Raw genomic sequence first — 226,032 nt, forward strand, 5'->3', positions numbered from 1 at the left:
AAGTCTTGAGGAGGTATCCTCCGATTTTGTAGATTTGTGGTTAGTTTAAATGAAATTGCACGGTGGTCACTACATGTCAGATCCTCAATCACAGCCCAGTTTGATGTTTTATTAGTGATGTTTGCAGTTGTGAGAGTTAGGTAGATGATAGACTCTCCATTTATTGTGAAGAAGGTACTGAGTTGGTTGGATTTATTTAGGATGTGCAGGTTATGTGCCAGTATCAAGTTCTCCAGTTGTCATCCCCTGTGGTCAATGGAAGTGCTAAACCATAATGGAGAACTGGAATTGGAGTCTGTAACTATAATGATTGATGATGGGCATTGTTTTTCAATAACAGAATCTTGATAGTTCAGATAGATTTGGATATCTTCAGAAGGAGGGCAGTAGAGTGATACCAAACAGAAAGTATGAGAAAGTGACGAGATGTCTAAACAGGGAAGAAATAGCTGTTATATCAAGTGTTGAATTAAATGCCACTATTGCAGATTTTGGATATTCTACGTCAGCATTTATGATCCGGATCAGCATTTATGATCCGGACATTAATTTTGAGTTGTACCCATCGAGGCTTGTGGAAAAATATGGTTCTCGTAAGCAGAGTAAATCATAGGAATTCTCAGTGATGTCAACTCGGACTTCATCTGTGACATTCCTGGAACGATGAACATTGAGTTGCAGTATGGTAATAACCTGATTGTTAGGGAAAGTTGCAGAGGTCTGGTCAATATTATTCATTAATGGTTCTTGTTTTAGCCTGTTCGAGTGCTTTAATATATCATTTACAGTGTCCTTTACAGAGTGATCGTAATCCTTATGACGCCTCTTGCAGTTGATGCATTTTGGTGTATCCTGTATTTGACGACAGTCTGCGTATACATGTCCTCCCATGGCGCAATGACCACACGACCTTACTTTTTGATTAAAGTTGTGGGATGAATGATCAAAAGCCAGACATCTAAAGCATTTGTTCACTATAGTGATACCAAAGATAAAGTGACACCAAGATAAAGTCTGTACTGTTCAAAAAGACATTTTAGAAATTTTGCAGGGAAGCAAATGACCCAATTTGTTGAGTTGGCTTTAGATCCTGTATTAAATCTGAGATTGATGGATTCTTTGACTTCATCAAATATGAAGCCAAAATTCTGTAGGTTATTATGGTATATGTCAGATATGATATTATTTTTGATAATTCTTTGGGAACATACACAAGTATTGTGGGATCATTCATCTTCGGCTTGGCTGTAGAGAGACCTTGTTTGATAATTGTCTCAGAAGATGCACTCTTGTCTAGATCATCAGAGCTAGTGGTTTCCGGAACAACGCCTTTATTCTTAATTGTGAGTAAAGATCTTATTTTAACATTTCACTACTCTGTCAGTGTTTTTGCAACTGTCTTTTTGATTTCATTACTTGATTCTATTTTGCAATTATTTGTGGAACGCATGATCGATACATTTTGTTTTGGAGCTGTCTGGGAAGTTTGGTGCTGTTCATTTGAACTAGGTCGTCTTAGAATATAGTTGTCCTCTTTAAGTTGTGGTGATGCAACAGAGTTAGAGTAACTTTTGCACTTCACAGTGTTCAATCCCTGTTGCAATGTGGTGGCATATTCCTTCTTAGAGAGTCCGATAGGACTTGAAAATGGCATTCTTGGTAGAGAATTTGTTTTATGAGTTCTTCTGCTCTTACTTTTAATTTCTCATTTTCTATGATGAGAGTTGTTGTTATGGCTTTCATTTCAGTCCGTTTATCCATAATAAAGTTTATGGAAGACATTGTTATGTTATTTGACTCATGGGTGATATAGGCCACCATGTCACGTTTAATCTGTGATGTGGCTTCATTTATAGATGGTAGGAAGCCAGTTTTATCCTCTTTATTAAGGTAATTGTTATTTTTCACTATTGTATCTTCTGCTTTGCTACTGCAGGTGTGCACCTAGCTGAAGTCATCAACAGCACATAGATGCTGTTCTGGCAGTTTGGAGCATTCTTGTGTATAATTTGCTAGTGGGGAATGTTTTGCCTCTCTTTCTTGATTAATAATTTCCCTCAGCTCTTCTAGTTCTGGGAATTCCTGATGGTCTAACCTGTCAACCTGCGCCATCGGTCTTCCCTTATCTGATGTTGCACTGTCTGTGGGCCTATTGCCAGGGGCATTGAACTTCGGGTGTTCCATTTCGTTTTTGTTGTAGGTGTGGTTTTCAGAAGAGAGTTGGATAACGGTTGGACCCATGGCTTACATTTAAGGCTGGCATGTTTGGTTATTGTTTTATGTTCTTTGAAAGTCCTCAAAAGGGATGAAAACTGATGCAGTTTCAGGGAGGTCTTTTTTATTATCAATTTTGATGGTATGGTCCTAGAATGGTATAGATGGTCTTAATGGAAAAAGGAGATCAATCTGATCCTGGTAGGTCTTAATTCTTATCCAGAAAAGTAGTTTGATGAAGGTGAGGGGTAAACTAAAACTCCTCTTGGAGGCGGTTTCTGCAACATAGATACTGACACATTTTGTCTCTAATTTTTGTAAATAAATTTGATTCTAAGAAAAATGGGTTTCTGTCAGAGGTAAAAAATGATGCTGATTCTTTTGAGACCTGTCCTAAGTCTGTGGGTGGTGTAGTTACAGAGAATCACCTGTTGTAGATATCACTCACCCACATGAGAGTGTGTGTGGGTTTGGTGTACAAATCTTTTTGACAGAAAATTAAATGAAAAGTCTCTTGGGTGCATATAAGTCACTGGGTGGGTATACTTATATGCTACTGTTCCTGTTGGGATGGTTATTTCTTTCCCAGCAGATCCTGCTGAAAATTTAAAGTTCAATTAATATGTGGAAAGCCCCTTTTCTAGGATAGTGATTAGGGAGGTGTTATCCATGGTAGGATTTTGAGAGTAAGGCAGATTGCTACAAATAAGGATGCTTTTATCTTAAGAGAAGTCCTGACAAGTGTTTTGAGGTGTTTATTGTTGGAATCCGTTAAGTAGTTGGTTGTTTAGTAGTATCCGTTAAGTAGTATGAGAGTTTGAAGTTGACTACTGACCTCCATAGACTTAGCGGGGGAGGACAGAATGTTTTCGGAATACTGATGATTCCGAATCAGAGAAGCGATTTCTGCTCGATGCTGGTTTCACTGGTGTTCAATGATGATTTATCTTAATGGGGTTTCAAAGTTATTAGTCTTCGAAGTTACGACATCGTAACACTATCTAATATGGCGGAGAACAAAGGCAGGTACATCGTTAGGGTTATGTCTCAAGAAATACTGTCAAAATAATTTCTGAAAATGGTATCAAGAGAAACTCCACAGTCTTTTTAGTCAAGGAGAGTCCACAGCCCAGTAAAGAAATCCGGAAATTCAAATCGGCACATGATCGAGAGTGACGATACAGCCTCTCTAATGTCAATCCTATGGCTGACCATTAGTCACTACCATAGGAACAACGTTAGATTAGATCTAGGAATTTCCAGCCTTCCCCATGAGATAGACACTTGAAATTTTACTTACATGTACTTCGAATAATTCTATATCAAATACACTTCTTGGCGATATCTGGAAACTCGAATTGATCATTAATTCGGAGCACTGAAAAATACAGCCACCATTTACTTGGGTTTTCCTTTTTTTGGCCAGTTAGTGTAAGTTAGTTAAACTTATATAATAAATGCTTACTTCAAGGTACCTTTCCTGGGATCTGGAAAGTTGGTTTGATCAAGCTGTTAGTTAAGCCGGGTAAAAAACCAAATGACCCAAGAGGGTATAGACCAATTTCGTTATTGGCCAATCTTGGCAAAGTTTTTGAAAGATTGTTATTTTTAAGATTGAACCAAGTCATGGATAAAAATGGTTTGACCCTGCCTTATCAGTATGGTGTAAAATAGCTTTATTTTACCTCTTGGACTTATCTTAATAAGTAAGCTTTGTAACGCTAATACTTTGCCACGGCCTGTATAAGTAAAAGCTTCCTCCCTCCCCAACGGAGAAGGTTGCGTCGCTGCCCCCTGTGGTGTGCAGGTGACGCCGCGCGAGTGAAACAGTATCGCCCCCGTCATCTGCCGCCAGCTAGTGGAGAGTGGTCATCTTTCCCCAGGCAGTGGGCTGACGCATGTTTTCAAAAGAGAGAATGTGAGATTTGACACTCTGAAGTGAGAAAAGTCGCCCCTGTAAGAGTCATACTACTGATGCCGACTGAATCACGTATCAGCGGAATGTTTGGTAGTGGGGAGGCTAAAAAGGGGAGAGGTGAATGTCACATAAACTTCTCCAAAGCAGCCCTGCACGAATATGCCAGCCCCTTAATAAATATCGTCCCTGGGTGAGTCAGGTCCTAAAAGTGTCAAGCAAAAACCCTTTTTGCCTGACCGTCCAGATGAACACCTGCATCTCAGAGGGAAAGGCAGAAAGGGGACAAACTTATATATAGAGATTGAGAACAAAGTCTAGGAGTCGTCGTCGAGGGAGTGGTCCAGTTCGTTGATCAGAAAGTTGTCCAGTTGCCGTGGTCCAGTGGTCGCAGTCGAGTTGATTCGAGAGCAGTAAGAAGAAAGAGGCAGAGAGCGGTATTAGAAGTGTTCTTCCCGAGAAGAAGTGAGATAAGATGATGCCAGAGGTAGTGAAGTCCTCGCTCCGACGTGGCTCGGAACTTTGCGGTAAGTTCACCCCATTTTAATCAATAGAATTGTATATGATAGTATGTCATATTATACCCACCTTTCTTCTCATTGAAGTAAGCTTCAAGATGTGTTTGATGTGATTGTAACAGTAAAGTAATATTATCCAATGATACCATATTGTGTTCTGTTGTTTACCCAGCAATTACCTTTGCTACTCATTTAACACTAAGATAGGAGAATATCTATGTCATCATCTAGAGGAAAGGAATCGTTGTTTGCCTAACTACAAGAAGATACACAGATTTAATGTACCAACCAAATATCCCTAAAACTAACTAAACAATTACCTGGATACTAGATACGGTTATATTATGTTTATTGTATGTTTATATGTAATGTTGTTATGTAATGTTGTTATTTAATAAACCGTGTTTGTTTGCTAATTTTGCCTCATGACATTCTCTGGTTACACATGGACCACGGAATCCAAGTTAAGAAAGAACCTTTATTTGCGGCCACTCTAGAGGCTCTGTTAATTCAATAGAGAATCAGGGTGGAGAACAGAGCGCCCTCCGATGTTGCCAATTTTATTCCGCGAATAAGATTGACGAACACGTGAGGTTTATGTCCTAATACAAACTGGTAGACGAGCACATTAAAACCCGACTCTCTGGACGTTCATTTTAGTGTTGAGCATGCTTGAAGGTTGTATGGATGTTGGTGAAAGTTACAGTAGCATGCCCGCGCTATAACGGAGAGAAAAGGCGGCGTTACAATGGTTTCAAGAGAGGGCATTCTACGGAGGATGCCATTAATGATCTCATGAATTTCACCAACCAGGCAGAGGATAAATATGTGTTAGCCATCTTTATAGATTTTACTGGAGCTTTTGACATGGTGTGGCATGAGAGTATTCTGTCTGCATTAAGGAGTATGCAATGTCCAGACTTATTGTATAGGACGATACAGAATTATTTGTATTGTAGGAAAATTATACTGAAGGCTAAGCATCTACAGTTTAATAGGAATCTTTGGAGAGGGTGTCCTCGGGGGTCTGTATTGGGTCCACTTTTTTGGAACTTAGTACTTAATTTATGGCTAGAACAATCAATTGAAAATCTGCATAAGATTGCTTATGCAGATGATTTGGTTTTATGTATTACTGGTAAATCCAGGGCTGTGCTAGAAATAAGAGTGGCCCAGGTATTAGAAAGTCTAGTGTCGTGGGCTGATCTGCACAAACTATTGATATCTACAACTAAAACTGTTATGATGCTTCTTAAGGGGAAACTAAATTATGCGCGACCGCCAAAAGCTTTAATTAAGGGGAGGCAGATTCCCCTAGTATCTGAGGTGAAATATCTAGGTATAAGAATTGATGATAGATTATCGTTTTTCCCACATTTAAATTACTTACACGAAAAAATTAAAAAATTTAGTGCAGCAATAATTCGATTAACACGGTCAGATTGGGGGTTGAAAAGGAAAGTTTTAAATTTATACTACAAGGCAGTCTTCTTACCCATAGTTGCGTACGGAGCATCAGTATGGTACTTCAGAGTTACTAACGTTAAATTTAAACAGAAATTGTTATCGATTCAGCGCTCAATGCTTTACGTTATTTCTAATTTGTGCAGAACAGTTTCAACGAATGCTATGCAGGTTTTGGCCGGGCATTTGCCTCTAGACTTGTACATTGTGTATCGGGCCCTTTGTTATTACTTAAAAAAAGGCATAGTGGTTTCTTTCATGAATATTACATCTGATGTCACTATAGAGATAGCTAAAGCTAAGAATAATGTTCTAACACAGTTGATTGGTATGTGGCAACAGAGATGGGATCTTAGTGTAACTGGGGAGGTGACTAGATTGTTTATTCCAACAGTTAAATTTACTTATGAAAGTAACAACAAATGGTTTTTTCCTTCTTTGGTAACATCGTTTATTTTAACTGGCCATGGCTCATTAAATTTTAAACTACATTACTTCGGTCTAGTCAGCTCTCCTTTATGCACTTGCGGTCAACCTGAGACTTGGAGTCATTTATTATATGATTGTAGTTTGTATGTTCAACTTAGAGAAAGGCTAAAAGTGAAGATTGGTAATTTAGTTAGAGGCTGTGAAAGTGATCTTATTGCTAATCAGGATAAATTTCAAGCACTGCAAGAGTTCTGTGTAACTGTTTTTCAACGGAGAAGACATTGGAATAATCTGATTACTAATTAAGATTTGGTTATATACATTTTGATTATTTGTGTTGTTTTCTTTTTTTTTAGTTTGTTTATATTATGTGTGTGTATATATGTATTTTATTTATTTATTTATTTATTTATTTTTTTTTTTTTTTGCTGGCTCTCAGGTGTGCGCTGCCTGGGAGTGGGATTTCTGGCACCCACCGGTATAGCACTACTTCCGGTGGGTGCGGGATTTTTGTGCATGAGGCACTTAAAATAGAAGACCAGGTCCAGCACCAAGTAAATATGGGCGGCCATTAGGGTCTCTTCGCCACCGGGGAGCGGCTGTGCAGGTGACAGCTTCTCCCTGATGGCGAAGAGACCTTCCATACAGGTCTATTTTGCAGAGGTTCTGCACAAAGTCAACTTTATCAGGTGGAGATAGACGGAAGTCTAGGTGCCACCTTAGACATAATAATAATATTAATAATAATAATAAGTTAGTGTACTCAATTCATTGCATATAGTTTCATTCACAGAGTAGTAAGATACAGAGTGGACACTTGCTCAGTTACTCCCAGCGCCATCATTGTATGAACAGGGAACTGACGTAGCCATCAAATTCCAGAGAGCCATTACTGTATTTGGATTTGATTAGTGTTAATGGATCAGTGTTAATGGAGCTGCGCTCCATTAACACTGATCCATTAACCTTCTTCTCACCCATTATTGGGCGGAGAAGTACCGTGTGAATATGTTTTGAGTGAGATGAGTGTGAGTCAAACCACAGTGAGTGACTGGCACAGTTTTTGTAGAGAGATGTGTGTGGAGCTGAGCTAGAAAGAAAAGATTATGATAGGCGGCGAGGGTGTGGTGGTTGAATTTGACGAGAGCAAGTTTGGAAAGAGGAATTATAAAAGAGGGAAAAGAGTGGATCGGCACAGGATGTTTGGCGGGATTGAACGAGGCACATGAAGGTGTTTTTTCAGAGTTGTTGAAAATAGGACTAAAGAAGTCCTCTTTCGCATCATTAAGACTTCCATTTTTCCCGGAACAACTATTGTTTCTGACTGCTGGGAAGTCTTATGATTGTCTGGAGGATGAAGGTTTTAAGCACATAGCAGAAAACCACTCGCTTCATTTTACCAACTCCGAAACTGGAGCAAACACCAACAGAATTGAGGGAACCTGGAGTGCCATTAAACGGCAACTACCATCTAGAACAGTGGATGGTCAGTTCGACTCGTACCTCGGAGAATATATGTGGCGGCGTATGCACTGTATCAGCGAAAACTGAACGATGGCTTTCCTACAGGGGGGTTCGGGAGATATACAAGCCTACAGGCCAGGACTGATGAGGTGAGTTCAATTTGTATTTCTGTGTCATTTCACAGTGCTACGGGAGAGACTCCTAGTTTTCTGTTGTACGGACGCGACATTGCGTTGCCACAGCATGCCTGGAAATCAGATAATCAGCCAACGTATTCATCCTTGGAGAATTATAGCGAAGCATTGTGTGCACGACTAAAGAGAACTTATGAGATTGTCAAAGAAAATTTATAGGGAACTGATGAAGAACAGGAAGCGTATAGACGCAGGAAAGCAGTTGATAAGAAGATACATGTTAGTAGTATGGTTTATTTATATGTGCCTAGAGTGAGAGAGGCTTTACACGAAAATAGCTCGACAAAATGTGGGACCATATCATGTCATTAGCCATACATCACCAGTAAATTATGAAATACAGCATCTATATAAGACCAAAGACCGACAATTAGTTCATGTGGATAGGTTAACCAAGGTTACTGAGAGAAAACCATTTTTAGAAATGAGACTTGAAATTGAGTAGCAAACCACTCCTCGGCAAACAAAAGGAAGCCCTCGAATAGTTCCGACAGAAACAGAAGAGGAAAGCAATGAAGAAATATGGTGGGATGCACTTCCTATTAACAGGAAAACATCATATATACAACCTAAACCTACGACGAGATCATGCATTGACCCAAGGGAAATTAAAAGGTCACCATCATCTAAAGAAATACCACAGACATCACAGAGTGATTCTAGCAGATTCCTACACTCTAGAACATCTATAAGTAGACCAACACACAGCTATAACTTAAGAAGTAGAGATCATCAGAATGAATCAACCACAGAGGTAGATGTTAAATATACTCCGGAAAGGCGGAAGCCCACGATTATCTTTTTGAGTCAAGAGAAGGAGACTCCAACAGATGGTGAAGCCTCACTATCTACAGAGGAAGCAGTTAGGGAATTTCAAATGTCTGCAACCGATGCGATAATGTTGAGACTGATGATGATGATGTCAGAGAAGGTAAGCCACAGTCAACCACAGCTATATCGGATGTCGAAGATGAATGTGTAGTAGGACAATCACCGCAAAATGCTTTAACATGATTTAAAAAACTCTGGAAAAATGGACTAAGTAGAATTAATAAAAAAAAAAAATATATATATATATATATATCATGAGAAATCAAGCTATTTTGTATAATTTGAGGAGTATTGACTAGTGAATATATCCAAATATTATTATTATTATTATTAGCCATATGGTGCAAGGAAGCCTTATGCTGGAGGCTTATGCTGCACCAGCCAAAAAAAATTTGAGTACCCTGAGAGAGAGAGAGAGAGAGAGAGAGAGAGAGAGAGAGAGAGAGAGAGAGAGAGAGAGAGAGAGAGAGAGAGAGAGAGAGAGAGAGAGAAGTAGGAAGGAATCACCAAAAAAGAGAAGAATGATATATATAACCTGATGATATAGTTTGTTCAAGAACAGTGCAAGTGAGAACCTATAGAATGCTGAATTTGATTGATCTGAAATGTTTACTTTGTACAACTGAAGTAACTAATCTTTACAAATCGACAGGAAAAACTTCTGGATTTGGATTCTAGATAAGGAATTAGTCTAGAGCTTATGTCTCTACTTCATTGAGTATATACGAAGCATTGAAAACAATACAAATAAATGCGAATTTGAATTGAATATGGGATATTTATGATCACACAAATGAGCACTATGATGAGAAAACATGACATCATTTGAAAATATTGATATCATGTCTTTTATTCAGTTTGATATGTGAATAGGTCATTTTCTTCATTACGGAAATAAAAATTTGGATATTTTTATTGATTTGAAAAAAAAAAAAATTTTTGGAAGATCTGTATAGTAATTGAGTATATCAGATGGAGTTTGTATTGGACATCATTCATAGAGGTATGTATTCCATCGAATAGAGAAACAGTTCTGAGTTTATTTTTATATTACTTGATTATAAAGAGTATACACGAACTCAGACCTAATCATTTTGAACTTGCCATTATATTATGAACCAATTAAATCTGAGAATTCAGAGAATTAGAAAACTCTAAATTGCAACGAAATATGGAGCACTATCTAAGGAAATGCCTTCATGTGCTATACTTACAGGAATTCAGGGAATCCGAGTTCTTCAGAAGAATATCATTATGGCAACAAATAAAGCTGAATCGATTGAAGAATTGAGCGGATTTTTGCCAATCTGAAGGTAAAAAAATACCGAGCTGCCAGATGCCATATTTGTTCCAACACTTCTGTCATTACGGGTTTGGATAATCAGGAATGGGTAAGAGGAGTCTTAAGTAATCCATTGCGCTTACGAGGTCTTACACATTTTTATACCCGCCAGGCTAAAAATCTGAGCCCTACTCGAGAGGAATGGAAGGAAAAAGAGATGTTTGTGTTCATCAAAGGATCCGTAAATAAAATAAGTCCTGAGTCCAAGGTATCTATTACTGAGTCATCGACTACAGAATTGAATATTTGGAGTTCCGATTTGGATATTAATATTAAGTTTGTAGTTCAAGAACCAGAGGTTCATCGACTACAGAATTGAATATTTGGAGTTCCGATTTGGATATTAATATTAAGTTTGTAGTTCAAGAACCAGAGGTTCAACGAACCACTGAAGAGAGAATGCTTGAAGAAATATATGATAGTCTGAGGAGACACCCATTGTTCATAAAAGCTGATGTAATCACATGTGCCAGGGTACGAAATGTTAAATTGGTTTATTAAAGTCGCGTATCACAACGAGAGAAGGTTCCAGTGAATGTATCATTAAACAACCCGCTTGCCGAAGCCCATAATGATCTTATGCAAACTTCTTCTAGAATGGATGACAGAGTAAAAATCCTCTTGGTAAATTTGAAGCGTTTGAGAAAAGAGTTCCAAATAGAAGAAGCTGGAGAGGAAAGGAATGTCCTCCTTTGGACTCTCTTTAATGGTTATCTAATTCTTACAGAGGGTAGCCTTCCTGTACTTCCGGTATTACAGGCGATACCTGGAGTAACCAAAAGGTGTTGGGGAGAAAGGAAATCTACCCTCTTCCAACAAATAGTAAGAAAAATCCTTACTATTTGGTCAGAATGGAGGCAAAACCAAAATAATATTGGTGAGCTTTGGATACGGATGTTAATGTATTATGGTGCTGCATTTGATTACCAAAAGGTGATCATTTCCATAAAACGCGGTTAAATCTATTATAGAGAATATAGACCAGAGTGGAATTCTCCATTGGTTATTGAAGACCCACTCGAATCAAGTCGAAATTTGGGAAAACAGGTTAGTCGATCAAACTTTTTTCGATTTAGGCAGACCCTTAAGTCAGCACTTTTTTTAGCAGCTACTACTGAAATAGCAATCAAAAAGATAACATCTAATGGAGATAATAACTCTCAAAAGAAAAAAAAATAATAATAAGATTGAGATTTTTAATTTGTAAAAAACTTGATTGTTCTCGTTTATTTTAACGTTATAAAATCTCTAAAACAATGGAACGTTATTAGATAATTCGTTTAATAATCAGTTTTCATCTATATAAACAGGATGCTGAATTAATATAAAAACGTAAAAAAATTAAACAGTTTCTATAGACTCGAAGTAGTCACACCTATTGCCCATAAGTTATGAGCAGGTGTTCTGTCAAGGAGTAGAGAGAGAAATAGTTTTTTAACGCATGATTATACTAGAAATGAGTAGGAAGGAGAAACGCCTTGAGAACTTTGAAGCTCTGGATGTGTCACCTTTAGTCTAGACAGGGTGGTCTAAAGCTTTTTCTGACGAATTGGAAAATACCGATTTTATTTTGATTGCCACAAGAAAAGGCATAAATATGAGTGCGCTCTTTTGTGTGGTTAGGAGAAATGAGAGGAAGTTGTTGAGCATTCTCCTCAGTAAAAGTTTTGTTCTATTCTCAGTGCGACTCAACTGAACAAGTCGCCGGGCGCCATAAGGAGACCCAGTCCGAATCCTCCCTTTTCTAATGTCCAGTATGCTATCGGGAAGGAGTATTAACTAACGTTAATGTAGTAAAACATGAATCTTTAAATATGCGTTTAGTTTGCCCTTAAAGTTTTCTAAGTTATCACTGAACCTTGAATACAAGAAGAGAGTATAACGACTTCAGATCGACATTTCGTCTGTAGGGTAAGTTTCTCTTCCCGAGTATTTAGTTATGGTTCATCACTGCTCCCTAGCTTATTTACCGATCCCCATTTCTTTCGGCCTGCCTATATTTAAAAATATATTAAACATCTTAATAATCTTAATAAACGAAATTTAAAACATGAAACTCTATATTTAAAGTATGTTATAAAGCTCAACAAAAAAAACTTAAATGATGAAACTCTATATTTAAAAGTATATTATAAAGCTTAACAAACAAAACTTAAAAGATGAAACTCTATATCTAAAAGTACATCAAAAATCTTAACGAATGAAACTTAAAGACAAAGCTCTATTTACTGGTTCATTGACTCTATTCTTGAGTTCTCCAAACATTTTTGGCTACATTACCGTTATTTTAAAAGCGATTTAATATTTGAATTAATAAGAGAAATGATATGGAATTAAATATCTTATCTTCTTTTGATTGAAAGGGTAATTAGCAACCCTCATTGATCAAAGTGTAATAAAGTCAAACAAATGAAAGTAAATAAAACTAATTCTACACTAGTTGTCTAGAGGTCCACACTGATAAAATCATTTACTGTAATGTTGTTTTTTTAATGATAGTTTTGTATCAGTTACGAAGTATTGCCTTATCACATATGTTATCACATTATTAACAGAATGGACTGCTTCTACAGGGATGGGATACACTTAAATAGAAAGGGTGAAAGAATATTTCGTGATGCTATCGAGGCAGGGTTAGGTGGAAAACTACTAGCTTGGGGGATACAAGGACTAATAGATTAACAGTAGCCACTGGCAGAGGTGAAAGTGTTCTTGCACTGCATCCATTGGATGAGCAGAAGCCTGAAAAAAAAAAAAAAGAAGTTGCAGGATATTTCAGAGACTACTGGAAGTTATTGCGGTACAAGTAAACACATGGATTGTGTTAGGGTAGCTAAGAAAAAGCACAGGTGCATGTATACTTGCATGTACACAAATGCTAGGAGTTTGGTAAATAAATTTAATGAATTTGAGGTATTGCTCAAAGCATTAAAGCCGCATATTGTTGGGATATCAGAGACGTGGTGTCACACAGATATAAGGAATACAGAACGGCAGTTTGCGGAGTACAACGTCTACAGAAAGGATAGACAGGATAGGAAGAGAGGAGGCGTTATGCTATTAGTTAAGAAACACATTAAGTCCGAGGAAGTGAAGTCAGTCGACATCGCTGGACAGTGCAGTGTCGAGTCAGTTTAATGTGACATAAGCATTGGGAGATCAAAATTGAAAGTAGGAGTGTGCTATAGACCTAATGACTCTGATGAGTATAATAAGAAACTGTACAGGGAAATAGAGTGGGCCAGTAAATCAGAGAGTCATATAATGGGGGATTTTAATTTCCCAGATAGTGACTGGAATTTGTGGGTCGGTCACTCACACACTAGCAAGGCTTTTATGGATTTATTGGATGATTGTTTTCTACATCAGCATGTTCGGGAGGCAACAAGAGGGAGTAATACTCTTGATTTAATTATCAGTAGTGATTCTTCATGCATTAAAAATCTGCAGATAAAGGAACCACTAGGTGGCAGTGATCACAGTGTGCTGAAATGAGATTTACTCAAAGCGGTAACTACCATCAGGGGTAAAGGGAAGGGTTATTGCTTTTGTAAAGGCGACTACGATGGTCTGAGACAGTATTTAAATTCTACACAGTGGGACCAACTAATGATCTTACCAACAGCAAATTCAAAATGGAATTATTCAAAGAACTTATCTTGGAAGCTACTAGCCTTTACATACAACTAAGAAATATTGTTCAAGATTTAGGCCTAAATGGATGTCAGATGAACTAATGAGACATATGGCAGAGAAGAAAAATGCATGGGATACATATAAATTAACATGTGAAACAGAAGCCTATGATAGATATAAATTGATCTGAACCAAATTTGCATTAGCATTAGTAGAGGCATATGTTGCAAGAAAGCAAGCTTATACAGCATCAGCCAAAAAAAACTTCCACTTCACCCCTCCGTTCGTTCGAATACCTGTCCAGCTGAGCCTTAAATTTATTTCGGCTAACAAATTCCACAACAAGGGACGAAGTCTCTTCCAACCAACCAACTACCTGCTGGCTAAAGGCAAATTTCCCACATCTATCCTACATCCGTCTTTGCTCAATTTGAATTTATGCCTTCTCAGGTGATTATTCTGAGCAAGAGACAGAGTCCTATCAGCATTGAGCATGCCGAAATCATTCAAGGCTTTATACACCTCTATCAGATCACCTCGCCAGTGCCTAGTCTCCAGACTCTCTAATTTGCAAAACTTAAGCCTTTCTTCATAAGAGCAACCCTTTGTTCCATTCACTACTCTTATTGCCCGCTCTGTACTCGTTCCAGCAGCTCTACATCCTTCTTGAAATGAAGCCTCCAGACCTGTATACAATACTCAAGGTGTGGCCTGACCATTGCCTTATACAAGGAATAATCACCTCCTTCTCCCTGCTAGCTAAATTCCTGTATATCATTGACAAAACCCCATGACTTGAATGGCTGCCTGTCTGCATTGCCCAAAAAACTTCATATCTGACTGGACAATTACTCCCAGGTCTTTTTCATTTTCTACCACATTAAGCCTAGTACCACACAGTTGGTACGATCCCCTGGGTTACTTCTACTGATATGCATTACTTTGCATTTGTCAATGTTAAAATTCAGTTGCCACTTCTCAGCCTATCGTCTCAAATTTCTAGATCCTGTTGCAAGAGCACACTGTCATTAACAACCCTGCCAACCTTTGTATCATCTGCAAACTATGACACTAAGCCTGATATACCTTCATCAATATCATCGATAAATATACAAAACAACAGTGAACCAACACCAAACCCTGTGGGGTTCCAATAATAACGTTAGTCCACGAAGAGCAGCACCCATTGATTACCACCCTTCGTCTTTACCCACTCAACTATCCTTTATCCACTTTAGCAACTTACCCTTAATACCATTCTGCTTCAATTTGTACAATAGTCTTCCATGCGCAACAGTGTCAAAAGGCTTTCCTGAAATCCAAGTATATGATATCAAAATTATTTTTTGCATCCAGTTCCTCTGTAATCACATCATAATACCCAATCAAATTTGTGAGACAAGACTTTTCCTTTAGAAACCCATGCTGTGTCTGAATTATTGCTGCAGTCTTGTCTAGATGATCCTTGAATGCTTCTTTAACCAGTGATTCCAGTATTTGCCGGAACAGAAGTTAAACTAACTGTTCTGTAATTACTCGTGTCACCCTTCGATCCCCCTTAGTCAAATCGGGATATACTGTATTTGCATACCTCCAGTCCATGGGGACCTTCCTGAGTCCAAGGAAACTCTCATAATTATGACTAAGCGTTTGCTTACTCCTTTGCTCCTTCCTTTAATATAACTGGATAGATTCAATCCACCACAGGTGCCTTTCTTATGTTTAACTTCAACAATTTTTCTTCCACTTTGTTCTCAGTTATTACAAAATCATTAAGCACCCTGCAGCAATTTGATACCCTTCTGGCATTTTCAAACCTTAATAACTGTGAATGTATTGTGAATGTAGATGCAAAATACTCATTCAGTTTGTTTGCTACCTGAGCAGGATCATCGACAGCCGAACCATCGATATCAGGTGGACCAATCTGATTCATCCCCTTCCCTTTAGAGTTTATATAAGTAAAGAAATCTTTGATGTTTTTCTTAACATCCTTTTCCAAAGTTTTCTCGTAATCTGCCTTCACCTGCCTAACCTCCTTTGTGACTTGATTACAGACTAGCGTATATCTACCATAGGCTTCTGTGTCGCCTGATAATTTAGTATACATGTCATGCATTTTTCTGTGACAGTCAGAAGACACCTCTTCAGAAATGGACTTGTAGCCCGTTGTCCTACGAAGAAGCCCCTCCTCACAAAAAAAAAAAAGAAAAAAGCCCGATTAATTTTGTGTAAAGAGCATATGAAATGGATCCCTAAGCAGTGGAAGTCAATTATTTTCTCAGATATGAAGGAATTCTACCTACATGGCTCTGATGGGAGACAAACGATTGGACATTGATGGTGAAGAATACTATTCACACTGTATGGTGTCTACAGTGAAATTCCATTCTAGCCAAATGATATAGGGGCGCATTTCATATCGCGGTGCAGGTCACCTTCAGTTTATAAAAGGTTCCGTAAATGCCAATGGATGCCTGGCTATATTGGAAGGAAAATTGCTGTCACCCATTAGAGACCATTTCAACCTCTCAAGTAACTGCACCTTTCAGGACGACTCTGCTAATTGTCATCGGGCACAAAGTGTAAGTAGGCACTTCTGTAGTTAATTTAGCTTCATTTCTGCATTAGAGCTTCGACAGTAATGTGTTTTCATTTGTTGCAAGTGAAAAAATGGTTGGAAGAAAGATTCATTACAGCTCTTAGCTGGCCAGGAAACAGCCCGCCCGGACCTGAATTGTATAGAGAACTGTTGCCATGCATCGTGTGGAATCTGCAGTTGCCTGATAGAAACCAAAGACCCTTCGTGGAAGCCATAATTCATGTTTGGAACCACGAACTGTCAGTTGATTTTCTTCAGAAATTGTTCTTGTCGATGCCTTGATTGTGTGCTGCTGTCATCAGGGCCAGTGGCGGTTCAACTAAATATTAGTTTGCACTTGGTGAACTTTTCATTTTGTTTTCCATTTAAAATGATAAACTGATAACATTTCAGCCTTAATTGTCCTATGTTCCAAAATTGTTGTATGAAGTTCTCTGAGCAGTGCAGACGAGCTGCAAGAGTAGCTCATGGTGTCTTGTCAATGATATACAGGAATATTTCTAGCAGGGATAAGGAGGTGATTATTCCCTTGTATAAGGCAATGGTTAGGCCACATCTTGAGTACTGTATACAGGTCTGGAGGCCTCATTTCAAGAAAGATGTAGAGCTGCTGGAACGGGTACAGAGAAGGGCAACAAGATTAGTAAATGGAACAAAGGGTTGCTCTTACGAAGAAAGGCTTAAGTTTTGCAAATTACAGAGTCTGGAGACTAGGCACCGGCGAGGTGATCTGATAGAGGTGTATAAGGCTTTGAATGGTTTGAGCATGCTCAATGCCAATGGGATTCTTCATCTTTCTTAGAATAATCACCTCAGAGGGCATAAATTCAAATTGAGGAAGGACGGATGTCAGGTAGATGTGCGGAAATTTGCCTTTGGCCAGCGGGTGGTTGGTTGGTGGAACCGACTTCCATCACTTGTTGTTGAAGTTGATAGCCTAAACAAATTTAAAGCTCAACTGGACAGGTATTTCGAACGAACGGAGGGGTGAAATGGGAGAGGGTTTTTTTTTTTTTTTTTTTGGCTGATGCTGAATAAGCTTGCTTTCTTGCATCATATGCCTCTACTAATGCTAATGCTAATGCTAATGCTAAACGTTGCAAATACTCATTTTGGAATATTTTGAGAGCACCTGTCAAATATTACTTAGCTTTGCCTTAACTATTAATAAATATCTTTTGTTTATATTTCTATTTTTGATGCCAGTCATTAATTAACATACAATCGCGAAAAAGGATTAATAATGTGAAATTCCTAGATGATGCAATTTCTTTGAACACCAGTGTATGTTCAAGAGTAGACATTAGAATTGAACGTACTGACATCGTACAGAACATTGAACTTTTAGCTAAGAAGCATAAGGCTCAGGGATTCAATTGAATAAAAAGAGAAAGTATAAAGTATTTTCTTGTTTAAAATTTCAAGGGGGATGCGACTAGGAAAAAAATCTCTAAAAAAGCGCTTTAGGGACGATTAGGAAAAATTGTCTAAAAAAGCCGTTTAGGGAGCGATAATTAAAAAAAGGTTGAGAAGCACTGATTTCTAGTGAATGCAAGGAACAGCAGCCAAAATTTTAGTGTGATAAATTTTTCGAAGGCGAACCTGAAAACACGAATCCGCGAATACAGAAATACGAATAATTTACAACCAACACAAGTACCCGACTGCACTTGTGTTGGTCAAGAAAAGGCGAAATCACAAAAAAGTTCTTACCCAGTATTGACAGGGTGTATCGAAAGCCCCCAACTTGGTTCCATTCCGGACTATTCACAACTTACCTACTGAGCGGCCACGGATTATTCAACGCAAAATAAACCAACTTGGGGATCATCGAGGACCCATGCTGCACATGCGGGGAGACAGAGAACTGGCACCACATTATGTTGACTGTACCCATTATGAGGACCTTCGCTGCCGATTAATGACTACAATCACTTACTTCCCACGGAATCTGGAATCACATCTCCTCGACTCACCAGAAGGGTGAGTCGAGGAGATGTGATTTACTAAGTATGCACAGGAACTTTTTGCCTGACGAAGGACATTAATTGCCATCTACAGAGACCACTAGCATGGACCTTACTGATGAATGCCATGGAATTGACTATATGACTAAACTGAACGGAAATTGACAAACTACCTAGACAAATTGACCTGCCATAAATTACCAACAAAATAAATACTTCTAATGAAAGGCAACTGAAAAATGACATCACCCAACCTAATTTACGCATGAGGAGTTATTCAGGAAGGAGAATGATGTAGGTAAAGTAAACATTGGCAGTGAGCTGGATGATTTTGTAATAACTGAGAGGAAAGTGGAGGAGAGATTGTTGAGGATAAACATAAAAAAGGCACCTGGTGTGGATGGGATCTATCCAGTTATATTAAAGGAGGCAGCAAAGGAAGTATGCAAACCCCTAGCCATAATTATGAGAGCTTCTTTGGACTCAGGGGAGGTACACATAGACTGGAGATGTGCAAATGTAACCCCAATTCACAAAGGAGGATCAAAGGCTGACACAAGTAATTATAGACCTGTTAGTTTAACTTCTGTTCCAGGTAAATTAATGGAGGCACTGGTTAAAGAAGCACTGCAGGATCATCTAGACAAGAATTCAGTTATAGCTCAGACACAGCATGGTTTTGTTAAGGGCAGGTCTTGCCTGACCAATTTGATTGGATACTATGATGTAGTCACAAAAGAACTGGATGCAGGGAATAACTTTGATATTATATATTTGGATCTTAGAAAGGCTTTTGATACTGTTGCACATGGAAGACTGCTGCACAAATTGGAGCAGTGTGGCATTGGAGGCAAATTGCTGCTATGGATAAGGGGATGGTTGAGTGGCAGAAGACAGAGAGTGGTAATCAATGGACACTGCTCAACGTGGACTAATGTTATTAGTGGAGTTCCTCAAGGTTCAGTGTTGGGTCCGTTGTTGTTTTCGGTGTTTATGAATGATATTGATGATGGGATATCAAGTTTAATGTCCAAGTTTGCAGATGATACAAAGGTTGGCAGGGTTGTTAAGGACACTACTGACGCTATGCTGCTGCAACAGGATCTGGAAAGGTTGAACAGATGGGCTGAGAGGTGGCAAATGAAGTTTAACATTGAAAAATGTAAAGTACTACATATGGGAAACAGTAACCCCAGAGCAACGTATCAACTCTGCGGTACTACACTGACAGTGGTGGAGAATGAAAAGGACCTGGGGGTAATTGTGCAGGCAGATATGAAGTTCTCTGAGCAGTGCAGACGAGCTGCAAGAGTAGCTCATGGTGTCTTGTCAATGATATACAGGAATTTTTCTAGCAGGGATAAGGAGGTGACTATTCCCTTGTATAAGGCAATGGTTAGGCCACATCTTGAGTACTGTATACAGGTCTGGAGGGCTCATTTCAAGAAGGATGTAGAACTGCTGGAACGGGTACAGAGAAGGGCAACAAGATTAGTGAATGGAACAAAGGGTTGCTCTTACGAAGAAAGGCTTAAGTTTTGCAAATTACAGAGTCTGGAGACTAGGCACCGGCGAGGTGATCTGATAGAGGTGTATAAGGCTTTGAATGGTTTGAGCATGCTCAATGCCAATGGGATTCTTCATCTTGCTCAGAATAATCACCTCAGAGGGCATAAATTCAAATTGAGGAAGGACGGATGTCGGATAGATGTGCGGAAATTTGCCTTTGGCCAGCGGGTGGTTGGTTGGTGGAACCGACTTCCATCACTTGTTGTTGAAGTTGATAGCCTGAACAAATTTAAAGCTCAACTGGACAGGTATTTCGAACGAACAGAGGGGTGAAATGGGAGTGGGGTCTTTTTTTTTTTTTTTTTTGGCTGATGCTGAATAATCTTGCTTTCTTGCATCATATGCCTCTACTAATGCTAATGCTAATGCTAATGCTAACAACCCGGGACTTGAAACTGTTAGCTCACGGACACTGACATGGATCTTTTAAATGCATCTTTGGAAACTGACCAGAAATTGGCAAACCATTTGGGCGAACTGACAAAATAATGATGCTTTCAATGAGACACACAGGGATCAACACCTAACTGTAACTTAGTCCTATTAAAGGCAACTAGACTGGACCTAACCTCTCCAGACAATGGCCATTAATAAGCAAGGAAGGTGCAAGAAACACCCAGCGTAGGCAAAATAACATCAAATCTTAAGAAACACCCAGAGGAAGCAAAATTACACCAAATGCCAGCCTCCTGAAAGTACTTCTTGTCTGGGTTAATGCATCCATTAACTGACAGTGACTGCTGACATTGGCGACCTGAACAGGGTGCTCTTTCCCAGTTCACTTTTAATCCCCATCCCTTGGGCAGGGGTGAGGGATGGTTTCCGTCCCCCTCCCCTCCCTGCTCCCTGCTGCTACTACTGGAACTGACTTCTTTCTTGAATGAAATCAAACTGGACAGTTCAACTTGTGACTTCATTTGAAAATAAGAAAATGTACTGAGAATATATGAACTGTGGTGAAAGAGACTAAGACTAGAAAATCATGTATATATGTTAATATAATTGTTACAATTGTTTTGCTAGAACATCATGTATATAACTACTAGTTTTTTTTTTTTTTTTTTTTGCTGGCTCTCCGGTAAGGGCAACCTGGGAGTGGGATTCTAGGCCCCCGCCAGTATTGCACTTCCTCTGGCGGGTGCGAGATTTTCGGTGGTAATAACACTGGTACAGGAGGACTGTTGACCCAGGCCCAGTGCTAGGGATGGGCACCAGGCAGCAGCTGCCCATACGTTGGCTGCACCCTGGTGGCATAATAGCCTGCCACAAACAAAACAACACACACATACACGCTGACACTTTTCAGGCCCATTGTGCAGAGTTTCTGCACCATAACAGAGTACAAAGGTGGAGATGGCTAAGGCCTAGGAGCCACCCCGATATAAGAACACACATGCAAACACACACAGTACCTTGATTACCATTATATAGAATGGATATATATATATACGATATTGTCTATAAAACTGTATATAATCTTGTATATTAATTGTTTATATCATGAGAATGTACATAAAATTGTGTGTGTAAATAAATGGAAAAATGGAAATCCCCTCCCTGCTCCCCTCTTTTCTCCTGTTGGAGCTTCTCCCCACTGACCAGGTTGTGGTTGTCTTCCCTATCATCCTCAAATTTCTACCATCCCCCCTCCTTCAGATTCTTCTCTTACTCTAACTTGTCTTGTCTCGCATTTTTTTATCATTATTTATTTTTTATTTTTTTTAGGCCCTTGCCTCTGAAATCTTTGGAAATTAGGTGGCAGGGCCTGCCAGAATACTTAAGCGATCCCTCTAGCGCCTTACCTGCCTCCTCGGGGTTAAATATGGGCAACAGAGGGTCCCACTAAGGGCCCAACGGCTAAATGGTCAGAGGAACAACATAATCTGACACTACACAACGCTAACACATGCATTACACTTTTTAAATCTCTTGCTTTCACGGAGTTCTGTGCTACACAAACAGAGTTATGAAAAAATTTTTTTCATTTTTAGTTTTTTTTTGCCCTTAAGAGGTATTCAGTACCTCAAGACGCCCTTTACTTTTGCCAAAGCCCTATATACGTAAGACAGCGTCATTTCGACGGAGCTTAAACTTTTACTTTCAACTACACAACGCTAACACATGCATTACACTTTTTAAATCTCTTGCTTTCACGGAGTTCTGTGCTACACAAACAGAGTTATGAAAAAATTTTTTTCATTTTTAGTTTTTTTTTGCCCTTAAGAGGTATTCAGTACCTCAAGACGCCCTTTACTTTTGCCAAAGCCCTATATACGTAAGACAGCGTCATTTCGACGGAGCTTAAACTTTTACTTTCGTTTTCAATCATCCCAGTGGTGCGGTCGCCGTAATACTACACTACAATGACGTCACCTGTTCCCCTGTGAGCGGACAAGAGCGTCGATCACGCAAGGTCCTAAGAACGGAGTAGATTGTTATATGAGTAGAAATTAGCAGGACAAGACACAGCACGTCTTGCGTAACGAGACATTTATAAAATTTTAGCTGTCACTTCGACACTCCGTGCATGGTACAATATCCATTTATTTCTTCTCCCCCCCCACATAGTCGACTCGTGAGATCAGAACAATTCTTAGGAAGCCCAGTTCAGGGGAAGCAGAGATATATATATTTTGGAAGGGGTAAGAAGAGACACACATTAACTTTGGGTGAGACATGACAGGAAGATGAGAGCAGTGAGAGTCTTGGCGATTTTTGTCATTGTGTGAAGAAAAAGTAAAATAATAATTACTAGGAAAAGATGAGGAAAGAACCATATTGACGTCTGACATTACAGAAATATATTGCTAACAGCAAGATAATGCTTGTATTCAGTTAATTTACCTAACAATCTGTGACAAATGTTTTCACTTTTCAGCCCTTTCGCTTACTTTCAAGAAGTAATTTCGCCTAATAGTGCCTGATATTTTTTTTCACGGTCTGTACAACGAACGTAGCGTCCCTTGACAGAGCTAAGCTTTTACTTTCGAATTCAAACACCCCAGGGGTGCGCTCGCCGTAATACTACACCACAGTGACGTCACCCGTTCTCCTGAGCGGACAAGAGCGTTGATCGAACGCAAAGGTCCGAAGAACGGTGAATTGTTATATGAGTAGAAATTACCAGAACAAGACACAGCAGGTCTTGCATAACAAGACCTTTATAAAGATATTAATTGTCACTACGACTCCGTGCATGGTACAGTATCCATTTAATTCTTCCCCCCCACATAGTTGACTCGTGAGAATAAGACAATTCTTAGGGAGCGCAGTTGAGGGGAAGCGGAGGATATATTTGAAAGGGGACACGCACAGACACACAGTTATCTTTGAGCAAGACATGACTGAGGAAAGGGTAGTGATAGTTTTGGCCGATTTTTGTCATTGTGTAAAGAAGAGGTAAATTAATAATACGAGGGAAAAGATGAGAAAAGAATCGTATTGATGTCTGATACAGATTTCTTCCCCCCCCCCCCCGAGGCGTTGCAGAATATTTTCGGGTAAGCCAATCCTTATTGTTTAATAACAAACTGTATTAAATCATCCAAAAGCCGAACCTATTACCTGCATACGTTTTAATGCATTTTTTAAAACACCTTTCCTCACATATATATATATAAATATACCCCGACAATTGTATTATTTTTTTTGTATGCAGTTCTAATAGAGAATGCGACTTATTAATTTAATTGTCAAATATTAATTACACTATTAAGTTAATATAATTCCCTGTTCTAGTATTTGAACAAAGTTATGTTATGAAAAAACACAAGGAATTTTGTACTTGATAGAGAATCAGTGTAAAAGTCACATGAAGAACATTACAAAATTATAATATTGCTAAAACAAGATACTGCTTATATCCAGTTAGTTTGCTTAACAATTAAATACCAATTAATCTAACTTATTTACCAATTATATTGTACTTATTTGTATACATATATGTTGAATAAACATTTTTGTTTGTTATAATTATGTCGTGATCATTCTTCTTAAATACATGCAAATCACTAACAATCATTTTTTAAGAATCATTAATTGCGGCATTTCGGGTAGCCCTTAGCTAAGAGGTGTCCCGGGATGAAAAACACAACGCGTCTAGATGTTGCCATTCGCTCTTTACTTCTCAGAGTAAATGTAGAACACTAGATATATTTGTCCTAACTTAAACTGCTAGAGAGATCATTCAAAACCCAGGGTTTTCTGGAATTCACATGATATTGTGTTTCTTGCTGTAGCGAGTGATTCACGAGTATATTGATAGGCAAGAGCATAATATGACGGAAAAGCCTGTGGAACAAATCACATACCATTTAATTCAAACTATGTGCTAGTTCTATTGTGCTCATTTGTATACTTATATATTTAATAAACCTTGTTTTGTTTGTACTATTTTGATTCCTGACCATTCCTTCTAGTTACATGCAATTCACTGAACAAACTCGTAGAAGAACCATTAATTGCGGTCACTCCGGGGTCCCCTTATCTAAGAGGTTCCTCTGGGTCAAAATCACAGCGCGTCTAGATGTTGCAATTTGCTCTTTACTTCTCAGAGTAAATTTAGAACACTAGATTTTTGTCCTAATTTAACTGCTAGAAGATCATTTGAAACCCAGGGTTTTCTGGATTCACATGGTATTGTGCAGTCCTGCTGGAAGCCGAGTGATTAACGAGTACGTTGATAGGCAAGCGCATAATACGACGGAAAACGCTGCGGAACAGAGTACACAACGCGGAGATGGGGGGGAATACGTGGGGCTGTTAGACATCGAACACTTTACACTTGTACTTGTGTCTGTGCCCTTGCGATAACAACAAAGACTGGATTCACTTCATGTATAATTGCGCTCTTTATGATTTACCCAGACGTCTCCTAACTACCAGAACTCGAAATATACCCCATGGGCAGGAACATCTCTACATAATTGACGAAACCAACTACAAAGCCTTCACTACTTTTGCCCAGACTGTATTTGAAATGCGTCAAATCCAGCTACAGCAAATTGTTCAGCACACCCCCATCTTATAATGGACCCAAAACTCAATTCACAGAACATCTCCTAATGGAATCAAAGAAAACACCAACAGGATATTGATCTTTATCTTGACATAACAGGAATCTCTCGACATTCACAAAGGAAATTCTCTTAGAAACCCACCAACCCAAAAGGACTTTTCTACAACAGACACAAGAACTCCAAGCAATCCTTGAGCTTCATGAGTCCCTGTGCCTCCTCTCATCCCATAACTTGAGAAGGTGATCAAAATCCACTTCTCATTGCCTACAAGTTACCCTTGGCCAAAGAAGATTTAATTGCTGATGCTGGGCCCTTGACCAGTGTGGGATCCACTCACTTGCTGGTACCTCTTCTCTTCGAGGTGTAGGATAATATCTGCATTCAATTTGCATTCAAAGAACTTATCTTGGAAGCTACTAGGCTTTACATACCAACTAAGAAATATTGTTCAAGGTTTAGGCCAAAATGGATGTCAGATGAACTAATGAGGCATATGGCAGAGAAGAAAAATGCATGGGATACTTACAAATTAACACATGACACAGAAGCCTATGATAGATACAAGTTGATATGCAACCAAGTTACAAAGGAGGTTAGGCAGGCGAAGGCAGATTACGAGAAATCCTTGGCAAGGGATGCAAAGAAAAACAGCAAAGAGTTCTTTACTTATGTAAACTCTAGAAGGAAGGGGATGGATCAGATTGGTCCACTTGATATTGATGGGTCAACTGTTGATGATCCTGCTCAGGTAGCTAACAAACTAAATGAATATTTTGCATCGACATTCACACATGAGGAGTTATTCAGCAAGGGGAATGCCAGAGGTGTATTCAACTCTAGCAGTAAGCTACAGAATCTTGAAATAACTGGGAGTAAAGTGGAGGAGAAACTGTTGAAGATAAACACAAGAAAGGCACCCGGGGTGGATGGGATCTATCCAGTTATATTAAAGGAGGCAGCAAAGGAAGTAAGCAAACCCTTAGCCATAATTATGAGAGCTTCCTTGGACTCAGGGGAGGTACCCATAGACTGGAAATGTGCAAATGTGACCCCAATTCACAAAGGAGGATCAAAGGCTGACACAAGTAATTATAGACCTGTGAGCTTAACTTCTGTTCCAGGAAAATTAATGGAGGCACTGGTTAAAGAAGCACTGCAGGATCATTTAGACAAGACTTCAGTTATAGCTCAGACACAGCATGGTTTTGTTAAGGGGAAGTCTTGCCTGACCAACTTGATTGGATACTATGATGCAGTCACAAAAGAACTGGATGCAGGGAATCACTTTGATATTATATACTTGGATCTTAGAAAGGCTTTTGATACTGTTGCACATGGAAGACTGCTACACAAATTGGAGCAGTGTGACATTGGAGGCAAATTGCTGCTATGGATAAAGGGGTGGTTGAGGGGGAGAAGACAGAGAGTGGTAATCAATGGACACTGCTCATCGTGGACTAATGTTATTAGTGGAGTCCCTCAGGGCTCAGTGTTGGGTCCATTATTGTTTTCTGTATTTATAAATGATATTGATGATGGTATATCAAGCTTAATGTCCAAGTTTGCAGATGATACAAAGGTTGGCAGGGTTGTCAAGGACACTACTGACACTATGCTGCTGCAACAGGATCTGGAAAGGTTGAGCAGATGGGCTGAGAGGTGGCAAATGAAGTTTAACATTGACAAATGTAAAGTACTACACATGGGAAAAAGCAACCCCAGAGCAACGTATCAACTCTGTGGTACTACACTGACAGTGGTAGAGAATGAAAGGGACTTGGGGGTGATTGTGCAGGCAGATATGAAGTTCTCTGAGCAGTGCAGACGGGCTGCAAGAGTAGCTCATGGAGTATTGTCAATGATATACAGGAATTTTTCCAGCAGGGATAAGGAGGTGATTATTCCATTGTATAAGGCAATGCTCAGGCCACACCTAGAGTACTGTATACAGGTCTGGAGGCCTCATTTCAAGAAGGATGTAGAGCTGCTGGAACGAGTACAGAGAAGGGCAACAAGATTAGTGAATGGAACAAAGGGGTGCTCTTACGAAGAAAGGCTTAAGTTTTGCAAATTACAGTGTCTGGAGACTAGGCACCAGCGAGGTGATCTGATAGAGGTGTATAAAGCCTTGAATGGTTTAAGCATGCTCAATGCTGATGGGATTCTTCCTCTAGCTCAGAAAAATCACCTGAGAGGGCATAAATTCAAATTGAGGAAAGACAGATGTAGGATAGACGTGCGGAAATTTGCCTTTAGCCAGCGGGTGGTTGGTTGGTGGAACAGACTGCCATCCCTTGTGGTGGAGGTTGATAGCCTAAATAAGTTTAAGGCTCAGCTGGACAGGTATTTTGAACGAACAAAGGGGTGAAGTGGAAGTGGGTTTTTTTTTTTTTTTTTTGGCTGATGCTGCATAAGCTTGCTTTCTTGCATCAAATGCCTCTACTAATGCTAATGCTAATGCTAATCTGATTTTCCTACTTGAGTAGGAACTCACATAAACACTCCTCCGGGAGTGGGACTGGCATTTAACTTGTCAAATGCAGGGTATTGCCATTAGGTAACCTGAAGTTGTGGTGGGTCATTTGACCTCACAATCTTTTCTCCTTTTTATGAGGTAGGGTGGGCTCCTCCCCCTTTGGGGGAGTCCACCCTACCTCGCTCTCTTTCTTCTGCTTACCTTCTTTCTTCTCCTTGGTCTCTCATCCCTTCTCTTTAAAAAAAAAAAATTTGTTTTGGACCTGCCTGGGAAGCTCAGGCTAATCCCAGTGTTGGCCAGCCAGAGTTCTTTCCCTACTTACCTGCTCCGGCTCCCAGTGCCAGTGACGGTAACTAGTGGTGTGTGGTACTCCACAGGCTCTAGGCTAAGCGGCCAGATGAAGAACGTAACTCACACTAAGAAAACAAGAACATGCACTAACACATGCTACCTAGCCTTGACAGTACTCTCTTCCTTCACAAGAGATCCAAATGTGGAATTGTGCGAAAGCACCTGTGCCACTTTTCAAAAAAACATTATGTCACTATGTACTTGTGTTGGTTGTAAATTATTAATGTTCTGTTTTTAATATTTCCAATTGTCTCTAGTATTTTCTTTTTCATTCCGTGACTGAGTTAGTCTGTCTCAGTCGTAGATAGGAAGGTTCCCCCCCAGAAAGTGGGATTTTTCGTCCAGCAAATCACGACCATTTCCTCCAGCAAAATCGACCACAGAACACATGCAATTAACAGACATAAGACTCACAGCACGGCAGATGAATTTAATTATTCGGGTGGCCTAAAAATAAGTTTTTTTTCTTTTTTGTCTCCAGTAATTATTCAATGTTTGAGTGAAAGTCAATGCAACAAGCTTATGTTTAAGAGTATAAATAATTTATATAATATTTGTGTAAATACACCATAAAAACTCTTAAACGAAAAAACTACGTTTGTAGTGTGAAAGGGCATCATTTTCTCTGTATCTCGTTGTGAAGGATGAGCACAATATGAGATACAGATAAAATGATGCCCTTTCACACTACAAACGTAGTTTTTTCGTTTAAGAGCTTTCTATGGTGTATTTACATCAATATTATATAGATTATTTATACTCTTAAACATACGATGCCTTGTTGCATTGACTTTCACTCAATCATTATTATGTACACTTTTTGGTATCTTTCATATTGTGTGATTATCTTCACAACTGGATTATCATGTCTGCAATACCAGGATACCTGCCCGCCCCCTGATGAAGGGCCAACAAGCCTTGAAAGGGTGCCGTCTGGGTGGTGGTGGTGCTCACTGAGAATAAGTAACAATAGTCTTCTCTTTTAGTGAAGCGTTACTTATTCGAAGTAATGCAATACATGGCAACTCGTTGTGAAGGATGAGCACAATATGAGATACAGATAGAATGATGCCTTTTCACACTACAAACGTAGTTTTTTCGTTTAAGAGTTTTCTATGGTGTATTTACACCAATATTGTATAGTAATTATTCAAGCACCGAATACATGTACGTACTGCTAAAGATACGTGCTTGTTTATTTTTTGCTCCCCCCCCCATTGTTTATCTTGAATTCAATCGCTTTTGGTGACCACCTAGCGGTTGAAAGTTTTGTATTAAGGCCATACCACCTGTGTATGTGCGGGATTTAATCGTTGTGTTAGTTAGGTTAAATATTTGTTTTGCAAAATGAACGAACATTCTTTAAGGTGCAGTATGAATTTCATTTCTTGTTGTTTTTCTTCTTTTTTTGTTTGCTTTGTTGTCAAGGTTTTATGTTTGCATTGATCTGCAATAATGCAATACATGGCAACTCGTTGTGAAGGATGAGCACAATATGAGATACAGATAGAATGATGCCTTTTCACACTACAAACGTAGTTTTTTCGTTTAAGAGTTTTCTAATAGTGATAGTCCTTCATGATAGTCCTTTTTTCTTATAAGAAATATTAGTAAAATGATCAGATGAAAGTAAGTTTTTAATAATTTTTCCTCATTTCGGTTCTTATTGAAGGACTTTTAAATAATATAGTGGAGTTGAAATCCTTGTTAAAAAAGAAAGATACTATTGCTGTTAATGGCTTGCAGTTTCATCTTGATTGCTGAGTGATGGAATATTATACAGCATGGGTAGTGGACTGGCACCGTAACGTGGGACATCGTTACTCATCAAAGTTTATTTATTTTTTTTTTTTAAGTCTGGTTAGAACTGGTCGGTTATTATGCTATTCACCACTTTTTCCACATGGACATTCAATTGCAGCTTAAGTATCAATACCAATCACTGGTGTGTTATAGGCCTGTTATATGGATCGGAGTACTTTGCTCCTAGAACTTGTTTGTTGATAATACAACTTTTGACCTAACGATGGTAAATGAACGTATGAGATACGTAACTGCTGCTCTGGTTTATCAGCTCCAATGAAACAGAGTGAAGCTGGGAAAGCCACTTGACCTTTGGGGTTTTAGTCTAATTTTTTTTTTTTTTTTTTACTTTGTTTTTTAAGAGACATGGACAAATCTAGGACCGCACTCCGGGCTCTGCCTGAAATCGCAGAGCCCTGCGCACTATACAGAAGTATACAAAAAGCAAGGGAGAAGGGGTGGAAGTGCGAAAATTCCATAAGAAACGAATCAAAAAAAAAAAAAAAAAAATCTACGTTTGCTTAATTGGTGATGGGCAGTTTCAAATTTTGGTTTAAAGTTTCCAGCAATATATCTGAAGTTAAATTGCTGTATCAACCCGCAAGCAGTCGAAAGAGAGAGAGAGAGAGAGTTTTGCCCCCCCCCCAAACCAATAACAAAATTAATCATTATAAACTATAAAAATAAATACATAATTCCGATTCGGCTGTAACCTTAAGGGTTTTTTAGGAACGGATTAAAAGCCAAAATGTATTTACAATTAGCTATTTAAAAAAATTGAAATGTCAACTCTCTTCCCACTGCATAACTTTTTAGTGACTCATTGATGATGTTTTATGCATGTAGAGTCAGTTTCCACGGTAGTAGTAGTAGTGGCATGTGATGCAAGAAAGAAAGTGTATGAGCTTATGCAGCATCAGCCAAAAAAAAAAAAAAAAAATCACACCATTCCCTCCAAATGCCTGTCCAGTTCCTCCTTAAATTTATTTAACGTATCAACTTGCACAACGACAGATGGAAGTTTGTTCCAGCAATTAACCACCCGCTGGCTAAAGGCAAATTTCCGCACATCTATTCTACATCTGTCTTTTCTTAATTTGAATTTATGCCCCCTTAGGTTCGTAATCTGAACAAGTGGAAGGATCCCATCAGAATTCAGCATGCTCAACCCATTTAAGGCCTTATACACCTCAATCAGATCACCACGCAGGTGCCTAGTCTCTAGCCACTGCAATTTGCACAACTTAAGCCTCTCTTAAGAGGATCCCTTCATTCCCCTCACCAATCTTGTTGCCCTTCTCTGTACATGCTCAAGCAAATCTACATCCTTCATAAAATGAAGCCTCCAGACCTGTATTTAGTACTCAAGGCATGACCTGACCATTGCTTTATACAGAGGGACAATCACCTCCTTTTCTCTGCTAGCAAAATTCCTATATATCATTGACAAAACTCCATGACCTGTCCTGGCAGCCTGTTTGCATTGCTCAGAAAACTTCATATCTGAATGCACAATTACTCCCAGGTCTTTTTTTCATTTTCTACCACCTTAAGTGTAGTACCACACAGTTGGTATGTTTCTCTGGGGTTACTTCTACCCACATGCAGTACTTTGCATTTGTCAAGGTTAAACCTCAGTTGCCACTTCTTAGCCCATCTGCCCAAATTATCTAGATCCTGTTGCAGTAGCACACTGCCATTACTGTCATTAACAACCCTGCCAACCTTTGTATCATCTGCAAACTTCGACACTAAGCCTGATATACCTTCATCAATATCATTGATAAATATACAAAACAACAGACAGAGGACCCAAAACTGAACCCTGTGGGACTCCACTAATAACATTAGTCCACGAAGAGCAGCACCCATTAATTACAACCCTCTGTCTTCTCCCACTCAACCGGTTACCGATTAAAGCATATGTGTTTCTCTTTCACTAGTAAATGCCACTTGTTTTATACTTTTATTTTAAAATAATTCACTTTATGCTTAAAAAAAATTATAAAATACCTCTGTATTTGATTTTAATTTAGAATGTTCATTTTAAAGGGAATGCCATGTCAACTAATAAGGTCACTTAGGTTAGGAAATAAAAGTTATCATTAGCCATTTATTTTAAGATTATTATTATTAGCTGTATGGTGCAAGAATAAAAAAAAAAAATACAGAATAAAAAATTCTGTAGTTACCCTGAGAGAGAGAGAGAGGGGGGGGGGAAATTACTGAGAAAGAGAGGAATGATGATATCCAGCTCAGGACCCTGGGTGTGCCAAGCCCATACTTACCAGATGTGAGCCCCTGGGATGATTATAATTTTTCACAGTGCATATAGTTTTGCTAACTGGTAAAAAAATCTGGATGAAAAGTATTAATCCTTGCTGCATTACAATTTTTAAAAACTGGACTTCAGTGATAAACAAGTGGCCATTTAGGTTATACTTTAAATAATTTGTAATAACTAGAATAAAAAAAAATGTCAGTTCACCACTGAGTTATTTTTTAAAAATAGTTATATGAGAAAGCATTCACATGGTTAAAAATAATTAAGTGTTTTATGATTTAAAATATTTTAGTTTTATAATATATATATTAAATAGGAAAAAAAAAGAAATTGCTGTAAACAGCTTCATTATAAGCAACTAAATTAGAACATATGAAAGAATTAGGCATGTTATGTTTTATTTAACTTTTTTAAAAGCTTAATTATATATATAAACTGTTGCAGTTTATGTATATAGTTCATTATTCTTATATTATTTCTGTGTTCTGGGAGAAAAAAAAAAAAAGGCTGTGTTATAGGCTTTAAATTTTGGTGTGTTGGAAAATTAGCCTAACAATCACTTAAGATAAAAAAATAAATAAATAAAATAACTTTGCTGGCAATGGTTATTTTAATTTTATTGTAGGAATAGATTGTTGAGGGGTAGAAAGATGTGAATTGTTCATATGTGGCTGTGTTATTAAACACTCAATTAATGCAGATGTAAAAGTTTTTTTTAAATAATAAAAAACTTAACATAAAAAATACCTATTTTAAGTTTTTTATAATTTTAACTTTTGGGACTGTGAATATGAAAATTTAAATTTAAGATGAATATAGGATTATTAACCAGGAAAAAAAAAAAAAAAAAACAGTGATATATGTTTTGATTGCAATATAAATTTGTAAATGTTGAGGAGCAAATATCATTTAAGTATGATAACTTACATTTTGAAATGTTAAATGCAAGGTACTGCATATAGCAGTAATTCCAGGGTAACATACTAACTATGTGGTACTACATTCAGTGTAGTTGATAATGAAAACAACCTGGAGTGGCACCTCCGTAGCCAGGTGGGAAGGAGCAGCAGCAGTGCATAGCACACGCTTCTTGATTAGAATGGGGTTCGAGCCTGTCACCACCAAATACGTTGCATGCGGAAAGGTCAGGGAATGACCACCGCATATCCTGGAGCAATATGGCCTTAGTTGCTAATGCTCCTAAAAACCAAATAACAAACAAACAACCTGGAGTAATTGTACAGTCAGATATGAAGTTCTCTGAGCATTGCAGACAGACTGCCAAGACCAGCTCACTGGGTTTTGTCAGTAATATACAGGAACTTTGCTTACAGGAAAAAAAAGGGTTATTATCCCATTGTAGAAGGCATTGGTTAGGTATATATAGATCTTGAGTATTGTATATAGGTCTAGAGGCCACACTTTAGGAAGTTTATAGATCCACTAGAATGGGTACAAGATGGGTGAGGGGATAGAGGGGGTGTTCTTAGCAAGAAATGCTTCAGTTCTGCAAATTGTAGTGTCTGGAGACTAGGCATTAAGGCTTTGAATGGCTTGAGCGAACTCAATGCTGATGGAATTCTTTCTCTTGCTTAGATTGTGCACATGGGGTGTCATAACTATAAGTTTGAAGGATGGTTGCAGAAGTTTGCCTTCAGGCCAGTGGGTGGTGTTACTTACTGGAACAATCTTTCATCTATTGTTGCAGAACTAGATAGACTTAATATGATAGCATAGCTTAATTTATTATGGTACTCACCTTTTTTCATAATCTTCAATTGATGGTTGAATAGGGTGGATGATAATTTTAATTTAATTAGGAGTAAGTAAGTTGGGGTTTAAAAACAGAAGTTAAAATATGCACAAGGAAGTAGAAGTGCACGTCTTTGTCCTTGGTTGTCAATATTAAAGTTGAAAATAAATGGTTAATACTGGAAGCCAATAGCCATAACAAGTGGCTTTTGTTATCTACGTTTTCAGTTGGTAATGATGGGTTGAGAGTGAACACGTGTATTTAAGAAAGCTAAGTTCCCATGATGCTCCTGGTTACGTATGGAAATCTCAAGTGCATGAGATTCCAAGCCGTTGTCTTAGAATAACAAGATTAGTGAATGGAACAAAGGGGTGCTCTTACGAAGAAAGGCTTAAGTTTTGCAAATTACAGTGTCTGGAGACTAGGCACCAGCGAGGTGATCTGATAGAGGTGTATAAAGCCTTGAATGGTTTGAGCATGCTCAATGCTGATGGGATTCTTCCTCTCGCTCAGAATAATCACCTGAGAGGGCATAAATTCAAATTGAGGAAAGACAGATGTAGGATAGACGTGCGGAAATTTGCCTTTAGCCAGCGGGTGGTTGGTTGGTGGAACAGACTTCCATCCCTTGTTGTGGAGGTTGATAGACTAAATAAGTTTAAGGCTCAGCTGGACAGGCATTTTGAATGAACAGAGGGGTAAAGTGGAAGTGGGTTTTTTTTTTTTTTTTTTTTTTGGCTGATGCTGCATAAGCTTGCTTTCTTGCATCAAATGCCTCTGCTAATGCTAATAAATAGATAGAATAAATTCAAGGAAGAATTAGATGAACAATTGGAGATGGATAGGTGAAATGGGATTATTTATTTATTATTTTATTTATTATTTTTATTCCACTAGTAATACTAATACATAAAAAAAATTTTTTTTTTTTTTTTAATTTGCTATTGGGACTAGTGTGGTAATATCACCAAGTTTGAACCTGGCATGATGTAATTCTGATTTTATGTATAAATCCACCTAATATTTAAAATAAATAAGAAAAGACAAAGCAAAACACCTTCAGCAGTGCTAGTGTATGAACTCCCACCTCACCTAACAGGAAATTTTTCTGTATTTGTTACATGATTTAATGTTTTCATTTTCATAAACCCTACATGTAATTAGGTTATTCAGTGATATAAATGTATCATGTAACAAACAAAAAGGAGATTGAACAACTTAATTTGAGTAAATGCAAATGCATTGAATGAGTTAAATAAGTTTTTTTTTTTTTTTGTGCTATATAGTATTTCATGGTTGTTAAGGAGTTAATAAAACATTTGTGACATATCTAAAATAAATTTCTTCTATAGAATCAAACATTTTTATAATATTTTTTTTTTGATTTCACGGGTGCTAGATTTCGAAATGAAAAATTAAGTCTGTGTATCTGTTATGTGTATGGGGATATTTGACTTTAACAGGTTTATTCACTCACCTTCCACATGAATGATTACTGTAAAAATTGGAGCAGTGTACCATTAGGGGAAAGGTCTTGCTGTGGATAAGGAATGGTTGAGTGGCAAGGGGGGGGACAGAGAATGGTTACTTACCCTCTGCTGTTAACACTGTGTCTGACAGATACCACTTTAAATTTTTCAGAATTTTTTTTTTTTTTTTTTTTTAAATGTAGAAATGAAATAATCTTCCTGTGTACCTTTTCCCACCAGTACTCTCTAAGTGTCAAGTTTCAATATACAATGAATTTTGGGAAATTAAAAAAAAATTTTGGCATTTAACAGACTCTAGTGAGCAAATGTGTCTATCTTGTACTCAATACCCTTTTTCATGTGGCATGTGTGAGAAACCAGTGAAAGCTATCTACTCTTGCTGTAGAGCTTTGGTTTTGCCTGCTAAAAGTGAACTGGAAAAAAGTACAACATTCACGTTGTATCTGTTAGGGTCCATGCAAGTATCTGTGTTTCATTTCAGATGTTATATTGAATTTATAAAAATGCAGTAAAAACATTATTATTGGTTTTCTCTTGTTTACTATTAATTAAGATTATAGTAAATTGAATTTACCATATCATGATTAATAGGACAATGTTTTATTCATCAAAAAAATAACTTATTTTTTTAATTAAAACAAAATAAAGTAGTTACAGATGTAAGCATATTTCTTCCATTTAGGATATGAGTTAGAGGGTTAATGGCTAGGGCATGGCCTCCAACAAGATGTGGATAAATTTGGAACATGAGCTGAAGTGGTAACAGTTGAGGTTTAACATTGATTGATGCAAGGTACTGCATTTGAGTAGCAGTACTATATGAGTAATCCCAAAATAACTAAAGGTAGTTGAGAATGAAAAAGAACACTAAGGGTAGGTGTACAGTCTGATATGAAGTTCTCTGAGCAGTTCAGAGGTAGATAAGGTAGCTTGTGTCTTCTCTTGCCAATAATTTGCAGAAACTTTTTCAACAGCTATGAAGAGTTCATTATGCTGTTGTGTGTGAGGTTAACCTGTATGGAGTATTCAACTTGAATACTTTATACAAGTGAGAAATATGTGGATTTGTTGGAACAGATGTAGAGAAGAGTAACAAGATTGGTCAGGGGACCCAAAGGGGTACTCTTTCCAAGAAATGCTCTATTTCTATATATTGCAGCATCTGGAAATATGGCATCTCTGAGGAGATCTGATTGAAGTGTTTAAAACTTTGAATGAATGGGATGAAGAAATTAAATTCTCCGGCATCCTTCCTTCTTGGGTGGCACACACATGCAAGAGAAGATAAATTTAAATTGGAAAAGGATGGTTGTAGAATAGACATATATAAAAATTTACTTCCAGCCAGACAGTAATTTGATTGTTGGAACAAACTTTCATCTATTGTCATGAACATGGGTAGGTGGCCTGATATAGCATAATAGTCAAGCACGAGGTAGCATTAATGTACATGCATTTGAGCAAACTGTGGTTCAAGCTTGCATGATTTCTGCAAGTGGTTAATGAATGTGTTATCAAAATAATTAATTGCAAAGCCCTATAACTTAGTGGTTGTGCTGGAATATAAACAAGAACTGGTTTTTTTTTTGTTTTTTTTGAGGCTGTCATGGCTGAGGGGTCAAGTGTGAGGGTACAGGCTCTTATGTTTTGAGTGACTGTGGTTCAGGTTGAAGTTGTGTTGTAATTAAATGTAAGAAAGATTAAATTTAATATAATTACACCCCAGGTGGAAGGGATTTATCCAGTTATATTAAATATAATTACACCCCAGGTGGAAGGGATCTATCCAGTTATATTAAAGGAGGCAGAAAAGCAAGTAAGCAGGCCCTTAGTCATGATTATGAGGAAATCCTTGGACTCAGGGGAGGTCTCCATGGACTGGATGTGCAAATGTAACCCCAATTCACAAAGTGGGGGGGGTCAAAAGCGACACGATTAATTACAGACATGTTAGTTTAATTTCTGTTCCAGTAAAAATGGAGTCACTGGTTAAAGAAGCACTACAGGATCATTAGCATTAGTAGAGGCATTTGATGCAAGAAAGCAAGCTTATGCAGCATCAGCCAAAAAAAAACCCACTTCCACTTCACCCCTCTGTTCGTTCAAAATGCCTGTCCAGCTGAGCCTTAAACTTATTTAGTCTATCAACCTCCACCACAAGGGATGGAAGTCTGTTCCACCAACCAACCACCCACTGGCTAAAGGCAAATTTCCGCACGTCTATCCTACATCTGTCTTTCCTCAATTTGAATTTATGCCCTCTCAGGTGATTTTTCTGAGCTAGAGGAAGAATCCCATCAGCATTGAGCATGCTTAAACCATTCAAGGCTTTATACACCTCTATCAGATCACCTCGCTGGTGCCTAGTCTCCAGACATTGTAATTTGCAAAACTTAAGCCTTTCTTCGTAAGAGCACCCCTTTGTTCCATTCACTAATCTTGTTGCCCTTCTCTGTACTCGTTCCAGCAGCTCTACATCCTTCTTGAAATGAGGCCTCCAGACCTGTATACGGTACTCTAGGTGTGGCCTGACCATTGCCTTATACAATGGAATAATCACCTCCTTATCCCTGCTGGAAAAATTCCTGTATATCATTGACAATACTCCATGAGCTACTCTTGCAGCCCGTCTGCACTGCTTAGAGAACTTCATATCTGCCTGCACAACCACCCCCAAGTCCCTTTCATTCTCTACCACTGTCAGTGTAGTACCACAGAGTTGATACGTTGCTCTGGGGTTGCTGTTTCCCATGTGTAGTACTTTACATTTGTCAACTTCATTTGCCACCTCGAAGCCCATCTGCTCAACCTTTCCAGATCCTGTTGCAGCAGCATAGTGTCAGTAGTGTCCTTGACAACCCTGCCAACCTTTGTATCATCTGCAAACTTGGACATTAAGCTTGATATACCATCATCAATATCATTTATAAATACAGAAAACAATAATGGACCCAACACTGAGCCCTGAGGGACTCCACTAATAACATTAGTCCACGATGAGCAGTGTCCATTGATTACCACTCTCTGTCTTCTCCCCCTCAACCACCCCTTTATCCATAGCAGCAATTTGCCTCCAATGTCACACTGCTCCAATTTGTGTAGCAGTCTTCCATGTGCAACAGTATCAAAAGCCTTTCTAAGATCCAAGTATATAATATCAAAGTTATTCCCTGCATCCAGTTCTTTTGTGACTGCATCATAGTATCCAATCAAGTTGGTCAGGCAAGACTTCCCCTTAACAAAACCATGCTGTGTCTGAGCTATAACTGAAGTCTTGTCTAAATGATCCTGCAGTGCTTCTTTAACCAGTGCCTCCATTAATTTTCCTGGAACAGAAGTTAAGCTCACAGGTCTATAATTACTTGTGTCAGCCTTTAATCCTCCTTTGTGAATTGGGGTCACATTTGCACATTTCCAGTCTATGGGTACCTCCCCTGAGTCCAAGGAAGCTCTCATAATTATGGCTAAGGGTTTGCTTACTTCCTTTGCTGCCTCCTTTAGTATAACTGGATAGATCCCATCCACCCCGGGTGCCTTTCTTGTGTTTATCTTCAACAATTTCTCCTCCATTTTACTCCCAGTTATTGCAAGATTCTGTAGCTTACTGCTAGAGTTGAATACACCTCTGGCATTCCCCTTGCTGAATAACTCCTCATGTGTGAATGTCGATGCAAAATATTCATTTAGTTTGTTAGCTACCTGAGCAGGATCATCAACAGTTGACCCATCAATATCAAGTGGACCAATCTGATTCATCCCCTTCCTTCTAGAGTTTACATAAGTAAAGAACTCTTTGCTGTTTTTCTTTGCTTCCCTTGCCAAGGATTTCTCGTAATCTGCCTTCGCCCGCCTAAACTCCTTTGTAACTTGGTTGCATATCAACTTGTATCTATCATAGGCTTCTGTGTCGTGTGTTAATTTGTAAGTATCCCATGCATTTTTCTTGTCTGCCATATGCCTCATTAGTTCATCTGACATCCATTTTGGCCTAAACCTTGAACAATATTTCTTAGTTGGTATGTAAAGCCTAGTAGCTTCCAAGATAAGTTCTTTGAATGCTTCCCATTTTGAATTTGCTGTTGGTAACATCATCAGTTGGTCCCACTGTATAGAATTTAAATACTGTCTCAGTCCATCGTAGTCGCCTTTATGGAAGCAATAACCCTTCCCTTTACCCCTAATGGTAGTTACCTCCTTGAGTAAATCCCACTTCAGCACACTGTGATCACTGCCACCTAGTGGTTCATTTATCTGCAGATTCTTAATGCATGAAGAATCACTGCTGATAATCAAATCAAGAGTATTACTCCCTCTGGTTGCCTCCCGAACATGCTGATGTAGAAAACAATCATCCAATAAATCCACAAAAGCCCTGCTAGTGTGTGAGTAACCAGCCCCCAAATTCCAGTCAATATCTGGGAAATTAAAATCTCCCATTATAAGACTCTCTGATTTACTGGCCCACTCTATTTCCCTGTACAGTTCCTTATTATACTCATCAGAGTCATTAGGCCTATAGCACACTCCTACTCTCAATTTTGATCTCCCAATGCTTATGTCACACCAAACTGACTCAACACTGCACTGTCCGGCGATGTCGACTGGCTTCACTTCCTTGGTTTTTATGTGTTTCTTAACTAATAGCATAACCCCTCCTCCCCTTCCTATTCTGTCTATCCTTTCTGTAAACGTTGTACTCCCCAAATTGCAGTTCTGCATCCCTTATATCTGTGTGACACCACGTCTCTGATATCCCAACAATATCTGCCTTTGATGTTTTGAGCAATACCTCAAATTCAACAAATTTATTTACTAAACTCCTAGCATTGGTGTACACGCAAGTATACCTGCACCTGTTTCTATTCTTAGCTACCCTAACACAATCCATGTGTTTACTTGTACCGCAATGGCTCCCAGCAGTCTCTGAAATACCATGCATCATGTGTTTCAGGCTTCTGCTCATTCTAATAGAAGCAGTGCAAGAATCTCTTTCACCTCTGCCAGTGGCTACTGTCAATTTATTGGTCTTTGTCTCCCCCCAAGCTAGCAGTTTTCCGACCCACCTAACACTGCCTCGATAGCATCAGCAAATATTCTTGCATCCTTTCTATTTAAGTGTATGCCATCCCTGTAGAAGCAGTCTCTCCTGTTAACAAGTACAGTCCGGGCTGAAAAAAATTCTACCCCTTGAGCCTTGCACAATCCCTCCTGGGCCGAATTGATCGACAAGGCTCTCATCATATACTCCCTCCTATTGTGTCTGGGCAGAATTGCAGACACTTTCAAATTCAACCCTAATTCTCGGCTTTTGTTCAACAGTGACCTGTACTTGTTAAGTAATTCTGCCGGTCTCCTACTCTTAATATTATTAGTGCCAACGTGTACAACTATATCACCTTTTGTGCCCTTAAAAGATGATATTCGCTCTACAACGTCATCAACCTTTGCCCCTGGCAGACATACCCTGGTCCTGTTCCAGGGTTTCAACCTGCCACCACTTTCCCCATAATTCCGCTGCTTCAACCCTTTCTGAAGCCCTTTCCCTCAAGTTGTCTTCATTTATTTTTAAGGTAAGAATCTAAATTTAAATGATAAAATTATTAATTTTACATTTTTCAACTTAAGTGTTTTATTACGATTATTTATTGTGTTTGGTAATGTTTTGGTTACAAATGTGTATCCAATCTTGGTGGTCGGCACCTAACCCTATTTTTCCCATAGGGCCCGTTGTTTATATTGCACGAATGTTTCTAGGAACACAACTATTGTGTTATACGAGGATTGACTGGACACGAATGATCACTGCTGATAACCAGATCAAGAGTATTACCCTCTCTGGTTGCCTCTCGAACATGCTGCTGCAGAAAATAATCATCCAATAAATCCACAGAAGTCTTACTAGTGTGCAAGTGACTAACCCACAAGTTCCAGTCAATATCTGGGAAGTTAAAATCCCCCATTATAAGACATTCTGATTTACTAGCCCACTCTGTTTTTCTGTACAATTGTTCATTGTACTCATTCGAGTCATTAGGCCTATAACACACTCCTACTCTTATTTTTGCTTTTGCAGTGCTTATGTCACACCGAACTGACTCAACAGTGTACTGTCCATCTATATCAACTGGATGCACATCTTTTGATTTTGTTTTTCTTAATTAACAGCAACCCCCTCCTCTTCTTATCCTGTCTATCCTTTCTGTACACATTGTACTTCCTAAATTCCAATTCTGCATTTCTAATATCTGTGTGACACCATGTCTCTGATATCCCAACAATATCTGCCTTTGATGCCTTGACCAACACTTCAAATTCATCAAATTTATTTACTATACTTCTAGCATTGGTATACATGCACTTATTCTTAGTTACCCTAACACATCCCATATTCCCACCTGTTTCATGATTGAGGATTATTTCGGGAGGGGAATGCCAGAGGTGAGTTAAACTCTGGCAGTGAGCTGGATGATTTTGTAATAACTGAGAGGAAAGTGGAAGAGAAATCGTTGAAGATAAACATAAACAAGGCACCTGGGGTGGACGGGATCTATCCAGTTATATTAACGGAGGCAGCAAAGTGCCTCCTATAATTATGAGAGCTTCTTTGGACTCAGGGATATGCAAATGTGACTCCAGTTCAAAAAGGAGAATCGAAGGGAAACAAGTAATTATAGACCTGTTAGTTTAACTATTGTTCCAGGAATATAATGGACACTGGTTAAAGAAGCACTGTAGGATCATCTAGACAAGACTTCCGTTATAGCTCAGAAACAGCATGGTTTTGTTAAGGGAAAGTCTTGCCTGACCAGTTTAATTGGATACTATGATGTGGTCACAAAGGAACTGGAAGGGAATAACTTTGATATCATATATTTGGATCTTAGAAAGGCTTTTGATACTCTTGCACATGGAAGACTGCTGAACAAATTGGAGCAGTGTGGCATTGGCGGCAAATTGCTGCTATGGATAAAGGGATGGTTGAGTGGGAGAAGACAGAGTGGTAATCAAGGGACACTGCTCATCGTGGACTAATGTTATTAGTGGAGTCCCTCAGGGTTTAGTATTGGGTCCATTGTTTTTTTTCTGTATTTATAAATGATATTGATGATGGTATATCAAGCTTAATGTCCAAGTTTGCAGATGATACAAAGGTTGGCAGAGTTGTTAAGGATAGTACTGATGCTATGCTGCTGCAACAGGATCTGGAAAGGTTGGGTAGATGGGCTGAGAGGTGGCAAATGAAGTTTAACATTGACAAATGTAAAGTACTACATATGGGAAGCAGCAACCCAAAGTGACGTATCAACTCTGTGTTATTACACTGACAGTGGTAGAGAACGAAAAGGACCTGGGGATAATTGTGCAGACAGATATGAAGTTTTCTGAGCAGTACAGACAGTCTGCAAGAGTAGCTCATAGTGTCTTGTCAATGATATACAGGAATTTTTCTAGCAGGGATAAGGATGTGATTATTACCTTGTATAAGGCAATGGTCAGGCCACACCTTGTACTGTATACAGGTCTGGAGGCCTCATTTTAAGAAGGATGTAGGGCTGTTTGAACGAGTACAGAGAAGGGCAACAAGATTAGTGAATGGAATAAAGGGTTGCTCTTATGAAGAAAGGCTTAAATTTTGCAAATTACAATGTCTGGAGACTAGGCACCTGCGTGGTGATCTAATTGAGGTGTATAAAGCCTGGAATGGTTTGAGAATGCTCAATGCTGATGGAATTCCTCTTGCTCAGAATAATCATTTGAGAGGGCATAAATTCAAATAGAGGAAAGACAGATGTAGGATAGATGTGCGGAAGTTTGCCTTTAGCCAGGGGGTGGTTAGTTGGTGGAACAGACTTCCATCCTTTGTTGTAGAAGTTGATAGCCTAAATAAATTTAAGGCTGAGCTGGGCTGGACAGGTACTTCAAAAGAACAGAGGGGTGAAATGGGAGGTTTTTTTTTTTTTTTGGCTGATGCTGCATAAGCTTGCTTTCTTACATCATATGCCTATGCTAATGATGACTACCATCAGTTCCTGAAACCCCCAGCACCCCTCACTCCAGGCCACTGCTTATTCTAATAGAAGTAGTGCAAGAATCACTTCACCTCTCCCTGCAGCTGCTTTTAACCTTTTAGTCTGTGAATCTCCCCCCAAGCTAGCAGTTTTCCAACCTGACTAACACTGCCTCAATAACGTCAGCAAATATTCTTGCACCCTTTCTATTTAAGTATATCCCATCCCTGTAGAAGCAGTCTCTCCTGTTAACAAGCATAGACCATGCTGAAAAAAATTCTACCCCATGAGCCTTGCACATTCCCTCCAGGGCCGAATTGATTGACAAGGCTCTCATGTACTCCCTCGTATCGTGTCTGGGCAGAATTGCAGACACTTTCAAATTTAACCCTAACTCAAGACTTTTTTGCAACATTGACCTGTACTTGTTAAATAAATCTGCAGATCTCCTACTCTTAATATCATTGGTGCCAATGTGTACAACAATATCACCCTTTGTGCCCTTAAAAGATGATATATGCTTCACAACTTCATCAGCTTTTGCCCCTAGCAGATATACCCTGGTCCTATTCCATCTATCCTTTTTACACAATATAGTACCCATCTCCCTGACAGTAGTCACCAACAATAACTAGTTCCTTTGGGACCAGTGCATTCTGCCTTGGAGATTTACTACTGTGTTGCCTGATGCACAGGAGTGAGCTCTGGTGTTGAGTTGGGCAGCTGAGAGCTTGACAGGCCCCTCATTAATTTCTTTGAGTGCATCTACCTTACTCTTCAAGCTCTCATTAGAATGCTGAGTTGACGCCTAATTTCTAGACACTCTCTACACCTGGCACACACAAAGATATCCTCCTTGGCTAGATCATGTTCTGTTCCAGGAAGTTCGGCAAACATTATGCAAGTTGCACATTTTTTTTTTTTAGGCTGTGATGCGTTGGAGAATCGCCCCCCCCCCCTCAGTTTTCCCCCGAGTCATAGCACTCCTCCCACTTTGTGCCTGTTGCTTTGCTGCTCTAGTCTGGGCCATGATATTTTAAATTAATAAGATCAATAAATTTAATTAATTGTCAATACTACATTATCTAATAGAATCCTAAATGCAGTGATGCGTATTATGCTATGTAATTTTACGTTAGAGCTACCTAGTTACCACAGTTAAAAATTTGAATTCCCTACCACTCTCCAAAAATAAACAATGGCTGCAAGATTCGAACGAAACAATGGTTTTACGTATTTTAAGTAGTAATGTACAAAAACTCTTATCGAAATTAAAAATAAAGCTAACCAGTGTAACTAGAACTATAAGGCTACTTATAAAGTACAATATAAAATAACATTTCGGTAAATAAAACGGCAATTAGTCTTTGACATTACCTGTCAAATTGCATTCCTTAGTAGAGGCTTGATTTGCATTAGTTTCTTGAAAGACATTTTACATTTCCAGTTTAAAAGTGTGTTAGTAATCAATGTGATGGGACTGTCAGACAAATAATTCTCCAGATTCAATTATATGCCTAAATGCAGAAATTGTTAGGATAGATAGAAACATTGTGTTAAATTAGTAGTGGCAAATGATGCTTATAAAACATCAGCCAAAAAAAAAAAAAAAAAAATTCCATTTCACCTATCCATCCCATCCAGTAGTTTTAGTTCTTGAATTTATTCAAGCTATCCACTTCCATAGTAATTAGGGCTTACGATACCAAGGTTCTGGGATCCCAGTCATTTTTTTCCGATATTTAAATCCTGGTATTGATACAAAAATACCGGTTTCTCAGTACTAATTTAAAAAATAATTATCCATGATTTATTCACATAAAGGTTATAAAATCGACAACAATAAATCATTAATATTGCTGAATTTGCAAATGAGGTATTGTTATACACAGTAAAAATGCAACGGAAAACAAAGTCTTGAAACTGTAAGACCATAAAATCTTACAAACATATTTCTCTTAGTAAGTATAGTGAGTGTGAAAGTAAAGCACTTAAGGAAAACATCATTATGGAAATATTTCCATTAGTGGCAGTAGGCCTGGTAGTGCAATTAAGGAATATGCTGAACAGTGGCATGGCAGGTGCGGAACGGTTAAAATTAAAAGCTCTGAACAATAGTTGAATTCCTCTATTACATGCTACTTGAGGATGCAACACTTAGTGCATTTTGGGAAAGGGTGTCAGTATGGAGCAGTTCAAAGGTATTGTGAACAGGTGTAGTGGTAAAAGATGAAGGCGTTTTGTTGTACTGTCTATGACTATGTACATAGACAGTACATAGTGAAATGTAATATTTATTAGAAATTTCAAACAAATCTTTCAAACCAGTGCCTTTTCTAGCTTAAAAAAACTTATCCCGCCAGGGCTATCACCAGTTTGGCTAAAGTGTTGATAAAGGAGTTTTGCCTTTTCACGAATGATGAGTGAACTTAACGGAATTTTATTTTGAGTTCGGTCTTCTATCCACAGATTTAAAGCTTTTCCATTTTTTTCTAATTTAACATCACGAGTTACAGAGCAAATTTTTGAAGCAATTAGTGAGTTTTCACGGACACTACGGCGGATTTTTTTCTTCTGATTTCTTGATTGATCGTACCGTTGACTCATTGATTTTATAATGTTTTGTCACTGACGAGACACTTTCACCATTAGAAATTTTGTCTAATAACTCAATTTTATTCGCTAATGTCATTACCTTCTTTGATCTTTTCACATTTCCTTTGTTATTTGTAGCCATATTTTTGTACGGGTTAGAAAGAACTTGTCCACAATAAAGTCACTTTCTTCCATTAACACACTTTAAAAAGTCTGTTTTACACTGCAAAATGGTAGATTTATCACTTTTGTAAACATATCAATTTATAAATTGATAAATTTATTCAATTTATAAGCATATAAATTAAAAGCAAATGAAAAAATCTTCCATGACAAGCGCATAACACATACTGAACAAGGATTAGCGAGAAACATCCACGCTCGCGATTTTGTCACCCCTCTCCCCCCCCCACCCACTGAGCGCTGTCGTGACTGGGAAAGAATTTTAGCCATGCCCATGTTTTTTTTTATGGCAGAAAATGTTCATGGCACTTTAAAATTCACATTTTTTTAGGTTTCATTTTATATTAAATCAGCGACCGCGACACCGCGAACACAGATACCGCGAATAGCGGGGGATTTACTGTATTCCAATAATGGCAGCGCCCATCAATAAGCATTCTGTCTTCTCTCACTCAATGACCGCTTTATCTACAACACTAACTTGACCCTAATGCCACACTGCTCCTATTTGTACAACGGTATCAAAACAGTTTTTGAAATATGTCTGAAAGTATGTGATGTGAAAATTGTTTTTTTTTTTTTTTTTTTTTTTTCATCCTGTTACTCTGTTAGTGCATCATAGTATCCAATCGGATTGGTTGTACAAAACTGCCTCAACAAATCCATGCTATTATTCTGTATAATCAACGTTTCCCAAACTGGTGTCCAAGGACCAATTTCCCAGTTCCGTGGGGGGGAAAATTTGCTTCTTGGCTTAGGCAATCCCCTTTTAGATATTTCAGCTAATGTTGGGAATGAATATTTGGAGAGGTAAGTTCTTGAATGTTTGCTTTTGCCTATTTATTATTTCCATATATACTTAAAAAAATAGTATATATGGAAACAAACCCTCTGGAACTGGTCAAATTATTCATTCTATGTATATCAAATTGATGATAAATAAAGCTGTTATTATATATTTATGTAAAAATAAAGTTCAGTTGTTTTAAACATAAAACTTTGAATTTTCATTTCAGAAAATCATTTTATATTAAATCAGCGACCGCATTTACTGTATTCTAATAATGGCAGTGCCTATCGATAAGCATTCTGTCTTCTCTCATTCAATGACCGCTTTATCTACAGCACTAACTTGACCCTAATGCCACACTGCTGTGGCATTAAGGTCAAGTTAGTGCTGTAGTTTTTTTTTTTTTTTTTTTGAAAAGGTCCGTACATCTCAGTGGTTTAGGAACCACTGGTCTAAATAATCTTGTTTATTTCTTTAATAATAGACTTCATTGTTTTCTCTGGAACAAAAGACAAAGAAGTCTAATTTCTAAAGCTTAAAGTCTAATTATTTACTGCACCTTTTTACACCCCCCCCCTGAACTGGAGATACAGTTGCACATTTTCTGTACAAATTCAAATTATTATGTTAGGGCCACCCATAATTTCTTACATCTACCCATATATTTATTTGTCTGTAAATTACGTGTGTTCTCTGGTCGATTTGCCTGTTTGCTGGACGAAAAAAAACCCCCAATTTCCAGGGGAAAATGCCTTGCTATCTACGCCTGAGACTGACTAACTCATCCACATAGTGAAAAAAGCCCATTTAAAGTTACTTGCTTCATCGACTTGATTTGAATCTGGGCCTTTCCACCCAGTGTGGGGAAGGACAGTGACGTTACCACTATGCTACCCGTTCAGACCTGTACAGAGGGACTGCTTCCTGAATCCAAAGATATGCTCCTAATTATGGCTAAAGGTTTGGTTACCTCTTTCACAGCCTCTCTTAATATAGCTGGATAGACCTCATCAACTCTAGGTGTCTTATTTTCATTAAACTTCAACAATTTTCTCTTACACTTTTCTCTCAGCTATTACAAGATCATTTACCTCTGTAATTTGATATACTTCTGACATCCTCATTCCTAAAAAAAATTCATGCGTGAGAACATAGTTGGAAAATATCTATTCAGTTTGTTAGCAACCTGAGCAGAATCAACAGGTTGCTAACAAACTGAATAGACATTTTGTCCATCACCCAGATATTTCTCTATCACTTTCCAAAGTGATAGAGAAATGCATTAACTTCAGACTCTGTAATCTTCTGATCAGTGACTGCCAGTATGGATTCCATCATTGTTGAACCACTGTTGATATGTTGTCTTATGTTACTTTGGAGAAATTTAATGGAAAAATTTGTAACTCAAGCAGTTACCCTTGATATTTCTTAGATTTTGGCAATGTTTGGCATGGTCTTTCAAACAAGCTCCCATCTCATGGCTTTGCCAACTTTTGCAGTTGATTATTCAGTTTTCTTTCTTAATTCTTGCTGTAGGTGATGGTAGATGGCTCTATACTCAAACATCTCCACTAATGCTGTTGTTAGTATCAGCCATATAGTGCAAGGAAGAAACAGGCTTTTGCTGCACTGCCAAAAAAAAAAAAAAAAAAAATTGGAAGAAAATAATTGTATAATTATACACAATTATATAATTTTTTTAAAAAAAGTTGTATAATTGTATTCCACAAGGTTTAAATTCTTTTTTTTTAACCTTTTTTCTCCTGTATATTGACCTTTCACTGACTGGAACTCCTCTTCATATCTTCGATGATAGCACACCACATTCTGCTTTCCTGCACAAACAGCCTCAGCTTCTTGAGTACCCCCTTTCCTTCTTGGGTGTGTGGGCCACAGTTTCTGTACTACTACTGATCTAAAATGTAGTTTTTATAATAAATGTTCTAAGGACATTCAGAGATCACAATTGGCTTGTATTTAGCTTGGTTTACATTTATTTTACAAGTGCGTAGTGTTGTATGTTGTAAATAAAATGTGTACATTTATACTGCAGGTACACAGCTTCCTCCATGGGTCTGTAGGCCACAGTCTGTGTACTACTGATCTAAACTGTAGTTTTCTAATAAATGTTCTAAGGACATTCAAAGATCACAACTGGCTTGTATTCAGCTTAGTTTACATTTATTTTACAAGTGCATAGTATTGTAAATAAAAATGTGTACATTTATACTGCAGATACAGTGGATTTTTACAAAAAGTTACAAATAGGTTATATTTTTATTTTTCAGCTGCAGAGTGGTGTATTTTGTGTTGCAAATAAAACCACTCTGCATTACTTTCTCTAGGTATACATATGTGTTTTTTAAATGTTGATTAACGTTGATTTTTATTTTCAGGGAAAATTTGCTTCTTGGCTTAGGCAATCCCCTTTTAGATATTTCAGCTAATGTTGGGAATGAATATTTGGAGAGGTAAGTTCTTGAATGTTTGCTTTTGCCTATTTATTATTTCCATATATACTTAAAAAATAGTTTCTAGCATTTCTGCTGAGTAGTTATTGTAGGTGCTTTTATATTACACATTTAACCAAAGACTACACAAATGTGCAAATATACATGTGCTTATATTTTACTTTTTGCTTCAGTGGTATGCATCAGATGAAATTATTCTGTCTTTCCTTTAGCATATCTTTCTAGATGGTGGTAGATTCAACAAAACATAAGTTTGGTGAGAGTCAAAGAAGTGTTGCTAATATTTTATTACCTATGGCGCACTATGCATCAGGAGCATTTTATTTCCAACACGCATAAAGTCAGAATTCAAATAACTGTCATTATACTTTCATTTTGGTCTTTTATTAGTTGGTTCCTATTTTTTTGCTTCGAATTTCTGTGGAACAAAAGGCTGTGATTGTTCATTCTCCCTTTGAAGTGTGACAACATTGTTCATTTTCATCGCCCACAGTTGCAGTACTAGAAGTACTTTGCTTCTCGCTTTAAAGTTTCTTTTTTCAACCACCAATCCTTGATCCCATATTTTAATATTAATATTTCAAAATACTAATAATTATCAAAAAAAAAAATTTATACAAGGAAGAGTTCAGTTACAACGATTCACTTCCTCCTTGTCTTCAACCCATGTATTCCAGGCTAAATCGCATATGAATGGCATACTAGATCACCATATTGCTACTTTTTCGTAGGTGTCATTACAAAAATAAAATAAAGTGTTCCGTGGTTTATTTAATTATTAGTCTATACCAGTATATTAATAACTGTAAAATTGTTAAATTTTATGATGATACAAAAGTGGTGTAGGCTACGAATATGCAAAACTTATTTTATTTTTTTAATTATTAATTACAATTTTTCATGGAATGCTTGTTCACATCTCGCAGACCACTAGTGTTCCGTGGAATACAGTTTGAGAAACTCTGTTCTAGAGGAAGGCATACAGCTTCCCTTTCAGACACAATTTAATAAGATAAAGATAGCTTTTAATACCCCTGCTACTCTAATTCCTAGGCCTATCACAACAGGCAATTATCAACACTAAATGCCAGACTGTTTTTTTTTTTTTTTTCTTTTTTTCTTTTAAGGAATCCCACATGCTTTAAAGTGGTTCAGATGTCCAATGTTGTACTGTATAGAGCCATTTTCCATTTCTGGCACTGAGAGCAAGCTACTTTAGATTTGATTTTTTTTTTTTTTTTTCCGATTACTAAAGGTCACCACAATGGGACATAACTTCGAATCACTTTGATTATTGTCATCTATAGTAACAGAAAATGGCCCATTTTTTAAATGATCCATCACTAACTCTATATCTGTGAAATTTTGCTAACAATGCTTGTTGTTTTGTTCTTACACAACTATTTTTTGCTATTAGGAAATGTTGTGAACAAATCACTTCATGATCAGAACAACTTAGAGGAAGATTATTTTTTCACAAAAACTGCCAATAAACATTTAGCACATGATATTATCACCATGAAATGCAACATCTATTTCTGTGTTTCTGTCGTGCAAACACGCATGAGGTCAATGAGAGCCGCATTCTGGTTTTTCATATATTATAAAGAGCTATACCCTAATTACATAGTATTAAATACACAAATTCAAATTTAATTTAATTTAATTTAATTAATATGATTACATATTCTACACGAGTCTTAAGTGCTATGTAAAGTATACATATATAAGAAAATATAATTAAGAGAAAGAAAATACAAAATAATTATTTCAAAATTTTAATAATAAAAATAAAATATAATAAAAAGTATAACATTTAATGAAGACCTTTTGGTCAAATTTTTTTTATGTAAACCCCAAACACGAGAGGTATTAGAACCTATAGTACTTAGTACTGTGCTTTGGTTGAAGGTTGAGAAAATGAAAGAAGATATTTGTTCACATTGGACTTGAACTTCTGTAGACTGTAATTTTCAGGAAATATGTATGAAGGAAGGTTGTTCCAGAAAATGGCAGTTGAATGAATAAATGAGGAAGATGAAAAGTTGTTTGAAGTTGACAGTAAATGGATGTTGGCTGGTGGCAGCATGTGTTCGGACTGTTTTGAAAGAGAGAGAGAGCGGGAATTATAGAAGCCAATTCAGAAGAACAGTGCCCATGGAAGTATCTGTAGAAGAGGCATGCAGCAGAAACATTACATCTATGAGACAGCGAGTGGAGAGACTCTGTTAGAGATGAATTATTAATTAACCGAACTGCCCTCTTCTGATTGGAATCAAGAAGCCTGAGAGAGGTTTTGGGGACACCACCCCAGTTGTGGGAACAATATTCCATGGCCAGGGCGGATTTGCGATTTATACAGAGTGAGCAGCTGTTTGGAAGAAAAGTAATGCCGAGAGCGAAAGAGAAAATCAAGTTTTTTAGATGCAGAGGAAGCAATATTTGTAATGTGCTTGCGCCAAGAGAGATTAGAAGTCAGGGTAATCTCCAAAAGAGATATATCATTTTGCCTAGAAATCGGAGTGTCACTAAAGATAAGCATAGGAGTAGAAGAATCCTTTTTGCGAGATATAAGACAAGACTGAGTTTTAGAAGGGTTGAAATCAACTAAGTTGTCTTTGCCCCACTGGAGAATTACCTGAAGATCTGCATTTAAGGAATTGGTAGCAGATTTTCGAGAAGTTGAAGCTGATTGAGCAGGACAAGGTTTCTCAAAATGGAAAGTGGAATGCAGTGTGCTATCGTTGGCAAAACTATGGATAGGATTTCCAGTCAATGGAAGAAGGTCATTGATATACAAGAGGAAAAGAGTGGGGGCAAAGAACTGAACCTTGGGGGACACCAGCATTAGTGGAGAAGTTAGAAGACAGAGAGCCATCTACCATCACCCTCAGTGAGCGAGCAGAGAGAAAACTGGATAACCAATTACTAAAAACAGTTGGCAAACCATAAGATGGAAGCTTGTTTAGAAGACCTTTATGCCAAACACTATCAAAAGCCTTTGAGATTTCAAGAGCAACTACTTGTGTTTCACCGAACCTTTCCATTGAATTAGTCCATAAATACGTAACATAAGTCAGAATATCACCAGTGGATCGACACTGACAGAATCCATACTGGCGATTGTTGATCAGATGGAAGGTTTCTAGGTAGTTTAAGAGTTAGCAGTTAATTGATTTCTCCATTACTTTAGAAAGAGTAGAAGTAATTGGATGGAAGTGATCTGTTACCCTTTTTAAGAACTGGCTGGATATGAGCAAATTTCCAAGCAGAAGGAAAAACACCTTTTGGAATAAGAAAGTGAAAAAAGGCGGCAAAGAATAGGAATAAGTTCAGGAGCACAGGTTTTGAGAACAAGTGGAGAAACACCATTGGGACCTGGAGCTTTCTTAGCATTGGGATTCGTCAAAATCCTTCTGACATCCTTTTGATGGAAGACCACAGGGGGCATTGAATGGAGTGTGTTGGGAATGGTGGGAGGTGTTTTACCAAGATCATTAATACATGAGTTGGAAGAAAAATGGGATGCTAGCAGGTCAGCTTTATCCTTGGCTGAAGTGACAACAGAACCATCTGGTTTGGACAGAGGTGGGAGCAGAGATGGGCAAAAGTTGCGGCCAATAGCTTTGGCAAGAGACCAGAATGCTCGGCTACCATTAGGGCAAGAAGCAAGTTTTCTACTCTTAGTCTGTTCAAACTCTAGTTTGGACTGATTAATAACTGCTTTACAATTGTTGTGAGCTTTGGTGTAGGCAGAAAATGAAACTGGAGAATTAAAAACAAGCCAATTACGATATGCAACATTCTTCTCTTGAACAGCCTTAGCACATTTATTGGAAAACCAAGGTTTAGATAAAGGACGAGATTTTAAAGTGGAGCGTGGGATAAAGGATTCCATTCTTGCAAGAATAGTTTCACTGACACGATCTGAGCAAATGTTGACATCAGAAGTTTTGAAACAGTAATCCGACCAATGAAAAGAAGAAAAGTCTCGCAGGTCATCCCATTTTGCATTCTTGTAATGCCAAACAACATGAGGTTGGGAATAGCCATGAGATAAACGCTCCATTGGAGAAGAGACAATCACCAAGTTGTGACCTGAAGTGCCTAAAGGACCTCTCACTTCGACCGTGTACTTAGAAAGGTTGTTTGTGAGAAAAAGATCAAGCGTATTGGCTGTATGATTAGGATTGTCCGGTATTTTTGTAGGTAAATGTTTGTTTGTTTGTTTGTTCGTTATTTGGAGCATTAGCAACTAAGGCCATATTGCTCCGGGGATATGCAGTGGTCATTCCCTGACCTTTCTGCATCCTCTGTATTTGGTGGTCACAGGCTAGAACCCCGGTCTAATCAAGAAGCAGTGTGCTACGCACTGCTGCTCCTGCCCACCTGGCTACGGAGGCACCGTAGGTAAATGAACAATCTGTGCAAGGTCATTAGTAATTGCAAAAGCCTCAGCATCTCGACCAGCTGGGTCTGTGTGACTAGAAAACGTAAGCCAGCTGGAGTTGTGAACATTAAAATCACCAAGGAAAATTACCTCACTGTTAGGAAAGTTGGACTGGAGAAAGTCAACTTGCAAAGAGAGAAAGTCAAAGAGCTCCAAGTGATTAGTAGATTTGGAAGAATGGTAGAGACAACAGATGAATTTGACACAATGAGGTAGAGAGGTTGTAAGCCAGAGAAGATCAAAGAGAGGAGATTCCAAATTGCCAAGTCTCTGACAGGGAATATCAGAACGGACATATGCACAAGTACCACCTTTGAGGCTAAAGGAGTCATACAGTGAATAATTTGGGCATCTGAGATGAGCAGTAGTTGAATCAACCGATAACTGAGATTCTGTCAGAAAGAGTACATGGGGTTTGGCAGACTGCAAGAGTGGAAATGGACATTGTTAAGATTAGAATTGAGACCACGGTATATTTGTGAAATGAATTAGGAAGTGCTTTGGAGGTTTAGATCTTTTTGCAGATAAGCTTGCTCTATTAGCTTGACAATTCATGGTGTATTCAATAGTAAGAAAAAGTGGGTGAGACATGCTGTATGAAGAAATGAAATTTTTGGATATGGCATACACATGGTAAGAAATATACCCAGATCCTTGACCTAACGTGGCCTCGACAATGCTCCACGAATACACACTACTCCGACTCCCTCCAGTCACTGTCTGGCAGAGTAGAGGTAGCAAGATTATACACTAGCTGATCCAGAAGCCTCCTAGAGAGTTACCAATAGGTTCGGTCCGGTGTACTAACTGGAGGCCGGCCTGCGAACACTGTTTTAGAGCTGTACCCTCGAAATGTAAGGAATATTGGATCTCACCACGATGTTCATCATAACATCAAAAGTCATCGCTCATACTGCATGATGGAAGAAATAGGGAAGGGTTGACCAGAACCTAGCTCTAGAGACTAAACATGGGTTCCACCACTTCAAGCCTCCAATAAGCAAAGTGGTGGTATTTCACCGGTTGATGAGTCATCTAGCACCTAGTACTACTGCCTGATGACATAGAGGGGCGGTGTTCCTCCATGTGGTGTGGGCACCACACCTTGAACCCTGCTTACATTGGTTCAAACTTGGGTGGTCACCCACCATGTACTTGTGCATGGAGGTTATACCCAGGATTACTAACAGTCCCACCATCGTGAAGGTGCAAGCAGAGGATTTGGCTGTCACAGACCGTCTGGACTTTGCCGAAATTGGGTCCATTTGACTTGGGTGTCACCTGACTATCAGTTCCATCAGCATTTTAGACTCCCAGGTAGCAAGTGCAGCTTCTCTGGCATATCTGAGAGAATGTTTGTGACAACCTCAAGGACCGATCTTTGAAATTTGGGGTAAAATTTTTTAAAGCCATTCGTAGCAATTCAGTGAGATGATGATTGGTTAAATGTGAATGATACATTTGACTTCATGAACTTCATTGTGGAGTACAAAGATTCACAGTAATATGTTGTACCAAAAATTGAAATTAGATTGCAAGCAGCTTTCTTTAAATATGGATATTTTGATTCTGGCAGGAATTTCCAAAATTCAATTATAGAAGTAGATTTGTGCTGCATTTTCAATGCTGATCCTCTTTCATCTCTAATATCTCCAATTTCCCACCCACTTTTTCAACAATTATTATTTCAGAAATTGGAAATCCATCTTCAATAATAACACAAATAAATGATTCATAAAATATGCAAATGGAGATTTCAAACTCTTCAAACCTATGTTTGAAATCTGCTTGCAATTCTTCCAATTTTTCTTTGTATTCGTCTAACTTTTCTTCTTTGATATTAATTATATTTGCTTTTACTCGTGGAAAATGATTAAATATTTTGTTCTTAAGATTGTACATAAAAAGCCGAAGTTTAGCTTCAAACCTAAATACAGTTTGTGACAAATCAATAATAATTTTTTTCCTTTTCTTCTAAAGCCAAATTAAGTGTTTGCAAATGTTCTATAATGTCTGTAAGGAACATAGTCAGAAAGCAGTTTCATTTTCTAATTCTGGTTATTTTTTTCCTTTTTCTTTTGTAAATGTTATGATAGGATTTAAGAGTTCCACAAAATGGCTCAAAACATTGTAAGTTGTCAACCATCTTACAACACACCATAGGGATAAATCACTGGGCAATTTATCTGTTTCGTCATTCACTCGCAACTCTTCTTAAATTGAAGATGTGTTTTGGCATTTGTTCTAATTAAATTCACAATCTGCAAAACAATCTTCCACACATTTTCGTATTTGAAGTACTTCGCAATGAGATGCTCACGGTGAATTATGCAGTGAAGAGGTAAGAAAGGTGGAATTTTAGGATCATTGTTTAAAAGACCATTGAGACCATGGTTTTTTCCCTGTCATTGCAGGCGCTCCGTCAGTTGCAACACTTACAAGTTTATCACGAGGCAATTCAAACCTGTTCATTACTTCATCAAGTGCATTTCTAACATCGATACTGTGATTGTCTAACATTTCTTCCTTCACATTTATTAATTTACTCATAAATTACTGGAATAAGTTGCCTTCATGGGTGGTAGAGGCTGACAGTTTGGGGAAATTCTAAGGTCATCTGGATTTCCTTAATTTCCTTTTTTTTTATTAATTATTATTATTTTTTTTTTTTTTTTTATTTTATCATTGCTTTGTTCGGATTTTTTTTTTTTTTTGGCTGGTGCAGCATAAGCCATAGGTTTTCTTGCACCATGCGGCCATTACTAATACTAATTTACGTCTGCAGATACATAGAGGACAAAAACGGCTAATTGTGGAACATCCTGAATGTCTGTAGACTCATTGAGAGCTAAACTAAATGCTGTACAATTTTTCAAATCGCACATCAAACTATTTTCAACATTTTTACTAATTGCACCAATACAGCCTCTGTAGCCAGGTGGGAAGGAGCAGCAGTGCATAGCACACGCTTCTTGATTAGACCGGGGTTCGAGCCCATCACCACCAAATATGGAGAATGCGGAAAGGTCATGGAATGACCACCGCATATCCCGGAGCAATATGTCCTTAGTTGCTAATGCTCCTAAAAACCAAATAACAAACAAGCACCAATACGACGCTCAGTTGTACGGCATGACACAGGAACCTGTGCGATCAATTTATGCAGTTTTGTATTATCTGGATCCAAAACTTTAACCACTTCTTCCAAGTTTCTTTTAATAAATTCTCCTTCTCCATATGGATGTTTGGCACGAGCAATATTCCAAGCTATCAAAAAACTAGCTTCGTTTGCTCTGTCATCTTTGTGACTAAAAAAAGGCAAGAGTCCTTGTTGCTTATGAAGACCAGATTGCAAGGACTTAAGTTTCTCTGTTCACAATTTTGAATTGAGTGGATATTGAGTTGAAAAGTGGGGATGACTTACTTCATAATGTCAATGTAAATTGCTTACTTTATAGTTTGCAATTGTAACTTTACAAATAAGACACAACGACTTTCCATTATTGTCAATAAAAGCAAAATTTTCTACCCATTCTTCTTGAAAGATTCTATTTTCTTGTTCGTATTTTCGTTTTTTGATATTTTCTGGTCGTGTTATCAAAAAATTTAAATAAATTTAATTCCAAAGTCTGAAATTGAACCTCTTATGGAAGGTTTGGTCACATTTTCTACCCACTCCTGGTGTAGTGTTGCACAAGTTCGCTGTTGGCGCCAGCAGTGTAAATGCGTGCGGATTTATTTATAATCAAAATAAAAATAGCAAAATATCTAGACATAAAAAAAAAATAAACACAACATAAAATCCGTGTAACAAAATATTAGTTACTTAGTTAATTTAACAAGATTCAGTGAAAAAAGTTCTGAAATAATAATAAAAAAAAAAAAACACGGATATAAATTTTCAATGGGAGCCGCACTTAACTCAACGAAGAGCCGCATTTGCCCACCAGTGGTCTATGCATTGCAAGCTATCTTTATGCTTATTTGCTTTCAGATGTCTAATTTCCCACCACCTGAAATTCAAAAATACAAAGTGAACATGTTACCCTTTTCAGATTTTACAGTACATGAAAAGTCTTGCATATATACTTGCACATATATATATCTGTCAATTTTTATTTCATTTTATTAATTATTATTTTCAGTTTATTTGGTCACGTAATGTTGTTAGTCCACGTTTCCATTTTAATGAGATTTCACATAATTCGGAAATGGGGGCGCCACTAAATTTCTGTTAATTGGCTTAATTTTCTAAATTATTTTAGGAACGTTGCTTCAACACTACCGCTTCTTCTTTATCCCCTCCCCCTATATTTTTCTGTTATATATATATATATATATATATATATATATATATATATATATATATATATATATATGTGTGATCTAAAATCATAGATAGTTATCTATGATTTTAAAATTTATAAATAATTCTTCACCTAACACATATATATATATATATATACACACACAGAGGGTGTTTCAAAAATGGTCAATAATTTAAAGGTGAAAAATACAAACTAAAATAAGCAAAAAAGTCCCAGTGAACATCGGGCTGCAAATGAACTGTTTTCGAGATAATGCACATTTTCTGTTAAGATCCGCCAATGACTATGGAAGCACTAGTTTAGCAAAAAGCTGTGAATCCTTTGCTAAGGGTGGTTTTATTAAACATAAGATAATACATTTTTAATTTTGGTTTCAACCACCACAAGATTTTACAGATGTTACATGTTACAGGATGTTTTTGCTTCTAACACCCTTTCCTCAACATCAAGTGTACCTGCTCGTACTCCATATGCGAAGTACCCATGTTTTCTAAGGCGTTGATGTAATCTGATGAATGTGTGCCTGTTGGGCTGCCTTCAGCGGGAAAATGCTTCTTGGTACAAACGTGCAGCCTCGAACGTGCACTGCTGTTGGCTTTACCATATGTGAAGTGCATATCCCCATAATCTTCGTTGATGTAACCTCTTTCCACTGTTGACTGTCTTTTGACAAGTACTAGTAGGCCTGCTATGTCTCAGAGCATTGAAAGAGAGGAAATGGAGAGAATGAGCATAACATAACCCAAACAAAAAAGTCAGTGGTGGATCCCAACTCTGTACAGTTCACCTTGTCAGTGGTGGATCCCAACTAGAAATGTGCAATATCTCAAACGATTCACTTAATGACCCATGTTTACTATGCTTTTTTTGCATATTGTAGTTTGTACAGTTCACCTTTAAATTATTGACCATCACTTTTGAAACTGTGTGTGTGTAACAATAAAAAATAAATTAGAATAAGAATTAAAAAATAAATAAAAATAATGCCTGCAGCATGGGAAGACAGAAGAGCAAAAATAGTCAAAATTAAACATAACAATCAAACCAACAGGGAGGGAAGAGAGGGGTAACAAGAGTAAGAATATTGAATAAATAGAAACTCTCTAAGATAATTTAGAACATCTAAATGTAAAGATAATAAAATAATCCATTAAATTTCGAATGCCAATTAAATAGAAATTTAATGGGACCCTCCTTTGATGGGCACCAGGTCCAAATTTATAAATATCACCAACAGAGATGTAAACCACTATAATAAAATAAAACAAAAAGACTGACCATTATGCCCCATCTCAACAGAGGACCACAAGGCCAATAATGGTCAGGGAATTGCTGCATTTCAATCGCTAGACAAATCGGCGCCTCCGTAGCTAGGTGGGCAGGAGCAGCAGTGCATAACACACACTTCTTGATTAGACCAGGGTTTGAGCCCGTGCCCACCAAATACGGAGGATGTGGAAAGGTCAGGGAATGACCACCGCATTGCTCAGAGCAGTGATATACAGTGATATCCCCGGAGCAATATGGCCTTAGTTGCTAATGCTCCCAAATAACAAACAGCTAGACAAATCATCAGCTAGACAAATTTAAAGCTCAACTGGACAGGTATTTCGAACGAACAGATGGGTGAAATGGGAGTGGGTTTTTTTTTTTTTTTTTTTTTTTGGCTGATGCTGAATAAGCTTGCTTTCTTGCATCATATGCCTCTACTAATGCTAATAAAATAAAACAAAAAGGCGAGGTGATCTGATAGAGGTGTATAAGGCTTTGAATGGTTTGAGCATGCTCAATGCCAATGGGATTCTTCATCTTGCTCAGAATAATCACCTCAGAGGGCATAAATTCAAATTGAGAAAGGACGGATGTCGGATAGATGTGCGGAAATTTGCCTTTGGCCAGCGGGTGGTTGGCTGGTGGAACCGACTTCCATCACTTGTTGTAGAAGTTGATAGCCTAAACAAATTTAAAGCTCAACTGGACAGGTATTTCGAACGAACAGATGGGTGAAATGGGAGTGGGGTTTTTTTTTTTTTTTTTTTGGCTGATGCTGAATAAGCTTACTTTCTTGCATCTTATGCCTATGCTAATAAAATAAAACAAAAATAGACTGACCATTATGCCCCATCTCAACAGAGGACCACAAGGCAATGGTTAGGCCACATCTTGAGTACTGTATACAGGTCTGGAGGCCTCATTTCAAGAAGGATGTAGAACTGCTGGAACGGGTACAGAGAAGGGCAACAAGATTAGTGAATGGAACAAAGGGTTGCTCTTACGAAGAAAGGCTTAAGTTTTGCAAATTACAGAGTCTGGAGACTAGGCACCGGCGAGGTGATCTGATAGAGGTGTATAAGGCTTTGAATGGTTTGAGCATGCTCAATGCCAATGGGATTCTTCATCTTGCTCAGAATAATCACCTCAGAGGGCATAAATTCAAATTGAAGGAGGACGGATGTCGGATAGATGTGCGGAAATTTGCCTTTGGCCAGCGGGTGGTTGGCTGGTGGAACTGACTTCCATCACTTGTTGTAGAAGTTGATAGCCTAAACAAATTTAAAGCTCAACTGGACAGGTATTTCGAACAAACAGATGGGTGAAATGGGAGTGGGGTTTTTTTTTTTTTTTGGCTGATGCTGAATAAGCTTGCTTTCTTGCATCATATGCCTCTACTAATGCTAATGCTAATAAAATAAAACAAAAATAGACTGACCATTATGCCCCATCTCAACAGAGGACCACAAGGCCAATAATGGTCAGGGAATTGCTGCATTTCAATCGCTAGACAAATCGGCGCCTCCGTAGCCAGGTGGGCAGGAGCAGCAGTGCATAACACACACTTCTTGATTAGACCAGGGTTTGAGCCCGTGCCCACCAAATACGGAGGATGTGGAAAGGTCAGGGAATGACCACCGCATTGCTCAGAGCAGTGATATACAGTGATATCCCCGGAGCAATATGGCCTTAGTTGCTAATGCTCCCAAATAACAAACAGCTAGACAAATCATCAGCTAGACAAATTTAAAGCTCAGCTAGACAAATTTAAAGCTCAACTGGACAGGTATTTCGAACGAACAGATGGGTGAAATGGGAGTGGGTTTTTTTTTTTTTTTGGCTGATGCTGAATAAGCTTGCTTTCTTGCATCATATGCCTCTACTAATGCTAATAAAATAAAACAAAAAGGCGAGGTGATCTGATAGAGGTGTATAAGGCTTTGAATGGTTTGAGCATGCTCAATGCCAATGGGATTCTTCATCTTGCTCAGAATAATCACCTCAGAGGGCATAAATTCAAATTGAGAAAGGACGGATGTCGGATAGATGTGCGGAAATTTGCCTTTGGCCAGCGGGTGGTTGGCTGGTGGAACCGACTTCCATCACTTGTTGTAGAAGTTGATAGCCTAAACAAATTTAAAGCTCAACTGGACAGGTATTTCGAACGAACAGATGGGTGAAATGGGAGTGGGGTTTTTTTTTTTTTTTTTTTGGCTGATGCTGAATAAGCTTACTTTCTTGCATCTTATGCCTATGCTAATAAAATAAAACAAAAATAGACTGACCATTATGCCCCATCTCAACAGAGGACCACAAGGCAATGGTTAGGCCACATCTTGAGTACTGTATACAGGTCTGGAGGCCTCATTTCAAGAAGGATGTAGAACTGCTGGAACGGGTACAGAGAAGGGCAACAAGATTAGTGAATGGAACAAAGGGTTGCTCTTACGAAGAAAGGCTTAAGTTTTGCAAATTACAGAGTCTGGAGACTAGGCACCGGCGAGGTGATCTGATAGAGGTGTATAAGGCTTTGAATGGTTTGAGCATGCTCAATGCCAATGGGATTCTTCATCTTGCTCAGAATAATCACCTCAGAGGGCATAAATTCAAATTGAAGGAGGACGGATGTCGGATAGATGTGCGGAAATTTGCCTTTGGCCAGCGGGTGGTTGGCTGGTGGAACTGACTTCCATCACTTGTTGTAGAAGTTGATAGCCTAAACAAATTTAAAGCTCAACTGGACAGGTATTTCGAACAAACAGATGGGTGAAATGGGAGTGGGGTTTTTTTTTTTTTTTTGGCTGATGCTGAATAAGCTTGCTTTCTTGCATCATATGCCTCTACTAATGCTAATGCTAATAAAATAAAACAAAAATAGACTGACCATTATGCCCCATCTCAACAGAGGACCACAAGGCCAATAATGGTCAGGGAATTGCTGCATTTCAATCGCTAGACAAATCGGCGCCTCCGTAGCCAGGTGGGCAGGAGCAGCAGTGCATAACACACACTTCTTGATTAGACCAGGGTTTGAGCCCGTGCCCACCAAATACGGAGGATGTGGAAAGGTCAGGGAATGACCACCGCATTGCTCAGAGCAGTGATATACAGTGATATCCCCGGAGCAATATGGCCTTAGTTGCTAATGCTCCCAAATAACAAACAGCTAGACAAATCATCACAAAGGCGAGTTGATCGAAAGGTCAGTCCACCACAGATCGAACCCCCCAATGCAGAGGACTTGAATAGCGGTGGTCCCGATGCAGCGAAAATTAAAAATAGAACTGATACGAGCACTCCAATGCAAAGCCACACCACTGGCAAAACGTAATTTTAACCAGATTATATAGACGAATAATGAAGTATGGATGGTAGCACAGGTGCAGCATTAGCAAATCTGCCCACTACTGTCATGTGATATAATTATGCACATATTTGAATAATGTTTGAAATAGTTAGAAACTGAATCTTTCATAATAAAAAGGTAAAGTAAACATCAGAGGCAGCAAAAAGCATATTCCTCTACATGATGCTTGAAATATAAAAATAAATTAGAATAAGAATTTAAAAAAATAATGCCAGCAGCATGGGAAGACAGAAGAGAGAAAATAGTCAAAAATAAACATAACGATCAAACCAACAGGGAGGGAAGAGAGGGGTAACAAGAGTAAAAATATTGCAGCAGAAACTCTCTAAGATAATTTAGAACATCTAAATGTAAAGATAATAAAATAATCCATTAAATTTCGAATGCCAATTAAATAGAAATTTAATGGCGCCGCATCTGACGGGCACCAGATCCAAATTTATGTGAAATATCACCAACAGAGATGTAAACCACTACGATAAAATAAACCAAAAATAGACTGACCATTATGTCCCATCTCAGCAGAGGACCACAAGGCCAATAATGGTCAGGGAATCACTGAATTTCGATCGCTAGACAAATTGCCGCAAGGGCGAGTCGATCAAAAGATCAGTCAATCACCTTTGTGGCGATTTGTCCAGCGATCGAAATGCAGCAATTCCCTGACCATTATTGGCCTTGTGGCCCTCTGTTGAGATGGGGTGTAATGGGGTATATTTTTGGTTTATTTTATTGTAGTGGTTTACATCTGTTGGTGATATTTCACATAAATTTGGATCTGATGCCTGTCAGAGGGGGGGGCGCCATTAAATTTCTATTTAATTGGCATTCGAAATTTAATAGATTATTATTTTATTATCTTTACATTTAGATGTTCTAAATTATCTTAGTTTTTACTCTTGTTACCCCTCTCTTCCCTCCCTGTTGGTTTGATCGTAATGTTTATTTTTGACTATTTTTGCTCTTCTGTCTTCCCATGCTGCTGGCATTATTATTTTTTTTATTTATTTATTTTTTTAATTCTTATTCTAATTTATTGTTAAGTTTTATTGTTATATTTCAAGCATCATGTAAAGGAATATGCTTTTTGCTGCCTCTGGTGTTTGCTTTACCTTTTTATTTTATTTTTATTATGAAAGATTCAGTTTCTATTTCAGATGTTATTCAAATATGTGTATAATTATGTATGTAGACACACACACACATATATATATATATAAACACAAAGAAATTTTACATTGTATTTCTTTGACTTCTTACTTTACTGTAAGACATTATTAATTAGCTTTTCACTATAGAAGTACTATAAAATTATTACATATTACATAGAACTACACTATAGCATGTTTCTGTTTTGTAATGTAGACTGCCTAGCAGTGCACATTTGATGGCCAGTTCATTATAGAATAATATGGAATAATTTTTTTAATGGCCCTTTGAAGGAAAAGGTTGCACATCATTGCTGTATATCATTGACAAAACCTTGTGAACTATTTTGGTAGCCTGTCTGCATTGCTCAGAGAACTTCATAGCTGACTACACAATTACTCCCAGATTTTCATTTTCTACTACCCTGAATATAATATCACACATTGGTATGTTATTCTGAACGTACCAACTGTATTTACTGGAATTACTCTATCCATATGCAGTACTTGCCTTTGTCAATGTTAAACTTCAATTAATGTAATAAACATGGATAATTTAGGGAACAATCTTACTGTCTGCAAGAATGAACTGCAGAAAACTACATTCACCTTCTATAAAGAAATCTGTAAATAAACAGAACACTTAATGGCTTCTTCAATTAAGACAAAATATTAATACAACGGCATTAATTTCTCATGGGTTTATTTTTTTTTTTTATGAAAACCCCAAACACGAAAGGTATCAAAACCTATAGTACTTAGTACCGTGCATGGATTGAAGGAGAAGTACGGGGGGGGGGGGGGGGGACTTTGCTCTAGCGACTAAACATGGGTTTCACCGTTTCAAGCCTCCAATAAGCAAAGTGGTGGTATTTCACCGGTTGATGAAAGTCATCTACCACCTATTTGGAGCTATCACAAGTTCTTGCCTCGGTATTGCAGTAGTCATAAGTGATTCTTTTCCTAAAAGAAGTACAGTAGAACTTTACAAATTTGGCAGCATTGGGAATTAATCCTTGCTAGTTTTTGAAAATTCTAGATTTCCAAAACATTTCCTACAGCTCTGCTGGTAGGAAATTGCACAAATCATCAACTACTTTAGAAAAGTGTGCCATGTTTTGATGGATTAATAAAGTAAAATTGCAACATCTTTATCAGTAGTATGCTGTGGATACGTGCAGGGATAATTTGGCATTACATTAGTTGAACTTAAATGTTATTTTCCTTATAGCCGAGGCTTATTAGACTGTTGCCCAAAGTAATTGGCACTAGAAGCTGTGTTGCTATATAATATGTGTTGTGTGAATTCTTATTAAAAAATCTGGCCAGAACAAAACTGAATTCCTCTGTCAAATTTATACTACTCTGCTGATGTGGCATGCTAGTGTTTAAGAGCCATTAAGGCTGATAGTTATCAAACATGTCAAAGTTGAAAAACATAGCAGTGATATACAATTAAATTTCCATTATCAAAATGGAAATTTAATTGTATATCACTGATTGTGTGCAAGATAAGAGATGAAATGGAATGTAAGAGTAAAATGAAGGAAAGGAAGAAACAGAATTCTAGGAGGAGTGGGTATATAGTGATAAGAAATCCATTGTAGTGTGTTTGCTAATGATGGGAATAATCGGAATAATCGATTATGGCAGTTTCCATTATCAAAATTTCAGATCATTTAATTATGAAATCGAAGAAAAGAAAAAAAAAAAAACAGTGGAGTGATTTAAACTGGTATATAATAATTTGATTATGCCTATTGCCAGTGTGTACTAGACAGAGGCATAGCTTAAGTTTATGGTATATATATGCTGAGCTGGTATAAAGAGATAATTAGTTGCCAGGGCCACTGCAGATGCAATTGAATATTAGTCATATTGGTGCCATATATGAATATGCCAGTTAGTTAATATCCAGGTTCTTGTTGGTCCTATTTTTTTTCCATAAAAAGGAAAGGGCCATACATTTTCTAATGTGAAATGGCATAAAACATGTTTATCTTTGTGGAGTCCATTTATATTCAATATGACTTGACTACACCCCAGCCCTTCATTGCCCTACACCCTTATGTCACGGTCTACTTTTCTGCTTTGGTGAAAAGTGCCTTTGTTACTGAACACAAGCCATGCTTCACTCCTTTTGCACTTTAAATTTAAAGTCTCAGAAAAGCTCCTGTTGCTTGCATTTGTGGTTCAGTTTAATTGCCAGACTGTTGTTTCAAGTGAAAAATCAGTTTGCATCTGTAAGTGGACTTTGCTGAAAGATTCCTCTTATATATTTCATTGTTTTATCAGTGGTGCATGGATGACTTCTACTCTTTCCCGTGCAGATACTCTCCTTGCTTTTGGGATCACTTTCCTCAATTTCTGTTGGCGAAAGCAGTCTGAAAGCAAAGGCTGTGTCATATGATGCAAAATGATTTTTCTGTGGAGGAAACATTTAAACAGCTTTCTCTACCAGATGGATATTATGGAAATTACATTTCTGGCAGAGATTTCAAAAATTTTTCTGGATTTAATTGTTATTTGGTTATGTATGAATTGACTGTGACATGAATGGTTAGTATTTCATTATATCTAAAAGTGTTTAATTCCTTTTGAATTGCCTCTGTATTGTTGTTAGTGAAAATAAATAAATTTAACCTAGTTTTTGTATTAGAAGTGTGAAGTTAGGTGGAAATTGGCCATTGAAACAGTTGAAGCATTTCTTCTCACTTGTTCTGCTATTACAGGCATAGGCCTTTCTGGTGAAGGTCAGGAAGACCTGTGCCATTTAAATACTTCTAAGACATGCGAGCTGATATCCAGTCATACTGTATAGAAGCAAATACCATGTTTTTATCTTTATCATTGTTTTTTTTTTTTTTTTTTTTAACTTACACAGATTTTTTTAAATTTTATTTGCAGATACTGCTTGAAACCTAATGATGCTATTCTTGCAGAAGAGAAACATATGACAGTGTATGTTTAAATTTATTAATTTTTAATAATGATATAATACTTGATCTTTATTAATCATATCTATTTGGGCTACTATGCATAAACTTTTTAGATACAACTTGAAAAGTTATGAATTTATATTATTTGGCAATGTTTCTTCTCCATCCTACACAGTTTCTTTTTCACCTAAAATGAACTATATGATCAGTTGTTAAAGAAAGTGTTGCAACTTTAAATCATTTACTTTTGAAAAATATATCAGAAAAGCAAAGGTCAATTCAGAAGTTGTGTGTGTGTGTGTGTATTCGTAAGTACACAAACTCTTACCACTATTAACTTGGCTCATATTCATATATATATAAAATGTTATTAGTATAAAATACAGTAAGTAGATGTTTATGCATAGAAATAAACTAATGAAAATACGGTGTTACCTGGGAGCGATATACGTTGTGAACGAAGGGGGGAAGAAAGGAACTGGAAAAAATATTGTAACGATTGAAAAGTAAACCAAATGAATTTTTTGAAGAAATGACCAAGGCGGAGATAGCATTGCAGTCTTTCATAATTTTTGTGTCTTCATCAGAGGTCATCCACCAAAATCATGAAAGCATTGCTGTCTTTTTCATGATTTTGGTGGATGACCTCTGATGAAGACACAAAAATTATGAAAGACTCTGCAATGCTATCTCCACCTTGGTTGTTTCTTCAAAAAATTCATTTGGTTTACTTTTCAATTGTGACAATTATTTTTTTCCGGTTCCTTTCTTCTCCCCTTCATTCACAACGTATATCGCTCCCAGGGTACACCGTATTTTCATTAGTTTATTTCTATGCATAAACATCTACTTACTGTATTTTATACTAATAATATTTTATATATACATTATGGCTGTAGGGTACTTTTGCGATAGCAGTGACCCTGATCCATAATTCATGTTATTGTAATTCAGTCTTATCTAATCTAATTCTTAATTTTCTTCCCCCCTATAGCATATAACTTCTCTATTGCATTATTCTTGATGATTTTATATATATATAAAAAATAGGGCGTGAGTCAAGTAATGAGTGATAGTGTTTCTTACATAGGAATATGTTCTGTATTTTATTGTGCTGGCAGTATTCGTGCAAGAATTTGATTAAGTAATGCTAGCAGAGCTGAAAATTGTTTGTTTGTGTTTTTAAAAGGAGCACTTTTTATAACAAAAGCATTACTATCTGATTTCATGTGAAGTGGATGAATCTTGAAAGTAAAGTAAAACAGATGTTAAACTGACCCTCTTTGTAGATGGGTCAAGAAAAACTTTTTTTTTTTTTTTTCCCTTAAAAGGTTTAAAGAAGTTAGATAATATATAAGCTAAACATTCAACCTGAGACCATTGAAAATGTTTGAAGGGTGATAAATATGGTTCATTAAGAAAATAATTAACTTTGCTCTTAATTGCAGAAGAAGTAAATTTAGTTAGTGGCAAGGACAAAAGCAGCAAAAAAATTAATTTTTTTCATCATTTAGAGCAGAATTTGAGGACTGTCTTTTTTGGGAAAATTGTAACTTGTACTGTATGAGAGTGCTTATCCAGAATCAAAATTTAAATGTAATGGATAGGATTCCTCAATTCTTGGAAAGTTGAGAAAAGCATATGTTGAAATCAGAATTGAAGAACTATTACTTTGTTTCTTTGATAACAGCATTATTGTTCATTTAAATCTATTCCTGGTGATCAGATAAACTTTTTCAGCATTTATGATACCAAAGAGAATCTGAGCTCTGCAGTCAATTTCAAAAGGTGAAGTTCATAAATATTTTTAAAGTTGGCATCATCATTGATTTTATTGTTTGGCATCACAAAGGAGATACAGGCAGGTCTTTACTGTGATAAATGCATTCTGTGTGGAATTTGAGAACAAATTTACAGAAATGATGTAAATCAGATCCCACTTTATGTTGCTGTCTGTTCAATAAGTGTCTTAAACTGCTACAATATAATGACAATAAATGTACTTATAGAGGTGGTTTTTTTTTTTTTTTTTATATGCCAGGCAGTCCCTCCCGAATTCGGGCATCCCTGCTGTATATTTGCAATACCATACATACAGTATTACAGATACAATTTATAATATTGTAGAGAATGAGGTACATCCTTTCAAAAGTAGGCAACAATATCCAAAGTCCATCCACATAAGAACCCTCCAAGTAGAAATGTGTAATCCCACTCATGCACACAGTATATAAGGAATTGCGTGATCTTACTGAAATCATCCGATGTACTTAGACAGTCTGCCATAGCACAAGAAACTGCATTACTACTGAGCCATCTGAAATGTTTGTTCTGAAAAAAGCAATGCATAATCCACCTGAAGTCATGCAGCACAAGGAACTGCATTTATTAAAATCATAATGCATACAACAAGCAAGTGTAGGACAAAATTACCAGTGAAACTGTACTAATAATCATAAGTGATTGCCCTGCTAAATGATCAGTGCAGCACAATGAGCTGCAATAGATGTTCCTTATATTAGACTAATAAAAGTGAATTACGTGTACATGTTGATTAGTAGAGCGATAGGCCCTGCATGAAGATTGATGCAGTAACAATAGCTGTAATTGATGGTTCTTTACATTACATGGAGAAGATTCTTTCTGAAATGATTTGAGTGTCATTGCCCACACAGGGTAAGCTCCTGTCTGTAATTGGAATGGTACCACACATCCTGAACCTATCCCATTGAAAGCTGTTCTAATGATCAGCCGACTTGGTTCTTCGGTCAGCCACAGGACCTCATTAAACGATGCAACAATTTTCTTGTTCCTCTAGTTGTAACAAGATTAATTGTCTTTGAAATTCCTGGACGGCAAACTCTTGGAAATATTTTGAACCCCTCCCTCTCTTCGTACCAGAAGTTGTTCCATCCAGGATTCAACACTTGTAGTTTTGGCAACCCTGCTATTAATTCTCCCTTAGATTGGAGTACTCATAATAATCATATATATTACTATTATGAGTACACATACAGCATCAGCCAAAAAAAAAAATAAATAAATAAAAAATATGCCTAAATGCCACACTTTCCATTTCACCCATCCATTCACTCCAAAAATTTGTCCAGTTCTTCCTTTAAGTTATTTAAGCTATCATCTTCCATCAGGTGGAAGTTTATTCCAACAATCAACCACCCACTGGCTAAAGGCAAATTTCTGAACATCTATTCCACAACTGTCTTTTCTCAATTTGAATTTATGTCCCTCTGAAGTGTGTAATCTGAGTAAGAGGAAAAATCCCATCAGTATTGAGCTTGCTCAAACTGTTCAAGGCCTTATCACCTCAATCAGATCACTCTCAAGTGCCTAGTCTCCAGATGCTGCAATTTGCAGAACTTAAGCACTTTCTTGATAAGTGCAACCCTTTGTTTACCTCACCAATCTTGTTGCCCTTCTCTGTATTTATTCTAGCAACTCCTAATCCTTCCCAAAATTGAGGCCTTCAGACCATTACGCAAGGTGTGGCCTGACCATTGCCTTATACCGGGAGTGGCCAACTTAATTTGTGATGCAATCTACTTTTTTCCTTCAAAATGTGCTGTGATCTACCATCTCAAAAGTTTCGTTGCACAAGGTGCACAAATCTAGGATGACTGTATATTTAAAATTCGTTGTGATCGACCGAAATTAAAACAGTCATCAACTGGTTGGCCAACCCTGCCTTATACAAAGGGATAATCACCCCTATTCCATCCTATCAAAATTCCTATATATCATTGACAAACCCCATGAGCTGTCCTGGCAGCTTGTCTGCACTTCATATCTGACTGCACAATTACTTCCAAGTCTTTCATTTTCCACTTCCCTGAGCGTAGTTACTGCTACCCAGATGCAGTACTTTGCATTTCTCAATGTTAAACTTCGGTTGGCACTTCTCAGCCCATCTGCCTAACTTTTCTAGATTCTGTTGCAGTAGCATACTGTCATTAATAATCCTGCCCACTTTTGTATCATATGCAAACTTTGACATTAAGCTTGATGTACCTTCATCCATATCATTGATAAATATAGAATACAACAATGGGCTCAACACCGAACCCTGGGTACTCCACTAATAACATTAATGCACAAAGAACAGTGTCCATTGATTACCACTCTGTCTTCTCTCATTCAACCATCCATTTATTCATTGCAGCAATTTGCCCTAAATGCCACACTGCTCCAATTTGTACAGCGGTCTTTTATGTGTAGCAGTATCAAAAGCTTTCCTGAAATCAAAGTACAGTAAACTCTCGATTTTCCGGGATAGGTGGTGGGAAAAAAATTCCCAGATAATTGATTTCCTGGTTAATCCAAAAATACATTAAGTCCCCGTCATACATAAGAGATAAGTTTCAGGACTTATTATGTAAGTAGAGTTTTAACTCGGGAATGACTAATAAAATATTGCTACTATATCCCTGATATGCCAAAATTACAACAACCACATAATATCCTCAGAAGAATGAAGAAAAATAGTTATATATTTTTAATTAGTTCATTTAAAAAGTTTATTTGGGGACAGCAGTGAAGTAGCCAGAGTGGCACATAAGAAAAGAAAACATAAAAGGTAGAAAAAAACGCATGTTATTGTACTGTAAAAACTGATACGTATTTCATAGCCTTCATATAGTTGACTTCATTGGTGCCGATTGCTTCACCTCTTCTCATATTCTGTCTTTTTCCTTTATTGTGTTCACTGTTGCCACTGAAAAATCTGAATTTTGCACAATGTTTGGCCATTTTCGTACATCCTTATTATTTTAATTTTCTGATCCAACTTGATCGCTTTCCTTTTCTTGATAGATTTACTTGTACCGTTGTCACTTATTCTCTTAGTTGGTACAATGAGAACATTAAAAATTAAATTTTCTGGAAAGAACTTCAGGGTTAAGGCAAAAACTCACTATCACCCCACTCAAATTCACATTTTACTAAAGCACATTTCTGGAGGTCGCTGCCATAAAACAACAAAAACAATTATTTGCAATTTCCGAGTTATTGGGCTTTTCTGTTAGTGCAATTCATTATAAATGGGTAGTAAACTCTATCTTATTGCATATGCGATAATACCGATAACTGGAATTCTGTGGGTTTTTACGTTACTATAGTGAAATGTGTGTCTCCTTCACTGAAATCTTCAGACATAAAAAAAATATATAAGTAACGTAATATAAGTCCGAACCTATGTAAGTCAGCGACTTACTGTATTGAAAACTGTTCAACAACCTACATAAAAAGTATGGCGATATATAAGAAACGAAAAAACTTACCATGCACTGCTCGTGTATTTCCCTTTATTTTTTACAATGACGTGTATGGTTTGGTCACCAGCATTATAATGATTCTTTGGAGATCTAACGTATGCACTGTTTTCAAACTTCTAAATAATTTCAAATTTTTTCTTTCAATTGAAAGCATAACTTTTGCATTTGCCCATCATTTTTGTGATTTCTAAACAAAAAAAAAAAAAAAAATTCCAACTTCCCTGACATAAAAAACAAAACAAAATTTGCCCTTTTGCGGCATGACGGAACACAACAATCAACGATGCACTAAAACAAGCTAAACATTTTCTTTTTTTTTTTTTTGAGCGGCAGGTGTGAAGACAGCAAGGGTTGCAAGATAATAGGTACACTAATCCCCCAATGACGACTTAACGGCACTTCTCTATTTACAACTTGTAAAACATCTGTTTATACCTTTATATTTATTACTTGAATTTTATAAGATTTCGGGGTTTTTTTTTTTTTTTAATTTGGAGTCTTGATGTGTCCCAGTAAATCAAGAGTCTGCCGTATATGATATCAATATTATTTTTATGCATCCTTTGCGACCACATAGTAGTACCCAGTCAGATTGGTCACACAAGATTTCCCCTTACCAAACCCATTGTGTCTGAACTATAACTGCAGACTTGTCTAGATCTTGAATTACGTCTGTAACCAGTGACTACATTATTTTCCCTGGAACAGAAGTTAAAGTAACAGGTCTAACTATTTGTGTCACCCTTTGATTCCACTTTGTGAATTGGGAATACATTCGTACTTCTCCAGTTCATGCTTCCCCCCCCCCACGTGAATCTATTGTTAAGGGTTTGCTGCTTCCCTTAATACAATTGGATAGATCCCATCCACCTGAGGATCCCAAAGTATTCTATCATTTTCACATACTGGAGATGAGCTGCACTAGGGTTTCTCTCTTGTATGCAGCTTGCTTTCTCAGGAATTCCTGGGGGGGGAGGTTATTTCCCAGGATTTCTGGAAAATGGTGGTATATTGAGAGAATGGTAAATTTTTTTGTTGTTGTTTGGTAATAAGAAATCATTTTAGAATCGGAAAATTAATTTCTTGTGCCTAGATGACCATTTATACATTACAATACTTGAATTGTATTCACAATTCATGGTGGCTCTTTATTATTTATTAAAGAATTTTTATCATATTAATCATAGAACAACAAATAAAAAGCTAAAATATTATATTCCTTTAATTATAATTAAGTGAATTTGCAAATTAAAAAATAATTTTTTATTTTAAATCATTTTTAAACTTGTTTTTAAAATATTTATCTTAAAATATTTGAAGTGTCAGTCAACATTTTAAAATGTTTCTTAAAAAACAAACAATCAATACTTCTATCACAGGTTCTCAACTTGGTTATAAATAAACCTGCTGCAGAGAAGGCTCTTTCTGATTCAACAGAAGTTGGTGGAATGGTTTTAGATGCATTAAATAAAATCATGATTTTTGAAGTTCTGTTCCATGTTGCCTTGAATGATAATAGTTCTTGTTTCAAATGCTTGTTTAAACTCTGAGCCTGACATGAAAATGTTGAAAGATGTATAGTTTTTGTCTTTGATTATATTTCATGGATTGTGCAAAATCCTGACTTTCCTGTTTTTCTGAATGTGAAAAGCTAGATTGTGATTTGCTTTCGTTGAAAAGCCTTGACAATCATCTTTATAGATTCAAATGATTTCCTATTTGGCAAAGTGTGCAGCCAGGAGTAGTTGCACAATTTTCATATTTTTCCCCAGCATTTAAATATAGAATCAGCCCAACCAAAGTAGTATTTCTTCTTTTACTAATCCTCTGTTATTAGGGTTTTTCATTTTCTTGGCAAATCCTGATTTTTGTTGACTTAGCTCATCAAATTTTGATATCATATATTTGGATTTCAGGAAAGCTTTTGACATTGTTGTGCATAGAAGACTATTGTACAAATTGGAGCAGAATGGTATTAAGGGTAAGTTGCTACAATGGATAAAAGGATGGTTAAAAGTGGGAGAAGAGAGAGAGGGTGGTAATCAATGGGTGCTGCTCTTCGTGGACTAATGTTATTAGTGGAGTCCCACAGGGTTCGGTGTTGGGTCCACTGTTGTTTTCTATATTTATCAGTGATATTGATGAAGGTATATCAGGCTTAATATCGAAGTTTGCAGATGATACAAAGTTGGCAGGGTTGTTAATGACAGCAATGGCAGTGTGCTACTGCAACAGGATCTAGATAATTTGGGCAGATGGGCTAAGAAGTGGCAACTGAAGTTTAACCTTGACAAATACAAAGTACTGCATATGGGTAGAAGTAACCACAGAGAAATGTACCAACTGTGTGGTTACTACACTTAAGGTGGTAGAAAATGAAAAAGACCTAGGAGTAATTGTGCAGTCAGATATGAAGTTTTCTGAGCAATGCAGACAGGCTGCCAGGACAGGTCATGGAGTTTTGTCAATGATATATAGGAATTTTGCTAGCAGGGAATAGGAGGTGATTGTCTCTCTCTGTAAGGCAATGGTCAGGCCACGCCTTGAGTACTGCATACAGGTCTGGAGGCCTCATTTTAGGAAGGATGTAGATTTGCTTGAGCGTGTACAGAGAAGGGCAACAAGATTAGTGAGGGGAAATGAAGGGATCCTCTTACCAAGAGAGAGAGGCTTAAGTTCTGCAAATTGCAGTGGCTGGAGATTAGGCACCTGTGCGGTGATCTGATTGAGGTGTATAAGGCCTTGAATGGGTTGAGCACGCTGAATTCTGATGGGATCCTTCCACTTGTTCAGATTACGAACCTAAGGGGCATAAATTCAAATTAAGAAAGGATAGATGTGCGGAAATTTGCCTTTAGCCAGTGGGTGGTTAATTGCTGGAACAAACTTCCATCTGTCGTTGTGGAAGTTGATAGGTTGAATAAATTTAAGGAGGAACTGGACAGGCATTTGGAGGGAATGGTGTGTTTTTTTTTTTTTTTTTTGGATGATGCTGCATAAGCTCATAGACTTGCTTTCTTGCATCACATGCCACTACTACTTCAAACAGCAAATACAATAGAGACTGGTGGTAATTTGGATTTTTGAACTTATCAGAAATACTGTTCTTGAGAGTAAAAAAAAAAAAAAAAATTAAGTTTAGAAATAAAAAGAAAAATTGCACTTAAGTATTTTTATTCATAAGTAACAAAAAAAAAAAATTGGAACTTTCACAGTTCCAATTTTTTGGAGCCACAATGACACATATATAGGCCTTTAATAAAAATAATAAATACAGTACTTATTTTTTGCAGCACCATTTTCAAACTTTGTTTCGTTATTGCCAGATCTCTCACTACTTTTCAACAAGAGTAGTTGACTTGGACAGCATTTAGTTTGTTGACAGTTTCTTCATCATTTGTCAATTCAGCATTCAGTTTTTGTCGATTTTTAGGTGCCATTTAATTAGTAAGGTAATAAAAGTATAAATTGGGGCTTTCATCTTCATTTTTATAGCCTGCAGATAATATTTCTCCAATTTTTGCTTATTAGAATTGCTGTTTAATAGAATCAAAATTCAATTCTCAAATGTGGTCACAATAACCAATGCTTACTGTAATTATTTTATGGTGCCAGCATAAAAAAAAATATATGCTGGCTCGTTCGGATTTTTGACTTTCTGCTGTACACTCTCTGCAGTTAGCAACGTTGTATCGTTACACACTTTTTCTGTGCCATTTTTTACTGGTTTCAAGATTGACATAATATCAAGAAGGGCATCAAATTCTTCGTTAGTTAGAGGTTGCTTTTCTTTAATATCAATCAAGGATTTGACAGCAGCTGATCTTATTTCTAAAAATTGCTCAGACATTGCTAATACACTTGGTCATTGACTTACGACCTATGTGACTTACTACTGGCTGCACTTACGACCACAAAAAAAAAAATGAATAAATTAATAATAAATCAGGAAGTCGCTACAGAGGACACCCATAACCCACATGAGGAGGCACATCGATGACAGGAGGCCTGAGGACACCACCAGGCACATACGCTCAATCGCTCTCTCTCACATACACTCATTTGCTTTCAAGCATATGTTGCATGTGGTATATTAATTAAAATTCTACTGAAATAGCCATAAAATGTTTAGTAAAAGGAAAATGCCTTCATCTACATATACGCCAGCTAAGAAGTCAAGGAAAACTATTGATTTAGAGTGTAAAATGAAAGTTATCTAGCAGTATGAAGGTGGAAAGAAAGTCAATATGCTAGCACGCGACTTGAAGTTATCACATTCCACGGTATCAATGATACTTAAGGACAAAGAAAGAATTCGGGAAGCTGTGGAAGGTTCTGCACCTATTAAGTCTACAATTTTAACCAAACAACGACAGGGACCCATCCGTGAAATGGAGAAATTGTTGTTTATGTAGATGGAAGATTTAATACAAAAAAATACGCTCGTGAGCTTCACACAGTGCAAGCGAAGGCTAGAAGTTTGTTTCAGAGTTTAAAATTGCGCACTGGAGACGATTACGCATAAGATTTTCAGGCTAGTACTGGATGGTTTAAGCATTTTAAAAAAAGATTTGCTTTGCATAATGTACATGTCACAGGAGAAGCAAGAAGTGCAGATGAAGATGGAGCCAAAAAATTCGTTGATAGTTTCAACTCTTTAATCAAAGAAGGTTATCTACCAGAACAAATATTCAACATAGATGAAACCGGCTTGCAATGGAAACGCATGCCTAATCGTACGTACATACACCAAGAAGCAAAAAGGATACCAGGATTCAAAGCTTTTAAGGATCGGTTAACTTTGTTGCTTGGTGGGAATGCTGCAGGTTTTAAGCTGAAGCCTTTTCTCATTTATCATTCAGAAAACCCTCTTGCATTTAAGCTCATCAACAAGCACACACTGCCCATTTACTACCGTTCAAATCCTAAAGCTTGGATGACTCAAGCACTGTTAGAAGACTGGTTCATGAAGTGCTTCATTCCCCAGGCTCGTGAATATTGTGCGGAGAGAGGTATCCCTTTCAAGATTTTATTGGTTATGGACAATGCCCCCCCCCTCATCTGGACGACCTTCATCATGATGTTAGAGTGGTTTTTATGCCACCTAACTCAACTGCTTTTATTCAACCCATGGATCAGGGTGCTATTTCACAATTTTTTTTTTTTTTTTTTTCTCAGAACGACATTCACACAAGCCATCAAAGCGATTAGATTCTGATGCTGATTTATCTTTGCAAGACTTTTGGAAGCAGTACAACATTCTTCAGTGTATCAAGAATATTTCGGCCGCATGGGAATGTGTAACAAAGAATTGTATGTTGGGAATTTGGAAAAAGTGTCTAAAATGTTATGTGAATACTACATTGAAAGATCTGAAAAAGGAGAGGAACTGGAAGTGATTACAGAAAAAATAGTTAAACTTGCCAAAAATCTTAAATTAGAATGTGAAAAGAAGACGTAGAGGAGTTGCTAGATTGTGAGACAAAAGAACTTTCTGATGAAGAGTTGATTGAATTGGAAGCACAGAGAGTGGCACAAGAAAAAGCGAGAGAGGAAGAAGAGAAAGAAGAAGAGGAGCCAGAAAAGAAATTCACTGCCAAGAGTTTATCAGATTCTTTTTCGCAACTGAATAAAGCTCTCGCCAGTTTTGAAGCAATGGACCCTAATGTTGAACGATTTACAAAGGTTGAACGTATCATTCAAGATGCTGTGCATTGCTATTGTGAGATATATGAAGAAAAAAAGAAACAAACTGTTCAAACAAAGCTCAGCATGTTTCTCATCAAGAAAACATCTCCTACCTCAACCGAAGAACATGACCCTGACGATCCACAAACCAGCACAAGCAAAGATTAAAAATTGATTTTGTAAATTTCATTTGTATTAATTTTTACATTAATTTTAGATTTGTATTTTTAATGTTTACAGTACATTATGTACAGTATTATTTTTCACATTATGCACAAAATAATTATAGATTGTAGTTTTTTATTTTTATAAACAGTACGAATAATAAACCAATTAATGTAGAGAAAGTTTGAATTTAACCTCATAGAGAGAGATGGCCTAGGCATAGAAACAAAGGTATGTACAGTATCGCTAAGTAAAAGATAAAAACATTACTGTATTTAAAATGAAAAATAAAAGATGATAAAAATTTAAAAGATTATAAAAATAAATTATAAAGATGATAAAAAGATTAAAAAGGTTAATAAATATATGGCTGACATATGACCAGATCGATTTACGACCTGTCAGTCAGAACAGAAGTCAGTCGTAAGTCAACAACCAACTGTAGATTGTTCCAATGTGTTTTGGAATCAAAAATTAAGATCTTTTCGTGATCATGCTCTGCTTTCATGTAATTTTGATCAGTTTGATTCTTGAGTGGTAATTTTCTAAGTAATCATTTTGTTAATATCTGTGACTATTTTAATGCCTTCTTAGTCTATGTATTTTGTTGTCTTTGTTGATGGCAATTTGATTAATTTTCTCAGTTGCAGTTAAATCCTCAATTTCAGTCGCTGTGCTCAACTTCTCACCTAACTCATCTTCATCTGACCCTTTTTCAGTGCTAATATTTATCAGAATAACCTGTTTTCTTATAAAGAATGTCACTTACAACAAGATTTATGTCATGAGCATAACTTAAATGTTTGCAACTCAAGTTTTCCAAATTTAATCATCATACTGGCACCATCTGTAACACAAGCAACAATGTGCTTCTGAATACCAACTCAGATTCTTTTAGTTTAGCTTCTACTACTGCTCTTACAGCACCTTCTGCAGAAAATGATCCAATAATTTGTACCATTCTTAAACTCCAAAATTTGCCTTCATCCACATTTAACATTTACATTTAAGTATTTTCTATTTTTCAAAGACAAATATTTGTCAAGAGATGTGCTAAATGTTGATCCTGCTTTTTTCTTTGCAGAAATTTCCTTTTTTACTTTGGATGTAATGCTATCATATTGTTTATACGAGGTCTGTCCGGAAAGTATCCAGCCATTTTGAATATCTTGAGAGCCAGTTGCATGGCCTTGATGTAACTTGGCAGCTCGTCAGAGGAGACCTTACTGCACATGCTTGAACAGTCACTCTCCCGTAGGACTAATCAGTCAGCAGTGAGATACCATTGAGTAAGATTGTGTGACTGTCGCATTCACAATGACCAAGTGAATAGATCAGCAAATCTGCATCAAGTTTTGCTTCAAACTTTGATATTCATCCGCAGAAACTATTTGAATGATTAAGAAGACTTTTGGGGATGTTAATGAGTGAAGCCCAGATAAAAATGTGGTATCAACGCTTCAAAGATGGGTGGGAATCCTTTGAAAGCGATCCATGTTCTGGAAGGCCTTCAACAAGCAGAACACCCAAAAATGTTGAATATGTGCGGGCTGCAATCAACGAAAATCGGTGATTGACAGTGAGAGAATTAAAAGATGTGGGGATTCCATGGACTATTGTTTCAGAAATTTTGACAGAGGATCTTGGCACGAAACATGTGGCCGCAAAATTTGTTCCGTGGCTCCTGTCACAAGGAATTTCGTGCTGAAGTTGCACAGGACTTGCTTGAAACTTCTAACAATGACCCAGATTTCCTCAAAAAGGTTATAACCGAAGATGAGTCATGGGTCTATGACTTTTGGCTTTTCCCAAAGCTAAAATTGCCTTTGAAAGTAAGGAGATTTCAGACCACAGATGAGATTAAGGAGAAGGCGACGAGGAAGCTGATGGCGATCCCAAAAAAAGGACTTGGCAAATTGTTTTGAAAAGTGGAAGCAGCGCTGGGATAAGCATGTGAGGTCCCAAGGGGAGTACTTTGAAGGGACTAAGGTGCTATTGTCGTAGTTAAGTTACTTCTTTTTATATATCACTTGGCTGGATACTTTCTGGACAGACCTCGTATATGATATTTATTACACCACTAGGGTTTGAAGGAAGTATATGCCCTTTGTCGTGTATTGCCTATCTTATAAAATCTCTTCTAATTGCATTTATAGAGAATCCATCAATAGCAACAAGTGTGTTAATAATTCCTTCTAGGGTATCTTTTTCCTTCTTAGCAAAATAAATTAATAATGTTTGCTTTCACTTACCTGTAGAAGTGCTTTTTTTTCACTCTCCTCTAGTGCTTTGTGCTTACAAATTCCACTACCTGTTGACTCAATTTATCTATTGAGTGCCTCTTTTGTAAATGCCGAATTAACCCAGTTGTGGTCCAGCCTCAGCACAGTAATTTGGAACCATACTTTTTTACATTTTGCACTTTCTTCATTGGAGTTCTTAATAAAATATTGCCAAGCAAATGATTTTGGATCAGCCATTGGGGGGAGGGTTAAAAAATAAATAATAAGGCAGTGAATATACCTCCTCAATATGGATGATAGGTGGCATATGAGAACTTAATATGTGGGAAGCATTGCTAGAATATCAAAGCTTAAATATTGTACCATGAGAGTAAACAATTATTATTTTTTATTCAAAAACATCTTACTCAGAAAATAAGTATAATTTCATGTAATGTAATGTAATGTAATGATTCACGAGTAACATTAACATGCCTCCTTATTTTGGATATAGCAAAAATTAAAATTCTGGGACTTCCTGGGATATTTATCTAATTCCTGCAATTTTCAAATCAATATGGTTAAAAAGGCATATGCGCTCCGGATTCATATTGATAAAATACAATTACGGCTTTCTTAGAGCGAATTGTAACAGGTTTAATAATATATATATATATATATATATATATATATATATATATATATATATATATATATATATAAACATACAAAGCTTTCGGTTGGTTAGACAACCTTCTTCAGTTGAAACAAAACATAAAATGACAGTTAGAATGGAGGCGTGTACTGCCAATCTGGTACGTGAAGCACGTGGCTAATTGTTTGAGGTTGAAGTCTGTGGCTGTGATGTATGTGGACATGGCCAGCGCTCGTCAATGGACAGGACTATTGCTTCGGTGATAGGGTGAACTTGACAACCACTGTTACTATTCATCATTGAGGTATTGGAGCATTTGATATTTAACGATTCCAACCAGGCGCGGCGCAGATAATGGCAGGACTTATCCACAATCACGACATTGCAGTGTGGGTCAATGTCGTGATGAGTTGCCCAGACATGCTCAGCAATAGCTGAGTGCTCCATATCCGCCAAACGGATCGCACTCTTGTGTTCGGAAAGGCGTTTATCGAGCCGCCTTCCGGTTCCCCGAAGTAGCAGCTAGTGCAGTCACGGCAAGAGATGCGGTAGACTAACCCGCTCTGCAGTAGGGTGGGGACAGGTGTTTTTACGTTGGAAAATGTGGCAGATGTGGAGCACTCGGCTATTAAGCTATAAGTGGCACTCAGCTATAAGTGCCAGGACGCAGAATTTTCCATCACAAATAAAATCCTACTATTCTTCTGCACTACTTGTTACATGCTGTGATATTTGTGCCAAACCACCAATACAATTGCAGTACGAGTAGCAAGTTGGAACTTACAAAATCACTAGCGAAATTTAAAAATAAGCTAATGAACATGACTAAGACTGCTTCAAATAGGCCTCTGGGGTTGGGAATATTCATATTCATAATAATTGCACAATCCTACACTAACCATTATTAAATAAAATAAATAAATAGTGTTGTGTTATATTAAAATAATAATGATGCAAATAAATAGAATTATGTTATTACACCAGATAAAACTGATAAAAAGGTAACTGTTTGTATAATAAAATATGAAATTTTAAACTGCAATGAATAAATTATAATAAACAATGTAAATAAAACACAGGATAATAAAACTGATAAAAGCGCTAAAACACAGTAGCTTTCAGAGGCATCCGCCTCCTTTTTCAGCAGTGAGGTTTATCGTACAGCACATCCGTAAATATCAGCAGGCTCACAGTTATCAGCACTTGTTTCTACAGCGTGGGCAGTATTCTCCCCATGTGCACTGGAACTGGAAATGGCTCAGGAGTGTGCCAGGTGGAACCACTCATCCTGTCCAAGAACCACTGCCTCGAAGAGGGGATGAATGCAGATCCCCCTGTCTCTACCCATTAATGGATTCTTACGAATAACCCTATATGTCGCTCTCTCATTCAAAAGTTCCAAGGCTTTGACCAATATTCTTTGTCAAGGATCACCGTTGACCTACCTTTATCTGCGGGCAAGACCACAATACTATCATCTTGTCTAAGCTCCTTAAGCGCTTTCCTCTGACTAATGCTGAGGTTGGAGGAAGCTGCCCGAGCCTGACTCAAAATGGCTGAGGAGGTTCTTGTATGGATTTCATTGGCCACCACAACCACAGGTAACTTACTTACAGCTCTTTTGATGCCCATAGCCACTTCCGCAATTGGGTTTGGAACAGCAGGTAAACAAGACTCTACAAGGTTGGTTGAAGGCCGAAAAGATTTCCAAAGATGTTTATTGGACATTGCATGCAACAGGATGCCAATTGCCTAGGTTCTACGGCCTTCCAAAGATTTATAAGGTGGGGGTTCAGTTTAGGCCGATTGTGTCATTTATAGGCAGTCCTACACATGCTTTGTCCAGATTTCCTAGCCAGACTAATTTCTCCTATTGTTGGACGTTCTGATTTTAGCATCAGGGATAGTGGAAACTTCGTGCAATTCATAAGGGATCAGGCTATAGAAGAGGGAGAGGCCATGGTAACATTCTATGTGATATTCTTGTTCACGTGCATTCCTATTGACCACAGGGTGCATTGTGCACATATGGCATTGGAGAAGGATGACATCCTAAGCAATAGGACTCCGTTAAACATGGAGGACATTTGTAATGGGATGGAGCTATGTCTCGAGTACCACCATGGTGTTTCAAACCACAGTATACAAGCAGGTTCGCGGCCCAGCAATGGGTTCCCCAATATACACATTACAATGTGGCACAAACCAACCATCATAAGAACAGTGTTATCAGGGCATTGTTGGGTAGGGATGGGTCCCATTGCATCACCTCAGAGGATAGAAAAAAAGAAATTAAACGTGTCACAGCGGATCTCGGAAAATGCGGCTACCCCGGAGGATCGTAGATAAATATATGTGAGAAGCGGAGCACGGATGAAGAGAACCATTTACACCAGTTGCCTCTGCATACATTTCCTACTATCCAGGCCTAACTGAGTGTATTGCACGATTGCCAGACATGTTGTGTGCGACTGCCAGGGCAGAGGTTGCACACAGTTGTCACGGGTCGAGGACCCCATATCAAGGGAACGTACAAGTGGAGTTGTGTATATGAGATAACATTCCCCACAATCCGGGCACCTTATGTTGGTGAAATGAAACTTTGGTTTAAAGATCATCTGGGGAAGCATATGTACGCGATAAAGACCGCAAATTATGGGAAGTCTGCTGTGGCAGAACATTTTTGGGAGGAGCACCATCAAATCTCCCCAGACAAAGCTGTTATCGTCGACTGGGCACAGATTTTGGGCCCACAAGTGGCTCGAGAGCTTGCGGATTTGCTCCACTGAGAGAGACCGCATTCATCCCCTCTACGAGGCGGTGTTTCTTGGACGGATGAGAGATTCCGCCTGGCACACTCCCGAGCCATTTCCGGTTCCAGTTGTTTGTTTGTTATTTGGTTTTTAGGAGCATTAGCAACTAAGGCCATATTGCTCCGGGATATGCGGTGGTCATTCCTGACCTTTCCACATCCTCCGTATTTGGTGGTGACGGGCTCGAACCCCGGTCTAATCAAGAAGTGTGTGCTACGCACTGCTGCTCCTTCCCACCTGGCTACGGAGGCGCCTCCGGTTCCAGTGCACATGGGGAGAATACTGCCTGTGTTCCTGTAGAAACATGTGCTGAGAACTGTGAGCCTGCTGATATTTAAGGATGTGCTGTACGATAAACCTCACTGTTGAAAAAGGAGGCGGATGCCTCTGATAGCTACTGTGTTTTATCAGTTTTATTATCCTGTGTTTTATCCCCTTACTAGAAGCTTTGCTCCCTTTCATCTCTGGGGAGACAAATGAAATTCATTAAGTAAAACAGGCCTTTTGGCCTTTAATGATATAATCAGGTGTTGTTTATGTTATTTCATATCAGATCAGCAGAATAAATACAGTTCATATTTTAATATCATTTTCAATTTGGTTCCCAATCATTATGCAATGTCTCTAAGCTTGTATGATTGTCTTATATATTATATTGTATATTGCTTAATCTTTTGACATCCTGTTCTGACTTGTTGCTAATATTCAGTTATATATTTTGTGTACATAAAATCTATCTGTTGTTGTGGAAGTTGATAGCTTAAATAAATTCAAGGCAGATATAGACAAACATTTGGAATGAATGGATAAGTGAAGTGGGAAGGGGTATTGTTTTTTTTTTTTTTTTTTTTTCTGATGCTGTTAAAAGCTTCCTTTCTTGCATTGTGTGCCTATGCTAATTTATAAGATTACCAAAACTTTTGAAAAGTTGCTTGTTCTTCAGTTTTATATAGTATTAATTTAATGTCTCTTATGATTAATAATGGATAATTCTTGAATAATCTTTTGGTGATTATCCCTAGATTTCTCAAATACTCATTTTGGTGAATGTTCTGTACTTGCATCACAGATCATGGTGAATGTGTTCTCACAGTGATATCCATCCTTCATTCTTTCCTTCCACAGTTGTATATCTGGTAATGTTCAGGAGTTCTCATCTAGTTATAATGTGCCATTGTTGCTCTATATCTCGCAAAAAAAAAAAATTTATTTTTAAATGTATTTGACCCAAATTCTACTTCTTGAAAAAGTCATTAGCATTAGTAGAGACATATTATGCAAGATAGCAAGCTTATGCAGCATCAGCCAAAAAAAAAAACAAAAAAACTTCCACTTCACTCCTCCGTTCGTTCGAAATACCTGTCCAGCTGAGCCTTAAATTTATTTAGGTTAACTTCCACAACAAGGGATGGAAGTCTGTTCCACCAACCAACTACCCGCTGGCTAAAGGCAAATTTCTGCACATCTATCCTACATCTGTCTTTCCTCAATTTGAATTTATGCCCTCCCAGGTGATTATTCTGAGCAAGAGGAAGAATCTCATCAGCATTGAGCATGCTCAAACCATTCAAGGCTTTATACACCTCTATCAGATCACCTCGCCGGTGCCTTGTCTCCAGACACTGTAATTTGCAAAACTTAAGCCTTTCTTTGTAAGAGCAACCCTTTATTCCATTCACTAATCTTGTTGCCCTTCTCTGTACTTGTTCCAGCAGCTCTACATCCTTCTTCAAATAAGGCCTCCAGACCTGTATACAGTACTCAAGGTGTGGCTGAACCATTGCCTTATACAAGGGAATAATCACTTCCTTATCCCTGCTGGAAAAATTCCTGTATATCATTGACAATACTCCATGAGCTACTCTTGCAGCCCGTCTGCACTGCTCAGAGAACTTCATATCTGCCTGCACAATTACCCCCAGGTCCTTTTCATTCTCTACCACTCTCAGTGTAGTACCACAGAATTGATACGTTGCTCTGGGGTTGCTGTTTCCCATATGTAGTACTTTACATTTGTCAATGTTAAACTTCATTTGCCACCTCCCAGCCCATCTACTCAACCTTTCCAGATCCTGTTGCAGCAGCATAGTGTCAGTAGTGTCCTTTACAACTGTGCCAACCTTTGTAAAAAAAAAAAAAAAAAAAAAAAGTAAAGTGCAGCCATTATCAACCCCCTGCAGGATGGAAGCCTCCTCAACAATTCATGTTGAGGGAAATGGACCATAATCTGCCACGCTGGTCCAGTGCGGATTAGCAGATCGACCATATTCAGCAGTCAGGGGCTTGAACCCCGATCTACTCAAAGAGCGTGTGCTACTGCACTCCCGCTCCTGACCACTCGGCTACGGAGGCCTTTGTATCATCTGCAAACTTGGACATTAAGCTTGATATACCATCATCAATATTATTTATAAATACAGAAAACAATAATGGACCCAAAACTGAACCCTGAGGGACTCCGCTAATAACATTAGTCCACGATGAGCAGTGTCCAATGATTACCACACTCCGTGTTCTCCCCCCCTCAACCACCCCTTTATCCATAGCAGCAATTTGCCTCCAGTGCCACACTGCTACAATTTGTGCAGCAATCTTCCATATGCAACAGTATCAAAAGCCTTTCTAAGATATAAGAGTATATAATATCCAGGTTATTCCCTGAATCCAGCTCTTTTGTGACTGCATCATAGTATCCAATCAATTTGGTCAGGCAAGACTTCCCTTTAACAAAACCATGCTGTGTCCGAGCTATAACTGAAGTCTTGTCTAGATGACCCTGCTGTGCTTCTTTAACCAGTGCCTCCATTAATTTTCCTGGAACAGAAGTTAAACTCGCAGGTCTATAATTACTTGTGTCGGCCTTTGATCCACCTTTGTCAATTGGGGTCACATTTGCACACCTCCAGTCTATGGGTATCTCCCCTGAGTCCAAGGAAGCTCTCATAATAATGACTACGGGTTTGCTTGCTTACTTTGCTGCCTCCTTTAATATAACTGGATAGATCCCATCCACCACAGGTGCCTTTCTTGTGTTTATCTTCAACAATTTCTCCTCCACTTTACTCTCAGTTATTACAAGATTATCTAGCTTACTGCCAGAGTTGAATACACCTCTGGCATTCTCCTCACTGAATAACTCCTCATGTGTGAATGTCGATGCAAAATATTCATTTAGTTTGTTAGCTACCTGAGCAGGATCAACAGTTGAACCATCGATATCAAGTGGACCAATCTGATTCATCCCCTTCCTTCTAGAGTTAAAGAACTCTTTGCTGTTTTTCTTTGCATCCTTTGCCAAAGATTTCTCGTAATCTGCCTTCGCCTGCCTAACCTTCTTTGTAACTTGGTTACAGACCAGCTTATATCTATCATAGGCTTCTGTGTCACGTGTTAATTTATATGTATCCCATGCATTTTTCTTCTCTGCCATGTGTCTCATTAGTTCCTCTGACATCCATTTAGGCCTAAATCTTGAACAATATTTCTTAGTTGGTATGTAAAGCCTAGTAGCTTCCAAGATAAGTTCTTTGATTGCTTCCCATTTTGAATTTGCTGTTGGTAACATCATCAGTTGGTCCCACTGTATAGAATTTAAATACTGTCTCAGACCATTGTAGTTGCCTTTACAAAAACACAAAACCCTTCCCTTTACCCTTGATGGTAGTTACCTCTTTGAGTAAATCCCACTTGAGCACACTGTGATCACTGCCACATAGTGGTTCCTTTATCTGCAGATTCTTAATGCATGAAAAATCACTACTGATAATTAAATCAAGAATATTACTCCCTCTAGTTGCCTCCCGAATATGCTGATGTAGAAAACAATTGTCCAATAAATCCACAAAAGCCGTGCTAGTGTGTGAGTGACCAACCCACAAATTCCAGTCAATATCTGGGAAATTAAAATCCCCCATTATAAGACTTTCTGATTTACTGGCCCACTCTATTTCCCTGTACAGTTTCTTATTATACTCATCAGAGTCATAAGGCCTATAGCACACTCCTACTCAATTTTGATCTCCCAGTGCTTATGTCACGCCAAACTGACTCGACACTGCACTCTCCAGTGAGGTCGACCGGCTTCACTTCCTTGTATTGTATGTGTTTCTTAACTAATAGCATAACCCCTCCTCCCTTTCTATCCTGTCTATCCTTTCTGTAGTCGTTGTACTCCCCAAATTCCAGTTCTGCATTCCTTATATCTGTGTGACACCACGTCTCTGATATCCCAACAATATCCGCCTTTGATGCCTTGAGCAATACCTCAAATTGATCAAATTTATTTACCAAACTCCTAGCATTGGTGTACATGCAAGTATACATGCACCTGTTCCTATTCTTGGCTACCCTAACGCAACCCATGTGGTTACTTGTACCGCAGTGACTCCCAGCAGTCTCTGAAATATCCTGCATCTTGTTTTCCAGGCTTCTGCTCATTCCGATAGTAGCAGTGCAAGAATCACTTTCACCGCTGCCAGTGGCTACTGTTAATCTATTAGTCCTTGTATCTATTATTATTTCCATCTTGTTGTGGAGGGGGAGCTTGCGTGTCCCGATGACCCGGAGAGCTAAGTCGGCGGTAGTTTAGCTTCTGGTAGGGCCTCCCAAGCCGGACAGGTCAAAGAGTACAGGCCAGACTAAGAAAGATACCCCGGCCCTCCAGGTTGGGGGTTGCTGCAACGGGCTAGCTCCTCGCTCAGTGTAAAAAATACACAAATGCTAAATGACCTACAAGTGAAAATGGACCACTTTCAGAAACAACTCGGTAAACAGAAAAGGACTATGATTTTTGGAGGCTGTGGAATATTCAAGGCCTTTCAAAAAAAGAAACTTTTTTTTTTTTTTCGGATGAACTGCAAAAATTCAAGTTAGACATCGTCGTGTTATCAGAGACAAAGAAAAAGGGATGTGGAGAGGAAATAATGGGAGAATACTACCATTTTTGGTGTGGAGTTGATAAGAGTGAAAGAGCAAGAGCAGGAATTTCTATTGCTGTTAAAAAGAAATTGAGACAACATCAAAAACTGGCAATTTATTAACGGAAGAATGATCTCATTGGAACTGAAAATGTATGGGAGAGAAATATATATTTTGGGAATATATGCCCCGACTAATGACACCGCAGATACCTTGAAGGATGAATTTTGGGAGGACTTGAGAGAACTAATAGAAAAAATTCCTAAGAACAAAGATATTTCTAATGGGAGATTTCAATGCAAGAATAAGAACTGAACAAAATAGCAAAGTTATTGGAAGATTTGGAGAGAAAGAGAGGAATGACAACGGAGATAGACTATGCAATCTTTGTGAACAGCTCGACTTGAGAATAAACAACACATTTTTCCAACACAAGGATATCCATAAATATACTTAAATATACTTTGTCATAGGAGACAAGACAAATTAGATCAGTTATAGATTACATTATTTCAAAACATTCACAGACATATGTTTTGAAAGATGTCAGAGTTTATAGAAGAGCTGAATGTGGATCTGACCATTTTCTTGTTAAAACAACACTGAGGTGGAACTGGATTAATAAAATATGTGTGGACAACCAGCAGTGCAGGGAAGGAGAAATGCTACAAGTGGATCAATTTAACATTGACCTACTCCAGGAAGACAGCGTTAGAAACAACTTCACCCAAAGACTGGATGCTGCAATTAACATAAAGATAAAAGGTAATACTGAAGAAATCTACGAATATTTAAAAAATACTGTTAAAAAAATAGCTCATGAAATCCTAGGCAAAAAGAAGAGCTGAGGACCAAAAAAACCTGGATTACAGAGAAAGTAAGAGCTGCTGTAGAGGAAAAGAAATTTGCATATCAGAAATGGCTGGGTGATAGGAATGATGCATATAGGAACATTTATGTTGAAAAAAAGAAAATAGCCAATCGGTTGGTAGTAGAAGCGAAAAATGAAGAATGGTAAAGGAAATGCGCAACTATTAATAGCAAATTGGGTTTCAAGCAATCAGCGGAATCATGGAAGGTCCTTAAAGACTTGAGAAAACAGAATGAACACAGTGCTGGTTTGCAATTAATACCTTTGAAAGACTGGACGGAGTACTATGAAGGACTTTTAAAAGAAGACCGGGAGAGTTCAAGACGATGGAGGATTTTGGTGTGGAAGACTCGGGCTTAAAAGTTTCTGTTAGGGAAGTGGAACTGAACTGCTAAAGGAAGGAAGGAATGGCAAATCACCTGGACCTGGAGGAGTTTACATGGAACTTCTGAAATATGGAGGAAGAGGAGTGGCTGTTCTGATACAAAAACTGTTAAATAGTATACTGAGAGGAGAAGAAATACCGAAAGAAATGATAACAGGACATATTACATCAATTTATAAGAAGGGCGATCGGAAAAGCTGTTCAAATTACAGAGGAATATGCGTCCTGAACCCGCTGTTAAAGATCCTTGGAAAATGGATCAGGAACCATTTAGAAGCCTGAATTGAGATATCAGAAGAACAAAGTGGTTTTTCAGCTGGGAGGTCATGTATAGATCATATCTTGACAGTACGAGAGATCCTTGAAAAATGCCAATCAAAAGGGAAAAAAATCTTTGATTTTCATTGACCTTGAAAAGGCATATGACAGTGTTCCAAGAAAACTTATGGGAAGCACTGAAAGAGGCAAATATTGATGGACAACTGATTAACATTATTAAGGCAATTTACAGGAATAATAGATGCAGAATTAAAGTGGGATCAGCTTTGTCACCTGAATTCCACACTTCAAAAGGCTTATTACAAGGTTGTTGCATGTCACCAACACTTCAAAATTTATATCGACATCTGCCTAAGATCCTGGTCAAAAAAATGTAATAAAATGGGATTGCCGATTAATAAGAACACCTATATTCACAATTTACTTTTTTGCAGACGATCAGGTGGTGTTAGCACAAGACTTAGAAGATGCAAAGTATGCATGTCGTCAATTGTTTGAGGAATATAAACAATAGGGTCTAAAAATCAATTTTAGCAAGACTGAAATGTTGTCTTCAGGGCCAGGACACGTTCTAAATATTGCACGTTTTAAAATCAAACAAGTCGATAAATTCAAATATTTGGGATCAATCTTACAAAGTGATGGATCATCCCAAGCAGAGATCAATAAGAGAATTACAGACGGCAGAAAGGCTATTGGCATGTTAAACTCTGTTCTGTGGAGCAAAAATATCCTACATAAAACAAAGAAACTTATATTTCAAACGATTGTACAAAGTCTTCTATTGTATGGAGCGGAAACCTGGACATTGAATAGGCGAGCAGAAAACAAATTGCTCTCCACAGAAATGGATTTTTGGAGACGCTCAGCAGGAACTTCTAGAAGAGACAGAAAACGGAATGAAGACATAAGGGAAAAAATGGAAGTGAAAAAGACTATTATTGACACCATCAGAGAAAAGCGTCTAACATGGTATGGACATGTAAAACGAATGTAAGAAAACAGATATCCAAAGGCTATCCTGGAATGGATACCTCCTGGAAGAAGGAGAAGAGGAAGACCTAGGAGGACATGGATGGATGGAGTATGGGAGTGCATGACAGCCCGAGGCTTAACCGACCAAGACACCTTGAACTGCACTTTATGGCGGGAAAAAATTCCTGACAAGAAATAACTTGTAGGCCGAGGAAACCCATTGTAAATGGAAACACTCCTCTTGATGAAGATCTATTATTATCTATTAGTCTTTGTATCTATTATTATCTATTAGTCCTTATATATTCTCATTCACTCCTCTGGAAGTGGGAGAACTCATGATGTATTTTTTTCAAATTGTTAGTTCCTTTTGTTTTTCCCTTCATTTTATTAATAACAGCTAAGTTTTCTTTGTGCTTTTTCCTTTTTGTAGGAAATATATCACTTACATTCATGCAGTAGTCCATAAAATCAAAGCTCATATAACAGTAACACTAGGAAGTATTTTGGAAGGGAATGCGAGAATAGATTTAATTTAGTGATGGAGTCTTCTGTTACTGTATCTCTGTGTCTAGTATTGCGGAGGTCATTACCATTAAAGTTTATCGTGTCTTTCCTATTAACTTTGAGTATTAGTACAAAGTCTCTTGAATGGATTATTAGCCCACTGTAGTTAGTCCATTTATGAAGTTAGCTTCTAATCTGTGGTTAGATAAGAGCATAGGGGCTCTCATCTGGTGAGTATGGGCTTGGTATGCCCAAGTTCCTGAGCTGGATATCATCATTCTTCTCTTTCTTGGTGATTCCCCCCCCCCCCATCTCTCTCTCTCTCTCTCTCTTTCTCTCTCACACACACACACACACACAGGGTAACTCAATTTTTTTTTTTTTTGGCTGGTGCAGCAAAAGCCTCAGGCTTCCTTGCACCAAATGGCTAATAGTAATAATAATAATAATCTCTTGCTTCGTGGGATAAATATTCTAAAACCTTACAAAATAGGGTTTTCTTAAATTCTTTTAATAACACAGTTGGAAGCACTTGAAGAAAAATCTAATTCTCTACAAGCTGAAATTAGGTTAAGATAACAGTATTTCTTTCTTTGTGTTTTTTTTTTTTTAATAACTAGCTATACAGAATTGGCTGAATTTCCAGATGTTGAATACACTGCTGGTGGAGCATGTCAAAATGCAATGAGAGCTGTACAGGTAGGCCGCTTAACAAGAAAATAGTTTATATATCTGCTTCAAATTATTATTTCAGTGTTTCTACACATAAATTTGATATTTGTAAAATAATAAGAGGAGTATACCTCAATATAGTACGTAGAACACTTCCGTATGATACCCTCCAGAAATTAAAACGGAAAAAATCGACAACTTACCCGGTACATTGGAGTAAAATTTAAATAATTAAAAAAACAGTTTAACACAACTAAAAGAATCTAACGAAAATATTCGAAAACGATTTTCCTTCCTGAAGCCGACAATGCTTTTTGACTGTATGTCGTGATCGCAGGAATGAAAATTACCGAATCGGGTTAAACCCGAAACTTAAATAGTGATTTTGTCTTCGTGTATGCGCGTAAAGGTCCACGCATCAGAGATCAAATATGGCCGCCGAACATTAACAGAATTCTCGTGTAATTTAATTTCTACGGTTTCTGCAATTAATAGTCATGTATTGAACATTAAGTATTTTGGCCTCATTAAATAAAAAAGTATGTTTTTCGTTAATGGCATGAAAGGCTAATTCTGATGCTGCTGAACGAGAAGCACAAACTGAGGCTTCATGTTGATTTACACGAATAATATTCGTGTAAATCAACGTGAATTTATGAATGAATCAACATGAATAATATTTGTGTAAATCAACATGAAGCCTCAATTCGTGCTTCTCGTTCAGCAGCATCAGAATTAGCCTTTCATGCCATTAATGAAAAACATACTTTTTTATTTAATGAGGCCAAAATACTTAATGTTCAACGTAATTATACGCGACCATTAATTGCAGAAACTGTAGAAATTAAATTACACGAGAATTCTGTTAATGTTCAGCAGCCATATTTGATCTCCGATGCGTGGACCTGCATGCGCAAAGACAAATAATCACTATTTAAGTTTCGGGTTTCACCCGATTCGGTAATTTTCATTCCTGTGATCACGACATATGGTCGAAAAGCGTTGTCAGCTTCAGGAAGGAAAATCGTTTTTGAATATTTTCGTTAGATTCTTTTAATTGCGTCAATTTGGTTTTAAATTGATTTGATTTGTGTTAAATTGTTTATTTATATTTTACTCTACTGTACCGGTAAGTTGTAGATTTTTTTTTCCGTTTTAATTTCTGGAAGTGTTCTATGTACTGTATTGAGGTATACTCCTCTTATTATTTTACAAATATTATTATCAACGTAGAACGTATTTGAGTATTACAGCTCTGATTCATACTATATAAATTTGTTATGTAAATTGCTAAATAAAATTGGGTTAATGTTGATCAGGATGTCTTTAACTTGTGTCAATCATGGCTTATCACTAGCAGATTGCCACCCATATTCTGTAAGTCTGACTTGTACTTGAGTTTCCTTTTTTTTTTTTTTTTAATTGTAGTTACCGAAAAGGACATGTAGTATCACTACAGGCAGATAAGAAATAAAATGGAAGTTTTCATTCACGAAAATTGTTTAAAAAAAAATCAAGCTGCAATATTATTAATACATAAATGTTTAAAGATTTTTAAAAATACACTTGTAACATGATGCCAATTCGGTTCAGTTTCTGGTTTAGTGTGCAATAAAAGCATGTCATGCAATCAGTTTACTTCCCAGAGTCCTCCAGTGCTAAATGTTTGTATTTAGTATATTAAACAGAAAAAATTGTTGTTTAATTAATGATAAAAGGAAAAACCAGTACTCAGTCATTCAGTATTGTAAAATGATGTAGCAAAAGGCCATTGTTATAAATTAATAAAAAAGTGATAACACTCAGTGACAGTGATTATAATAGTTATAGCATACACTTGTACATACTTTATGCTTGATTTAAATACATTATTTATATTCATGTATATAAAAAAAAAAAAAAACTGTATTGGACTCTTGATCAGAAACAATTTCTTCCCTATTTTTTTGAAAAATTATGATTAATCTTTGTTCAGTGTGCTGACATCTTTGGTATTAGTAGTTTCAAATGATTCAGGGAAGCAAGCTTATATAGATCAGCGAAAACAATAAATGAAATAAAAAAATACTTCCCATTTCACCTGTCCATCCACTCTAAGTAGTTTGTCTACTTTGTCCTTAAATTTCTTCAAACTGCCTACTTTCACATCAGATGGAAGTTTTGTTCCAATGATCAATTACCCTCTAGCTTAAAGCAAATTTCTGCACATCTCTCCTGCAACCATTCTTTCTCAATTTCAATATATTTCCCCTTATGTGTGTTGTTTGAGCAAGGAAGCCATTAATATTTAGCTTACTCAATATATTCAAAGCATTAAACACCTGAAACAGATCTTGAAGGTGCCTTGTTTACCGACTCTCCAATTTGCAGAACTGAAGTCTTTCTTGCTAAGTCTTTCTTGCTTTTGTTCTCTTCACTAATCTTGTTGTTTTTCTCTGTACCCATTCTAATAGAATAACATCTTTCCTGATATAAGTTCTCCAGATCCTGTATACATCATTCAAGATGTATACATGTCTGAATACATCTTGAGTAAAAGACCTGTACACAGTACTCACTGCCTTAATACAGTGGAATAATTACCTCTTTATCCCTGCTGGCATAACTCCTGTATCTTCTTCTGTGTGCCATCTCTTTGCAGATGTTAGCTGTCATCTTCACAATGGACGAATGTAGAAGTCCTAAACAAACCCTTGTTACTCTGATCATACCACTCTCTGAGGTTTGCCAACCAAGGTTTCTTTCTTTTCTCTCAACTTCTTTTTTCCATTGATCTTGCCCTGGATTTCACTAATCAACAAGTGAAATGTTACGAAAATGAAAATACCCAATCTTGACTAATTTTATGCTGCTGAACACAAAAATCTCATTAAAATTTGTTGACTGGTCCTTGTTTTCGGATTAATTGTGGTCTCGTATTAGCAAGTTACTGTACGTTATCAACTGTGGCTCTTGGTGAAACACATGGCAACACCACATTTTCAGTACCACCACGCTCTTATCAGGTGATTGGCATCACATGATAAGTTGTCTCCTGAATTGCGTCTTCAACTCTGTTGAAGTAATCCTCGAATACAGCTAAGGACGGGTTGATTCGTTCTCAGTTAATGGTTGTTCTTTGTGAGATTCCTAATTTCTGCACACTTGTGTTGTGTTGTGTATGATTGATATGCCCTTAATTTTGTGAATAGTCCAGATGACTTCTGTTACGTATGTGGAGAAGTCACACTAGCTTCAAGAAAGTGTCCCTAAACTCGAACCATAAAAAAGGCCTCTTTCTTGTACTTTGGGTGTAATTAGGCAACCAGGACAAGAACTGGGCTCCCCACATATGCTACACTACCTGTTCATCAAAACTCAACTCCTGGGTGAAGCAGACTTCTACATCAAGGATCCACCATTTTGTCCAAACCTTTATCCTTCTAAACCACGTAAAGTGAGCTTAATGAAGTCATCAGGGATCTCGAACTGCCGAAGAATAAGGCAAAGCTTTTCGCCTCGAGGTTACAACAGTGGAACTTTCTAGATCATTCTGCGAAAGGGACGTTTTATGCTTTTCGCAGTGCTGCTCATGATACGGAGGGAGCCGACAAATCAAGTCACAGACTGTTACTTCTGTATGGTGCCTTCTATTAGAAAAGGGATAACAATGAAGAAAGTGTACAGTGACGTACCCAAATATACCATCTGCAATTCATCCCATGCCTCACGGTGAAGTACTACCTATTCCCGAACCATCCAACCGTTTTTCTGTATATTCTGATGAAGATACTGATGAACATAGATTTGATATACACAACGAAGTGCAGCAGACGTCTACATCAAGGATCCACCATTTTGTCCAAACCTTTATCCTTCTAAACCACGTAAGGAAAGTGAGCTTAATGACTTCATCAGGGATCTCGAACTGCCGAAGAATAAGGCAAAGCTTTTCACCTCGAGGCTACAACAGTGGAACGTTCTAGATCATTCTGTGAAAGTGACAACATTTCCTATTCAAAATAAAGACTATGATAAATTCTATCAAACAGAAGGTGAACTCTGTAAGGGTGTTGATGGCAGTAATGAACATGAGGCACATTCCTGAAGAACGGTGACTATTTATAGACACTTTTAAGGCTAGCCTTAAGGCTGTGTTATTACATAATGGAAATATGCTGCCTTCAATACCTCTTGTGTATGCTATATACAAAAATGGAGAACACCCTGTTAGGTGTACACTATCAGAAGTAAGAGTGGCAGATATTTTAAATATTTTAAATATCGATATTTTAAATATCGATTTCATCGATATTTAAAGGTAATTGCCATTTTATTAGGACTACAAAAGAGTTACACTAAGTATTGTATAAGTTGCTTTCTCTGTGATTGGGATAGTCGTGCTGAGGATATGACTACAGGAAGAGGAGTTGGCCTCAATCATTAACACCTGGAATGAAGAACGTAACACTTAAACCTCTGGTAGATCCAAAAAGTTTTGCTTTCCGCCAGTCCAAATCAAACTGGGGCTAGTGAAAAATTTTGTGAAGGCTTTGGAAGTGAACTATCCTGCATTCACATACATGTAAGAGAATTTCCCAAGACTTAGTACATAGAAGATTACAGCAGGCATTTTCGTTGGTCCACAAATAAGGCAACTTTTCAGACTAACAGTTCAAATGTGCCCTTAGTGATAGCAAGAAATCGATGTGAAAAGCCTTTCGAAATGTTTCGACTGGTTTTCTAGGAAATGTTAAAGCCAGCAACTTCAGGCAGCTTGTGGAAAATCTCATTACTTACGAAAAACACAGAAAGCGCTACCACCACCACCATAGAATCTGAATTAATAGGTCAAACAACCATGGTTGCAAACTGTTGCTGTGCATTGCTGAGCCTCTGATGCTAATGCCTTGGACCAAACTTACACAAGACTTGACCAACAAACCATCCGGAGTACAGAACCCAACTTGACCCCTCACATTTCGAGTACTCGATTGGTCTCCCCGCTTGGTTGGGACAACACAAGCAGTGCAATCAAAGATGGGGTTTTCACGTACCTTGACAAATTCCGTATCATTGACTCCTGGACCAACTTCTCCCCACTGGACGTGACACATCTCGTCAACAAGAGACCTAAAATTGGTCCCTGGACTTGACCAACCTATCTTGGACTCCCGGTTTTGACCTCCCCACTATTATTGACTACTGGACCAGCCTTCAGTCTGGATGCAACACAGATTCGCCGAATAGAGTCCCAATGACGACACCTGGACTAGACCTATCCACCCTAGCAGCACTCACGCCGCTGGAGCCTCAACTCTGATTTCCACCAAGTTGTTGTCAGTTTCTGACTGGCTGTGCTGGTTTTCTTTCCCCACCCCACCTTCCTGCTGGTGAGGCATTGGGCATGCCACACTGTTTGCCATCTTACCTGCCAGCCCCTTCCTTCCTTCTATTTCCTACCCTCCAGTCTTCTGCCCCCCCCTTACTTTTTTCTAACACAATACTTCATTTTAGCCCCCCCGCCACTGCACTCTTCCCTCGGGTGCGGCATTGGGCTGCCACACCATCTGCAGGGGCCATCCCCTCCTTACTTTCTCCTACACAACTTGTTTTTTTTCTCATACCCCACAGGTCTAAATCTAAATACAGGCAAACCCTGTATAACACAGTACTTCTGCAACACAGTTTTGCTCTAACACGATTGATAAATTGCGGCAATCCTCGCACAATGTGGTACTTACATAACATGGTTAGAGAATTTCAGTAAACCTCTCATAACAGGGTATATTTGAGCTTTTATGCTGGGGAAACCCTGCTATTATGTTGGATGTAATTTTTCAACATTTCCGCTCTTTTTGAATCTCTGCTGTTGGCTTGCTAGTCATGAAAAAAAAAATTGAGAAATCCCTGTACTTTATTTTGTGGGGAAATCACCATGTTACATTCTGTGCTTATTGAACTTGTGGAAAAATCTAGATTTCAAAGTTTTTTATTACTATTGGATAGCACACCAGGCCATCCAAAAGATTAAGTCATCCAAATGTTGAAGTTATGTTCCTACCACCACAGTTGTTACTAGGTTAATACAACTTTTTTCATTCAGCCATTGGATCAAGGCATTATATCCACCTTTAAAACTCATTACATCAGAAAATCGTTACAATGGATTTTGGAAAAAATTGATTCTGAATATTGAAGTAATGGAGGCATGGAAACATTTCTCAGTTGTGGACTGTATCAGAAGCATAGCTTTATCGCTGAAAGGAGTAAAACCGTCATCATTAAGCGTGTGGAAAAATGTATGGCCATAGTCAGTTCATTCAGGAAATATGGTCAAACGGCAGAAAACGGAATCGATGCGATAGTAAAACTTCCTACGTCGGTAGGAGGGAGACATGGGTAGCACAGTTGATAGAATCTCCCTCCTCCTCACACTGGGTGGAAAAGACTAGAGTTTGAATCTCGTCAATGATGTGAGGAATTTTTAATGGGTCTTTTCTACAATGAGTTAGTCCGGAGTGGGTAGCATTTTTTTCCTCCCAGAATCTCATGTTTTTTGTCCAGAAAAACAGAAAATCGACCTCAGGACACACGCAATTTATAGACAATATACTCAGAGTAACATGGCCTTAGTCACCTATGCTCCTAAAAAAATAAAAAAAGATACCATTGCTTGAAGACTTTCAAGAATTACTGGTAGAAAAAGAGGCTGGCAAAGTGGATTTGGTGGAAATGGCATCAAAGGCAAAACCAAATCAATTCAAAGGATGATAGCACAGATGAAAATTCTAAACTTCTAAATTTTACACTAAAAAACATACAGGAAGGCATAAAGTTAGCTGAGAAATTAGAATCTTATTTTTTGAATGCAGATTCTTGAATGAAAGGAGCCCAAAGTTCAAAAGGGAACTTCAAAAATTCTTAGTTCCATACGATGAAATTCACATATCAAGAAAAAGCAAACTCACATAACTGATTTTTTTTTTTTTTTTTTTAAAGAGAGTAGAAGATACACCAAAACTAGAATGGTGTATTTTTGTTAGCTTTTGAAACGTAACCTCCCTTTTTGTACTTTTTTTTTTTTTTTTTTTTATCTTAGTCCCGTGTTATAAGAGGGTTTACCTGTACATCAAAATTATTGCCCAACCTATTAGGCCCTAGAACAAGTTTTTAGCAAACAACCCTATGCTCTGTTAAAATTACAACCATTGCTCAAGAAACAGCAATCATCTCATTCTCAAATCTGGTCTTAGCCACTGAAATTCCAGGAAAGTAGGTGGCAGAACCTGCCAGAGTACTCTTGCATCAGTGGTACACTCAGTCAGCCTCCCCATGGCACGGTGTGGTAACGTCGGGTCCCACTAGGGGCTTGGTGGCTAATAGACCGGATGAACAAAGGGCACCACACAATATACTGCACATGACCTCCACACACCTTCAAATCTCTGGCCTGATACATTGTACACTCGCAGAGATGGGAGAAATCCCAGGAGCCATTTTGGTGAAAAGGGATGTTCCGAAAGCTGATACTAGTGAAAAGATCCCATGTTTGATACAAGTATATTTGCTGCCTTATAAATAAAAAAAAAAATACAGTGTATAAATATAAAAAAACTACTATTTCCGTGTTTAGCACCCCAAAATCAATAAACTAAACTTAACTTTCATGCCCATAACAAGTTATGACAATTTATTGTTCAGTATTATCAGTTGCAACATCTTATATTTGTCATTCCTCATCATATGCCCTAAATATTTTAGTTTCCTCTCCTTAATGGTGTTAGTTATTTCTGTCTTTTTCTTCATTCATTTCATAATCTCATCAGTCCATGGCACTCTTAACATTTGTCTGTAACACCACATCTCAAAAGCATTTAACTTATTCTGGGTCTTCTTTGTCAGTATCCAGGCCTTAGCTCCATAAAGGAGGACAGAAAAGACAAAACATCTGAATATTCTTGTTATTAAAGGAAGCGCAAGATCACTGTGGTATAGAAGATTCTTCATTTTAAGGAAGGCTGCAGTGCTGTCCAATTCATGAGTGTGTACTTCAGTAGTCTCAGTCCTCACTCAGCATACACCCAAGATAGTGATAACTTTTAACTCTTTCAATTTCTTTGATTGATTGGAATTTTTGTTTTCATTTCTTTCTTACTGATCATAGGTTCTGTTTTCTTGATGTTTAACTTCAGACTAAAATTTTCACTTATTCTTTTAATTCTCTTAATTGATGCTTGTAAATCCTTCTCAGAGCTGACTAGCAATATAGTATCATTTGCATATCTGATTATATTTATTGTATTGTATTGTTTACTATATTTATTGTATTAATCTTTATCCCTTCTGTACATCCCTCTAAAGCTTGTTTAAAAATTTCTTCAATATACACGTTGAACAACATCGGTGATAGAATACAACCTTGTTGAACTCCTCTTTTAATTTCTGTCTCCTCTGACTCTCCTTCTGTGCATACCTTTGCTGATTTGTCCCCAGTCCTAATTCACCATTATTCTGATGTCTTTGCTATCAATTCCAATTTTCTCTAAGATTTGGAACAAATTTGTCATGTCTTATCCAATCAAAGCCTTTCTCATAATTCAAGAAGCAGATGAATACCACCTGTTTCATATCCCAACATCTTTCTATTAGAGTCCGAACTGCAAACATTGCTTCCCTGGTACTCATTGCTTGTTGGAAGCCAAATTGAAAATCACCGTTTCATCGAATATTTTATAAATTCGGTTGTGTATAATTCTTAGAAGTATCTTCAGTGCGTCTCTCATCAAACTAATTGTTATAAGTTGAGAACAACTATTTGCCATTTGCACATTTCGGTATGGTATGAATGATAATGTCAACCGTTCTCTGGGAATTTCTCCTGTGTCATAGGCCTTTTTGAGCAGACCAACCAACACCTCCACCTTTGTTACCTTTAATAGTTTTGTCGGAATCTTGTCAGGTCCACTCCCTTTCTGGGTTTATCATATTTAACAGCTATGATCACTTCTTCCTCCATGATACTTGGTCCTTCCACATTTTCTGATCTGTTAAACTTTTCATTTCTGTTGTTGTCATCAAACAGTTATCTTATAAATTCTTGCCAGCACTCAAATTTTTCTTCAATCGAAACTGCAATCTTTCTGCTCTGCTTTTTTAGTATTCCCCTACCAGTTTTATAGTGCAGTCCTAACACCTCTATCAAGACTTTATGCTTGTTGAATTGGTCATGTAAGTATTCCAGTTTCTCAATTTCTTCACATTTGAACCTCTTCCAGTGTTCTTTTGCTTCTTTTATTTCTTCCTAAGTTTGTTCTAATTTTTTTTTTTTTTTTATTCTGTTGGGTTATTTTTGTTATGCCTTCTCTTTTCCATCAGTTCTAGTATATTATTTATTATCCACTTCTGTTTGCTTTTAGAGGTTCACCTTTCAGATGATTATCTGCCACTTTAAGCACAGCATTTTTAATTGATCTCCATCTTTCATTTGTATCTTCTGGAAGGTTCTAATGCAGTTCCTTTGCTAAGGAGTCTTCAGTCTTCTTTTTAATATCCTTGTTCTCCTATTTTTGAAGGTCAATCTGTTGCTTACCCTCCTCCTGTTTTATACATTCCAGTTTCACTTTCAGTTCACCAATTAATGGGTTAGAGGTCAGAACCTATGTCAGTGCTTGGATATGTTCTTAAATGCTTCAGCCATTTTTGAAACTATGGTTGATCAAAACAATCAATTTGATTCTTCACAATATTGTTTTCTCCATCACATGGAGAATTCCATGTATAAAGTCTTTGCGGTGGCAGCTCAAAGAAGTTGCCACCGCGAAGACTTTATACATGGAACTGGTTGTCATTACAACCAGTTCAAATCTTTGTGCAAACTGTACCAGTCTGTGTCTGCAGTTGTTTCTCTTGCAAAGTCTAAATTTGCCCACAATCCCTCTACATTCACCAACTTTGGCATTAAAATCACCCATAATCACTGTGATGTCTCCGTTCTTGGATAGTTGTAGATCATCAATTCGATTTGTTTTCATAAAATGTCTTGATCTTCTCTTCATCTTTGTCAGCTGTTGGTGCATAGGTCTGATTTATGTTTAAGTTGTAAGGTTTGTTGTTATTTGAATCATCATCATGTTGTCTGAGTAAGGTAATACATTTTTTACTGCCTTACAAACTTTAGTATTAACCAAAAACCCAACTACTCTATGATTTCAGTCATCAGTGCCTGCATAATAAAACATACCATTGTCTGTAGCACATTTACTGTTGCCTGCCATCTGACCTCACTAACACCAAGAATATCAATTTTTAAGTCTGTTCATTTCTTAAACTAAATTATCAAGTTTCCCTGATTCATATAAACTTCTCATGTTTCAGGTCCCAAATGTAAGTGACAAACACTGAGATTCTTAGCACCCTTTTCCCATTTAAGTGATGCCAGGGACTGAGGGCCATAAGTGTTTTTTTGTCCATCATTGCTAGATGATATTTTGACTGGGGGAAATAGTTCATAGCTTCCTGTTCCTTTTCATACTGCAGTAATACAGTCAATAGTCAGGATGACCATACTTGTATTCATTCAGTGGTGCTAACTGGATCTTACCTGATCTTTGCCATCATTGGTTACTGATGATGCTGCTGCTGCCCATCATCAGGAAAGACTTTGTCTGGTTTGGGAGGCCCTGCTAGTAATTACATTACCGTCGATATAGCTCTTTGTCTCATTGAAGCATGCAAGCCCCTTTGGCACGTCAAGGCAAGTCTCTCATGAGAGGGAAATTCCTGTATATCATTGACAAAATCCTCTGAGCTGTCCTACCAGCCTGAGAACTTTGTGAAACTGTCCAATTACTCCTAGGTCTTTCAATCCCACTGTCTTGAGTGTGAATCACTTATTGGTATATTATTCTGGGATTATTGCTACCCAAATGCAGTAACCTGCATTTGTCAATATTAAACTTCAGTTGCTGCTTCTTGATTCATCTGCCTACTTTTTCTAGATGATTACTGTTAATAACCACCCTGATAACGTTTTCTGTAATCTGAAAACTTAAACATTAAGTCTCATATGTCTTCATCACTATCATTAATAAATATAGAAAACAACAATGGGCCCAGCACTGAATCTTCATGATTCAGTGCTGGGCTGAAGATACTCCTCTTGACATAATCACATTATGTCAAGAGGAGTATTGCCTATTGATAACCACTATCTTCTCCCACTAAACCATCCTTTATCCATAACAGTGACTTTGCTCCTAATGCCATGTTGCTCCAATTGTACCTTTTTTTGTCTTTTATGCACAACAGTATAAAAAGCTTCTTTGAAATCTAAGTTACGATGTAAAAATTTATTTTTTGCTTCCAGTTTCTTTGTTAAGGATTTTATAGTAATCACTCCAATTGGTCAGACAAGATTGTCCTTTAACAGATCCATGCTGTGATTGTTGTATAACTGAATTCTTGGCTAGATGGTCCTATATGTTACTTTTTTAACCTGTGACTCCATTATTTTCCCCCAAATAGAAGTCGGGCTTATAGATCTGTGATTACTCACTTCACCCTTTTTGATTCCTCTCAGTGAATTGGGGACACATTTTACAGACCTTCAGTCCATAGTCACTTCCTGAATCCAAGGGTATTCTCATAATTATGGCTAAAGATTTGCCTCTTTACCTCTTTTGCTGCTTCTTTTAATATAATTGGCTAGATCTGATCCTTCACAGGTACAGTCAGTTCTGCTATAATGTGCATTTTCGCAACGTAAACTTGCTCCAGCGCAATTGATATATTAGGGAGCAATGCGACTATAATGAGATTTTCGCATTGGCTCACACGCAATTTCATCTGAGAGTAACACCAGATGAACATAAAACCCAGCACCAAACTAAATGTAGCGACCTGCGCAGCAATACATACACAAGTTTATGAAGCTTAGAAAATGTCAAACATCAAATGTGGGAGAACTCTGTTTTCCATTTACTGTAATTGTATTGGTCGGAGACACCGTTATCAAACTTATCGTTCACTGTATTCACAAGATTTTCTGTTAAAACAGAAATTTCGTGAGGTGGGAAAGTGCGAGCAGAGGAGCACATTTCTGGAGTCCATAAAACAATAAAAAAATTTGCAGTTCCCGGTTTATTGGGCTTTTCTGTTAGTGCAGTCTAATTATAAACGGGTAGCAAACTTGATCTTATTGTATTTGCAATAATACCGATAGCTGGAATTCTGTGAATTTTTACGTAATCGTAAGATGTTTGCCCTTTCTCTTCAATCATATAAAAAAACATAAATAAATTTTCAGAATCTTCTCTTTTGTGCGTGCTGTGTTCGTTGTTATTGATTGCTCATCTTTTTTACTGTTTTAAATTTTACAATCAAAAAAAAAAAAAAAAAGAAAATGTCAGTGAACAGAAATATCAATAAAACAAACTTCATATTTTGTCAAGGTAAAGTGCTATACAGTCAGTCCTAATATAGTACAATAGTTGTGTTCCTAGAAACCCTCATGCAATGCAAAATCGTGCAATATAAACAACAGGCCCTATGGGAAAAATAGATTTAGGTGCTGACCACCCAAGATTGAATTCATATTTGTAACCAAAACATTACCAAACACAATGAATAATCGTAATAAAATTCGTAAGTATTTTATTACGACTATTACGTAATAAAATATTGCAAATACTTTTGCTTCTATTGTAAGCAAACTTGTTCTTTGTTTGATTTTTCTATCCAAACAGATGACAGCCATTCCATCTCTTCCAATTCTTTGTGTCTTAATCTAATGGATTTTAATTACACTTTGAGTTGTTCCTGCTATGAAAGTTGTTTTTATTTTCTCTGCATTCTTTGTAATTCTCGGCATTGCCTCATTTAGGTCTGTAGCATGTGCAATATCACATGGTCTTTCATTTCGCTCAAAGCATTTCACAATTTCATATTTTTTCTCTATCGACAGAGGCAGACTGGCCATAAGCCTTACTGGGGAAACCCAGGTGGGCCAGAGGCCGGTGTGATTTTGGCCATAAACGCTAGTATGAGGCCACTAAAAATTTTCCTGGGTAAGAATTTTTGATCCAGTCCGCCTCTGTTTATCGATATTGCTTTTCTTTTTCTCTTTGAATTTGTAGTGTCTTCACCAGGACGCTTCCTTTTCGCACCTTTTAAGTATTTTACTCATATTTAGGGAATAAAGCACAATTACAAAATGAGGAGGCACGCTTGATACACATAAACAAAGCTGTGTGCATGTAGCAACTGAATAAACAACACCGTAAAGGCATAGATACACTATTAACACCTCACATTTTACTAAAGCAAATTTCTGGGCGTTAGTACCATAAAACAATTTCCAGTTGCTTTCCTGCTAGTGGAATCTGTTATAAACTGGTAGTAAACTCGATCTAATTGCATTTGCGATAATACCGATAGCTGGAATTTTACGTTATTATGGTGAAATGCATTTCCCCTTCACTGATATAAAAAACATAAATACATTTTCAGAATCTTCTCTTAATTCCTATCGTGTTGCATTCGGGTGGGGTGATTTTGCATTCGACTGCCATTTCTTGTAAACACAAAGGCGAATCGTGCATAAGCGAATTTGAGTCGTGTTATATAAGATATCGTTCCCCTATTTATAAATCGTGTATGATCGAATTCGTATAGTGTAAACATGTGTTATACGAGGACTGACTGTAATATTTATCTATTTATTAGAAATTTAAGATGTTTAAACCTTTGTTAGCAATATTATTGGCTTTTTTTTTTTTTTTTTACTGTTTTTCTTACCAGGCTGAACTTTTACTGTTTTCCCCATAAGCCCTGTTTTTAATGTGCGAAATACCATAACGCGGAGATGTTTAGGAACACACGTACCATGTTATAGCAGAACTAATTGTACTCTATTTTTAGCTTTAACTGTTTTTTTCCACTATTCACTTATTATGTCACAAAATCATGTAGCCCCCTGATGTAACTTCTGGTATTCCCATCCCCAAAAACTTCTTTGCTGGTGAATATAGATACAAAATATTTATTTAGCTCATCAGAAACCTGAACAAGATCCTCAGCAGTTAGTCATTCATATTCTGGGCCAGTGTGGTTCATCCCTTTTCTTCTAGTGGTAACATAAGCCAAGAAATGTTTGCAGCTTTTCTTGACATTCTTAGCAAAAGACTTCTCGTAATCTGTCTACCCCTCTCCTGTTACTTCATTGCATCCCAGTCTGTACGTTCTGTAGATTTTTGTGGCCTTTGCTAATTTATAATCATCCATTTATGTTTCCATTAAAAAGGCAAAAGCTACTACTACTCAGCAACTTGAAGAAAACGTTTAACTTATCAAGATAGAAATGGAGTTGACATTGGATTTTCTAAATTTTGCAAACTTTGTCACAGTTGGTGAACCAGGAACACATTCTGTATGTGTATGCACAATCCATCAAAATGTCAAGTTAATGCTAGCAGCAAGTCCTGTTGAATGTGATTACAAGGTTCTCGTTGGTAAAACAGTCTGATTTGGAGTCAAAAGATTGTATGCTTCATCAGTGTGAAATACATCAGGGAATAGATGAATTAAAAAGTTTCTAGAGAATACTTTTGAAAACAATTAACCAGAAGATATTATTGATTTAAGCAATGGATACACACTAACGGAGATACACTGGACACAAAGCAATTAACAACAGGAGATTTTCTTAAAGAGTTGAGTACAAAGATATTTAACTTTTCCTGTCATCACTACATTACTAAACATCAAAGCTACCATTTGAAGCCTAATGACATGAGAATTGGTCATATTGATGGATTTTGCAGAAAATTATTCATTTGTTGTGCAAGATGCTAGGGTTCCACTGGGAGAATAGCCAGGCTACATTGCATCCATTTGTCATTAATTACAAGGATGTTGGTTGAACTTCAGAATATATATATATAAAAATATATATATATATATATATATTTTTTTTTTTTTTTTTTTTTACGAAAACCCCAAACACAAGAGGTATTAGAACCTATAATATTAGTACTGTGCTTGGGTTGAAGGTTGAGAAGACGAAAGAGGATATTTGTTGACATTAGACTTGAACTTCTGTAGACTGTAATTTTCAGAAAATACATATGAAGGAAGGTTGTTCCAGAAAACAGCAGTTGAATGAATAAACGAGGAAGATGAAAAGTTGGTTCTGTGAGTGTAAAGTTGGACAGTAAATGGATGTTGGCTCACGTGTTCAGACTGTTTTGAAAGAGAGAGCGGGAATTATAGAAGCCAATTCAGAAGAACAGTGCCCATGGAAGTATCTATAGAAAAGACATGCAAAAGAAACAGTAAGTCTATGAGACAGAGTGAAGAGACTCTGTTAGAGAGGAGTCATTAATTAACCAAACTGCCCTCTTCTGAATGGAATCTAGGAACCTGGGAGAGGTTTTGGGGGCACTGCCCCAGATGTGGGGGTGCCTCTGTAGCCAGTTAGGCAGGAGCAGCAGTGTGTAGCACACGCTTCTTGATTAAACTGGGGTTCGAGCCCATAACCACCAAATATGGAGGATGCAGAAAGGTCAGGGAATGACCACCGCATATCCCCAGAGCAATATGGCCTTAGTTGCTAATGTTCCTAAAAACCAAAAATAAAATAGTAGCCCCAGATGTGGGAACAATATTCTATGGTAGGGCAGATTTGCAATTTGTACAGAATGAACAGCTGTTTGGAAGAAAAGTAACACAGAGAGCGAAAGAGAAAACCAAGTTTTTTAGATGTAGTGGAAGCAATATATATAATGTGCTTGTGCCAAGAGAGATTAGAAGTCAGGGTAATCCCCAAAAGAGATATGTCATTTTGCCTAGAAATCAGAGTGTCACCAAAGATAAGCATAGGAGTGGAAAAATCATTTTTGCGGTATATAAGACAAGACTGAGTTTTAGAAGGATTGAAATCAACTAAGTTGTCTTTGCCCCACTGAAGAATTACTTGGAGATCGGTATTTAAGGAATTTGAAGCAGATATTTGAGAAGTTGAAGCTGATTGAGCAGGGCAAGGTTTATCAAAGTGGAAAGTGGAATGCAATGTGCTCTCGTCGGAAAAACTATGGATAGGATTTCCATTCAGTGGAAGAAGGTCATTAATATACAAGAGGAAAAGAGTGGGGGAAAGAACTGAACCTTGGGGGACACCAGCATTAGTGGAGAAGTTAAGACAGAGAGCCATCTACCATCACCCTCAGTGAGTAATCGGAGAGAAAACTGGATAACCAATTACAAAAAAACACTTGGCAAACCATAAGATGGAAGCTTGTTTAGAAGACCTTTATGCCAAACGCGATCAAAAGCCTTTGAGATGTCAAGAGCAACTACTTGTGTTTCACCGAACCTTTCCATTGAATTAGTCCATTTATGGACTAATTCAACATAAGCCAGAATAATACCAGTGGATCGACACTGACAGAATCCATACTGGCAATCGTTGATCAGACGAAATGTTTCTAGGTAGTTTTCTCCATTACTTTAGAAAGAGTAGAAGTAACTGCAATGGGATGATAATTGGATGGGAGTGATTTGTCACCCTTTTTAGGAACTGGCTGGATATGAGCAAATTTCCAAGCAGAAGGAAAAACACCTTTGGAATAAGAAAGTGAAAAAAGGCTGCAAAGAATAGGAGTAAGTTCAGGAGCACAGGTTTTGAGAACAAGTGAAGAAATACCATCAGGACCTGATGGTATTTCTTTGTTAGAGAGGAGTCATTATCGAATCTAGAGCTTTCTTAGCATCGAGATTCGTCAAAATCCTTCTGACGGAAGACCACAGGAGGCATTGAATGGAGTTTGTTGGGAATGGTGGGAGATGTTTTACCAAGATCATTAATACATGAGTTGGAAGAAAAATTGGATGCTAGCAGTCAGCTTTATCCTTGGCTGAAGTGACAACAGAACCATCTGGTTTTGACAGAGGTGGGAGCATAGATGGACAAAAGTTGCAGCCAATAGTTTTGGCAAGAGACCAGAATGCTCTACTACCATTAGAGCAAGAAGCAAGTTTTCTACTCTTTGCCTGTTCAAACTCTAGTTTGGACTGATTAATAATTGCTTTACAATTGTTGGAGCTTTGGTGTAGGCATAAAATGAAACTGAAGAATTGGAAACAAGCCAATTACAATATGCAGCGTTCTTCTCTTGAAGAGCCTTAGCACATTTATTGTAAAACCAAGGTTTAGATAAAGGACGAGATTTTAAAATGGAGTGTGGAATAAAGGATTCCATACCTACAAGAATAATTTCACTGACATGATCTAAGCAAATGTTGACATCAGAAGTTTTGAAACAGTAATTCAACCAAGGAAAAGAAAAATTGCAGGTCATCCTATTTTGCATTCTTGTAATGCCAAACAATAAGAGGTTGGGAATAGCCATGAGATAAAGGCTCCATTGGAGAAGAGAAGCTCACAAGTTGTGATCTGAGGCACCTAAAGGACCACTTACTTTGACCGTGTACTTGGAAGGCTTGTGAGTAAAAGATCAAGTGTATTGGCTGTTTGATTAGGATTGTCTGGTATTCTTGTAGGTAAATGAACAATCTGTGCAAGGTCGTTAGTAATTGCAAAAGTCTCAGCGTCTCGACCAGCTTTGTCAGTGTGACTAGAAAACAGAAACCATCTGGAGTTGTGAACATTAAAATCACCAAGGAAAATTACCTCACTGTTAGGAAAGTTGGACTGGAGAAAGTCAAGTTGCAAAGAGAGGAAGTCAAAGAGCTCCAAGTGATTAGTGGAAATGGGAGAATGGTAGAGACAACAGATGAATTTGACACAACGAGATAGAGAGACTTTAAGCCAGAGAAGATCGAAAAGAGGAGATTTCAAATTACCAAGTCTCTGACAGGGAATATTGGAACAGACATGCACAAGAACCACCTTTTGAGACGAAAGGAATCGAGTAATATGGGAACTGAGATGAGCAGTAGTTGAATCAACCGATAACTGAGATTCAGTCAGAAAAAGTACATGGGGTTTGGCAGACTGCAAGTGGAAATGGTCATTGTTGAGATTAGAATTGAGACCACGTATATTTGTGAAATGAACTAGGAAGTGTTTGGGAGGTTTAGATCTTTTCGCAGATAAGCTTATTCTATTAGTTTGACAATTCATGGTGTATTCAATAGTAAGAAAAAGTGGGGGGGGGGACATGCTGTATTAAGTAATGAAATTTTTGGATATGACGTACACATGGTAAGAATATACCCAGATCCTTGACATAATGTGGCCTCAAAAATGCCCCCCCCCCAGCATACACACTACTCGGACTCCCTCCAGTCACTATCTGACAGAGTAGAGGTAGCAAGATTATACACTAGCTGATCCGGAAGCCTCCTAAAGAGTTACCAAATAGGTTCGGTGTGGCATACTAACTAGTGCTGGCCTGCGAACACAGTTTTAGAACTGTACCCTCGAAATGTAAGGAAGATTGGATCTCGCCATGATGTTCATCATAACCTCAAAAGTCATCAGTCATACTGCATGATGGAAGAGTTGGGGAAGGGTTGACCAGAACTTAGCTCCAGTGCAGGGGTCGCCAAACGTCTTTGACAGTCGACCCCTTTAAGAGTTTCTTGACTTTTTATCGACCCCCCTCTATTTTATTATTATGTAATTATAATAGGACAAGCAAAAAAGACTTGAATTTTTAGATTGTTTATTTTATAGTTAGTGTTTATTGTATGTATAATATTGTATATATATTGTATACTAGTATATATATTATTGTATAATAGTATATATACAAGTATATATATTGTATATTATATTGGCTTAACGTCAAAGGGATACATTTTTGTTTTTGACGTCCTTTTTAACATTACATATTTGATAGGAGGGATAAATAATATATAAAATTTAATTTAGATAACAATAATACAATCTTCCTTATATATATGAAAATAAGACTTTTATTAACTTAGTATGCAATTTAGTAACATCGTCAATGTGAAGAGTGTACTTTGTGACTCTTGACAAGATTAGCAATGTTGGGTTCAAAATTAATAAGTTTCAGCCTTAAATCGCCACAGAATTCCATATCTAGCTTATTTCTTTGTTTTGTTAAAATGGAATTAACATGGCTGAAGCCAGCTTCAACCATGTACGAGCTTGGAAATGCAAGCAAAAAGGGGAGTACCACTTCAGAAAGTTTTGGATATTTTTCTACAACATTTATATTCGTCCAAAAGTAACTTAAAATCCTATTTTTAAAAAGCGTCTTAGCTTCAAGATAAACTGACAATTTGATAAGTTCATCTTGTAAGTTACATTCAATATTTTCAATATCTGCAGAAAATGGCGTGATAATCCAATCTGGAATGTGCATGTTTTCAAAATCTGCAAAGCAACGTCCTTTATGCATAATATGTTATGAAAAACTGGCTAATGAAAGCATGAAACCTAATAAATGAAAAAGACACATAAGAAACATCCAGAGATAATGGAAAATACTGAATCCTTTTCAAAAAGGACTCCAATGCCATACAAGGTCTGAAATCTTTCTTCAAGAAACATACTGCAGTTCCTTGTAAAGCTTTAAGAGCATCGTTAGAAGTTTCATATTTAATAGGAAAAAATTTGAAATCACATACTATTGCCGAATCTCTTGTTCTCCCTGTTGCTATAAAAATGATTTCAATTATGCATAGAGAAAAGTACAGCAATGATTTAAATACCATTCCTCTATCCAGAGACATCAGTCTTACACTATATTACAGTTATTGCAGACAACAAAATCCAGTTAATTAAATCGATTGAGATTAAATCGAATTGAAATTAAATCGATTGAGATTTTGCAATGCAGTTAGATGAATTCACAGATATTTAAAACCTTGCTCAACCTATTGTGTATGTCAGATGAGGGAGATACTTTTGAGGATTTTCTATTTTGCAAAGCTATGGAAGGAAGAACGACTAATGAGATTTTTCATGTTATAAATATTTTCTTTAAAACATTGTCTAAAGTGGAACAATTGCTTTTGAGATTTGTACTGATGGTGCAGCTGCATTAACTGGATAAAATAAAGATTTAAAAGGAAAAGTAAAGGAAATTGCTCCAAATGTAGTTTTGAATCATCACATTATACAGTACATGGGGAAGCATTAGTAGCAACGGAAATGCAAACTGATTTGCACGAATTTTTGAAAGATGCGATAAGTGTGATCAAGTTTATCAAAAAAAAGTAGAAGCTTAAATAGACTTTTCAGAATGCTTTGTAATGAAATGGGATGAAATGCTTCTTTTATATATGAAATGAGGTGGTTGTCCAGTGGTAAAGTGTTGCTTCAACTTTTTGACCTCAAACGTGAAGTTTTGCTGTTTTTATTGGATAAAAATCAGAACCTTGTTCAATTGTTTACATATCAAAAATGGCTTGGAAAACTTAGTTCTTTTGTTGATATATTTGAAAAACTTGATTTAAATTTTAGTCTTCAAGGACAGGGTTTGTTTGTTTGTTTGGTTTTTAGGAGCATTAGCAACTAAGGCCATATTGCTCCAGGATATGCGGTGGTCATTCCCTGACCTTTCCGCATCCTCCGTATTTGGTGGTGACAGGCTCGAACCCCGGTCTAATCAAGAAGCAGTGTGCTATGCACTGCTGCTCCTTCCCACCTGGCTACTGAGGCGCCTTCAAGGACAGGGAACAAATGTATTAATAATCAGTGACAAAATAGAAAATTTCAAAGGAAAGCTTAAACTTTGGAAATCTGAATTTGAGCATTATAATACTGAAATGTTCCCATGCTTTTCTGATTCTGTTATAATATTGACATTTTACAATTTAGGGATATCATTGCCACCCACCTAACAATGCTAATTAAGAATTTTTCCAAATGATTTAATGTATCTTTTGAAATTCCTTCTTGTCCCGAAATTACCATTGAACAAAAGGAAGATCTTATCGACCTGTTGTCTGACAAAGCAATAAGTGCTTGTTTCACAACTACAACGTGGAAAATTTTGGCTTTCTCTTTGAGACACGTATTCAGAATTATCAAAATTGGCAATACAAACATTGCTACCTATCAGGTCTATATATTTATGTGAGGTTGGCATCTCAAAATTAACAGCTATATAAACAAAAACTGTATAACAAATATTATTGGTTATCCAGGCTTGTCCTTCTCATTTGTTTTGTTTTGTAATTGTTCATTTTGTTTTGTAATCTTAATTGAAGAATGAGAATTTGATGTTTTTGCTGTATTCAATTAAAATATTAAACAATTTTTTTATTCCTCTCTCTCAGTACTCTAATAAAAATTTCTACTACATAATTCATAAAATTCCATTTTTCTTCTCTAAAAATCTGGTCATCCTACCTCTGGGTTTATATTGAGGGGTCGCATCAATTGTATATTTAATAAAGGGGGTAGTGAGCAAAATAAGTTTGCACACCACTGTCACAGACCACTGCTGAGAACTTTGCAAAAAAGGTGACAAATAGCACACTAAATGTAGCTCTAATTATCAGTGGATCATTAGAGAGTTGTCTTCTGAGCCAAAGCATTTCTGATAATTTTTTTTTGTTTTGCTGCTCTTGCTTGAGGCATGATTTTAGTATAAATTTAATTTTAAAATGTCACAAATTAAGAGATAAAAGTATAATAAGGCTACATCATTCCCAGCTTGTGCATGCTATTATATTTATAAATAATACTATTGACTTTCTAAATGCTTAGCTAAAAACAAAATTAAGGCAGAATCAGAGAGAGAGAGGGAGGGAGGGGGAATGCAAGAGGGGAGAGGGAGGGAGAGCGAGCCTAGAAATATTGATATCAACATAGAACGTATTGAGTATTATAACTCTGTTATATGCTATCAAATTTGTATTTTAAACTCTTTTTGACTCTTTTATTCCCTCCCTTTTTTTCTCCAGGCATAACCTATTGATACACTGTGATTCAGGAAGGAAAATCATTTTTTCAAAATTTTTGGTTAACTTTTATAAAAAAAAATTAATTTTTGAATTGTTTTCAATTGATTTTTTTACTGTAATCATTTTGCATTAATCTTTTATTTGTTTTAATTTCTGGAGAGTATAAAAGCGTTCTATCAAATAGATAGCAAATGTCTCCTGAAATCAGCTTTCCACTGTTCAAAATATTACTCAGATTGGAGCTGTTTGTAGGCTCAACAATTTAAGCAGTACTTGTAGCTATGTAAGATGAGATGCCACAATTAAACTGTTTGTATATTTTGTTGTATTTGTGTATTAAGTTACTTTAATACTGTCTTTCCTATACTTAGTGTTGCTGTTTAATATTTTTTGTTAAAATATAGCATTATTTTTACCCCACTAATGTTTATTTGTAATTTAAAATGTAGCCTGTTTATCTGCTAGTGTCAAACTGAGCTTTAAAAAAGTGTGCAATGGAATTAGCATACAATAAAAATACATGCTTAATTATCAGTTTCTTTTAACAAATTCATGTTTAAAAGATGTTAATTTTATTTTCAGTTATAATAGCTTATAACAAGAGCATTCAAGTCGTCCCCTAACATTCAAGTTATATTAAGTTTATGATATTAAATTATGTTATGTAACTAATGTGACTAAAATTTTATATTATAATTGTTCTTATTTTAATAATTTTTTTTTTTTCCCCAGTGGGTAATTGATACTCCTAAGGTTGCTGCATTTATGGGCTGTATTGGAATAGACAGATTTGGTCAGGTTCTGGAAGAAAAGGCAAGGCAAGCTGGAGTCAATGCATATTACCAGTATACTGAAGTTTCTCCAACAGGCACTTGTGCAGTTTTGTTAACCAAGAAAGGAATGAATCGGTAAAAGTTTCACCTAATTGAACTGAAGTAGTACGGAGATTTGCTATCATATTTTTATTTAAAATATTGCAGAGTGAGCTTTTGTTCAAAATGTGATTATGTAAGTTGCATTTTGCTGACATGATGTTTATATAAAAAAAAATTACTTTCTTTCACTCTTTGAAGTAGAATCTGTAGTGTCACATTCTACTTCAAAGTTGGAATATGTTAACAAAAAGCATGTACACATGAACATTCATGACAGCAAATCCAGATTAGTTGTAGGTTTTCTGTTAATCAGGTGTCTCTGGTTTTTGTTAATTTTCATTTTTTTCCAGTGTTTAGTAAATTAGTTATCTATCAAATAAATATATGCATATATGTTCTTTTTTTTTTTTTTTTTTTTTTTTTTTTAACATGGTGCCATCTCTTATTAGTGTTTTCATCTAATAGTAGATAGTCTTAATACATGGCAGCACAAAAATAGCTTTGAAGATCAGAAATCACAAATGTTGGGCATTGTGTGATTTGGGTTTAAAAAAAAAAAAAGCTGGAATTCAGATAAAGAAATTGATGACATTAAATTATATATATATATATATATGTGTGTGTGTGTGTGTGTGTGTGTGTGTGTGAAGGATATTAATACATTAAAGAAATTTTTTTTTCTTTCAAAAATTAAAAAAAAAAAATTGATTTAATTTTTGCAAAGTTTCACTCTTATTGTTGTTGCGCTTATATTTCTCCCTGATTGGGGGATTCCACTTTGTGACGGGGTACTGTTACCAATTACACAGGGTGGTTGTAATGTCTGGTGTTACTGTCGGTCGAGGAAATCTCTGACTATCCTACAGGTGTTCAGGATTGCGACTTTCTGGAGTTCCTTGTAGGTGTTCTCTGGGAGACCTATTGCTGCTAGGCTTCTATGTAGAGTCTTTGGTACCATACCGGTTGTTGACACGATAATTGGGATGGTTGATACTACTTGCATATGCCACATCTCCTTGATCTCATGTTTCAGGTTCGTGTACTTCCTAATTTTTTTCCTCATGGGTTTTCTGGATATTGCTAGTGTTCGGCACCGCAATGTCAATCAGGTAGGTAGCCTTTTCCGTCTTGTCCACAAGGGTTATGTCCGGTCTGTTGTGCGGGATGGTCTTATCCGTTATTATGGCACGGTCCCAATACACCTTGTGGGTTCGGGTCTCTAGTACTGCTTGTGGTTTGTACTTGTAGTATGGTACACTTTCTTTGGTCAACTGATATTTCCTCGCTAGCTTCTGATGTATTATCCTGGCTACCTGGTCGTGTCTATGAGTATACTCAGTCTGGGTGATCTCCTTGCACACCGTGGTGATGTGTTGGATCATTTCTGAGGGCAGGCGGCATCGTCAACATGTGTCATCTGACATTCCGGGCTCCTTTGAGATGTATTTTCTATAGTTTCGGGTGTTGATTACCTGGTCTTGTATGGCCAGCATGAATTTTTCAGTCTTGGGGAAGAGCGTCCCGCTTGTCAGCCATGCATTGGAACCAATGTCATCAATGTGACCTTGATGGAGGTCACTGTAGTGTCTGCCATGGAGTGTCTTCTTTGCCCATCTTTCTATCTTCGTTTCTTGTACTGTCTGGGCGGGAGGGGTTTCCTCGCTTAGGTTGGGGTATACCACTTATCTGTCTTCCTTATGACCTGGTGGAGTGGTGCTTGTTAACCTGAAGGATTGTTCTCGAATTAATCCTTCAGGTTAACTATCACTGTTTTCTGTTGTTCTGTCTGGTCTATCAGGCTCCTTCCTCCCTCTTTCCAAGGTATTGTTAGTCTCTCTCCACTGCTAACTTCGGGTGGTGTTGGCGACTATTGTTAATCATTGTTCTTGTCTTTCGCATGATATCTTCTAGCTCAGTATTAGTCCAATCTATGACCCCTAATGTGTATGTTAGTACTGGAGCTGCATAGGTGTTTAGGGCTTTAACTGTGTTCTCTCCGTTCAGTTTTGCTTTCAGCAGGGTTCTGAGTCTCTGATGATATTTTTCGGTCAGGCACTTCTTGATTTCCTTGTGTTCTAAATGCTCAGCCTGCATCATCCCTAGGTATTTGTAGGTTTCTCCTTCTGTCATAGCTTCAATCTCTTTACCAGTCAGCAGCTGGTAGTTTTGGCCAACTAATTTTCCCTGGTGCAGTGTGTGGGTCTTGCATTTTTCTAGACCAAATTCCATCCTGATGTCCTTACTGAATTCTTCGGTGATCCGGAGTAGTTGCTGGAGTTGCTTCTCAGTTGCCACATAGAGCTTGATGTCATCCATGTATATCAAGTGGGTGAGGGTGTACAGGTATTTTCTTCCTTCTTTGAGGATATATCCATACTTGCTGCCATTGAGCATGGTGGATAGCAGGTTGAGTGCTGGACAGAACCATAGTGGGCTCAGAGCATCTCCCTGAAAGATTCCTCTTCTAATTGGGATTGGCCTGGTTGTGATGTTCTCGACCTTAATGGTGGTAGTCCATTTTGCCATTGTTGGTCCTAGGAAGTTTGTCACTATCAGATTGACCATGTAGATCTTCAGGGTCTCTATTAGCCAGCTATGAGGTACGGCGTCGAAGGCCTGGCATTAATCGATGTAGATCATGTATAGGTTGCAGTGCTTCTTGAAGGCTTGCTCCATAACTGCGGCATCTGTGGTTAATTGCTCCTTGCATCCTTTGCTCCTCTGCTTGCATTCTTTCTGCTGTTCGGCCATAATGTTCTGACTCTCTAAGTGGTCTGATATCGTCTTAGTTATGCAGCTGGTCAGGATCTTGTACATTGTTGAGAGGCATGTGATTGGCCTGTATTTTGCGGAGTTTCTTGTATCTTCATCTTTAGGCTTCAGATAAGTGACTCCTTCAGTGAGAAACTTCGGGATTGTCTCCAGGTGCCTTATCATTTGAGTGAACTGCTCTGCTAGGTGTTTGTGTGTGCAGGTGAGCTTCTTGTACCAGTTGTTGTGGATGTTATCAATTCCCGGGGTTTGCCAGTTCTGGGTGTTCCTGATCAACTGTTTTACTTCTCGATTCTCTCATCTCTTGTATGTCCTTTGTTTTCTTCCATTCTACTTCTATCTAGGCTGCTCAGCTGTTATGTCTTACTTCACTGCTCCAGATATTTACCCAGAATTCTTTGATCGTCTTCTTCTCGGGTGGTCCATTTCCTGCTTTCTCATTTTCACCCAGTTTCCTGTAGAAGGCTCTTTGGTCCTAATCGAAAATATGGTTGTTTATTTTCCTCTGGGAGCTCTTTGTATCGGTGTAGTGTCTTGCTGAGTGCGAGGAAGTTCTGCTTCAGTGTGTCCAGGTATTCTGTGTTGTCAAGGTAATGTGACATTATTTGCTGATTGAGGTGGTCTGTTACTCTCCACAGGATTTTATTTGGCCTCTGCCTAGGTATCACGTAGGTTCTTGTGGGGTCCATTCCTTTGAATTCTGTTAAGGCCTTCTTCCACTCATCTTCTATTCTGGATAGTATGACTTTCTCTTTCCACTTCAGCTACTCTGGGTTGTATTTCTTCTTGCTGTTCCTCCTCTGGTTCCATGGTATGCTGTTCCTCATCTGGTTCCATATTGGTTATATTCTTTGTGCTTTGTAGCAGATCGTTGACATCCTGCTTGATTTTTTTCCCAAGATGTCAGGAGCTATTAGGTTCTTCATGACGATGGTCCTTCTTTGGTCTTCTAATCGCTGTTCGGTGATCTGAATATCCAGGTATCATTCCAACCACTTGGTATGTAGTCGTGATCTGTACATTGTCATATCGGTCTCTAGCCTAGTTATTTCATTTTATTATTATTATTATTATTAGTGGCATATGATGCAAGAAAAAGCTTAAATAGCATTAGCCAAAAAACTTTCCACATCATCTGTCCACCCCATCCCAATAATTTGTTTAGTTCTTTGGATTTATTCAAACCACCCACTTCCACAAAAATGGATGGAAGTTTCTCCAACAATCAGCCACCTGCTGGCTGAAGGCAAACCGCTGCACATCTACATGCAACCTCATTTCTCAATTTCAGTTTATTCCCCTTTCTGTGTAGTCTGACAAGAGGAAGAATGCCATCAGTATTGAGCTCACTCAATCCATTTAAAGCCTCAAACACCTCAATCAGTCACCTCACACAGGGTACCTAGTCTTTAGGTGCTGCAATATGCAGGACTGAGGCATTGGTAAGATCACCCTTTTGTTCCCGTCACCAATTATGTTGGCTGTCTCTGCACCAGTTCCAGCAGATTTATATCATTCCTAAAATGAGGATCCAGACATGTATTCAATGTTGCCTAACCATTGCCTTATACCATGGATTTTCAGTGGGGCAATATCAACCCCATGGGGGCAGAAATTGGTTATTGGGAGGCAAAAAAACCATGGATGTTACAATAGTTTGTAGTCCTCCAAAGTTCAACCCTACCCGATGACATCTTATTCCTTAATATTTAATTTCTCTCATTGGGTTTTCTTTTCCCCTGAGACAACTAATTTTTAACATATAGGTATATTATATTAGGAGTGAGTGTGAAATTTTGATAAAAGGAAGATAGTGGGCATGATTTAATTCAACCACCTTTGCATAGGCATTAAAAGTCTAAGTACTTTCAGTGTAATGTCTCCACAATCCTTGGCATTTGCTGCTTTCTGACAGCTGTGAGCTTGGTGGTAGCGTGGTGGGCATGGTTTATTTATTTATTCTTTTGTTTCATTGGTCCATATATGAGGCATGGATGGTATGAGGAAATGTTTTATCTGTTGTTTCTACTTTCTAAGTGACAATTAGTATTGATTTATTGTTTCCTTGTGGAAGTTTATTTTTGATCCATAGTGCTTTTGTGAGTGACATTGGCTATGAGAGTTAAATAAAAATAGTTTATATTTTGTTATTTAATTCTTTGTAGTTATTCATCCCACAAGTGCTAAAAAGAAAGTGTTGACAGTATGTGGATGAATATCTAGCTTATGATTTTATTGATAGCCCATTTGACTCAACACAGCCTGTGTGTCTTTTGTGTAATAGTTCTTTTTCAATTGGGGCTATGAAACCATCAAGACTTTTTTAAGATCACTTAAAAAGGAAACATCCTGATAAAGTTGGTAAACATCAATTTTAAAAATTTAAAACAGAATTTTGAGCAACTTAACATTGTTGCTTCGTTATTTAAGTAGAATGCGCAAACAAATGATAATGGAATGATTGTCTTATAAAATTGCCGAAATCATTGCAAAAACTGGTAGTGCTCATACAGTTGTTGACTGTTATACGACTCGCATTAGACTGATTTCAACAGCGATGCATCAAAATCCTTCCAGTCTTTTTAAAAGTGTTGCCATTGAGCAATAATTCAAATCGAAGACAAATCAATGAGATGTCAGTTAACATTGAAGAGCAACTAATTGACACTAAAAATGAGAAAATTTTCTATTCAGATTGATGAATCCACAGTTACAGACAGTGAAGCCCTTCTAATGGCATACGTTCATTATTTTGATGATGATTGTAAATTGAGAAATGTTTGTAAAATCTATAGAAACTGGCTACAATTAGTACGTCGAAATATTTGGTATTCTGTGCCACTGATAGTAGACAAAGGTTTTATAGCCCACCTAAAGGAAGTATGTCCTAAAGTTCTTGCAATACACAGCATTGTGCACAGACATCATCTGGCTGCAAAAAATATTAGTCCTGTTCTTTATCAGTCTCTCAGTATAGTTATTAAGCTACCACTTCTGTATGTTCTTCCCATTCTCTTTTCCAGCCCAGACGAAGAAGCTTTATGGTTTTTAAGACATAACTTCAAAACACGGTCCTGTTTTGGCATAGACTTGTTTTGTCTGGTCCTTTTTTCCTATCAGCAGAACCAGTATTCTTGAATTTGGAAAGAAATCTACTCGACTGATTTCAAGGCACTCTATAAGCAATATGACAGGAAGAACATCCTTCCTCACATAAAGCAACAATAGCACTCTTTCTTCGTTGCATCAACTTCACGTAACTCGCCATCCTGACGCAAGCAAAGAATGGCTGTAACTCTTGCAGAGCATGCTTATATAGCTGAAAGTAACAGCTGATGTAATATTACATCACCTACGCATGTCAATCTTATCTGATGCAATCTGTAAGAAATATTGCCATGTACTTACATTATTCAGATGACAATTACAATTTTAAAGGGTGATGCACTTTCTTTGAACACCAGTGTATATTGTAAAAATATATGAATATAATTCTATATATTTATTATTTTTTTAGTAAGTAAAAATTTACCTTATTAGATTAATTTTGTAGAAAGATTATATAAAAAAAAAAAAAAATTAACGACAAATGCCTGTCTCAATTTAAAGATCATGTTTTCTGTTACCGAAACAAACAGTTTTAAAATACAATCAGCAAATAAAACTACTTAATTTTACTTTATTATATTGCATTTAATTGGTAATTTTTCAAGTCTAATTTTGTTATTTTTATAGGGCGTTTGAGCAATAATTATAGCTAAAGCATTGAAATGCCAACGATAAAAAAAACTTGAAAAAGGAATACTTTCAGAATATGAAAATTTAGAGTAATGTATTTTGACAGATGCATAACATTTGTCATAAAAATCATTTGCATAACTAAAACTGTAATTATACAGGTATTTGTTATTAGCTATACACCTAATTCTGTTTTTGCACGAACTTTTTTTACACGAATTTGATTTAACACGATTTCTATGAATTTTTTTTTGCCTAAATTGTAAGAATTTTTTTTTATTTGTGGCATATTAGTATCATTTCTATATTACACGCACCAATAGATTGGATAACAGCTAGTGTGTGCGTTTTGAAACGCGTGCTTTTGCTTACCAATGTGTACGTCTAGGTATCTATGAATCATCAACGTTTTTATTGAATTTGGTGCACATTTACGGTATTCGTGCATTGTACCTTCGGAAGACATGTAGTAGTAAGCTCTATTTCAAAGTGAAAGAATCTTTAGTGAAATTTGTGCACATATAAATTTATTAATTTTGCCAATAGTCAATAAATTGTAAGTTTACAAATTTTTCATACCTTTTTTTATTAATTATAACTGAGATATTTTTCGGTAGCCCTTATATAATGTCGAATAATTCGCCTATTACCAAAATGAAAAGGAAAACGATTTCTTTGGAACTTAAAATTCAAATTTTAGATCGTCTTGCAACTGGACAAGTGGCTACGTCTCTAGGAAAGCATTTTGGTGTACATGAAGATACCGTAAGAACTATTAAGAAAAATGAAGCTGCAATTAGGAAGTCGGTATGTTCTGGAACAAAAGTAAGTGTTAATTCATCATCATATACAAGAGATATTGTCAAGGAAAAAATGGAAAAGGCTCTGGTAATATGGATAGAAGATCAGTCACAAAAAAGAGTACCAGTAGATGGAAATGCCATCAAGCAAACAGCACTAAGAATTTACAGACAGATTAAAGAAAAGTAGCCAAGCATTTCATCTCAGTTAAACAGAAAGTATGAATTTTCTGCGAGTACAGGTTGGATGACAGGGTTTCTTAAAAGGAATGCTCTTCATAATATAAAAATTAAAGGTGAAACTGCATCTGCAGATGAATCGGCTGCTAAAGTATTCCCGCAGGAACTTGCAAAAATTATTGAAGATGGAGGATACACTCCTGATCAAGTGTGGAATGCAGATGAAACTGGTTTCTTCTGGAAACAAATGCAACAGAACGTATGTAGCCAAATCGCAGAAAACTGCTGGTGGTTTTAAGATAGCTAAGGATCGCGTGACCTTATTATTTTCCTCCAACGCTTCAGGAGATTGTATGTTGAAACCACTGCTGGTAAATCGAGCCCTAAACCCACATTCAATGAAAGGTGTGGATATCAATAAACTGCCTGTTCACTGGATGGCAAACAAGAAGGCCTGGGTGACCACTACTATTTTTACAGAATGGTTCAACAAATGTTTCGTCCCAGAAGTCAGACGTTATATGAATTTGAAAGGTCTCGAATTTAAAGTTCTTCTGATTCTTGACAATGCACCCGGCCATCCTGTCTTGGAACACCCAAACGTACAAATTTTATTTCTGCCACCTAATACTACATCTTTGATACAACCGCTAGACCAAGGTATAATTGCGACAATTAAAACATACTACGTAAAACGAACATTCCAACACGTTTTGGACAAACTGAATGATGAAACACTAACAATCATTGATGTGTGGAAGAAATTCTCAATTATGGATTGTATCAATCAAGTTGGATTAGCGTTAACTGAATTAAAACCAGCAACTTTAAATGCGTGTTGGAAAGCGGTTTGGCGACAATGTGCAAAAAGCAAAGATCCCATCATCCCTAATACGACCGAATTTCCCAACATTATTACAATGGCACACAGAATTGGTGGAGAAGGATTCGATGATCTATCGTTTGAAGATATTGATGAATTGTTAACCGACAAAGCCCTAAGCGAAGATGAAATATTAGAGGTTGTCCTTGGGACTCCTTATCCCACAGAACGTAGTGATAATGAAGAAAATGATCCTGTTCTAAATGCAGATTTAATAAAAGAAGGTCTGGAATTGGCCAGAAAATTAGGTAATCATTTTGTCAAAAATGACCCTAATGAGGAACGCGCTGGGAAGTTTCAACGTGAACTGAAGTTGTTGACAGCCTCTTACAGAGAATTATATAACGGCCTAACCAAAACACGAACACAACGATTAATAACTGAATTCGTTCGTAAAACCGGTGAAACATCAGCACCAGAGGAGACGCGTGCTGATTTTGCTCAAGAGATCACAGAAAGAATTTCATTAATAGAGGAAGAAGACGATGTCCACAACATTTCTAGTGATGGCAGTGATATTCCAGTCGTACGCAAACATATGCGCCGTTTATTATCAGAAAGTGAAAATGAATAAAATCTTGTTATGTGTAAAACAGATTTTTTTTTTGTTCATGAAGAATTTTTTTTCATTTCATATGCATACAAATTTATTTTAATACATTTTAATTACATATTATTACATGTGTATTTTGTTTAAATAAAATAATAAGCTTAAAACGAATATTTTTATGTGTTTTTTTTTTAATTATTTTTACTGATTTTTTTTTAGATCCGGAACCAATCTTCTTTTCTTCCATAAATACAATGTCTTTTTTTACACGAATTTTTTTTACACGTATTTTTCAGGAACGTATCTATCGTGTAAAAACAGAATTAGGTGTACTTTCACAAATTTCTTCAACAAGTACATTAGGCATGGCCCTGGCAGATTATTTTGAAAGGGGTAACAGGAAAAAATATCCCATTTTCTTCTTATTATTATAATACTTAAGATAATTTAAGTATTATTATTAAGGTTATTATAATACAGGAACTCCCTGGCTTACGTAAGGGTTGTGTTCCTTGGAATGCAATGTAAGTCAGAATTTCCCCCATGCTTGTGCAGCACTCACATCTGTGCTTGCTGAATTGGTCGAATCAAAAAAGAAAGGTTCAACAGAATTATTTATTGTATTTATTCAATTTTTATCTTGTGTGCAGGTAAAATTACAAAAGCTTGCAATTTAAAAAAATTGTAAAATTACAAAAAAAAAAAAAAGAGGAGACAGGCATAACTATGATTTTTAGTGTTTTCCACCAACCATGGAATAAAACGAAAGACGAAAAAACCCAAATTTTTAAAAAATTTTAATATTTACAATAAATTATTTACAAACCAAATATTACTGATAGTAATTTTAAAATAAAAAAACTGTGATATACAGAATAATAATAAAATGCCGAATTTAAAATGCAATAAAATATACTGGTTAAAAGCGCTAAAATACTAACTGAAGCTTTCAAAGGCTTCTGCCTTCTTTCTCAACAGTGTAATTTCTGTTTTGCGGTGCATCATTAAATACCAGCAGGTTCACGGTGCATCTCACGTGAACGTGTACTGTTCCCGTCAGAACCGGAAGTGGCTCGGGAGCGTTTCAGGCAAAAACGTTCATCCCCTCCAAGGATTACCGCCTCAAAGAGGGGATGAACAACTCCATGTCCAGGAGTAACAGTGATAATAGTACCAATAGTAACTTTATTGTTAATATCAGTAGTAAACAGTTGACTGATGATCAAATAGAAGTGTTAAATCTAGGACCTCAGTTTGCTACGATTCCGCCCAAAGTGCCCATAGCAGAAATAGCTATGGGCATTGAGAGAGCGGCTAGTAAGTTACCTGTGTGCATGGCCAATGAAATCCGTGTGAAAACAGCAGCTATTTTAAGTCAAGCCAAGAAAGTTCCCTCGAATCTTAATATAAAGCAAAGATTAGCACTAGAAAGTCTTAAGCAGGACGATAATGTTGTGGTCCTACCAGCTGATAAAGGTAGAGCAACGGTGGTTTTGGATAAAGAAGCATATGTAAGCAAAGCATTAGATTTGTTAAATGATCGCACAACCTATATGATTATTCATAAGAATCGCCTGTCGAATCTGGAATGACAAGTTAACAAGATGGTGCAATGTTGGATGAAATCCAATAAGATTTCAAAGGAACGGTATTGGACATTATATGCCACAGGAAGCCAGATACCGAGATTTTACGGTTTGCCAAAAATACATAAAGTGGGTGTGCCACTTAGACCGATAGTCTCGTTTATTGGCAGCCCCACGTATGCATTATCTGGTTTCCTAGCCAAACTACTGTCACCATTAGTTGGACTCTCTGAACATAGTATCAGAGACAGTAAAGAATTTGTACAATTCATAAGAGGACAATGTATAGAAGAAAACGAGGTTATGATATCCTTTGATGTAACATCGTTGTTTACCTGCATCCCAATTGACCATGGGATACATTGTGCGTACATGGCTTTAGAAAGAGACACCACCTTGAATAATAGGACGCAACTAAACTTAGAGGACATATGTAAAGGAATAGAGTTATGTCTTTCGAGTACTACCATGGTGTTTAATAACACCATGTACAAGCAGGTTAACGGTGCAGCTATGGGCTCTCCCATCAGTGCCATCATAGCTAATTTAGCGATGGAGGAGCTAGAGTCCAGACTATTTAACACTACAGTTCTCCCTATGCGTCCGTGGAAAAGGTATGTTGATGATACGTTTTCAGTTATTCGGGAAGGGAGTGAGGATGATACGTTGAATTTTCTTAATAGCTTCTCCCCGTTCATACAATTCACCTCTGAGGTAGAGGAAGGAGGGGTTTTGCCGTTCCTGGATGTGCTGATTTGTAGAGAAGGCCAGCATTTGAAAACAAAAGTATTTAGAAAATCTATGTGCAGGGGCCAATATTCACACTACAACTCAGCGCAGACTAATTATCACAGGAACAGTGTAGTAAGAGCATTAGTGGATAGGGCAAAATCCCATTGTAGTACCTCAGAGGATAGAAACTTGGAGTATGAACGTGTTACGGCGGATCTTTTGAAGTGTGGCTACCTCCGGAGGATCATAGAGAAATACATTAGTGGAGGGCAGAGTAGAAGTGAGTCCTTCACGCCAATAGCCACCGCATACATTCCCTACTATCCGGGTTTATCCGAGCGTTTAGCTCGCGTATTAAGGAATTACCAGACACGTTGTGTGCAGCTCCCAGGCAGGAAGCTGCACACAATCTTGTCACAGGTAAAGGACCCTGTCTTAAATGAAAATATAAGTGGGGTCGTATACAGTATTAAATGCCCGGAATGTGGGGAATGTTATGTGGGAGAAACAAAACGGCGTCTCAAAGATCGTCTGGGGGAGCACACAAATGCGATAAGAAATGCAGATTATGGCAAATCCGCCGTAGCTGAACATTTCTGGGAGAAGCAACATCAAATCTCCCCAGATGAAGTGGTCATCACTGATCGGGCGCATAGATTTTGGGACCGCAAGTGGCTCGAGAGCTTGCGAATTAGTGCTACTGAGAAAAATATAAATAGAGATAGGGGCACACGTATTCATCCCCTCTTTGAGGCGGTAATCCTTGGAGGGGATGAACGTTTTTGCCTGAAACGCTCCCGAGCCACTTCCGGTTCTGACAGGAACAGTACACGTTCAAGTGAGATGCACCGTGAACCTGCTGGTATTTAATGATGCACTGCAAAACAGAAATTACACTGTTGAGAAAGAAGGCAGAAGCCTTTGAAAGCTTCAGTTAGTATTTTAGCGCTTTTAACCAGTATATTTTATTGCATTTTAAATTCGGCATTTTATTATTATTCTGTATATCACAGTTTTTTTATTTTAAAATTACTATCAGTAATATTTGGTTTGTAAATAATTTATTGTAAATATTAAAAATTTTTAAAAATTTGGGTTTTTTCGTCTTTCGTTTTATTCCATGGTTGGTGGAAAACACTAAAAATCATAGTATGAGTATACCCAACCCCAGAGGCCTATTTGAAGACAGGCATAACGTCAGTAAGTTTTACTTCTCGAGCATCATTGCCAGAATCAACGTCTTCAGATGATAAGTACGCCGCTGCAGAGGTTGAGGGCTGTGGAGATTTAGAAGGGGGTCTTCCGCTCAACCTTACAAAAGAACGTATTTATTGATGACTAGATGGTGCCTTTTTTTTTTTTCTTTTCATCGTAGATTTCTTTGTAGCAAGCATATCATAGAAGTTAAATCTCTAGTGGTGCACTCAATTGTAAAACATGTAAATATTGATGCAGAAAGAATTGCTTGCTATATTTTCCTGGACTAAAAGACACAAAGGATATTAAGATGCACTCAGGTTTTAGAAAGCAAATTTTAGGGGAAAAAATATATTTTACTGACTATCAAAAGCAAAAACTGAAGTATTTGCTAAACAAAATGTCACTGTAGATTGAATTTTCTTGTTTTAGAATCCCCAAAACCTGCTACTGTCACTGATTATTACTAATGTTATTATATAAATTTTCTCTTTCTTTAAAGAGTGAGTCACCTTTAGTGCTATCAAGGGCATTGCTGATTCCATATATATTGAATTACTCTAGGTTTGTAGAAGAAAGTAGGGTTTTATTAATTTTTATTCTTGGGAATAAACAATGAGTTCTAGTAATACATTCATAAGTCCACCCCCATGTAATTTATTGTGGGTTAATTTGTACTTGGTACAGTGTACATTGATATTTTATGTTTTTTCCATGCACCTTTCTTTTCTCTTATTGATTTCATCAGTTTTGTGGTCATCCACCTTTTGGTTTTGAAATTTGCCATGGACTTGTTATTGTGTATGGTGAATATGTTATGAGGTGGGAGGGAAGGAAGGAAAGTGCAGGGTATTCAAGTGTGTGTGTGTGTGTGTGTGTGTGTGTGTGTGTTAATCTTCAAAATTAGTCATGTACAAGAATCTTGTATTAATTGACCATAATGCTTATCATTTCAGTCCTTTGGACATCATTACTTGTACCAATGAACAATAATGTTTCTCCCCCACTCCAGATGTCAGGAATGAAATATGAAAATATTGTTGATAGGAATACTCTTTGTATTGTGTCATTGGAAATGTAAAGATGGTGCTTGGAGTAGTTTGAGAGAAGTTTTTGTATAAGGCATGCCCAGAAAATGAAGTGTACTTTGCTTTCTGGGCATGCTTTATACATTTTTATTACAAATTTAGGTTATGTATATAACCTAAATTTGTAATAAATCACATCACTTTATTTCTAGTACTTATTATATTTTCTAGTTTCATTGGTTCAGCAGTTCTCATTTATATCAACATGGTATGTTTTTAAATTTACCAGTATTCATATGCTAACATATGCAAGTTTACATTAGTTCAGTATGGAATATTTCTCTTTCCTTTTCTTCAACAAAGATGTTCATTTGTGCCTACCAGTTATAATTCAGTATTTTTGAATAATATATTTATATTCTACATGATACTTTGTTGCAGATCTTTATGTGCAAACTTGGGTGCAGCAAATAGTTTCCTTGAAAAGCACTTAGATAAATCTGATAACAAGGCTGTAATTGATGCTGCACATTTCTACTATATTACGGTAAGCTATCTTAAATTAATTGTCAAATTAACATTGTTAACCTACATTAAATGTATCAGAAATATGTGTGATTTATGTATAAAGTGTAGTGTTAGTATGCTGGGCAGCCTTGAACAGAAGTTCAGCTCTGCTGTGTTACTCTGTGATGTTGCAGAACACTGGAAAGTCCAGTTGTGTGAGTAGTGGATGTTTGTGTGGGAGCTGTTGTTCTACTTTGGGTATACCTTGCCTAAAGCAGTGGTCACCTAGAAGGCTGCTTTCCAGGTGTGTGTGTGTGTGTGTGTGTTTTAAGTATTAATTGAACCATGTATACCCATGGAATCAAATGACAAATGAAATTTAATAAGAATGTGGAATATAGGTATTCAGAGTAAAAGTACTGTATACCTATAGAGCCATAAGGCCAAGTATTTACTTAACCTGATTTGGATTCCATTGTTATACCCTATAATTAAACACATAATTTATAATATAAAAAAAAATAATAAAATGATGATGCATTTCAGTTTCATTGATAATTAATGATACGAAGATACAGTGAATGGTACGTTTTCGAGTACTAGCACTACTCAATACATCCTATCAATAATTGGCTAAGGCTATCTGTTTGCTATTTGCCAGTTTGTCTAGGTTCAACTTTCTAAAATTATAGATTCAAATACTCTAAACTTATAGATGCAATTTATGTTAAATGTAGAGCAGAAAAAGCTAGCCCGACAGATAGCAGTGAATCAAAAATAATGAAAGTGAGTGCCAACTAAATTTTCTTATAGGTTTATTTTCTAGTGAAAAATAATTATGTAGTGAAAAGGAAAGGCTTTTGCCAATTTAAGGCAAAGAGGAGGAGGAATAAGGATAGCAATAGTACCTCAATTTCCCTCAAACTGCTCTAATAGATTTTGAGGTATAAAAATTTAGGGTTAGCAAGTAAAAAGAAAAAGCATATTATAGAGATACTTTGGATTTACCAGGAGCATAACTGCCTGTCCCTTTAGTTGGGATCCTGGTATTACAGTAGGTAGATGTGCTTGAAGTAATATTGAAGAAATTATGGTATACCACATCTACTATATTATAGAAATCCAATAAAGAATAGAGAAATACCTGATGTAATAAAATAAAATAGTAAGTATAAAATTCTACCAAATAGCAGGTCAAATTTAGTTTTTAGGAATAATAAGAATAAACCAGCCTTATTGAAATAGTAGATCAAATAGAAAATCAAATTTAGTTTACTGTAATAATAAAAATAAATAATAAATAGAAAATGAACCATACTTTCATTCTGTAAGAAATATAGTTAAAGGAATTTATAAATCAGTTTGCTGCCTGATATATGACAAAGAAAGATAACAGCACCCTCTCAATTTTGGTAACTATGTGATCAATTAAATAATTAATTAATTAAAAAAACTGATAGTTTTAGAAAAATGGTGAAAATTGTGGAAAAATGAAATAATTAACTTACAAAGTTAGAAAAGGGCTGAAAAAAAAATCTGGTTAGTCTGGCAGTTTTTATATATATAACAGTTGAGAAGAAAATAAGCAAAAAATGGAAAATAACAAAAGTTATTATGTCTAATGCTCCAAAATGCACAGAGCAGCAGTAGAGGGAGCAATAGGATAAAATTAATTTGTGGTTTGTAGAATAAATAAGGTGTCTATGGAAATGAAAAGTACACAAGGTGCCAAGAACTAAGAGAAGTTTAAGGGATAGTAGAAAGTGGAAGTGAAGTAGTGGTTAAACAGGTAAAATAATTTGAAAAACCTAGTGCAAGAATGAACTGGGACTGAGGGAAAAAAAATATATAAGTAAACAAATAAATAACACTATGTATATTCAGATATGGGAGGGCAAATTTAGCAAGAGGTCAAATCAGATGGCAAATATGCATAATCTGAATATAGTAGATGAAAAGATGATACATATCCAGAAAATTCATCAGGGGACTACTCCTGACCATGTATCAAGCACTGGGTTTCCAAATTTTTCTGTAGTATTAGAAAAGGGGGGGGGGTGCAAATATACAGCCTTTTATCGTAATACTAGTAGACAAGGTAGTCCCTACGCATTGTAAAAAATGAAAATTAAAATAAATAAAAATATAAATTTGTATATATTTACAAAAGTGTAATGTGGAGGGGGAAAAAAAAAAATTTATATATATATATATATATATATTTTTTTTTATGTAAATCCCAAACACGAGAGGTATTAGAACCTATAGTACTTAGTACCGTGCTTGGGTTGGAGGTTGAAGATATTTGTTGACATTGGACTTGAACTTCTGTAGACTGTAATTTTCAGGAAATATGTATGAAGGAATGTTGTTCCAGAAAAAGGCAGTTGAATGAATAAATGAGGAAGATGAAAAGTTGGTTCTGTGAGTTTGAAGTTAGACAGTAAATGGATGTTGCCTGGTAGCGGAACGTGTTCAGACTGTTTTGAAAGAGAGAGCGGAAGTTATAGAAGCCAATTCAGAAGAACAGTGCCCATGGATTTATCTGTAGACGAGGCATGCAGCAGAAACAGTACGTCTATGAGACAGCAAGTGGAGAGACTCTGTTAGAGATGAATCATTAATTAACCTAACTGTCCTCTTCTGAATGGAATCAAGAAGCCTGAGAGAGGTTTTGGAGGCACTACCCCCCAGATGTGGGAACAATATTCTATGGCAGGGCAGATTTGCGATTTATACAGAGTGAGCAGCTGTTTGGAAGAAAAGTAATGCCGAGAGCAGAAGAGAAACCCAAGTTTTTTAGATGCAGAGGAAGCAATATTTGTAATGTGCTTGTGCCAAGAGAGATTAGAAGTCAGGGTAATCCCCAAAAGAGATATATCATTTTGCCTAGAAATCGGAGTGTCACAAAAGATAAGCATAGGAGCAGAAGAATCCTTTTTGCGAGATATAAGACAAGACTGAGTTTTAGAATGTTTGAAATCAACTAAGTTGTCTTTGCCCCACTGGACAATTACCTGAAGATCGGCATTTAAGGAATTGGTAGCAGATTTTTGAGAAGTTGAAGCTGATTGAGCAGGACAAGGTTTCTCAAATCGGAAAGTGGAATGCAATGTGCTCTCGTCGGAAAAACTATGGATAAGATTTCCATTCAGTGGAAGAAGGTCATTAATATACAAGAGGAAAAGAGTGGGGGAAAGAACTGAACCTTGGGGGACACCAGCATTAGTGGAGAAGTTAAGACAGAGAGCCATCTACCATCACCCTCAGTGAGTAATCGGAGAGAAAACTGGATAACCAATTACAAAAAAACACTTGGCAAACCATAAGATGGAAGCTTGTTTAGAAGACCTTTATGCCAAACACGATCAAAAGCCTTTGAGATGTCAAGAGCAACTACTTGTGTTTCACCGAATCTTTCCATTGAATTAGTCATAAATGGGTAACATAAGCCAGAATAATACCAGTGGATCGACACTGACAGAATCCATACTGGCAATCGTTGATCAGACGAAATGTTTCTAGGTAGTTTAAGAGTTGGCGGTTAATTGATTTCTCCATTACTTTAGAAAGAGTAGAAGTAATTGGATGGGAGGGATTTGTCACCCTTTTTAGGAACTGGCTGGATATGAGCAAATTTCCAAGCAGAAGGAAAAACACCTTTGTAATAAGAAAGTGAAAAAAGGCGGCAAAGAATAGGAGTAAGTTCAGGAGCACAGGTTTTGAGAACAAGTGAAGAAATGTTGTTTTGGATTTTAGGAGCATTAGCAACTAAGGCCATATTGCTCCGGGATATGTGGTGATCATTCTCTGACCTTTCCACATCCTCCGTATTTGGTGGTGACGGGCTCGAACTCCGGTCTAATCAAGAAGCGTGTGCTACGCACTGCTGCTCCTTCCCACCTGGCTACGGAGGCGCCCTAGTGAAGAAATACCATCAGGACCTGGAGCTTTTTTAGCATCAAGATTCATCAATCTTCCTGACATCACAGATAAGTTTGCTCTGTTAGTTTGACAATTCATGGTGTATTCAATGGTAAGAAAAAGTGGGTGGGACATGCTGTATGAAGTAATGAAATTTTTGGATATGGCGTACACGTGGTAAGAATATACCCAGATCCTTGACATAACGTGGCCTCGACAATGCTCCCCGCATACACACACTACTCGGAATCCCTCCAGTCACTATCTGGCAGAGTACAGGTAGCAGCTAGATTATACACTAGCTGATCCAGAAGCCTCCTAGATAGTTACCAATAGGTTTGGTCCGGTGTACTAACTAGCGGCCGGCCTGTGAACACCGTTTTAGAGCTGTATCCTCGAAATGTAAGGAATATTGGATCTTGCGACGATGTTCATCATAACCTCAAAAGTCATCAATCATACTGCATGATGGAAGAGATAGGTAGGGGTTGACTGGAACTTACTCTAGAGACTAAACATGGGTTCCACCACTTCAAGCCTCCAATAAGCAAAGTGGTGGTATTGCAATGGTTGATGAGAGTCATCTACCACCTAGTACTGCCTGGTAACATAGAGGGGCAGCGTCTCAACTCCTCGACCCCTGCTTATGTTGGTGGGTGGTCACTCAACTCGTACTGGTGCATGGAGGTTATACCCAGGATTACTAACAGTCCCAGCATCGTGAAGGTGCAAGCAGGGGATTTGGCTGTCTACAAGTTACAGCCAATAGTAAGAAAAAGTGACCATCCTGACTTTGCCGAAATTGGGTCCACTTGACTTGAGCGTCACTCGAATATCAGTTCCATCAGCATTTTAGACTCCCCTGTAGTAAGTACAGCTTGTCTGGCATATCTGAGAGAATGTCTGTGACAACCTCAAGGACCAAATATATATAGATGTATGTGAAGTGTATAAAAAGTATAAGACAAGTAAATGGTAAATTCTAAGGGAGGGGAAGAGGAGCAAAGATCTTCAAAATAATGTGAAAATAGCGATAGGAATTAGAATAGATGGAGCATTCGTATCACCCTCGTATTGTAATATGGTGATGCGAAGTTTATTGTGTTATGCCTATAACCGGCATAACACTAACCTGCAATCTAATATGAAGAAGCTGTCATCATAATAAATGGCGATTCTAATAAGGAAAAATTGACAAATATTATCCAGAAGCTATAAAGATATAAAGCACAAATTTACACTTTATTGCCAATTAAATGATACGTAAAAATTGGAAGAATATTCAGATTTTTTTTTTACGTTCCGAACAAAATAAAAATAAATTTATCCACAGGTTAGCAAAATAAAAATAAATTTATACTTACATACCTTGCTTAATTAATATACATATTAATGTAATGTGGATAATTAATGAATTAATTAAATACATTATATTAATAAATTACATATTAATGTAATGTATTTAATTAATATACATATTAATTAAACATACCACTTTGCAGTATGGTTATAATTTAAAATAGTCACTTATGTTAGATTGCTTTAGCCATCCTTAGGAGACGGCTAAAGGAATCTAATTTAAATTATCACTACTAAATCTATTTATAGATTTTTCAATATTGTATAACAGTCTATATTCATGATCACTTGCACTAGTTTCTCCCAACACTCTCCTGACTTCTATAGCTTAGAGTTTGCCAGTTTTGTAACTGTAATTTGTTCAGATTCATCTTCATTTTCCTCCTCCTCTTCCTTGGCAAAGTTATCAGTAACAGACTGGGCAATTTCTTTATCTGTTAAAGCTGTAACTTGTAGATTTACCATCTATGTCCACCCAGTCATTAAATTCCTGTTCACCCATGTCTTCAGGCTTTTCTGTGTGTGATCAGTATTGTTACTTAGTTCCCATCATGAATAATTAATCCACATTTTTTTGAAACAGTTGCTAATGCAGGTTTCAGAAACTTCATTCCTGTTTGTTTGTTTATTATTGGTTTTTAGGAGCATTAGCAACTAAGGCCATATTGCTCCAGGGATATGTGGTGGTCATTTCCTGATCTTTCCGCATCCTCCATATTTGGTGGGCACAGGCTCGAACCTCAGTCTAATCAAGAAGCATGTGCTACACACTGCTGCTCCTGCCCACCTGGCTATGGAGGCGCCACTTCATTCCAGGCACTCATTGTCTTATGAAGTGCATCTAGAACAGTTATCTGCTTTGCGATAGCAGATGTTCCCGAACCTTCATCTATAGACTGGATGATTCTTTGCCTCATATCCAATCTATAAAAGGTCTTAAAGGTTTTTATTATTCCCTGGGCGAGAGGTTGAATCAGTGATGTGGTATTTGAAGGTCGAAAAACTAATTCAATGTTTTTGAAAGTCAACTTTGGATGAGCTGGGCAGCTGTCCAAAAAAATGCAATTTTTTTGTTTTTCTTATCCAATTTCAAATCCCATTTGCGAAGATAATCTTCAAATAAAGAAGCTGTCATCCAAGTATTGGTATTATTGGCATATTCAACAGGCAGCTGTTTCACTCCTTTAAAACATCTAGGCGATTTACTCTTGCCGTTAACTAATGGCTTCTTATTGATTGTTCCCACCATGTTGCATGTTAAAAGAACTGTAATCCTGTCCTTGATCTTTCCTGCAGATAGAGAAATTTTTAAAAATCATTCAGTGGTTTGGGGGTAGCCCTGTAGTACAACCCTGTTTCATCTGTATTAAATATGTCTATAGGATTATAAGTGCTTAACACAATTTGCCAAGAGGTTCTCAACCACGTGTCAACTGCAGAACCATCAGAATCCTGTTTTTCTCCGTGAAGTTTTTTGTAAACAATATCATGCCCCTCTACCTTCCATTTTGTCAACTATCCATCCATCACCTTAAACTCTTCGTGTAGTTTTTCAGCAAAATCATTAGCTTTTTGAAGAAGAATACTACGATTGATTGGTGCATTAAATGAGCTGGCCTGTTTGAACCAAACTAACAGATCTTCATCTACTGTTTGGCATTTCCCTTCACGCTTCCTTTTTCTGATTTCACTAATCACATTACTGTTTAATATGATTTTAACAATTTTGATAAAGATGACTGAGGCACTCCTAATTTTATTGCTGCTTCCCTTTGAGACATATTGCCTAAGTTTAATTCTTTGTACGTTTCTATAATTCGAAACTTATCTTTTATGCTCAAATTCACTCTTTCTGTTCATTGACTTTTTTTTTTTGGTAGTAAAATTTAAAACACAGTAAAAAAGATAAGCATCAATCAATAACAAAGCACACCACACACACAAATTGGAACTAACACGACCCACGCAAGTGAGACTAAGTTTAGATATAGAAATGAAGAGCAGATTTCAGAAAAGGGAAAACACATTCACCATAATAACGTGAAAAAACAGAATTCCAGCTATCGGTATTATTTGGTTTTTAGCAGCATAGTTTACTACCCGTTTATTGTACTAACAGAAAAGCCCAATAAACCGAAAACTGCAAATTGTTTTTGTTTTATAGTTGTGGCCTCCAGAAATGTGCTTTAGAAAAATATCACGGAGGCGTTCAAAATTAATTTTTATAACCGAAAATGTGATTCTAGTAAACGATGAAAGTGTAGTGCATTTTATTGATTTGGATTAGTTCTTTGAAATTTAATTCTATTGAGTGGCTGATTCTAATAACCAGTGATCACTATAACCGGTGCTTACTGTGTGTGTGTGTGTGTGTGTGTGTGTGTGTGTGTGTGTGTGTGTGTGTGTGTGTGTGTGTGTGTGTATTAGTCAGTTTTATTTAATGGTATCTATCTGTAGGGAATTAGGTGTACCAAACTAACAAATTAATAAAAGTAAACTAGCTTTAGCCTGGAAGGCCTATATAAAATTATATTAATGGAAATAAAATGATGATGAACAATAAAAATGATAATAAATAATGAAAATAACAATAAAAATAATAATAAACAATGAAATCGTAAATATGATGATAATAACAATGAAAATTGTAAATAAGATTCTCTCACTTGGTTATCGGTCTGCTACTTCTTTGGGGGCTTTGAGCAGACTGATAGCCAGACTAAAAGAATGTCTCATACCTACCCGTTTCTGTTGTCCCTTCCAGTTTTGCCTGATTTTAATTTTTAGGTCATTGTATTGAAATTAATAGAAATTAAATTGGAAGTGCTAATAAATGAGAAAAGATATGTGTTTAATTTAAATTTTGTAAAATTTGTGTTAAATTTAAATTTTGTAAAAAGTGTCAGAATCAGAAAACTGGGATAGGCGACACAAAGTCCAACAGGTATGTATCAGATTAAATGAGAATGGGTTCTTACTTCTTGTTCTGTGGTGCAGACTGAAAAGGGATCAATTCCCGCCTTCTGGTTATTTTGTGTTGATTAAATTATACTGCGCAGCCGTGCTTTTCATTGACTGTGGAGTGATGGTGAAATTGCTGTAGGCAATATGCCTTATGTCAATGCAAATGTTCTGATAGCCTTGAAAGGGTTTATATTTGAGTTAGTGGGGGGGGGGGGTTACCTCTGATGGCAGAAGGAACCTGTATAAACAAAATGATGTGTTTGTACAAGTACAATAAGTGTTAGTATGATTAAATACAAGAAGTATGTTAATGAAAATATGTGTAATGTAAATATGGGAAATGCTATCCCCTGGGCAATGGCCGGTATAGTTTTTCTAAGGCATAATGACCTGTATGTCCAGAGAGGATAGCTATATACATATTTACAGCCTCCTTCAATGTGAATTTTCCCCCTGTGTCTCTGTTTTATACTGTATTTGTATTTAAATGAAGGGATATAAACTTTGTGTTTAAAATACCTTAGGCACGATTATTCTGTTGTTGGGAGTTTGATATAAGTGATAAATTACCATTTATTAGATTCTGTTTTGGGGGGGAGGGAATTTGGTCAGCTGGGTTACAGTGCGGTCAGACGATGAGCCTCTTCTGAGCACAATAAACCCAGGAATCAAAATTCGGAAGTCACCATCTTAGTTTGATGGACATTGGTTTTTAGACAACCATGTAAAGATGGGCTACGGGCCATTTATTGGTGTTATAGTTCTAAACTGGTTCAGTGTATTTTCAATAAGTGTATTGGGATTGGTGTTGGGGTGGTGTAGGTTAAGGTTCGCAAGTATGGCCACTTTAATATGGTGTGTGCTGAAATTGGCAGGTATATTATTCTTGATGAAAATATCTATCGGTTTTTTTTATTGCTTCTGTCATGTTATCTAGATTATTGCAGATGTGTATTAACCTGTTTATCTGATTTCTAATAATGTTGCCATGGATATGCTTAGCCAAATTGCTCTCCCAGTTGATAAGCTTTAGAGCTGGGAAGCTAAAATGGTCTCTCTTATCATAATGTTGAGTGTAAGCATTGTCATTGGTGATGGTGATTTCGCTGTCGAGATAGCAAGCTTGTAGGTTGCTATCCGGGTTGTGCATTCTATGGTTGAATCTGCAGGATAAATTTCCTGGGCTATAATGTCAAAATTGATAACCAGGACATCAGCAATATATCTATAGAATATAATTTCTTCTTTGATATTGTTTTCGAAATAGTAGTAGTAGTAGTGGCATGCAGGTAAAGGTTGGCTATGGAGCAAGAACTGCTAGCCCCCATGGCCACTCCCCTACTCTGCATGTAAATGCTGTCTCCTATAAGTACGTAATTGTTTTTGACATTAAGATTAATAAGGTCGTGCCAATAATGTTTATTATATCCCATTATATTTTGATAAGTTTCATAGTAGTGTAAAAGAACTTTTTTTTTTTTTTTTAAATTGTCGTGTGATATACGGGTGAAAAGGTTTTTAAAGTCGTAAGTGTATAGACTTCTGATTCTATTGTTTTTGTCTAAATATTTTTGTTATTGGAGATAAATTTAGTATTAGTGAGTTGGTTGGCTATAATATTTAATTTGTCCTCCATTAAATTACTGGATGGTTTTATGTAGCTGTTTTTGCCGGAAGTGATGAACCTTTTTCCAATCGGGACTTTATGGAATTTGGGGATCCAATATACGAATGGGTATCTTGTATTATCTATTTTTAATTTGATTTTTTTTGTGAATGGCAATAAGTTTTTTGGTAATGCAGCTAGGTGTGGAGTTCATGAGCTTATATGTATCGCTGAGGTTCATCTCCTCTTTAAGCATGTCAATGTAGAACTTTTTGCATATAACGCTGAAGTTGTTATTGGCCTTAACTGTATTTGTAATGACAAATTTATTTTGTAGTTCTTTCGTTTTATAATTAATTCTTTTAAGGTTGTATTGTTTAACACAATTTTGGTGTGGTATGATTTCTTTGAATCTAGCCAGAATAAGTTTGGTTGAAGTATTTATCCAACTTTGAAAGGCTTCTATTGGTGTTGAATTTGTAGGTGGTTTTAAAGGCAAACTGTAGAAGATCCATGTAAATAGATTTGCATATGTTTTTTAGGTTGGCTTGGGTGTTGGATCTGAATTTAGTTCCCTTTTTCATAATCTCTCTCTCTTAGGGTATGATCCTCTATAATGTTAAGGTCGCCTATAATGATATGATTGTAATGGGGTTCTATGTATTTTTTATATTTGTTTTTCCTGGCAGTAATAGGGTTGATCTGTGGTGTTCATGTTAGCAATGGTATTTTTATAGTTACATATGGCCATCCCTATTGGCTTGTTGTATTTGTTTCTGATTTCTATGTTGATGTTTTTTATAGGAAGGTATGTCTTGGTTTACGTAGCCGAGTGGTCATGAGCGGGAGTGCAGTAGCACATGCTCTTTCAGTAGACAGGGGGTCAAGCCCCTGACTGCTAAATACGGTCGATCTGCCAACCCGCACTGGACCAGCGTGGCAGATTATGGTCCATTTCCTTTAGCATGAATTGTTGAGGAGGCTTCCATCTTGCAGTGGGTTGATAATGGCTGCAGTTTACTTTGTCTTGGTTTTATTTATGATATCTCTGATGTCGACGTAGTCAAATGAACAATTAAGGAATTTTATAATGCAGTATTCTTTTTTTGTTCTATCTGGTTAATCAATTCCGATTCTGAATTTAAATATATCTTCTAAAGTATGGATGAGATGTGTGTTCTGGATATTGAGTTTTTGATAAATCTTGCTTAATGCTTTAAGTTTACTGATTTTAAGAGCAAATATGGTATTGTGTATGGTTTTCACGTTGATGGGATCACTATCCCATTCTGTAAGAAGTTTATCAAAGTCGTTAAGATTTTGTGGCCCACCCCTGTTGTAGTCCCTGTGTTCTTGCTTAATTTTACCATTTTTTATCCCATTAATGTGCAAGTTTTTAGTTAGTTGAAAGATGGTATATGTACATTGTCTGGGGCTAGTGTAAGTGAAATTTCTGCCATTGAATCTATTGTTTAGTCCATATGGGTAGAGGGATTTATACTTTACATAATTTCTCTATATGTATAATTTTTTACATAATTTCTCTTTTGGCAGTGTTTTCCATTATTGCTAGCTTGGCTATAGATATATTAGTTAAATTGCGTTTTTGGAAGCGTCTGAGTTCTATTACGTTGGTATATTTGTCTGTAGTGTTGGAGCTGCTGTCTTTGGTGGGATTTTCGCCATATTTCTTTATTTGTGAATGGTGAAGATTTAATCTTATGTGTAACTCTGTACTGGTTTGCCCTATATATTGAATTCCACATATTTTACATGTAATTAGGTATATAACATTTTTTTTGTATGGCAAAAAAAATGGTGTATTATCGGAGGTTTGCTGGTGCTGGTATGCATGTATGGACATGTTTTGCATAGTTTACTGTTACATTTTTTAAATTTTAGTTGATTCTGCTGGCATAGACTATCTATATAGTTATCAGTGTGTGGGAAGAAGTTAAAAACTTTAGGTCCATTGGATTTCGATTTATTCACTTGTGGTGTGGCGGCATTGCATGCTATATGACTGTTTTCAGGAAATGTCAGGTCCTGTGTGGTCATGTCTATACCTGGGGTACAATTTATGCTGCGATACCCATGCAGCATGTTGTCCCTATGTGTAGTATTATTCATTGTGTTATAAGAAATTATAAAGTTATGATGATATACGAAAATATAAGCCCCGGTTCCATGTTAATACACTTTACTTCCTTTAGTGATGGAGTTTTTTAAGTTTCTTGTATAATTTTGATTAAATTTATAATAATTATTAATTCTAATTATTAGCATCATTATCACTGTAGCCCAGGAGCTGACAAGCAAGGCTGGGTACTAGTAGAGTCAATTATATTGTATTCTTACTGAAGATTATAAAAATTATATTTGGTAAAGTTTACTGTGTGTGTGTAAAGAAAGAAAAAAACAAGAGGAAAAAATGACTGTGAGTGTAAGTGGCTGCATAAGCAAAATCCAACAATATAAATATATATAAGGAATATGTATCTAAATTTTGAAAAATATTAAGTATAGGATAAATACCGCCAAATTTATAAGTCAATAAATAAATTTAGACCGGCACCACTTAACTGCACAGAGGCCAAAAATGTGTGAAATAGCACTACAGTGACATAATAAACCAACCACAAAAGAAAACTAGATATATAGGACAAACGAAAATAGATGACCATTGCATCCAGTTTCATCAGAGGACACCCTGATACAACAGCAGTGAGCAGTACTGCAATTGCAATATAATGCAAATTACTTCAACATACAGGAGAAATATTGAATGAAATGCCAGCCCACTGAAGCAATAAAATCCAATCACAGAGGCCCTAATGCAGTAACAGTAAGAAGAACTTACTGATAGAGGACCGTATGAGCAGGGAAAAGCAACTAGCACTCACTACACCCATTAGAAATAAATCTGTAAAAATATGTTTGGAGGAAAAAAACGAAAAAAAAAAAAAAAGAAAGGTGACTGCTAAAGTAAGTGGCTGCATAAGCAAAATGCAACATGTCACAATTTCTAGAAACAATATATTAAAAAAGGGGTGGGGGAAATGAGCATAGAAACAAATAATGAAGACAGAAATAGAAATGAAAGGAAAGTGGAAGGAATACGTATCTGAAATTTTGAAAAATATTACTTATAGGGCAAATACAGCCAAAGTTATAAGCCAATAAATAATAAATTTAGACCAGCACCACTTGAATGCACTGAGGCCAGAAAGGTGTGAAATATCACTAAAATGATACTCAGAGGGCCTTCGGATATCCAGGGGCCCTCTGACGAGGCACTGAGAGGTGAAAATAAAACAAACAAGGGCAAAATTTTCACTTTTATAAATGATTCCCGAACTAGATGCCATAAATTCAAATTATGGTGGGAGAGTTTAGACTGGATTGCAGGAAGTTTTCTTTTAGCCAGTGATTAATTATTGGAATAAGTTGCCTCGATGGGTCGTTGAGGCTAACAGCTCAGAAGTTCAAAGCTCAGCTGGATAGACACCTACCTAAGTGAAGAGGGATTCCACTCGATGATTTATTAATTTTTGTTTATTTTTTTTATTTGGTTTTTTTTTGTTGGCCAGTGTAACAAAAGCTCAGGGCTTCCTTGCACGAGACTAGGACTAATACTAAGGTTCTTCATCCACCTTTGCATATAAAACTTCGATTAATTTTCTAAGGCTATAGATAAAGAGAGTTTAGTGATCAAATGCAAGGCTAAATTAGCACAACTTTAAGTTGACTATGCTTCTTACCCATGTGGCTGCTATGATAATTTTGTTCTCTCTATATTTTAAACTCCTCTGACCCTGTACCTCACCAACCTATCTTGAGGTACAGGTTATAGGGTCAGAGGAGTTTACAAGATAGATGAAAATGTATTAGAAGGCTTATATAAAGATCCTAATCAACTTACTGGGAAGGAAAAAAATAGTTGCCCCCATGTGTCTTCAATAATTATGGATTGGATGGTACATTGATTTATCTACAAACTAGAAGCATATCTGTGGGCATGCCTTTAGTTTGTAGATAAGTTGATGCCTTATATGAATCTGAAAAATTGCTTTTAGTTTTTGTTTTTTGCACAATTTATGTGTTTTGGATTTTGATTTCATAAGTGTACTAATCTGTACTCCAAGGAGCTCATTGTGAAAGACACCAATTCTTGTGAGCAAAAAGCTAATTATCTAACTAACAAAATCAGCTTACCTAGACATCAAAATGTTAATCTTCCATCCATAGAAAGTGATATTTATAACAAATGAAATGCATTTAATTTCCAGGTAGCTAGCCTCACCCTCCCAGTATTTTGAAATCTATGCAAACCAATGTCATTCTTTCTCAGCATTTAAGTGTCTCAAATATCTAACCTAAAAACACTGCAAAAAAAAATCCTTAGCAAAAGCGAATTTAAATCTACATTTATGAAGCAACATTAGCAACTATTTATTAGAATAGTAGAACAGAATTCTTTGTCACTTTTCTTGGCACTACAGGGAAAGATATGAACGACATTAATCCACTGGATGTGAATAACCATTGGAGCTGTTTGGATTGCTGGCAAAATGCTTAAATAACTTGCATCTACATTTATGCACGAAGAAGTTCTTGAGGCTGGAAATACCAGAAGTATAATGAGTTACAAATGATTTTGTGATAATTCAGAAAAAAGTGGAGAAAATATTGAAGCTTAAAGTAAATAAAGCATCTTGGGCTAATGAAACCTATCCAATTATATTAAAAGAAACAGCAAAAGAGGTAAGCAAACCTTTGGCCATGTGAGGGTAACCTTGGAGTCCGGGAAAGTCCAGATTGCAGATGTCTGCAGTCAGTGATTAAAGAAGTAGACAGAAATACAGTTTCATAGAAATCATTCATTTGTTAAGGTGGGATCTTGTCTGGCCAGTCTGATGTAGTAACTATGATATGCTACTGTGGTGTAGTAACTTTGTTGAGGTTGTCACAGACATTCTCTCAGATATGCCAGACAAGCTGTACTTGCTACCTGGGAGTCTAAAATGCTGATGGAACTGATATTCGGGTGACACTCAAGTCAAGTGGACCCAATTTCGGCGAAGTCCAAACAGTCTGTGACAGCCAAATCCTCTGCTTGCACCTTCACGATGGTGGGACTGTTAGTAATCCTGGGTATAACCTCCATGCACAAGTACATGGTGGGTGACCACCCAGGTGTGAACCAACATAAGTAGGGGTCGAGGTGTGGCGCACACACCACATGGAGGAATGCCGCCCCTCTATGTTACCAGGCAGTACTAGGTGGTAGATGACTCATCAACCAGTGAAATACCACCACTTTGCTTATTGGAGGCTTGAAGTGGTGGAACCCATGTTTAGTCTCTAGAGCTAAGTTCCGGTCAACCCTTCCCTATCTCTTCCATCATGCAGTATGATTGATGACTTTTGAGGTTATGATGAACGTCGTGGCGAGATCCAATATTCCTTACATTTCGAGGTTACAGCTCTAAAATGGTGTTCGCAGGCCGGCCACTAGTTAGTACACCGGACTAAACCCATTGGTAACTCTCTAGGAAGCTTCCTGATCAGCTAGTGTATAATCTTGCTACCTCTACTCTGCCAGATAGTGACTGGAGGGAGTCAGAGTAGTGTGTATGCGGGGAGCATTGTCGAGGCCACGTTATGTCAAGGATCTGGGTATATTCTTACCACATGTACACCATATCCAAAAATTTCATTACTTCATACAGCATGTCCCGCCTACTTTTTCTTACTATTGAATACACCATGAATTGTCAAACTAATAGAGCAAGCTTATCTGCCAAAAGATCTAAACCTCCCAAGGACTTTCTAATTCATTTCACAAATATACGTGGTCTCAGTTCTAATCTCAACGATGTCCATTTCCACTTGCAGTCTGCCAAACCCCATGTACTTTTTCTGACAGAATCACAGTTATCGGTTGATTCATCTACTGCTCATCTCAGATGCCCAAATTATTCGCTGTATGATTCCTTTCACCTCAAAGTTGGTACTTGTGCATATGTCCGTTCTGATATTCCCTGTCAGAGACTTGGCAATTTAGAATCTCCTCTCTTTGATCTTCTCTGGCTTAATCTCTCTACCTCATTGTGTCAAATTCATCTGCTGTCTCTACCGTTCTCCCAACTCCACTAATCACTTGGAGCTCTTTGACTTCCTCTCTTTGCAACTTGACTTTCTCCAGTCCAACTTTCCCAACAGTGAAGTAATTTTCCTTGGTGATTTTAATGTTCACAACTCCAGCTGGCTTCCGTTTTCTAGTCACACCGACCCAGCAGGTCGAGATGCTGAGGCTTTTGCAATTACTAATGACCTAGCACAGATTGTTCATTTACCTACAAGAATACCGGACAATCCTAATCATACAACCAATAAGCTTGATCTTTTTCTCACAAACAACCCTTCTAAGTACACAGTCGAAGTGAGAGGTCTTTTAGGCACTTCAGATCACAACTTGGTGATTGTCTCTTCTCCAATGGAACCTTTATCTCATGGCTATTCCCAACCACGTGTTGTTTGGCATTACAAGAATGCAAAATGGGATGACCTGTGAGACTTCTTTTCTTCTTTTCCTTGGTCGGATTACTGTTTCAAAACTTCTGATGTCAACGTTTGCTCAGATCGTGTCAGTGAAATTATTCTTGCAGGAATGGAATCCCTTATCCCACACTCCACTTTAAAATCTCGTCCTTTATCTAAACCTTGGTTTTCCAATAAATGTGCTAAGAAGGCTGTCCAAGAGAAGAATGTTGCATATCGTAATTGGCTTGTTTCTAATTCTTCAGTTTCATTTTCTGCCTACACCAAAGCTCGCAACAATTGTAAAGCAGTTATTAATCAATCCGAACTAGAGTTTGAACAGGCTAAGAGTAGGAAACTTGCTTCTTGCCCTAATGGTAGCCGAGCATTCTGGTCTCTTGCCAAAGCTATTGGCCGCAACTTTTGCCCATCTCTGCTCCCACCTCTGTCCAAACCAGATGGTTCTGTTGTCACTTCAGCCAAGGATAAAGCTGACCTGCTAGCATCCCATTTTTCTTCCAGCTCATGTATTAATGATCTTGGTAAAACACCTCCCACCATTCCCAACACGCTCCATTCAATGCCTCCTGTGGTCTTCCGTCAAAAGGATATCAGAAGGATTTTGATGAATCTTGATGCTAAGAAACTCCAGGTCCTGATGGTATTTCTCCACTTCTTCTCAAAACCTGTGCTCCTGAACTTACTCCTATTCTTTGCCGCCTTTTTTCACTTTCTTATTCCAGAGGTGTTTTTCCTTCTGCTTGGAAATTTGCTCATATCCAGCCAGTTCCTAAAAAGGGTGACAAATCCCTCCCATCCAATTATCGTCCCATTGCAGTTACTTCTACTCTTTCTAAAGTAATGGAGAAATCAATTAACCGCCAACTCTTAAACTACCTAGAAACATTTCGTCTGATCAACGATTGCCAGTATGGATTCCGTCAGTGTCGATCCACTGGAGATATTCTGGCTTATGTTACCCATTTATGGACTAATTCAATGGAAAGGTTCGGTGAAACACAAGTAGTTGCTCTTGACATCTCAAAGGCTTTTGATCGTGTTTGGCATAAAGGTCTTCTAAACAAGTTTCCATCTTATGGTTTGCCAACTGTTTTTAGTAATTGGTTATCCAGTTTTCTCTCTGATCGCTCACTGAGGGTGATGGTAGATGGCTCTCTGTCTTCTAACTTCTCCACTAATGCTGGTGTCCCCCAAGGTTCAGTTCTTTCCCCCACTCTTTTCCTCTTGTATATCAGTGACCTTCTTCCATTGACTGGAAATCCTATCCATAGTTTTGCCCATGATAGCACATTGCATTCAACTTTCCATTTTGAGAAACCTTGTCCTGCTCAATCAGCTTCAACTTCTCACAAATCTGCTACCAATTCCTTAAATGCTGATCTTCAGGTAATTCTCCAGTGGGGCAAAGACAACTTAGTTGATTTCAACCCTTCTAAAACTCAGTCTTGTCTTATATCTCGCAAAAAGGATTCTTCTGCTCCTATGCTTATCTTTAGTGACACTCCGATTCCTAGGCAAAATGATATATCTCTTTTGGGGATTACCCTGACTTCTAATCTCTCTTGGCACAAGCACATTACAAATATTGCTTCCTCTGCATCTAAAAAACTTGGTTTTCTCTTTCGCTCTCGGCGTTACTTTTCTTCCAAACAGCTGCTCACTCTGTATAAATCGCAAATCCGCCCTGCCATGGAATATTGTTCCCACAACTGGGGTGGTGCCCCCAAAACCTCTCTCAGGCTTCTTGATTCCATTCAGAAGAGGGCAGTTAGGTTAATTAATGATCCATCTCTAACAGAGTCTCTCCACTCGCTTTCTCATAGACGTACTGTTTCCACTGCATGCCTCTTCTACAGATACTTCCATGGGCACTGTTCTTCTGAATTGGCTTCTATAATTCCTGCTCTCTCTTTCAAAACAGTCCGAACACGTGCCGCCACCAGCCAACATCCATTTACTGTCCAACTTCAAACCCACAGAACCAACTTTTCATCTTCCTCATTTATTCATTCAACTGCCATTTTCTGGAACAACCTTCCTTCATACGTATTTCCTGAAAATTACAATCTACAGAAGTTCAAGTCCAATGTCAACAAATATCTTCTTTCATCTTCTCAACCTCCACCCCAAGCACGGTACTAAGTACTATAGGTTCTAATACCTCTTGTATTTGGGGTTCACATAAAAAAAAAAAAAAAAACTGAAATGCTACTGTGGTGTAGTAACAAAGAAACTAAATGTAAAAAATAATATCAACATCATACTGTACTTGATTTTAGTAAAGCTTTTGAAACTATTCCACATAAGACTGCTGTACAAATTAGAGCACTGTGATATTAGGAGAAAGCTACTACTATGGATAAAGGAATAGAGTGGCAGGAAGTGGTCATTAATAGCCACTGTTCTTTATGAACTAATGTTGTTAATGGAGTTCCTCAGAGTATACGTTAGGCCCCATACTGTTTTCAGTATATATTGATGAAGGCTTATAAAGCTTATTGTCTAAGCTTGATAAGCCTTCATTAATTGTTTGCAGATGATACTAAGATTGGCAGGTGGTTAATTACAGGTTTTTTTTTTTTTTTTTTTTTTTTTTTATTTGTATAGGTGGTCCCAGCTAACTTTTGGCCACCCTGCTGGGCAGTGTGTAGATATCATACTGTAAAGGTCTGTCAATGTGGTTTATATATACCATAGTGTGGTGGTGGGTTTCATGTTGTGCAACTGGCCATTTGGCCCACATGATTGCAGGACATGTAATTATCTGGTTTCTCTCCTTGCCCCATGAGGGGGGCAAGCCAGGACCTACTACCTAGATGAAGTTCTGGCTCATTACTTCTATAAGTCCTCCCCTTCCCATCCCACATGCTTCCTCCAGTTATTGCCCAATAATAGGGTAGAAGTATACAATAGGGGTTAAAACAATCAAAAGTTGGTCTCCCAAGAAAGATCAGATCCTAAACCAGGTACTCAAAAAAAAAAAAAAAAAAAAAGCATTACAAGTCAAAGAACAATTCCAAATTCAGATCCCATCTTACTCACAATTTATAAGTACCATCATTTTTCACAGTTCCAGTTTATTCATATACAAATAGGTTTATCCCTTTTTTTGCTACAGTTTGATCCACAAACATGGTGCAATAGGACACACTATAAAACCCTAATTTATAGAGAAATGCAGTGGACAGTTACATTATTATCCCCAATCCTAAACATTCCTGTTTCTTCTCCAAGTGCTGTGCTTTGGTGCATGATTATAGTTTAAATTAAACATATCACACTAAACTAAGCAATATTTAAGTGAAATAATAAAGCTACACTATTCTCAGCTTATATGGCAGTATGTAAATATGTGCCATAAAATTACATTTATGTATTATGCGAAAATTATTTTTATTTTGTTACACAGAGCATTAATAAAACTACAATAATGCTCTGTGTAACAAAATAAAAATAAATTTTTGCATTATGAATCCAGAGCACATAGGCCTGTTTTATTATTTATGTATTATGTTGTGCAATTACATTATAGGTGTTTTTTTTTTTTTTTTTTTTTTGCGAAAACCTGAACCATGAAAGGTATCAAAACCTATAGTACTTAGTATGTGCATGGGTAGAAGATGAGGGTGGATGCTGGAGACTGCTCTGGTGACTAAACATCGGTTTGACCACTTCAAGTCTCCAATAAGCGTAGTGGTGGTATTGCACCGGTTGATGAGAGTCATCTTCCACCTAGTGTTAAGTATTAGTACATATACATAGTGTTTATTTTATATTTGTACTAGTAGTACCGTGCATGGGTTGAGGGAGGGGATGCCAGAAACTTGATTCAAACAGAATTACACATATTGTGTAATTCTGTTTGTTCACAATATGAATTCTGTAATTCATTTTGTGTAAAATGCTTAAAATATTAATTATACATCTACACAATTACATAAAAGAGTAGTTTTTATGTCACACTTATATCAATACAACAAACAATGGTGGAAAAATTCTTTCCTACTTCAACTCATGTTTTTTTACTTATTTCCTTGATACAGTTAGAACCAGTTTCACTTACTTTATCTCATAAATAAATGCAAATAACTGCACTACTAATTTGGAGCAGAACAAAAAAAAAAAAAAAATCCAATAATTTAAGTAATAAGTTTACTTAACAGAGTTTTGCTTTTGATGGTATACACAGTATACATGCATGAAAAACTTTCATGCATGTATACTGTGTTGTCATTTATTTCACTCAAGTGCCTGTTTGTTTTTTTTATGTTAATTACATAACAGTTTTTCATGTTATGCGTTTTTTTTACATGTGCTGTCCTAAGAAATTTTTTCTTGTCATTGTTATTAGGTTGTAATTATTATAAAATAATGGATTAGCCTTTTTATTTTCAGGGATTTTTTTTAACAGTAAGTCCAGAATCTATTCTTAAAATTGGTCAGCATGCATGCAGTAATAATAAAGTCTTTTGTATGAATCTGAGTGCTCCTTTCTTAAGTCAATATTTTAAAGAACCAATGATGGAAGCCATGCCTTATGTTGACATTTTATTTGGGAATACAGAGGTAAGAATGTTATATGGGCAAAATGCATTCATGAGCATTTTGGAATAAAATGCTTTGCTCTGATAAAATTAAATAAAATTATGTCATGTGCTGAGATGCTGTTAAATAATAATCAGTATTCAATTCAGTAAAGATTCAATTCCTGTGTAACATCAATTTAAAAAACACACACGCGCACACACACACACACACACACACACACACACACAGGGTGTCTCAAAAATATTGGTACAAATGTTTAGGGGAGGTAGGTAACATCTAAAGGAATGTGAATCGCATAGGATCCCATAACTGGAAATGTCATCGTAAGTCAGTAGACGGCACAGTAGTCGATATACGAACTGTGAGCTGGCAGACATGCACCTAATGTATGGATTAGCAGAGGGCAATGGATGAGCCGCTCAATGAATTTATGGAGAACGCTTCGCAGACAGACATGTACCGGACCACCATTTGTTTGCGTGTGTGCATCAAAATTTGTGCGATTATGGGTCATTTAGAGGTAACAGGAGTAGTGCGAGCAGACCACGTTCGACTCAACTCCCGCCATGCAAGAAAGTGTGAATGCCGTCCAGAATAATCCTACTAGCAGCACACGTGCCGTTGCCTCTGCCTTAGGAGAGTCTCGTTGCAGTGTACAGTGTGTCTGGCACGACAATTCCGTACACCCCTTTCATCTCCAAAGGGTTCAGTTACTGCTCCCCCAAGATCATTCTGCACGTGTGGCTTTTGCGCAGTGGTTTCTCCAAGAAAGTGTTCAAGACTTGAATTTTCCAGCCTATGTTTTGTTCACAGATGAGGCTTATTTCACTCAGGAAGGCATTATTCAATCAGCACAATGCTCATGTGTGGGCTCGTGACAACCCACATGGTGTACGCCCCCATGCGGCACAAAATCGCTTCACAATAAATGTGTGGGCAGTACGGTCGGTGACTGCTTAGTCAGCCCATACCTGTTACCATTCCGCATGAACTCTGCTAAATATCAGATGATGCTTGAACAAGTTCTACCAGGGTTACTTGACGATGTTCCATCAAATGTGAGATGCAACATTTGGTTTCAACATGACGGGCCACCTGCCCATTATGGAAGATGTGTTCGTGACCATTTGAACAGGCATTTTGGGCGTCGATGGATTGGCCCTGGTGGACCCATTGCCTGCCCCCCCCCCCACATGCTCACCTGTTTTATCAAGCCTTGATTTCTTTCTGTGGGGGGAGCTCTCAAATCTATTGTGTATGAATCGCCTGTGGAGACGGAAATGGATCTTGTGGCAAGACTTGTCTGCACTACTGCTACTGTCAAAGAAACTCCAGGTGTGTTCGACCGTGTCCGCCAATCCATGCTGCGCCGGTGTCATGCGTGCATCACGTCTCATGGTGGAACCTTCGAGCAAGCATCTGTTGTAACATCATGAAATGCATCCATCTCGTACTCCATTGTTAATATTATGTCAAATAAATGTTTGCCACTAATTACTGTCTTGTGTCATTTCTGCTTCTTGTGCCTCTGCTGCTACTTTCCCGTGATGTTTCCGGTTATGGGTTCCTATGCGATTCAAATCCCTTTAGATTTTAGATGTTACCTACCTCCCCTAAACGTTTGTATCAATATTTTTGAGACACCCTATATATATATATGTATATTAAAAATAATAGTATATAATATTGGTGTAAATACACCATAGTTTACCCATAAATTTAACTACATAAGTAGTGTAATGGCATTGTTTGATTATATCTCATATTGTGGCTACCTTCACAACGAGATACACCAGGTATTGCACTACTTTGAATAAATAATGCTTCTCTAGTAGAGGAGACCACTGTTATTTATTCTCAGTGGGCACCACCACCACCCAGACTCGTTTTAGAGCTTATTGGCTCACTCATCGGTGGGCTGGCAGGTATCCTGATAATGCAGACATGCCATCACGGTTGTGAAGTTAATTCCACAATATGAGAGATGCCAAATAGTGAAGATCATGATAATATTTTAAAGACATTATGCCTTGTGCATTTAGTCTTTAAAATATATCATTATCTTCACCATTTGGCATCACCATCTCTCATTGCGTGGAATTAACTTCACAACCATTGACAGCATGTCTGCATTATCAGGGTACCTGCGTGCCCACTGAGAATAAATAAAAGTGGTTTCCTCTACTAGAGAAGTGTTATTTATTCGAAGTAGTTGTTGTTGTTTGGTTTTTAGGAGCATTAGCAACTAAGGCCATATTGCTCCAGAGATATGCGGTGGTCATCCCACTGACCTTTCCACATCCTCCATATTTGGTGGTTACCTGCTCGAACCCCAGTCTAATCAAGAAGTGTGTGCACGCACTGCTGCTCCTACCCACCTGGCTATGGAGGCGCCTATTCAAAGTAGTGCAATACCTGGTCTCATTATGAAGGTAGCCACAATATGAGATATAATCAAATGATGCCGTTACACTACCTATGTAGTTAAATTTATGGATAAACTATGGTTTATTTACACCAATATTATATAGTTAATCTCAACCCATAACATTATGCCTTGTGCATTTAATCTTTAAAAATAATAGTGAAATAACTTTCATGCATGTATACTGTGTTATCATTTATTTCACTCAAGCACCCCCATTTTTTTTATGTTAATTACATAAGAATTTTTTTCATGTTATGTGATTTTTACATCTGTTATAAGCAAAACTGGAACATTCTATGCTCTACTGGTAAACAGTCAATGGCTGTATTTTAAAATAAAATGTATATTTTGCCAGTGAAATTTAATTTCTAGTGCACTGTGGGCTTTAAAAAACCTCCTGCTTTCTTTGAAAAAAATCTATTTTAGCTCCTGTTTTATACAAACACTCCAACTTTTTGTTAAACATGTTCCATGCTTTTTGCTTGTTTTGGCCCAAAAACCTTCTGTTTTCCTCCTGCTTACAAATGCCTGATCTCCATCTTTTTGAAAGTCAATTTGGCAGCTATGCAGACAATTTCAGCCATTGTAAGCCCAAATCGGAGAACAGAGGCAATCACCCCCCCTCCCCCATTTACTCTATAAACTGGGTCTACAATCACTTAGAAACACAAAACAGATGGCAGTACTTAAATGTGTTAAGTGGTGCAATCATTAAACTGTGAAATGCCAAGGACTGTAACAGGTTTTTTTGTTTTTTTTTTAATATTTGGATAACAAATTTTTTTACAATGTGTTATCAGAATTTTGTGTTAACTGTATTTCACATTATGGAAGTCAAAGTGGAAGGTTCTGTTTTTTAAAATCCTAATGAAATTTGTAATACTGTCAATGGGATATAATTAACAAAACAAATGATCACATCAATTAAGTAAAACAAATGTCATGCCATATAGTGTAGTGCAGTAATTTGAATAACATTTTTCTTTTTATACCAGTGATGATTATGTAATGCTACTTTTTTTTTAATAAGGAAATCGTCTAATTTTTTTCTGAGATGGCATTGTAATTTTTTGCCACAATTGTTCAAAATTATTTACCATTTCATACTAATTTTCTCCACCTGGGTGAACATCCAGAAAGTGATGCACATTTTCTAACATTTCCAAGAATACTTAAAGTGCTTGTTGTGGATAACACTATGGTTACTATCACTTTTTCCTTGTACACTGGGCTGAACTATCCACAGTGTTGTTATTGATTAAAATTGGTGTGGTGGCATTATGGTCATCCAGTGAAATGTAATTGTCAAGTGTGATTTCCACCAACACACTCAGATAGCAGGACACACACAGCAAAAGGTCTTACATGCAAAAGATTTATCCTTATTTTCCTCTACAAAGGCATCAGACATGGGTAGAAGAGAATCCAGAGTGACAAAAATAGTTCATTTGTTTTCTGTATAACAGATCTCTGGGCAGCATGCAACAAGCAAAGGGAAACCAAAAGTTCCAAAGCTCAAAACCTTTTTTTGGTTCAATGCTACAGATAAATTTCTGCAGCAATAATTTTTGATATTGAAATTGCACTTTTTGAGTAGGTGCAAATTATGCAAGAAAGTTTTTTCCTCTTCAAGACGCCTGGTCAGCGTGAAGAGGAAAAGACCAAACCCTCCAGCAATGATAGCACAACAATACAAATGGCCCTCAGTCCCCAGCAGCTTTCACTCTCCCTCTTATGGCAGCGAGAGGATCAGAGTGGAAGCAGAGGGTGCTAAGAATCTCTGGGTGCGACCAGGCTGCCATGCACAGAAATTGAACTTGGCCTGTTATAACGTACGATCACTCATCGGTGAAGACAGGATATTAGAGCTGGAAAAGGAATTAGAAAATGTGAATTGGAATATCATCGGTTTGGCTGAAACAAGAAGAAGAAATGAATCACTTATAAGTTTATCAAGTGGAAATCTGCTGTACACCAATGGAAACAGTGAAAGGAGTGAAGGTGGAGTTGGGTTTCTGGTCCATAAAGATTTTAAAAACAACATTTTGGAATTCAAAAGTACATCACCAAGGGTGTCAAGACTAATACTCAAGATTTCTAAGAGGTACAAGCTAAAGATTATGATTTATGCACCAACATCGAGCCATGATGATGAAGAGGTTGAAGAAATGTACACTGAAATTGAGAGTCTTCTAGATGAGCAGAAAACCCACTACACTATTATTATGGGGGACTTCAATGCTAAGGTTGGAAAAAGGCAAAACAGCGCAGAAAGAGGAACTATAGGAAATTTTGGAATTGGTGAAAGAAATAAAAGAGGTGAAAGACTTGTGGAATTTGCAGAATCTCAAGGAATGTCAGTAATGAACACTTTTTACAAGAAAAGGGTGAACAGAAAGTGGACATGGAAGAGTCCAAATGGATTAACAACTAATGAAATCGACTTCATCCTCACTAACAGAAGATATATTTTGAATGATGTTACCGTCCTGAATAAGGCAAATGTTGGAAGTGATCACAGAATGGTAAGATGTACACTTGATATAGATGTAGGAAAGGAAAAAACTGACTCGAGTAAAAAATACAAAGGTGTTTTAAATAACAGAGGAGGAGAAAAAACAGTATGTACTGGAACTTAAGAATAAGTTTGAGCTTCTGCAGACTGCTCAGGACCAAGATATCGACGAGGAATATTACAACTTTCTGAAAGTGATAAAGCCCAAGAAACCTATAGGGAAACAGAAATCCAAAGAAGAAAAAATTAGTGAAGAAACACTTGTCATGATGAACCAAAGACAACAAATGAAGAGCAAGAAAAACACTGACAGGGAGAAAATTGAGTATATTGAGTTATGCAAAGCCATTAGAAAGAGACTCAGAGAGGACATAAGAAGATTTAACACAAGAAAAGTAGAACAAGCATTAAGGGAAAACAAAGGATTTAAATCAGCAGCCATGAGCAGTAATACAGAAAGACAAATGATACTGAAACTGAAGAATAGCAATGGTGTACTTATAAACAGCAGAGAAGGCATAATTCAAATAGCAGAAGACTACTATAGAGAATTATACAAGGCGCGAGGCAATGATACCAGCAGTGGGGAAGATGGATTGCAAAGTAGCAACACATACGACATACCCGATATTCTTCCTGATGAGGTAGAACATGCATTGAAGAAAATGAAGAATCGGAAAGCCCCGGGGGAAGATGAAGTTACTGTAGATTTGTTAAAATTGGGAGGAAGAGACATAACACAAAAACTGGCAAGGCTCTTCACAAAGTGCTGGCGCATTATAGCCTCCGCAGCTAATGCGCCAATAAAAACAAAACAAAAATCTTCACAAAGTGCATTAGAAAAGGTGTGATGCCTAAGCAGTGGAATAATGCAATCATAGTTTTGCTTCATAAGAAAGGAGATAAATCAGAAATTGGAAATTATAGACCAATTAGCTTGTTATCCCATATCTACAAGTTGTTCACAAGGGTCATTACTAACAGATTAGAAAGAATACTTGATGAGAATCAACCGAAAGAGCAAGCTGGCTTTAGGACAGGATTCTCAACTATGGATCACCTTCACGTAATATCACAGCTAATGGAGAAAGCAAATGAATATAAAACACCATTATGCCTGGCATTTGTGGATTATGAAAAGGCATTTGACTCCATACAGCATAAGGCAATGTTTCGGGCACTGGAAAGACAAGGCATAGATACTCCATATATTATGATTTTGAAGAAAATATATGAGAGTGCTACATCCTTTATTAGACTAGACAAAGACAGTAGCAAATTTAAAATCGAGAAAGGAGTTCGACAAGGAGACACAATATCTCAGAAGCTGTTTACTGCTGCCCTTGAGGAAGCTTTCAAAAGATTAGACTGGTCGCAGAAAGAAGTCAATGTGAACGGAGAGTACCTAAACCATTTACGATTTGCAGATGACATTGTGGTCATAAGCCATGATCCCAAAGAATTAGAGGAAAATCTTAATCAGTTATGCACAGTTAGTAAGGATTTTGGACTAAAGATGAATATGGCTAAAACAAAAGTAATGATGAACAAGTATGCCACGTAAAGGGAAATAATGATTGAAAGAGCAGTAATTGAAAAGGTGGAGTCATATACTTATCTGGGACAAGTTATTAGCTGTAATAATGATAAATGGCTGGAAGTCAAGAGAAGAATAAATTTTGGATGGATAGCATTCAGGAAATATAGTCACATACTGAAGAGCAATATCCCAGTTTGTCTGAAACGTAAAATAATGAATCAATGTATACTCCCCACCATGACTTATGGAAGTGAAACTTGGGCACTCACCAAAAGAATGGAAGAGAAGCTAAGAACTACACAGTGAAGAATGGAACGAATTATATTGGGAATCAGACTGTTAGATAAGAAGAGAAACACATGGATTAGGCAGCAAACTCAAGTAAAGGACATTCTTATCAAAACTAAAGAACTAAAATGGTCTTGGGCAGGACACATAGCTCGAAGACATGATGACAGATGGACTAAGAAAATAACAGAATGGTACCCAAGAGGAGCTAGAAGAAAACCTGGAAGACAAAGGCGGAGATGGATAGATGAAATTCATGAGTTTTTGAGTAGTAAATGGATGGCCAGTGCTCAAAACAGAAGGAACTGGAAAGTTGCTGGAGAGGCCTTCATCCTGCAGTGGATTGAAAATGGCTGATGATGATGATGCAAGAAAGGAAGTTTATACAGCATCTGCAAAAAAAAAAAAAAAAACACCATGGTTCTTCATTTGAACTCAAATCTTCTGGATCCAAATCTTCCAGAAGTTCTTGAATTTTGTTGATGTCAACAGTCCAGCTTCTTGATGAGAAGTCTATGTAGATAAAATAAAGCATCTTTCGTGTACATACGAAAGATGCTTTATTTTATGTGAAAACATCCTTGGCTTGGATGACGTTAAAGGGGTTTAGTATGAAAAGAATCAGAAGACATTAACATTTTAAAGCATTTATTTTTTTTCGACAGTTTCATGGATTTGAGGTTGCAATACACGTTCAATAGGTAATTTACTTACAGTGGGTTTGTGATAGCTAAATTATGATACTTACACTTGAGATTCTAAAGGGGGTAAATGTCTTTGAAACATAGCATCAATTATAGTTCCCTCATTAGTAGTTGATACAGATCTAGAAGTATTGAACATTGGTCCAAATTTATTTTTCTAATCAGTCAAAGGTTTGGATTGAGTATCTGCAAAATTAATGTTAATCTCCACTAAGTATCATTGGTATTCGGTTGCATTTCTTGTGAGAAAATTGTATCAATGCAGCTCCTTCAATCGTGTAAGGAAATAAAACAAAATGGATGAATTCAATGATGTGTTCGATCTTTTGGTTAGGTGAAATGTAAATGACTACTGACAATATCATTTGACCATCAGGAAGAAGACATTTGGCTGCACAAATGTCTCCAACAGGTCTAACACTCACGGATTTGCCAACAGTTTGTCAATAAATCACTTCCATGTGAGAAGTGATTTATTGATATAAACTGCTACACCACCACCATCTTATTAATCCTCTCGTTTGAATTGAACGACACAATCAAAGTTAGGTATGTTTATTCTTTGTTATTTAGCCACGTTTCAGAAAGTAGAAGTAAATTGGATTGTTGTATGACTGCATCAGTGAGATTGTCACTGTGAGCACATACTTTGACAATTTAACGTTAGAATTGAAAAATCTTGCTGTTTACTGATGAACTCGTATAAACTATCTTGCATGGTAAATCGAGGATTACTCGACAACCTGGTCATTTCAGCTTGGAGTGCATGTAGCATTTCTCAGTCCATGATAAATTGTCTTTTCTCCATTTGCAGCAATGATGTAAAGATCATTGATATTGGTAACTCGAGATAATGCAACACAAACTAGTTGTTGTTCGTGACATTTCTCGTATTCATAAACTGCGGAATCGAAAGTACCTCCCTGAGATTTATGGATGGTAATAGCACAAGCCGGTATTAGTGGGAAATGATTTCATTTAGCAGAGATCATTCTTTTGTTGTTCAACGAAACACTTGTACTTCTTCTTGCGATCGGTACAGCTTCTAAATTGATTTCTTTAGCCATAGAAAACTGACGAGCCTTTTGTTCTAGCAGGTCCCTCAAAGTCTAAGCTGGTTGTTGCAGTATACTCTGTTTAGCTGGTTCAGGAATCAATTGAAAATCCTCAGGCAATTCATTTGAACTCAAATCTTCTGGATCCAACTCTTCCAGAAGTTCTTGAATATAATTTCATTGATGTCAACGGTCCAGCTTCTTGATGAGAAGTCTATGTAGAAGGTTGATGCCGATCAAAATCTTGAGAAGCAGATTTTATTAAACTCTGCATTTTTTCATTCTCTGTTTTTGAACTCTTTTTTGTTGATATGAGAAGCCTCTTCGGTGGCTTTGAAGCTTTTATTCTTGCATACTTCTTTCGATTCCCCTCAGCGGGAGTTTTAGCCATCTTCAAAATACTTTTATAGGTGTTTTTACAATTCAGTAGTTAGCGAAGTCCATTTGTAGACTAGTGTGACGTCATAACCAAAAACTACTGCAAGAAGTTCTGTTGAAGTGATTGTTTTATTGTTGCATTCTTGAATCAAAGCCATTTAAATTTTAAGCAATGAAATGGTCTTGTATGAAAGATATTCTTTATTAAAGTCTGCATTTTTTTTCGTACTCCATATTTCTGAACTCTTTCCTTTTCGACACGAGAGGCTTCTTCAGTGGCTTTATAACTTTTATTCTTGCATAATATTACTGCCCACTGCTTACTCTACCAATCAACATTAGTGACTGAGTTAGCATCATTAGCGCCACTTAGAAAGTGACATCATTTGCCTCATTTAAAATCTGAACAGTCAGCTTTCTTCTTTCCAATCTATTTTACTCTAGTGCCGCCATGGATGTTTTCACATAAATAAAAAACACACCACCTCTCACATCACCTATCTATTACCTAAACCTTTTAATTATACCCTGCTCACAAGGCTGCAAAATGCTTGGGATACTAGGTGGAAAGAAGGTCAATAAACAGACTACAGGTTTCCCACTTTAGGATGGGCAAGACTTATCAGTAATCAAAGTGACTTTGTTTCTTGCATAAAAATACCTTTGTGCATTTCAGAAAAATACTTTCCACCATTCAGACCTTTTTATTTGCTGTGTATTTCACTGAATTTCTTCACTTTTTTTTTTTTTGTTAAAAACTTTCCATTCGCAAGCATGGGAAACTTTTCAGAATCATCTGAATTGCAACTTACCATTGTGATAATGCATTTTTTACTCCTTTCCTCCCTGTAGAACAACAGACTCTCTTTTAAATGCCAAAGTCTTATCCAGAAGACAGCTGAGAAATCTCCCGTGGTTCAACATAAGCATTCTTAAAAATAATGTTATTCCTCTTCCTGAATTGTTACAGCCATTGTTAATTAGAACAGAACTCACTTCCCAGCTGTGCTGGTAAGGAATCTAACTTTTGCATCAAAATAGGGCCAGAAATTGGAGTTACATGCCATTGCTTATTTGTGTTTCAAACAAGCAGGTGATATCTAAATCTTCTTACTATGCTGTATATAAATGCTTCCATTCCATTTCGAACTTGCTACTCTCAAACGTGAAGTTATTTGTTTCTTTTTTTAATTGTCAACTGAATTTGGAATACCATACCTTTTGAAAATATCCGTTTTCATCCTGCATCAACTGCTTGTAGGAGCTACAGTTTCATTTTAAGGAATAGTGCATTTTATTTACAGATTTTACTGGCCATTTTTATATTGGTTTGTATGATGAATAAAAACAGATGCAATTATAGTTTTATTGTGCATTGAACAGGTAGATAAACAAGAGCTCTGTGCAGACATTTTTACTTATTTCAACATGAAATGATTGTGCAGCTTCACAAGAAAGAAACAAGTGACTAATTGTTTAGCATTCTCCAAAAGAGGAAACGATTTTATTGGTTTACTGTATAATACCGTAATTAGCATATTCTCATGAGATTGTTTGCTCGTAGTTTGTGATTGTTGCACTATTAATAGCTTTAGCCACTGGCAGGCAGGAGACAAAGAACGAATGCAATTTTGAATTATTTGAGAATTTTGCTTATATTCCTTTTTACTAGGGATAAAAATTTCTTGCTTAATTTAATCCAAACTATCCACCCATACAACTCCAGATGAGAGAGTAGTAGTAGTGGCATGTGATGCAAGAAAGCAAATGTATGAGCTTATGCAGCATCAGCCAAAAAAAAAAAAAAATCGCACCATTCCCTCCAAATGCCTGTCCAGTTCCTCCTTAAATTTATTTAACCTATCAACTTCCACAATGACAGATGGAAGTTTGTTCCAGCAATTAACCACCCACTGGCTAAAGGCAAATTTCCGCACATCTATTCTACATCTGTCTTTTCTTCATTTGAATTTATGCCCCCTTAGGTTCGTAATCTGAAGAAGTGGAAGGATCCCATCAGAATTCAGCGTGCTCAACCCATTCAAGGCCTTATACACCTCAATCAGATCACTGCGCAGGTGCCTAGTCTCCAGCCACTGCAATTTGCAGAACTTAAGCCTCTCTTGGTAAGAGGATCCCTTCATTCCCCTCACCAATCTTGTTGCCCCTCTCTGTACATGCTCAAGCAAATCTACATCCTTCCTAAAATGAGGCCTCCAGACCTGTACCCAGTACTCAAGGCACAGCCTGACCATTGCCTTATACAGAGGGACAATCACTTCCTTCTCCCTGCTAGCAAAATTCCTATATATCATTGACAAAACCCCATGACCTGCCCTGGAAGCCTGTCTGCATTGCTCAGAAAACTTCATATCTGACTGCACAATTACTCCCAGGTCTTTTTCATTTTCTACCACCTTAAGTGCAGTACCACACAGTTGGTACGTTTCTCTGGGGTTACTTCTACCCATATGCAGTACTTTGCATTTGTCAAAGTTAAATTTCAGTTGCCACTTCTTAGCCCATCTGCCCAAATTATCTAGATCCTGTTGCAGTAGCACACTGCCATTACTGTCATTAACAACCCTGCCAACCTTTGTATCATCTGCAAACTTTGACACTAAGCCTGATATACCTTCATCAATATCATTGATAAATATACAAAACAACAGCAGACCCAAAACCGAACCCTGTGGGACTCCACTAATAACATTAGTCCACGAAGAGCAGACCCTCTGTCTTCTCCCACTCAACCATCCTTTTATCCATTGCAGCAACTTACCCTTAATACCATTCTGCTCCAATTTGTACAATAGTCTTCCATGCACAACAGTGTCAAAAGCTTTCCTGAAATCCAAATATATGATATCAAAATTATTTTTTGCATCCGGTTCCTTTGTAACCTCATCATAATATCCTATCAAATTTGTCAGACTAGACTTTCCCTTAACAAACCCATGCTGTGTCTGAATTATTGCTGCAGTCTTGTCTAGGTGATCCTGCAATGCATCTTTAACCAGTGACTCCATTATTTTACCCGGAACAGAAGTTAAACTAACTGGTCTGTAATTACTCGTGTCACCCTTCGATCCCCCTTTGTGAATTGGAGATACATTTGCACACTTCCAGTCCATGGAGACATCCCCTGAGTCCAAGGATGCTCTCATAATTATGGCTAAGGGTTTGCTTAGTTGCTTTGCCACCTCCTTTAATATAACTGGATAGATCCCATCCACCCCAGGTGCCTTTCTTATGTTTAACTTCAGCAATTTCTCCTCTACTTTGCTCTCAGTTATTACAAAATCATTAAGCACCCTGCTACAATTTGATAACCTTCTGCCATTTTCAAACCTTAACTCCTCATGTGTGAATGTAGATGCAAAATACTCCGTTTTTTTGCTATCTCAGCAGGATCATCAACAGTCAAACCATCGATATCAAGTGGACCAATCAGATTCATCCCCGTCCTTTTAGAGTTTATATGAAGTAAAGAAATCTTTACTGTTTTTCTTGGCGTCTTTTGCCAAAGATTTCTCGTAATCTGCCTTCGCCCGCCTAACCTCCTTTGTGATCTGATTACAGACTAGCTTATATCTGCCATAGGCTTCTGAGTCGCTTGATAATTTATATGCATCCCATGCATTTTTCTTCTCTGTCACGAGTCTCATTAGTTCATTTAATAACCATTTAGGCTAAACCTTGAACAATATTTCTTAATAGGTATGAAACTTATAGTAGCATCCACGATTAATTCCTTGAATGCTTCCCACTTAGAATTTACTGTTGGTAACATCGTCAGTTGATCCCACTGTACAGAATTTAAAAACTGTCTGAGACCACTGTACTCACCTTTACGAAAGCAAAAACTCTTTCCTTTACCCCTGATGGTAATTATATCTTTAAGTAAATCCCACATCTGTACACTGTGATCACTGCCACCTAGTGGTTCCTTTATCTGCAAATTCTTAATACACAAATGATCACTGCTGAAAATCAGATCAAGAGTATTATCCTCTCTGGTTGCCTCTCTAACATGCTGCTGCAGAAAACAATCATCCCAATAAATCCACAAAAGTCTTACTAGTGTGTGAGTGACCAACCCACATGTTCCAGTCAATATCTGGGAAGTTAAAATCCCCCATTATAAGACATTCTGATTTACTAGCCCACTCTATTTCTCTGTACAATTGTTCATTGTACTCATTCAAGTCATTAGGCCTATAACACACTCCTACTCTTATTTTTGCTTTTGCAGTGCTTATATCACACCAGACTGACTCAACAGTGCACTGTTCATCTATATCAACTGGATGCACTTCTTTTGATTTATATTTTTCTTAATTAACAGCATAACACCTCCTCCCTTCCTATCTGTCTATCCTTTCTGTACACATTGTACTCCCCAAATTCCAGTTCTGCATTCCTTATATCTGTGTGACACAATGTCTCTGATATCCCAACAATATCCGTCTTTGATGTCTTGACCAACACTTTAAATTCATCAAATTTATTTACTATACTTCTAGCATTGGTATACGTGTTCCTATTCTTATTATTAGTTACCCTAACACATTCCATATACCCACCTGTTTCACGATGATTGCCATCAGTCCCTGAAACCCCCAGCACCCCTCGCTCCAGGTCACTACTTATTCTAATAGAAGTTATGCAAGAATCGCCTTCACCTCTGCCTGCGGCTACTTTTAACATTTTAGTCTGTGAATCCGCCCCCCCCCCCAAGCTAGCAGTTTTCCGACCCACCTAACACTGCCCCGATAGCATCAGAAAATATTCTTGCACCCTTTCTATTTAAGTGTATCCCATCCCTGTAGAAGCAGTCTCCCCCTGTTAACAAGCACAGAGCAGTCTGAAAAAAATTTTACCCCTTGAGCCTTGCACATTTCCTCCAGGGCCGAATTGATTGACAAGGCTCTCATCATGTACTCCCTCCTGTCGTGGCGCCTCCGTGGCCAGGTGGGCAGGAGCAGCAGCAGCAGTGTGTAGCACACGCTTCTTGATTAGACCGAGGTTCGAGCCCGTGACCACCAAATACGGATGATGCGGAAAGGTCAGGGAATGACCACCGCATATCCCCGAAGCAATATGGCCTTAGTTGCTAATGCTCTGAAAAACCAAATAACAACAACCACCCTCCTATCATGTCTGGGCAGAATTGCAGACACTTTCAAATTTAACCCTAATTCACGACTTTTTTGCAACATTGACCTGTTAAGTAAATCTGCAGATCTCCTACTCTTAATGTCATTGGTGCCAACGTGTACAACAATATCACCTTTTGCGCCCTTAAAAGATGACATATGCTTTGCAACGTCATCAACTTTTGCCCCTGGCAGACATATCCTGGTCTTGTTCCATCTATCCTTTTTACACAATATGTTCCCCATCTCCCTGACAGTAGTCACCAACAATAACTAGTTCCTTTGGGACCAGCGCATTCTGCCTTGGAGATTGCCGCTGTGTTGCCTGATGCCCAGGAGTGAGCTCTAGCGTTGAGTTGGGCAGCTGAGAGCTTGACGGGCCACTCATTAATTTCTTTGAGGGCATCTACCCTACACCTCAAGCTCTCATAGACGCCCAGTAGAATGCTGAGTTGATGCCTAATTTCTAGACACTCTCTGCACCTGGCACACACAAAGACATCCTAGATCATGTTCTGTTCCAGAGAGTTCGGCAAACATTTCACAAGTTGCACATTGGAGAATTGTCCCCCTCGGTTCTCCCCCAAGTCACAGCACTCCTGCCACTTTGTGCCCATTGTTGAGTATTCTGACAGTCAACTACCTGCTTGCTGAAGGCCAATTTCTGCTTGTCTGTCCTGCAACTGCCTTCCACAATTTAAATTTATGTCCCCATATATATAATCTGTGGAAGAATTCCATCAGCATTGAGCTTGCTCAATCCATTAAAAGCCTTAAACACCTCAATCAGATCACCTCACTGGTCCTCATCTCCGGGTGATGTAAATTTCAGAAATGAAGCCTTTTGTGGTAAGAATGCCCTTTTCTTCTCCTTGCCAATCATTACCGTTCACTGCACCTGTTTCAGCAGATCCACATCCTTCCTAAAATGAGGCTCAAGATCAAGTACCCAAGATGCAACCATTGCCTTATATGATGGAATAAACACCTCCTTATCCCAGGTAGCAAAATTCCTGTATATCATTGACAAAACCCTATGAGATGTTCTGGCACCCTGTCTGCACTGCTAACAGTACTTCATATCTGACTGCACAATTACCCCAGGTCTTTTTTCATTTTCTACTATCCTGAGTGTAGTACTAAACAGGTCATACATTAATCTGGGATTAGTACTACCCATGTGCAGTATCTTGTTTTTGTCAATGTTAAACTTCAGTTACTGTTTCTCAGCCCATAGTTCATGAAGGCCAGTTTTCTTGTTTTGTTGCAATAGCATACCCTGATCATTGTCATTAACCAACCTGTAAACCTTTGTTTGTTTGTTATTTGGTTTTTAGGAGCATTAGCAACTAAGGCCATATTGCTCCGGGAATATGTGGTGTCATTTCCTGACCTTTCCGCAACCTCCGTATTTGGTGGTAACGGGCTCGAACCTCGGTCTAATCAAGAAGCATGTGCTATGCACTGCTGCTCCTTCCCACCTGGCTATGGAGGTGCCCATAAACCTTTGTATATGAATGCTTGAGTTTGCAGATTATCATCTGCAAACTTAAGTATTAAGTGTGATATATCTTCATTAATAAATATGGACAGCAGCAGTGGGCCTGTCTGAACCCTCAGGGACTCAGCTAATAACATTAGCCTAAGAATAGCAGTGCCTATTGATTACCACTATCTTCTCATACTCAGATATTGCTTTATCCATAGCAGCAACTTTTCCTTAATATTATACCACATCGCTCAATTTGTACAGCAGTCTTTTATGTGCATGCAACTGTATCAAAACCAATCCTGAAATCCAAATATATATGCATCCACTTACTTTGTTACTGTGTCATAGTATCTAATCAAATTGATTTGACAAGATCACTCCTTAACAAATCCATGCTCTGACTGCAGTACAATTGCACTCCTGTCTAGATGGTCCTGCATTATTCCTTTAACCAGTGATTCCATTGTGTAGATGCTGTCCATCTCAGCTACCCCTTTTTTTTTTTTTTTTTTTGTTTTACTTCATTAATTTCACTTCCACTCTCCTCTCAGTTTTTGCAAAATCATTTAGCACCCTGTTAGAGTTTAGTAAACTTCTGGCATCCCCTTCCCTAAAGAATTCTGCATATGAATGTGGATGCAAAATACCTATTCAGTTTGTTGCAACCTAAATTTTTAACTGTTGCTTAACCATTTTTAACCATTGATGATTTTTAACCATTAATGGTTTACCATTTTTAACAGTTAAACTGTTGATAGCACATCATCCAGTGTGATTCAAACCTTTCCTTCTACTGTTAATATTAGCATAGAAGTTTTTGCTATTTTTCTTTGCATTCTTTCCCAGAGACTTCTCATAATCTGCCTTAGCTTGCTTAACCTCCTTTGTGACTTGATTAGAGACTAATTTACATATACCATAGGCTTCTGTGTCACCTGATAATTTATATGCATCCCATGCATTTTACTTCTCTGCCACGTGTCTTAATAGTTCATCTGACATCCATTTAGGTCTAAGCCAGGGTTACCAATTAGTTTTCATTGTGATCTTTATTAGAGAGAGAAAAAAAAAAAAAACTTTCCTGCATGCTTAAAACTAAAATAAAATTACGAAATCTTCTAATAAATGTGTGATATTTGGATTTATTTATGTAATTACTATAGATACAATGTTAAAATTTATGTACATATTAATGAGAAAAATGACTTTTTCTAAAATCTGAAACAAACCCTGTACTTGATATTTGAAGCAAATTTCACAGATAATCATTCATTAGCCAAGATAGAAACTTGTTCTTAATATGGTTCATTTTGGAAAACATTGATTCATGCATATATGTTGATCCGAACATTGTACATAATTGAGTACAGTTTCCTTATTTCGGGATACTTTTTATATTGCACATATTTTCCCCAAAACTGTTGCAAATCACTTTATTCTTTCAAAAAAAAAATCTTGAAGATCAGTCATTTCTAATTGCAGTGCAGCTTTATTACTCTTAAACCATTTTGCTGCCTCATTAGTCCATTCCTCATTTTGTTCGAGTGAAAATGGACACGAGGAGTTGTGTTAATTTCCCTATTTTTTTTTTAATTTGCAAACCTTTCACTGAATTCATGTTTTAGTTTTTCTATAAAATTATTGTATTCGCTTTTATATTCACTTGTATATTAAGTTCTTCCATCAATACTTCTTTCATACATGGAAAGTGCAGCACCTCATTTAAATCAGAGAAAGTATGTTTGGTTTCCTACAAAATGATTTTACAACTGACAGCAATTCAGAAATAATAGAAAAATTTGCTATAAAAAAGTTTGTTAAACAGAGGTTCAACTGTATATTTAAATTAATGATTTAGGTTAATTTACCTCACGGTCAGCAAAAATATTTCTCTTCCCGTTAATTGGTGACCCTTGATTTAAGCCTTGAATAGTATTTCTCTGTTGGTATGAAAAGCCTAGTAGCTTCTACAATTACTTCCCTTTGCAGAAATTGTCTTTAAGTAAATCCGAATCAGCACACTGTAATCACTGCCACCCATAGGGTCTTTTATCTGCAGGTTCTTAATGCATGAAGAATAACTGCTGATAATCAGATTAAATGTATTGCTTTCTCTTATTTTCTCTTTAACATGCTGGTGTAGAAAACAATCATCCAATAAATCCCCAAAAGTCTTGCTAGTGTGAGTGACCAACTCGCATCTTCCAGTAAATATCCTCCCATTATAAGACTTTCTGTATATTTGTTCATTATACTGATCACTGTCAATAGGTTTAACACTTTTCTACTCATTTTTTGTTTTCCCAGTGCATATATCACACCAAATTGACTCAACATTGCACTGGTTATCCAGGTCAGCCGGACACAGTGCCTTAAATTTTATATTCTTCTTAACTAATGCATAATCCTTTCCCCCCTCCCCCCCTCCTCTGTGCATATTGTAGTTCCCATATTGAAATTTCTGAATCTCTTATATGTGATTGATATCACATCTGTGATATCCAAACAACTTCTACATTTGTTGACTTGAGACCAGCACTTGAAATTCATCAAATTTAATTACTGTGTTCCTAGAGTTAGTGTACATGCAAGTATACATACACCTGTTTATACTCTTAGTAACCCTAACACAGCCCATGTATTTGTTTGATGAGGACCCATAGCAGGTCTTGAATTTTGACACCTTGCTTTCAATGTGCTGCATATTCCAAATAAAGTTAAAAAGAAATCGCTGATTTATCAGTTTTAGAGATCAATAGAAACAAATGAATTTACAGATAGGGTAAAGAGATCAAAAGAAGAGATTGTATATTAAGAAGTCGGTGGAATATCAAATCAAATATCATATCAGACATTCACATACCACATTTAAAGTGAAAGAAAAAATTAAAGAGAATTATTACCAATGCAACTAACTGTGGCCAAAGAAAACACTGATATTTAAAAAAAAAAAAAAGTGAGCTTTGGAATATTATAGATGGTAATAGCATTATTGAGATTTGAGTTATGATCATGTATATTTGTGAAATGAGTTAAACCAATATTTGGGCTTCTTTCATTATTTTGACTTTTCCCTCTTTGACATTGATGCATTATGAAAAGTTTGGAGATAACATCTATTCAAGTTTTTAGATGTGCTTTTAGCACAGTTAAGTATATCCAGTTCTTTAGTATAACATGTATGTGGGGAATGGTATTTTCATATGTTCACTACTGATTCTCCTCCATTCACAGTTGGCAGAGTTTGAGGAAATGCGATTATATATCATTTGAACCAGATGCCTCTAAGAGCACTACCAATAGGTTTGGTGTGGTAGTTTATCTAGTGGCAGGCCTACAAATACCATTTTTGACACTGTAGCATAAGGAATGTTAAACTTTGCCATGATGCCTTTTATGAGCACCAAAGACATGACTCATCTTCTCTGATAGAAGAGATGGGGTGAGACTGGTGCTCCACTCTAGAGACCAGACATGATTTTGGATACTTTGAGCCTTCATTAAATAAAGTGAGGCAATTCACTGTTTATGTATAGTCTTCTACCCTTTATCGTAGCAGCTTGGCCATAAGGACACCACTCCTCTAATTTTGGCTGTTGGTAGGTGCTTGGATGGCAGTCTTCATATTCTAGGCATTTGTATTATTATGCACATGTTATATATACCCAAATTTACTAATAGTTCCACCAGTATGAAGATACAAGCAAGGATTTGGCTATTGCAGAACAATTAGACTTTGCCAAAATAATCTGTGCATTACTACCAGTGAGACATGAATGTCATCTCCATCAGTGTTTTAGATTTGCTAATGGTGACCTTAGATACCATGACCGGAAGTATGTATTAGACACCATAAGGAACTATAATTATGAAAATTGGTTAACGGTTATTTTTCCTTATAAGTGAAATGTGTTAAATTTTCTTGAGTTGTCACTAAATTAACATTACATATTACATATCTATTCTTCATTTGTTACATTGATATAGTATTTTATATTTCTCACTAGTATTTTTTATCATTCTTAAGATGGAAGACATAACTTTTATTATTTAGTTCTACAGGCAGATTAATCTTTTACCATTTCTTTGGATTTCTGTCTAGGAAGCAATAACATTTTCCCAGGAGCAGGGTTTTTCGGTAAGTTTTTTATGAGAAAATTAATCCCCTATATTTTGTTTAAAAGATGATTCTAAATATTAGTATCATTTGTAAATTTATCAGTCATTAGCTGAGTTTTTGTATTCTCTTTAGAAGGCTTATTATGGAAAACTTTTAATGAGCATATGTGAAGTGCCATGGATAACCATAGTAATATGTAAACTATTTACACACTTTCTGTAAGGTCTTCAAAGGATGGAACAGCTTGAGTGAATTGAGATCATCCCATTGTGAAGAAAAATGTCTTTCATACCTTTTGTAAATGTTGCATAAAACATGTTTAAATCGGAATGGTCATACATGTGGTTAACACTTTTTCTGAAACTTCAGTAAACACAAATGTATTTCCATCACAACATCAGAATATGAAATATTCTGATATTGTAATGGTTTGTATATTTTGGATCTCTGGGATTAATTACTGATAGTTTGCCAGAAAAAAAATTTGGTAGAAAGGCTTTGTTCTCAATATCTGGTCTATTTTCAACCAAATCTATTTTTATTATTTTTTTTTAAGCAGTTGTTTTGAAGAAACTATAACTTGCAAAAAGTGCAGGGACTTTTTTCATCTTTTGTTTTGCAAGTGTCAGAGTTTAAATTGCAGTTTTCATAAACTGCCTTGTTATTACACAATTTTCAAACAAATGATTGAGTTTAATTCATTTTTTTTGACTGAATGATAGTACTTACCAGTCCTTCATCAGACAATAGGTGGTCTTTATTGTCCATTCCAAGTCAGAATGACTTAGAAAAGCCTGTCAACCAGTTTGTCGTATGTAATACTCCAAAACTATACAAAAAATATGGTGCGTTGGCATCAACATAATTTTGTTGTATAAAATCGGATTCATACATTTCAATGAAAGAACTGCCAGAATAAACATTAGAAACCTTTTTTCTTATTAATTTTATTTTACAAGGTGTGATCAAAAAGTTAATTTGTAAAAATTTATTTTATCAACCTTCAGTGAATGATAAATGTTTACATTGTTAATAGTCTTCAATATAATCTCCTACAACCACACACTGGTTGTACCACTAATCAAAACATTCTTTTGTGAATGCTTTTGGTAGGCCATAGGCCATCATGTTTAATTGAGTCTCTTGAATTGGCTCAAATTACTTTCCTTTTGTGTGCTGTGTTTTAATTGTGGGAATTGCCAAAAAGTCACATGGTGTCAAATTAGAAAAATTCCTTGTCCCAATTATTTGCTGGAACAAAAAAAAAAAATGGACAGTGCTTAAAAATCAGCAGAGAATCTATGCTGGCTGGACCAGCCATAGATTCAGGGAATATTTCCCAGTTACAAAATGTTGCTGCTGCCACAGATTTGGTCATACAGCCAGGCAATGCAAGCAAAAAGACCTGATCTGTGGCCACTGCAGTCACTGGCCACGACTATAAAAACTGTAACAGTAGAAGCACACAACCTAAGTGTGCTACGTGTAAGTTGACCAAAATAGACTTTCACTATAATCTTAGGGACAATAATTGTCCCAGCTATCAAAAAATGGTAAAACAGCTTAAATTGAGATCTGGGTATTTCAGAACCCATTGCACGTATTTTACACTCATGTCATATACGCTGTGTGCATCTTCCTGGTCGGAGACTTCATACCTTTACACAGGTATCCAGGGTTAAAGATTCTAACTTGTGACACCAGCGGGGTCATATAGAGATTGAATGCCCGGAGTGTGGGGAGTGTAGTGTGGGGAGTTTAATGTGGGTGAAACAAAGCATAGATTACGCATTCGGCTAGGTGAACATGGTAGAGCCATCAAGACAGCGGATAATGGGAACTCAGCCATAGCTGAACACACTTGGGAAACAGGACATGGTATTTCAGCCAAAGGAAGCATTGATTGTCAATGGGGCTAGGGGTTTCTGAACCGGAAGTGGCTAGAGAGCTTATGAATATGTTCGTCCAGACAATATAGCATTAATAGGGATAAGGGTTGCTGCATGCATCTGCTTTTCGAGTCCCTCATTTTAGGGAGGGATGAGCGGTTTAGAATGGTTCGTTTCCAGTTCCAGTGTACGGGAAGCTGGTAATGCTTGTGTGCCATAGTGGCGTTGCAGACCTATTGGGATAGCATTAGGTGTGTGGGTGTATATGTGTGTATATATATATAGTTGGATAACCCATAATCATTTCAGCTAATGAAGGCAGCTGTTGCTACCTTATTGTAACGTACATTTTTATTTTAATTGCAGTTTTTAAATATACTTTTATATTTTTATAGTATATTTTGCTTTATTTTATCATAAATAAAGCTATATATGCAGTCTTGAGTCAGTGTTTAGTGGTACTAAAAATGAATTATCGAGTTCCTGACTGCAGAGAGGCCTTTTTAATGAATAGCTTAAATTGAGAACCAATTATGGGCCTTAATTTAAACCAGACTTGTGCCAGGGCTCTAAAGTTCATCCAATTAAATGCTCACAGAGCATCTACAGTTGTAGATCAAATCAAGCTTAAAGCAGAGGATAATAATATACATATCCTAATAATCCAAGAGCCTTATATTCATCAGGATAGGGTTCAGGGATACCCTAGAACATAAGAATAATAGTCTTCACATAAAACCTCACTAGCAGCAATAGTAATTAGAAATCCTTCTTTTAACAGTGACAAAGGTTAACTCTGTTTCCCATTAGCAGTTTGGGCACAAATAATTAATCAAACAGGATCCTTTCACATTGTATCATGGGATTTATTATCTAGAGTAGATAATAAATCCCAGCATTCATTATCTACAGAATGTACTGACAGTTCTTCCAAATTCTAAGATAATAGTCTCCATGGATGCCAACTGTCAGTCAAGCCTCTAGCACAGCCGTACAAATGACAGACCAGGAACACATAATGGCCAACTCCTAACAAGACTACCTAGCCACTTGTACTCTACAGGTAATAAATAGACCCACAACCTACCTATCTATAGTAGTACACTGTGGAAAAGTGATATAGATATAACTTTGGCTACTGCTTCCATATCTACCAAAATTATAGATTGGATGGTCCAAGAAGCTTGGACCATTTCAGACCATAGGGCTATAACTTTTTACCTTAAATAGACAGCCAGATACAGCCACCCCCAAGATATAATCAGATACAACTTAAAGAAAGCTAACCGGCAGACCTTCACAGATGAAAACAGAATAGAACCACAGCAGACACAGATCCATAATAACTATAGCTCAGATGAACACAACCTAAATGTCACAATTATGCTTCAAAAAGCATCCAATCTAGCAATACCCAAAAGAAAACCGAAGAAAAATGCTGTTCCCTGGTGGTGGTGGTGCCCTGAACTTGATATACTCTGGCGAAGGGTACACCAGACCAGAAAACACTTCCAGATAGCAAGGGTAACTTCGCCCGAGAATGATGCTCTGAGAGGTTCCTATAGGACTCTCAGAAACTCATATACTGCTCAAATAAGGACAAAAAAAAAAAAAAAAGGAATGTTGGTGGGCCTTGGTGGAGATGGCTGATAATGCCAACTCTTGAGGTGTGGTCTACAGGATTGTCATCAACAAACTGCCGAGAGATGACATAGTGAACTCTACAATTAAGGCAAATGGAACCCCAACTCACACTTGGGCAGACTGTGTAAATAACATATTAGATCATTTATTCCAGTCTAAGAATGACATTTATCCCAGGCTCAGAGTGACATAATGACCAGTAATATAAATTATAGCAATATGTCAATAGAACCACCCTTCATCATGGAAGAACTCCAAGCAGCACTCTTAAAAACTAAAAACAATAAGTGCCTGGGACCTGACTTAATTGAAATAGAAACCATTAAAAAGTTAGCAGAAATTTCTCCTGATACTCTACTGAACTTATTTAATCACTGCTTGGCTGAGGGTTTCCCTCAGCCAAGCAGTGATTAAATGGAAACTAGCTATAATTAGATTAATCTTTAAAGGATTCAGAAAAAAATTCTACTGAACCTAAATCATTCAGACCTATAGCTTTGTCTGTCCTAGGAAAAATAATGGAAAGCCTACTCCTCCATAGTCTTAATTTATATTATACTGAAGCCAACCTAAATTCTGAACAGCAATTTGGTTTCAAGCAAAGATCCTCGTCTGAGGATGCCATGCACTATATCCTAACAGCAGTAAATAGTGATCAAAAGTACATGCTGGCAATATCTGTTGACTTTGCTGGTGCATTTCACACCCTCTGGTGTCATTTGACACCAGAGGGTGTCAAAGACCCCGAAGACTCTGCCAGACAAATGACCACAAAATCTATATCAATGTATAAATACCCATCTTAGTAACAGACATGATAGCAGTACGCACACAGTTCCAAGAAATAAAACATCAGTTACGAAAGGTTGCCCACAGGGTTCAGTACTAGGTCATTCTTTTGGACCTCTGTGCTTGAATTCCTGACAGATTTAGGCCTTATAGACAGGGTCACCTTTGCTGATGACCTTGTCTTATTGGTAAAAGGTAACACCAGAAGGGTGGTGGAAGAAAGAGCAAACGTGGCACTCAAACAACTGCAGGAAAGGGTGCTAATCCACATGCTCAATTTTGGCTGAAAAAACTAAATGTATCCTACTGAAAAGAAATCTAAAATAAGACTACCACCATTGATAAAAATAGGTGATACTTCAATTCACATAGTCCAGAATTGAAATAGTTAGGCATAATTCTAGACTACAAATTAACATTTTATCCACACCTGTCATACTTGGCCAAAAAAGTCCAAAATTATGTTGGAATGATTGACAGAATCAGCCAAGCCAATTGGGGTGTCAAGCGCAGAACCCTGGTGCTCATTTACAGAGCAGGGTTTTTTACCTGTAACCTCCTATAGTGCTGGCGTATGGTTTCATTGCACAGCCATAGTTAGAAACAGAGCAAAATTAAATAGCATTCAAAGAACAATCTTATTAACAATAACTAGAGCATGCTGTACAGTTAGTATCCTGGCCCTGCTAGTTTTCGCCGGTACCCTACCACTGCAACTTTAAATTGCAAAAAAAGGGCTATATTATAGACTTAAAAAAAAAAAAAAAAAGGAATCCCCATGGGTTTCCTAGACATAACCCCAAACCTTACCAATGACATTGACAGAAAAATGACAAATTGCCACACAACTACATCAGATATGGCAAACTGAATGGGAGCAAGAGACCAAAGGTGCTACCACCAAAATGTTTTTTTCCACAGGTGGCTATGGTTAGCCCAAAACCACCAGGACTTAATACCACATTTCTATTGACAGGTCATGGATCCCTTAAAGCTAAATTGCACTCTTTGGGACTGCCAACCCCCCCCCCCCCACCACCACCACTGTTACATGTGGCAAAAGTGAAGATTGGGCACATGTTCTAAATGACTGTGTAATCTGTGAAAATCAATGTAGACTGTTAATCACAGAAATTGGACCCCTTCCTAGGGGCCAAGAATACCAATTCATCATGGAGGAGGCCTTTTACAGATTTTTGAAATCTGCCAAAACTTAGAGACAGGCTGTTCAACCAGTCCCGGTACCAAATCAGTAGACCAAACATAACCAGCCCATTTCCTTCCCCGTGCCCAGTGAATGACAGAATCTCTACATGACTCAACATACCTGAATTGACTCGGAAATTAACAGACTTTACCAGATTTGACACCCTGTCTCTGGGGGCTCCTTTGGCTCATTACTAGGGGACCATAGAGGTAGGAAAATAACCAAATGTGACGTGACTGATTGGAATAAAGGTAGACTGCTGGCACTGCCCTCATCATAACATACATCCAACCAAAACAGACTGAGTTACCAAACACGACAACACTCACGGAAAGGACTTTAAAGAAACTGGTATAGACATGCAGCCAGGATTACCTGTCAGCTGGAAAAAAAACTAGTAAGCTACAGGTTTCTGAAGTATGCTAGTATGAATGAGGATTGAATGAATGTAAAGGTGAGAGGAAATGCTAAGAAGGGTGAGTGAGTGAATGATAATTTATACCTCTGCGATGAATGTGTGAGAAAGGGCGAGTGCTGAAAGAGTAAATGTGGAAATTGAGTAAAATTAGCAAATGACTGTGGAGTCTGAGTGATGAGGGCTGTGTGTGAATGTAAGGATGAAAAAGTGTGCCTGGATGAGTGAATGAATGTTAGAAAAATGAATGGTCAGGCCACACCTTGAGTACTGTATACAGGTCTGGAGGGTTCATTTTAGGAAGGATGTAAAGCTGCTGGAATGAGTACAGAGAAGGGCAATGAGATTGGTCAAGGGAACAAAGGGGTGCTCTTATCAAGGAATGCTTCAGTTCTTCAGCACCTGTGAGGTAATCTGATTGAGATGTTTAAGGCTTCCAATGAATTGAGCAAGCTCAGTGCCGATGGGATGAGGAGGCACAAATTCAAATTGAGAAAAGGACAGTTGCAGAAGTTTGCAGATGATTGATTGCTGGAACAGACTTCCATCTGTTATTGTGGAAGTTGATAGGTTAAATAAATTCAAGGAACAACTAGACTAACTATTGGAGGGATGAATAGGTTAAATAGGATGTGCTTTCTTTATTAAGTTTGAATTTTTTGTTTGCCAGTTTCCATTCCTTTTTATTGCTATTAAAGATTTAAAAAAAAAAAAAAAAGTATATGAAGCTGTAGATTATTTGCAGAATCAGTTCTGTCAATTTCAGTGTGACAATTTTTTTTTTTTTTTTTTTTTATGTAAACCCCAAACATGAGAGGTATTAGAACCTATATACTTAGTACCGTGCTTGGATTGGAGGTTGAGAAGACGAAAGAAGATATTTGTTAACATTGGACTTAAACTTCTGTAGACTAATTTTCAGGAAATATGTATGAAGGAAGGTTGTTCCAGAAAACGTCATTTGAATGAATAAATGAGGAAGATGAAACGTTGCTTCTGTGAGTTTGAAGTTGGATAGTAAATGGATGTTTGCTGGTGGCGGTACGCGTTCAGACTGTTTTGAAAGAGAGAGCGGGAATTATAGAAGTCAATTCAGAAGAACAGTGCCCATGGAAGTATCTGTAGAAGAGGCATGCAGCAGAAACAGTACATCTATGAGACAGCGAGTGGAAAGACTGTTAGAGATGAATTATTAATTAACCTAACTGCCGTCTTCTGAACGGAATCAAGAAGCCTGAGAGAGGTTTTGGGGGCACCACCCCAGATTGGGAACAATATTCCATGGCAGGATGGATTTGCGATTTATACAGAGTGAGCAACTGTTTGGAAGAAAAGTAACGGCGAGAGCGAAAGAGAAAACCAAGTTTTTTAGATGCAGAGGAAGCAATATTTGTAATGTGCTTGTGCCAAGAGAGATTAGAAGTCGGGGTAAAGATATTATTATGAAATAATTTATGTGTAGTGGTCCTTGTTGGGGAACTGATAAGTGCACAAGGAAATCATGCTTGGGATCTTAATTTTTCATTGCAGTGTTGAGTGACATAAAATATTAACACGTTCACTGTCCAGGGAATCACATGTGATGCACAATAGTTTTTGTAATAAGTTCGGGCATCATATGTGATTCCCATGGACCTTGCCAGCTTAAACAATTTTTAAAAAATTGTACTTCTGACCTATGTTTTTAATCTTTTGTGGACTTATTAACAAGAAAATATTTTTTTTAGAAAAGTTAATGAACCTGCATAAACGTTTCCTAGTTTTTATACATAGCTACATCAATTATTTCAAATTACATGCAATGTTAGGAGTATATAAAACAGATTTCAAAATGTGAAGAAAAGTGTATTTTATTTCAGAAGTACAAAAAACTGAAAAAAAAAAAAAAAAGACTAATTTTTATGTTTATTTTCAAAACATTTCATACAATATGGCTTCTCACATGATTTACATTCATTATGAACTTGCTTGGCAGCCAATTTGGGATTTTTTCCAGCAATTTTTGCTTCTTTGTAACATGACACCTTTTCCTGTGAATTTTACCATGGGAAAGCCTCGGAATTTCTGACAGAAAATGCTGAGATGAGGATTGACAAGCGGTTGTACTAGAGATTTGTTCCGTTTTGATTCCCATCAATTCTTTAGTGATTGTCTCTCTCACTTCTAAAAGAGACATCATTGTCTTTCTTCTCTTGCTGTAATTCATTGAAAATTATGAATGTGTTCACAATTGCTGTCCCAAAAACTAATTCTATTGTAATTTTTTTTATACCATATCAGTGATTTTCTCATTGGTGACTGGTAACTTGAAATTTGGTCTGATACATCAATTCCCTTTTTTGCCTTATTGTATTCAGTTATTTTTGGTTTTACTTGTTCATTTCTTCTTCTACACTTCTTCATTTCATCACCAAAACGTGTTGACAACATCAAAACATCTCTCTTATCACGCCACTTAGTGATCACAATATTATCTTTTTTGCATTGTTATTTTTTCACCCCTGCGTAATTTCTTTTGGATTATTTCCTTAGGAACTCCCAATCTATTACTACAAAGTGTACCACACAAATCTGTATTATTTGATTTCAGGTAATTCGCAAGAGGTATGCTAATATAATAATTATCTGCAACTAGAAGTTGCCCTTCATTTATTAGTCTGCCTAATAAGCCGACCTCTGAATGGTATCATAGATTTGTCAATAACAACAACATCCCCAGGAAAGTATAAATTATGTAAATTTGTAATTACTAGATCAATAAGGAGTTGAATTTTATACAATCTATTAGAATGTTCTGCTGTGTTATCTGCAAAATGCCAGCATCTTAGTAGGCTAGTAAAACAATTGTAAGTTATTCCAAAATTATATAACAATGGATGGTAGTACATAGGGTCCGTTTTCCAATAATACTCCCATCTCGGATATGAAACAATACCTGAGAATAAGATGAATCCCAAAAACTTTCATTTCACTTTCATTAGTATCTTTCTATCATTGTATTCTTACTTTCACTGTTACTTGACTATTCATAACCTGATGAGCATATAAATTTGTCTGGTTCACCATAAGATTTATGACGTCTTCATTTATAAATTTATAATAAATGTGGGTTATAGAAGCTTTACCATTTCTCATTATACTGTCAATATTTTGGATACCGGATGAACCTATGAAAGCTTCCTTCTGAGGAGGAGAAATGTAAGTCCAGTGACTTTTACTAACACTAGCAGAAGCTTCATGTTGCCCTGATGTACCCGCCATATCCATCAATTGTGTCAATATTTGTTTCGTTTCATTTCCACTATCAATATCAGGCTCGGAAACTGTATCTGGTACATAATCGTCCACTATCGCTAGAAATTGGCTCATAGTCACTTTCCTCCAATATTCTTCGCAATTCCTCATCACTAAGTCCACGACTACCCATTTGCACACTAGAAAGTAACTAATAACTTGAGACCATGGCTGAAACACTTGAAGGTCAACAGTATAACGTGAAAAGTAATCATACGTGATTCATGGACGTGGAGGGGTAAATTTGTATTCACAAGTCCGGGCATCACATATGATGCATAGTAAAAAAAAAAAAAAAACATAAACTATATACAAAATAGCTATATGTACATACTTACGTACACACCTTAATTAATCTCATAGGCTGGACTTCTGAGGTCACATAAATATAATGTATTGGGACAGTGAACATGTTAAACCAGATTAAAGAGTTCACAACCTTTTCTTCCTGGTGATTCTCAGGAAATTTTCCTGACAGCCAAGTCTAGACATGCTGGGCCATTGATATGGAAACAAATCTTGACTCAACATTTCTGAAGATGGCAAAATCTTCAATGCTATCTTCCTTTAAGCAATTAAAATCAGTTGTTTGTTATCTAATAAAGTATCCAAACAGAAATTTGCACTCAAAGAATACTAGATCAGTGAAATTTAATTCTTTTGTAGTCTGAACTGTACAGAAACCTGTATTTTCTGAAAAATTTCTTGTTCTCTTTTGACCTAGAATTTCATGTTTTCCTCATGCTTGCAAGTTCCTGATCTCCAGCTTTTTTGCAAGTCAGAAGTTGGCAGTTCTGAATAATGTATATTGGCACAAAAAATACAGGGTATTATGAAATACCGTATATTTTATACAAAATCTGTGCTTTCAGGATCTTTGAAGACCTGGAGAAAAGTTCATATAAACGTGTATGCAATTCTGAATGGTTGTGGAGCAAATCTCTGGATTTTAAAAAAAGTGACTATAGAACTTTCAATGGTAAAAAAAAATAACTAAAAGTTATATTATTAATACAAATATGCACCTTGTATAAATAAACATTTTACAAGGTGTACATCTGTGTATTTGGTTCTTTTTATTAATTGGGGGCTCTGCAAAAGGATATGCAGGTACTTTTTTTTTTTTTTTTTTTTAACAGTAATAATGCCTTTTATGTTTGCATTTAATTTTTCCTTTTGGATGACTATTTCTTTTACAAAGTGATTATGAAACTATTTCATAATCACTTTATAAAATAAAATTTTTAAAAAAAATTTGAATTGTATAATTATTTTTTATTCAGGAAAAATTTCTATTTAGATAAATAAAATGCCTACCCGAAAAAAAAATAAAATAAACACGTGGCAGTACTAACTGTAGAAGGTCTAAATTATTGGTTTCACTCATTGTCAAACAAAGCAAAAAAGAAAGAAAAATTGAAAAAAACAATTTAGAACATATAACTGAGGTTAATAACTTTAAAATACAGTTTATTGTATTTTGTAATGAAATGCATAACTTTTCTGTTCTTAATCAATAATAATAATAAATCAATAACTGCACTTTTGTGCAAAAGCTAAGGAAGTTGCCATATGTAAATTTGCACAAAAAGCCCTGTAGCATGCCAGTTTTGTACTCCTTCTAGAAATAGGTTTAAATTGCATTTTTCTTTTATCCTGCTAGGCAAAAAAAATATATCTGATAGATTTTCCTTTACAGAATTGTACAGCATGGCAGGTCAATATTATTCTGGGTGTTGGAGATGGCATAATCGCATGTGGAGGCAGCTGGGTTCTTCGAGTAGTTGAAAATGTCATCTCGAGGTTACAGAAACAGTTCCAGGTGACTAGAACATGTAACTGCAGGAAAGGTGAATGCTATCTGTGGGTAGTAACATTTAAAAGTCTACTAGTATCCATTCTTAACAGCTAAACACAACAGAAAAATGTCTGCATGCCAACTTGCATTGGAATCACATTTTGTGTTGTGCCATATTGTATACAGTGTCACGCAGGCTTTTATATACTCTTGGAGGGGGGGGGGATTTAGTTTAGGAAACCTGTGACTTGCATTCCCTTGCAATTGCAGCACTCTGGAACACCAGTGTCCCAAAGTGTTGCATTTGGGACATTAAATGGCATAGTAATGTTCTGTTTTTCTGTTAAGTCAAGATTCAACTTGAATAGCAATTCTTGATGGTGTTGCATCTGGAGAGAATGTGGTGGGAGTGTAATGATGTGAGGAGGTATAACCGTTAATGGCTTTATGCCCGCTTTGATGAGGGTAGAATCTTGACTGCTTGACTGTAGAGAAATAAGTTTAATGTCATATGTGAGACTGCTCTGGGATATTATTGGTCCTTAATTTCTTTTTATGGATAATAAAACACTTCTCCATAGCCCTCTGCTGAATTTCTGATAAGTGAAAATATCCAGAGAACAAAGTTGCCTCCAACCTTAACCGTATAGCACATGCTTAGAATTCTTTGAGGAAGCAGATTTCAAGTCTCTGTCATCCCCCACCCCCACTGATCCCATGAACTCCATATGAACTAAAAATCTGCCCTCGAGGAGCAATTTCTTTTTGCTAGAGATCCTCTGGATAACCTTGGTAGGAACAGAGAGATACACAAAGAGTTGTGTCATAGTTGAGCGGGTGATTAAACAACTTATTAATCCCTATGTAATCCTTCATTATTGTATGAAATCTGCTTGATTTTAATAAGTTGATTATCATTCTTTCATTACTTACATAATTTATGTATTCTTGTTGGATTTTATGAATTATGTTTTATAGATGTCTGCACAATTTTATTGAAATTGATAAGTGGTGACATTTTTCTCAAAATGTGCTACTCCCCAAACTTTTGCACATGATTATATTTTTATTAATTTGGGCGAAGTGTTCTGGCAGAGAGAGATGAATGAATGTTAAATGTTTTAGAGATTTAGATTTTTAAAGGTTGAAAGATATTAATAATCCCTTCCACTGGGTGTATAATACCACTGCTTCACACATTAAATGTTTGTAATTTGGCATTTAATGTGTAGATCAGCATTTATTTTCAGATACTCTTTTACATCATTGTTTACATCTTTTATTATGAAATAACTTAGAAATCTAAATGATTTTCTTCCCCCCCCCCCAAATATAGACTAATAGTTATACATACATCCCTTTTGTCTTGCTGTCTCTGACCTTTTGTTTTGTTAATATATACAGACAAAAGATATAAAGGAAATTGCTCTTAAAATATCTAAGCTCCCAAAAAAGAATGTACAAAAATCAAGAATTGTTATTATAACAGCTGGTAAAGATCCTGTAGTTCTTGCACAAGGTAAGCATTTTACAGTTACATTTATAGATGTTCAAAAAATATGAATTGTGTGCTTTTTATTATATAATGAATATAATATAATACAAGTAGTCCCTGACATAATGACAATTTTATATCATGATCTTGTTTCATCTTTGTAATTAGTTGTAATTGAATTCATGTGCAATTTTCAGATGGCTCTATAACAGAGCACCATGTTGTTCCTGTAGAACCTGAGGATATTGTCGATACTAATGGAGCAGGGGATGCCTTTGTTGGAGGTATGAAATCTTTTATTTCATTAGAGAAGGAGAGATCATATTTGCAGAAAAAGGGAATATAGTATGCATGATCACAAATATTGACATCTGAAATGAGATTTTCTTATTTTATTAACCAAGAATTTATGGCTTGTGTTAAATTTAGTATTAGTAGTAGTGACAAATGATGCAAGGAAACAAGCTTATACAGCTTCATCCAAAAAGAAAAAAAAAAACATTCATCTCATCTGTCCACATCCAACTATCTAACTCTTCTTCCTAAATTTAAACTACCCACTTCCAACACCTGATGGAAGTTTGTTCCTATGATCAAATATTCTGTGACTTGAAAGTTAATTTTTGCACATCTATTCTGCAGTAATCTATTTTTTAATTTATGCTCACTATATACGTTGTCTGAGAAAGAGCAAGGTGCCAACAGCATTTAGTTTAAGTCCATTTCAAGTCTTAAATACTTTTTCACTGAGGTTTCCTCGTGTGTGACTGTTTTCCAAGCACTGCAATTTACAGAAATAGTCTTTCATGATAAAAAAAAAAAATATATCCTTTTGTTGTTCTTAACTAATTGTATTTTTCTTTTCTGCATCCATTCCTAAAATTCCTTCTAAAACGAGGCTTCCATCCCACTACTGTATGCAGTATTTTATTGCTTTATATAATGGGATAAGCACCTCCTTTTTCCTGCTGGAAAAATTCACATACACTGAGTGATCACTGAATTATGACCACCTACCTAATACTTTGTAGTCCTCCTTTCGCCCTCAGTACAGCAGCTATCTGACCTGGCATTGATTCAACATGATGTCGGAAGCATTCAGGAGGTATGTCCAACCAAGCTGTTTGTAATGTGGCTAGCAATGCAGGTATTGGAGGCGATTGTTGTATCCAGACACCTGATATGCCTTTCCATAGTGTCCCACAAGTGCTCTATGGGATTGATATCGGGGGAGTTCAAAGGCCAATTGATATGCTGGAAGTCAGAACTGTGTTCCTCACACCATTCCTGCACAAGTGCCCAATGGCTAGGCACATTGTCATCTTGGAAGACACAATCACCATTCGGGAAAAAGTGTAACATAGCGGGGTGTACACAGTCAGCAAGCAGTTGATGATAGCGGAGACCACTGATGCGTTGTTCCACATGCACCAGGGCCCCAGTTCCTGCCAGCGAAACATGCCCCACACCATAAAGCCACCTCCACCGGCCTGCACTTTTGATACCATGCATGATGGATCAAGAGCCTCCTGTTGTTGACGCGAAATCCATACATGACCATCCACGGTATGAAGTAAATAACATGACTCATCCAACCAGCACACCTTCTTCCAGTCTTCTAACGTCCAACTTGCATGTTTTTTGCACCAGGCGAGTCTTTTATGCCGATGAACCTTGGTTAGGAGAGAATGCCATAGGGGTTGTCTGCTGGTATAGCCCAATACACGCGTGTGCGAATCATGTTCATGCCAGATATTGTTCCAGGTTGGCCCATGTTGTATTGGGTAGTCAACTCTTCAACAATGCTGCACCTGTTCGCCTGTACGAGTCGTTGGACCCGGCACTCACCTCTAACATCAACCTTTTGCAGTTTTGCCGTTGGGTCGTTGTTTGACCATTTTGACACCAGTCCTGGTACGCTTTAACAATGGCAGCTCTCGAACGCCCCACCAGTTCAGCCGTTTGGAAAATTGAGGCACCAGCTCGTCGAGCACCCACAACCTGTCCTTTATCAAAGTCTGATAAATCCTTCCCTTTACCCATCACGCTCGTAATTTTACTACCTACTGAACCACCGACACCTTACCTATGCTACATAGGTCGACCTGACATACCTCACATGGTCAAAGGGTCACATTAGCATTACTAGAGGCATTTGATGCAAGAAAGCAAGCTTATGCAGCATCAGCCAAAGGGAAAAAAAAAAAAAAAAAAAAAAACAACCACTACTCCCATTTCACCCCTCCATTCGTTCGAAATACCTGTCCAGCTGAGCCTTAAATTTGTTTAGGCTATCAACCTCCACGACAAGGGATGGAAGTCTGTTCCACCAACCAACCACCCGCTGGCTAAAGGCAAATTTCCGCACGTCTATCCTACATCTGTCTTTCCTCAATTTGAATTTATGCCCTCTCAGGTGATTATTCTGAGCTAGAGGAAGAATCCCATCAGCATTGAGCATGCTTAAACCATTCAAGGCTTTATACACCTATCAGATCACCTCGCTTGGTGCCTAGTCTCCAGACACTGTAATTTGCAAAACTTAAGCCTTTCTTCGTAAGAGCACCCCTTTGTTCCATTCACTAATCTTGTTGCCCTTCTCTGTACTCGTTCCAGCAGCTCTACATCCTTCTTGAAATGAGGCCTCCAGACCTGTATACAGTACTCTAGGTGTGGCCTGACCATTGCCTTATACAAGAGAATAATCACCTCCTTATCCCTGCTGGAAAAATTCCTGTATATCATTTACAATACTCCATGAGCTACTCTTGCAGCCTGTCTGCACTGCTCAGAGAACTTCATATCTGCCTGCACAACCACCCCCAAGTCCCTTTCATTCTCTACCACTGTCAGTGTAGTACCACAGAGTTGATACGTTGCTCTGGGGTTGCTGTTTCCCATGTGTAGTACTTTACATTTGTCAATGTTAAACTTCATTTGCCACCTCACAGCCTATCTGCTCAACCTTTCCAGATCCTGTTGCAGCAGCATAGTGTCAGTAGTGTCCTTGACAACCCTGCCAACCTTTGTATCGTCTACAAACTTGGACATTAAGCTTGATATACCATCATCAATATCATTTATAAATACAGAAAACAATAATGAACCCAACACTGAGCCCTGAGGGACTCCACTAATAACATTAGTTCACGATGAGCAGTGTCCATTGATTACCACTCTCTGTCTTCTCCCCCTCAACCACCCCTTTATCTATAGCAGCAATTTGCCTCCATTGTCACACTGCTCCAATTTGTGTAGCAGTCTTCCATGTGCAACAGTATCAAAAGCCTTTCTAAGATCCAAGTATATAATATCAAAGCTATTCCCTGCATCCAGTTCTTTTGTAACTGCATCATAGTATCCAATCAAATTGGTCAGGCAAGACTTCCCCTTAACAAAACCATGCTGTGTCCGAGCTATAACTGAAGTCTTGTCTAAATGATCCTGCAGTGCTTCTTTAACCAGTGCCTCCATTAATTTTCCTGGAACAGAAGTTAAGCTCACAGGTCTATAATTACTTGTGTCAGCCTTTGATCCTCCTTTGTGAATTGGGGTCACATTTGCACATTTCCAGTCTATGGGTACCTCCCCTGAGTCCAAGGAAGCTCTCATAATTATGGCTAAGGGTTTGCTTACTTCCTTTGCTGCCTCCTTTAATATAACTGGATAGATCCCATCCACCCCGGGTGCCTTTCTTGTGCTAATGCTCCTAAAAACCAAACAAACAACAACAACATTACTGCACCAATCGATCTTGCTGGGTACAGTTTCTTCACACATACACAACAGGGTTGACAGAGTCCATCTGAGACTACACAAGAAATATGTCCTCTCCGCATATGGGCCAAATTATGTTAAGGCTACTCATAACAGTAAACTTCTTGGTAGCATTTGGTTCAAACATTTGACAATAAACCTTGGGACCTTGTTTACCTTTTAACTATAGACAAGATCCACCCATCTAATATCTACATTTCAAAATTATGATGATACTGAAACCATAACTTCTACTAGTACTATTAGAACCATTCTAAATACTGATTATCCTGAAAATGATAATTCTGTTCATATTAAAATCAGATCTTTAAGTGATTCTTACTCTTCCTCTGCTGATTTTTATTTATTCTCACAAATTTGAAGTAGTCTTTGGTGTCTCTAGAATTAAATATAAGAATTATAAAAGTGATTCTTAGTTAACTCTTATAAGAGTTAGTGTTGACTCTTATCAAAACTGCCTTCATCAAAAAGTTTCATTAATTGCATTCTTTACTCAAACTCTGAACAAATACCTCTGATTGGTTTCCCTGTTATCTGTAAATCTTCCCTCCTCAAGCTTATTCCAGAACCTTTTGCCTCCTCTTCTGTTAAAGCATACCACCCTATTGCACTTATGTCCCATTTGGGGAGGTGTCTTGAATGCCATGTTGCTAACAAGATTACATCTTTTTCAGAATAAATCTCTATTTTTTCTGACCAGTTTGGTTCTTGCACTGGTCGTGGTACTAAAGAGGCACTTGATTTGCTGTATCACACTCAGGTTAGTGATTTAAAATTTTCTCTAGCCATCTATGTGGATATCCCGCTGTTTGGTACTAATGGTACCAAACAGCGTGAAATAGTAATGACTATAAGTCCTTGCTTTAAATAATACAGTATGTGCAAAGATTATTGCACAGTATCTATCCCCAGCTTGATATCTTTGTCATTCCTCATTTAGCCAATTGTTTGATTTTACTTTATTAAATCCTTTGTGATTATTTCAATGAATATTCAGTAATTGTTTCTAATGCTGTTATTCTTAATCTATGAAAATGATTTTCTCTCTCTCAATTTTAATTGACATCTAGATTATATCGTGGACAAAATTAGGAAATACACCTTTATACTCATTCGTATTTCTAGTCTAGTCAGTCTTGGGGTCTTAACACCAAAACCCTTCATTTGACTTCATTTATTTCTTCCAATTTTGGAAGAAATAAATTTCTTGTATTTATGGTGCTAGCATAACAAAAAGCTGACCTAATATAGTTAGGGAGGGATGCTCTGTGATTGTTTTCCATGAAGATTAATTACTATAATTAATGACTACTCTTATACCACATGAAATTAATAATAGTTTATTAAGCTTATAGCCACTATACATTTCAGGCATCTTACTGATACTCATCATCAGATTGCGCTGTTAGGGGTAGAAAAATAAAGGGTTACAATTTGTATTCCAATAATTATTAATTGTGAATTTTGAGTTTAAAATTCTTTAGACTTAGTCTAACCTGAAATATTTTAGACTTTATATGTATAAAATTCCCAACACTGCTTTAACAGTACATCCGGCGAGTTAAGTTCATTTATAAAAGTTCACACTCCTCATTGACATAACCAGCTGACGTTTCACGAAAGTCTTATGTTAAGACTCTTGGTACTTGACCCATATTACAGTTTAATTATGTATGACAACCTGAGAAAAGAGTAGTGCATTATTTCCCCTTAGGGCATTTTTAAATTCATTTTGCTTCACTTTAAATTCAATGTCTTCAAACCACATGGACGTGAATACAGTGAAAAGCATAAGCATCTAACTAAAACATAATGAAAACAATGGTACTATAAGTCCTTGCTAGAAATAATACAGTATGTGCAAAGCTTATTGCAAGGTATATATCCCAACTCTACAAGTCCTTAATGGTTGCCTTCCTCTTGACCTTCATCTTATGTACCATGGACTCAATTTCTTTAATCAGCATGATTTCTGTAACCTATGAAACTAAGATATAGAAAGAAAGGATTTATCTATCATGATATAGTCAGACATTAAGTTTTTCTCCTTACAGTGTAAGTAAGTAGGACCCGTATTGTCCTGTCAATGATTTATTAAATGTTTGCTGGTAGAGATAAGGAGGTTATAATTCCACTGTAAAAGGCTATTGTGAGACTTGCATTTCAAATACTATATTAGAACACATAGACTGCACCTAAAAAAAAAAGTTTCTTAAAGATCCAAAGATGAACAATACCTACTGGGATTGGCAAAAGAGTACCTATATGAGGAAAGAATTTAAATGTATGCTATAGAGCGTGATAACTAGATATACTTTATAGGGAATATGGTTGTTTTACTAAATGATATTTATACTGGTGGCTATAAATTCATATTGTCGGCCTTCTGAAAAAACACCTTTCCTGAAAGGTGTTTTTTCAGAAGGCCGAACAAATGGAAGTCTGAAGGCACTATGTCTGGGCTGTGGGGGGGGGGGATATGACAGAGTTTCCCAACAATTACGGTGCAACCACTTACGAGTGGTGTGAGCAATGTGTGGTGTTGTGTTGTCATGCAACAAAATCACACCATTTGTCATGAGTCCTAGTCGTTTGCATTGAATGTTGGCTTTCAGTTTTTCCAACATTGCACAGTAAAGCTGGGCAGTGATTGTTTCTCCCTTCGGCAAGAAATCGACTCAACAGAATGCCTTGGTGATCACAGAACACTGTATCTGTGACTTTTCGGACACTGGGAACAGTTTTGCACGCAGGAGATTGTGAATGTGTCCAGGTCACAGAGTCTTGTTTGCTCTCCGGGGTAAAGTGATGAACCCACTTTCGTTAGCTGTGACTATGCGAGCAAAAAAATCCTCTCCTTCGGCACTGTATCACAACAGGTTCTCCAGACACATCCCCATGCATTTTGCTTTGTCCTCTGACAATTGTCGGGGCACCCAGTGGCAGCACACCTTTGGAAAGCCGAGGACATTGTTAACAATTTCGTGAATGGTTGACTTACTATTTATTCAATTTCACCCAGTTTCACTCGCCTGTTTTCAAGAACAATGCCCTTAATGGCGAAATATTGTCTTCTATCTTGCTCGATGAGGACCTGCCTGCCTGATGTCAATCTTCAATGTCAACATGGCCCACTTTAAATTCATTGCACCAAAAACACACAGCCTTTTTTTGTCATCACCTTTTTGCCATATACAGCAACCAGTTCATGGTGAATATCACTTAGTGAAGACCTTTTGCTTGCAAAAAGTGAATAACTTCATGAACACCTGTTTTGGACCACACTCACACAGTCAGTAGCCGCCATTTTGCAACTAGAATCTGCTGTGAGGTGACAGTATCGCAATACTGCACTGGTGGTATTTTTGAACGTTATTAACAAGTCTATATATATATATATATATATATATATATATATATATATATATATAAAGGGCGCCTCCGTAGCCAGGTGGGAAGGAGCAGCAGTGCATAGCACACGCTTCTTGATTAGACCGGGGTTCGAGCCTGTCACCACCAAATACGGAGGATGCAGAAAGGTCAGGGAATGACCACCGCATATTCCCGGAGCAATAAAGGAACTACCTAGTGGTTCCTTTATCTGCAAATTCTTAATGCATGAATAATCACTGCTGATAATCAGATCAAGAGTATTACTCCCTCTTGTTGCCCCTCGAACACGTTGCTGTAGAACAGAGGCGGCCACTTTAATGGTGCCTCCATAGCCAGGTGGGAAGGAGAAGCAGTGCATAGCACACGCTTCTTGATTAGACAGGGGTTCGAGCCCGTCACCACCAAATACGGAGGATGCAGAAAGGTCAGGGAATGACCACCGCATATTCCCGGAGCAATATGGCCTTAGTTGCTAATTCTCCTAAAAAAAACCAAATAACAATAAATAAGCAGGGGTCAAGGTTTGGCATCCACACCAAATGGGGGAGCAATGCTGCTCCTCTGTGTTACCAGGCAGAACTAGGTAGAAGATGACTCACCAAATGGTGCAATACCACCACTTTGCTTATTGGCTTGAAGTGGTGGAACCCATGTTTAGTTTCCTGAGCAAAGCTCTGGCAATTCCCCCCCCCCCCCCCCGCCTCCACATCTTTTCCATTGTGAAGTGCAATTAACGTCTTTTGAGGTTATTATGGACATCATGGCAAGCTCCAGTCTTTCTGATATTTCAAGGGTATTTCGCTAAAACAGTATTCACAGGCCAGCCACTAGATAGTCCACATGACTGAACCTATTGGTAACTCTTTAGAAAGCTCCCGGATCAGCTAGTGTGTAATCTTGCTTGCTCTTCTATGCCAGGTAGAGACTGGGAGTGGAATCAGAGTAGTGTGTATGGAGGGGGGGGGGGTCACTGTTAAGGCCATGTTATGTTTGTTATTTGGTTTTTAGGAGCATTAGCAACTAAGGCCATATTGCTCCGGGATATGCGGTGGGCATTGCCTAACCTTTCTGCCTCATCCATGTTATGTCAAGGAGCTGAGTATATTCTTGTCATGTGTATACCATATCCAAAAAATTCATTATTTCATACACCATGCTCTCCTTACCTTTTCTTAGTACTTAATACATCATGAATAGTCAGATTAATAGAACAAACTTATCTGCAAAAAGATCTAAAACTTCCCAAACACCTTGTTCATTTCACAAATATACATAGTCTGTGATGTCCATTTCCACTTAGTCAGCCAAACCCGACATACTTTTTCTGACAAAATCCTAATTAATCACTGCATGATTCCTTTTGCTTCAAAAGTGGTACTTGTGCATATGTCTGCTCTGATATTCCTTGTCATAGACTCAATTATATAGAACCTTCTATTTTCACTCTTCTCTGGCTTAAAATCTCTCTATCCCAATCTGTCAGATTCATCTGTTGCGGCGCCTCTGTAGCCAGGTGAGCAGGAGTAGCAGTGCGTAGCACACGCTTATTGATTAGACCGGGGTTTGAGCCCGTGACCCCCAAAATACGGAGGATGCGGAAAGGTCGGGGAATGACCACCGCATATCCCCGGAGCAATATGGCCTTGGTTGCTAATGCTCCTAAAAACCAAATAACAAACAAACAAACATACATCTGTTGCCTCTATCATTCTCCCAAATCCACTAACAAACTTGAAAAACTTCAACTTCCTTTCTTTGAAACTTTACTTTCTCTTTCCTAACAGTAAAGTAATATTCCTTGGTATTTTAATGTTCACAACACCAGCTGACTTCCATTTACTAGTCATGCCGACCCAGCTGGTCAAAGTGCTGAGACTTTTGCAATTACTAATGACTTTGCACAGGCTGTTTATTTACCTAACTAATATTTTTGATCTTTTTTCTTATAACAACCATTCCAATTACGTGGTCAAGGTGAGTGGTATTCTAAGTATCTCAGATCATAACTTGATGATGATCTCTTCTCCAGTGGAGCCTTTTTCTTGTGGCCATTCTCAAACTTGTGTTGTTTGGTATTACAAGAATGCAAAATGGAATAATCTGCGAGATTTATTATTTTTATTGGTCAGATTACTATTTCAAATCTTCTGATGTCAGTGTCTGTGAGATTGTGTCGGCGAAATTATTCTTGTAGGAATGAAATACTTTATTCCATACTCCACCTTAAAATCTCACCCTTTATCTAAACCTTGGTTTTCCAATAAATGTGCTAAGGATGTTCAAGATAAGAATGTTGCATATGGCTTGTATCCAAAATCTTCAGGGTCATTTTCTGCCTACAGTGAAGCTTGCAACAGTTGTAAAGCATTCTGGTCTTTTCACAAAGCTATTGCCCCCAACCTTTTTCCATCATTATTCCCACTTCTCCAAAACCCAGTTGGTTCTGTTGCCACCTCAGCTAAAGATAAAGCTGACCTACCATTTTACTTTCTACTAATGGTGCATTATAGCCTTAGACGCTAATGCACCATAAAATCTTAAAACAACTAACTTGTATATTGATGATCTTGATAAACCACCTCCCACCATTCCCAGTACACTCCATTCAATGCCTCCTGTGATCTTCTGTCAAAAGGATATCAGAAGAACTTAACAGTTCTTGAGGCCAGGAAAACACCCAGTCCTGATGGTATTTCTCCACATGTTCTCAAAACCTGTGCTCCTGAGCTTACTCCTGTTCTATGTTGCCTTTTTGCACTTTATTCCACAGGTGTTTCCCTTTTGCTTGGAAGTTTGCTCATATCCAGCCAGTTCCTAAAAAGGATGAAAAATTACTCCCATGCAATTGTTGTCCCATTGCACTTACTTTTACTCTTTATAAAGTAATGGAGAAATCAATTAACCACCAACTCTTAAAATGTCTAGAAACTATCCATGTGATCGATGATCACCAGTATGAATTCTATCATTGTTGTTCCATTAGTGCTATTCTGGCTTATGTTACCCCTCTGTGGACAAATTCAGTGGAAAAGTTTGAAACTCAAGCAGTTGCTCTTGACATTTCAAAGTTTTTTTTTTGATCATGTTCGGCATAAAGGTCTCCTAAATAAGCTTCCATCTTTTGGTTTGCCAACTGTTTTGTAATTGGGTACCCAGTTTTCTCTCTGATTGCTCACTGAGAGTCTCCCTCCCTTGTTTAAATTCTCCTGCCCACATGCAGGAATTTTTAACCATGGAATAGGATGAAGCATCCTCCTACAATGTTAGTAACCATATATTCATGAATTGCCTTTAGTGTTAGCCCCTTTTTTCCAAATATTAGATAACTGCACGGTGACTTTTTTTTTTTTCTTTTCTTTTTTTTTTTATCTTGTCCATCTTACCTCATTCACATAACTTTAATTTCAAGACCTGAAACTGCATGAAACTTGTTGTGTTACTATTTAAAATGTTATGGCATGAATGTGGTGGTACTTTTGTTTTGGAGAGAGAGACTTGAAGGTAAATTTATTACTTCACAGTAATAAATATTATACATTTGTGATTAAACTAATTAGTTTATAGATTGTAAAGCTACAGAGTTTTATTAAGTGGTCTATAAAGTTATCTTAGTACTTAATTGTTAAGGAGATAACTGTATTTATTTTTTACTTCTATTAATCATTGAAAAAGATTTCATTTCGGCTAAGGTAAAGAAAGACTACACGAAATGCATGCAAAAGTTCAATGAAATTTACCAGTAAAAGTACTTTGCCATAACAGCATTTGTATTGTTGCTCGCTTGGTAAACAGATGGTGTTATCGTTCTGGAGTAGAAGTTGAATCCCATGGGGGCTTGAAACCCTCCCGAAGTGGAGGGGGGTAACCTGACTGACCTTTTTTCTTTAGAATCACTAATTGAATTAACTAATTTAATCACAAGCAGAGTCATATTAGAAGTTCTGGCGTCATAAAAAATGTTCAACATAGTTTCACTGGTAAACTTTTTCAAAAGTTTGCCGTGCTTCTCGTGTGGGCTTCCTTTACCTTTGCCTTTTTCTTTCTTAATAAACAATTTATCCACTAGTCCAATGATTCTAAAGAAAAAAAGGTCAGGTTACCCCCTCCACTTCGGGAGAGTTTCAATCTCCCATGGGATTCAATTTCTACTCCTGACCGATAACACCCACTGTATGTTTACTGAGCGAGCAACAATACAAATGCCGTTACATCAAAGTACTTTTACCGGTAATTTATTGAACTTTTGCGTGCTTCTCGTGTGGACTTTCATTTCATTTAAGAAAAAGCATCCAAAATGCAATGCACTGTGTACATTATCTAACTTGGTTAGATTTGGTTATGGAAAGTTCATTTATGCATTCACTGATGGAGTCACTAACTAGATACTAGAAAAGCAGTTTGCTGATAGACCTTTGGAGAACCTTAAAGTAAAGTATAACCAGCAACCTTGCATTTTCTTGGTTACACATGAACAGTTTAATAGCAATAACTGTTTATATCCAGTTACACCAGTAAAGAAGTTAATTCTAATATATGTAACTTAATACAAATCTGTTGAACTTCTTTAAACAGTGTGGCTTTAACAGTGCCACTTACAGCTGTCCATGTGCAGAGAAGGAGTTTTCATTTGCTACCACTGAATCTTTCATTTCAAAACTCTGGCCCTTTGTTTTGTTAATTTCAGGGCCATTGGAATGGCCATACAAATTGGAAGGTCTAAGATTGTTGCCATTCCAAACAAACGTGAAATACAGACACATTACAGTCCTCTACGAGCATCTTACACATAATAATTTTGATGCACAGATGTCTCATATGCATTGAGCAATGGACACTCCTATGGAAAATGCAAGCAAACAACAAGCTGTTTCAACTGAAATCTGAACCACAATTTTGGACCTCCAGCATTTCTAAAAATAGAAGAGAAGTCATTCTAGCAAGAACTCAAATAGGGCACACTCATCTATTTCTGCTAACAGGAAATGATTCTCCACAGTGTGCACATTGTTCAGCACTGCTCACAATAAAGCATATACTTATTGAATGTGCCTTTTCAACAGTGCTCAATGCCCTGCATTCAGCTTCCTCTCTGATCTACAAGAACCTCTGTTGGTACTATTGGTACCCACTACTACTACTTCTTTCCCATATCATAGACAACAGTGAGAATGTTTCTGAACTTTTTTCTTTCGTAAAATAAATTCAAATGTATGACTGCGTGTGAATGATTCCTTTGCGGTCCTCATCTGTTACTGTAATTATCCTGAAAGGTGCAGTATGATCAGAGTAGCACTTGTGCTAGGAAACCCTCATAACAACAACAGATGTTTTGTGCAGAACTAATGATCATATTACATGACAACATTACAACATCTATCCTCTATCTAAGATTGTGTGAGAGCAATGCAGTAGTACCAGTATATAAAAATACTTGTGCAAATTGAATAATGTGAGATCACATTACCTATCATTGGTGCAATCATTGCCATCATCTGTCACTTTCTTTATATTTTGAAACTGGAAATCCTCTCTCAAAAGCCAGCCCATCACAGCCTCTTTCATGTTGAGAACTTCCTGCTTTATAGATACAAGGATAGAATGATTGCAGAAGTCATTCTTGCCAGTATGAAGGGTATATACACTTTATGCCAAATCTGCTTATCAAAGTTCTGGTGGGCACTTGAAATTTGATAGTTTAACATTTAAAAAAATAATAAATAAAAAATACCTATTTCACAAACAACTTTAAATTGTGAAAAAATGCATTGAATTTCCTTACCCTCGCCTATGCTAAAACTGGCAAAACATACTTGGATAGGTTCAGAAAACAAACAGTGCATTGGTTTTTTGCATAAACTAAACACCCTTCTTTAACTGCTGAGAATGGCATCAGATATATATAAGTACAACAGGTTATGGTAATATTCTTATAATTTTATAACATGCACAAAAGAAATAATCTTGTGTGTATATGATAATTACACTGAGGGCAAAGCTAACCTAACCTAAAGAGTCTTTGAGAATGAGGATGGTTACTATAGTAGTGATATTACTGATATAAGTGATTTTTGCTGACTGAAAATTGAGTAGTTTTTATTCCCTGCCTTATGGATTACCAAACCCACTATTTTTTTTCCTACGCATCAGTTTTTAAAAAATGGCATTACAATGTTTGTCATAGTGCACCTAATTGACATATCCTGAATTATATTTTCTAGTAATTGAAGTATTGGTGTTTTAGTTTATTTGGAGTTTGTATTATTTCATTGGAAATACAAAAATCCTATGCATTTGGTGGATCTGTGGGTGGCATGAGCCCTGAGATTTCACTCTGGATTGCTACTGTTTTGCATAATTAAGTATTACAGGAGATAACACCAACAATAGAAGTACAATACAATGTCCAAATCTGATTTTTAGCTCTTCATCCTGTTACCTCACAGTGAATATATGCTATTTCGAGCTAAAGCTAAGAACTTTGGTACTTCCAGTGCAGACTGTTTACTCAGTAAGAGTAATCAGTTTTTCAAATTTATTATATTATTACATTGGTGTTGAAGTTGTAGCCACATCATAGAAGACACAACAGTTAACATAAGATGAGGAGAACAATCTGGTATTGGACTTGGATCTACTTATACAAAGCAGTTCAGCATGCCTCTTAGGAAATTCATTCCCTTCTGTTCCAAGGAGTGATCATTCTGTGCTGTCATAAATAGTTTAATCATACCACTGGGTGTTATGTGCAGTCAGAATGTAGATTTTTCATTAATAGCTCAATGATAAGCTTAAAGGAGGGGATTCTGCTATACATGTAGGAACATGTAACCCTCAATTCCAGTTGCCTGTTCCATACAAACAAGTTTAATTCACTATAATCTGAAATTAAAAAATTTGTTAAAAATTTGGCACTTGACCATATATTTTTAAATGCAATTTTAAATGGTTTATTGAAATGCCAAATTGAAAATTATACAAAAAACTTTAAACCATTTCTAACAAAAGCTACATTCAGTTTACTAAATATTACATTCTTGTTAACATTTCAGATCCAACTGTGGATATATCCATTATGAATACAAACTTGAATGGGTAACAAGTCTGCTACAAGACGTTACTCATTCAACATTACCATTTGCTCTTAATACTCTGCTGAATTTCAGAATGTATACAATAGTTTTCTTATAGGGAGTATATTTTTCATTTTGTGCAAAACAAAATTAATGTAATAGATTAAGCTCAATTATATACTCATGAGCCAAAACATTGACCACCCCTGTCTCCATGAGTGGACTCCTTCCACAGTACCTGTCAGTATGAAGCCCATACAATGGAGAAAAGGAAAGTGATCTGACAGAGTTATTTGTAGCACTAGGAAAGTAGGGCCAGCATCTCAGCAACTGCAAGCATTGTTGGCTGTTTGAGGGCCACACTAGTGAAGGTGTGGCAGGAATGGTCTAAAGACATGCCAGGACAGTAGACCCCACTGGGTGATAGTTAAGGTGAATAGTCGTTTGTACATGCTACTGGACAACAGATGGTCATGATCCCTCAGTTAACAGCAGACTAAACCAGAGCACACCATCCAGTGATTGCTTTTGCATCATTGACACCTCTGCTTACAGCGGGCATAGGAGCACTGTTCCTGGACATCGGATGACTGGAAGAGTTGCTTGGTGTGATAAATCAAGGTTCCAGCTCAGTCACCATTGGGGATGAGTGCTTATTTGACAGTGAACAGCTGCAACCAGACTACTTGGTTGGACAAAGGCAGGCCAGCTTTTGGTTTGAAGGATGTTTTAATGGACATCACTGCTTCCTCTCATCCCCATTGAACACATCTTCACTGCCAGACCCTACCTCAGCAATGTTTTAGACTAAGTTTTCCCATACGTCATGACATTGTATCCATATGGTACTGTCCTCTTTCAACCAACAATGCCATATCACAAGGCCCGCATTGTGCAGGTATGGTTCAAGGATCATGCCTTTTTGTCATTTCATTTTGTGTGCTTCCCTGGCTGTTGGATTTCCCCTAATGTCAGTCCCATCAAACATTTGTGTGCTGCAGTGGAACATCCACGATACCCGAGGACACTTTCCACAGTCTCATGGAGTTAGTCACACTGGATGAAAGTGAGCCCAACTTGCTATTGTTTAGTTGCTCATAATGTTTTCCCTCATGAGTGTAGATTCGGAATCATCTAAAAATTGTAAAAGTTCAATTTACATTAAAAAAAAAAAAAAAGTCTGGTGAAAGTAAAAAGTTGTGTATGCCACATTTAATGTCGCTTGAAAAGTAGAAGCAGCTAACAGCATATTAAAGAGGACACAGTCACCCAATTGGTAGATATTATTACCTTGGGATATTTAAAATCCACTGTGATATTATGAATAAAAGTGCTATTAAATTCATTTATGTCCATTACAGTTTTTCATTAACTGTCAGTAAAAGTACAGGCAGTTCTTGCTTTACGAGTTCCCAAGTTTACAATTTTTTATTTTTTATTTTTAGTGTCAAATATCAAAAATATTGAAAATATGAACATTAATTGCAAAAAATGAATGTTAAACATTCATAAATACCGCATTTTAAACCACGCTCATAGCTATACAATACAGTGTACTCTCGCTTTACTATATTAATCCATTCCAGAGACACTGTTGTGAAAATATTGTAATGTGAACCCAGTAACACATTGTTTTTTGTTAATTCATTCCACGACCTCAGATGTTAAAATTTCTGCTATATAACTAAGCTATTTATCTCTCTAAAAGGTCATTTTTATAATGTAAATTGTATTAGTTACCAATTCAAATCATTAAAATGCGCTACCCTTTCATTATTATCATATGTTCTGTTGTAGGAATCAAATTTGAGCACCTTCGTGATATTTTTCTAAAGCACATTTCTGGAGGTCACAACCATAAAACAATAAAAACAGTTTGCACTTTCCAGTGTATTGGACTTTTCTGTTAGTGCAAGCTAATTATAAACAGGTAGTAAACCCCATGTTATTGCATTTGCAAAAATACCTATAGCTGGGATTGTATGGATTTTTATGTTATTATGGTGAAATGTGTTTCCCTGTCCATGAAATCTTCAATCATATAAAAAACAAATTTTCAGAATCTTCTCTTCATTTCTTTTTTTTTTTTTTTATTAAACTTTGTAAACTTTTTTACTCTGCATGTATCGTGTTAGTTGCAATTTGTGCATGCTGTTAATTGCCAAGGTAATAAAAAGTGTAAATTGTTAAACAGTCATAAAGCGGGGATCCATATCATACTGTGCTTGTGATTGTTTCTTCGTGCAGACGAAAGCACCTCACTCACTCACATAACGTAATGCAGTTACCACACTGATGTTACAAAGATTGGTCATGTTTCTCTTCATTTTTGCTGTCTTTTCTTATTTCATAATTATCCCCCTTATTATTGTATAGTATGCCAAAACAAAGTATTACTACGGAGAGTGATGTTAATAAAAACAAACAGTGAAGATTGGAAACAAAATATGATATCATACACAAGCATGCGGCTGGAATGACTGTTAAAGATCTTTGTGCGAAATATTACCTATGATTTTGTAATAACTGTGAGGAAAGTGGAGGAGAAATTGTTGAAGATAAACATAAAAAAGGCACCCGGGGCGGATGGGATCTATCGAGTTATAGTAAAGGAGCCAGGAAAGGAAGTAAACAAACCCTTAGCCATAATTATGAGAGCTTCTTTAGACTCAGGGGAGGTACCCATAGACTGGAGATGTGCAAATGTGACTTCAGTTCAGAAAGCAGGATCAAAGGGTGACACAAGTAATTATAGACCTGTTAGTTTAACTTCTGTTCCAGGAAAATTAATGGAGCCACTAGTTAAAGAAGCAGTGCGGGATCATCTAGACAAGACTTCAGTTATAGCTGGGACACAGCGTGGTTTTGTTAAGGGAAAGTCCTGCCTGACCAATTTGATTGGATACTATGATGCAATCACAAAGGAACTGGATGTAGGGAATAACTTTGATATCATATATTTGGATCTTAGAAAGGCTTTTGATACTGTTGCACATGGAAGACTGCTGAACAAATTGGAGCACTGTGGCATTGGAGGTAAATTGCTGCTATGGATAAAGGGATGGTTGAGTGGGAGAAGACAGAGTGGTAATCAATGGACACTGCTCGCCGTTGACTAATGTTATTAGTCGAGTCCCTCAGAGTTCAGTGTTGTGTCCATTGTTGTTTTCTGTATTTATAAATGATATTGATGATGGTATATCAAGCTTAATGTCCAAGTTTGCAGATGATACAAAGGTTGGCAGGGTTGTTAAGGACAGTACTGACGCTATGCTGCTGCAACATGATCTGGAAAGGTTGGGCAGATGGGCTGAGAGGTGGCAAATGAAGTTTAACATAGACAAATGTAATGTACTACATATGGGAAGCAGTAACCCCAGAGTGACGTATCAACTCTGTGGTAATTCACTGACAGTGGTAGAGAACGAAAAGGACCTGGGGGTAATTGTGCAAGCAGATATGAAGTTTTCTGAGCAGTGCAGACGGTCTGCAAAAGTAGCTCATAATGTCTTGTCAATGATATACAGGAATTTTTCTAGCAGGGATAAGGATGTGATATCCCCTTGTATAAGGCAATGGTCAGGCCACACCTTGAATACTGTATACAGGTCTGGAGGCCTCATTTTAAGAAGGATGTAGGACTGTTGGAACGAGTACAGCGAAGGGCAACAAGATTAGTGAATGGAACAAAGGATTGCTCTTATGAAGAAAGGCTTAAATCTTGCAAATTAGTGTCTGAAGACTAGGCACCTGTGAGGTGATCTGATTGAGGTGTATAAAGCCTTGAATGGTTTGAGCATGCTTAATGCTGATGAGATTCTTCCTCTTGCTCAGAATAATAACCTGAGAGGGCATAAATTCAAATTGAGGAAAGACAGATGTAGGATAGATGTGCAGCAGTTTGCCTTTAGCCAGCAGGTAGTTGGTTGGTGGAACAGACTTCCATCCTTTGTTGTGGAAGTTGATAGCCTAAATAAATTTAAGGCTGAGCTGGACAGGTATTTGGAACGAATAGAGGAGTGAAATGGGAGCTTTTTTTTTTTTTTTTTTGGCTGATGCTGAATAAGCTTGCTTTCTTACATCATATGCCACTACTAATGCTAAGCTCTTCAACTATGTATACAATTTTAAAGGACAAAGAAAAATATTTGAAGGAAGTTAAAAATGCACAATCCATGCAGTCTACATGGTTACGTACTAAAGCAGTTGACAGCATTATTCCTCAAATGGCGAAACTTTTAACTACATGGATAAGTGATCAAACACAATGATTGAATATGCCTGTTACCTACATTACTGTTCGTGCAAAAGCTTTATCCATTTTTTAAATGCTTAAAGACAAAATAGGGGGCAACTGTCAAACTTTCACTGCGAGGAATGGATGGCTTGATTGTTATGGGGAAAAAAAAAAAAAAAGAGCTGGTTAGCATAATGTTAAAGTGCAAGGAGAATCTGCAAGTGCTGATACCAAAGCAGCAAACTTATTTCCTAAAAAATTAGAATTTATAGAAGAGGAGGATTACATGCCATCACAAATTTTTAATGTAGATGAAACTGGGCTCTTTTGGAAGTGCATGCCATCCAGAAGTTACATTGCAGAAGCAGAATCTTCGATGCCTAGTTTTAAAGTTTCAAAAAATTGCGTAACATATTTGCTTGGTAGTAATGCTGCTGGCAACTGCAAATTTGAAATCCTTGCATGTGTATCATTCTGAAAATCCAAGGGCGCTTAAAGAAATTGTGAAAGCTACACTTCCAGTCATATGGAAATCCAATAAGAAAGCTTGAGCTACTGCTTCACTATTCCAAGATTGGTTTTCGCATCACTTTGTGCCTGAAGTAAAACAATATTATGAAGATAAAAATATTCCTTTTTGGGCGATTCTGAATTTAGATAATGCACCTGGCCACCCACCATTTCTGCAGCATCACCATCCTAATGTTAAAATATTTTTTTTTCCACAAAATAAGACTATTGCAGCTTGACACATCTACAACTGATGTCACTGATCTGCTTCAAGCACACAACACACAATGGAGAGCTCACAAGTGAAGACCTCTTTGAAATGTCAAAATGTGAAGATGCTGAGGAAGAAGACGATTTAACAGCTGGAACCCCTGTTCGTTCCTTCAAGCTCAATGGGCTAGACTAATTTTTTCAACACATAAAAAATGCAATTGAGATCTTTGAGTCACAAGATTCAAATTTGGAGTGTACTAGAAAAGTTGCTACAGATTTAAATGCTTATGCATGCTATCGGGAATATAAAGAAAAGAGAAAACTATCTTGAAAACATGCCTCTTGATGCATTTCTGAAGAAGACAACTCCTTCTGCTTCCAACAAACCAAAAACGAGTGCCGAGACAAACCAACAATGAGCGATCAACGAGTGTGCATTTAGTTGATGATTATGAAGAATAAATGTTTTTTTAACATTTATAAGTCATAAATAATTTTTATTATTATAATTTGCTTGATTTTGTATGCAATGTTTTCATATCTTTGGATAAATCAGTGTTTAAGCCTAAACTGATTAGCTGACTAATTTTGTTGTCAAGAACATAAATCCTGTTTTAACATTACGTCTATGGGACGCAAAGCTCGTAAAGCGGGAAATATTTCCGCTTTACGAGCGTGTGCTAGGAACGAATTAACTCGTAAAGTATAACTACCTGTATATTAATCGACATGAGGTTAAATTTTATGTAGGAACTTCCATGTATGCCTTGCCTTTGTAGCTAGTATTGGTGGTTATGATCACGGTTTTACCACACTATACCACATGTAAAGAGCCTGATATTGAATCCCATTCAGATGGTAGGAATATTAAGGGCATTTTTCACTGTCAGATTTTTCTCAGGTAAGAATTGCATGGTTTTTATCTCCAGGAAATTTGGGTTATTCTTCCAGTAAATGAGCAAACTGCCCGAAGGATCTTTGGCAGCAAGGGCCATGATTCTACATTACAGCCTTAGGATTAAACACACATGACAGCAGCCTTATCATAGACTCTTAAAGCTCAGGTTAGGTTTGCCCAAAGAATAGATAACTAAATATTGCTATATTAATTTCTTTATTTTATTTGACACAGGATTCTTGGCACAGTATATTCAAGGTAAACATTTAGAGAGTTGTATCAGATGTGGAATAGCTCTTGCAAAAGAAGTTGTTCATCAGTCCGGATGCACATTTCCAGAAAAGCCATATTTTATAGAATCGCTAACTTTTTTTAAAACTATGTGAATTTCTTTGTTGTTCTCATGTATATTCATAACATCCCATTTTTTTGCCACTTTATAATAATTATCTTAGCTTTGTTGGTTTTACAACAAGAAAAAGAAAATGATGTGCAAAAAAAAAAAAAAAGTCCTGACAGTTAGCCACATTTTGAAACTGGAAGAATATATCTTTAAGTCTAATACCATAGCTTTGTGACAACTTTTTGGTAAAATCATTTTGTAAGTAATGTATTCTTTAGTGTGCGTGCTGATGCACTAACATATATCTCTTTTATGTATATATAAATATTATATGACATTTATAATTTGGATCATCATGTGACTAAGTAGGTAGGTAGCTGTAATTTTCATTTTAAAAATTGTATTCACTTTTGTTGCTAGGGTCCAAATGACTATGCTTGTTCTGTCTTTCTAGGCAGTAGTGAAACAAATAAGTAGGTGATGTCAAATCTAAAAGCATATTTGAAATATGAAAACTTGAAAGATTACAGAAACCAAAGGTATCCACAAAATAAATGCAGTTTTCAAGTCAGTATAAACCACAGCTAGTTGCTGCTATCTGTGAAATAAATATTTCAGGCCTGACTTAGCCGAATGGTCAGGAGCACGAGTGCAGTAGCACATGCTCTTAGAGTGGTCCGGAGTTCAAGCCCATGACTACTAAATATGATTAACATTTGTATTGATTGATTTATTTGTAAACTACTGACTTGGTGGTTGTGCCAGTGTATAAACAAAAAATCTTAGCTTGACATCCTGTAATGTCAATACTGGAATTAGAATCCACAGTTTTAATCTGGCTGTAGTTATTACCCACTTTTGCAACATAGATGATATCAGTCCCGTGACAGAATCCTGATTTTAATTTTGATATTTGATTTTTTAGAATTGTGCTTTTTTTTGTGTAGTAATGCTTATTAATTTCAGTCCTGCAAATTTTTTTAATAACAATGAAATTTTTCAGTGTGTGTTTTTTTTTTTTTTTTTTTTTCCACAAAAAAGTATTCATTGCTTTTACTTTTTACTTTAATGAAATAAAAAATTTGATTATACTTATTTTTTAGAAAAATGTTGGCAACATAAAATAAAAACATAACACAATCTCTACCATTAAGTTTGGCGAGGCATTAATTGCGCAAAACATCAGCATTACTCTAACACAATAAATTAACCCAATGTTTACTAAATAACGCTTTGAAATTAACATATTTCAAGGAAAATATAAATTTATTAATTTTGCTTGTGTTATGTGAAGAATATTGTAAAGATGAAATCATTCGTATCCTCTTTTTCAAGAATCTTGTGACATTTAAATACATGAAAATCCTGCATGGCTAAAATACAAAAATAATTGCAATATTTTGCTTTGTGAGCTGTCGTTATTTTTCTTATGAACAACTTTCTTTGCATATTATTATCTGACTATCACTTGCAAATTGATACCTTCTAAATTCATTAGGAAGAAAAAAATCACTGTGGATCAGTGTATAGTATTCCAGCTGACATCACACATTGCACAAAACTTGTCTTGCAGTGTCAGTCCCCTTCTTCCCCCTTTGTATAATTGTAAAATGTGATTATATGTAGCTTTCTTACCTTCCCTCCTATTGAAGAATCAGTTATTGCTGTGATGCACACTACCTGTCAGTATAAGGTCTTGGATTTTTTTGGTAATGTAAGATACTTTTGTGACACTGTTCTGTAATGTAAATACACTTGGGGTTCGCTGATTTAGTGTTTGTGGCCTTAAATTATTTGGAATTTCTCTTTTCCCTGATAATTCTCGCATAAGTGAGCTATGAATTTTGAGAAGCTTTTGGATAGTGAAAAACAACGCAGTTATGATGAAAAGAAGTGTTTAACTATGTGACGACCTCTACTTGGACAGAAACAATAGAGAAGAGTTAATGATATTGATCTACTCACTCAGGGCCACTCGTTTTCACTAAGCAAAAAAAAATTATAAACAGATAAAGAGGGGAGGGAGGGGGGAAAAGTACATAAAAGACTAAAGACACCATTAGGAAGGTATAAAAAGAATAAAACTAGTAAACCCCAACCAGTGAGTCACCAGACTTAAATTTTCCATTAGCCCTGTCAGGGAAGGGACATGAAACTATTTCCTGCTTAAGAAGACACCCTAGACAATGTGGAAGTTAATACAGGTAAATATTTTTTAGGTGTGACAAATGGCCAGTATTATACAGAGTGGTGTATGAAATGTTAACACATCGAAGAAACTCTAATTGTTACAGATATTAGGAAATTTTCATTCTCAGATTCTTAGCATTTTTATTTTACCACATAATGTACATCCTCCATTTTGAAGAACAAGTTCCTGAAGGCATACAAAAGTTTATAATGATGCAGTGACACTCCTCATTCTCATGACACATCTGAACAAAAATGCTCAAGTCCATGAGTTACAGCAGTTATTCCTCTAGAATAACTTCTATTTCAAAAAACCTTTTCTGGGTTTGTCTGGACCCAGATGTGGAAAAAAGTACCCACATTTGTGATCTGGATACCAGTGTGACAATATGCAAGGGCTAAAAACAAGATGCAAAAAATCAAATATGACATTAGCTGTATTTGTGGTGTCTTGCACAAACCACTGAGTTGCAGTAATAACAGTAATTTAATCAGGTTATGCTGCTGCAACAAGATCTAGGAAAATTAGACAGATGGGCTGAGAAGCGACAATTGAAGTTTACTATTGACAAATGCAAGCAACTTGTATGGGTAGCAGTAATCTCAGAATAACATACCAACTGTGTGGTACCACACTCATGGTGGTAGATGAAAAAGAATGCATTTACTGTGCGCTCAGGCACAAAGTTCTCTGAGCAGTGTGTATATGCAATGAGAGTTTGCCATGAAGTGGTGATTATTCTGTTATATAAGACAATGGTTAGGCTACATAATTAGTATGGCATATGGATGTTGAAGACTCATTTTAAGAAAAATGTGGAACTTTTTTAATGAATGCAAAGAAGAGCAATAAGATTAGTGAGGGAGACAAAACAGTGCATGTTCCAAGAAAGACTTCAGTTCTGCAAATTGTAACTTCTAGAAATTCAGCCTGTGCAAGGAGATTATTTGATTGATATGGTTGACATTTGAATGGTAGGTAAATGCTGATGGCATCCACACTTTTGCTCAGATCTTGTCTGAGCAAGAGTGATGATGAAATGTGGGGGGTTTAAATTTAAATTCAAGAAGGATGTTCAGAATGTCTTCAGCCAACAGGTAATTGCTTGTTGGAGCATATTTCTATATATCTTTTGGAAGTGGATAGTTTGAATAAATTTTAGGAAGAACTGGACAAATTATTACAGAAGATGGATGGAGAGGTGATGTGGCAAGTTTTTTTTAATAGCTAATATTGTATAAACTCTATTCCTTACATCATTTGCCACCACTAATATCTTTGATCTCTTGATAGAATTAAATATAAGATCCAGATTTCAATATGGTTTTTGCCAGGCTCCATTTATGATGACATTGATTAGCAATTAGATTAGTTTTTATAATCTAATTGCTAATTCACCGTTCAAGTACTTGCTTTGTATTCATTAATTTTAAGGGCACTTTCAACTCCCTTTGAGAAATTGCACTTTGTCATCTAAGAGAGTCACACTGTTCCTATCAGCTATTCAGTTTCTCAACTGTTTTGCTGATCACTCAGTTGCAATATACACCAAAAATACACCAAAAATCAATGTTATCATAAATTATTTCATGTGCTTATCCCCAGGGTTTAATTCTTGCTTCCTGATTCAGGACATTTCAGTCGCCTTTTTCTCTAATATTCAACGGTTAACTTTTTTTTGTTGGCAAATTTATCTTGGCCAGATGGCCAGCAACCAATAATAGTGGTTGTAGGCTGTCCAGCACATCTCATCTTCCACCATTTCACATCCCTCCGAAAATATCTTGTGCCAACGGAACACTTGAGATTGTGTCCATGGCATCCTCTCCATATGCTGTTCTCAGTTTTTCATACATGTCACCTGCACTTTCAGTTTCGCACAAAACAATATCATATCATTATTTAATATTTCACTATTCCATAATTGTAACACTTAAACAATGCGATTACTATAACTGCATTGGCATCAGATGGGACCGCCTCTAACAATTTGAAACACAGTGACGTAATGGGAAGGACCGTGCTACATGTTGCGTGTAACTTGTTCGCAGTGTTGCCACTATACTTGAGGCCTTTTATTTAATTTTTTACAAATAAAGAAATGCAGCAGCTTTCAAAAATATTTGGACAAGCAGATCAAAATGCCAAACAGCAGTTATGCATGGACTGTTAGACTACAGAACTGTTAGTGCCAGTATGCCATAATTCTAACTGACCTCTACTGATTAAAATAATGTAACTGATTCACAAGTATAAAGTTATAAAATTCTTATAGTACCGTGAAAATAGACTAAATATAAAAATAGCGAAATGCTTAAAGTGCGGTACTCACCTTGAATATAACTGCAATAGTTTTATGAAAAGACTGATGGCTAAATTTAAGGTGGAATGGTTAAGTTAATGCATTAAGGTGGGATGAAATTTAATTTAACAGAATTTTAAAATAACCCAAACCTGGACAGAGTACTCCAATTTTAATGATATACGCATTAACGCAGCCATCCATAATGTAGAACAATGACACATCAAGAAATGGCATACACTTACATTAGGATCTCAACCAAAAATTTCTACCGTCAACATCTCTTCAAAATCCTTCACCCCAACTGAACTTACTGGTTTAGAATATGACTTCAACTTTGCCATAAAAGATCAACACTATCCCATCAAGGACTGTATAAAAGAACTCCAATCTAAACTAGAACATCATCAACTTCTAGAAATACAAAAATTAAGCAAAATTTCAGATGTTATTATACAAAAAACGGATAAAAGAGACACGATTGTCATCATAGACAAAAAACTTACACTCAGAAAATGGAACAAATTTTAGCCGACCAAAACACATAAAATTGATAACTATAATATCACCAAACTTAAAAATAAACTAGATTTAATCTTAAGAAAACTCAGACAAAATAAATAAATCAATTTATACACATTGCAACAGATAGGAATCTGCAACAACATCCTTCCTCACATGTTCAGCAAGGCGCCTCCGTAGCCAGGTGGGAAGGAGCAGCAGTGTGTAGCACACGCTTCTTGATTAGACCGGGGTTCGAGCCCATCACCACCAAATACGGAGGATACGGAAAGGTCAGGAATAACCATCGCATATTCACGGAGCAATATGGCCTTAGGTGCACTTTTGCAAACCCATCTACCTACTTAGTTAAAATTATATCCCCTCTTACCATATTCTCAGAATTCAAAATCAGCAACACCAATCAGGCCTTTCAGAAAATAAGCAATACCACAATTTCTGATGGAGATATCCTAGCATCATTCGACGTAATATCTTTATATACCAACATGCATATCCTATACACTTTACAGGCTTTACGGAAATTCTTAACAACAGATAACACTTTGACAAAATGTACCTCCCTTTCCATTAATAACATCCTTGAACTCGCTTCACTATTACTAGATGCCCGATATTTCAGATTCAATAATAAAATTTTCCAACAAATATTCGGTTTACCCATGGGCTTAGGCATCTCTTCCCCCCCCATCAGAAATTTACCTAGCTACAAAAGAGAACCAAATCTTACAACCCTTCCCTCCAGAAATAAAATTATACACATTGTGCTGATAACATACTCATAATAGGCAATAGGTCCACTATAGACAATCTCTTTTTAATTCAATACATGATAGGTTAAAACTCACTCTTGAAATTGAAAAAATTGAAACCAACAACCAAATTAATTTTCTCAACCTCACCGTTTACAAGACAGGTACCAAACTAGGTACAAAGATTTTCAGAAAAAATGCACATACAGGGAAATACCTACACTTTGCTTCGTACCACCCCCTCTGCACAAAAAAGCGGTTTTATACAACCAAATACATAATGCCCTCAAATATAGCATCTCACAAAATGACTTAACCAATGAACTTCAATACCTCACAGAAAAATTTACAGCTAGGAACTACCCAACCCAACTCATTCAACACACTATTGCTACCGCCAAAAGTAAAATTAACAATCCACCACCAATGCAAATATACGCATCATCCTCCCAATACCATAAAGAACGTGCCAGACAGTTTTGCCGTCTGTTTACAGGTACAGATATCTCCCTCATTTTTTCAGCTTACAATAAACTCAGATCCTCATTCAACACTTACAAAGACACACACAAATACCCAACCAACGATTTGAACAATATAATTTACTTGATTAAATGTCAACCAAACTGTGATGCCTGTTATATTGGTAGTATTATTACCAAATTTGGTTCTACCAGAACCTCCAACACTCGTGCATACTACCACTATAATAGTCTTAGATTGGGACAAGCTAGTACAGAACTCGCAATACAAGCTCAACCCCACAATCACACCCCTTTAATTGACTCCACTATCACCATTATAAAACTAAAAACCAGCCACAAAATTCTTCAATATGAAGCCCTCATTATCAAATGGTTTCGACACAATACTAATCTCAACATCCTAAATGCAAAACTTCTCTTTCACCTTTCTTCTGCTTGGAATCTCTCACATTTGAGATTCCCACGTGTTCCAAAGAGCATCACAAGAGTACAGAAAATGACTTAAAATACAGCATGTTACTTCTCACTTAACACTGCCAACTGAAGACGTTATAACTTAATGAAAGTCTGTCGTCACGACTATTGGCATTATAAATTTCTTTTATGTTCCAGATTAACTATTTTTTACTTTATGACAACCAGGGACGGAGTGCACTTCTGATTCCTTGAGCTTATTTTAAAATTCCGTTAAATTAAATTTCATCCCACCTTAATGCATTAACTTAACCATTCCACCTTAAATTTAGCCATCAGTCTTTTCATAAAACTATTGCAGATTATATTCAAGGTGAGTACTGCACTTTAAGCATTTCGCTATTTTTATATTCAGTGTAACTGATTCATCGTTATATTCATGGAAGGTGTGTGTAATTCTTGATGCTTAATTCTTAGAATATTTAATGTTTTTATTGTTATGGTTAGTATTTATGAATTCAGAACTAATAAATAATATAGTCAAGCAACAGAATCTTATTAAAGTGAAGGCATAAATATGTGGGGACTTAACTTTCTTCTTTTGGCCTCCAAGGTTCTCAGACCTGTCAGCATGGTTTTTTTTTTCCATTCCTTCCTTTTGTAGAAGCGCTTAAAAATCAAGGTGCTCTCAGCACCCATTACAGTATTGAAAAGATGGAAGAATTCGTTAATAAACTTGGAATCCTTTGGAGTGCTATGCAACTTCGTGGGAAATGTGTGGAAGATTAGAATGCATATGCAGAGATAGATGGTCATCCTCAAAAAAATAATAGCGTGCTATATAATTTAAGATGGTTCATTTTTTTTTTTTTTGTAATTCAGAAAATATTAATTTCTTAATTATTTAGTTGTTGGTTTCTGTGCACTGCCTTGTTCCTTTAGGCGCTACAACTTTGCTGAGATAACAATTCAAGAACTAAAATGTTTTGTAATTACCCCTGTAGACATGGTACTTGAACAGAATAGTTCACATTAATTGTTCAAATAGATTCCCATATTTTGTTTGACATTCTGACATAGCATGATTCAATGATTATGTACCACAGGCAAATGGCTGTAATGCCTGTTTGCTTTCATCACTGAACATTAACTATGCCCATACAGTCAAATTTCAAAACTAAAACTTGCTTTCGGTTCTTTGCTCTTTTCAATTGGAACAATACAGTGATTACCATCAAATAAATGGCCATCAGGCCGCCATTTAACTACACTGAAGCCAAAATATATTGTCACTATTATAGTGCTGAAGACCCTTCAGAATCTAGTGCCTTGCTCAAGTTGAATCATGTTTGGAAAGACCCTGAAGAAGTTCTTTACTTTTATAAGCCTTTACCAATCAGTTTTTCGGTTACTTTTTACAATCTGGTACCCCTTCGTATTGATCGTTGCGAGTAGCAGTGATTGACACTCCTGCTGTGGTTGGTCTTGGTTGTCTATCCCCCCCCTGCTGCTTGTTTTAAATTCCGATTTTAAAACAGTGACGAGGGGGGGAGATAAACACCCTAAGACTAGCTATAGTGGGCTAGGCATGTCAGTTACTGCTAGTTGCAATGATCAATTGGCAGGGGTACCAGATTGTAAAGACTGCCCAGTTTTTTTCTTGCGATTACTGAAGACCTTAAGAAACTGGGTAGACTGATACAGATTGACAGGTTTATCATTTCATACATATCGTGAAATTGAAGCAGACAAATAATATAGATATAAATATAATTATTTTTACTTATGCTAAGATACGAATATAAATATTTGTTATGTATGCCCTCTGTTCCATTTAGAAATTCAATTGGTGCTATTACATTTTAATCGACTATCTAAAGTCCCCAGATTGAATACATTTATTAATCTGTGCTTAAATCATTCCCTATCTAGAAACCTGCTGAATTTGACAACATATACTATCTTAGAGGAAATTATTGACTTATTGCATTCCTCAATATCCTTCAATCACAAAAAGTGAAATTACTGTTTGATCTGTTGAAAACAAGTGCTGCTATCTCCATTGTTCTGAACCAAATTTCAAAAAATACTTCCAAATGTTTGATTCCAGTAGATATAGCACAGTGGTTTTGATCACTTTTTCTTGCATACTAGAATAAATTAAACTGAAGACAACTAATATATATATATATATATATATTTTTTTTTTTTTTTGTATATATTTTTTGTATATATTGTATTTTTTGTATTTTGTATTTTTTGTATATATTGTGTGTGTGTATATATATATATATATATATATTTTTTTTTTTTGTCCAGTGAAATCAGCAAACCTACTGTTGCATACTCAATTTGTAAAACATAATTGGTTTGGTACAAAGATGTAAACAAAAAAATATATAACAGCCCAAGCCAAGAAACAATTTTTTTCTGTATGAAATAGAGTAAAGGAAGGTTGAACTTCAAAAAATGACTTGCCCACGGATCTTAGAGAGAGCAAATAAGAGCTAGATCTAGCTCCACCCACTGCTTCATGCTGATTGACTGCTAATCGCGATTTTGGGTTAAAATTAATTCTGTTCTGCAAGTGAGTACAGCTGGCAGGAATATAAGCTGGTAAACCTGACTTTCGTTTGTAGTAGATGTTTTAACTGACTTTCATTTCCATTAGTGAAGAAAAGTCAGGTTATATTACACCACTAAATTTGGGATCAAGCGAAAAAGGTGCATACTAAACATTATAAATATTGTTTTTCACTAGTTTGGTGGCATAATTTTTTTCAGTACAGCAACATACACTAAACATTGTTATTTTATTTATTATTTTATTTTTTGGTTGAATTGGGCCCAAATTTGGGGCAAAAGTAATTTAACCTTTCTAAATAGTCATTACAGCAAATTAAATGCATAAATGCTAGTCTGTTACCAGCCTTTCTCTTATTCTTGCTAGCTCTACTTGCTTGCAGAATGCTTTTGCATTAGTGTGATCAGCAAAAGAATGGGAGGAGCTAGATCTGGCTATCACTGAGATCCAAGGGTAAGACACTGAATTTTAACCTAAAAGAGTAATCAGTACTTCAACTGTATTCCTTTATATAAAATTTGTTAGCTTGATTGCCTTCGATCATGGGGGTCAATTTCTTCCCACTGAATACCAAGCTCTATGACTTAAGCTTCTTGATGAGCCTTGATTTTCAATGGGAGAAGAATTATTCTCCTTGTCTACAATGGGGCCTAGTAGTTTCATTTGATTTCATCTACTGTGTTGAAATATGCTGAAATCCTACAGTACTGTACAGTGTAGGATCAGTGCCAATTTTTTATATATTAAATAAAATTGGCTCTTAATAGAGATTACAGCTTCCGAAAAAATTTATACCTTTCATTCCCCTTCAAACATTTCATAAATTCCAACCATCCCCTTACAAAGTGTTTCATAAAAACATCTCCGCCCCCGAAACCAAGTATTCTGTTGTGGGGGGGAAGCAATCACTTTAAGAACTTGATTTAGACAAAAACATTCACATTTCTGGCAGTAGCTCAGATTGTTAGCTGTTTAGCAGATTAGCTTTTTCATTTGTATTGTACAGGACTACAGTTTAAAATGATATAAGAACTTAACCATGGATAAAAGTGTTTATTACTACAAGTCGAAGTACACGAACATAGCATTTACTACACTTGGCTTGTTTACAGAGCTTTGTAAACAGGCCTTACAGTGTCTTGAGGTGGAGTTGAACCACTGTTCTGCGAGTCATCATTATATAAAATACATATATATCCTTATATCATTCTTTACCAAGAATACCCCTTCATGATCCCAAAGTATCCAGAAAAGTGGCATCTGTCAGGAAGACAATGGGAGCTAAATACTGAAACTATCAATTTTATGAAAATAAAAGCTGTTTTACTCCAATAATCATTTATGCTGAAGATGTATGTTTTCTATGTGCGACTAATTAAAACTAGATTATCACTGATTCAACATGCATTTCTCCTGTTTATATCCAGATCATGCAGAACTGTCATGTCATACTCTTAAGTGATTACTTAAGAGTATATGACGTGTATTTCCCATCAAAAGTGTACATTTTATATCAAGGTATCCGTTACCAAATTCTATGCAGAAATCCTGTCCAGCATTTTGAATCTGAACTTAAAATTACCGCTAATCCTAAAATTGAAAAATTTGCAAAATTGACAATTTTAATTGAGATGGACAAATTCTTCCAATGGAGCAGTCACAAGGCAATCTATTCTACAGGTCTATGCTATTCAGTCAACGCTATCAATATCTTTGAGGCCTTCGAGCACAGTCCTAAAATCAGTTACGTATATCGATGTCCAGGTTGCATTTTGATGCCATATCTGTCTGTCTGTTCATGTGCTGTCAAGATTACTAAGTGACTGCTATCTCATTGTTGGAGATAAGCTGTGCTCTATTTAGACAATTTTTGCAAAAAGATCTGTTATTGTTAAGAATGGCAATCTGAGCTAACCATGACAATTACAGCTGGAGTCCCACAAGGTGAAGTTTTGTCTGATATCTTGAACTCGGCTGTTGTGTGTTTTGTCTCTGGCCAAACTGACATCATTAGCTTTGCTGATATAAAACTGTTAACTCTCAACTGTGGAAACACATGACTATAGATTCCTTGAATCTAACAAAATCCAGAACCTAAAGGCCTGTGTGTCCGATTTCAGATTTTGCATCAATCCTGATAAGTGTAAACAGTTGGCTTTGTCGTTCAAATGCAATTCAAGCATGGTGCAACCCATTTTACTCGCGGCCTATGTGTCCGTTTTCAGATTTTGAATCAATCCTGATAAGTGGAAATAGGACTTTTTTTTGCTCAAATGCAATCCAACAATGATGCAACGCTGCCCAACATCGCGCCGATTTGGGTGTTATTTTGGACCAGGCTCTCCTTTCTTCTGCATCTTGATTAGGTACTGATGCACAATAAAACACACACAATCAACCAACCATCTGGCTGTTGAACTTGGCATTTTGGAAATTTTGTTCCTGCACCAAGGACCACCCAAATGGTGACAGCTCTAATCAGGTGTCTCAGACCATTTGCAAGAGAAGATTCCTGTTTGGCACATTATAGCCTCAGATGCTGATGTGCCATTAAAACCTTAAGCAAGCAAACAAACAAAAAGCTTTGCTGTCAAAATGATGGTTGGGAGCAGATCAGAAGCAGGCTTATCAACTTATGTAAATTCATTCATGGTTGTACTCTTATCTTTATTCATATGATTGTTTAATTTTTAATCATACTGTGTTCTTTTTGTTTTGTGTTTTTCCGTCGTTATTATCTCTTCATGTAAACCCCCTTGTTGTAGTATGGCAATATGCTTAATGTAAGCACATTGCCATACAATAGAGTTCTTCACTTTTGTTACTCTCAAAACTAACTGGTAATGGTTTCTTACTCAAATTATACGCATAATATTTAATTAAAAAGACAGATCACTTAATGCTAAACCTCTGCAATTTCATCTTTTAGATTCTGTTGCCCATGTTTTCTATGTAGTGGAGAAAAGGCTAAAAAAATATTGAAAAGGACAAATTTACTTGCTAGCATCGATGCTTGTTCACCTATTCCATCTGTTCTGACTGTTTTAATTCATCTTCAAATTAATACGCCATCGTGGTAGCACAGTTGGTATGACTGCAGTCTTCCCCACACCAGGTGGAAAATACCTGAGTTTTAATCCCGTCGATGACTGTAGGAATTATGGGTCTTTTTCAAAACGTTGAGTTAGTCAGTCTCAGGCGAGGGCAGTATGGTTTTCCCTCCAAAATCAGATTTTTTGATCTAGCAAACTGTTAACCTCAGAACATGCAATTTATGGACAATATACACGGAACAATATGGGCTTAGTTGCTGATGCTCCTAAAACCCAAACAACATCACATTTATACCATAGTCTTATTTTTTTATATATACTTTTCATTTTTTATTCATTAATTTTTTAATTTTTTTCCCCTTGCTGGCCCCTTCACTTTTCTGTGAAACGATGGGTTTTTTTCCTGGCACCATGGGTTGGACCTCTATGATATGCAATTCCTGGCACATTAGCACCTTACCATCCTGTGGGTGTATGATTTTTTTTAGTCCATTAATAGCTGTGGACGGGTACTGGGAAGCAGCTTTCGTAACAATCTCTCCTCTGATAATAAAGTGACTAGAAACAACTCAACAAAACACACGCACTACACAAATATAGCCATTCATTTCAGATACTTTTGGAGAGTCCTGTTTCATCACGGTATAGTAGTGAAGTTAAACTCGAAACTCTCTCAGTAAGAACCCGTGGTACATGAGATACAAAAATGTTCCATACATAAGTTCCAGCAATTTGCTAACTAGTTTCAGGAATATAACAATGAGTTCTCCAGCCTTCCATCCCATCTGATCTCAACCCAGTTGAGCAGGTTTAGATCTGGAAAAGGAAATTTGATGTGACAACCATCCACCTGACAATGTTTAGCATTACTGAACACATTGTGCAGTACATTAGTAGCACTAGCCCGTGCCAAGAAGTGTACAGGCTGAATTACGGGCAAAATGTGGCCCCATGAAATATTAGGTTGGTGTTGCTAGTGAAAAGTCAACTAAGTGCATTATGATGATAATTTACATGGTTCTTTAGTGTGGGTAGGATTGCCTATTTGCTAAAGGAAAAACCTGGGTTTTTGAGAGAAACAGTATTGCTCTCCCATGAAACTGCCTAACTTAGCCACAGATAGAATTAAGCCCATAAATGTTCTTTGTTTCACTGATGGGATTCAAACCACTGCTTTTTTTTTTACTCTAAATGTGTGGGGAGGATGGTGATTTTAACCACTTGCTAGTCGCAAGGACTACTTAATACCCAAACCTGGCTTAACCTGTATGGAATATTTTTTTTGAATTTAACATCATTTGAGATATTGCACAGAACAGCCCAGGTTTTATGTTTCTTTATTTCAACCCCGGGGGCTCACATCTGGTGAGCATGGGCTTGGCAAACCCAGGGTCCTGAGCTGGATATCATCATTCTTCTCTTTCTTGGTGATGCCTTTCTACTTCTCTCTCTCTCACACACACAGGGGGGTAACGCGGGAATTTTTTTTTTTTTTTTGGCTGGTGCAGCATAAGCCTCAGGCTTCCTTGTACCATATGGCTAATAATAATAATAATAATAATTATCCTGTGAACCTTAATATAGAAAATTATGCTGGTTACGATGAATGGTGTCTGGAATTTTGGGTTTCCTGAAAATTCAGGCACAAGATCAAACCACAAATAAATACCGTGTATTTGACAATGCACGGTTTTAATTGTTGAATTCTTAGTTTTTTTATTGCATTTTTATAAACAAAACATCCAGCACACGAAAGTTTTAGAACTTATAATACTTAATATAGTGCATAGGGAGAGTGCTCTGAAGTCTCAACATGTATAGTGAAAAAAGATGAAGAGAGCTTATATAACATTAGTAAATTGATTGTTGTTGGCTTTTAGGAGCATCTGAAGCCATGTTGCCCTGTGTATATTGTCTGTAAATTACATGTGTTCTGATGTAGATTTTCAGTTTGCTGGACAAAACACCCGAGGTTGGAAAAAAACCAAGCTACCCTCACCTGAGACAAACTAACGCAGCCACTTTGTGAAAAATGTTCATAAAAATTCCTCCAGCCATCGAAGGGTTTCGAACGCGGGTCTTTTCCACCTGGTGTGGGGAAGGACGGCGAACCAGCTGTGCTGCTCACAATGGTTTAGTAAAATGAAACACACTGAGTTCTGCCATTACACCCCGTCTCGAGGTGTTATTACATGTCACGATAGACCAACTTTGTTTCTGCTATCCTAACAGAAAATAAGTATCACCACTATGTTCCTTGCCACAGAAAACATTGTAAGAAAGTAAAGTAAACCCTCGTTAATTCGGTTGAAATTAATCCAGGTGTTGGATAATCAGGATCGAAAAATATGAAAAATTCTGTTCGCAGTTGAGTACTTTGAAAGACACGGGCTTTAGGAAGGCAGATGAGTAACTTTCACTACTTACTGACTGTGCAGGGAGGGCCAAAATATAAATCACATTGTCTTGCGTGTTGTTCAGCATCGTTGACTCTGAGTCGGACGATGTTATTGCTTACATCGCTTCATTTGCGTATTTCTTTATACGTGTATACATACGTACATAGTTTAACATATTTTATATAGTTATTAGTTTTTTTTATTTTTATTATTGGCTATATGCTGCACCAGCCAAAAAAAAAAAAAAAAAAAGAGAGAGAGAGAGAAAAGGGAATCACCAAGAAAGAGAAGAATGATGATATCCAGCTCAGGACCCTGGGTGTGCCAAGCCCATACTCACCAGGTGTGAATCCCTGGGGTTGTTCTGAAGAATTAAAATGTGAAATAAAAAGAAAACACTTTAACTGTCATTAACAAGCTCAAAGTGATAGAATAACTTAAATGGTGTTCCTGGGGGAAAAAAATGCTGATGAATTTGGTATTGGCCAACAGGCTGAGTCAGATTTTTAAAAAAAAATTCTATAAAGATAATGTTATTAGTTAATTCCCCCCACGGTCTGATGCTGGGCCCATTGCTGTCTACTTCAATCCAGATTATCTACCAGACAGCCAAAGCAGTATGGTTTTAAACTAGGATGCTCTACTGAAGATGCTATGAGCAAACTCAACCACAGAAAAATATCTACTGGCTATCTCCACTGACTGCTGGTGCCTTCGATTCCATCTGGTGTGTCCCAGTATTGTCAGGAGATTATGTCAACTCAATATTCCACTCAACCTCTACTTCTAGCGCTCCCCGGGACGCGTACGCAATTTTTTTTTTTTTTTTAAGGTCCTAGCCACTGAAATCTCAGGAAATTAGGTGGCAGGACCTGCCAGAGTGAATTATATACTAATGAATACCTGGTCTGCCTCCACGGGGCGAAAGTGGGACAACGTCGGGCCTCAGTAGGGGTCTGGCGGCTAAATGACCAGATGAACAACGGTACAAGGCATCACACATATACAAAGTCCATACACTTTTGAATCTCTGGCTTTTCCAGTTAACTGGTTCACCCACAATGTAAACTACGCGGAGATGGGGAAACCCCTGGTGCAGCTTGACCCTAAACACACTTTACGACCTCTAGCACTCTCCAGAACTACCTCTTCAATCGCTCAGAAACTGTTCAAACATATTTTCAGGGGAACTTTCCGACCAGTTGTTAGAGGTCATCAGGGCTCATTCTTGGCCCGTACATTTGGAACTTAATACTAGATGAATTTCTTCTTATGGATCTAGGCCCTGTGGACTGCATGGCCTATGTAGATGACCTCCTCCTTATCAAAGCTGATTCTAGAACTCAGCTTCAGCAAATTGCCTCCCCTGCCTTAACGATCCTTCAAAATTGGGCAAACAACCAAAAGTTATTCATCTCTGAAGAAAAAACGAAGACTATCCTCCTCAAAAGATCCTTGGACATACGAAGACTGCCCCAAATTAAAATCTCTGGGCAGACATTGCAACTCAAATATCTAGGAGTAACCTTTGACTCCCGGTCAACATTCTTACCTCATCATCATTACCTCTCCAATAAAATACATCGTTATACCGCCATGATTGTAAGAATTACAGGGCAGACTGGGATTTGAGGAAGACGACTCTCATGTTGCTTTACAAAACCAGCTGTCTGCTATGGTACCATCATTGCACGTAATAAAGCAAAGCTACATACAATTCAACGCAATATCCTACTTGCTGTGACCAGAGCTGGCCGCACTGTCCAACCCTACAGGTACTCTTCTTCTGGACCTGGAGGTTATTTGCCGCGACCTTGCAAACCGCATAAAGAGAAAAATTCCCACCACCATTCTAGATATAACACTCGATCTAGCTAATCATCCAAAAAACGAAATGAAACAGATTTCCTCTAAGCTCTTCTAGCAATGGCAACGATCTTGGGAGTAAACAGCCAAAGGTGAAACAACTAAAATATTTCTTCCACAAGTTATGATTACCGAACCAACACCTCTGCTGTGGTACTCACAAGGCCTTCATGTCTCGTTCTTCTTCACTGATCATGGATTGTTCCAGACCAAGCTGCATGTTCTGGGTCTCACCGATTCTCCTCTCTGCCCTTTAAAAACTGTAAATGCAGTTTTCGTTGACAACGAAAACTGCATTTACCTCATGTATAATTGCCCGCTTTATGATTTACCCAGAAGTCTCCTAATTACTAGAACTGGAAATATACCCCATGGGCAGAACTTCTCTGCATAATGACGAAACCAACTACAAAGCCTTCCCTACTTTTGCCCAGACTGTATTTGAAATGCATCAAATCCACCAACAGCAAACTGTTCAGCGCACCCCATCTTCTATTGGACCCAAAACTCAATTCACACAACATCTCCTGAAATGTTTGTGTGAATTGAGTTTTTTGGAAATAAAAAAAAAACAACAGGATATTGATCTTTATCGTGACATAACAGGAATCTCTTGACATTCACAAAGGAAATTCTCTTACACACCCAAAAGGGCTTTTCTACATTAGACACAAGAACTCCAAGCATTCCTGAATGAATGCGCTAAATGAATCCCTGTCCCTCTTCTCATCCCGTAACTTGAGAAGATGATCCAAATCCGCTGCCCAGGATAGGATACTGCTCATTGCCTACAAGTTACCCTTGTTGAAGGAAGACCTAATTGCTAACCCTGGGCCCTTTCCTAGTGTGGGATCCAGTCATTTAATGGCACCTCTTCTCTTAGAGGTGCAGGACAATAACTGAGTGGGAAGAGTAGGAACTCACATAAATACTCCGGGAGTGGGACTGGCATTTGACTTGTCAAATGCAGGGTCATGCCATTAGGCAACCTGATTCTGGGTCATTTGACATTCTTTTCCCGAGGTTGGGTGGGGCACCCACCACGCCCTCTTCTGCTTACCTTCTTTCTTCTCCTCAGTCTCTCACCCCTTCTCCTATTTAAAAATTTAGACTGAGCTTCCCAGCTCCCTGGGAAGCTCAATCTAACCCCAGGGTTGGCCAGCGAGAGTTCCCTTCCTACTTACCTGGTCCTGCTCCCAATGGCAGTGACGGTAACTAGTGATCTGTGGTGCACCACGGACTCTAGGCTAAGCGGCCAGACAAAAACATAACCCACACTAAGCAAACATTAACATACGCTATTTGGCCTTGACATACTGTTTTACTTTATAAGAGATCCAAATGCGGAGTTATGCGAAAACACCACCGGTGTTTTCGCATAACTCCGCAGTGGTTTTTTTTTTTTTGATGAGCACCGGTGGTGTTCATCAAAAAACACTGTCACTATGTTGTTTTCTGTATTTATTTATGATATCAATAAAGGTATATCAGGCTTAATGTCCAAGTTGAAGGAAGACCTAATTGCTAACCCTGGGCCCTTTCCTAGTGTGGGATCCAGTCATTTAATGGCACCTCTTCTCTTAGAGGTGCAGGACAATAACTGAGTGGGAAGTTAACGACAGCAAAGACAGTATGCTACTCAAACTGGATCTAGATAATTTGAGCAAATGAGCTGAGAAGTGGCAACTGAAGTTTAACATTGACAAATACAAAGTAATGCATATGGATAGCAATAACCAAAGAGGAACGTACCAACTGTGTGGTACTACACTCAGGGGAGTGGAAAGTGAAAAAGACCTGGGGGTTATTGCGCAGTCAAATATGAAGTTCGCTGATCAGTGCCGACTGGTTGCCTGGGCAGGTCATGGTGTCTTGACAATGATATATAGGAATATTTCTAGCTGGGACAGGGAAGTGATTATCTCGTTTTAAAAGGCAATGGTCAGGCCACACATAGAGTACTGCGTACAAGTCTGGAGGCCTCATTTTAGGAAGGATGTAGAGTTGCTAGAACGATTACAGAGAAGAGCAACAAGATTGGTAAGAGGAACGGAGGTGTCCGCTTACCAAGAAAGGCTTAAGTTCTTGACACCTGCGAGGTGATATGATTCAGGTGTATAATGGTTTGAACAGGCTCAATGTTGGTGGGATACTTCCGCTTGCTCAGACTAAGAACCTGAGGGGCATAGATTCAAATTGAGGAAAGGCAGTTGTAGAACAGAGATGCGAAAGTTTTCCTTTAGCCAGGGAGTAGTTAATTGCTGAAACAGACTTCCATCTGTTGTTGTGGAAGTTGATAGCTTAAATAAATTTCAGGCTGAAATAGACAAATATTTGGAGTCACCGGATGGGCAAAATGGGAAGGATTTTTTCTTTTCTCTCTCTCTTTTTTTTTTTTTTTTTTTTTTTTTATTATATGGCTGATGCCGTATAAACTTGCTTTCAGCATCATATGCCTCAACTAGCGCTAACGCCAATTATGGGGACATGCCTTAAAAACTATAACTCCGCCATGTGAAAAATCTTCCCACAAAATGCAAGGAGGGCAAAGAGTATTAGCACCTAAAGAAAGCAGAGGAGGAAAATGTTGACATCTTTATCCTGCAACAGCCATATAGCATTAGCATTAGTAGAGGCATTTGATGCAAGAAAGCAAGCTTATGCAGCATCAGCCAAAAAAAAAAAAAAAAAAAAAAAAAGTAACATAAATAAATAAAAATAACCACTTCCACTTCACCCCTCTGTTCGTTCGAAATACCTGTCCAGCTGAGCCTTAAACTTATTTAGGCTATCAACTTCCACGACAAGGGATGGAAGTCTGTTCCACCCACCAACTACCCGCTGGCTAAAGGCAAATTTCCGCACATCCATCCTACATCTGTCTTTCCTCAATTTGAATTTATGCCCTCTCAGGTGATTTTTCTGAGCTAGAGGAAGAATCCCATCAGCATTGAGCATGCTCAAACCATTCAAGGCTTTGTACACCTCTATCAGATCACCCCGCTGGTGCCTAGTTTCCAGACACTGTAATTTGCAAAACTTAAGCCTTTCTTCGTAAGAGAACCCCTTTGTCCCATTCACCAATCTAGTTGCCCTTCTCTGTACTCGTTCCAGCAGCTCTACATCCTTCCTGAAATGAGGCCTCCAGGCCTGTATACAGTACTCTAGGTGTGGCCTGACCATTGCCTTATACAAGGGAATAATCACCTCCTTATCCCTGCTAGAAAAATTCCTATATATCATTGACAATACACCATGAGCTACTCTTGCATCTCGTCTGCACTGCTCAGAGAACTTCATGTCTGCCTGCACCACCACCCCCAGGTCCCTTTCATTCTCTACCACTGTCAGTGTAGTACCACAGAGTTGATACGTTGCTCTGGGGTTGCTGTTTCCCATATGTAGTACTTTACATTTGTCAATGTTAAACTTCATTTGCCACCTCGAAGCCCATCTGCTCAACCTTTCCAAATCCTGTTGCAGCAGCATAGTGTCAGTAGTGTCCTTGACAACCCTGCCAACCTTCGTATCGTCTGCAAACTTGGACATTAAGCCTGATATACCATCATCAATATCATTTATAAATACAGAAAACAATAAAGGCCCCAATACCCACTGAACAGGTCAGACCCTATCCCACGACTTATAAAGTTATTAAAATGAACGATGACACACGATGGGCGGCTGTTGTCGGCCATAATCCTAGTCTCACAGTAACTAGACTAAACTGCTTCTTCACGGCCTGGGCTGCATCTGCCCTTATCAGCCCACTGGGAACATAAGTCATTGCCTTGTATTGCCCACCTAGTGAAGAAATTACGTTTGCTACCAGATACCTCCAGAGTCTCATGAATGCACTCCCAAACCAGAGAATTATTATGGGGGCAGACGTCATCTCTCTCTCTCTCTCTCTCTCTCTCGCCACATGGCACAGTGCCACCCTGGACTGGTGCAGAACTAGAAATGCCCAACTCCTAGAGGAGTACCTGGGAAACTGTCCATTGACTGTGCTTAACATGCCAAATCAACCTCCTACCTATTGTAACACTCACTGGGAAACGAACATTGACGTCTCCCTTGCTGGTTACTGGTTAGGTAACCAGTGATAACCAGTATTACTGGTTATATTAAACATCACTGGTTACATCTCCGACTGGACGGTTCAAGACACCTGGACTATTATCTTTAAAATACTCCGATCCCTAACTAGAACGCCAGAATCAAGCAACAGCTAAACAGATTTGTCATTGGAACCTCTTGAAGGAGCTGCTAACGACAGACGCTAGAACCCAGCACGAAAACACTACGCCTCACAAGGATCCGGACGACCTGGATAGGAAGTGACCAGAATCATAATGAAGCAGCAATCAAGAGAAAGATGCCGGCCTTAGTGTGGGGTGCCATGTTGGATACCAGAGATATAGCCCCCCCCCCAAGAAGGAAGTCATCAGGAAAAGGAAACAATTTCTGAGACCAAGACGATCGTGGCCCTCTGCGGAGTTGGGATCCTTAAGACAACTGCATTGAGAAGGAAGGAACCGCTACACAAATCTAATCACGGTAAGTAAATAAAAATCCTGGGAAAATCTAGTGGCTGAGGCAGGGAATGCTGACACCATGGGGGGGGGGTATAAAGTCACCACCTTCAAATTCCGTAGAGAGGAGGTAGTTACCTCTACTCCATTCCCGCAGAACGTCCCAGCCACTACATGGGACGAGTCAATTGGAAACATCTTAAATGTCATCTTGCAACAACCAGCATACCCGACCACACCGGACCAACTACGACTCTGCCATGACAATGACTTGTGCAACGGACCTGACACAAACACCGTTCACCCTTCAGGAGCTCCAGGCAGGTGCAGCACTTATGAAAAACCGCAAATGCCCCGTCCAGCCTAATAGAGCCAGAAATAATTAAATATTCTGTTGAAATAGCACTGGAGCTTCTACTCACTTTATTTAACTGGTGCCTCAAAACCGGCTTCTTTCCATCTAACTGGAGAATAGCAAACATAAAATTGATTTTGAAGAACCCAACCAAACAACCCCAATACAGATTCCCATTGGCCGACCGCCTTGCTCCCGGTTACTAGCAAACTATTAGAAAGGATGTTTCTGAAAGTCGGTGAGGAAGAAGGTTTTCCAAGGATGACATTTAGAATGCAGATGAAATTGGTCTTAATTGGAAGTCACTTCCTCGAAAATCATTTGCTTCACGGCGCAAAATCATCAAAGCTAACAAACAGCATGTTACAGTTGTGGTGCTTGCAAATGCAAGTTGACAGCATGTTTTACGATTGTTGGTGGTGATGATTGGGAAATCCAAGATGCTTTAAAGGTCTAAAGTGCCTACCAGTACGATATAAAAGAGAAAAAATGCTTGGTTGAATTCAAACGTCTTTTTTTGGATTGGTTTGGCCAAGGTTTTATTATAAGTGTGAAGTCGCATTGAGAAAATCACGGTTAAGCTGGTACAGTTTTGTTTATTATCGAAAATGCACCATCCCACCCTCCTCTTGAAAAAAAATTAATTAAATTGACGAGAACTTCATTGTCAGGTTTTTACTGCCAAATGTTGCAACCTTGCTGCAGCCAATGGATCAAGGTTTTATAGAAAAACTAAAAAAAGATGTACAAAACAACAAGTCTTTCATCGCTTTCTGCAACCAGAGGGAGATGAAGGAGCGTGGTTGAGTTTTCAAAGAATCTCAACATTAAGGATTGTTGCTACATGTTAGCAGATTATTATTATTTGTTATTTGGTTTTTTTTTTTTTTTTTTTTTAGGAGCATTAGAAACTAAGGCCATATTGCTCCAGGATATGCGGTGGTCATTCCCTGACCTAGCCGCATCCTCCGTATTTGGTGGTGACAGGCTCGAACCCCGGTCTAATCAAGAAGCGTATGCTATGCAATACTTCTCCTTCCCTTCTGGCTACGGAGGCGCCTAATGTTAGCAGATTCCTGGAACATGTTGTCAGAGAAAAATCTGAAAAAGGCATGGTATAAACGTTGGGGTCCTGTCGAAGAGAAGGTCACATGTGCAAGTTTTGAATGAAGACGTAGGTGAGATTGTAACTTTATTTGAAGGGACTCCCGGGTTTTCCGAGTGTGGGCAAGATGATGCATGGTTAAACAAAGATGCTGATGATCCTTGCTGTCCATATTTTAACCAAAGAAGTAATTGTTGCATTAGTCCAGGATGAAGAACGTGCTGACTTTAACCAAGGTGATTCTGATGACGACCAAGACGGAGTGGGCACACTCACGCGGATTCCTTCACTGGCTATAAACTGCAATGGCATGCCGTGAGAAACTTTCTGAATGCAGTTCTACGGAGATATTGCTATTGAAGCGGATGAGAGACCTCGCCACGAAAAAAAGACAATCTGGCATGGTTCAAAGAAAAATTCAAGATTACATATTTAAAAAAAAATAAATCTTCCCAAGTTTCATTATACTCTTATTTGTGTGCAATTACTTGTGTTTGTTTATTTCTGTTTAAGTTTAAAAAAAGAAAAAAAAAGTGTAATTTATAGTTGAAACCATGTAAGGTAAAACAATTAGCAAGTTCAAAATGAATGTAATATATAATATGCCTTGTTTCTTCAAAACATTTTGGTTACAAACCAGTTTCTAAATCAATTATTTTTTATAATACTTCATATTTCAAAATACAGTAGCAATAATCTTTCGTACAATAATTTAAATCTAGGCCTAATTAACTTTGTTTCGTATAAACTGAGTATTATCATGTATGTTTGATTATCCGAATTATTTGATTAACCGAACAAACCTTGGTCA

The 226,032-nt window shown here is 37.2% G+C and overlaps 1 protein-coding gene across 2 annotated transcripts; it reads left to right on the forward strand.

Moving 5' to 3' along the window:
• Positions 1-29,270: 29,270 nt before the first annotated feature.
• Positions 29,271-203,620, forward strand: LOC150081498 (adenosine kinase-like). 2 transcript variants are annotated; one of them, XM_090379332.1, is made up of 12 exons: positions 29,271-29,357; positions 49,294-49,368; positions 66,841-66,894; positions 92,258-92,336; positions 114,927-115,102; positions 128,977-129,082; positions 149,855-150,025; positions 169,669-169,704; positions 180,624-180,746; positions 182,127-182,241; positions 182,415-182,501; positions 202,550-203,620. In XM_090379332.1, exons 1-12 carry the CDS (start codon positions 29,338-29,340, stop codon positions 202,699-202,701), a joined length of 1,194 nt encoding a protein of 397 aa, XP_090235458.1. In that variant the 5' UTR covers positions 29,271-29,337; the 3' UTR covers positions 202,702-203,620. The 2 variants fall into 2 exon arrangements, with proteins under 2 accessions (XP_090235458.1, XP_090235459.1); XM_090379333.1 differs by lacking the exon at positions 180,624-180,746.
• Positions 203,621-226,032: the final 22,412 nt, after the last annotated feature.

Source organism: Mastigoproctus giganteus, chromosome 8 (assembly GCF_048544385.1).
Source record: "Mastigoproctus giganteus isolate SK-2022 chromosome 8, ASM4854438v1, whole genome shotgun sequence".
In the NCBI taxonomy this organism is placed as follows: domain Eukaryota; kingdom Metazoa; phylum Arthropoda; class Arachnida; order Uropygi; family Thelyphonidae; genus Mastigoproctus; species Mastigoproctus giganteus.

Coding starts and splice junctions, on each gene's coding strand:
- LOC150081498 (XM_090379332.1), top strand. CDS start 29,338: ATGAACGAACATTCTTTAAG. Junction 150,026..169,668: donor TTTTATTTGGGAATACAGAG/GTAAGAATGTTA, acceptor ATTTCTGTCTAG/GAAGCAATAACATTTTCCCA. Junction 182,502..202,549: donor AGGGGATGCCTTTGTTGGAG/GTATGAAATCTT, acceptor TATTTGACACAG/GATTCTTGGCACAGTATATT.